Below are 282,502 nucleotides of genomic sequence, written 5' to 3'. Positions count from 1 at the left end.
ACATGACTGGAACATCTCCATGATGTAACATTAGTATGTTGTAACATACCTTAAATCGCTACACCATAAAAATTTAAAAACTGTATAGGAGATTACCCTAACACTATTAACTTGTATCCATTAACACACCCCTGGTTTCACAGAAAATACTTAATCATAATAGTCCCAGACTAAAATGCGTGTTTGAGCAGTTTTAACTTTAACTAAGTTTTTGTATCAAGATGCACACCAGTAATGTTTTTTTTTTTTTTTTTTTTTTTAAAGGCATGTTTATAACGAAGGCCTAATCCTGGATTAATCTAAACCCACTAATGTGGTAGCCTGAAATGTCATATGAAGTTTTAGCTAATGTCTGGTCAGCCTGCTATTAATATTGTGAGATGATATTTTTTATTTTAGTTTCTAGAATGGCACTGCAATAATATTTATTATGCGTGTATATGGCTATATACTGCAGTGCTAAATGTCTTGAAGGAACCATATTTCTAAATTGCAATTGAGTAATCTTGTCTGCCACAAGGTGGCGCTACAGCTCGGTTTGAACTATAGGACTACCTGGACAGCGCTATTCACGTAAACAGACGCCATTTGTACTTTCAGATAATAGGCGAATTTCAAACGGCATTTTTGCACCCTTGAGGGCACTTCGGGAAGGGGACTTTATTTGTGGGAGCGATCCAAAAGAAAGTGAACAACTGAATCCCTTTACGAAGGGCCCTTCCACCAGTCCGTCAGCGAAGAGAACATGTAACTTCAAGGAAGTAATAATGTAATCGTTTATGGTCATGTTCAGCCCCTTTAGAGTAAGTAGGGAACAGGAAAGCTCACTTCCGATTGGAATTTGACCAATCTATACTGTTCTACTTATCTGTACTTGAAAAGTGTAAAGTACTGCATCCCTGATATTACAACACAGATTTTTTTTGGGGGGGGGGGGGGGACCCAGCATAAAAAGTGAAAACCAATCATTTGAATGCAAATCGAGTTTATTTACACCAAATACTTATAAGAACATGTAATGAAATACATGATATACATATTTCAAACCATTCAGAGTTAGGTTGTGTGACAATTGTCCAGATGACAACAGTATCTGGATGAAAGCGCGTAAAGTGAAACCTTCCCAATATCGCATCATAACGTCAAATACGACGCATTTAAAGGGACAGTTCACCAAAGAATGAAAATTATGTAAGTTACACACCCCCATGTGATCTCATCTCAACCACATCATTTACGTTGGTAATACAAAAAGAGATGTTAGGCAGAATAATTTTAATTGCAGTTTTTCGTTCCTGTCAATCCACAAACATTTAGTTTAACTGAACATCTCCTTTTGTGCTCCATAGAAAACCATAAAAGTCTTAAAGTTTTATTTCTGAGTGAACTGCCCCTTCAATTACGAATGTAAGGGTCCTTAAGATATCATCTTTATGACAGTAAAAGTTTATCAGTGCAAATGTTGAACAATATCTGAATGTAAAAAAACAGCGGGGACTCCTCCATGTTGCACAGACATGAACGGCACACAAAGTACAAGACTTATGTTAAGCGTGTTGTTGAGCTCAATATCTACAAAGTACTTTTTTTTCCAGAAACAACGATAAAGCCTTCAATGTTATCATCGCACCGAATTAAATTTGTTTTTGTAGAAGAATGTTTTCACGGTGAACATAAAGCTATAGCTAGCTAGCTCGGGCTTTCACTTCAACCTATAGTTACGCAACTCCGCTTCCTTTCTGCCCTGTAAACCCGCCCAAGTACACAAGCACAGACTCCATGTTTGTTCATCGCACCGCCACTGTACCCGCCATAAACTAAATGATCCCACAAAAAAATTGTATATCTATTTGATATTATTTCTAAGTACAGATGTTATTTAAATTAGGAAACCGATTCAGATATTGACCGAACACTCGATATTATCGTTCAAGAATAGTGATATTTTGACTATTAACGCATTGGGACTAAGATTTAAAGCTCTTTGGAGAACCTACCTTTATTTTTTATCCAAAATCGTATCGCCTAAATTCAGATAACGTTACATAATACATGTGGGATCGAACGAGTCGATTTGGACTTGATACATAAGATCAACATAAGCTCTTACTCTATTATCCGATTAGCTTTGTTGAGATGACCATAATAAATAAACTCTTTTCGGCTATACAAGTTACACCTAACCGTATTAAGCAATATATGTGATTATTCAATCGGAAACTAATTGGAGAACCTATATATTTTGTAATGTAGGTACATACGTAACGTAACCATCCAAGCTCTATGCTAACAGGCTAACATGGACGTGATACAAGTAGCAGCTAACACATGATCGGTTATAAAAGGCACATCTACGGTCTGAAACGATACAAAGACAAAACCAAGATAAGCTTGAAACCCAAACTGGTTAAACAATCATAAATGTTCGTGCACATTACCGTCTTCTGTATTTCTCGCATCAATATTAACATGCATCTAGGAGACAAAATCACGTATAAAAATGTGATTGAATAAGAACCATTTCAAGAACGTTTTTGTGCTTTTACTTCCATCTGTCTACACTGTAACCTTAATCCAAGAGTATTTAGCCTAACAAGGTTTCATATTTACCCTAATGTAAACCCATTTACTAAAATATAAAAACATACATTGACATTCTAAAGGTAGAAAATAACATTTTAAAGAAAATGTCCCATAACCGTTTAAACGGGTGGTGTTTAATTTCCCATTCCACAAAGGATGGCGGCTAACAAGCTAGCAAAAGCTCACAACAGTCGCTAGGTAACATCATGTTACATTACTACAATTAATTGACTACACTACACTTGCGAGAATAAGGACCATATTAGACTATCAAATGAATTAATTTACGAATCATGGACGTGCGTCAGTTTATATGAAAACTAGTAGCTAACGTTAACAAGAAACTATAAGCTAGCGCCTTTCTGTGGAACAACATGGCCTGGATGTACAAATCTATTTTTTTTATTTTACAGTGAACTGTTATAAGGTAAAAATCCTCCAAATAGTTTAAAAAACATCAAATGTTTAAATCTACGACGTGTCTCGTGTGTTTTTACATTAAAAATGTGCTGTCCGAAGACCCAGGCTTTCAGCGGTGTTTCCAGCTGATCATACCGAGAAAGGCGCATGTCGTCCAGCCATTGTTTTTACTCGACCTCGTGGATTCTTGCATTTTCCCGTAGAACACAAATACATCAAGATAAATCATAATAAATAGTTCGGGAAATATTAACAAATGTTCAAAATAAAATAAAGTTAATAATATGAATTACATAAAAATCATATTTAAAACAAAAATAATGGTGTTAATCCTCGACGGTAGGTGCAGGCCTCTCACACGAGCTTCTTTTCCAGCACTCTTAGCTGATCCAGAGCGAGACGGACGAAACAGCACTGGTTTTTTTTATTTTTGCTCAGAGGGTGAAAAAATATCAGTCGGGTAAAATCGGCAATGCTCGTAAAGAAGGCGGGCGGTAAGAAAGTTATTTTACCGCCGTCAAGCGTTGGTTGCAATTGGCCAAATGCTCTCTGCTCATGAATATTGATAAAACGTTTGACGAATAAGGTTTCATATTGCCGAATAATATTCAATATTCATGTATTAAGCGTCCCCGGATCCGCCCTTGGTTTATACGGACCTATGAAATCTCTTAAAATGTTATGTCCCGCCTCCACCTACACGGGATTCGCAGGAATCAAAAGCGCACAACTCCATTGGTTCTGCGTCAATTTGAATGAATTATTCATATGCTGCAGTCTCACGGCCAATCAACGCTCAGAAACATCGATCCATAACCCGCCCTCTGACTGTTCAGCCCCTGCCAAGTAGGCTGTGTAAACCTGTAGCAAAGCATCCAGTCTATATAAAGACGTGTGAGAGCAGTCTTTTCTCAGATGCGCTTAGAGCGCACTGGCGTATAGATCGGGGAAAGGGAAGGGGATTGCCGGTAGCTACAATAGCTAGTATATAAACACAAATTTAAAAGCACATTGAGTAGCAAGACACGGTGGTCACTGGGAAACCGCCATCGGACAAGTTCCGGTCACCATTGGGTGCCAGGAGAGTCTTGGTGGCGTTTCAGAGGTGTTCCTTCTTACAAAGCGGCGTGCCGGGGGAGGACGCGTCTCTTTGAATAGACAGGATGCACGGACCGCCTTCCAGCGACAGCGCATGCCCATTGCGCCTCATCAAGAGAGTGCAATTCGGCGTCCTCAGCCCAGATGAACTTGTAGGTTTTGCTCTTGGGAAGGGGTATTCTCTTACTTCTTTGAGTATTATTGTATTACTCAAATCATCATCGTGTTAAAATCCTATTAAATACGGATATTAACATACAGTGTCTTCCGTGAGCCTGTGTTTTGCTAACTTAGCCGGCTAGCCACTTCTGCCTCTAGTAAGAGCATGTGTTTAGAAAGTTGAACAAACACTACACAAGAGTCCTACTTTTACAATTAGCATCACGACACGGAAAGCCTTGTTTGAAGTTATATAATTTTAACTCGTTGTAATGTTTATTGTTTGTTTACTTTATTTGACCATTTTGGAGTCACATGGTAGACCCAGAGTTTCTCCCAAGTTTCCACATTGTTCCCTGTGTCTCCCTTTCTGGCAATAAAATATGTGAAGTTTTATATTACATTCATATTCGTTATTCATTTATTTAAACAGCTCAAATACATTAAGTTAATGAAGTGCACTTATGTTTTACAATAAATGTAGAACAATTAGCATTTTCTGTGATTCTTATGAGACACCAATGAAGAGTAACTGGCTTTTAATGTTTTCAGTAATGTCATCCTTTTCATAAACTTTTAAACCTCGTTTCTGCTGAGATATTTTACAATGAATGCAGTTGAGCAGACATTTCATTTTGTGGTTAATTTGTTTTATGGGTGCGAAGTACTTTATTATGGAAACCCGTTATTATGGAATTATTAAACAGCTTTGTACATTTTTTTATTTTTTTTTATCTGGTGAATTTAACATTTTGCATCTAAAATCATTGCTTATTTTAAACATGCTGTTGCTCTTGTTTTTGTGTTTCTCAAACTTTATTAGAGAATGTATTTGTTTTTACCAATGTTTCATCACTTGTGAAAATGCAAGACATTTTAATGCCCTTTCTGTTATTGTTTCAGAAACGAATGTCCGTTACTGAAGGGGGCATCAAGTACCCTGAGACCACAGAGGGAGGACGCCCTAAACTGGGGGGACTCATGGACCCCCGGCAAGGGGTAATTGAGAGGTCAGGCAGATGCCAGACGTGTGCAGGTATATTCATAAATTAGATTTTAATACACTGTTGCATAGTATTTGTTTTTGGTTCATTTGAAACACTTAAAGCTCCTCCTGTTATGCATTGTGTACTTATTTAATTGTGGTTTAGGTAACATGACTGAGTGCCCTGGTCATTTTGGTCACATTGAGCTGGCTAAGCCAGTCTTTCATGTTGGCTTCATCACAAAGATCATGAAGGTCCTCCGCTGTGTGTGTTTCTTCTGTTCAAAGCTCCTTGTGGACTCGGTATGTCATATTTTTTTGTTTGAGATTTAATTGTTACAATGTTCCTTACTGTATGGTTAACTTTTTTATTATTATTTTGTTTCACCCAGAACAATCCAAAAATCAAAGACATCTTGACCAAGTCGAAGGGGCAGCCACGGAAGCGTCTGACCCATGTTTATGACCTCTGTAAAGGCAAAAACATTTGTGAGGGTGGAGAGGAGATGGACAACAAGTTTGGAGTGGAGCAGCAGGAGACAGAGGAAGACCTCACCAAAGAGAAGGTACAGAACTGATCATTCTCGAATCATCAAATGCTTTCCTGTGTATTTAGAGCTCACTGTTTTCATGTTTATTTTTTTGTAAGCTGATTTTCATCTTTACATTTCAAGGGTCATGGAGGTTGTGGAAGATACCAGCCACGTATCCGACGCACTGGCCTGGAGCTGTATGCTGAGTGGAAGCACGTGAATGAAGACTCTCAGGAGAAGAAGATTCTCCTCAGCCCTGAACGTGTGCATGAGATCTTCAAACGCATTTCAGACGAAGAGGACATGATCCTGGGCATGGACCCCAAATACGCACGTCCTGAGTGGATGATTGTCACAGTTTTGCCTGTGCCCCCTCTTGCTGTGAGACCCGCTGTGGTCATGCAGGGCTCTGCTAGAAACCAGGTTAGCATTTCTTCTTGTACAGTGGGGGAAAGAAAGATGCTTTGCAGAGGTATTGTACTGATGGCTGTTAGATTTTTCAATTGTATGCTCTTTTCCCCCTAGGATGATTTAACACACAAGTTGGCTGACATTGTGAAGATCAATAACCAGCTGAAGCGAAATGAGCAGAGTGGAGCTGCAGCTCATGTTATAGCAGAGGATGTCAAGCTGCTTCAGTTCCACGTGGCCACCATGATAGACAATGAACTGCCCGGTCTACCGAGGGTAAGGTTTACACTATACCTTAGATATAAATACAGGCTTATGCCTAAAAAAAAAATAGTAGCAACAATATATGCTTATTAACTGTATTAGAAAAATGAATTCAGTGCCATTTTATTAATAATAATTATTAATTGAGAATAAAAGTTAATATAATTATGAAAATGTTGATTATCATTATTATTAAATATTTATTGAAATCAAGTATAAATAAAATACAAATTTTATTATATGGTTATTCAAGCCTTGAGTGACTACACACAAAATAAAACTGCTACATAACACGGTTGCAGCCAATCAAAATATATATGATATTTAGTCTTTTGAACCAATGAGAGTTAACCGTAGACGGTGGTGAAGACTTAATGTAGACTTAAACTGTACTGTCACACGCTCTTGTCTCAGGCTATGCAAAAGTCTGGTCGCCCACTAAAATCCCTCAAGCAGAGGCTAAAGGGTAAGGAAGGACGTGTCAGAGGTAATCTGATGGGGAAGCGTGTAGACTTCTCTGCGCGAACTGTCATTACGCCTGACCCCAACCTGCAGATCGACCAGGTGGGAGTTCCCCGGTCAATTGCTGCAAACATGACCTTCCCTGAGATCGTCACACCCTTTAACATTGACAGGTATTATTAGGAGTTCTTATATTCAAATTAATACACATCTCATTTACAAAATATTCACACTCAGTGACTTTATAACCTGCTCTCAAATCTTTTCCCTAATTTTTTTTTTCTTTTCTTTTTTTCTCATTAACTTTACAGACTCCAAGAGCTTGTGAGAAGAGGTAACAGTCAGTATCCTGGAGCCAAATATATCGTCCGTGACAACGGGGACAGAATTGACCTGCGATTCCACCCTAAACCAAGTGACCTTCACCTTCAGATTGGATACAAAGTTAGTCTGTTGCCTGGGTTAATGTTAGAATATAATCTAATTTGCGTTTATAGTGAGGACAGTATTTGAAATGCTTGTTTGTTTTTTCTAGGTTGAACGACACATGTGTGATGGGGACATTATTGTGTTCAACAGACAGCCCACACTGCACAAAATGTCTATGATGGGGCATAGAGTACGAATCTTGCCTTGGTCAACATTTCGACTCAACCTCAGGTATGCTAGATTTCTAAGACTTGATCTGTCACAATGTTTATAGATTGATGCATGGGTAGTAGGGATGCTCATAATTAACTGGTTAACCAACAGTAAGAATACACCTATAAAATTGAGTTTTTGAGAGATAGAAAAAAAAAGAAGTCACATTTTATTACATTATGTAAAACACCGGTAAATAAAGCAAAATGTTTATAAACATTATAAACACTGAAGATAGATCTAGGCTATTTTAGTTCCCCTCATTCCACAACAAATCCCTTCAATTTAACAGTATTCAGTATCCAGATTGTACTGAGTATTTAAATTAAGCAGTAACTTTTTATGTTTGGTTGAGTATTTTATTTCAGTAATAAACAGAATGTGATGTTAAATTAGCAATGCCAGAACCATCATGTTGTGTGCGCGCAATGCGTCTGGCTGATCACTTGAATTGTTTCCTTTTAACAGTGGAAACATCTCAATACTCATTTGTTCATCATACAGATAAGAGTAAGACTTAAATGATTAAAGGGTAAAACTGTAAAAGGTTTACTTTTTATTTCTGTACATTCATAAAAATAAACATTGTGCTTTTGTAAAATAAAGAAAACAATCTGGATGCGCTTTCTGCCGTCTCTGTTTCCTTTGAATTCCATTCACAGACGTGCTGCAGGTGTGTTGTGGTGATAAACCCACATGTTCTGTTCTTTATGCTGCTATTTGCACACTCTCAATCATTCTAATTTAACAATCTTGTCGGTTAATGATTGGTTAATGAGCTTTGGTTGTCGGTTAGGGAAAAAAACGAAATGAACATCCCCAATGGGTAGGTACTTTATAGATTTGGAATGCGCTACATTATAATTGCAGAAACAAGCAGCATTAGCAGCATTTTTCTAATAGGGTTTTTGGTTTTATGAAGATGACAAAGATTAAAAAAAATTAAAATCCTTTTTACTTCTAGTGTCACGACCCCATACAACGCTGACTTTGACGGAGATGAGATGAACCTGCACTTGCCGCAGTCTCTGGAGACCCGTGCTGAGATCCAGGAGCTGGCTATGGTGCCTCGCATGATTGTCACACCACAGTCCAACAGACCCGTCATGGGTATTGTGCAGGACACACTGACAGCTGTGCGCAAGTTCACCAAGAGAGATGTCTTTTTAGAGAGGGTGCGTTTACAAAGCGTTGGGACCGAATTATGAATTTAATGAGCTGGATGTACAATTACATGAGATTCATGCTAATGAAGATATATGCCCTCTTCTGTTTCCTTTTGTGTGCTTTGTTTTAGGGTGAGGTGATGAATCTCCTCATGTTTCTCTCTACATGGGATGGCAAAGTGCCCCAACCGGCTATTTTGAAGCCTCGACCCCTCTGGACGGGCAAACAGATCTTCAGCCTGATCATCCCTGGGCACATTAATGCCATCCGCACACACAGTACTCACCCTGATGAAGAGGACAGTGGTCCTTATAAACACATCTCACCTGGAGACACTAAGGTGCAGTAGTGCAGCCCCAAACCTGGACATACTTTAGCAAAATTAAGTCTAACTTTTCTATATCCAATTCGTTTTGCAGGTAATTGTGGAGAACGGTGAGCTGATCATGGGGATCCTGTGTAAGAAGTCACTGGGAACCTCAGCTGGCTCTCTTGTCCATATCTCATACCTTGAGATGGGGCATGACATCACACGACTCTTCTATTCCAACATCCAGACCGTCGTCAACAACTGGCTGCTCATTGAAGGTAACCCCCCAAACAAAAAAACAAAACAAATAGAGATTAAAGCAGTTTTTGTAACCGTGCAAATATTAAGTCACTTGCTTAAATCTATTCTTAGTTTATTTACCATCTCGTGTGCTGCAGGTCACTCTATTGGTATTGGAGACTCCATTGCTGATAAGGCTACATATCAGGACATTCAGAACACTATTAAGAAAGCCAAACAGGATGTGATAGAGGTGAGTTGGCTTATGTGTAACTAATGTCATGGCTGTCATAAGGCTCTCGTACATGAATGCAGTCATGCATGTTGACTTTTTTTTCTTTTTTCTCACAGGTCATTGAGAAAGCCCACAACAATGAGTTGGAGCCCACCCCAGGTAACACTCTGAGACAGACCTTTGAGAACCAGGTCAACCGCATTCTGAACGATGCTCGAGACAAGACTGGATCTTCTGCCCAGAAGTCACTGTCAGAGTACAACAATTTCAAATCCATGGTGGTGGCTGGCTCAAAAGGCTCTAAAATTAACATTTCTCAGGTGAGTGAAGACAGTTGGTGTTAATCTTAAATTAATTCAAAGACTCTTTAATTTAAAGTCTATACCAAAAAATGGACTTTAATCTAAAAATGCACATGCAAACATGATAATGTCAGGTTTCACACAATTTTATCAATCTCTATATTGGTGTTCCCTCTTCACCCCTTAGGTTATTGCTGTAGTGGGGCAGCAGAACGTTGAGGGTAAACGAATCCCTTTCGGTTTCAAACACCGCACCCTCCCTCACTTCATTAAAGATGATTATGGTCCAGAAAGTAGAGGCTTTGTGGAAAACTCCTATCTGGCTGGTCTCACACCAACTGAGTTTTTCTTTCACGCCATGGGAGGAAGAGAGGGTCTGATCGACACAGCTGTCAAAACTGCTGAGACAGGTAATGAAAAGGCACATGGACTGAGCAGCTATTGGGGGCCTTGGTTAAAGGTTGAAATTGTGTTTATAGCTTTTGATCTTTTTTTTTCTTCTTTCAGGTTATATTCAGCGTCGTCTGATCAAGTCTATGGAGTCGGTTATGGTAAAGTATGATGCTACAGTCAGGAACTCAATCAACCAAGTTGTCCAGCTGAGGTATGGAGAGGATGGGCTGGCAGGAGAGGCTGTGGAGTTCCAAAACATGGCCACACTTAAGCCATCCAACAAAGCCTTTGAGAAGAAGTGAGTGCTGTTTTTCTGCTCATTGAAATGTTTCCAGGAATGTTAAAATATTGCCAATAGTTTGAGCTAAATATTATAATAAATAAAACTATAATAATCCAAATCAATAAGGACAATGCCAATACACCAGTGACTGACTAATGTCATTGATTCAATTTTCCTCCTTTCTTTAATCGCACAGGTTCAGGTTTGACTGCACCAACGAACGAGCTCTTCGCCGCACTCTACAGGAAGATGTGGTGAAAGATGTGTTGACCAATGCCCATGTCCAGAGTACTCTGGAGAAAGAATTTGAAAAGATGAGGGAAGACCGAGAGATCCTGAGGGCCATTTTCCCCACAGGAGACAGCAAGGTCTGTCCCTTGAGAATAACTTAAGCATCATCAATATCATATGTCCATAGACCCAAACTGACATGCTTCCCATAGGTGGTACTACCGTGCAATCTGGCCAGAATGATCTGGAATGCTCAGAAGATTTTCCGCATCAATCCTCGGACACCAACTGACCTTAACCCAGTACGAGTAGTTGAAGGTGGGTTAAACACTTTGACAAGATTTGTACAAGGGTCTGTAGTTAGGATGCCTAAATACAATCCCTTCAATTTATTATTTTAACAGTCATATAAGATTTGTTTGAGTGGGTCTCCCAGCTAAATAAAGCCTGCAGACGACTGATCCCTATAGCTTACCTCTGTCTTGTGGCACACCTGTGCAAGCTGATTATCAAGGCGACTTACGTATTTGTTACCTAAAGAAAAGGTTTCAAACTCGTGCTTGACAAATTTTTACCTTTTTGGAGGAGGAGGGGGGGGGCACTGACATATGAACTTGCATCTTAATATCAGCCAAGTTATTCTTCCTTGTCATTATAGTTGCACCACCCTTTACATTGGAAGTCCACAGCAGTGCTTTTGTGGCCTTGTAATGATCCTGCATTATTTTCTCTGACTTTATTTTTGTAGGAGTTCAAGAGTTGAGTAAGAAGCTGGTTATTGTAAATGGTGAAGACCAGTTAAGTAGGCAAGCCCAGGAAAATGCCACTCTGCTGTTCAACATCCACCTGCGCTCCACCCTCTGCTCTAAGAGAATGACTGAGGAGTTCCGTCTTAGCACAGAGGCTTTTGATTGGCTGCTGGGAGAGATTGAGGCCAAATTTAACCAATCCATTGTAAGTAATGCTTGCTGAATCAATTCTCCTGAATAAATAATGAAATCAAGAGTAATAAAATCTTATCAATTAGATCAGTTTTTACAATTGGGCTCATTGGCTGAATTTACATGGTTTTCCTCAGGCTCACCCTGGTGAGATGGTAGGTGCTCTGGCTGCCCAGTCTCTGGGAGAGCCTGCTACTCAGATGACCCTGAACACATTCCACTACGCCGGTGTGTCCGCCAAAAACGTCACTCTCGGTGTACCTCGTCTCAAAGAACTTATCAACATCTCCAAGCGACCCAAGACCCCCTCCCTGACCGTCTTTCTCTTGGGCCAAGCGGCCCGTGACGCAGAGAGGGCCAAAGATATCCTGTGTCGGTTGGAGCACACAACCCTGCGCAAGGTCACTGCCAACACGGCCATTTATTATGACCCCAACCCACAGAACACCGTGGTGACTGAAGATCAGGAGTGGGTCAACGTGTACTATGAGATGCCTGACTTCGATGTGACCCGCATTTCACCCTGGCTTCTGCGTATTGAACTTGACCGCAAACACATGACTGATCGCAAGCTGACCATGGAGCAAATTGCAGAGAAGATCAATGCAGGTGGGCTTGAGATTATAATTGAATAAGTACATGTTTATACATAGAAATTTAAGTGCCACCTCAAAGTCCATCAATCTTTAATCCTTGTCCATCACCTAGGATTTGGTGATGACCTAAACTGCATCTTCAATGATGACAATGCTGAGAAACTGGTATTGCGAATCCGCATCATGAATAGTGATGAGAACAAGTTTCAAGAGGTAATTTTAACTTTCTGGCGTGCACACATAGCTGGTCTCTTCTCTCTATAAATTGAATCCTAAATGTTGGATCTTGTGTCCAGGATGAGGAGGTAGTGGATAAGATGGATGACGATGTCTTCCTTCGCTGCATTGAATCCAACATGCTGACAGACATGACCCTGCAAGGCATTGAGCAGATCAGCAAGGTATTTTTCCCTTTTCAACAAGTTCACTTCGGTGCATACTATTACCTTCCAGCCCATGTGGCAGTGTAGGCATGCTTCATAGGGTTATATTATAAAATTATATGAGATTGGAGCTTAATTTCTTTAACTCTGCACTTGTAGGTGTACATGCATCTTCCACAGACGGACAACAAGAAGAAAATCATCATCACAGAAGAGGGAGAATTCAAAGCCCTACAAGAGTGGATCCTGGAAACAGATGGAGTCAGTCTCATGAGAGTCCTCAGTGAGAAGGACGTGGACCCTGTCAGGACCACCTCCAATGACATTGTGGAGATTTTCACTGTAAGAATTGTTTAATAGTCTAATCCCCGGTTTCACAGAAAATGTTTAAGATTAGTCCCAGACTAAAATGCTTGTTTGAGGGTTTTTTTTTTTAAACTGAAAGCAACTTGCACTGACATATCTTAAAATGTCTTAAGATGCGCACCGGTAATGTTTTTTTTCTTAGGGCATGTTTATAAAAGCTACTTAAATATCCTAATTGAACAATGGCCTTATCCTGGCGTAATCTAAACTAGGGGTGGGGGAAAAAATCGATTCTTAGATGCATCGCGATGCGGACGTGGACGATTCTGAATCGATTCACGAATGCCAAAAATCGATTTTCAAAAAAAAAAGCGTGAAGCGTGGAAACAATATTGTCAAAGCTTCCACCCGGCTCGGAAAGGGCAAAGCACATTACACAATCAATCGCAACTTTTATTGCCAAGGATTTGCGTCCAGTCGTTGAGAACCAGGGCTTTCGCGCTATGTTGCACACTTTGGAGCCGAGATACAACGTCCCATCTCGGAGATATTTTACAGACACAGCGATCCCCACACTCTACAACAAGACCAAAACCGAAGTCATGGAATCACTGAAGCGGGTAGGATAGCTGTAACATGTGATGCGTGGACATCCGTATTTTATGTTAATAGAGATTCAGAATATGTTGAAGTTTGTTATAATTTGTTATTGTTGTGATTTTTACTGTAGTGAATTTACTGTTGTGAAATGGAAAATCAATAATCGCTAATCGAGAATCGTTAATAATCGAAAATCGACTGTAATCGAATCGGGACTTCAATAATCGTAATCGAATCGGGAAATCAGACAGATTAACCACCCCTAATCTAAACCCTGTTTGTGAAACCAGGTCTACAGGTTGTAACCTATTAAGTCTTCAGAAATCAAATTCAGAAATGTGTGCTCTTCACCTGCAGGTTCTTGGTATTGAGGCTGTGCGTAAAGCACTGGAAAGAGAGTTGTACCATGTCATCTCTTTTGACGGTTCTTACGTTAACTACCGACATCTTGCCTTGCTGTGTGACACAATGACCTGCAGGGGTCACTTGATGGCTATCACTCGTCACGGTATCAACAGGCAGGACACTGGACCGCTAATGAAGTGCTCTTTTGAAGAGACGGTGAGCTTAATAATTGGACCCATTTAACATGGCATTAAAGATGGTCTTGTAAAGAACTTAATGTTTAATTTTGTCCCTCTCTTTCTAAAGGTGGATGTGTTGATGGAAGCTTCTTCACATGGTGAATGTGACCCAATGAAGGGAGTGTCTGAGAACATCATGCTGGGACAGCTTGCTCCTGCAGGCACTGGCTGCTTTGACCTGCTGTTGGATGCTGAAAAGTGCAAGTATGGCATGGAGATCCCCACCAACATCCCTGGTATCAGTGTCGCAGGACGTAAGTCAAACTCTTTCCCTTGTTTAATTGTTTTATAGCTTTAAATTAAGTCAATAAAACCTTTGATTAACCATTGCTTTTTCCATTCCAGCCACAGGCATGTTCTTTGGCTCTGCCCCCAGCCCTATGAGTGGCATGTCTCCAGCCATGACACCGTGGAACACAGGAGCCACTCCTGCGTATGGTGCCTGGTCTCCTAGTGTTGGTAAGTGAAGAAATGCTACATGAACTTTTGTTACTTTTAAAACTTTGTAAGGTTTATTTACTGTGAGTTATCTTGTATAGGTTTACAAACTCTATTTCATGCCTGTTTGTTTTTTTCATACAGGAAGTGGAATGACACCAGGTGCTGCAGGCTTTTCTCCCAGCGCTGCATCCGATGCCAGTGGCTTTTCGCCCGGCTATTCTCCTGCCTGGTCCCCTACTCCTGGTTCTCCTGGATCACCTGGACCAGCTAGTCCTTATATCCCCTCACCAGGTTACTCCACTGTCCATTTTTGTATTCTGTTTTTAAGATTAATGAACGTTGTTTACTTGGTTGTTTTAGTTAGTTGCAAACAACTGTTCTCTTATGCACATCTTTTCCCTTTCAGGAGCCTTGTCTCCCAATTACTCTCCAACCTCTCCAGCCTACGAGCCTCGTTCTCCTGGTGGATACACCCCTCAGAGCCCTGGCTACTCTCCGACCTCTCCATCGTACTCGCCAACTTCACCGTCTTATTCTCCCACCAGCCCGAACTACAGCCCCACATCTCCGTCTTACTCGCCCACATCCCCCTCCTACTCTCCAACTTCGCCATCTTATTCTCCAACATCTCCAAGCTACTCCCCAACTTCGCCTTCTTACTCTCCCACTTCACCTTCTTACTCTCCCACTTCACCTTCTTATTCTCCCACTTCACCTTCTTACTCCCCGACTTCACCATCCTACTCCCCAACATCCCCCAGCTACAGCCCCACGTCTCCATCTTATTCCCCCACCTCCCCGTCTTATTCCCCAACCTCCCCGTCTTACTCTCCCACCTCTCCAAGCTACTCCCCAACCTCCCCGTCCTATTCCCCAACATCTCCGAGCTACAGTCCCACTTCGCCCAACTACACACCCACCTCACCCAGTTACTCCCCAACCTCTCCATCTTACAGTCCCACCTCACCATCCTACTCTCCCACCTCTCCCAATTACACCCCAACCAGCCCCAATTATTCCCCCACCTCTCCTTCATACTCCCCCACTTCACCGTCCTACTCTCCATCCAGTCCGCGCTACACCCCGCAATCTCCCACCTACACCCCGAGCTCGCCCTCTTACAGCCCGAGCTCTCCATCCTATTCCCCCACCTCTCCAAAATACACGCCCACCTCCCCCTCTTATAGTCCCAGCTCTCCTGAATATACCCCAACATCCCCCAAATATTCCCCCACTTCCCCAAAGTACTCACCCACTTCGCCCAAATACAGTCCCACCTCTCCAACCTACTCCCCAACTACGCCCAAGTACAGCCCTACTTCCCCTACTTACTCTCCAACCTCTCCCACCTACACCCCAACCAGCCCCAAATATTCTCCCACCTCTCCGACTTACTCTCCAACTTCTCCAAAATACTCTCCTACATCCCCTACCTACTCTCCAACTAGTCCCAAGGGCTCCACTTACAGCCCCACTTCTCCCGGCTACAGCCCCACCTCTCCGACCTACAGCCCTGCCATCAGCCCTGACGATAGCGATGAAGAAAATAACTAAAGATGGTTGGTGTCAGGGTTCATGCTACTTCCCTGATAGGCACTCTGACCCTGGGATAAAGACTGAAGGAAAGCCACTCAGCTGGGGTCGTTGTAATTTACAGGGAAGGCTGAGGAACCTGGGATCCCACATGTGACGTCATTTTTCCTTTTTGGACTTCTTGAGCTGTTCTTAAATGGCCTCACTAAACAGGCTTCAGTGGTTGCATCTGTTATATCAGAGGTTTGAACTATAAGCCAAACAAGGCTGCCTTTGTATAGACCGTTTTGGTCGCTCTAAGTTTAGAGGGAGAACTGTAACTCAAAATTGGTGGAAAGATGCAGGAGGTTGACTGTTTTGGAAGCGAAAGATCATTCATAGTCCTTTTTCCATTGTCATTTCTATCTCCCTTACTTTTTCTCTAAAATTCAGTGTTGGATATAAAGGAAATCTAAGAAGTATTGCCAAAAGCCTTCAAACAGAAAACAGTGGATTGTATCTGAAAAGTTTCAAATGAAACCTTGAAAAATCTCTATAACATAAATAGAAAGAAAGGGAGGGAGGGTGGGGGGTAACTGACCTTTCTCACATTTTTATAGCTTTTTTTTTTTTTTTTTGTGTAAATAAGCGCTTGTTTCCAGGTCAGAACTGAGAACTGTTTAAATATTAATGTTGATTTGTCTAATTTGAGTTTACTCATAAAAAGTTATTTCTAAAGAAACAGGTGGTTGGAAGTGGCTGTTTATTAGAAACGTGTTGAAGATGACACGCATTGTGCAGATTAAAAATGTCTTGTAATACTGTAGTCTAATGTATGCCAGCCCATGACATGGGTAAAAGTGTTGTGTAGTGATTGCCCTCTTCTGTAGGAATCAGAGAGAGGGAACGGATGCTTGATTTTGCATCAAATTTCTATTCAATTGTCCCCAAAAGATGCAAGCCTTATATCCTTCACCAGCATCTGCCCAGTAATTTACAATTTCAATAACTGCAAAAAAAAAAAAAAAATCGTAACAAGGGGTCTTGTACCTCTGAGCACACAGAGGAGTGTGAAGTTGTTACCTTTTTGGTTTTATTTTTATTTTATCCTAAGAGTGGGGTTAAAGCATGGCTTTGCATAAACCGCACCATGTTAACGTTTTTAAACCACCTAGGTCTAAATCTTACGAGACCTTCCCTGTCCTCAGCACTCAACCCTTTAATCTAACAAGTGTATAATTGTTTTTCTGATATTTGCATCAATAATTAGAACTGAATCTCTTGTGTGAATTACTGAGAAAAGCATTTATTTTACACTATTTTTCTTGCGCTGGCTTCATTGTTGGGTCAGCGTTGCGTTTTGGATTAAGTGCTTGGGGTGGGGGAATAAGGTGCAGTTTGGATTTTCATTTGAATATGCACTGTTTCATATCTGGCGTCATTACGCCCTTAGATCTTGTGGTTCTTTGTTAACCTAAATTTTGTCAGCTGATTCTGACAGTCATCTGATGCCTGAACTGTAGAGGGTGACAAAGACTGATTTGACTCGGGCGTTAGAGGTATTTAGATCTCTTTGAGCGTTTTTTTTTTTTTTAAACCTAAAAGCAAGTGGTGCCTGTGGTTCCCTCAACTCACTCTTCCAATTGGACTGTGGTAGTTGCAGGAGGTTTTGTTGACCTGTAAAAGACTTTGTTGCTCTTGCATAATTCAGCTTTAGATTTAAGGCCTTAGATTGCATTTAGGGAGAGCAGTTCTGACAGTGTCTCTTTAATGCCCTTGTTTGCCTTCAGTTTCATGGTTGTTCCAAACAAATCCAGTTAATACTCTGTACCCAGGCTCCCAGTAATAGTGTGTGTGTGAGTGTGCAAGTGTGTGTGCATGATGGTATAAATGGGAAAAAAAACAGGGTTTTCTTGAGTTTGAGTAATAACTGGGTCAGGTTTATGGGGAAATGAGAATTTAAATTAAGAGAAATTGCCACTGTATAGAAATCAATCTGATTACTTCATTCTCTGTATCTGTTTTGTTTGTTTTTGACTTAAAATAAAAAGTTTGACTAAACTATTGTTCATTTGTGTTTCTTTAAACATGGGGGGTTAAAATGTTACATTTTCACCTGAAAATTAAAAATGTTAGACTCGTGACATTTAGTCAGTGGTTTTAAATGACAAAAGGAGTAAGATACTTTTTTTTGGCTTGGCTGCCCTTTTAATGATTCAACTTTTTTTTTTTTTTTTGTGAATGTTGAGTTTTGCAGAAGTGAGTAACTTACTGGTAGCAGAATGTCATTGAATTAAATAACTGGAAAACTGTCATTGTTGACATAAATTAGGCATCACATGACTTCATTCAATAGACTTTAAGTTTTAACTTATGATTGACAGTCTGTCAAAGATTTAGCAAGAGCGTATTTTTCAAGTGCATCACTTGATTTTGTATGCTCTATTGTCAAATTCCCCATTTTAAGTTTCTATGTAAGGAAATGCACACATTTATCATAGAAATGCCTCTTGTTCTCAAGAAGCTGATGTTACAGACATTTTATACTTGACTGGTTCTTGTTTTTAATACTTCCTGTGGACTTGTGAATGTCTGAGTGAATAAAGTCACAGCCATTGTGTGTAAAGTTGACAACTGTTAGCTATGACTTACAGCTTTGTGATCAGATAAGCCTTGAATCTGGAAAGCCTGTATATCTATTTTATTATATTCATTTGGTTTGTGTCCATAGGCAAGCCCTGACATAATTATGAATGCTTTGTTACTGACTGGGTGTGACTCGTATATGTAACAGGAGGAACAGAAACCCCTCTGGGCTGGATAATCATAATTTTTAGATATTTTCTTCTCTTTTTAGTCCGTAGTCCATGAGGGGTTTAAAGTGTAGTGAAATTAATTCAAAACAGGCAAATAATTTAACTATTAACAATCTGTGAATTTCACTCTCGTGTGCTCTTGTCCTTTTTTATTTTTTGACATCTGTTTGTTTAGGTGTGGGTGTGTTTCAATGGGCTGGGCCAGAACTTATGCAGGAAGTGATTTTTTTTTTCACTTCTTTCTCCTCTACAAATTCTCTTCCTTCCTTTCTCAAAACTCTGCAGGGTCCTCCAACTTAAGCAACAACAGCAAGGTAAGCACTGAAAATCTGTAAACATGCTCAGAAATTCACTAATTATACATGCACAACCCTCAAAACCAGCCCTCATCTGCTTTCCTGTTATGCCAAGTTCTTTCTTTCTTTCTTTTTAAACAGAGTGAATTTTAGGTAGGAGAGACGCTCCCAAAATGCCACACCTTAGTTTTACAGCTTATTTCCTAAAGTACTCATTCTTACTCAACATTTACAGTCAAAAGTTAGTTTAAAAAATATATTTCACATTTTGATTTTGACTTGATCTTGAATGTTTAAAATACCTGATCGAGCTTCCCAAATTAAATTAAATGCACAAACAGAAATAACTTTTCTTTTTCTTTTTTATACTCTGATAATCATTTTGTCGAACTTGATTGCAGTTCTATCTGAGAATTCATATAAAATATTTGTATGGCGTTGTCTTGCAATTTATCTGTTCGATCTAGTTCGCATCGATCTACTTGCATCTCTCATTATAATGAGAGAGATATTATATCAGTGTGACTTATCAACCTCTTCATCAGTTTTTTTCCATCTCACTTCTCTTTTTATTTATTATATATTGTGATAATTTATGCTACAAGATCATTTAGAAGGAGTGTGTGTACTTTACAAAAATCTTGATCTTGTAGCATAAATTATCACAATATATAATAATTAAAAAGAGAAGTGAGATGGAAAAAAACGATGAAGAGGTTAAGTCACACTGATATAGCATAATATCTCTCTCATTATACACACACACACACACACACACACACACACACACACACACACACAACTGTTTTGACTTATGGTTTTGCTTACATCTAGTTCAGTCTCTGACAATAAAGTTTATCTACTACATTGACAGCCACTAGGCCAACCTCCTTCTGTTAGCTACAATCTAACTTGTTACTAAAATTATAAAAATTTCCACAAAAAAATTCCAAATTAATGAATGATAATTACATTTTAACATAAAAATAAACGTCCACCTCTTTCTGGAAACCGTAACTTTTTGTCTTAGAAACCAAAACCATGTTTTACCGTGTTTCCTCCATCAACTCCTTCTGATGAGTGGAGGAAAGATGGATGGTGCCTTGCAGTAATTATCACGCTAGTGTTTAGCGTTTGTCAGGCAACCCGACTCTTCTCGGTGTGGGGCGTCCTCGGCAGGGCCGCTCGGATTATTCCCCCGTGTCCAGTTACTGGACACATATAAGCTAACCAGGCCAGGTGAACTCACACACACACACACACACACACACTGGAAAAGGCAGAATGGAGCCGGACGCAGAAAGCATGCCGGAGCAGGCCGAAGGGGTTTTACAGTTAAGTGGACTAGCGTTTCTTAGCTTTGAGTGCTCATCACACTATTTATAATAAAGGGAGGCTATATGAGCTACTGTCTTCACATTAGTCGCATAGGCAAAGCTCCACTATCCTGCGATGATGTACCTGTGTTTGTCATATTTGATGATGTTCTTTAGTAGTCGATAGCCCAGCCTACTATTGTTTTTAGAGCAATAATCTTCTTGAGTCTGTATACATTTGTGATCACTGTTTAAAACGGAAAGTTCTGTATTTTGTAAAACTAAAATGCTCTAATTAACATGTTTTGGATATTTTTTATGTAGGCCAATAAAATAGGCTGTATTTTAATTTATTTTCATTTTTGCTAAACCAGTATGATTTGAAAAAGGGGCTGCATCTGTAATCACATAATTCCCTATATTGTTGGTGAAAAACAGTATGTGACCATCTTATGCATGAAGTATGCATAAGATGCACACTTTACGATCCCATGAGGCCATAGGAGAGGATTTATGAATGGCAGTGTTGGAATAGTGATGTAACTGCCAATGGTGTGGCAGAGGGGGTGGGACTATATGTCTGGTTGGCCAATGGCAGATGGGGGGAGTGTTCAGGAAACATGTCTGAAAACAATCCCCACATCTGATCATGCATTCTTCTCTAATATAGTAAATGAAAAGTAGTTTGTGACATTAGTATGCCCGAATTAGTAGTTTTCATAGATGAAAAATACCAGGATGAACTGCGCATTTAAAGTACAACTTTGAATGGCAGGGAAGTGATTGATACAATTGATGTTGTAGATGCGTAGAACAGTGCAAATGGGGGCTGTCGTATTTTCGGACTGCGTTCCTACATACTTTTATAGAACATGTTTTTTTACAGTTGCAAATTAGGCTCTTCTAAAAATACGATACCCACTCTTAAGCTACGTCTGAAATGACATGCTGTCTGAGTAGGTATTTGCGACCATTTAAAAGTATGCTTCAATATAGTATGAATTTGTGTAGAATTAATGAAATTCTGACTTACTACATCTGCCATGTTGTCAATGTCATAAATGTTTTATGAAAACTATAAATTCGGACATACTACTAGCCTACTGTTTCGCATATACTAAAATCATTCATATGCAGGGACAGTATGCGATTTCAAACGCATTATTTTCAACATTCTGCTTGGTGACGCTAAAATCACAGTAACACACTTCACCAATAAAAATATATATTTTTTTATATATTAAAGAGGTTATGTTTAGAGTTAATTAATTCCAAATGTTAATGAATATGGAAAGGGTAAGGGTACATTAGACTGTTAATGAATGGCTGTTTCATCCAGTTATGTCACATAAGCATATTGGGTCATTGTCTTCCCTACATTTTCAAAGAACTCGCAGAAACTTGCAAATCATTTCGGGAAACAGATTGTGCCTGCTTGCTTGTTCTTTGCCCTGCGGATCTACATGGAGTCACTGCAGTTGGGCATTTCTTACACGCTATTGGTAATTTTTTGATTAAGCTGAGACACTTCACATCAGCTTCCTCGATAAACCTGAGTGAATTGCTGTTTTACACCACACTTCAGTGTGAGCGTGGGGTGTTAAAGTCCTTGATGAGGTTTAGGAGTGTGAACACTGAGTCCATTGCTTGTTCATGACATGGAGGATACAAATCATTTTTTGTCAGATGACTTGCTTAGTCAGCAAGAAACGGAAGTTGAGATAGTCTTTCTTCCCTATTGTGACTTATATCCGACCCAAACAGCTTCTTGAAAAAAAAAAAAAAAAGAGTAGGTTGGGACTTGATTTTGTCCCTGTGGAAATGATCGGATCATTGTGGTTTGCTGTTGCTGTGATGTCATGTGAGTGACAGGTTGCCCTGGCCTCGTGCAAGTAAACATGTCATCAGAGAAGAGTAAAGAAAAAAATGAAAGATTAAAGATTATGAGAACACATGAATTCAAAAAAAATTTGTATGGTTAATAATTTATAGTAAATACTGTAATATTCCATGAAAAAAAAGCCCACCTTGTTGGAAATTTACACTCGAGCCAGACAAAATTACAAAAGAAATCCTGCTGACAACAGAATCAGTGGCGTGGACCGGGGAGGCGGGTAACGTCAGCTTTTGACGCGACCAATCCGGTAATTGTGGGAATAAAGTGTTTAATGGGTATAAATAACTACTACTTACATTTAGTGCTCATAAAATACTGCTAATTTTGATTTCATGGTGACTTTAATGTTAAGCCCTAACAGGACCAGGTTAAATAAATTCTCTACTCATTCTGAAGAGGTTTTAAGACTCAATTGTCATAAAATATGATTAAAACTGTCTAGCTTGCTTATTTTCTTAATAACCATTTTTACAACACATTACAGTAGCTACATCTATCTTCTCTCGAAATTACAATCTCATACATGTTTAAAACCGATCATAAATTTGTATCATAAAGTGAGTGTAGGAATAGCTACAAAATCATAGTATTTTTATTAGGGGTTGTTCCCTATTAATGCTTCCTTGAGGCGTCATGTCCAACTGTGACTAAACAGAATACATGGACTGAAGGTCGGAACAGTTAAAGAGGGAGGAGCAGCCAGCAGCGCAATATACCCTTTGTCATTGTTTCATATGTGTTCACAACAGTAACTATGTGAGCAAATAAGATGCGTTGTGAAACTGGACGTGTCTGACTCTCTGTATGGCATGTCTTGGAGTGACATAAGAGGCCTCTTCTTTAAATGAGAGTGAAGTAATGCAGAGCTCCTCTCAGTGTCAGACCATTACAAGAAGAAGAAGAGAATAATTAGCCTAATTGATTTATTTTTACCATGCCAGATTATTTACAGCGCCAATATTTATGTTGGTAATCCACGTGCTTGTCAAAGATGATATCCTATCTTATATTACCAATATTTGATTTAGTTAGGTTTCCATTCTAGTTAAAACATTTGATAAGAAAAGACACGTGGAAGACTTAACAGTTCACAATCATTTTTGACAAGTAAGAAAAACAGCAATAAGGTGCTGTTTTTCAGCCTGTGTACTTCAGTTACTTTTCATATGGTTTAAGCAGCTTTATTAACCAAAACTCATCCTCAGGCTGACAGATCTTTATTGTCTTGAGTGTTTTATTGGCAGCAGTGTGTTGGAATCTACATATGTTTTCATGTGAGCCTCCATCACACTGACACTGTCTGTAGTGTACAAACAAACAGATTTCCAGAATCCAAACCATGTGTTTTGTTAGTCAGGTTACTGACAGGTCAGAGAACCAATCAGATAACAGTAGTCTTTAACTGATAGCTCTCTTGGCAAATTAGTGAGAGGAGCAGAGCTACAATAGAGTACCCATCATCGGGGCCAAAAGCCAAATGACTAGTAGGGTTTTATTATGAAGCATGGTGCTAAGTTTTGGGTTTTCTCTCTCTTTTTTTTTTTTAGCAAAATGTTATGGAAAATACATTTAAGTTAGGTGATGGAAAAACTGCGCCAAAATAATAACTGTTCATCAACTTGTGAAAATTATTATTTCCTGTTAAAGAAACATGTAATATGAAATCTTTTCTTCTCTTTTTAATTAAAAGATACACTTTCTGTACCTAAATATACAGTATACTACCGTTAAAGAGTTTGGGGTCAGTAAGATTTTTTTTTTAATACTTGTATTCAGTAAGGTAAAGTGACACTAAAGTTCAACAATTGAAATGCTGATCTTGTGAACTTCGACGGAGCTTGATGATGTGACCGCCTAGATATGCCGCCTTAGCCTATAGGACGTAGCCTTCAAATTGAGAAGCACCCTGTGTTTCCTAACCTTGTTCCTGAATTATCTCATCAACTCATTAGGATATTTAACACTGGAATTATCCAGGAACAGGCCTGGGAAACACTGACCTCAAGTCACAAGGACAAATAATTAATCTTTTTATTAATCCATGAATCACCAGTAGTCCTTTCGGGGGCTTAATTTATTGATCCAGTCCTCTCTTCACCATTTGTTCTGTCTCTGCAGAATGCTCCGATTTCAGGCCGCTCCAGGGCAGTTTGGGGACGAGATTAGGCAGCCGGGACTGAGATGTTGGCGAGTGGAGAAGATGAAGGCTGTTCCTCTGGATAAAGCTGAGGTGGGGGCTTTCTTCAATGGTGACTCCTACCTTGTGCTGGATAACCGGGGTGACCAGGGTGCAGACCTCCACATGTGGATTGGTGAGATTATAGCTGCTGATTTTCTCCATTGGTTAATTTTGTCGCTTTCAGCTATGCAGTCTGAAATTCACAGGATACACAATTTAGTATTTGATGACATAATTTCATAAAGTTTTAATGATTAACATCATATGGCAAGTAGGGTTCTGTATTTTCTTTAATGATGGTTTTAAAGGGACAGAAAGAAAATGTGGCCTGAAAACACATTAGAATGCATCAACATTTAAAGGATAAGTTTGCAGATTTTCAACTTGCTCTGTATTGTTGCAATGTCTGTAGTATATGTGTATTCGGTCCTACTCGATCTGTTCAGAGCGGGATTCGAACCGGGGTCTCCAGCATGGCAGGTGGGCACGCTAATAAGGACATTAGAGACAATGGCCGCTAGTATTAGCGCGCCACTTGAGGCCAGAGGAGTGAGATTTACTGGCACAGCTCTTACTGGGCTACGTTTATTAAACTCACCACTCTAAACCTCACACCCATCCGGGTCATGGCACCAAATGTGACCGGTCCTACTCAACACACTCTAAGTGGGATTTGAACCGGGGTCTCCGGCATGGGAGGCGGGCTCGCTAACAAGGATTTTAGAGACCACAGCCATTAGTGTCAGCACACCTCTTGAGGCCAGGGGAGTGAGGTTTACACGCACAGCTCTTACTGATCTAGGTCCATTACGAGCTGCTCCCGACGAGCTGAGTGGCGCCTTGCACGGCTGACACCGCCGTCGGTGTATGAATGTATGAGTGAATGGGTGAATGAGAGGCAAATTGTAAAGCGCTTTGGTGGCCATGGGTCTATAAAAGCGCTATATAAATGCAGTCCATTTACCATTTACATAAGTAAATGAACATTGTGTAGTCTTTCTCTGTGTTACCTGCACCTAAATATCGCAGTTTGACAGCAAAAGTGCACAGAAAGACTCAAAGCGCATAATTTTACATAATCCGGTGGATTTTTGATCCTGTGGAATCCTGGGATTTTATTAAAACTACAGATCAAACTTCCGCATTTTTGAATTCCCGCCCAAGGACAATCGGATTGACAGAAGGGTGGCACCTGTAGCTCCCTGGGTTGAAAAAGGTGGACTCTTCGACTGCCAATTCATAATAAACTTTATTCAACCATCTGTCACTGTGGATTTGCCATAAAATAATTGTTAAATGCCTTGAGACATCATGAATCATCTTAAGAGCTTGTATAAAAGAAAAACTATCTAAAGTTTTTGGTAAAAAGGGTTATATAGGGACGATTAAAATAAAGTGAAACCAATATTTTAGCTTTTCTCCTGCATAGAAAGCCAAGTTTTATTAAAAAGCTCATCTTGCCAATAGTGAATCCCCTCCTTTAATTCACTAAATTCACCATCATGGTAATGACGTCATTATTTACTTACAATACTACAATAAAAAAAGACCCCAAGTTTATTTCCTTGTTACTTTTGAGGCTGGACAGACATGGTCACTATGAACTGTTTTTTAATGGAAAAACCATGCACAAAAATGTTTTATACCACTTTTTTGTGGTCAATTTATTTTATTATTATTATTTATTTATTTTTCTTTTGCAGGTGTTAAAGACATGGTCGCTAGATGCACAAAGATTCTTAAAAAAATATGTTCCATTGAACAACATTGCATGAGGATATACAGTACATAACAAGAAGTGAAGTCAGGGTCAGTCAGTCAGTCATGATTCTTGTGGTGGTATGGGGTCTGAAAGACTGAGACAATAGCCTGTTGAGATAAACGATACGCATGATCACACAGCCGAGTGGGCCTGACCCAGTCTGAGTGAGTGCACAGAAAGTTGGGATAGAACGGCTGATAGACAGGAGAGAGGGGTGAAGAGGGAAGACTCCCAAAGGAAAACGGCATGGGCGTGTGTTTTCATAGGTCATTAATGTTTCAGCAGGCCTGTGACAGGACTTCAGTTAGGTCTATTGTCTTATGGTGTATCCGGTGCTTTAGGTAACACTAAGCAGGTTGTCAGCATGATGAGCCATTTTCTCTCATGCGTTCTCATTAACCATCCCATATCCATAAACACCCTCAATCCATCTCTTCATTACTCAGAATCACTGGTCTCCGTTCCTAACCCAACCATATCATTCATTCATAATGAACCTTCTAATGCAGAGACAATACCTCTGTGTTCTGCACGTCTACATACCAGAAAATCATGATTATTCGGGTCATGATTGAAATTGTTTTACAAATACTCATTGACTTTGGAAACATCATGCATTTAATATTTATTGCATTTATTGAACCTTTTAACAGCATATTTCCTTGAACCTTAAATATATATATATGTAATAAATAATTATATATGCACTTTTCAATTTTGGAAACATCATGTATTTATTGAACCTGAAAAATATTTTCAACAGCATATTTCCTTGAACCTCAAGAACAAGAAAAAATGCTAATAAAATAAAAATATTTAATTTGTATATATAATAAACTGCTATATATTTCATATCATCATTGCTACATGGAATGTAGCGCAATAATCATTTTATCTTAAAGGGGTGGTAAAGTATGATTTCACTTTTCCAACTTTAGTTAGTGTGTAATGTTGCTGTTTGAGCATAAACAACATTTGCAAAGTTACAACGCTCAAAGTTCAAAGCAAAGGGAGATATTTGCTTTTAAAGAAATCGTTTTTTTAAAGGGTAACTAAACACTAAGGGACTGTTCGTTATTTATTTATGGGGCCACCGGAGGAGTTTTGAGATCAATAGTCAAAAAAGACTTGACCCTCCCTTCGCCAGCAATAAATTTTTCTATGACCCTCCAAAATGATTGTTAAAAAAAGGCATGACCCTCCCCGATCATTTATTGATTATTACTTCTGTACTGGTTTGCGCTTGGCAAAGATGTTCAGATATCTCTATGCCTCTACACCAAACGTTCATTAAAAGACTCCTGCACACCCGCCTTTTTCAAACTGGCGCAGCGCTGACTCGCGGTAGAAACTGCATGATTTGATTTGTTAAACATGAGGATTATCCGACTGGCATCGCCGCTCACTCTAACATTAACCTAGATATTTGTTCGCTGTTCTTAGGCGCATACAAGTGTGTGTGCGGAGTGTGTAGCGCGCACTGCATGACATGGAGGCGCCGATGCGATCAACAGTGGAAACAACTTAAAATACTCTATTTCTGGCCATACAGAAAAGAATAATGCATCAGTCGCAATACTTTTATTTGTGTAAACTCACAATAACAAGAAAACGTTTTGCTTTCGTAAAATAAAATAAAACAATCAGGGTCTTTCATGGTCTCCGTGAACTGTAGCGCGTCAAAAAAAAAAAAAAAAAAGCAGAAACATATCGTAGGCTATATAGCATACTAGCCTCAAATATATGAAAAAAAAATCTATATAAAGCTTGATATGTCCACTTTTAAAAACGAAAAAAATCAAATCGAAAGCAAATATCATCTGATGTAATCCGTATGAAAGATGCATTTCTCTTAAACACGCACTTTACAGCGGAGATGTATGGAGACATGTTTGGAGCGGACACTGATTTAGAAAAAAAGAGTTTATTAATAAACAATAATGCATCGTTATTTTTAAATACATATTTATTATGTTTAGCCTGTTTTTGCGGCAAGATTATACATGCGCTTGAGCGCAGAATGGGCTATATCCCATGCAGCATTTAAGCAGAAATTAACGTGCGACTAGTCAAATATTTAGGATATGGCAACAATACATTTACTATATTTGACATTATTTAATTAGTAAGTATCCAAAAGTATTTTGGAAACTATGATAGGCCTACATTTTTTCATGATTTTCTGATGAATAAAAAATTCAAAAGAAAAGCATTTATTTAAAAACGAAATATTTTGTAACATTACACATGTTTTAATGTCACCTTTGATAACTTTAATGCATCCTTACTGAAAAAAAATTCTGACTAACCAAGTAAACCAACACATTTTTGAACGGCAGTGTACATTCAGTAGGTTATTATTTATTGCAATATAAACACTGTCAGATCAACAGGGTATCTCTTCATTTACCAGTCGAAGACGGAGCAACTTTCTGCTCTTATTTACTCCGTGCACTGTCAAGGTCTTCATCGTAATTATCGGTCTTTGCAGCAATTATTTTACCACAAATACTGCATCGCACGCTGTTGGCATCTGGAGAAATGTACCCACACTTTTGATCGACTTTTCCACATCTTTAAGGTAGCCTATTATGTGTGTGTCCTCGCGTCTCATATTAATATGTACGCGGAGAGTTTGTGTGTGTGTGCTCGCGTCTCGTATGAATATGTGCGCGGAGAGTTTGTGTGTGTGTCCTCGCGTCTCATACAAGTATGCGCGTCGAGTTTGTGCGTGCGCGCGCGTCTCATATGAGTAGGCTACTATGTGCGCGGTATCGAAATCTGGAACCGAACAACATGCCATTTTTCGATACTCGATAGTATCGAGGCAATTCGGTCGATACCTAAAAACTATCGAGACTCGGTACCCAGCCCTAGAAAAGTATAAATGCCCTCCGAAACGCATTCGAGACGGATTTGAATCCGATCGCTCAAACCACTTCAGGGGAGGTCTGGGTCACATTCGCGACAAAACTGGACAAGTGTAAATGCATCTGGTTGTGGAAACCACATATGTAAATTGTACTCCTTCCAAAAAATGCAATAAAATAAAAATAAACGTGAGCGTGTTATAGGCTATATGTCATGTTATAGCCAGATATGACGACGCTACTGCAACATGCATCACTGCAGATGAGCCAACGTGCTAACTATTTGAAGAATTGAAGATAGGATTTAAATCCGTTTTGCAAAAACGCATTTATGCGACCACACCAGGTGTAAATGGAATCGTTTTGATAAATCAGATAGCTATCCGATCTGAGAAAACGCATGAAGTGGCCAGTTGTAAACAGCCCTAATGTAGCACGCGTTATTTGTGTTTGTTTTCAGACATGATAGCCTAACAGTTGTTTTATACTTGTCCTTATGCGATATCACAATTTTTGATCGTGGATGATTTAATATCTCCACGATCTGCTTTTGAAGAAATGTGGTAGTATCGCTATCACACACACTACAGCGCACATTCTATCAGCTGCAGTTCTGGCGCCTCAGTCCCAAACTCGACGTAGGCTACATCGACGTAGGACACACTCACAGGACACTGCCTGTGATTCGCAATCACAAAAGTTTATTATTTGCTCGTGGTAAACATTTAATTGGCGTTCTGTTCTGACATGATGCACTTTTTCTGAGCGCGCGCGCACTGTCAAACAGCGCCAAACTCGACTTGATCTTTCGCGTCTGATTTTTGTTGGGTCAGACCCATCTGCTAGCTAAGGGGGGACCGAGACTGAGAGAGCTACATGGAAAAATATGCACAAAACAAGCCACTTTGAAAGTTTGTTGTTTTCATGAATACAAAAGTTGGGTGACCCTCCCCCTAGACTAAAAAAAGTTGGATGACCCTCCCCTCAACAAAGAATAAAAAGGCATGACCCTCCCCTATTTTCCTCCGGTGGCCCATTCCATAAATACCGAACGGTCCCTAAACCAACTTTTTTTAGTTAATGATCTGTAAGAATGGAGCTTCATAAATGCTGTTCATTGATTCGAGTACTTTTTTTAACATTTGAGTTTAAAGTGTTTTAATTTTTAAATATATGGTGTAAAAACGTCTGAGTGCTGCCCTCTTCAGGTTAAACGGAATCTCCTGAAGTAGGGGTACTCTCTGACGTAGGGTACTCTGTGACGCTACTCTGCCACGCCCCTGGCAGCCCCTGGTATAAAAGCATCTGCTTCCGTCAAAACCACTGTAGCGAGTCAGGAGTTGGAAATTGTAATTACGAGCATTGAAAACGACCAGGATGGCGTATTTTAGCATCTAGTTAGCATAGCATTTATATAGTAATTTAGATTATTTTGTGTAGCCTAGGTAGTTATTTAGAATAGTGTAGATTTTTAGCATCAGCTTTATCTGTATTTAGTACAGTGGTTAGGCTGGTATAGGTGTAGTGTTGCCGGTTGCAACAGCACTGCTGGACTGCATAACTTTCCACCAGACTTGGAAATTAGGCGCCAGTGTTTACATGCACTTGTGTGCCAAACGCTGCTCTTCCTGCACGGACTCCACAACCGCCGGCACGTTTTGCTGGATATTTTTTTTCACATAGCGGCAAAATATGCTTAACGTAGGTCAATAGTAATAATAATCCACTCAGATACTGGACCCATTCTCTCTTGCGCGGCTGCTTCGCTAGCATCGTCGGATGCCGATCGCGATGCGGGAGTTAATGCGATGCGACACCGCAGTTTGAGCTCGCGGCTCGAATTGATATGGTTTTAGCTCTGTGTCCCCAGACAATTCGTCCACTTCAGGGGAAGGTGGGGGAGAAAAGTCCTCGACTTTAAATGACCGCTCTGTTGCAAAGCTACTTGCGTCACTCCAGTCACTCTCCATCTTAGCGAGTCTGACAGCAGCTGTCAATCACTGCGTCACTGCGGGTCTGTCAATCACCCGCTCAGCCCCGCCCTCGGTTCGTCCGTTGGGCTCTGCCCACTTTTCCAGCATTTTTCAAATATTGCCAGTGGGTGGAGTCAGGCTCTGACCAGGGGTTTAGTTACCCTTTAAGGACTACAACAAACGGCTGGTAGGGACTACACGACATTCCTCCGGGTTTAGTGACATCAGCAAGTCTAAAATGTACATAAACCCCGCCCCCGGGAACACGCAGTTGAGGGAACAAGTCAAATATTTGTATTTGTAATATTTGTATAGTATTTTGTCACGGAAGTGAGTCAGCTCAAACTTTAGCATCCAGCTTTTCACATGCAATCGAAAGTCACTCTGTGTGCATCTCACAACAGTTCCTATACGAGCGATTTATAGATTACCATGACAGAATATGCTAATTGAAGATAGTTAACGCCACATCAGCAACATAAATTCATCAACTAACCTTTCAGAGACGTCCTGTTGCATTCTACATGTTGTCTCTCCATCTTTGTCTGACTCCGTTTTGACATTAAAGACAACAGTTTCTGTCATTTTAGTGTGTCTGCATGAGGTAATAGCAGCTGCTAACACACACGAGCTCTTAAAACCCCGCCCTCTGCAGCAGCTCATTTGCATTTAAAGGGCCAGACACAAAACGGTGCGTTTTTGCAAATCCTCAAAAAGTGAAAACTTTAACATGCTATATAAAAATATCTGTGGGGTATTTTGTGCTAAAACTTCACATACACACTTCTGGGGACATCATAAATTTATTTTACATCTTGTGAAAATGGCATTTTACCATCCCTTTAATAATTTTTTGTCAATTGTAGAAAGAAAAACAAATAAATAAATACATTTTGATCATTCACCCAAGCCCCACCACAAACAGCCGTGCATTTAAGTCAAACAGTTCAGCTCAGAAAACGGTTGCTCAGAGGTGCAGAGGAAGTGGCTGCGTTGGTGGCATATCACACAGGACAGAATTGTGCAAAATTGCACTAGTTTTCAACACACACAGTGTTTGTTGAAAGAACGTTTTACCTAATTGCTTTCTCTTATTTGTATTTGCTGACCTTTTTATTGGCTGCATTTACAAGAGGAAGTTTGTAAAGTGAATTATGTGAGTGGATTCCATACTTTTACATGATTGGGTAACACTTTACAATAAGCTTTCATTTGCTAACATAAGTTAACCACATTAGTTAACATGAACTAACAATAAACAATACTTCTACAGCAATTGTTAATCTGAGTTAGTTAATTTCAAAAGAATCAAAAGTTATTTTTGTTAATATTTGTTAATGCACTTCGAATTAACATGAACAGACAATGAACAATTGTATTTTTATTAACTTATGTTAACAGGTTAATAATATACAGCTAAGTGCTCATATAGTTACTTCATGCATTAACAAATGCATTCATTAATGTTAACAAATGAGACCTTATTGTAAAGTGTTACCGATTATGTAATGTATATAAATTTGGTAACACTGACTAAACAATAGGTTCATTAGTTAACATTAGTTAGCTAACTAATATTAACTAATAATGAACTGTACTTATACAGCATTTGTTAATCTTTGTTAATTTCAACATTTACTAATACTTTATTCAAATCTTGTTAACATCAGTTAATGCACCATGAACAAACAATGAACAGCTGTATTTTTGTTAACTAACATAACAAAGATTTACAAATACAGTAACAAATGTATAACTCATAGTTAGTACTAATAATATTTTAACTAATTTACCTTATTGTAAAGTGTTACAATTCATTTTCAGTAACACCTTTAGTCAATCCGTTGCACTTTATTTTACAGTATGTGCACTTTCGTCTACTTATAAAAAGGTACCTGGTAATATAAGGTAACTACATGGGTTAAGGTTAGGTTTAGGGGTAGGTTCAGGCCAGGGTTAGTTCCTAGTTATTACCCAGTTATTGCAATTACTATAATACGTATCCTGTATATGTTAATAAGGAACAGGACTGTAAAATAAAGTGCTGATGACTAAGTATGTTGCACCTACATGTCTCATTAGAATATTAGTAGAGTATTATTAGACTGTTTGCTTAAAATATGCTTACAATTTATTTTATTGGTCCCCCAACAGACATTCTACTGACTATAAGTAACTTTTCAACTACGTCACCTTATTCTACTAACCCTAACAATCTACTAATACTCAACTAATTGTTGTGTTTTGAGAGTTAGTTGACATTTAGCTGTAATGTTACTTATGGATTGTCTAAAGGGCCCATCAAAATAAAGTGTAACCTAACTTTCTCTCTTCCCCTTTCTCCCTTTTAGGAGAGAAATCGTCTCGTGACGAGCAGGTAGCTTGTGCCATGCTGGCTACGCAGCTGGATAACTTCCTGGGAGGAGATCCAGTCCAGCACAGACAGGTTCAGGGCTATGAGTCCCCAGAATTCATGAACCTCTTCCCTCGAGGAGTCAGCTACAAGGTATGTGTTTGTGTGTGTTCACATTCTCTCACATGTACACAAAAAGGCTTTATATATAAATTAACTGATTGTTACAGTAGTACCATGTGCATAATTATTTCAATTAAAGAGTGCTTATGTCCCTTGCATAGTCACGCTATTCTGTTTGTACAGGAGGGAGGTGTGGAGTCTGGCTTCAGAAGAACACAGTCTGGATCTGGACCCGTTCAGAGGTTATACCAAATCAAAGGGAAGCGCAACATCAGAGCCAAGGAAGTGGATTTGAGCTGGCAGAGCTTTAACAAAGGGGACTGCTTCATACTCGACCTGGGCGAGGTTTGTGCCTGTCTGTTTGAATTTTGCTATCCCAGACAGCAACATATAGTGTCGGCCCAGATCCGGCCCACATCCAGTACACATGGAATCAACACGTACCAGATGTGGGCCGACACTATGTTGCTGTCTGGGATGCATTTCTCTCACACTTCTGTTAAAAAAGTTTGGGGTCAGTACGTTTTTTTGTTGTTCGTTTTTTTGAAAGAAATTATTTCTGTTCTTCAAGCAAGGATGCATTAAAATGATCAAAAGTTACAGTAAAGAAATGCAAAAAAAAAAAGATTCCTATTTCCTATAAATAAAAATGTAAACTGCTCTGCATTGTACAACAACACTGCATATCAACAAAATATAATGTACCGGTAGAAGTTACGGTATTTGAAATTATTTTTTTATAATTATTATGAAATCTTTTATTCCCTAGATAATTGTGTCATGGATAGGATCTCAGGCAAACATCTTCGAGAAGCAGAAGGTGCGGGAGATCGCCACTCTGATCAGAGATACAGAAAGACACGGCAAAGCCAAGATCACTAACATCAATGAGGGAGAGGAGACACAAGAAATGCTACAGGTAAGAACAGGCCAGTGTATTTTGACAAAAAAATAAAAATAAATATATAGTATATTTTTCTACCCTGCGTCACATGCCACAATTACCCAAAAGGAAACAACAAACGGTGCTAATATACACCCACGGTGTGTTGTCGTAAAACCAAAAAATCATGATCCTAACCTTTATCTCCATACCGAAATCTCAGTTGTGGCCAGAGTACGTGTGGTTTCAGAAAGACCAGATAATCAAGTTCCAACACGATGTTTAATGATAAATATGCATGCACACACACACACAAACACACACACACACACACACACACACACACACACACACACACACACACACACATACGCCAGGTAGCGGTGATCGGACGGAGAATGAATGTGAGGGACCAACTTATATAGCAACACAGCTGACACAAATTGACTAATAATGAGGAGCGGGAAAACCGAACAAAGGAACACATGATGAACATGAAAACAAACTAAAAGTCCATTATAATGAAACTAACTGAACATAATGTGATAGCCAGACAGTGATTCATCTATTCTGAATTGTTAAAATATTGGTATCCGGAGACACTAGTGTACACCGCAAGTTTTTGAAATCGTAGCTTAAAGGTGTGCTGTAAATGAATAGTGCTCATAAACAGCTGTTGAAATTGAGTAGAGGTTTTGGACCCAGAAATAGTATTATTAGAAGGTTGATACGTTTGTGTTTTCTTTTCTTTTTTTAAGAAAAGCACTCCGCTTTTATTTCTTTTATTTTTTTGCAGTCAAATTAAAGCCCAGACGTTAAAAATCTGAAAGAACAGCATACTTGTAACATACTTTAAATAAGTACAGTGAATAAGTACATTTCAGAAAACCATTAGTTCTTCTAAAACGCAGCGGAACACCATTTTGCCAGTATTTCAGCTAAAGTCACTGATAATAAATTATAAACAGGTAATAATTTAGTTCATAACAGTCTACATTTATAATAATATAACATAATATGCACATTTTCAGAGTTGATAACTAAATATTCTTTCTTTACTTTATCTGAAGTGCAAAACACCCACACACACAAAATACAATTTTTGACATTAAAATTGAAAAACAAGACATGTCATGTTTATGAATACTGGTTTTTGGCGATGAGCTCTGACTGTGTTGCTCTCGTCCTCTCTATCTTCTGTTATTATAAACAGGTTCTTGGTCCAGTGCCAGAGCTGAAAGAAAGCACTCCAGAGGAAGACAGTCAAGCAGATGCATCAAATTCTGCCTCCCTCTACAAGGTACCACAACTCTGTTATGTGTTAGGCTTGTGTTAATCTAAACCAGGAGTTCAAAACTGAGCTCCTGGATAATACATACTTGTAGTTTTCAAATAAGCCTTAATAAGGACTTGATAAACTGGATCAGGTGCGTTTAATCAGGGTTGTAGCTAAACTCAGGAGTTTGCACTCCTGATCTAAACTGTAGAAAGTCCATAGCTGTTTTCAAAATCGCCCCCTATACCCTCATTCACATTTCCCTATATTAATCCATTAATATAGTCCATTTGAAGAAGTGAATGAAAAGGAGTGCGCAAATTCGGACTAGAAGGGCTGCCACTTTTGCATAGTATGCTTGCTGTTTAATAGCAGCTCCAGTAGTAAGATGAAAAGGTTTATCTTGAACTCTGTCATTGAAACTATGTATGAACTTTAATTAAACAATTTAATAATTAAAAAGGTATTTATACCTGTATGATATTACGCTGTACCCACATTGGACCAGCGGTTTGAAAAATGTATGGATGGATGATTCAGCTGCGGGCGACATCTTCTGGCGAGACGTGAGAATTAATTCGGCGTGACCCTCACAGTGCATTATGGGTATTCTCTAGCTGTTGAGTGTACATCGCTTGTACACTCGTTATTGTGGTGCATTGTGGGATTGAATGAGTCCACTCGATAACACCCAATATGGTTTCGGACACCACTACAAATGGCTGTTCCCTCCAATAGTGGCCTATTTAAGAGGGCGATTTCAACACAGCCCTTGAGACTACATGTGGATGTTCGGAGGAATCTAATCCATACCTATATTATCTGATGTTTACAAATTTCCTAAAAGGTCTAGCAAACATATATAATTTATGTTTCATGTGCATTCAATCTGGAGAAATTGTTATTTCTTTATAGGTTTCAGATGCAACAGGGTCAATGAAGTTGACCAAGGTATCAGGGAAAAGTCCACTTGCCAAGGACTTACTGGTACGTGATGACTGCTTTATCCTGGACAATGGGGCCAATGGAAAGATCTTTGTTTGGAAAGGTAAGAAAAATTGTGTACGCATGTCACAATAACACGATAAGTGCCTGGTGAACAAATCACTTATATTCTGTATATAATATACACTACTATTTAAGTAAGATGTGTTCAGCAAGGACGCATTCAACAGTAAAGACAATAATGTTACAAAATAATTCTATTTCAAATAAATGCTGTTCTTTTGAACTTTCTGTTCATCAAAGAATCCTGAAAAAAAAGATTACAGTTTCTACAAAAATATTAAGCAGCACAACCATTTTTAACTAAGGTAATGAGAAGAAATGTTTCTTGAGCAGCAAATCAGTACATTAGATTGATTTCTGAAGGGTCGTGTGACACTGAAGACTGGAGTAATGATGCTGAAAATAAACAAATTGCATATTTAGATATATTAATGCTTGGTGAGCATTAGAGTTGTATTTAAAAAATATGACAAAAAATGATTGACCCCAAACCTACGAATGGTAGTATACATGCATGCATACATAAGTTTCATAATTGAAATGTTTTCAATGAACCTCAGGAAGTGGAGCGAACGCAGAAGAGAAGAGTGCTGCTCTGAAAATGGCAGATGACTTCATCCAGCAAATGAATTACCCCAAGATGAAAACACAGGTCTGCACTTGTAGAATTACTCTTATGGTTTAAGTTTTAATATTAAAAGTTTGTCATTTATGCACCAGTAGTGACACCTAACAGAACTGGAAATGTATTGACCCAGGAATAATGGTGCGTTCAAGTCATGTCGAAAAGATCGTATTTACGAGTTAAACGCACACGGACGCCATCACAAAGTCGTAAATACGAGTGGGAAGCTCTGGATTTTCTTTAAACCCCCGCTCTTTACAAGTTGGGGGGCGTGGCGGAATACCACAATATTTATAGGTATTTGGTTTTTATTTACAACAAAATAAGCTAATTCCCTGCACAAAATGTAATAGCATTGTAATATAACAATAATGCGTAACGATAAATAATAATTAAGTTTAAGATTTACAGTGGCTTTATAAATTAATAAAAACATTAAAAAGCAAAACACACCTAATGCACATTCTTTGTTTCTTTTGTAGAGTTTAAAAACCTTGTGTAGTTAATAAAGAAAAGGTACACCGCCATCTTGCTCCAACGAAAGTGACTTAAACGCACCAGACATCGTAAACACTACTTCTCAACTCGTAAATACGAACTTTTCAGGAGGACTTGCAGCATAAAAAGTTGCTTTATTTTGAAAAAGGTGGGTTGGTGGTACCCCCCATAAAAATCACATGCTAATGTTATTGTGCCTGCTTAAACAAACAGTGACATGCGCATACAATTCTGATTATGATACGAGTAGTGAGTTGGCGATTTATAATTAGCAATTTATAGCATCTGTCTTCTAAATTCATGCATCATGCAATATTACTTGGTCTACAAAAGTATTCTTCCGTTCGAAGCATTACTCAAAATAACAAAAAAAAAAACTGTTGAGTTAATACCCATGTGAATCGAGGGTTTTTCTGTCTTACAGGTGGAGATTTTACCACAGGGCAGAGAGACTGTTATCTTCAAACAGTTTTTCCTAAACTGGAATTAAACCTCATTTAACTGCATGATCAAGGAATAAACTGCACTCAACCAGTTGTCAAAAAGATACTGTAATTCACTTAAATAAAGTCACAGAGATATTACATTATAAACAAATGTACAGTTTTATTATATAAGATCATGCGTATGAATGAGAGAGGCTTTACCATTTGTCTGTTACCATATTTTTATGTCTTTTAAAAGATGTTTATTTTGATCAATACAAATTTTAAAGAGTTTTAAATATTTCCGCCTTTTTGATTGAGAAAGTCACATCTATGTTGCAGCCTTGATAGCCACGAACCGCTGAGTAGATGCCACTTCTACTTAAAAACAGAATAATGTTACTAATTTTTCAAGCCAATGCACTATTTCACAAACTCTGTGGAAATTCTTGTGCTTGTTGCTTTTTTTGTTTTTTTGTTTTTTACTAATTTTGTGTATGTAACTGCAGCATGGCAATAAAAATGCATTTGCAACAACAGGAAAGACTTCTTGGATTATTGCTCAGACGTGCATTCATTCTGATGCACTGGAATTCCCCTTTAGACTGATAAGAGGACACTGATGTTACATAAGGGCAGGTAAGGGTCATTTGCATTCAGGGCATGTCACCGTGGTTTACATAAACTCATAAACACACTTACTGTAAGAGAAATAAATGCTGACCAACTCCAGATTTAAGGAAAGCTAAATTTAAATACACATGTCGCCTGCTGTGCTGTGTTAAGAGATCATCTTTATTTATATGAGAACTATAAAGTTTGATACGTAAACCCATTGGTTTATTTTGATTATTATTGCTTTATAAATCTGAATTTTGGATTAGTGGAGGAATGATGTTTTTTTGGATGGTTTCAGAAAAATGTTCACCTACTTTCACTTGAACTGTTTTATGCTGTCAACTGAATCATGCTGTGTGATTAGGGTGTGATATTTAGGTCATGATAAGCAGGGTTGGGAAAAGGTCACAGTTTAAGAATACGCCCCTGTGGTAGATTTTTTCCCCTACGCACCTGACTTAAGTTTACCTGGGTAAAAGCTTCCTAATCGACGCCCCTAAACGTCTCCTGATCGACGTTTAACAATATTTATCCTCTAGCGCATCTCCTAATCGACGTCAGCTGAGTCTGTTCACGTCTTGAACCCAACGCTATCACTTATGAAATAAAATCTCTAGTGCTCCATTAAACCGCTGTGCAGCATTAACTAGACAAACTCCAGACAATGCCGAATATGCTTTAATCACGGCCGGAGGACCTCAGACAAATATCAGAGAGAATCCCACTAGCAAAAAGAATTTAACAGTTTTTTTATAGAACAGGAGCATGGCAAAGGTGACTTTGCCTGAAAATTCCTGAAAGTTCCTGAAAATTCAGGAAACCCTACTGTTTCTAGATCAAGCAAACCCTGATTTCTTGATTATCTCACTTCGTTACTCAAAGTCATGGGATTATATATTTAGACATATGTCTAGTTTAATTTCCTCTTTTATTATATTCGGACATGATTCAGACACACACACACACACACACACTGACTTTGGCCAAAGTGTTGGGGACATTTAGGTTTCAAAAGCACATAATTGTTAATCTTGCAAGAAAAAAAAATGTTAGTTATGATTAATTAAAAAAATCCTTCACACCCCCTTTCAAAATTTAATTGAATTAGGGGCACTCCACAAAATGTTGAATTGTAATTGGAATGACAGAAAGAGGAATTTACTGAATTGTAATTCAAATTCAACAGTCACTCAACTGGTATTTTCGAGGACAAGCCATAAATAATGTATTTTAATGTAATTCTGAGTAATTGTCCGATGATATATAACATACACTTTTCAACAGATAAAACATCTAGACATTTTTTAGTTCAATGCTGTTACATTAACACAGCCATCAAAACTGCACTATATTGTTCAGCTAACTTTTATCAAAAAAATATTGACACCCTCAAAAAATGTTAAACTCTCCCATGGTACATAATAAATTAAATAAGTACAAATGTCTATTCGTGGAAAGCCAGGCATTAAATGTTTCTGTATCAATAGCATATTGTGGACAGGGTTAATGTGTTTATATAAAAAGACATAAACTAGACATGTTTAATGGTTATATGATTTGTTTAGTATTTGTTACATTTTAATTCTATTTTAATTAAAAAACATATTACAATTATGCACCCAGTTTATACTCAATTCAAATTCAGGAGTTTAATTGGAGATTATTATTGATTTAATCACACCAATCGATTTATGGCAAACACGGAAAACAACTTATTCAGGCCAACAGCTATATCCTTAGCAGTTATAAAAATATAAATTTCCCCCACAAAGTTCAAACGACATGTCATTGCCATTACGTTTTTGGTTGTGATGATATAAATGCATATTTGTGAACAAACAACCATAATGAGAAATTATTTAAATACATTTTCAAGAAATCCATATCATGCAGGAACTTCCTGTTATAAGGTGAGCAGCAGTTGCTCTGTTGGTATTTACCATCATACTTGTACAATCCTTTGGTATTGAACTCCCTGACATTTGTACAGCATTACTTTTTTTAAGTTACGTAACCTGTTTATAGTCATATAATATAACTATCCATATTTTATATCTACTGTGTGCTGAGGAATGATGCCCGCACAAATGTGAGACCTTTTAAGTATTATGTAAAAGTTTACTGCATGAAATCTGATTAATAACCACATATACATGTATTTCTTAGCGAGTGTTCACTGAATCAGTAAATGTATGTGGCATTCACTGTCTTTATTCCTGGCATCATGCCATTTTGACTACTGTCTGAATCATCGCTGGGAAAGACTCTCATATCTCATCACGTAGCTTTCCTCGGCCTCCACCTCATGACCGGTCCAAAGTTCAAACCATGCAGGCGATGAGCTAAAACAAGGACTGAGAGAGCGCCAACGTTCAGTTTCACCAGACACCTTCCCCAACACTTCATCTTGGGTAAGTCTCATTTGAGTCTCATGCTTTTATCATGATGTCAGTTACAACGTGCCATTACTGAGAAATTAATATCATTGTTACTTTTATTTCGATAGTCCACTTTAGACATTCTACTAACTATAAGTAACTTTGCAACATGTCAACTAACTGTCATTGGAGTCTTAGTAGACTGTCTGCTTAATATAATTGCTAACACTTTATGTTGTTGGTCCCCCAACAGACATTCTACTGGCTATAAGTAACTTGACAACTACAAGTCAACATATTCTCCTAACACGAACCTTAACACCTAACCATAACCTAACAGTCTACTGACAGTCTACTAAAACTCTAATGAGAGTTAGTTGACATGTAGTTGAAAAATGACTTATAGTTAGTAGAATGTCTAAAGTGGACTATCGAAATAAAGTGTAACCTTATCCAAAGCCAACATATTTAGCATCCAATCTATTTGATCAGTTCATGCAAACCCATCATCTACTTTGAGCATCAGGAATAATAATTATTTTAGTTTGTAGTGTAATTTTGTTATTTATTTATTTTTCTTAATATAAATAAATAAATAGTACTTTATGATATTAAAAAAATTATAACAAAAACGTATAATATACATATTTTTATAAAATAAGTTAATAAATGTATTATTATAGTTATAGCATTATTATTATTATTATTAAAGTATAATATATGTATTATTATTATATGTTCTTCATCATCAAGGTTTAGTAAATGTCTTCCATTAATAAGTTAATTTGCATTGATAATATTAAGAACTTTTAAATATGTTCCTCTAAAAAATATCCCTATAGGTGTTATGCTGGAATATAACACAAAGCCTCACACAATGAAGAGCATCCTGAAGGACAAAAGTAAGCCTCTTACACATGTTCTCTCTCTGTTTTTAATAGAACACAACTATATGTCTGTTCTGCGTGTTTTTCTGTTTATTTAACACATTACATTCATTTCAAACTGCTGTGTGAGATGTTGATTTCTACACCAATTAAAATCATAAAAGTCAAAAACCTTCCCTCTTTCTGTTCCTCTGCAGAAGGGCCGCAAAAGCAGAGTAACTCTATTGGGGCCGTGCGCTGGACGCTACCAGAGGAAACTGTTCAGGTCCACAGTTCTGCCCCCACCAGCCCCTTCAAGAGCAGTAGCGGATTTTCTACTTGTTCACAGGTAACAACTCTAACCAACTCGAGGATGTTATGGTCTGTGATCCATGTTGGGTCATGATCACAATAATTTGTGCACCGCACTCGTGGTAAATATCTCATGTTTCCAGCAAAGGCAACGTCAGCAGGGCCTGCAGGACCTCCGCAGCTTGGAAGAGTGCATCAGATTCATCAACCACTGGAAGCAACAGGTGGCACAAGTTTGTAAGGTCAGCCACAAATTATTTTACAGTTTACAATACAATTTATTTGACTATATACTGTATATATATATATATATATATATATATATATATACATACCTACATATATATATATATATATATATATATATATAAATGTTATATTGCGTGTATAGTATATATAATTTTAGCTGTGTGTATATATATATACTATATATACAATATATACAATATATATATAGGATGGAACGTAATTCTCTGAATCGAAAGTTTGCTTTTTTTACATTCAAGTATTTTCCTAAAGACAGTTGTCTTTACAATGCTTTCAGTTTACTGTATTATTTTATTGTTATTTTATTGTTATATTGTTATATATATAACAATAAAATAGTTCAGTGAACTTAAGGCGTTGTAAAGACAACTATCTTAAAATCATTCTGGGAAAATTTAAAGCCAAGTTTCGATTCAGAGATTTACATTCCATCCTTCAAAAGACTGATGTGTTTAACGGCTCAAGTAATAATTTCTTGGCAAACTCCTCTTTGCGTGCAAACTCAAACCAATAAATTTTTATAATCCATGCTATCCTGTGATAAGCGTTGCCATGCGAGACATGTATAGTGCTAGATTAGTTTACAGTATGTGAGCCCAGGGTAACTGATAACATAAAGAGCCTAACAATTGTGCATTTGTAATTCTGGGCCTTGTCACACCATGTCTGTGGTGAGGATGTGGGAGGGTGGTTTGGGTCTGGGGGTTAAGGGGTTATTAGATAAAAAAAAAAAACTTGATTAGTTTTTTAAAAAAGTAATGTGAATGAATGAGTGAGATATTAGACATGAGAATATGAGAATGAGTAAGTGCTACTACTACTACTACTACTACTAATAATAATAATAATAAAACTTTTCTGATTATTTCAGTAATTGATTTAGTTTTTATCTGCCTTGTTATCAAAGGGGGGTTTATGAGCACTGGAAGCATTCAATAAACAATGTGTCTGTCATCAAGAACAAAAATTGCATTAGGAGATGGCAGAGGAAGAATGATTTTAGAGATTCACTGATTTTAAAACTCATCTTATGTCATGTTATGGTTGATTACAGATCAAAACAATATCTATACTATACAGGTGAAACACATTGTTTTATTATTGTGCAAAAATGCATTTATTTCAGTAATACAACAGTAAAAGGTGAAACTAATATACTATATAGACTCATTACATGCAAAGTGAGATATTTTTAAGTTGAATTACTGAAATAAATGAACTTTTGCACGTTATTCTAATTTTCCAAGTTTCACCTGCATGTCTAAATAAAAAGATTCACTTAAAATTAAAACACTAAACACTACAAGTGAATTTAGGCATTACAACATTATAATACACAGTGTGAAAAATGAATACTCATTTTTAAATTTGCTGAAGATTATATTTAACCGTGTTATTAAATTCGTGTTTTAAAAGATGAAGAGCATGTTAGATGATGACAAATATAATACAATAGGGTAAATGAATAAAAATAATTAAATATCCAACATCGACTAACATTGTAATATCATCAGATAACATATATGGTACATATATATTGTCCATCCATAAATGATTTGTAAATGTGTGCATGTGATTTACAGAATGAGGATGATCCCGGTGAAGGATGTAGCGGACCGTCAGAGCGACAGACAGACCACAGAACTGAACGCAGTATTGAAGAAAGCCGAAAGCTTATTCTTCAGTGGGCCAGTGAACTTCAAAGCGTAGACAAGGTGAAAAAAAAGAGACGAACATCTCAATCATACTGTACTATTCTAGTACACTAGCGATACAGATCGACTCCAGTTCAACCATATAGAGTGACACGCTCAAACTAAGCTTTCTGTGTGCCTGTGTGATCCTCAGCTGTCTAAAAATCATTCTTGGATAAAGGAGAGGATTGATCAGGAGGAGGAAGAGGACACAAAGCAGGATAAAGATCAGAGTGAGGCGGTGCAGAAGAGGATCACGGAGTGGGCCAAAGAGATTCAGAGTGTGTCAGAGGTGGGACAACAAAAATATATTATCTAGAGCGATGGTGTCTTATCTGTTGTTACTAACACATCAAGTGGTTCAAAGTCCAGTTGTGGTTTTCTGCTTTCTTAGAATCGGTATCCACTTGTGAAATGACTCTTTAATATAATACATGGACATTTTTTAATAGTCCTATTTGAATGCAGAGCTGTGGAATGCTGGGAGATGAGCTGGCACAGATGTTGCGTCTCCTGGGACTGAGGAAGAAGAGGCTGGTTTCCCTCATGCCACTGCTGGAGTTCATTACTTGGAGTTTGCTGAAGGAAAACAGCAAGGTGGGATGGCTGTGAATGCACTGCTTTGAGTATTTCTGCTTACAGTCATGCAAAATTTAGGGAAAGTGGTGCGGACTGAATAACCAGAGACGTATATACTGTCAATATTGAAGCACTTTATCTTATTGAGGAAAGGAAACCAACAATAACATTCCATACTTACCGGTACTATATATGTAATGTATGTTTTATTATCAGGGGTGAAGTGTGAGACTATAAAATGAAATTGCTTCAAAGATAAAATAGTTCTGATAAATGTATGGATGGAAAAATGAAATCATTATGGTTGTTTAAAGAGCAAAGTTCAAGAAAGTATCTTTGGTTTACTGTACGTTGACCAGTTATTGTCATCTGTGACATTAGTTCGAGCATTTGCATTTGAGAGACATTTATTATGTACTGTACAACCGGTGACAGAGAAACATCATGATGAAAAATCATTTATTAAATGATGATGAAATTAAATAGCTGTAATAAAATATAACTTAGCTGAAGAATGGTTTGATTAATGTGTAAATCTGTGTGGGAACAGTTTGAAGACAGGTTCACTTGTTTGATTTGCAATTTAAAGTGTGTAAATACATTATGTAATTTTAACCCTAAAGTACAGTATAAGAGATCATGTGTTGTTCATATGACCCCTTTATTAAAATTGTTTATTAATGCTTGTTTTGTATTTATTTTAGGGCATGGTTCCTCATCTGTGGCTTTCAGCTAAGCAGCGTACCTGGAAAGCTGGTGAGGGATCCAAAATCGAACTAATATCATTATTAATTTTGTGAATATGAGTAGCCTATTCCACTTAAATGAATATTCATAACTTCTTTCCCTGTTCTCTTTTCTCAAACAGGCATGCCACGATACATCCCTAATTCAGGTGACTCTTTTAGAACTTTTCCCAGCACATTTGAGATATTTAACAAAGCACTAGTATGACTAACCAACCCAATTTTATGAGGTGGAGATTTCATTTGAATTTGTATGAATCATTTTTTGACAAAAGTAAGCAGAAGGTCAACCTAAACTTAGTCGTCAATGGTGTGTCATATGAAAACGTACGATTGAGATCATATGAATTCATGCGAATTAGCCACCGATTCGCCAAAATGTAAAATAGTTTCGAGTTGCCATAAGAATGTGTTCGTCTAGCTGTTGCAATGTCTAATATTCTTAGCAAGTCAATTAAAGATCTGGTATCTAAACTCAATATTGAGATCATTTTCTCTTATTTTTCTCAGTCTGGAGCTGGATTGTCAGTGCAGGAGGTAAGTTTATATCATATTTAAATAAGACTTTCCCTTCACTCTAGCATTAACAAAGTGTCAAATGCATTAGTCGTAACACCTTCACGTCTTTCTCTCAAATAGCTGATGTAAGTCTTGATCCCATGACCATCAACCCTTGGCTGCAGCTCTCTGATGACCACAAGAAGGTTCAGGAGGGCCTCACAGAAACAGATCTGCCATTCAGCCTTCAGCGTTTTGATAGATTGCCCTGTGTCTTAGGCTGGGAGGGCTACATGAGTGGCCGCCATTACTGGGAAGTGGAATTTGCAAACAATGGTTATTGGAAAGTTGGAGTGACAACTGCTTCTTCAAAGAGGCATGGCCGCTTTCCAATGAATCCCTCTAATGGTTATTGGGTCCTGTGGCGCAGCACACGACAGTTCTTCGCCTGCACCAATCCTGAAACGGCCCTGCCTCTGCTGTTGGTGCCCCGGAAAATGGGAATATACATTGATTATGAGGAGGGACAGATTTCATTCTACAACGCGGAGAACAAATCACACATCTTCACCTTCACAGGACATTTTCGTGAGAAGTTGTACCCTTTCTTTGCCCTTCTGGATGGCAGGTCCGTTATAACCATATGGTCTCCTAAAGAGCATAGCCGCTTTTAACAACAAGGAAGGTTTTCATCTTTCATTCTGCACTTTTGTTTGAACATTTAGAACTTAACAAATTATTCACTGGAAACAAATCTACTGTCAACTAAAAAGAAACTAATAGCGACCTTTCCATTTCGAGGATTCAACACCATGGTGGGCTGGACCCGCTTAATGAGAGCTATTAAAAATACACAGCTATATATATTTTTACAACATGATTGCTACACCTGGATCTCTTTATCCATTTATAAAATGGATCTTTGCATATTTATCTGGCTCAATAATGAATGATATATATATATAAGCTTGTCTACTTTCATGTGTATAAGAAACAGTATGTGTTTTGACACAAATATTTTATAACATTGCATTATTTAGCCATGCATATCTATGTTCATCAAATAAATAAGATATTTATTATAGGCCTTTCAATGTTTGTGTAATGTCTATTAAAAGGTTAATCATTCTATTTTTTATAGATGAACTGGATGATTAAATGTATTAAAGGACAAGTTCGGTATTTTACACTTAAAGCCCTGTTTACAGATCGTATCTGATGAAATAGAACGGTTAAGATTAAACTTTGGACAGATGCTGCTGTCGCGAGAATTTTAGGTTTATATCGCTTTCCCCCCTCACCCCCACAATGGTTGTCTATGGCCACAGGAAGATTCCTTCCTAAAACACATTAAACTTTCGTTTACAAAGACGTGAAACTCACCGAGTGGTCAGGGGTGTTCACTGATACGGTCCCAAAAAAAATCGCTGAAAAAGATGCATTCCAACAGGTTTTATCGTAGTTTTTGTCCAACTCCATGACTTGTATTAAATGTGCTGAGTGAGGTGCGGTATTACTCCGCCGCTTGAGTGTCTATTATTCAAGCTCTCAACGGAAGAATCACGGGTGTGACACGTTTGGCAAAATAGGTCCTAAATAAACCTAAAATTCTCGCGACAGCAGCATGTGTCCAAATTTTAATCTTAACCGTTCTATTTCATCAGATACGATCTGTAAACAGGGCTTTAAGTGTAAAATACCGAACTTGTCCTTTAATAAAACTTAAAATGCAGGTCACCATGTGTTTTATTATACACTGCTGTACTGAGAACACATCATTTAAGTGTAATTTATTGCAGTATTTAGTTGACAGTTTCAGCTTTCATTAAAAATAAACCATTCACAAATGAATAGTTATGTGGACCTGTGCTCATGACTGAAAACGGAAGGGGCCAGAAGAGGAGTAAAAGTCCTGTGTAACTTAAGAAACCCATACTGTCTATGAAGAAACCTATATATTTAAATATATAATTCTCATCAAATATGACGGGCAAAGACTCGTGAGCTTTTAAAAGTAATTCACAAGCAGATTGTAAAACAAACGCTTCACGCTTCAAACTTTTTTTTTCTCCAAATTACTGAGGCAAAATTTAATAGTCCAGATTAATTTGTTAAAAAAAAAATCTAGACTCTCCCTAAGGGATTTGCCAAGCAGACTCAGTGGTTGTCACTCAGTGGTAGAACCAACCAATCACAGCATCTCTTTTGGCCAGGGCCAGAGACATGAACTTTTCTAACCTGTTGCTGCTTGCCGCTGCTCACTAAAACTTCATTGTTTCTGGAAACAGCTTTTGTTATCAGTCTTTCTGTATGTTAATTGCATAATTGTTAATTCTTATATCTTCCAAACGATTCTGTAACAAAACGAGTTTGTTTCTCGTAGACGCTAAACTGATTGTGTCCAGAATCATGCGCACGGACTGGAAAGAAACACCGATGTTCCTGAAAAGGTTTGTTGTGGCATTACGTTTATTTTTGTTTGTTACGCTGAATGTTGCTAATGCTAGATACAAATACATAATACCAAATCACAACATTTATTATCACTACTCTACTCTAAATCCAGCGGTTTTAATCAGTGACATGGCATAATACTTATTGGCATGATGTGCCAGTGGATAGTGGCATATGCCACTAACATTCGTCGTGGAACATGTTGCCGTATGTTGGTCTGTGACACGTACCTCCAGTAGTGACTGACAGATGAGCTGAGCAGCTATACTGACGTTATTGTGACACAAAATCCTAAATATTTAGCTAATAAATAGCCTATTTTAGTAACATTTTTAAATAAAAGTCTCACTTTTAGCTATGTCTTTTAACTATTATAGTCTTTCGAAGAACAAAAACGTGGACTTTAACTACTGGCATCATCAAGTCAGCTGTCACTTTATTTTAGCCCAATGCCCTGTGTGGTTGCACACTTGGCACAGCCCTTGCGACAGCTCTGAGCTCATCAGTATCTCTGAGTGGCATGTGCCACTGTAATGTCAGTGTTGTTGATCACGCAAAATGCAGACTATAAATCATAATAAGTCACTTTGAATACCCAGGGCCACATGAATGCATGTATCTGGGCTTAAGCCCAGGGCCCCAGTGATGCCGGAAAAAATAAAATAAGTATAACAGAATTATTATAATGAGTCGACTGTCCCTTTTATATTATGCTTTATCGCTTTACTTTGAATGCATGTACGGGCGTTTTTATACGGTGGCCGAGAGAGCTCAACGCGCTGCAACTAAAGAAAACACATGCAAATAGAAAAAAACACATGCAAATAGAAAAAAACACTCGCAAATTAAGAAAACATCTTCATCAGTTTCACAACACACGTGTGCTCCAAATACTCACAACACAACCAAATACAGAAACGCGCTGCAAAAGTTCACAACACAACCAAATACAGAAACGCGCTGCAAAAGTTCACAACACAACCAAATACAGAAACGCGCTGCAAATAGAACAGAACACAACGGAAATGTTTCCGGGGAACCCAATAAGTGACGGACCCGGCTGGTACGTGCTTATTGCTCGTGAGCATCCCTATGCCCTACGCCCTTAGAAGGGCAGACGGTAGAGCCCTTGAAGTGAGGACTTTGGAGATAGCAGGGCACTTGTGTGCCGTTATGTAGCCGCTTGGAACGGACTTGATGAAGGGAGCAACGAAAGACCATAGACAACGTAATTTCCTCATTATTTTCACCTGGGATGTTCCCATGACAACGCAGCGCGGTGTCCGTCAGCTGAATAGCTGTTCTTACCAGAAATATAGTTTTATTGCTGTTAACATAGCTGTTGCAAATAAATATAGATTTTATACAACACAGTTTTTAAAATATGCGTTATATCTGTGTGTGAGTATCTCATATTTGGACCCTGCATTCTAACATTTCTTATGAAACTTATTTTAACGTAACATGACAAAATGTGTACAATGTAACTGATGTATAGATTAATATCTTTCCCTCATGTTCTTTTTCTCTATATTTTTATTTATTTATTTATTTATTTGAGTCTTCAGCTCATTGTTCTTGTCTGATTAGTATTATTATAACATTGAACATGTTGTAAATACGTTTTGTATATTGTATACAAAGTTGTATGTCATAAACGTGTCATCTCTGTATGTTTTGCAAAAAAAAAAAGAAAAAAAAAAAAGAAAGTAGCTATAAGCAGTAAGCACCAAGCACCAGGGGGGCAGTGTTTCGGAAGACACTGAAGCATCCCCGGGCGCCGCCATTGGCTAGCGGACCCCCACCTGCTGTTAGCATTCCATTGACTCCCATTCATTTTGGCGTCACTTTGACAGCGAATAACTTTACATCTGAGGCGTTTAAAGACACCGTTTGTCCATTGTTTATTTCTAAAGAAACACGAAAATGTATAAAAGGCTCCATTACCTTGTATCTTACGTTATGGCCCCGTAGAAGCAGTTTTTGTAAAAATAGGCTAACGATTGCGTCATACCCGCGCGACTCTGTCGCACAAGTCGAAAAATTACCGTATGGACAGGCAGAGAAGCTCGCAAGCAATCGGGAGGACGTGGAGGCATAAAGTCAAGGGAGAAACCCATAGAGAGTGATAAAGTTGCTCCCGCTGCTAGCTCATGGACAGCTAATACTCATGCTCTCCGTCTCTGCGAGATTCGGAAGGGAATGATTCAGATTTCTCTCGGCACAGCGACTAGAAGACCTACAGGTTGCTCACGTCACATCTACGTCGTCAAGCTCAGTTTGAGCCTGCGCAGTTCGCCTTGCGATCAGGAAGTGAGTGCTTCTAATTGACTTCATTTCTCTCCGTTGAAACCTATATTGGGGTCGCTGTGTCCAGTTTATATACTGTCTATGCCAAGCACGTACCAGCCGGGTCCGTCGCTTATTGGGTTCCCCGGAAACATTTCCGTTGTGTTTGTTCTATTTGCAGCACGTTTCTGTATTTGGTTGTGTTGTGAACTTTTTCAGCGCATTTCTGTATTTGGTTGTTTTGTGAGTATTTGGAGCACACGTGTGTTGTGAAACTGATGAAGATGTTTTCTTAATTTGCGAGTGTTTTTTTCTATTTGCATGTGTTTTTTTCTATTTGCATGTGTTTTCTTCAGTTGCAGCGCGTTGAGCTCTCTCGGCCACCGTATTTTTAAGTCCTGCGCGTGAAGTGTCAAAGACGCAGTTCAAATCAACTCACAGTTAAGCCCAATTTATACTTCTGCGTCGTTTGTACGCCGTTGTGTAAAAAAAATAAAATCGCCTCCGTCGTAAGCATTTATACTTCTGCGTTGCTCTGCATTTACACAACCAAAATGCTTGGTTTCTTCGCAGCTGTTTTGAGTTTAGGCTACTACAAACAATGACGACTGAAACTGAGCAGATCATGTTGGAGTTGGAGCTGATTGACGTGGAAAAACAGTTAATTTTAGTGAAATTACTAAAACTAAAATGTGGAAACGAGAGAAGGCGTTTAAGGAGATGGTGCATGCGACCCGTGAACCAGTTGAGGGAGAAGGAGGGTGAATTTTCTGTGCTTGTCCGGCCACTGAGAGACATGGACGAGGAAATGCACTTTCAGATGTCGGCAGATAGATTCGACGATTTGGTTCATTGTATGTGCAGCCATTTATCGTACATCAGTGTACTCACAGTATGCCTGTAAACATACGTAGAGACTGACAATCACCCTTCGAATTTCAGCTTCTGGTGGAAGCCAACAGGCTGTAGCAGCTAGCTACAAACTTTCGTCAAGCACAGTTTTTTTTCCATAGTATGTAAACCTTTGTGGAAAGCACTGCAGCCAGAGCTTCTTCCCTGCCCTTCAGTCACCCAATGGGAAGATATTGCTGCTGATTTTTGGCAACTGTGGAACTTTCCGAACTGTTTTGGCAGCGTAGACGGAAAGCACAGTCCATTGTTCTAATGGCTACCTTGCGACGCCAGATATCACTTCACCATGGTGGATGTAGGGGGGGGGGGGGGGGGATACGGACGGCAAAGTGGCGGTGGTGTCTTTGAGGAGAGCCAATTTGGTTCTATGCTTCTTGAACACATGAATTTCATGAATCTGCCCCCACCAGCAAATCTTCCAAATCCAAATCCCACATGTGATAGTTGGTTATGCTGCATTCCCCCTACACAACATCCTAATGCACCCCTTTCCAGGTAGGCCTATGTCACAGACAAAATTAATTTCATGTAATAGTACATATTGTATATATGTATATTTATGATCACAGCTGCATTGGCACACAATGATTGCCTATCAATTAATACTGTTGTTTTGCTACCTAGGAATGAACCCATGGATAAGCAGACGTACAATTACCTTCACTCCAGAGCCAGACGGGTGTTTGAGAATACCTTTGGCATTTTGGTGGCAAGGTGGCGAATCCTTGGGCGACCACTAAAATGTCTGCCAGACAAAGCACTTAACATTCTGAAAGCTTGTTCTGCTTTACACAACTTCCTGGCGCAGAATGGTGGCAGGGGTCACAAATCGAGCTTGAGTGATCGAATGGAATTCAAGCGTTCAGTTCAGGCAGACCACTGATCGCTAAACAATATCAGCTGACTTGTTACTCCACCTACTCTAATAAACTATAGTATTTAAGCTCATTTAACGAATGCTCCGCAGTCTGTCGCACAGACATTTACACCTACCTCCACCCCTTCACCTCCTAGCATCTTCATAATAGAGCAGTGTATAGAAACTCTATGTACGTATTACTCATTGTAGGGCTGTAAACGATTAATCGCGATTAATCGAATCCAAAATAAAAGTTTGTGTTAACATAATATATGTGTGTATTGTGTATAATTATTTTGTATATATAAATACACACACATGCATGTATATATTTAAGAAAATAATTTAAGAATTTAAGTTATTTATATCTAAAATAGTTCTATTTATATAATTTATATATATAATATAAATCATTAAAAAATATATATGCAGTATATAAATGCAAATATTTCTCAAATATATACATGCATGTGTGTGTATTTATATGTACAAAATAATTATACACAATACACACTGTTCTGACTCCTATCAGTGTATGTTATGTAGCGCCATCTGGTGGTATTTGGAGTCATTGCGCTTGTAAGGAGATCGTCAACAGGTGTACATGCAGACTGAATGCTCCACCATCAGCGTTATTTGTCTATCCTCGAAATAGATCCATCAGTGATTATGGTCGCTCAGTCGTTTAAGTAGTTAAAACATATGTAGACGTTCTACTACTGTTGTTTAAAACAGGGGTTCTCAAACATTTTGGAGCCAGGGACCCCTTACAGGGAAAAAACATTTCCAAGGACCCCCTCATATTTATAACAGTGATTGAGCCCATATTTAATGTGGGATCGGCTAATGAAATATTTTTGCACAAATGGTCTCCACCCAGGGTCATATGCAGGAAATTTTAAATAGCCTACTGAGGTCCCAAAAGTGATCTTGCTAGGGGGGTTCGGGGGCATGCCCCCCATCCCCCAACCCCGAGGAATTTTTACATTTTCTTGTTTTTCTTGATCTACACGTGCATTTTAAGGCCCACAAATTGGATAACCAAAGCTTTAAAAGCATGTCAGTGGGCAGTGGCATACATTTTTTGTCAAGCAGATGACAGTTTAAATTTGACAATGAATGATCCACATACAAAATGGAAATGCAAATTGTATATGATTATTGTTCACATGTACATCAACACATATTCCAAACAGCATATGGCTTTAAATGAGAAATGTTTCAAGGATTATTTTGCATAGATGTTAAATTACAATATTTGAACACATTCGAGGTACAGAAATATAGCTTATATTTACAATAATAATGCCAATATTTTTAATAGGTGCTTGTGTTGTTAAATTGAGCGTTTATCCACTGTAATTAGCGAAAAAACATAGGAAAGGAATCCATGTTAATCTCATCCTGGGCACAGTAGGCCTATGCTTCTTTTGACCTGTAGCTTAAAACTTCTATCTAAAACAGCTGTTTAGTTGAGTTATTTAGGCCTACATCTCGCACTTTATGACCGTTAACTGAAGCTTTGTGCGGGAATTCGGGCCAGCTCGATTACTTGGATTTTTTCCTCAGCAGGGGAAACAAAGGAATACAATATTTATAATTTTTTTTAAATAAAGAAAAACAGCAGGATGCGGGTTCATGCCGTCGATGTCTCCTTTCTGGCGCACGTGCCCCAAAATCAACCAAAACACAGTGAATAGTCTACTTGACGCACAGACATACTGCTACAGATAGATTGTCTATCCATAGAAACATTTAAAGTGCCTACTTTATATTATTTGACGTTAAATGCATGTCACTTTGGAATAAATTGCATGTTTTCAGATGATAAAGAAAACACGACTTACAGTCCGGAAAAAGCGGTAGGCTGTTATTCTGCAGACCCCCTGGCCCCACTTTGAGAACCACTGGTTTAAAAGCATTTATTTTCAGTGAAAATCGGGTTAATGCTAATCGTGATGCTAACCGTTCACTAGACATTAACAGCAGTGTATCCGCCTATACTCTTAAAACATGCTCCGGCACAGTGGAGACTGCAGGGCGGAAGGCAACATTATAGTGGAGTCAGTCGATGGTAAAACCAAGGTGAAACTTCCTACTCTGCTAGAATGTTAGCAACCTACCTGACGACAGATCAGAGATGCCAACGCCTGAGTGCACTAACTATTTTCCTCATCTCACTCCTGTGGCCGATAAGATCCCTCCTCTTGACACCAGTGCTCCTATTCTCCTCCTAGGCAGGGATATTTTGAGAGTGCATAAGGTGCGTGAACAGCGTAACGGGCCTCACAACTCACCGTATGCCCAGCGCCTTGACCTTGGCTGGGTCATAGTTGGAGAGTTATGCTTGAGTGGTGCTCACAAGATTGAAGAAGTTAATGCCTACAAGACACATGTCCTTCAAAAAGGACGCTCCTATTTCCTTGAGCCATGTACCAACAAGATTCACATAATGGAGAGAGTACAGGCTCCAGTGCAGCCTAGTCTTCGAACATCATCCTACACCCAGGAGATCTTTCAGGAGACCTGTCAAGATGGTTTGGGGGAACGTGTGTTTCAAAAAACACCCGAAGATGAGAAACTAGCCATGTCAGTAGATGATAACAACTTTCTCAAAATAATGGAAAGTGAAGTGTACATGGATGACCAAAATCACTGGGTGGCACCCCTACCTTTTCATTCGCCTTGCAAGCCCCTACCAAATAACAGAGGACAGGCCACCCAGAGACTCTCCACTCTCCAACGCTCATTCAGAAGGAGACCTGACATGAAACGGTACTTCTTTGACTTCATGCAGAAAGTCCTCGACAACCAGCGGGCAGAACCAGCTCCTCCATTGCAACCAGGGCAAGAATGCCGGTATTTACCTACCTTCGGTGTCTATCACCTGCAGAAGCCTGGGAAAATCAGGGTGGTTTTTGATTCCAGCGCAGTGTTTAAGGGAACGTCATTGAATGACAAGCTCCTCAGCGGACCTAACCTCAACAACACTCTAGTTGGAGTCCTACTAAGGTTCAGGAGGGAGCAAATAGCCATCACAGCCGATATTGAACAAATGGTCAATGGGTTCAAGGTCAGAGAGGACCATCGCAATTTCTTGCGATTTCTGTGGCACCGAGATAATGATCCGATAAGGAGATCATTGACTTCTGGATGACTGTACACGTGTTCGGGAACAGCCCGTTACCCGCTGTAGCAATGTATGGGCCGAGGAATGCTGCAGAACAAGGAGAAAAGTAACACTGCAAAGATGCGAAGGATTTCGTCTACAGAAATTTTTACGTTGATGATGGTCTCGTCTCAGTGTCAAAGGAGGTTGACGCCATTGATCTCCTGCAACGCACCAGGGCCCTACTACTAACTTACGACTTCACAAAATAGCCTCAAATAGTACAAAGGTCATGGAGGCCTTTCCTCCAGAAGCACTAGCAAGTGACTTTAAGGATCTAGATTTAAGAGCAGACCCCTTGCCCTCCCAACGCAGTCTGGGTGTAAGCTGGGAACTCCAGACTGACAGTTTTACTTTCAGAGTGTCAAGAGATGTGAAAGCATTCACTCGGAGAGGCATTCTGTCAATTGTAAATAGTCTTTATGATCCTCTTGGATTTGCTTCCCCCAGTTACAGTGAAAGGCAAGGCACTTGTAAGAGACCTTTCCTTCGAGCAGTATGAATGGGACACACCTCTCCCAAAGCAGAAAGAGGCACAGTGGAAAGCATGGACTGACTCCTTAACTGAGCTGGAACAGATTCACATCCAGCGAACATACTTTCCAGTCTCCATGTCATGTTGTAAAACTATAGACTTATGCGTTTTCTCTGATGCTTCTACTATGGCAATACTATGGCAATAGCGGCTGTAGGCTATCTGCGTGTCTTGGACTCTGATGGAAAGTGGCATGTAGGGTTTGTAATGGGAAAAACAAAGCTGGCTCCTTACCCCATGCAAACTGTGCCACACCTGGAGTTGTGCGCCGCAGTCTTGGCAGTTGAACTGGCAGAACTGATCCAATCTGAAATAGATGTAGAGTTGAAAGCAGGTTCTATACAGACAGTCATGTCGTGCTGGGCTACATTCACAACAGATCAAGGTTCTATACCTATGTAGCTAACCGAGTAACTCGCATTCGGAGCTCCACCAAACTAACACAGTGGCAGTACGTGCGAACCGATGAGAACCCTGCAGACCATGGAACCAGGCCAATTCCAGTGGCTTACCTGGCCTCATCCAGTTGGTTACTTTGCCCTCAATTTCTCTGCCAGCCAAACACATGTCAAGAGGATGAGGCAGAATCGTTCAAGCTAGTGCAGCCAGATTCAGACAAAGACATTCGGCCTGAAGTCACCTCTCTTGCAACCAAAGTCACAGAGCAGTCTCTTGGATCACAAAGATTTGAAAACTTCTCTACCTGGAAGAGTCTAGTAAGAGGCATGACAAGTCTCATTCATGTAGCAAAGTCATTCTCCGGTGAGATTAAGAATGATGAATGAAGGGATGGCATCAGTGTCGGCAGCCACTCACCACAGAGCGCTGTTCAAGCCAAGACAAATATCCTCAAGGCAGTGAAAGAGGATGTGTATCAGGAGGAGCTAAAATGTCTAACTCAGGGCATCGCAGTTCACCACCAAGGCCCTCTTGTAAAGTTGGATCCTTTCCTTGACGAGAATGAACTGCTTAGAGTGGGAAGTCGGATACACAAAGCAGATCTGGAAGATCACGAGAAACACCCACTAATCCTTTCAGCTGGACATCATGTAACCACTCTCTTAGTCAGACACTATCATGATAAAGTGGCACACCAAGGTCGCCACTTTACAGAGGGTGCACTACGTGCCGCTTGTGTCTGGATAGTAGGAGGGAAGAGGCTCATATCCGGCATCATATTCAAATGTGTCATCTGTAAGAAGTTGAGGGGCAAGCCTGAAGTTCAAAAGATGTCTGATCTGCCCACTGACAGGTTGGCTATGGACCAGCCTTTCACCCATGTAGGACTTGATGTTTTTGGTCCATGGAATGTTGAAACCCGGCGGGCACGAGGTGGTGCTGCTGAGAGCAAAAAGTGGGCTGTCATTTTCAGTTGCCTGGAAGTCATTGAGTCTATGTCGACCTCAAGCTTCATCAACGCCTTGAGGCGCTTCCTGTCCATACGGGGACCTGTCAGACACCTCAGGTCAGATAGAGGTACTAATTTTATTGGTGCATGCAGAGAGCTTCAGATTAACACTGGCGACCCTGAGGTTAAGAACTACTTGCAAGACCAGGGCTGTACATGGACCTTTAATGCACCTCATTCTTCACACATGGGAGGAGCTTGGGAGAGATTGATAGGAGTTGTTAGACAGATTCTAGATGCGCTGCTGGCGAAGGATGGAGCTACCAGACTTACCCATGAAGTCCTAACAACCTTGATGGCTGAGGTTATGGCCATTATGAATTCCAGACCACTGGTCCCAATCTCGTATGATGCAGAGATACCTGAAATACTCTCGCCTGCCATGTTACTAACCCACCAGGCAAGTGTTACTAACCCAAAAGGCAAGTGTTACTACCGCTCCCCCAGGGGATTTCAAATTGGACCAACTATGCAAGGGACAGTGGCGCCAGGTCCAGAGCTTGGCGGACTCCTTCTGGAAAAGGTGGAGGCTGGAGTACTTAGCAACTCTTCAGCCTCAGAGAAAGTGGACCAAGGAGAAGCATAATCTCCAGGACAGTGACGTTGTACTGATAAAGGACGTTCAAGCAAGACGCAATCAGTGGCCTCTCGGATTGATAGTTGAGGCCATTCCCAGCTCTGACAGCAGAATCCGCAAGGTTATGGTGAAGACCTTTAGCCAAGGGACAATTAAGGAGTATCTTAGGCCAATTAGTGATGTTGTGTTACTGATACCAAAAGGAAAATAGTAGATGGTGGTATAACATAATTATACCAAGCGGGGAGTGTTCTGACTCCTATCAGTGTCAGTGCTTTTAGAAAAGTTAGTTCATGCATTCATGACCTCGAGACTAGATTACTGTAATGCTCTATTAGTTGGTTGTCCTGCATCCTCAATAAACAAGCTACATTTAGTCCAAAATGCAGCCGCTAGAGCTCTTACTAGATCAAGAAAATATGATCATATAACACCAATTTTATAATCTCTACTCTGGTTACCTATACAGTTCCGTATTAATTATAAGGTATTGTTACTGACTTATAAAGCCCTAAACGGCTTAGCTCCAGTCTATTTAACGGATCTTCTATCGCCCTATAATCCATCGCGCTCTTTAAGATCACTAAATTCGAGGCTTTTGGTTATACCTAGGATATAGGTCCACCAAAGGAGGGAGAGCATTTTCACAATTAGCTCCAAAACTCTGGAATAGCCTTCCTGATACTGTTCGTTGCTCAGACTCGCTCTCCCAGTTCAAAACTAGACTAAAGACGCATCTCTTCAGCCAGGCATTCATATACATTTTTTAATCCTACAGTTAAATCTGGCCTCTAGTTCATAACCGCCAGAGGAGAACTTGCCCCCGACTGAGCCTGGGTTCTCCCAAGGTTTTTTTTTTCTCCATTAGGTCACCGGATGGAGTTTTTCGTTTCCTTGCCACTGTTGCCAATGGCTTGCTCAGTTGGGGATATTCAATTTAATTAATCAATGAATAATACTATTGATTAGCATTACCAAACATGGACGTTTTATTATTATTTTAATTTAATACTGTGAAGCTGCTTTGATACAATCTGTATTGTGAAAAGCGCTATACAAATATTCTTGACTTGACTTGACTTGTGTTTGTATTTAGCCCATTTACTTATGTTCTTTGTCATATTGTAATATGTGCTGTGCTTATTATATTTATGTTGCACATATTTGACTGTAACAGTGTTTATTTTATACTGTATTGCAGTTTTACAAAAAAGAAAACGACCAAGATTTCAGTAAAGAAAACACTCAACCTGGAGTCTTATTGTTGATGTTCGCTATCTGTCTAACAATACAGTGACGTATCTGCCAGGACAGAATACACACACATATATTATGTAAACACAAACTTTTATTTTGGATTCGATTAATCGTGATTAATCATTTACAGCCCTAATTCATTGTATCTCTTTCTGTAACATATGCTAAGAAACATTTGGTTATTAAACGGCTTGGGGGTTTTGTGTCTCAAGGATGTATCTCAAGCTGTCTAGTATGGCAGCTCGAGCACCATAGAGCCTAAGCCTATCGCTGAATCCAAAGATGTCAATAAATTTATTTCTCAAAGTGGTCCTGACTGAAATCTTTTAGAAGCATTAGTTCCACGTCACCTTTTAAAGGGCCCACTCCACCAGAGCTGCAGTTGGTGTGCAGAATGACCTGATGATAATGATCTATGTATAATGCCGCTAATGATATATGTATATCTATATCTCACACAGCGCTGTTGTGTCGTTCAGTCATCATGGTTCGCGATTATTGATTGCGAGTAATATTTAGCCATTACTTGCAAATACTGTGGGTTTGTTCAAATGTACTTTTACGATTGTTTTTAAGTTAAAAACTTTAACGTGTAAAACTGCGCAGCATTAACCCACCAAATAATTTGACAAATAGTCATATCAGTAACAGGCTAATATACATTCTACGTTCCTTACAACTAATTCATTACGATGACATAATAGTGTGATCAAACGTTCAGGTAATACAAAAACAATTTTATTAGCCGATATATAATTGATATGATTCGTGAATTCCACACATCTCTGCATGGTGAAAACAACATATCCTATCATTCCACTCTTCTTCATAGCATCATCAAGCTTCGTCTTTGTTATTGTTTTGAAAATGTGACCTCTGGCGGCAAAATAATACAGATTGTACCTTTAACAACGTTTTGGGACAAATACAGCCTAATGTAATTTAAAGTCCCCCTGTAGTCAATAATTGTATCTCTTAAAACTTATATTTGATCACCAAAATGTCATATTTAAAAGTTTTTTCATGCCTTAAAATAGCTTGAATAACTCTACACCCTTGGCTCATCAGTATACGCGGTTCTATGAATATGCAAATAAGCCCCGCTTCCACTCACACGGGCTATGTTTCACTCTTATATGCACTCGCAAACTTCCCTAAGCATTTCCCCTCGGGGGAATCCCCGCTGCCATTTTGAAGTGCGTTCCACTTCGTGAAGTTTATAGGACAGACCCTCGACCCCTCGATTTTGACAGAGGGAGCGAGTCTACTTCATATGTACACTTCAGGCAATGCGATTGCTACGTCACCACATATCGCGTTACCACCACCACAAACAACTCTATGATATATTAAATTTTTTTTAAACAACCCAAACACACCTATATAGAATGCTGCATTAAACAAATTTGTAAGGGGAAAAAAGTTAATAATATATCAACTCCATAGCGGATTCAAGTGATCAAGGGCTTAGGACATTCCAATTCAGCACATTGAAAGGGTTCCGCCAGTTAATGTGTCATGATTCTGCCTTGTCCTTGATTTTCTCTAGTCTTGAGGCAGGATCATGACAGACCCATGTTTTGTGTGCAAGCACATGGCCTTTTGTTTGGGCCATGTGCTTGTGTTGTCTCGTTACTCAACCCCGCCCCCTTGTTCTCCTCATTAGTCATCATTGTTTCATCTGTGTCACCTGTTGTCATTATCAGTTTCTCCCTATTTAATCCCCTTATGTTTGCTGTCCTGTGCTGGTTCATTATCTTACATTATGAGACCTTGTGAGTATCCTGTCAAGAGTATTGTCTAGAGAAAGTTCTGATTCTGTATTTGCTGTTTGTTTATTGTCTTGTTATCTGTCAAGTCATAGTCTAGTTTAGTCACTCTTGTTCTGTCTATGTTTTGCCCCCTTGTGGGTTTTATTTTCCCCTTTTTGTCTACAATAAACGTTGTTCAATTGCATACGGTCTGCATATGGGTTAATCTCCTCCACACTTCATAACATAGTGGACACTCATGCAACAGCAGCGGCTCATCTGTATGGGCAGTGTTGTGGGCCATAAAGTGGATGAGGCTGCCCTACACCCAGTACCAGAAAAGGTGACTGCTATTCAAAATGCTCCCTTGCCAAAGAATGTGACAGAGTTGAAGGCCTATTTGGGACTGTTAAACTACTATAATAAGTTATTTCCCAACTTGTCAACTGTTTTAGCCCTTGTGCAAAAAGTTGCTGCGAAAAGAAGCAAAATGGAACTGGGGTGCATGGGGAACAAGAGGCTGATTTTTCTCAGTCTAAAGAAAAGATCCACTCAGTACAAGTTCTGGTCCATTTTGACCCTCAGAAGGATGCGGTTTTATTATGCGATGCTTCTCCTTATGGCCTCGGTGCAGTTCTTTTGCATAAGATGCCTGGTGGTAGTGAAAGACCCATTGGATTTATGTCACGGACATTAAATCAAGCTGAGCGGAATTATTTGCAGTTGGACAAGAAAGGGTTGGCCGTAATGTTTGGCTTAAACAACGCTTTCATAAGTTTTTGTATGGTTCGAGGTTTACCATCGGTACAGACCATAAACCCTTGTTGCCTTCATTTAACGAGTTAAAATCTGTTCCCTAAATGTCATCTCCTAGAATCCAGAGATGGGCTGTGACACTAGCCTGGTTCTACCAGACTCTCGTACATTTCATTTGTACAGAGAGTCTGGTCTCTCTCCATTGACAAGCGTTAACTTCCTTGAAGGAGCATTAACTTCCTTGAAGGCGGGTACTCTGTTGAAGTTTAAAACTACTGGATCTGCCCAGAGCCACTCTGGATCTGCCATAACCAATCGCTAACGTTTGGTCGTGATGTACACTCTAAAAAATGCTGGGTTGTTTCAACCCAATTTTGGGTCAAATATGTACAAACCCAAACGTTGGGTTAAAAATGTAATGTAAAAATTTAACCCAACAGCTGGGTTTGTCCATATTTGACCCAAAATTGGGTTGAAACAACCCAGCATTTTTTGAGTGTATGATGACTCAAACTAGCGCACAACGTCATCGTTCTCAGCCACTCCCTCTGTTCGCTGATTGGACCGGTAAAAAAATGACTGGAATATACCACAATCCCAGACGTAGTTCTGAAGAAAGATTAAAATTGAGCGGAAGTACGTATAGGAGGGCAGAGCCAGGCTACTGTGACACTATAAAAGCATATGAATACAACATCATCTACAAACATGGCTAGGATCATTGGAAATGTAGGCGGTTACCATTTTCAACGGAATCTGGCGTTGAACAGTAGGAAAGAGTCCTAATGCTGGAGAATGCAGACATAACCTTTATTACAACAGAACAAGGGAGAGGGTGGACACAAAAAGATCCGGTATTATCCAGGGTGAGAGAAATGGTGCAACAAGGATTCCTGCATAAATTAATTAGAGCAGAGTTTGACCCATTAGCATCAAGAAAAGATAAATTAAGTGTACAGGATGGTTGTGTGCTTTGGGGGGTAGAGAAATAATTCCCAGTGTGGGTAGATCAGAAAGTCCTGAAACGACTGCATCAGTGCCACCAAGGAGTGTCTAGGATGAAAGGGTTGTCCCGGAGCTATGTGTGGTGGCTTAAGTTAGATCAGGATGTTGAAAGGTTGGTTAAAACCTGTTGTATGTGCCAGGAACGGAATGTTCCAGCTGTAGCCCCATTGGATCATTGGAATTGGCCAGAAAAAACAAAAACATGGCAAATATTTCATGTGGATTATGCAGGAGTATTCATGGGAAAAAATTTCTTTGTTTTGATTGATGCACATTCAAAATGAATGGATGTGTATCCACATCTGCTGCTACCATTGAATTTCTTATTAACCTTCCAGAGGATAGAATCAATGGACTGTAAATATTCAGATTTTTACTTTTCTGACAACTCTGCTTCAGTTCAGTTCATATTTATTCGTTTCCAGAAGGCAAGTTGGTTGCAGCATACACATAAAACAATCACACACACATACAAGAAATAGGAAAAAAGAATAAATAAATAAAAAACCCAAAAAATAAATTTACCTTAAGTTGAAAAACTTTACAGCTGAGGCGCTAAATGAAATTTTAAACCGAATTGTTTTACTAAGCAGAGTTCTATACCGGCTACCAGAAGGGAGGTGATGGAAATCATAATACATAGGGTGGAAATTATCTAACAATATGCTCTGGGATGATTCTGTATACATGATTATGTAGCCTATTCAGCGACAGCCTCCTGCAGTCGGAGCGTGTATCATAACAATGTGTTGTGTGCGAATTTTGCTTGTCCTATATGTGCGACCCTTCACTCACTGAACCCTGCAATCCTCAGCTGAAATCCAATAAACATTTAAATCATGCTTACGGTTTCTGAAAATGTTCAATGATTGGCCTGTATCGAACTCACCTGACGTAGGCCATTGAATTTCTAATAATGGGTGAGTTGATTTCACAGTAATGTCTCGAGAATATAAAGCGGATCTCAAATGAGAAAAAAATAAAGTGAAACGTCAATCAAATTTAATTTAATGCAGGCCTTTAAAGATGCAGATGATGGCGAAGGACAAAGTCAAATACAGTTATTAGGTGTAGGTCCTAAAGACGTCATGTAAAAAAAAAAAAAAAAACGGCTGCTCGACAAAAGCACAAGAAAGATAATCTGACGTGCATGTCAAAGGAAAGTGATGTAGGCCTACTGAGGGAGTTTAACTTTTCCGGCGTCATAAGGGATTTTTCATCCTGAAAAAGCTTAAGGATAACTTTGTACGGTAGTCCCAATGATCTGATTACATTTTCAGCATTAAAAATGTTCAGAAAGTTTACATTTTCTATATTTTTATATAGCCTTTTTATAAGGGAAACAGTGAAATGTAGTATATAAAAGTTTTATTGCATTTATTTCTGCAAAACAAAAGGATGATTTGATAAGACGAAGCCGATGTAGTTCTAAGTGTAAGTAGCTAATAGTCCAAATTATATGTTTATGCAGTGTTTATAAGTTTATGCAGTTTTGAAACAAAAGGCTGATAACTTGCACTTTGTGATTGAGAGAATGTAGATAATGGTTCTGGTGGATGAAGGGCCCCAAAGCCCAGGGGCCCCTTACAGTCTTAATGCAGCCCTGCCAACACCATATCAACAGGAACTATCCCTTTAACACAGTTGAGGTTGAGGAACATCTACGGGTGACGTATTTGTTATGGTAGCAAAAACTAATACAAGTAATCAGAGTCATATTGATATAAATAATTAGATATAGTGTGTGTGTGTGTATATATAGGCTACTGTTGTTCCTCACCAACAGCCATATCTCCCTGTAGCCCAAGACTGGTTTTCTTGCAGCAGGGCTGATCCTGGTTAGTACCTGGATGGGAGACTCCTGAGAAAACCAGGTTGCTGCTGGAAGAGGTGTTAGTGAGGCCAGCAGGGGGCGCTCACCCTGTGGTCTGTGTGGGTCCTAACGCCCCAGTATGGTGACGAGGACACTACTGTCAAAGAGCACCGTCCTTCGGATGAGACGTTAAACTGAGGTCTTGACTCTCCGTGGTCATTAAAAATCCCAGTATGTCCTACGAAAAAGAGTAGGGGTTTAACCCCGGCATCCTGGCCAAATTTGCCCTTTGGCCTCTGTCCATCATGGCCTTCTAATCATCCCCATGTACTGATTGGCTTCATCACTCTGTCTCCTCTCCACCAGTAAGCTGGTGTGTGGTGGGCGTTCTGTCGCAATATGGCTGCCGTCGCATCATCCAGGTGGATGCTGCACATTGGTGGTGGTTGGGGAGATTCCCCCCTTCCATATGTGAAGCGCTTTAAGGACCCAGAAAAGCGCAATATAAATGTAACAAATTATTATTATTATTATGAACTGTTTTTATTTACAGATTTATTTCTTGTGTTTCCTAGAATGGGCAGTTTGCATGATCAACAACATTGACATTACATATATCATTCAGTGGCACATGCCACTCGGATACTGATGTGCCACAAAATGACTTTAATGTTTAATTGACATTTATTTAAAAATATCTTTTCAGATAAAAAATGTACTTTTCAGAATTATTTTATTTTCTAATGCTTTACATAGGTTAATATACTATTTTTCCATAGTTCTGTTGTAGTAACATTTAACTTATTTATTAACTTATATGGCATCCTGGTGAAAAGGCTATGGTTAACAAACATGATACATTTTTATAATATGGCATAAGAAACCATATGCTTTATTTAATCTGCTTGCAAATGTATATTACATTATTAAAATAATTAAATGTGTATTATTATGCGAATTCTCTCAACCAAATTGCCACATTAGTAGGCGAAAAACAGATTGATGCTCATTCACAATGATTCATCTCTCTTTAAAGATAATTTAGAGAAAATGTTTTTGGGACAGTGATGCCATTCCTGTATAAGGCAGATAACCACTTTGAGTTTATTCCTCTGCTTGGTTTAGATTTGGGTCAAAAAACTGAGAAAGCAACTTCACACAAGTAGATCCACAGGATAAAAAGCCAACTGTGTCAGAGTCTTCTATCATCTATCAGCATGTTTCATCTTTATCTCACAAGCAGAAAGGCTGGCGCCCCTTTCAATCCTAATCACATTAACTAAAGTGTCTCCTTCCTTTGTGATTGTTTTAGTGATTTGATTAGTTTTGTTTATGCATTGGATATGTTCCTCAATCAACTTGACTTTATTTATTTTGGTGAACACATCAGCACGATTCCCTTCAGATGCATCTCATCAATCATATTCAGCTTCTGAGCCTGATCTCTTTCAGCATTATCACTCTTGCCGTATATACACACAATGTCTATGTGATTGTCTATCTCTTGTCTATCAACTGTCATTATCACATGAAAAAAAAGCCACAATTTGTTTATTCAACCTGCTCTTTACATTGTATCCACTACTTGGCCAGCAATATGGCAGATTAAATTATTGAATGATAGAGCTGTTTTAATTGCATTGGTTGCTGCCCTATCAAATAATTTTTTTCACCAACACTACAGCAGGTGTCAGAATTTGTTCCCTGTGTATTCAGATCTTGACCAAACTTGTCTTTTCTTTGGAAAATTATCAGTCTTACCATCATAGCGTGGTTGGGATGTTTGGTGCTTAAATGCCGCAAGTTTTATAGAGCAGTCTGTCTGTCTGTCATTTTACTAAATGCGTTAAAAACTAATATTGTATTGAATACGTTAAAAATTAAAATATAAATGAATAAATAATACACTAATCTAAAAAATTTTTTATTACGAATACACTAATCTAAATAAAAAATAAAAAAATAAAAAGTTCTAATGAAAATCCCAAAAAAATTGTAAGGGGCTCTTATTTTGAAGTATTTCTCGCTGTTGTTTTCTGTTTCTCTCAATGCTTACGGTCACGTGTGACAACGTTCTTCTTCAGAAATGCTTCAAGTTTACGCTGAATCAACACCATCAATGGACTTTAGACTGCGCGTCAAACGTCGCTGAATGACTCTGAACACTAGTCTGCTTCTAACAGCTAAAATGGGAATATTATCTAGAGGCCTGAATGCGTTTTCGAGATATGTGTTGTGCAGCTTCAGACAATTTTCAGTCAAGTTAACTTGATTTTAAAGTGCATGTCATTGTAAAAAACTGCCCCTCAATGAACTCTCGTCATCGTTTAATTTTCGCAAGCTGCTCAATCGCTAATAATGTCATTTGTGGAGTCTGATGAAAACACTCCGCTTCTCAGAGGCGATATTACAAGGTAGGTTGTGTGATAATTGCATTTGTAATGACGCAGTCTGACTGAGCTTGTTTTATTTTGTTCTGACATTGTCTAAACTGAAACTATTTGGCTCGACCAGTTAAACTTGACAATGTTGCCTGTGTGTCATCATGTCACAAGGAATTTCTGTCACTAATGCACAGCATGATGCTAAGTTCAAACTATATTAAGTCTCGTCAGTGTGAAAGTTTAGTAGTGCAGTGAAGATACATAATATCTTGCATGAGCTGTCGTCCTAATGCATGAAATTATTGTGACTAGTCTAAACATCTTAAGTGTAAACAATCAAGAAAAAAGCTATAATTGTTATTTGTATGTCCAACTTCTCTTTTCCTCTCAAAGTGATGGGGATGCAGACAGAAGCCGATGGAGGTCCATCAGGGTCATGTACTTTACCATGTTCCTCAGCAGTGTTGGTAAGAAAAAAACTTACTCTTTCACACACCCATCAGTTAACGCTCAGTTCAGTTAACGCTGCTGTGCAGTTATGAATATGAATTCTGCTTCAATGAACATTCGATTTAGAGCTGAAAACCTGCTGTAACTCGCAAGATATGTCTGTATGTCAGGACTTGTTGCGTTTTATTATACACTAGGCCTATGCCTTAAAAAAAGTAAAAGTGTAACCAGAAGGGATCTGTCTGTACATATTTTGCAATTGGAATTATAATGTCATATTTAGTAGATCAATTAATGTTATTTGCATTGTTTGTGTAGTACAAAGTACCATTTAAGTGACATGTAATATATAAGTGATTGCAATGTTCTTTTTTTTTAGGTTTTACGATTGTCATCACTTCCATATGGCCCTATCTGAAGAAAGTATGTATACTTGCATTTACACATTCAATGTATTGTACTCTAGCTATACATTTTATAAGCATCACTTGGGGATCAAACCCATGGCTTTGGTGTTTCTAGCAACTTCTGTTTGATTTACAGGAACAAAGTATATTCTATGCAGTTGCGATTTGAGTGAAGTGAACATTCATTAGCATGGGAATTCTATAAGTTATCTCTGTGCAATATTTGATTCCTTGAGCTATGCTTGATTAAAAAACTAGAAGTGAAAAAAGGGAAGTAGTTATATGTGCGTTTCTAAGAAATGCCAAAGAACCAACTAAAACCTGTTTGAATTTTTATATTTAGCGATTCCCCTGAGAACGTTAAATATCTTCTAAAACCATCAGTTGAGGTTTAAATTCTGTGATTGAATATATATAATTTGAAAAGTGTTCCTCTTTTCAAATGTGCCCTTACTCATTTGTATAGACTTTGCAGAAGTGTGAACACTTAGAGCTAGGGTTAGCAAAAGGGAAGACAATGGCCTCCCCATCCAACCCTACAATTTTCTCTAGTAAGGTTACACCGGTGGGAGTTGTAGTATTATTCAATTACACACAGTAAGCCTTGTTAGTCTGGGACTGTATTGTAAGTCAATCAATCATGATGTGTGTGTTTTACATTTGTTTTCTTTTAGATTGATGACAGTGCAGATGCCAGTTTCTTGGGATGGCTGGTTGCTGCCTATAGTTTGGGTCAGATGGTGGCCTCACCCCTCTTTGGATTATGGTCCAATCACAGGCCTCGGCGAGAGCCTCTAGTGTGCTCTATATTGATCAACGTCTCTGCTAACATTTACTACGCCTATGTCTACCTACTTCCCTCACACAACAAAATTCACATGCTTTTGTCCCGCACATTTGTGGGCATTGGAGCAGGTAAATAAAACACACACGCACACACATAGTACATTTAAAAAGTTTTGAAACATTACAATTTTTTTAATTTTGGAAAGAAGTCTTTAACCAAAAATACAGTAAAAACAGTAATTTTGTGAAATATTATTACAAATTAAAATAACTGTTTCTATTTGAATATATTTTAAAATGTATTTTATTCCTGTGATGGCAAAGCTGAATTTTTCAGCATCATTACTCAAGTCTTCAGTGTCACATGATCCTTCAGAAATCATTCTAATACACTGATTTGGTGCTTAAGAAACATTTCTTATTATTACTATCAATGTTGAAAACAGTTGTGTTGCTTACATTTTTGTGGAAATAGTGATACTGTTACAGGATTCTTTGATGAATAGAAAGTTCAATGAATGGCATTTATTTGCATGTATTGCATTTATTTAATAAATATATTAGCTATTTTTAAATATAAATCTTTTGTAACATTATAAATGTCTTCACTGTCACTTTTGATCAAATGCATAGCGTCCTTGATGAATAGAAGTATTAATTTCTCTCTTAAAAAAAATGTCTTACCACAAATGTTTTAAAATAGAAAACAATTATTTAAAGTTTAATAATAATTCACAATAATTCTGTTTTTACTGTATTTTTTATTAAATAAATGCAGCATTGGTGAGCATAAGACGTCTTAAAAAAACACAACAACGGTATAAATAAATAAATTACAATTTAATATAATGTTAAAATAGCAAATACAGATTCAGTAAACAATTATTATCAAGCATAAGGTAAAGTACTTAATTTATTTGCAGTGCTAAGGTCTGTCGTCCTGTCCTGTAGGTAATGTAGCAGTTGTGAGGTCTTATGTGGCTGGTGCCACTTCCCTGACGGAGAGAACCAGTGCAATGGCTAACATAAGCGCCTGTCAAGCTCTCGGCTTTATACTTGGCCCAGGTTTGTGTGAAGTCGAAAGCATTTTACTTACAGAGGCATTTAGTGTGAAATTGCTCTATAAGAATAGTAATTTCACAGCTTAGTTTGATAGTGTCTTTATTTTACACTTTCTTAGGGCTAGTTACCATTAAAAGATTATGACTGGCTTTATTTTTCAGCTCTGCAGGCTGCTTTGTCATTCATCGGAGAGACTGGCGTCAATGTGAAATTTATCCAGCTTCAGGTTAATATGTACACTGCTCCAGCACTGTTGGCGGCCTGCTTCGGGGTCATTAACATTCTACTGGTCATATTAGTCTTGAGGTAATGATTTAACCTGAGTCTTAAAAACATGTACATTGTATACAGTATATAAAAGGACTGTGTATTTTCTCTTCAGTACTTCTATATTTAACCTTAGCACCGCGTTTAAACCAGACGCGTCACATTGCGCTGCAACAGCTAGAAGCTGTATACACTAGATGCGACAAAGCGACCGTTGCAAATCCATTTGTCCTTCCTATGAGAAGTATCACGAGTGCTTGGAGTATCATAAATAGAACGAGGCATCAGTTTACTGTCGGGGATTTGTTGTGTTGTGTCGTGCCGCATCCAGTGTAGACAACATCACTGATTATAATGGGTTCTATTGTCCTTTGTCGTGTCGCGCCGCTCGCGTCCGTTGTAGACACGGTGTCAGGCTTGCATCCTATTTGACTGTACTTGAATAAACCAATGCATAGAATTTAAAGTGTTTTACATGATTTAGGGAGCACTGTGTGGATGACCATGGAAATCATATCCCTGCAATTAACTACACCCCAGAAGGTAAGATATTTATTTTCTTGGGGTAAATGTATTTATTAATATACTTTAGCAGTGTACAGTTGCACTGTGTCTCTGTACAGTCTATTTTATAATAATTCATGTAATTACATTTTATATCGTACTTTGTCTTTCTGCCCTCAGAGCGAGTAGAAGTGACTGCTGAGGTTGAAGGTGATATTGACCAGTTTGCAGTGTTAACATCTAACGTCCTTTTCTTCGTTATTCTCTTCATTTTTGCTGTGTTCGAAACGTAAGTGTAGATCCTCAGATTTTGACTCATATTTAAAGTCTAATCAGCTCATATTCATGTGAATTTGTTTGCCTGCAGGATATCTACACCTCTATCAATGGACATGTTTGCATGGACAAGAAAAGAAGCCGTTTTGTATAACGGCATCATATTGGCTTCCATCGGCTTTGAGTCCATCCTCGTCTTCCTGGTGGTAAAGATGGTTTCAAAACGGTAAAAGCTTTATGCTAATTTGATTTCGGTTATTAGACTTTTCAATTTGTCATAGATGTTTTGAAGAACCTTGAAGACATGCTTTTTTACTTCAGTTTGACACAACATCTACAGAGGTTTTAGGTCACTTCTCTTCTATTGGGAAAAGGGAAATGTTCCAAAGGAGTATTTTGCATAATCACAGTGTAGGTTTTGCATATAACTACTCATAATGGGACTGTACATTTCTTACAGTCTCGTTGTGACTAGCCATAAAACCTCTCATTGTTTTAAAGTCTTAAAACACGTCAGGAAAACTTTGTGTCAGTTGCAGGGTTTTTTTCTGCTGTACTCAACAAATATATATTGGATGCTAACAATTTTGAACACATGACTTCCTCTTGTTGCACTTGCAAGCTGACTAATCAGATCTCAGATAAAATCAGTTCTTTTTTTGGCTTTGTTTTTCAGGGTAGGAGATCGGCCACTGCTGCTTGGAGGCTTGGTACTCATATTTGCAGGGTTCTTTATCTTGTTGCCATGGGGAAACCAATATCCTAAAATACAGTGGACAGGTGAGGTATCCTATTAAAGGCCCGTTCACAATAAGAACGATAACTATAAGCATAGCTGTAAAGATAACTATATTAGCATCCAAACCAGCGGAAGATATTGTTCTGTTTATTCTAAGTGCGTGCTTGTCTGCCACTCCAAATGCTTCAGCTGATTGTCAATGTTTTTATTATTCATCCTCTGGAAAAAGTCATTCTGAAAGTGATTCCAATAATATCGTTTCTCTGTGCCATTATCATATAGCCGTGGTGTGAACTCTGCTTTTCTTTAATATGGAGAACGACTTTTAGAACTATATCTTTATCGTTATGGTCCTTGGCGTGAACGAGTCTTAACTCAGTAAAGCTTGTTTCCAAATAATTCTTTTTTTAAAAATTAAAATAGCAATATACTATTTAAAAGCTTGGAGTCAAGTGCATTTTTTTATTTTATTTTATTACATTTTTATTCAGCAAGGATGCATTAAATAGATCAAATATTTGTGTATCAAATCACGGTTTCCACTAAAACCGCACAACTGTTTTCAACATTGATCATTTTAATAATAAATGTATATTAAAATGATTTCTGAATGATCATGTGACACTGAAGACTGGAGTAATGATGCTGAAAATTCAGCTTTGGAATATATATTAAAATAGAAAACATTTAGGGGTTAGGTTAATAGGGTTATTAAATTGTGACATCGCTGTTTTTACTGTATTTTTGATCAAATCAATTTAGCCTTAAGCAGAAAAAAACTTCTTTCAAAAACATCAAAACAATCTTCAAAACCTTTGAACGGGAGTGTATATTATAGTTGAGATTTGTGTATATTAAACAAATATTATCCCATAAACAGACATTCAGAATAACACTATGCCAACAATAAGACTGGCACCAACCCAAGCCTCGAACACATCTCTGGAACCCACCGGATGTCCGTCCGAACAGACCTGGTGCTTTTTTACCCCTGTAATTCATCTCGCACAGTACATCACCTCTGACATCCTGATCGGAGTGGGCTATCCGACCTGCAACGTAATGTCCTACACTCTATACTCAAAGATACTGGGCCCCAAACCGCAGGTACAATACATTCTCTTTTAAAACATTGAATCTCAAACTAAAGTAACATGATGATTAAAGTTCATGCTATTTATTCTCTTCCCCAATTGTGTGTGAACTCAGGGGGTTTACATGGGCTGGCTGACAGCATCAGGAAGTGGTGCGCGGACTCTCGGGCCTGTGTTCGTCTCTCACGTCTACACCCTCCTGGGACCCCGATGGGCCTTCAGTGTCATATGTGGCATAGTACTAGCTGCAGTCGTTCTCCTCAGTGCTATGTACAAACGACTCATCGCCTTCTCCATACGCCATAGAAGAGCAATGTCGTGACTGACAGGTGCCTCCACCAACTACTGAAGGACAGTTCAGTAAAGATGGAAAACAGCCACTTGTACATCTGTGAATGGTATTTTTTAGACGTGGAGCTTGTACAATCATGAATCCTTTAAGTAGATCGTCTTCCATGTAAATATTTGTACTTTATATCCCCTATATATTGACCTACCCCTCCCATTGTTTCCTTAACTGTGAATTTAACTACAGTACTATTGGAGCAGGATGACATGGATCGTATTACCATTTAAAACACAGTGACAGTATTTAAACAGGCCCATGTGAACTGCAGTATTAAACATGTTTGGTAGCTCCACTGGTTATGAAGCATTGCAGATTATAATGCCTATGCTGTTTAATCAAAATCTTTATGGGTTATGATTGTTTTGGTTTTAATAATCCTTGGCGTTGTAAAACGTTAACAAATGTGACAGCTGATTCTACACTAATAGGAGAGGCTTGAAGTTTCTTTTTTAAAACACTAAGCTAATAACGTACACTAGATGCTGAGCATTACTTGACTTTGGGTGCATCCTGAAGATTAACACAATCACTGATAATTTAAAACAAGACTACTTTATTTGAACTTCACACCGAATGTTTTGTTTTGATGTGTTAAAGTGGATATGGGCAATAAATTGTTAATTTGAATGTTTTTAAAAACGAAGTATGATATGCTTTTCTGGGATTTGTTTCTTTAAATGCATTAAAATGATTTTTTAATAAGAAATCAGTATTCCCTTTTGAAAAGTACAGAAATGACATCCATTCCAATAATGCAGTAATTGTATTCAAACTTTTTTATCCACCAATCGTCACTGTTTGAGCCACATAAGCTGGAACAAAGCTTCTTTGAACCGTTACTCCAGACCGTTGATAAGGTTTGTTCACAACGTGTTCATTGAACTGGGAACAATTCTAGTGTAGGATAAGCTTGTGACAAGGACAAGATGCATAAATAAAACAGCAAAAAGACAACTGTGGCTGTACATACACAATAAACTTACTGAATACATGTAGGTTCAACACCAGCTCATAATTTCACACTTTATTTTGCAGTTTGCACTTGTGTTGCAATTCTCAGCACCCACAAAACCATCGTTCCCATAATACACTGCGTGTGAGATCATTTAACTGTTCTTTTCCTTTTGTTCTTTGCTGTGGATTTGCCAGTAATGTGTTTAGACAGGCCTTGAGCTCCACGGCCACCAGACACAGGCATTCTGTCGGCAGAACATGTGTAAGAGAATCATATAATTATTAAAAGACTTGAAGAACCAGTTTGGGTCCCACTTTATATTAAGTGGCTTTAAGTACTATGTACTTACATTGACAAATAAGTACAATGTAAAAACATGTGTACACAATAAGTCCATTGTATCAAATTATTAATTTCAATGTTAGTACATAGTAGTTAAAGCCACTTAATATAAAGTGGGACCCCAGTTTGTATTAGTGCTGAAATAATCATGTTACTCTTGTTACTACAGTATCATCAGTGCAGCACTGCGACTCATGATCTGAATATCTGGAGAACATTAATAATGTTTATAAGCCATTGTCAGTATTAGTACAGATACGTTTCTGACGTCACAAGCTACCCTGCAACCTTTTTTCACAGGATTTTTTTTTTTAAATATGTAATTTTAGTGATCAAAGATGAGTTTTAAAGGATACAATTATTGACTACAGGGGGACTTAATACTATAATAGTCTTGGTTTATACTCACCGTTTATTGTGTTTCTTAGGGCAGGCTCTAAGTTTGTGTTTTTGGCTGCCACAATTGAAACAGCCAGTTTGGCTCTGACCACAGGGGTGATCAGGGAGAGCACAGTGACCACATGAAGAACAATGGTGCCATGCTGGAGAGAGAAAGAAAGCAGAAAAAATGTGGTGAGAGCAAGATTTAAACATTAGGAGACATCAGTTCAAGTGAATTCAAATTTGCTTACAAGGCTTCACACACCGCCCACATTCATCACAGTGCCTCCATTCTCGGCCATCCTGAGAAATGAATAGGGAACTGTCAATAATCCACTCCTAATCCATATACTGAATTAAACATCAGCATTTACCTTTGATGGGCATGTGTCACACTTAGGGCAGTGTTTGTTTCCTGCTGACACAAACCTCTCGCAAACACTGCAAAATCTGGGAAGGATTGAAAAATATTAATGGAAAATTTTAAACCACCTGAATCAATACATTTAATACAGCAAGTTACATATTTGTTTTTAAATCAAATGAACGATTAAAGTGCATGTTTAACCCACATAATGCATTCAAAATCTGCATATGAGATCAGTTTGGACACTGGAACGTAAGCTTATAGAACAGTAATAACAATATTCTTTAATTAAAACAACATTGTACCTGACCATAAACTTCTCAAAAGTTTTGAATGTAACATTTACCCTGTTTCTATTCATTAAAATTGTACATGAAGTATGGAAAAACACTTTTTTCCCAATAGTCCTGAGAAAATGTATTTGAATATATCATTATATGAAATAGACAAGAACATGTAATTTTAGAATTACAATTCAACTTCAATATTACACTGGAGTGTTGTTAAATATTTATTGTACTATTTTTTCAATGCTGTAATTGTTTATCAATAGACGTGCATGTACAATTCATGCTTATCAACCAAATTCAATCACACAAGTGTGTACAGATGGGTGCATTTTTTTCAAAACTATGTATCTCTTTCGGGACAAAACAAACCCTGAATGCATTATGAAGAAGAGATGTGTTTTATGTGCACCTGTAACCTTCATCCTCTGGTAGAATTATATCTTTAGGGCTCAGATTGGTGAAAAGTCGAACCGGTGACTGCTTACGGCCCTTCTTTCCGTGTTTATACAGAGGGTGATTATCATAATCGACCTGAGATTGAAGAACAACACTTGACTACTACACCCTGTAAGTGAGACATTATATTAATTAACGTTTGTATAACATGATATTCCTATAATACCTGGTAATCCAGCATAGAGAAGGAGGGAAAACACTCAAGGATACGGGGCTCAAAGAAATATGGGAAGATCCAGATCATTGGCATCTCAGCTGCGTCGCTCACTAAAAATGATTAAAACAGGTAAGAATGATAACAGATTGTGTCTCTGAATCAACTTCTCTTGGACTTCATCCTCATGCCATTCCAAACCTGTATGAATTGTGCTGGTTGATTATATCTCCATGTACCGGTAACTACAATTTACATTTATGCATTTGACAGAAAAAAACAGATAGGAATGGAAATAGATTGTTTCTGAGACCAAGTATTTACTCACCCCTCATTCCAAAGCAAACATGTATGACTTGAGTTAAGTACTCCCATGGATCATAAAATTTGAAATTATGGTGAATTGTTTTGGTCGCTTCTTTTACATGTAATTAAAAAACTTGCATGTGAAAGTACCATAAAAGCAATTTTAAAGTGGTCCAGATCTTCTGAAGCCATATGATTGTGTGTGAGGAAAAAGACAGACCAGCATAATTCTACTTTTATCTTCCATTAAAAGGGATAGTTCACTCAAACAATTTATATTGGTAACCAGACAGTTGACGGCACCCATTGACTTCCATTGTAGGAAGAAAAAAAAAATACTATGGAAGTCAATGGGTGCCGTCAACTGTCTGGTTACCAACATTCTTTAAAATTGCGTAATTGATCTTTTGTGTTCAACAGAAAAGAAAGAAACTCATACAGGTTTGGAACAACTTGAGGGTGACTAAATGATGAAAAGATTGTCTTTTTGGAGAGTAAACTAACTGTTGTAAAAGTGAGTAAAGCATACATATAGTAATGCATTATATTTGAATGTAAAACATGCACAAGTTGTTGCAAAAGAAAAGTTAAATCAAAATTGAGTTGCTTATACCTTCATTATGCTTTTTCCAGGTCATCGACATCTGAGAGAAACTGTTGGCTAGTGGCTTCACTAGGCCTCCAAAAGGGGGGTCTGTTACCATGACTACCTTGGCTCCTCCCTCCTCACGCAGAAAGCCTTGAAAAGACGTGACCGCTTCCTGCACAGTAGCATATCATGTTTTTAGAATGTACAAGAGGGACCACATTTGACGTCAAAGGAGGTTTGCTTTTTTACCTCATCGTCAAAGAAGTAATGGTTGAACATATTATAGTGGCAGAACTCATCCTGATCAAAAAACTGGCAGTACCTAAGAGGTCGAAAAAAAGAAAAGAAGAGGTTGATAACTGCAAAATAAATACATGCAATGCACTAAATAAATACAAGTGTCAACATGCATTTCAAAACAGCTAAATAAAACCCACAATCTGCTGTTATTTCCAAACCCTGCAGGTCAACAAGTCTGGAACTGAGAAAACATAACCCTGTCAGTTATAAAACAAAGTGAAAGTGTGCACACACACACATACGCATATGCAGCAGGCTTTGGCATGTTAAAAGGGGCTGCACACTTTTTTCAACACATTCCACAGATGAACATAGAAGTGCTTGCAGGAGAACAACCAAGCACATTCACTAATTCTCTTATCAATTTCTAAGGTAAGTTGTTTTATTGCATTTTTTTATTGCGTATTATTATTTCAGTGACATGCAGCACTAAGAGCACAACTAATTTACATCTTCATAAAGATAACACTTTTTAAAGCACTGTAAGAACGTTTAACTTGATAGTGGGCCAAAGTTAATACATATAGCATGTGTGCAGGCTGCTGAAAAGTGAAGTATGCTTAGTATTTCTTTGCTTTGTATGCAAATATAAAAGCACTTTTGGAATCTGGTTATTTTCTAGTAAAGGCTAGTTGCTTTTTTTGTGCATTAACAAGAAGGAAGTAGCTGCATGTCTTCTGAGAAAATCAGCTTATGTATTGTATTTGCGTTTCATGCATTATATACTACAACCGTACATACTGGCAAAATTGTGACAATTAAAAACTAATGCGAATGTAATGTTTATGATGTTTCCAAAATGAGCTGAATATCAACTCCCATTATGCTCAGAGAACTTGGAGAGATGGCAGAGGAAGAATTCAGACCTCTATCAGAGGAAACCAGTTCCTTCTGTCTGGCTACCGAGGCTCGTTCCGGGACACAAGTCACCCAGCCCTTCCCACGCTCTCCAAAACTGATCAGGAGAACTGGAGCCGTCTCCCAAAAACCCTCAGAGGTAATGATAGATTTCCTAAACTGCCAAACTAAATTAATAAGCTGATTATGAAGTCGGGCAACCTACATGAGACAACCTACAAGGACAACATAAGAATGTAGTTATGCTAGAAATAAAGGAGCCTAGTTGAAGGTTGAAAATAAGGTCATGGGCTGCAAATGAAGAACCACTAACAAGACATACGTCACAGTTCAAAATTTGGGGTCGGTATTACAACTTAAAATAACGGTTTTCTATTTTGAATATATTTTAAAATGCCATTTATTCCTGTGATGGGATTTAGTCACATGATCTTTCATAAATAATTAGAATATGCTGATTTGGTGCTCAAGAAACATTTATAATTGTTATCAGTGTTGATAAAATGTACACTGCTTAATATTTTTGTGGAAACCGTGATGCATATCTTTTCAGGATTCTTTGATGAATAGACTTTAAAAGAACAGCATTTTTTTTTTTTTAGATAGAAATCTTTTGCAACATTATAAATGTTTTTACTGTCACGATTTAATGCTTACTTGCGGAATAAACATTAATTTCAGAATAAATAAAAAATCATACTTTTGAATGACAGTGTACAGTAATAAAAAATAAAATAAAAATATGTGGTCATACTGTACTTTGATTAGGGTCCATTTCTCACTATTAACAAACTATTAACTACGACTTTTACCTCAATAAACTCCTAATTACTGCTTATTAATAGTTAGTAAGGTAGTTTAGGTATCGTGTAATATTAGGGATGTAAAATATGATTATGATCATGCAGAATAAGGCAATAATATGTACTAATAAACAGCCAATATCATAGAAATATGCATGCTAATAAGCAACTCGTTAGACATGATTGGATCCTAAACTAAAGTGTTATCAAAAATGTGTAAACAGATACCCGTCTTGTTGGAGGACTTAAAGAAGGAGAAGAAAAGAACAGAGTCTCATCTGGAATCTATTAAAAAGAGGCAAGCCAACCTTAACGTAAGTGAAACTCTATTTTTAGAATTTGATTTGATCTTGAAAAAATAGACGACTGGTGCTTGAAGGAAATGGTTTGGTGACATGTGAATGTGATAAAGCCTCAGGCAGCTACTCTAAATGTTAAATAACGGATGAATCCTACATCTCTGCTGAAGACGAGTTCAGAGGCGATGAAGCAGCAGGTACAGGAGTGTTATGAAGAGCTGCATATGGCTCTGCAGAAGGATGAACTGGCTGTCCTGGACGTGATAGAGCAAGACCGCCGGGAGACCAGCAGTAAACTAAACCGAATTCTTCAAGACTGGAATCAACACCTTGGTCTCCTGCAGAAACACATCAGCGCTATGCAGTCAGCTCAACAGAGCCCTGCAGAGTCCATGAAGCAGGTAACAGTCGAAACACGCATTTCATGTTGTTAAATCATCTTGTTGAAAAAAAAAAAGCAGGGATCACTTATATTGTCTTCTGCATCTTCTCTTCTTTCAGTCGTTTCCAGAGGATTTTACGTAAGGCCATCTTTTTCCATTATATGAATGGCAGATTTTTGTGACTGGTCCTTAATAGAAATATATATTGACAACCTAATTGTATGTCAAAACAATATGCATGAAGCCAATATCCATGTTCTTTTCAATAGCAAACATGCTATACATTACAATATATGTAATGCAACATCTACTATGAATGCAATTAACTATATAATTCAAACGCATCTTCCGGCTAGATTGACTAGCTGTCATAAGAAAATGGACCCAGCTGAAGAGGAGATCAAAATGAATGAGGAGAGGATCCAGAAGCTCAAGAAAGTTCTTAGGAACATCTCAAAAGATCTGAAAGCCCAGCTACAACGAAAGAGCCTTCTGCTGGGTACAAAACACTCTCAGCCCATAAAACCCATCATTTTGTTCTACTAAAAAAGTTCATGCAAGATATATTTTGGATATACAGCCTACTGTATATATTTAAACTATATTATACATAATATATAAATATTATACATATAAATGAATCTGCATGAGTCTATACATATAAATATTTAATATTTTTATAAATACACTACCATTCAAGTTTGAGGTTGGTTTGAAGTTTAAAACAGTTTTATTTAGAATGGATGCATCATTTTTTATAAACAATTTAAGCTTTTATAATGTCATGCAATCTATTCTTAAACTATTCATCAAAGAATCCTGAAAAATAAATGTCATGACTTCCACAAAAATAGTATGCAGCACAATTAAGTTTTGCCATCACAGGAATACATTTTAAAATACATTAAAATAGAAAAGTTATTTTAAATTGTTATAATATTCTATTTAAATTATTTAAATTTTTATTTTAAATTTGATCAAATAAATGCAGCCTTGGTGAACGTAGAGGAAAAAATCGTATCGACTTCAAACTGCTGAACAGTAAAAAATTTAAATTATTTATAATTTACATGTTTGCGTAAACGTTTTAAAACTTAGACTTTTTATAAATACTATGTAATATATTATAGAGTATTATTGTAAGGATTAGCTAATATGTAACAAGAATACATAATTGAACCATGTTGTGGGTAAATCAGCTGTTTATGAATATTCTTGCATTTCATCTCGACAGATTCCTCTAAAGTGGCGATTGACAAACTGACCTGTCACAAACAGATCAAGGTGACCTCAGAAGGACGGGGCCTGTCCCTTTCCACAGAGGAAGGCTGCGTTCCCAATGACCCTCTAAGGTTTGATCAGTTATTTTGTGCCATGGGCTCTGTAGGTTTTAAATGTGGGCAGCACTACTGGGAGGTGGACGTGCACTGCTGCCCATCATGGGCTGTGGGAGTGGCTTACGGGTCCCTGCAGAGGAGAGGACGAGACAAAGCGGCCAAACTTGGACGGAACAGGTGCTCGTGGAGTCTTGAGTTTCAGGATGGGCATCTCATGGCCTGGCACAACGATCGACACGTGGCGCTACCCGTCACAGCAGCACGGGCAGCACCGAACAGGGTGGGGGTGTTTGTAAAATATCACAAGGGTCGTGTGGTGTTCTACGATGCTGAGACTATGAGAACGCTGCAGGAGTTTTCAGCAGTGCAAACAGCTTTGTTTGACAAAGCACATCATCAGTTTATTGAGCCTCTCTACCCAGCTTTCCGCTTCTTCTCACCCAGAGACAAACACAAAGACCATCATCATATGGAGATATGCGACCTCAGTCTTTAATATTGTTTGAATACACTAACGTTTGGGGTCGGTAAGATGTTTTTGAAAGTGGTTTCTTATACTCATGCTCTTAAAGCTGCATTTATTTGATCAATAAATACTGTACAAATAGTAATACTGTGTAATCTTTCTATTTCAATATATTATAAAATCAAATGTAATTTATTTCATTGATGGCAAAGCTGAATTTTCAGCAGCCATTACTCCAGTCTTCAGAAATCATTATATTATGCTGATTTGATGCTCAAGAAACATTAATAATAATCAATGTTGTAAAAAAATGTGATTCTTAATATTTTTGTGTAAAAAGTGATGCATTATTTCCAGGATCCTCGGATGAATAGAAAGTTAAAAAGAACAGCAACTTTTGTGCCATAAATGTCTACTGACACTTGTGATTAATTGTATGTCTGTGCTGTCTAAAAGTTTTAATTTCTTAAAAATAAAATCTTACAGACCCTACAATTTTGAATGGTAGTGTATATTATACTTCTTAGATACAAAACCACCTTTGTGAGCTTCAATTATTAATAGTGCAAGCATATGATATGGCATGAACCAAAAAAGCAAGGTCGTCTTAATAGAACAGTCTACTAATTTAAACCGTATGCTAAACATGGTAAAAATATAATTACAAATATTTAACCTTGTATTTGCAAAGAATTATGTTGTTTAATATTTACCTGTAATCAATATCCAGCAATAAACTCTTGACGGTTGGACTCTTGCCCTCCATATTTCGAAACTTTATCACCTCATGTAATCTGTGAATTTATAAGACAATTATTCATTCAATTGCAAAGCTAAAATGAGGAGATATGCTTTCGACTGTACATTGCATTTGAAATTTTGTTTTACTGATGGGAAAACATCTGGACACTATATACATTAAGTGCAAAGATCCCACTTTATATTAAGTGTCTTTAACTACTATGTACTAACATTCAAATCAAACATTTGATACACTGCAATTATTTTGTACTTGCACATTTTTACATTGTACTTATATTTAGAAAATACCTTTATGTAATTACATCTGGTAAATAATTTCTGTAATAACATCTAGAACTACAGTTGACCCTTCTCTTACACCTTAACCATACCACCAAACCTGTCCTTAACCTTACCCCTATCCCACCAATAAGTACATTGTACTCAACTTTTTTAATGTAAGTACATAGTAGTTAAAGACACGTAATATAAAGTGTGACCAGTGCAGATAGTAATACATGCTTAAGTGTTAGCAGAAGTGTCATGGTATTTCTGCAAATGGCCCTTGTCTAAGCTATTGTGGGTGACGTTTGTGCAAATAGCCTTTCCCAACAAGTTTGGCTATTTGCATTACCCAAGACTAGTTTTCCATTCACAGGACCTACCGTGGCGTCCCTACGCAGAGAATTTTCTGGAAGCCTAACCCCAAGAGCATATCCAGGAGGAAATGACAGCTCCGGTCTGCAAATAGATATTGTGCGTTACTCTTCTTGTTGTCCAGAGGACACAGAAGTAGACTTGGCCTTTTCAACCGCTGCACTGTGACGTCTTCAGAAAGTGATTTGTGTTTCCCGTGATTCGCCCATTCCCCAGGGAAGATCAACATCTGACAGTCCACACAGAACCTTCTCTGCTCCAGTGGCAGAGAAACAAACTCTCTAAATCTGTGAAAGAAACAAACACGTATGAAAGATTTTGGTCAGTACATTGAAGATGGATATAGGCATAGGCAGGTCTTTGTTGCAGCATACCAGTGTATAATCTTTAGAATAATTTCCTTTACCATAAACAGACAAAACATAAATCTCACTTGATGAGTGTAACATGGCGTAAATGTTAAAATAAGAGTTATTTACCTAGTGAAGTATTCCTGGTGAGAGAAAAGAGGCATCTTGGAGCGGTTCTGCTCCTCTCTGGCAAGCATTCTTGCCTCTGATATCTGAAGCATGAATGAAATTCATCAATTGAATGAAATACATCTCTAGTTTTTAAATATTCTTTTAATAAAGTTTTAATTTTAGTTTGTAAATGCAGATGTGTTTACCTTTTAAAGTCAATTGTATTTGATTTGATACATGGATTTCTAAGGCCTCTAAATTATCAGCATGATCAAAACCTTACTAAAAATAACTTGTACAATCTACATGGCATGCTGTCGCCTGATTTATATTTTATACTTTTGAGCCAGTAAAAGGCCTCTTAGTATAATTATAAAAAAATGTCAGAGGTCCACCTTCAGTGTCTTTTTGCTGTGGAATATTTAATGACTTTAATAAAGTAAACTTGTATAATAAACTAACCTTCTCGTCTGCCCACTGAAAAAAGTTGCAGTCTTTTCTATCTCGACAAGCAGAACACGCGTAAAATCTCCTTCCTTTTTCCTTTCCATGGCCAGTTTTCTCGAACAACAGCGCTGGTCCTGAGGAAATCACGAGTCAGTAGGCCTAATTATTGATTAATAATATTTTAGAATTAGACAACTGGCACGGCAGCAATATTATTATGATTTTTCTCGTACCATGTTGACACCGTGGTATTGTTTTGTCGCTTTCGTTTTGAATAATCACTTCTATTCCGCCGCTATCCACGACATCATCCAGTATTTTACCCATGGTTGTCAGAAACTTTCCGTATGAGAATCAAAACAACACACATGCGTGACAGAAGGCTGCCATAGTAGACAACCCAATCTGTCGCACACATATGACGTCGCGAATCGTCAACTAACTAATGCTGCGTTCCAGACAGCTCGGAATGTGGATTTTTACCACCTCTTTTTTGGAAATAACGTCGGACATTCGACCAGTGAACCTGTGATTATATGTTGTTTTTATTTTGATTTTGCCATATTTGACACAAAAACACGATATGTTCTCGTTCGTTGTGGCGTGGCGACATCATGTGGCCAAGATGTGAACATATTTTGGGATAATCCCGTTTATATACTGTCTATGGATAATCCACATCCAACCTTGTGAAGAAAAAAAAAATTCATAAAAATAAGAAAAAACATCATAAATGCTCCTTCACTGATTGCATAAAAACGGGTTGAAACATATTTTTTATAGAGTTTATTTTGTAAAACGTGGCACGATATTAATGAGAAACATTTCACTTTATATGAATTACTAAATTACATATCTGGTCAACACCTATGGGTCAACCTGAATATATAGCCTATATATTTTTAACTGATTTATTTTTAATCTAAATGTATTTATTTTTTTCTTTATTTGAAAAAAAAAATCCGAAATGGTGACTTTCAGTAATAATTATGACTTTAAAAGTCTTTCATGTCATAATTATTACATTATATGTCATATTTCAGATGTTTTTTCATCTAATAAATATTCCCAAACTTGTCTGCCAGTCAAATATTTACTTTAAGAAACTTTAAGAGATTATAATTTAATAGTTCACTATTTTAACACATTTTGCATGTTCGTATCTATCAGATGTAGGTTATGGCCTATAGAAAAAAAAGTATTTGTTTGTTTGTTTGTTTGTGGAAAATCGCGAACAGAAGTTCGGAAAAAATCTGATCTTGGCACATCCAGTCCAATAGGTGGCGGAAGAGTACCATATACATTTGTTTGCCAATCGTTATTAAAAAAGAAGAAGGTAATTGCATACTGAGCACCTGCGCCCAGGTTTGTATTGTGCATAAAAGGATCTGAAGATCTGTTCTTGTATCGTTTTTATTAGCATGGCTCCACGAAGAACCAGAAAAGTCAGTCAGGATTCTGATGGTCATCCTGATTATGACCAGAAGACAAGACTAACCAAGAGAAAGGAGCTGTTCATACAACAGTTTGAGAAGGAAGGTCAGTCATATTATATTAAAGCCAATACATAATTTTTCCTGCAAAGGCAGTTATGAACCAGTTATTTTGCTTGCCCCGATACAGCTCAGGACAGGATTAATGAAATGGAGGCCAATCTAAACAAATTACTGGCAACTGTGGACCGAGTTTTTAAAATCGAGCTGATGAAAATGCCTCTCTCGCTCCACACCACGCTGATAAAAGACCTAATGAATGGTACGAAAGTTACACAGCATGTTTGTCCTGTCTGGATATTATTATTAATATTATTTGTAATTTATACAAAAATATATATATTTATTTTTTTAAGATGATGACACGTCTGTGGGCGAGGTCACAATGGCACTAAAGGTAAAATGATTTTGCTGCCCTCTGCTGTTTGCTTTAAGTTGTTGTTGTATCCTTTCTTTTTTCTTTTTTTTTTTTAGAGTGCGTCTCCAGAAATTCGGAAACCCCTATCTCGAAAGCCAAGCAAAAAAGGTTCAGTGAGACTTCTAATCACGTTTTAAAATTCAGCTTTTATTGAATTTAGGTTAACATGCATTCCTTTTAGGTTTAAATGCCACAGCAGGGCATCAAATGTCATCAGGTCAAAGCAAGACCACTCTAGTGGATGGTATAAAGGTACTGACCTTCCATTTGTGTGTTTCTCTTTGAGGGTGCCTAATTGAAAATTTATGTATAAGCTTTCTCATAACAGAAACCTGTTAAGAAGACCCTGCACAACAGTAACAGCACTGGAAGTCTGAGGTAAAGCTTTAATTTCATTGAAAGCCTCTGGTAGTCTTCGGTCATTTTTGACGATTCGTTTTGAGTGTTATTGCAATGGTACTAGAACTTTTGCACCTGCTGAAAACAAGTTGTGGACATGATTGGAAACCACGTCTTGAATGGTTTTGAATGGCATATGTTTATACAATGCCAAATACAGATTCGTTTTTCAGGGTACAATCTACAAATCAGCCATGATAAATTAGTCTTATCACGTGTAAATGTATATCCAAATGCAAAGCCTATTAAATTAGTAGTAATGTCTGGGAATACTTAAGCAACTAGGGAATGCACTGCCCATTTTATATATATATATATATATATATATATATATATATATATATATATATATATATATATATATATATATATGGCTGAACTGGCATCTTGTAGTTACATCATGATATTGCTTATTGTTTTCTTGTCCTATCAGATAGCGCCAGATAGTATTTCTACTTTTTTAGAAATAAATGGTACATACTTTAGAGGTGAATATTGTGTATTACCATGAAATATTGAAACTAAATGGTAAATTTCATTTAAAAAAATAGCTAAGCTTATTGTCTTTGTTCTTGACTGCTGAGGATCACAATTGTGATCTCTAAGTGAGGAATACCAGAGGGTTAAATAATTGCTTTTGTCCACAATGGAATTTTCAAATATAGTGGATGGCTCAAATTTGGATTTCTCTCTGCTCCCACTGACAGGTCTCTCTCAACTACCAGTGCAAAAAGAACCCAAGGACGTGTTGTCAAACTCAGTGACCAAGCGTTTGGTTCAGGGGGTAAATTTAGGTAAAGTTTCCTTTCTTGCATGGTTGTACTAGTGTTTCTTTTCAGATGTGCATTTTCACAAAAAATGCTGCTTTTCTTTTGACGAACAGACAAGCAAGTCGCTCTGTTGGTGATGAAATGATGGCTTCAGCCACAATAGTAACTTCCCATGGAGAAGTGAGTATATGTATGAACCGTTGCAAAGTTTTTGCTCATTATAGCATTCAACAATGTTCCTTTTCTGCATTAAGACGCTGCTACTTTCTGAGGACAATAAAGATGACATCAGTGTTGAGATGCTCGATGATGTGGCTGTAGATCAGATGCTAAAAATCAAGGTAAACCATTTAAAAACTGCATGGCTTTAAGTGGTTGCTTAAAGAAACACTGGAAATTTAGCCTAACCAGAAGTTTAACCTCTTTATTGCAGGACCTAATGGACTATCTTTGCAAAAAAGTGGGGCTCAATAACACATGCTGATGCGTTTAGTCCGATCAGTTGGAGCCAGTGTTTTAATAATGTTTAAATGTAAATCAATAAATAAACTATTGTAAAGTGATTTTGCTTATGATTTAGTCTCGTATGCAGTGTGATTAGTATGTAAAGTATGCCATAAATGGTTAACACTAGATTTTGCTTATGCATATTGTCCTGTTGTACATGCAGTTTCTCAGTACTGGGGTGATTTTATAGTAAACTTAAATTAATTTAAAGTTACCTGAGTTATATACACACTAATTGCCATCACTAATTTTCTTTTAACTCTTATGTACTAAAATAACAACTGAAATTACAATTTCTATAGAAATAAAATGAGAGAACCTAATTCAATAAATTAACCTTTTAATAGTATCTCAATGATAAAATAACACTGCTCAGTATACAACCATTTAAATGTATTTATTCTATGCATTTAATTATAACTTGATCAATTTACATATTTTTCATATATAAATATCTGGAGCTTATTAACGTAGCTTTGAATGCATCGCTGTTATATGTGCACAACTCACCCTACACACTGTTTGCCTTATGACAAATGGTGGCTATTACTTTATCCCTCGGTAAGCCTAGTCTCAGGCTAAAATGCATGTTTAAGCTGTTTTAACTGATAACAACTTGCGCTGACATCTTAAATGTCAGTGCCATTATTCTAAATCAAGATGCCCACCAGCATTTTTTTTTCTTTTTTCTAAGGCATATTATTTATACAAGCTAGTAATGTCCTAGCACCTGAGACCCCCCTCTCTTTCAGCACATGACCATCTTGGGGCCAATACAGAGGGAAATCCTCTCTGGTGGCGAGATATGATTTAAAATGATGCCATAAATGGTATTTTGCTGTAGTTGATCTCGTTGAGTTTCTTCTGATAATCTGAATCCGCGTACATAAACTCCATTTCCCATACGCCCTCCGTCTTACACGTATCTGCACAGTGCGTCTCGTGCGGGAATGGTGCTGAGGCAAATAGCCTACGCACGAGCGCATCACAGCCATACGGCAACACCCTGCTCGTGCATGCGCCCGCAACGCTGCGCACTACGTTCATTACCGATTCGACAGAATATATAGCAACGACTTTTCTCCAGTCGCAGGTGCTAGTCGCTTATTTCGTATCTTTTTATTACTTTCCACGTTGGCTCGAGCACTTGTGCACCGAGCGATAGGAAAAATGTACGGAGCGCGCTGACTGCTCAGCCTTAATGAGGATCTAGAGCTATAGCCTACATGACATTGGACTCTGAAAAGGTCTGCGGATAACAATGAGCACCGGTGAGTGTGTTGGTAGTGCATCACGTATACTAATCTCATTACTTAAAAGCCCGGAGATTTGCCTGTGTCTGTACGCGGTGTAGTCTGGTGGTTCCACCCACCCATCCACCAGCGCTCATTATGTTGCAGTGCAGCTCTGTTGTACGAAATGCGTAATGTGCTGCTGTCCAAGGTGTATTTACTTAGGTTGTCTCTTTGCGTTTAACTGTGGTTCCAGATGTTTAATAAGGCCAAAGCACTGTCTTTGTGTTCTGCAGCCAGGACAATGAACCCCTTAAGTTTGTAAGAACTATAATACAATTATTACTAAGGGATTTGTTGCATTTTTGCTTTATTTATTTAGAGAAATCTGAAATGTACTATTTTTAAGTCTAAAACATATAATATTTTAGTAACCAATCAATTGGATTTTGTCCATAGATTTTTAACTGCATTTTTAGGTCATTTTGGAAGCTCCTTAGAAAGTTTATTAACTTTACATAGCACAATACTTTACTGTGTAACTCTATTACATTACTTTCAATTTGAAAGTAATGTAGTAATAGAGTAGGCTAGCTGTCATTTACTATGTGGTAGTTTAAGTTAACCGTGAGTGTTGAGCAGAACATCTGGTAATTGGGATAATCCGCAAGATCTCGGGTATTCACTGATTTTGCTGTCGAGGTGGTCAATACATCTGACTTTAATCAATACGATATTTATACTGTAGTAGCAAGTGCAATTTTTATGTGGAGAATGATGTTTTGCAACCTCATACCCTGTTCTTACCTGTGCATGAAGTGTTGCTTAATTAAATGAAATTTTGTTCACAAAAGCTCTTTCTCTTTAGAAATGTTCTTCTGGAAAAGTATGGTACATTTGAAACACATTGTGCATAATTTGGTTAATTATACATTCTGTATAGCCTTGTTTTCAGGTCTGCATGATGTGCCTGAAATTCAACTCATGTGAAACTGATGTAATAGCAGAGCTCTAAATCATAATGGGAGTGACTTTGGCGTGAAGCTATACATCAAAGCAGTAGTTCTCAACTGGGTTTGAATCAGAACAGAAATTATTTTCATATGGGACACATAAAAGTGCTGTTACAACACTTGTGCCAGATTTTTTTTTAATTTTTTTTACAAAAGTGAACATGTAAAACATTGAAATTAAGCAGAAATTCACAGCACAAAAGACTGGTTGGTACATCAAACGGATGCATCCGAGGTGAATACAGGTTATAAAGTGTTTTAGGTTTCTTCTCATTATGCAAGTGCATGTTATCAATTTGAGAAAACAAATGTACAAATGACTGTACAATATACCAAATATGAAGTGAAAATGTTGTATGAACCGTTGGTCTGAAAAATCTTATGGCAGGAGATTTGGAAATGTAAGTCAAATACATTTTGAAACGGAAAATGTGTAGGAACCCTGCCAAGTTAACTATTTGGCTAATATCTTATTTTCTAGTTTGGGTTAGTATTTTGGCACAAATTCATCTGTTACTTGGTAGATACTGAGTTTGAGCTTTTCTCCTGCTTTTAAAAAGCTGATAAACATTTATTTTGCTGTTCTAACCATACATGATTGTATGGCTAGTTTCACCTCTGTAAGGGTATGCAGGTTAAGATGTTAGTTAAGTCCTGTCCTTTTTGAAGGTATTTGGTTGCAATTAGATAGATTGTGGATGTTGGCTCTTTGAGGAGCTGAGCAGACTGGATGTAGGATTTTTACAGCTGTTGGAAGCAAACAGAGAAATAGCTGATGACATCACTGCTGTACAGTAAGTCCCTGAGAAAGAGACACTAGTAATTAGCCCTGAAATGTAGAGTGGGCCTGTGACATTTTCCTTGTCCTGGTTTTATTGGGACTGACTGTGAGAGGAATGGCCTCCAGCTTATTCATCAAACACTAGCTGCGGTAGGGTCTAAATAAGAAGGCTCATTTTTCACGTGAAGCGGAAGCTGTTTTCAGCTATTTAAGGTGCCGCTCTGACCTGCAGAAATCAGAAAGGAGACACAAATTGGATATCACATGCATTAAAAAGTGTTTGAAATATACACCCTTGCCTTCTGCATGAACCCTGCTGGTTTGTTAATTGACTCTTGGCATGCTGGGAGAATGCCGTTTCATCATCAGCAGGTGAAGGGGCATTTCAAGAACAGGATCTGTTGTATTTAATACAGCATAACTCTTTCCACCATCATATTGTCTGCCATATTTGTCATTTGATGTGCAGTACTGTTTTTAGACCGTATTATACCACAAAGTACTTATTATAACTAAATTAAAATAATACATACCAGTAAGTGAATGTGCAATGTATTTATATGGGAATTATTGAGCTGTTTTTTTTTGTTTTGTCTTCTACAACATGAAGCATTCGATATGTGCTAATGACTTGATATTTGCTTTGAGCTTACTTTTTACACAAAGGTAAGAGCTGTATTAATAAGACCAGTTATTTGTGCCTTCATGCAAAATAGGCTTCTGTTTATCCATCATACCCTAAAGGCAAGCTTTCCAGAGATGACCTGCCACCATACTGGTGACTGTGTGTGTGCATATTCTGCTTAATTTTTTTCAAACGCTCCAAATAACAGATAGGGTTGCTTTGTTGTCACATGTTTTTATGATTGTACCATAGCCACTGCACATGCACAACAGTAATCAAACTCATATGAAGACTTTTGCTTTGAACATTTTCATTATTTTATAGGAATGAAGCTCTGCTGAATAAAACACTGCTGAGTCAGTGTTCATGAACAGTTTGCATGACACCCCAGATGGAGCTTCATCTGGTTTCATCAAAATTTGTTGCCGGCTTGTTCATGAGATACTGAAACAATGTCAAACCACAGGCAATATGCATGTATATACTTTTTCCTTCATTTTGCACACTTTGAATATCTCTAAATATATCTTCGTCTGATCAGGCATGCCTCTCATCCCAAAAGTCAAGCCTGAAATATCAGATCTTAAAAATAATGGTTGTTTGCAGCTCCTTTGGTTCAGCAATAAAGCCATCTTGTTATTCAGAACCGGTTTGTGCTGTAGCCTACAGGGGTTTTGAATTGGCCTTCTGGTTCTTTTTTTGCAGATTTTAAAACAATGTTCCAGTTTATATGTATGTGTGTCAGGGTCAGGGTTTAACTTTTCCAATCACTTTAATCACGACAGTTGTATTTTTGCCCTATTATCTTTATTTTTGTTCATTTTGGTGGCATTTTATTTTTCCCCAAGCCTCTGTTCATTTCTGATCCTGGTGTGTGTATATTGTTGTGATGTATATTTGACTCTGAAGGGAATGTAACAGCAGACTGTGATGATTGTCTAACTATCAGTCCTCTCATCCTGCCATGGAAACCAAAAGTGCTGAGGTTATGGAGGACACATCCAGAATGTAGCATCCCTGTGCTAAACTGGATTTACCAGGTCTGGATTTACTGCCAGTCATTGTTCTCGGCTCAGAAGCTGTAAATCAGCAAAAAGAACTGAAAGGACTGTTTTTTTCTCGGATTTGTAATCTGTTTTAGTTAAATGTTATGTTTTTGGTTAATCCTAGAAAAACTGCAGTGATACATTTTTGTAATAATACAATAGTTTATTTAAAACGTTATAAATTTTTGATAAAATGTGACCCTGGACCACAAAATGGGTCAATTTTTTGAAATTGAGATTTATACATCATATGAAAGTTGAATAAGCTTTCCATTGGTGTATGGTTTGTTATGATAGGATAATATTTGGTTCGAGATACAACTATTTGAAAATCTGGTGCAAAAAAATCGAAATATTGAGAAAATCGCATTTAAAGTTGTCCATTTATGTTTGTGATTGTGCTGCATTCACTCACAAAAATATAATTTTTATATATATATATTGTAGGAAATTTACTAAATATCTTCATGGAAAGTGATCTTTACTTAATATCCTAATGATTTTTGGCATAAAAGAAAAATCTATAAATTTGACCAATACTATTGTTGGCTATTGCCACAAATATACCCGTGCGACTTGTGACTGGTTTTGTGATCCAGGGTCACAAACAACGATTGTTTTCAGACAGGTTGTTTTTACTCCCCTGTCTGCCAAACAGATAGTCCAGCTCATAGTCTGCTTTGCTACAAATGCTGCAGTTTGAGCTCAAATTGGCTGTAGGGCTACTACGATGTGTATTTAATATTTCTGTTATTACAAATCTCAAAGTGTTTGGCATGGTAATGGATATGACAATGTTGATAAATCTGAATAGATCTGCTACGCTGCTGCAGAGCAAGTATGGGATTTGCTCACAGCAGCGTCTCGTGGATGTATTGGCAGTAGCAAGTAAGACATGCTGCTGCTGCATGTACATGATTTATCCGTACCAGGTGGAGCTGGGGAAGGTGGAGGGTTTCAAAGCGCACTGCACTGCAAAGGCAAATGCTCACCAAGTATTTGAAGGTTGAGCACGTCAAGTCATCTTCATTTATATAGTGCTTTTAACAATGTAGATTGTTTCAAAGCAGCTTTATAGAGATAAACGTTTAATTTAAGGTAAACGAGATTGTTTTGGCTTTATAGCGGTTCTTGAATAATGTTATTTTCCAGCTAAAGTTAGTTTTGATTGATTCACTTCCGTTGAAATTATAATTTGTTATTAAAGCTGCCGTCAGCAAGTCTGGCAGATTGAGTGGACTTAGAGAAAATTTTGAATGTTTACAACTCTCATGCCCCTCCCCCACTACCAACGAGCTCCCGCCCATCGTCAGTGCGTGTACCTGATTTTCTGTGAACACGTCCGTCTCTTCAGCATCGATCAACACCATAGACTCGGAGGTAGGCTGCCCTGGCTAATCTATCCATAGATAGCAATAACCGAGGAATTGGAAGCTTGTTATTAGATTTTCTCTCTGCCATCACGCTTCGTACAATCTTCAGGCGAACTTCAGGCGTGTCGTGTGCATGTGATATTGTAACGTCCGCGTGAGGGAGGGGGATCTGTGAATTGTGCACGACCTGTGATTGACAGTCAGATCACACACCCCCCTGCGCTGATTAGACCCGATGATCCGGGAGCGGTGGATTTTTGCAAAACAAAATAACACGCTCCAGGTGGAGTTAGAAGCTCGGGTTTTTTTCTAAAACCACCTTATTTTTGTTGTTCTGTCGGATTATAGTGTCAATTTCACTGAATTTGATAAAAAAAAATGTTGCCGACGGCAGCTTTAAAGTAGGGGCTGCTAAGACGACACCGTTCTCTCTTAAAACGTGAACCTGTGAGAAACGCTGATGGCGCTCACGTGCGCATTAAGTATTGATTATATAGGTATGTGTGTTTGAATAATGTGTGCAGGTTTGTAATTCCCTACAAACCATGCCTAAACAAACTACTTGTCTTGCCTATAAATTGATACATTATTTTATTTTATCACTTCGGGGTAGGTACGTGGACCGAAATTTCCCACAACGTTTTATCTGTAGCGTGGTAAAGGGATCCTCCATAGGGAGAGGCTATAGTTGGCACTTCAGCACTGCATTGTCATCGGGTCCAGGCGAAGGTCCTTCGTCAGATCTGGACACGGCCTGGATCCGGCAGGCTGCGGGAAAACCTTGGGATAAACAAAGACACTAAAATTAGCGTAGATGCCATTCTTCTTATGCTGTAACGAGTACATCAGGATTTAAGGGAAGTGTTCCCAGTTCCAGCTGATCCAATCTATGCAACCTAACATTTTATAGAAGTCTATAATGTATTATGTGAATGCTAGGTCAAAGAGATGTGTATTTAATCTAGCTTTGAACTGACAGAGTGTGTCTGCTTCCCGGACAATGGTAGGAAGACCAGAAGTTCCAAAGTTTTAGCAGTAGCTCATTGGCTACTGATACAACAGGAACCAATCAGCTGCACCCTATAAATAATGATGTTATTGCAAGCATGTTGAGGGCATATTAGCCTGCGCCATCTGTTTTATGACATAACTTTGTATACATGCTCTCCAATGTTTCGCTTTATATTCAGATTTGATTCAATCGAGGTTTCCCTCAATCACAAATTCCCCAGTGAACTGAAGCACATGCGCATATATGTACATGTGTCTTTTCAGTGTAATCAATTAGAGAGAAAAAAACATTGCTGTAGAATTTGCTTTGAAACAGTTTTCACTCTGTAATTATTTGTGAAATTTACCAGAGATTTCTAAGAAACGGCAAAAAAACATTTTAAATAAACAAGAAATTCCAAAGTAAATACTCAAATTTTATTGTAAAAGGTACTGCAATAATCTTAGTTTTATTCACAACTGACCATTTTTTGTACAGTTTTACAGAATGGCTTAGTTACAGTTGTCTTCATAGATTTCCATAACCTAATGTATAACTCACCCATAGCTGCATGTGTTGCTGAGATTTGACACCTGAGCACCGCTGCTGTGCTTTAGAGGAGTCTCGGGTTACGTGGAGACAGTAAAGGACTGCAGTAAATTATTCATAACTTGATTCTTAAGGGTGTCTGAGTTGGAGCAGAGTACATCCCCACCACTGTTTCTCTTTCTCTCTCTCTGTTATCTCTCTCCTTCTGTGGCCCCTGTTACTCTCCATTAGCTCAGGCAAAACGGATAGGCTATAGAATGAAGTTGAAGTAAAAGTGCTGAAGGACTTTTAAATTGAGATCAAAGTGTAGAGAGAGAATTGTATCTTCTTTCTTTTTTTTTACACACTGTGTGTGTGTTATTTTCTTGTACCCTGATGAAGTGCAGGCTGTACTTTGTCAGCTCTCTGTACAATGTCACCTACAGACAATGAATATGTTTACGTGCACCAGTAATGTGATTATTTCCAATAATCAGAGTACGAACTTAATCACAGTAAGATGTTTACATGACACGAGCAAACCTCTTCACTCTCCTTTACATGCAATTTTCATTCATTCATTTCATTCATTGTTCCAATGCACAGCATAAATGATGAACTCTCATTCATGGTTGTCACTGGCCACTGTATTAATCTACATCAAATGCAAAACACATGGATGTATTGGATTTTTTCTAAAAATGCATTTTTGTTTTCGACCATCACTATATTGCATTATATTCATGTTGTGCAACGTTGTCAACATGAACTTCCTTCGGCACCCCAAAAAAGGGTTACCACTATGTGTGAGTGGAAAAGATGTGATTAAACATACCTGTTTAATGCAATTAAAATCGGCGTACGCCACACATTTTGGTCAATTGCATCAAATTGTTTGAAGTAGTGTGTAAAGTTTAATTGTAAACATCAATGTAAGTTTTATCTAAAAAAACAGTTATAAATGTATTTTTGGGGTTGAGGCAAAACATATTTTCTACAAATATCATGTAGAAATCATAATATATATGATCGACCAAATATGTTAGATAATGGAAAAAAAAGCATGTTTACAGTACATACTATATTTTTATGGACCAGACGATTAGGCTATAACCCCAAAGCTGATGTTATGTTAAAAATGGTATATATAATCATAATTTAATTCCTGTATTAACATTTAATAATTGTTTTGATTTTATTTTAAATATTTTAATTCCTCTATAAATTGCTCTATAGAGGAATTGCTTTTTGTTTTCTGCCCCATTTATAGATCTAAATTAGTCAGCATAATAATGCGGTGTTGGGATCAACTTGAGAAATTTCTCAAGATACTTTCTGTAAAAAAACTGTATTTTTACGTAAATATATCCAGAAGAGGTCTGTAGATTTGGTTGGGCATCCTAAACAAGTTAAGAGGTTTTGGTGGTTGGCAACTCTTCTGCCTCTGACTATCCTGCTGTCTCTATTGATCCAGTTGATGAATAGCCTGAACATATCCAATAATGCTTGCAAGCATGATTGTGAAAGAATGTCACTACATGAAGAAAATGCCCACGGCGTGTCAAAACTTTAAAAATAAATCATTTCGATGGACAGAAAAATCAGCAGTTAGATTTGTCAGGAACATGTTCTCTATTTTTGCAAATCATACAAAGGAAATTATGTAATGTGTTTTCTTTGAAGGAGCTTGGCTGACTCTCTCTCGCTCCTTTTTTCTCTTTTCCCATCTTTCACCTAAGAACAATGCCCCTTTTATTATTTTTTTCCATGGATTGCCAGCCCAGATTTTCAGCAGTGTTTAAACAAGCATTTTTAATAGTGATTAAACTGAAGCCAAATGCTTATGGCAGCAAATTGGCACAGTGAAAAAAAAAAACCCACACATAATTAATTACTTGTTTGGTCTTTGAGTTAATGTGATTCTTCAACTTTGTAATGTCCATGGAAAGGAGAAAAACATTTTGCACTCGATTCTAGTGAAGTGTGCACTGATGTGAGAAAGCGCTGGAAATTTAAATGGCCCCTGACTTTTTTGCAAAACCCCCTGACAGGTGCTAGCAGGCTATTCACAAGCCTGATCATTATTCAAGACTTATAGAGGACATGTGAGAGAGTGAGATAGCAGTATGACATTGACTCAAGCTTCGTGATTAGACATCAAAGAGTGAACTGTATAGAAACAGATCTGGAGTGTGAGTGAGGGCTCTTCTGAACTGGAAAAGATTTGCGCCCCTTTGACCTCATAAATTCGTTAATTAAACGGACCGGGTGTGTGAAAAGTTCTGCGGTTCATAAATGCCTGTCATGACTCTGTTCATTTTTCTGAACTTTCATTAAGGCAATACATTCAAGTGTGGTCTTGCTGATGGAGCACTGATGATCTCAGAAATCATAACTGTTGTTACAGGCATCTAATCCATCACAAACCTGTCCTTTTCCAATGAAAACAATTCAACATGACTATAGGCTAAAATAAGATATGATCTTGTTTGCAAAGATACGTAATAAGTCACAAAATAAGGATTCTTACTGAGTCAGGTAGGGCAGAATGTGGTATTGTGGGATAGCAAAGGCTGTAAACATCTAAATGCCAGTGGATGCAGTTGGTCATTTTGATTGTTTGCCACTTTCATGTGTATTTGGGACATTGTAAAAAAAAAAAAAAAAAAGTATTCTTCATTATTATTATTATATATAACCTATATTTTACAATAGCCTATCTTTGTGTCCGTCCATGTAACTTGTCACAATAACTTGTCATTTATATTAATATTTATTTGAAGATAGTTTTCATAGTTTAAACATATTCCATTATTCTTTATTTTCTTTACACTTTTCTTTATTCGTATTTGGTCGAAAAGTGCATTGAACTTATCCCTGGAGGTTACTTGTCACCACACAAGTACAGTCGCTGACTAAATGCTTCATATATTATTGGAGAGTTTACATATTAGGCCTATATAAATGTAAACTTAAGACACAGACACACAGACACACACACACACACACACACACACACACTGTACTTTGGTCCATTCCCATAGTTTTGAAAATGTTTAATAAAAAGTTGAGTTGAGTAGCCTATCTCATGTTGTTATCAGGTTGTTTCATACTGTTTTCTCAACTGGGCTGAATGATAGCCTAGTCCATCTGCGTACCTCACACAGAGAACATACGGTGAACGCCCTCAGATATTTGGAAAGGGGTGTCATGTTTTTGACCGAGAAGCTTCTATTTATAATGGATTGCTTCAATAGCTCGAGTGTGTGCGCTGTCCTGTCAGGCGCTGAGGCGGGAATCATATGACCTGCGTTCATTCCTGTAGTGTCGCGCGCTGTGTGTGAAGCGCATTTCTCCGGTGCTCGCGACGTGAGAAGAGCTCAGCATTAACATGAACCACACCGCTGTGCTGCACTGAAAAACTGTCGGATATTTACTCAGACAGCAGTCTCATTCTCTTATTTACAGAATAGACGTGATTACGCTAGACGATGCCTGAAGAAAAAGGTATGTTGCGCTTTGACGCTCTGGTCATGTTATTATTTCAGATGGGGGTTGCGCCTCTTTGTCAATGGGAACCTGTGTCATTGATGCTATATGTCGACTTCATTGTAATAATATCGAAGCATAATAGCGTATTCTAATATTATGATATCCAGTCTGTTTATCATCATTATGACATTGAATTTTAATTTACATTTTCAGGACATTTTTCATTCGGTGAAACAGCTGAGATTTCATGAAGCATTTTGTGACAGTTAGTAAAATGGTAATTATTGTATGGTGTGTGTGATCTATATAAAACAACAACAATAACAACAGCCCACCTAGATAATATGCATGTCTTTGGCAGAAGGACATGCTGTTGCACTCCAAGAGCTCAGATTCAATCTGGCCTCCTTGGACAGCAGTCTAGAGAGAGAGAGAGAGAGAGAGTGTGTGTGTGTGTGTGTGTGAGAGAGAGAGAGAGAGAGAGAGAGAGAGAGAGAGAGAGAGAGAGAGAGAGAGAGAGAGAGAGAGAGAGAGAGAGAGAGAGAGGACATACTGACATAGTTAATTTCTGAGTGGCAATTAAAGAGCACTTGATAGATGTTTGCATGTCTAAAAAAAAAACAGGTTTTATTTTTATTGTCATTTTTTAGACACTACAATGATGTCTGAAAAAGAAAGCAGGCAGATAATCGATTTTGAAGGAGTTCAAATTGTCTGTGTGCAAAAATGATTGATTAATTTTATTTGGATAGGAGTTGATTGAGACGGTTTATGATGTAGTAGAAAGTTGTTGGCTGATTGATTTCCAATGAATACAGTATGTGATATAATCTAATACAAATTATGTAATCCTATATATTTTTAAACATGTGCTATTTTTAAATATTCACAAAACGTTGAAATCAGGAATTGTGCATTATCCAGTGACAAGGCTTTGTAACTGAGAAGCAGGTACATTTATCCGTTGAAGCCGATAATCTAAAATGGCCAAATAATGTTTAATTCAATGCCAGGTCAGTATATCAGTCTATAACTAGTTGCACCACATGAAAGGATTTATGTGTGTGGCCATCACAGCAGGGACAAAAATGCAGTAGTTCAAATACACTTTGAGATTACATAGCAACTACTCTTAACTGCTGGGTAGGTCTGTTACTTTCACAAGGGCGAACACATCCAAGTAATGATAACTGCTGGAAGAGTCTCAGCAGAAATACCCGTATAGTGCTGACTGGTGACACTAAACAGATCTGGAAGAAAGATGGAGAAATGAAAGATGGAGAAATGAAATATGACAGGTAGTTGTTTTCTTAGTTTTTTTTCTTTCTAAAGTTTGATTATCTTGCTATAATGGTGCCTCAGAGGTACTTTTGTTTCATGTGTCCTTGCGAAATTGGGAGATCATAAACATAAGTGCACAAATATAATCTGTGGAATTGAGTCTTGGATGTTTATCTTGTTTTTTCAATAGTAAGACATAGATTAAGTGCTTAATATCCATTTATTACAGCGAGCAGCGAGCTAATTGTTTTTACTCAATTGTCTGAAAATTGTTAAAGAACTTAAATAAAGTGAGTATATAGCTGCATAGTGATGTACAGTATATACTTGCCTGTGGAATTCCAATTTATGCTTTTATGACATTTGTTGTTTTGCACAATATTTTTATTAGGAATCCACTATATATTAGTGCTGTATCAGCCGATATTAGGTATTTATTTTGTGCTTGCTCATTGTCCCTACTTTTACATTTAGATGACCTTTGCTGTCATCTTTAACTATCTATTCTTTACTTGAACTATCTATTCCTCTTTAATTCTTGTCTCATTTTTCTCTCGGTATATACATCTTTCTTGCTGTCTGGATACGTGCACAGCCTATAACCTTTTGACATTTTAGACTTATTACATTTTGATGATTTAAGAATCACCTGACCAAAATCTATCTTTGACCATTAGGTCATATTGAGGTCAAGATGTGACATAATTTGATTTCATGAACCTATACACTTCAGTGGGAGTGAATGAGATGAAGGTGATGCAGAAAAACGTGAACCTTCTCTCAAGAGCTTCGACATGCACAGTTTGATCTTTGAAGAATGGACGTCTTATAGAACTATAGACGTGTACTGGAATATTGAATTATGCTGCAGTGCATGAGAGTAATATGATGACTGTTCTAGCATTCAAAAGCTTTCTATTGTACAATCTAAGCCACAATTGCATTTGCAAAATAAGGCAAACGATGAGTGGCAGAGGGATTCTGCGGTGGAAATCCGAGCCCTTCAAACACATGTCAGCCATGCATATGGACCTCGAGCAGAATGTAGCAGGTCATGATGGAATCCCCACGGGTCGAGTAGATGCTCTATTTATGGAGAACCTGCTTAAAGATGGATGACTCTCTGTGTAAACGCGCAAGTCTGTGAAAGTATGGTGTGTGCGTTTAGGGACACGTAGATCAAACTCCTCCCTCACGCTGACCTTTAGCTTGTGCTTCCAGAGGTTTTGATGTTCTGCACATCTGAAGAGCGGGGTGTGACAGTGATAGGGATCTTACTACTGCAGTACGGCTTCTTGCCTGTATTCATTTAACCACAGATCTTTGGCTCAGGTTGAAAGGAAGCATGAGTACTGTACTTCATGAGAAATGGATAGTGATCCACCCTGACTTATCGAATTCTTATCAGAGAAGATGTGGTTAGGCCTATGCGATTCATTCACTGATTTACCTCTTTTATTGTGATGTGGTTAGCTAGTTTATTGAAGTCTTGTGCTGGCTGGCACCACAATCCTCTTTATACACATACAGTATATGGGCTTTTCACACTTGATAGATGTCGTCACTTGAAAGCTAGTAATAGTGCACCCTTTCTTTATTCTGCAGAACAAAGAAGAAAGTATTTCAAAAAATGTACATACAATGAAAGTCGATTGTTTGGACCAAAACAAAAACATTCTTCAAGATAATTGACTGGTTGACAATCTCTTCCTCATTTGTGTTTTCAGTCACTGTTCTTTTCCCTCAGATGCTGAAATTAAATGGTAGAAAGCTCTTGAATGTTTAGTGAGGTAACCATTGAGACCGTATTAATAGGATTTCATGAACCTGTACATTTCAGTGGGAGTGAATGAAGTTAAGGTGATGCAGAAAATGTGAACCTCTCATGACTTATAGGATACAGCTTCTACATGCACCGTTTGATATTTGAAGAATGAAGGTCTTATAGAACTATAGACGACACGTGTTATGCTGCAATGCAAGAGAGAAATATGATAGGCTGATGTTTTTGGCTGTTTGTTGCCATAACATTCAGGCCCCTTTCAAAAAGTATGAAATTGTTGCTTTACCTAGTGTTATTTTAGTATTATTTACAGTTGATGGTTTTTTTTTGTAATTTTGTTGTTTTTTTATTTTTTTTATTTTTATTTTTTCATTTAGCTTTTAATTATTTTGATTTCGCATTTGAGTAATTTTAGTACTTAAGCTTAAACTTATTTCACTTAGTTGTCCAAGCAACATTTCTAATTTCCATTTCATTTTAAAATATTATTTATATTTTATTTGATTATTATTTGAATAATAATAATAATTATTATTATTTTATTTAAGTTTTACGTCAATTAACGAAAACCATTTTTAATTTTATTCTGGTCTAGAATCAAGTTTGTCATTCCTGTCTTCATGGGTTTTTGTTTTTCCTGTAGTAGCTGGAATGAACCTGGCATTCATTAAATGCATTGACCTCTTTATGGTTTATGGGCCTTCATGCTTGCTTTTCTTTATTGAAAACATACCTTCTTCTGCTAAACACCTGTAAAACTGTTTATGAAAACACTGTCAATGCTCATTTGACTCGACTGTAACCTCAAATGATTAATTCATGTATAAATCATTACCATATACCACCAGCTTGCTAAAAGTGAGTTTCCATAGTTGTTGTTGTGTTTTTTAAGGTTGGATTATCGTAAATTCCTACTGTTGTTTAACAACTCTACCTGATCTGTGAAAGCAGGAAATAGCTTTAGCTTTAAAGGGGTCTTTAAACATTTCCAGAATGCTGTTTCGGAGGTTCAGCAGCACAAGAGTCTCTCTTAGGATCTATAAATGTTGATGTAGTGGAGGTTCACAGAGCGTATTTGCGTCAAGTATTAATGAAATGCTGTGCCAACTGGAGGATGAATAGTACAAGTGAAAGGAATTATGATTAACCAGCCTGTTTCTGCTCTGTCGTCAGCCAATCTAAATGATTAAAGGGGTGGTAAAATGCCATTTTCACAAGATGTAAAATAAATCTCTGATGTCCCCAGAGTGTGTGTGTGAAGTTTTAGCACAAAATACCCCACAGATATTTTTATATAGCATGTTAAAGTTGTCACTTTTAAAGGGTTTGCAAAAACACACCGTTTTGTGCCTGGCCCTTTAAATGCAAATGAGCTGCTGCAGAGGGTGGGGTTTCAAGAACTCATGTGTGTTAGCAGCTGCGATTACCTCACGCAGACACACTAAAATGACAGAAACTGTTCTGTCTGTAATGTTAAAACGGAGTCAGACAAAGATGGAGAGACTTAAGAAGAAGTGACAACATGTAGAATGCAACAGGACGTCTCTGAATGGTTAGTTAATTCATTTATGTTGCTGATGTGGAGTTAACTATCTTCAATTAGGATATTCTGTCATGGTAATCTATAAATCGCTCGTATAGGAACTGTTGTGAGATGCACACAGAGTGACTTTCTATTGCATGTGAAAAGATGGATGCTAAAGTTTGAGCTGACTCACAAATGTACTCTTATACAATAACTTTTCCTCTTCTCAACATGGACTGCGTGTTCCCGGGGGCGGGGTTTATGTACATTTTAGGGTTGGTGATGTCACTAACCCGGGAGGAATGTCGTGTAGTCCCTACCAGCCGTCCTTTTCTTTAAAAGCAAATATCTTCCTTTGCTTTGAACTTTGAGCGTTGTAACTTTGGAGATGTTGTTTACACTCAAACAGCAACATTTCACACTAAAGTTAGAAAAGTGAAATCATACTTTACCACCCCTTTAATACTAATTCTAAAATTAACCTGGCCGGTTCAGAGGACTTCATCTGACTTATTTCGAGGAATGTCTCCCCTATGTAATAACTTTTCTGCTGATGTTACTTAGGCCATGCAGGCTATTGGACAATGTTAACCAACAGCTAAATAGCTTAGGCATTGTTTTAGAAAAGTCCCCACAAAAGAGTTTAGTGCCCACTTTCCATTATCCAACTAATTTCGATGATGAATGAAATGGATGAAAGTCCTACTCTGATTTTTGTTTTCCTGTCACACTGAAAAAAATTAAATATGTCACACTGTAAAATTGGTTGCCAATTGCAAGTCACACAGACTTGGCACATGGGTTGTCTTTCCCTTTGACATGACAAATGCTTTCAAACACACACATATAATGACTGCTGCAGTTTCATCCCAAAGTACTTTTATCTAATTAGTGTCAAAGGCTCAGCCAGTCTAAGTGAGCGAACTGAAACCAGCAGCTCTTCTCAAAACGAAACTTCTCAACGAATAAGGGACAAATGCAGGTTCTCGCCTTTGAGAACACGCAATAACACATTTCTCTATAGCTATTTTATCCCTTATAGTTAGACTTCACAAAGTGAACACCTGTTTTGAAAATCCTACTACAGAATGTCCGACAGAACCAGTTTTGCTCCACGCCCTTTAAAAAAAAAAAGAGGTTAAAGTTCTTTCTCTGGCTGTGTCTTGGACTATTATGAAGTGTTTGTTTGAGTTTACACACACCTATGTAATGGAGTAGGTGTGAAGATTGGGTGGCAAACAGGCTCAAACGACAGCTTAAAAATTCACAAAGGAGAGCCAAGCACTGGCGTCATCCATGTCTACCGCAAACTCATCCTTATCAGTTATACGAGATTCAACTATTTTTAAAGCTGAGTTTTAATTACTTTAAAGTTGATCATACTTAATTTAAGGCAGCAACTGAACTTAAAGGGGTCTTGACATGGATTTTTATTTTAATACATGTTTCTTGAGGTTTACTTATAATGTAAATAATGTTTTTTGAACAAAATAAATATATTATGTAGAAAAAAATATTATTTTCAAAATTCATTCTGACCCTCTGTCTGAAGTGATTCGTTTTTAAGGATGGCTCCTTTAAAGCTTGTCAGTAAACCGCCACTGTTATGATTGTCTAACGTCATTGCATAGCAAACAGTATCAAGGCTCACTCGAGTAAGTATTTTGAAAACATTATCCATATAAAACAGTAATTTACAGACAAAGCATTATGAAATCATTTACTTATGGTTTGTGATGCAGCTGCTGTCAGATCCAAGACACTTGGCTGCTTTAGTTTTTAACAAATGTTTCTTTGCGAACTCTCCATTACACTGTGCCTTGGTGACAAAACGAAATGCCCCGAACAAATATATAATCCTCTGACACTATCCGGGATGACATTAAAATAAACCATCCACTTGTTTCCGACATTGGGATCTTCTAAAGTCTGTACAGAGACGCAAACGAACTGTTTAAAATGTGTTTTCCCATGTGATGTCACCGATCCTGCAATAACAACAAGAGCCAATTTTAGAGCACGATTTAAAAATGAGGAGGATGTTTTTTAAAACAACTTTCAGGATGTTTTAATGGTACAAAGACTTCTTATATGTAGTGAAGGCAAATTTCATTTCTCATGTCATGACCCCTTTAAAATTTCCACATATTTCAACTTAAATTTAGTCAGTCTTCTGAATTTGGAATAGTATACTAGCATAAAACTCTTACTATTTCTGTTAGTTTTACTAATATCCACCGTAGACATTTAAGGGACATGTTTACCCCAGTATTCAGATTAATATGGTCAGGTTAGATCAGTATGGGTTGTTGACTAATTCTTAAACTTTTCTAGTGCTGTATGTCGGGATATTGAAATGAAACTTGTCTCTTTTTCTGATTGTGTCTCCACAGCGTTTCACCAGCAGGCTGTTCACAGTCCCCTGGAGCAGCAGAAGGGTCAGCGGCAGAGCGGCCCCGTCCCGTGTCAAAACTGTGGCAAGCCCTGCAAAGGCGAGGTGCTCCGGGTGCAAAATAATCACTTCCACATCAAGTGCTTTGTTTGCAAAGGTAACACATCGGTCACAACCCACTCCATTCTTATATTCTGTTATTGTGTGACAATTTTCAGACAGTTATATAAGGGCTTTTAAGCCTTGAAAGGCACTTTGAATGTACATGTAATAGAAACTGAACACAAAACAAATGTGATGAAAACATAAAGGTATTTTATTGTGCAGCACTGCAACAAACTCAATCATTCTCCACGAACAGGGAGGGTGGGGCGTAGACTGGCAGCGGTGTACCAGAACCATAGAGTAGAGAGGAAGTTTATTTAGGTGACTGTTTCATCTGTTTGGAATCTGATTTCATCAAAAATAGCTCAAATTAAGCCAAACACATGGGTGACTGTGGTTTGTCTGTCAGTGCATGTGTGTTTGCATGTGTGCTTATGTATGCGCAAGACAATTTCTCCCAGCACCGGCTGTTTTCAGCTTGATGATGTTGTGAACACAGACAGTGGTTGCTAGGTGACCTCAGGGTTCAGACAATGTGAGCTTCTTAATAGAGTTTAACACATGTATTCTTACCTCAGAGCGACAGTTAGTTCAGTTACTACACGCTATTAGTCAAATTACAGTTGATGCTCAAATTTGTTTTATGGCCTCTTACCCATTACTCTTTGTCTTTTAAATAACTGTAATTTTTAAGTGTTTTGTTAAGTTTGTATTCTCTGAGAGGTCAATGTGTCCTGCTTATTTCATATGAATCAGGGTCCAAAACGAAGACAACATCTTTCCTTGGATATGTGTGCATGTACTGTAGTCTGTAGGTACCTAAAAACAATTTTTGAAAAAAAGTCTCTTATGATCATCAAGGCTACATTTATTTAATCCAAAATACAGTAAAAACATTAATATTATTACAATTTAAAATAATTGTTTTCTATTTTAATACATTTAAAAATGTAATTTATTCCTGTGACGACAAAGCTGAATTTGCAGCATCTTTACTTCAGTCTTCAGTGTCACATGATCCTTTAGAAATCATTCTAATATGCGGTTTGGTGCACAAGAAAAATTTATTGTAATTATTATCAATGTAGAAAACAGTTTTTGATGCTTAAAGGGATAGTTCACCCAAAAATGAAATTTCTGTCATTAATTTCTCACCATCATGTTGTACTCACCATCATCAACCCCGTAAGACCTTCGTTCATCTTCCGAACACAAATGAAGATATGTTTGATGAAATCCGAGTGCTTTAGGACCCCCTCATAGACTGCAATTTTATTACCACTTTCAATGCCCAGAAAGGTAGTAAAGACATCGTTAAAATAGTCCATATGACTACAGTGGTTCAACCTTAATATTATGAAGCGACAAGAATACTTTTTATGTGCAAAACCCCCCCAAAAATAACAACTTTATTCAACAATTTCTTCTCTTCTGTGTCAGTCTCTGACGCTGTTCACGTTGTAAACACAGTGCAGCGCTTCCGGGTTATATGTCAGAATGCCTGCTCAGTATTGGCCGGCTCCTGCGTTAGCATCACAAAGCATCGTGGTACTTATGTGAACAGCGTCAGAAAAAGTATAAGCATTTTTCCTGTTTACTCCGCCTGAAATATCCCATAATAAGCGTATTGATGGAATCTGATCAGAAAGGAATGTCATTATTTATAGGCATCCATGCCTACGTCTTTAATTGTAATTTAAAGTTTGCACTTACATTCTTAGCCATACATTTTTTTCTTTAACTTAACATTACAAGTACGATGCATCATCAGTTGTATAATGGATTATAGGAGTCATTCTAGGAACACTGGTTATATGGGTGGGTGTTGTTTTGACAGGAAGTGTGTTTGAATGTGTGTCTTTCCAGCACTCAGTTTGCTGTCACACCAACTTCAACTCATTTGTTATGTAAAACATCAGACAAACCAGATGATACTGCGTCATTCTAAGATGTTTTGGAGCCTTCATATGGAGGTCTGGAGAAGGACAGAGACATGTGGGGGAATTCAGTTATCATTAAACTGCCTGTATTTGTTTCATGCACACCATGACAACATTGTAATGCTATTCTGCACAGTGGGGATTTCATTGCTCCATAAAGGCTGGACTGAGCACGCCCAACACCCGTTCCAAACATGTGAGCTCAAACATTCGAATATGTTATTTAATCAAAATATGCATAGGCTATACTGCATAAAAATGTCTATTGTACATGCAGCCTTTCTCAGCAGGCTTGAATATAAATGTATTTTTAACAGTTAGCATTATGGGCATACCTCCCCTTTAGTGTATCATTTTTATGTAAATATAATTTTGAATTTTGCATGCAACTGGAGAGAGAAATCTGTTTAAACATGCTCAAACTGAACAGTAAAAAAGCGGTGCATATCAAATACCAGTATTTTTTAAGACCTCTTAAAATATATGTGGTTGTGTGTGTGTGACCTACACCCTACTGAAAACACCCTAATACAGCTGCCTTTTGTTTGCATGAACACCCTAGTGATTTTTTTTTATTATCAACACACAGATACACACGTGCCAACTATTCACATGTACACACACACATCACAGTAAAGTCTTGAATCCTGATACCTCATCTGGGGAAAGTGTTGAAATTATTTGATTTGAATTCTTAGAAAATCTGTGTTTTCCCGAAAATAAAAGTTTGCTTTTTTCATCTTCTTTTTTTTTTATTGCGGCAGACAGTGTTGCTTCTCTTTGCTCTATCCTGACAGCACCAGAGTTCAACATCTGAAACATGAAGAGCCTCATATATTTATAAGCGTGTACTTTGCAAGTGATATGCTTTCACATACTGTAGGCCTATACGTATTCATACTAGTATGCATGGACCTTGTTCACATGGTTTTGGCTGTGTAATTCAAACATATATTGATTATAAAGTAATTTGTAAAGTACAGTGATGTAAAATTCATATCACACACGGGCTGTCATAATATAGCTTTTGTTTTCTCTTGAATCTGTATTTACCTGGGTTTTGATTTGTTTAGTTGTCATGTCATTGCTGTTTTAGTTAAAAACACGAACTACATATTTCACAGCTAAATTAAATCATGCCTGACTGATTTGATACACAAAATTAAATTGTTTCCTTCTCAAGGACAGAGCACAATGCGTCTGTGTGCTCAAGGCTATGTCAAGATTCTTGTTTCAAGCTGTTTCCCACCGCAACTGACCTTATATAACAACTCTTCAGATCCATAAGGATTCGAAAGAATAAATTACACTTTTTATTTAGTTCCCCCTTTAGAAATTTAGTCTTTTTATTCATAATTTATCAATAATAGTTCAGCAATGGTGCATTGAGACCATGGGTGTTGTGATGAAAATAGGGATTTCCCCATTATCTGAAATTTTTATTGGATTTGGTGTGAACACGTTCTGTAATCCCATCTGTCATATTGGATTATGATCAGCTGAGAATGATTCAAATATCATTGAGTATCTTTAAAAAGATAGGCAGGATGCATCTGCATAATGAATATTTGCTAAATTTTTCAACTTAAACACTCAAATATCATTATATATCTCTAGAAAATTAAAGCATGATGCAACTGAATAATGTTTTATTAATTTTTTTATTTGTTACAGATGCTGGATCATCTATAAATAAAACTGCTTGCACAGTAACACACTTTTAATTAATCACATCTTGGGCTCTGGTTGTTTGGGATGTTTGGGACTTTACTTAGCTGAACTGTAGTCCGAGTTGTCCCCAGCAAGGATCTAAATCTTACAAAACCTCATTTGGTGATGTCCTCAATTGAGGGTTAATTAATATTGAATTTGAGTTTTTTTAGATTTATCTAAAAACTGAAGAATGATATTTCCTGATTTGGATTTTATGCCCTTATTTTGGATTTCGATTTTAGAATGTTGCATTTTTATTTAAGAACACGGTATTGTGTAAACTTTTGATGTTTATTGTTAATGTAATATAAAGGGGTTGGACAATGAAACTGAAAACCGGGTTTTAGACCACAATCATTTTTTGTGTGGTGTAGGGCCTCCTTTTGTAGCCAATACAGCATCAATTTGTCTTGGGAATGACAGATACAAGTCCTTCACAGTGGCCGGCGGGATTTTGAGCCATTCCTCTTCCAGAGCAGTGGCCAGGTCACTGTGTGATGCTGATGGAGGAAAACGATTCCTGACTCGCTCCTCCAATACCCCAAAATGGCTCAAAAATATTTAGATCTGGTGACTTCACAGGTCACTTTCATGTTCATCAAACCAATCTGTCACAAGTCTTGCTGTGTGTATTAGTGCATTACCATGCTGATACACGGCCCCACCTTCAGGGTACAATGTATACATGTTTGAACCAATGGGCGCACATGGTCCTCCAGTTTGGTAGTACTTGGCAGTGACGTGCCCTTCAAGCACAGTAAGGAATGCGATAATATTCCATCCCAAACCATCACTGATCCAGCCCCATGCTTTACACTGGGCACACAACAGTCCGGGTGTTAAGCCTCTTTAGGGGTTTTCCACACCGTAACTCCCACGGATGTGGGAAAGACAGTGAAGGTGGACTACATGAGAACAATACATGTTTCACATTGTCCCGGGTCCAAGATTTGTACTGTTGAAGGCGACATTTGGTGTTGGCATGAGTGACCAAAGGTTTAGCTATAGCATCTCAACTGTGAATATTAACTGTGGAGCCCACGACGAACAGATTTGGTGGAAACAGGAGAGTCGAGGTTTGCTTTTAATTCTGCAGTGAGTTGGGAAGCTGTGGTTTTATATTGTTTTTTTTTTGGATACAATCTGGGTTAGCGCCTGGACATCACTTTCAGACAGCTTCCTCTTGCGTCGACAATTACTTCTGTTGAATGAGGTTTGTATAATGTGGAGTTATTCCGACATTACCCTGGCTAGCCATAGCTCTCGATACACAAAGACTTGCTGTCCTGGTCGCAGATGAAGCCAAAAAGATCTATTTGTTCTCTTTTGAACTTTGTAGTGTTGGAAACTTACATTCAAAAGTTTGGGGTCAGTAACATTTTTTTTATTTGAAAGTAATTAATACGTTCATACATCATGGAAGCATTAAATTGTTTAAAAGTGACAGTAACGACATTTTGTGTTGCAAAAAAATCTATTTAAAATAAAAGCTGTTCTTTTAAACTTTCTACTCATCAAATATGAAAAAAATTGGTTGCAGTTTCCACAAAACATAAAACTTTTTACAAAAACATAAAAAAAATCTTGGAATTACGGTATTGTTATCTAACATTATAGGTCATTCCAGTAATTTAATTCCAATCCATGTTATGTAATTTCACATCAGACAATATGGTCATAATGGTGTGGGTATTTTGTTTCTGTTTTGCGACAACAGCACTAATACCTCTAACCCAATTATGTAGTTGTTATACACCCTTCACACACACAAGACCACAGTTTAAAAGATAATACCCGGTATGACTTAAATGAATTAAACGCATTTCACTTTGCTCTATTGGAAGAGTGGTCAACCTGACTCTCTTTATGTGTTCTTTTTTGCTGTTGTGCCAGTATTTATTCAGTACACTAGTTCTGTTTGGCTGGTAGCCCAGGCCTTTCATGGACAGTGGTTTGCATTTGTCTTTTATATTCCATTCTCTCTGGTGTAGATAGTCAGGTAGTTACACGTCCATGTTTCCTGCATTATACTTGTGCAGACTAATTTGCACTCATGTGTTAGTTATCCATCAAAATAGTGTGTGATTGCAGGTAATTAGAGACAGCTCAGCAGCAGTTAGGACAGAACACTCTGTACTGTAGTGTAGTGAACACTCAGGACTCTCAAGGTGAATGTCACAGACTCACAGCTAGAGCTTGTGATCCTCGCCCAAAATTAATATGCAGAAGCTCTTCCGTTCATTAGGATGACAAAATTGATGAATTGTTCATTGTCAAAGGTGTTGATACCTAACAGTGTTGTTTTCTGCATCATCTGCAGGATGCAATATTGTAATACTGTGTTTATGATGAGGTAGTCTTAACCTCAAAGCTACCCACAAGTTAATATATTTTAAATGTACTAAATTGGAACATCATCTTTACAAATGTGTAATAATTACAAATATATTTAAATACATGACATACAAGTTTCAATAAAATGACTGATATTTTGGTAACACTTTATTTTAATGTGTCCTAGTAACACGTTATGCGCATTTAATGTAGTAATAACTATAAATTAGGCATAGTGTGCTAAAGTGTATTTCTTCATAAGGGCGTTTTTGGCTATAAAGCTGCAAGTTAAAACTCCGGCTCTATGATGAGATGTTGAGGATATTAGGCAAAAAAATTATAAATATTTAATAATTAATGTTATCTGTACAATAAAAGCCAGAGTTTGACCCCATTGCAGAATATCATCCACAAACAAAAAACAATTGTCTGCATTAAAAATTTTGTGTTTAAACATTTTCTGATTTATATTAGATGTGAGGTAATTAAACTTAAAAGAAGTTAATTTTTCATCACTATCAAAGATTTCCCAGTTTTCCAAAATTCGTATTTTTTGAAGCTGCTGTCATATATAGCCACTTTTCCAGCGTCGGGCCGATCGGTCCTAAAAATGGTTCCAGTTATATTTCTACGTCAGCTTGACTCGGCACTGCACGATTACAAACACTCAGAGATGGTCACTTGTGTGTTGCCTTTGAACAAAGTAACACAAGTTAATAATAATGAAACGGTAAAGCAACGGTTTGGCCCAATGGTGGAAAAGTGGCTTATATGAACTCATGGAATGCTTACAGAGTACACAATATTCAACTTTTGTATTAAAAAACAATGAAAGGCAGGTGTGACATCAGTAGCCTGTCTGCTGGATTTTTGTTGAAAGTCTGATTTCAGGCTCTGAAAATGCAGCCCCCCTCATGTAGAGGAACAGCAGACCCTCTCCAGCCAGCCAACTCCCTGAAAGCATGCGAACCAGCGCCATTTTAGATTGCCAGAGAATTCAGTTGGAACACTGGAGCTAGCTACTATTGGACGGTGTGTAGAGGGGTTATATTACCCTTCAGGAATAAAACACTTCCCTATGTTGATGTGAGTCCTGCCAATTCCATGTCACTGGTGCTAGCTTTCGCAATTCCTTGGCCTTGAGGAAAGAGATTTACACTTGCAGTTCCACCGATAGCTTTAACTCTTTCACCGATTGCTTCCCAGATTGTTGTCTATCTTAGGTTTTCAGTGGCTCAGGCAAGAAATGTGTGCAAAGGCTTTAGCCATCAGGGCCAGATGTAACGCTTTTGCGCCCACTTCAGGCGTATTTGTTTTGCAAAGTGCGCATAAAACCATGGCGGGGTATGTACGAACGGGACGCACCGAGATGAAAGTGCAGACTGTTTGTTGCGGGAACTGAAAATGGCAAAATGCTCTTTTCGTGTCATGCATATGCATTCATGAGATGGTCAAAGGGAAAGTGGGAGTGTCACATAAAGAGATGGGAGGGGAAGTGTAAACTGCGCCTAATTATGTATTCCGCGTTATGTACAGAAAAAGCCGGTGAAAGCGCGCCTCTATTTTGCACTGAAAATTCTCCGCCTCTTAAAAGCAGGTGTAATTTAGGAAGCGGGTTTCCTGGCATATGCCTCCTGGTGAAATGACAGCAGTAATCCGAGCAAGACGAAGACATAGGCTAAGGAGACGAGCTGAAAAGATTTTTGCCACAAGAATCACACTTTTTCAGTCGAGTGAAAACTAAATCATTAAGCGTTACAGATTAAGCAGCTACGCAATATTACAGTTACTGAAAGAAATCAAAGATGACATTGAATCTCCGACTCAGCGTTCACATTCCATTCCAGCAGTTGTTAAACTCCTCACTACATTACAATTATTGGCATCAGGATCATTTCAACCAGTCATAGCATGATGGAAAGAGAGGAGGAGGCCCATTCAATTCCGCGTTTAAATATGCGCAATTTACGGTATAGTGGGTGGGGACAGGCGCTGATTACCTGATGAACTGCAGGTTTGGTACATAACACGCACACTGCGGTTTCACATCAAGCGCTTTCTGCTCCTTGGCCATGGTGCTATTAACGCTGCCTTCGCAAATGTACGTATATCTGGCCCTTAGTGTAACCTGTTTTATTATCTTGTTTACTTGCTCCTCCTGCATTGCAAAGTTTAGGTTTCAGAGAGTCAGACATGTTGAGAATTTCCATCCAGGGATTTGATTTCAAGTCCAATATCAGTATACTGAAGTTTCCAGGTTCACTCACCCTCCCGATTACTCTTGTTTGCCCTCCTTCCCTATTCTATAGTCTGCTTATCTTCCTCCGCCATCATTTTTCCATGTTCCATTTCTTCTAGCCCAACCCATCCCCTTTTTAGTGCTGCTTGTATAACCTCCTCAGCTGTTTTTTTTTCCTGATATTTCATGTTGTCTAATTTATCTGCTTTTTTGTAAGCCAAAATCATACTTCCAGTATCCAGCTTTTCAGTCATCATACAGCAGGTGTGACATTCATAGGAGCTTAAGCACCCAAAGTGTCTATTCCCAAAGTGCTGATGGGGAGTCCATCTGGAGCACTTAACCTCAGGGAGGGATGTTCCAGGAATTGTTCTGGTGTTTGCTGTTTTGGATGAAAAGATCCTTCAAAATTATAACTAGCATTATAACTTGCACATGTGTTTGATCATGAGAGCAGTGTTGCTTGCAGACATTCCTTTGCTCCTCTTATTCAGGTGTTGTTTTCTGTCTGCAGCTGAGCTATATATACTGGCAGGGTGAAAGACATACCCTGCCCAATGTTGAGGACTTCTTATCACTGCACGGTTTGGGTTACATACTTCAGTAGTTGATGGGCAAAAGTGTGCTTAGAGCAGAGGTTTTTGAACTGGGGTCCATGGACCCCCGAGGGCTGCAATGGAATGCTTGGGAGTCCACAGGGAAAAACAAATACAAAGATTATACTAAATGTATTTTAAGGCTGTCAAATTTACAGTATTAAGATATTAATTCAGTGTTTAATGCAACAATTAAACACATTTATTAAATTGGATTTTATTACTATTTCATTCTGCTGTCTAAAAACGGGATCAAGCACAACTATTTAGCAGGATTAGTCAGTTTTTTAATTATATATTTATACAACAGAGAATCCACTCTCAACTCAATACAAAGAAAATATTCTACAGATAATATTTAATCATTCTTATTTGTCCTATAATTGGCAATATTTGGCTTAAATTACTTTGACTTAAAGCAGGGCTTTGCAGTTTCGGGAATTTCTTCGCTGTATTCTGGCTTTTTGCTCGCAGGTTTCTCTATAGAGCTCCCCCTGCAGCTTCGGAATAGATATTTGACAACACTGTGGAAAAAAATTGTTGTCGACTTTCAGATACCAGAGGCTAGTAGATCAACAGCATCAAAGCAGATGGGACATTCTTTACAACGTCTTCTTCATTCGGGTTAAAACAGCGTGAGGGAGCGCAATAATGACAAAATTTTAGCAGATTTTTTTTTGCCGTAAAGCAATTCGTTACATCGCGAGACCTGATATCACATGATACTTCCTGACGATGCGATCGGCGGCCCGCCGGCCCAAAGTTGCAAGGGTGGTTTTTCTGCTCACAGGCGATAGGGGGGTGCGAGACGACCACCATTCAACCCGAAAAAAGTAATACAACCATTCCAATGAATCCGAAGCTGTTCAGTTAAGGTAAAAAACCTGCATAGTTCACCTTTAATTGAATTGTTTATAGTTATTTAATTTTCTAACATGCTGTCTCTATAATATCAATCCCACGTAATATTTTTCCCACACAGTATAAATGTATATTTAACATAGATGCTATTATATTTTAGGAAGGGGATGGACCATATTTGGGGGTTCCTGGCAAAAAAAAGTTCAGATTTCCCAGCAAAAATCCCCCTCAAAATATATAATAATAACAAAAAAGCCCAAATAGCTTAAACCACCCTATACTCAGTTAGAAGTATCTTATGAAACTGACTCGGATATTTTAATCAATAATTGTTTTTTTAATAAGATGCATGTCTATTATTCGTAAAAAATTATTTAAATAAAGCAGCCTATTGGAATATCAATTTTGCTTGATGAAATAATAAGTTCAATGCTGTTTTCAGTCTTGCTCTGGGTGTGTGCTGCCCTCTTGCCTTAGGTTATCTTTGAGACAGTTTGTGCTTTTGGGAGGAAGTTTTAATATGTTTGGAACAGAATTCACACATTGTCACACCCGATATGCTTATAACCTAGCTAACCTTCCATATCGTGGACACCAACCAATCACTCTTAAGCAGATGCGGAAAATATGCCTGCTATTTCCTGACCAACATTCCTATGTTATTGTTTGGATTTTTACTACGAGCGGAACATTAGAATGCATTGTGTTGTGCTAACACGCAAATTTGTGTGTGTGTGTGTGTGTGTGTGTGTGTGTGTGTGTGTGTGTGTGTGTGTGAGAAAGAGAGCAAGAGGGAGGGTCTGTTTTCTGAGTGCTAATACTGTTAAGCTCTTATGTAACAACCAAGTGAGGTCATATAAAATGGGATCTTACAGAGGCAATCCGATGACTGTTAGATGGGATGCATATTACAGGAAATGTAGCAGTTTTACAGCTCAGAGGTTGCTATTTTCATATTAAACTTTTTTATGTTACAGTATGGTCTCAGTGTTTCCCCCGTTATTACTTAAAAATACACAGACAAATTGCTGACAAACATTAAGCACATAGAGCTATAAAATGAGTATGGATAGCATAGTCCAGATTTGAATTTGTACTGTATTATAATGATACAATAAATGTTTAATTTAACAACATACTGTAAGATGTGACATATAACCCTAATGTACATGACTGATAGAAAAATAGGAAACAAAATTATTTAAATAATAAAAAAATATTGTGTTTTGTGACATTGTGTTATATGTCCCTGTAAATGTGTAAGGAAACTTACTATTAACCAATTAGCAGGTTTTTACTGTGGCCTTTTTTACAGTCCTTTACCATTAAAATTACAATAGCAGACAAATACAGTACTAGGACTGAATAAAGAGGTACATTTCTTTTCTCCGCTCTGGCCATGGGAGAGAAGGAAATTCCACAGTTATCATGTACCTCAGAGGAGGTGGAAAATGGATCGGCCCTGAGAATGATGTCATCGGAGCGTGTCTGTGTATTGTGTTCCTGATGTGGTTCCTGTTTTAGTGGAAACAGGACTGTGAGAAAAGGAAAGAGAGCGCGGGGAGAGATGGAGAGAGTCAATGAGGGAGAGAGGAAAATTAGGGGAAGGTTGCGTTTCATTTTGTTTTGTCCTGTCCTGTCCTGTCCTGTCCACTCATGCACCTGCCCAGTCTCCTATCTCCATGTGACTTGATGATGTCATGGTGTGCTGATACTGATTAGACACACCACACACAACAATTACTTCACTCACATAAACAAATGGACACACACCCAAATGTGTGATTTGGGTTGTCATTATGGATTTTTATTGACAACTAGTGTTGTCATAATGATACAATTTCAGTAGTTGATGTAATATCTCAATACTATAATGATTCTCAATACTATTGTCATTACCATATGCTATTGAATACTATTCAATAATCTTAAATATTTTTAGATAATTATTTAATGGTTTGATTTTTCCTTGTCAATATTGTTATATTAGTTTATTAGAGGACATTTCAGTTTAAAAACTTGCAAGTGGCTATGAGAAACAGTACACAGAAGCACCAACAGGGTTCAGGTTGTTGGTACTCATTTGACTTGAGTGAATAAAACATTTCGGGCAATTTATGTTATCATTAAAGTTTAGCCTACAGAGGTAGGTTTAACTGTATTGTCTCTCTCTCTCTTTCTTCAGTTTGTGGATGTGACTTGGCTCAGGGAGGCTTTTTTGTGCGACAAGGCGAGTATATCTGCACTCTGGATTATCAGCGACTCCATGGCACCCGCTGCTTCAGTTGTGAAGAGTTCATTGAAGGGGAAGTTGTGTCCGCTCTGGGCAAGACGTACCATCCACGCTGCTTTGTCTGTGCCGTCTGCAAGTAAGACTCGCATGCAAAAACACTAGCATACATTCACTATCGGTACATTTAACAATTTGGGTAAGGTAAGGCATCAGTAACCAGACTTCAAAATGTTATTCACAATTGTTTTCAAAATCAAATGTATGCATGAGTATATATAATCTTGCAGCCAGTAAGTCATTCATTCATTCAATTTATTGCAAACAGCTGAATCATTCTGGAATTAAGTAAATGTCTCTCTTTATGAAAGGGCCATTGAACCATCGGTTCACCCGATTCGTTGAAAACGCAGATTCTTTTTTGTAGCCAAAATCGAGCAAAAAGAGGCAATATAGTGTCTAAAATATAACACAATATTAGCTTATTGAACTGTTGTATAAATCAGTATCACATTTGCACTCGTGCTAATTGGGAAAAAACTGCACTCGATATTGCTTAACTATGTCATATATCAAATTATAACTATATAATTTCTAAAGGTTCTGCCACTAACCGTGTGTATGAGTGCATTTTTATAAGTGGGCAGTCTTGTTACTGAGGGACGGGAAGGAAAGGGCACCCATCCGCTTTCAGTAAGAATATGAAGTGTATGCTCCGCTCCCAGGCCACTTATTTCCAGAGTGGTGTAGGGTGTCCCTCAGTCTCTGAATGGATGGTGTGTATGTGACATGTTGCTCAGGAAGAGTCCCTCCTACATTTCCATAGCGATGCCCATGTTTCTGTGGACACTGTGTACCTAATTGATATCTTGGGTGCGACTAGATCTTAAGTCACCTTGTAAATATCTCATTTGAAGTTACGCTAGATGACTCCATACAGCCTATTCCAACACATAGTGTTTCGATGTTTGCCAGTTAGAAATGAATGTTACTGCTATTATTATAACTTTAATGGCAAGCTAGTAGGTGTGAACAGAGGTCTGCAAAGTAGCTCTTTCTTTTGAATGAATAATGTACAAAGTAAATTGAGCCAACAACCACAGGAAGAGAGTATTCATTGTTATACCAAGAAAAACAGCCAATCAACATCCATCACAAAGAGTTTGGCATAACATTGGCTAGCACATCAGGTTTAAATTTAAAATCAGGCAATGGTGTGTTAATAGGATTCAAACATTCACTCTTCCATTGGGTGATGAGAGCAAGAGAGATGATGATCAACATACCGTGATATCATCAGCTTTCAAACTGAACTATCAGCCAGATATGATTGAACCTGTGCCATCAAGCCTCTCTTATGAAGGCCTGCTTCACTCAACCAAGAGGTCTTGTTCCTGCCCTATTCATTGTAGCACAAACATAAAGCTTGCGAAACACAAATTAGATGTTGGGTTGAGTATTTAAGATGTTTATTTTCATACACTGTAAATAATAATGCGTAGACTATTACTATTAATCTTGTTAATGTGTGCATACTAGGGCAGGGATCCTTGCTAGTTTTCTTAGTACATACATATGCTAATGCTACAGTAGCTATTCATTAAAAAATCTGTTCAATTGATCTTTCTGGTTTTAATATTCTTACTTAATTCAGTTAAGTTTTAGCTACACAATGTATTTGAATAGTTTATACTGTAGTTATTCAATATTATACTTATATAAAATTATAGTTATTTTAATATGTTTTTTTAAAACTATATAATCAAACTTATTGTGCTGTCATTCTTCAAAAATGATAAAAAAGCACCATAAATGTAGTCCAAAAGTATGTGGCTTTATATGTGACACTGTATCCTTCTATAAGTCTTCTGAATTATTATTTTGAGTGAAGAACAGTCTGAAATTTTAATAATTTTTCTCTTAAAAACCTCAAAACATCTCTTTTATTTCATGCAGAGACCTGTTTGCAGCAGGTCTGACACCAATAATGTTTGTCATGTGTGTAATAACTGGCTGTGATGTGGCAGTTTGAATATGCAATTGTACAAATAAGTTACAGTAGGCTACCGTTATTGCTACTGAGAAGTGGAAGTTTTTTTATTAAAACAGTGACTGGCACAGGTTTAGAGGACTTGAAATGTAGTGCACATGTCCTTTTGCTTTCTTTTATGCGGCTTTTTTGTAACTTGTGGAGCTTGACAACATCTGTCCCCATTGCTTTTCATTGAATGGAAAACAAGAGTAAATAGAAATTTTCTTTTTTATACAATTTTTTTTTTACCAAACTGTCTATCCCTTTAAGAATGCACCTGCCTTTGCTTATGCTCAATTATTTGATTAATTTTAAAAGATTAACAAAGCAGTGTTTGTCTCATGATAATTTCTCGCAATTTTTGTCACCCTGTTGTGCGTTTTTCACATTAATATTGTAGTGCCCCTACATCTGAGGCTAATTTAAAATGGTTTACTAAAAACTAGTTTAAAATTCACCCTCATATGAAAGTGACTTTATAACCTTGGTAAATGACGAGGTGACTGTGTGTGTGTGTGTTTCTGGCAGGCAGCCGTTTCCAGCTGGGGACCGCGTGACGTTTAATGGGAAGGAGTGCATTTGTGAGAAATGCACTCAGCCTGTGCCAGTCAACAGCACGGCACCCCCACAGGCTGTGTACAGTAAGTTCTCTGTGTTTTTGCATTGCTATCTGTTTCCATTATATGTAACATGCACTCTCTTACCCATTCATTTCCTAATTGTCCGCAATGACAGCCCTCTCTGGCGTTTCATTAGTACTACACTACACTTTTGTCTCGCTCTCTCTGCAGATTGCTGTGGCTGTGGAAAGGAGTTTAAAAATGAGCAGTCTCTGGTGGCGTTGGACAAGCACTGGCACCTTGGCTGCTTCAAGTGCAAAGTGTGCAATAAAGTGCTTAATGCCGAATATATCAGCAAGTTAGTCCCACTATTCCTTTTCATGTGTGTGCGAATGTGTAGATGTGTGTTTTATCAATCGTATTAATCTGATATGAAAGCCCGCTAAACCCACTGGAGTGACTCAACGTTATTGATGTCTAATATGAAAGAACTGTGTGGGATTTCTCAAGGCCAGAGAGCAAACAGAGACTTGTCAGCATCTTCGAGTTCATGTGAATTACATCTACTGTAATGTGTGTTGATGTTCTGTAGGGATGGGATCCCGTATTGTGAGGTAGACTACCACGCCATGTTCGGCATCCAGTGTGAAACCTGCAAGAAATACATCACTGGAAAAGTACTTGAGGTTTGAAGAAAATCTTTACTATTTGGCAGTGATCATTTAATGAATGGATTCCTTAATGGATGGAAGTAGATGAATGGATTGTATAATTATATTGTTAACATTGTTTAAACTCAACATGAAATCAAAATGGAACCCATTTTCTTCTTTAAAGACCATAAAACTGTGGAAGATTGAAACGTTCTTATTAAAATGAAAAGTGTTATGTATTATTGTAGTATTTATTAATAATGGCTTTTATTTTATTTTAGATGTTTTCATTTTATTTTCATTTTTTTGAGTAATGTTATGTGCTTTTGTCTTTTTTTATTAGTTTAAAACTATTTCTATTTTGCCTCATTTTTATTTAAGTTTTTCAGCACTTTATTAGTTCTCTATTTTAGTACTATATTTCAGATTTATTTCAGATAGTTGCCAATTTAAAGTTTTTTAAGATTACGTTTTTCATCTAATATATATATTTTATTTTATTTCACTGAAGTAAAATCACTTTTAATAGCTTTGTTAACAATAACAACTCGGTTTTGGGTGGGATATATTAAAGGGCTCATCCAATTTTTAATTAGCCAATAGGCTTTAGTTATATCACAGCCATGAATCAAAGGGAGGGACACTCTTATTCTAGAGAACATTTGATTGGACAAAAATCTCCCTAGTACAGGATGAGTCATCAGTATTTTTGGTCTATTTTCCCAGAAGAGACAGATGTCTCTTCAAATGTCTCTTCTGGACATTTCAAATATGCTACATTTCTTAAATGAATTTTGTCTTTTAGGAGTTCACTAATATAGATGATATGATCAATATGATCAAGTCTTGCGATACACTTACACTTTTCTAATCAAGTATTATGTTTCTCGCAGAAATATGTCACATTACCAAGTAAAATGGGTTGCAAATGCTGTGTCATGTTGATTTTAACATTGTTGCCCCTAAGATTTGCTTGCGTTTATCATATATTTTCTTTGAGTGTGCGTGAAAGGCTTTTATTCTCATCTGAGAGCTGGTACTCTATAATATAATATATAATATACTCAGAAGCTGAGTGGGTGCTTACTAAGAGAATCTCAGACAGTCATTTCACAACCCCTCTAAAGCCTAATTATAGTATTGAACAATCTATCTCCTCATATTGCATCTCCCTTTCACTTTTTCTGTTTTGTTCACTCTCTTTTGTTCTTACATGCAAACTCTTCCTCATTTTTCTTTAAACAGCTATTTTATTACACCCTAACAAGCCCCCTATTGATAGTTGTTCTTTGTATCTGCTTAGTTTCCCATTGGGTGTTCTCATATGGCTAAATATTGTAAGTTATGGGTGCATTATCATACTTGTCACATACATAAAGATCTACAGCTTCGTGTTCATTAGAGCTCTATAAATCTGTCTGATTATGTGTTTGTTAGATATTTGTCAGAAGTTGCACACTGTTGCTATAGTGTCCCATTGGCACTGCCAGCGTAACCCAGAATTAGATTGTGTGACATCATAGTTTAGGATGGTATTTTTAACTACACAAATGTCGTGCCAAGTGCTTTAAGGTGATGTGAAATAAATGAAGTCATGCAAAATGGTATCTTGGCATACTCTTTTGCCTTCGGCAAATTTTATTACATGAACTGCAGTGAAGACTAGCTGATACAGGTATCCGTATGTTAGCAAGATTAATTAGCCCACCTTTCAGGAGTATTGCCAGTTTACAAGCTTAGACACCATCAGGGTATTCAAAGGTAAAGGGTTTTATTGTGTATTTGAGGGGATTTTTAAACTGTTCGTTCCATTTGTATAACTGCTCCGATAGAAACAGAAAGAGAAAAAAAGCAGAATGTGTTTTCTTAGGCCCAAAGAATTTAGTCTTTTGCACTGGTTGAGAATCGTATCTGAACCTGAAATGTCATGACATTTCCAGTGGCAGGACTGAAGCTGTGTTTAAAGAGGATGGCCTTTGAGGTGGAGGGGGCTGAGTAGATTTTCCAGTGCAGGTTATGATGCACGTGAAATTAAGTCAACATCTGTGTTGTTGAACACTAAAAGCAGCGCGACGCAGCATGCTGAACATTTCCGATTGATGAGAATAGATTAGGAAAATATAAAAGATGGAATAGATTTTACAAATCTGTACTCTAGAACTATTTACCTCATAAACTAAAACTAACCTGGAAAAGATTTACACCAAATATTTAAAGGAAAATGACAAAACTACAGCCTGACAGAGCTCTTAGAAACACTATAATGATTAATTATCTTGATTAAAGACATTATCTTGTTATTTTTTGTTGTTGTTGATATTGAAATATGAGATCATACCGTTCTTTTATGGCATATTATCTTTCTGTTTGTCTTTCAGTCTGGGTCATATTTCACCTTATGAGATTTTCTTTTGTATAGTACAGTAAGCCTGCTGAGGCGGAGCAATATGGGAAGCCATTTTGTGTATAGTGGTCTTGTCAAAGTTTTAAAATGAAATGAACGTGACCATAAGAAGTGAAGAGTGGCAGCTTTGCACCGCCCGCTCCTCTTTCTGTGTTCCCTCTACTGTTCAAACACATATGCAAACAGGTTATTAGCATTTGAACTTTATTAGATAACTGTAATTATTTGTGGAGTAAATAAATTAATTACATTGTCAGAATGATTATGGCAAATTTAGTCTTAATATTCTCTCCATGTGATTAAATGCATATTACTTTGAGTTATATGTTTTGCGTATAAATTAACCCTTAAATGCATAAATGTTTTGCATTATTACATATTCAGGTCTTTAGCGACCCGGATCTATCTACCTGTTGCAATAATATAAAACTCTCCTGATATTAAAGTAACAATTACATAAGAATGAAATAAAGCATATTTTGTTACCCTTTGGAGCTTGGAAGGGTTCAGTTTGAGCAGATGTTTAATACCATCATCACTGTCCTTGTCAGAGCTCATTTCCCAGTACATTCAACATCTGGTTCATATTTGCAATCTCAAACATATTCTCAAAACTACCATTTTCCACATCTTCCAAATCTATATTTTAATCGCTGACAGGTTCACCAGATCCATCATCGATTGATAGTGACACTACTATTTGATTGCAATCAGTAAATCGCTTATCCATTTCAAGTTTTGCTAATGATTCTTCCTATTCTTTTGTTTTCTGCCTGTGGTAACCGTAAGTGAAGCATGACTTCATAATTGTGTATCAGACATTTCCACCTTGTGGAATAAAGATGAATTGCACTTAGTCAGTCATCAAAGATTAGATTATTGTTGTGCAGAAAAAATATACACTGTTACACACCTCAGGTGTGTACAATTTTTACAAAAAAATAATGGATCAAACAGGGATTCTTTTATAATTTAATTATTTATTTCTTGTTAAATTGTTCATAATCAATTGATTGAGAAATACTAAGAAGGTTGATGTCTAACATTTAAAAAAAAATGAATGAGGAGGAGGGTAGAGAATGACGTCCCGGGTCACTGAAGACCCGAGGTATGCGTTTAAGGGTTAATTAATCATTTTAATGCAGTGGAGTTGAATGACTGATGTGTGCTCTCTGTTTATCTTTTGCAGGCTGGAGAAAAGCACTACCATCCCACATGTGCCAGATGTGCACGCTGTGAGCAGATGTTTGGGGAGGGCGAGGAGATGTACCTGCAAGGTAACTTAAATCTCATCAAATCTACATGATGAAAAGGTTTGATTCTGATGCTGAAATTTTATAAATCCTACAATACAATAAAACTCTTTTTACATGTAATATTCAATACAAAAAACTCTAATAGTACTATAATAGTATCCAAGTATGTACATGAAGTGTATATATCATATATATATATATATATACATATACATATCACAAATAATTAATCTGAAGGATGTTGCCTAAATCTCATGAGTGACTTAATCTCTGTGCCTCCCAAATCAGCTTGTAATGTTCTTGAAAAAATGCAGAAAATGGATTAGTTGTGGAGATTTCATTTGATGATTTGTGTCAGAATGCTGCAATAAACATTTTTCTCTGCAAAGTTCTCTCATTTTAGCCCATGAAACCAGACAGACAGACAGTACAGACACAGCTGGGGTCTATTTATGAGGATTTTTGAATAATTTTTATATATGTATTAGTGTACTTGGCGTTTTATTAAGAAAAATAGTATCTGTACTGACTAAAACATGGATGGATAGTTTGTTTTGTATTTTAATAATAAAGCAATAGACAGTCATATAAAGCTAAAAGCTCACTCCAGTCACATCCAATTTAAATTATAAAGAAGAAAATAAACATTTGACATAAGATACCGGTATATGTGGTTTTATTTTTTCTCTCGTGTCTCACCTCAAACGTTGCATATAAATTCAGTCTCTCACTGGAATCTGCACAGTGATTTCACAAAGAAACTCACTGCACTGTAGTTTGTCAAAGGAGATTTATAGTCGGATATGGACAAGACTCAGTTAGAATTCTTTTTCAATCTGGCTGAAATAAAACAAAAGTCTGCTGACTCATTCTAGGGATGAATGATTGTGTTACTTAGTTTATGAATGCTAGTTTATATAGAGGTATATGAGCATGCTAACACCTCAGGTAGAACAGTTATGTTAAATTGAATTTAGAACTGTGGGCCCAAAAATATTTAAACCACACTTAAAAATCTACACTTCTGTTCAAAGGTTTTGGGGTCTGTAATATTTATAAAGTATATAAAGTAAATATAAAGTCTCTATGGTTGCATTTAACCAAGGCTGCATTCATTTGATCAAAATACAGTAAAACAGTAATATTGTAAAATATTATTACAATTAAAAATAACGAATAATGAATATTCAGCGTCATTACGCCAGTCTTCAGTGTCTCATGATCCTTCAAAAATAATTCTAATATCATATCATTCTAATATTTGATTTACAAGAAACACTTGATATTATACTTGATAATTATCAATGCTAAAACAGTTCTGCTGCTTAATATTTTTATGGACTTTTTTTTTTTTTAGGATTATTTGATGAATAGAAAGTTAAAAAGAACAGCCTTTATTTGAAATTGTAAAGTCACTTTCTGTCACTTTTGATTGATATAATGCATCCTGAATAAAAGTATTAATTTCTTTAAAAAAAAAATCATACTAATGTTTGAACTGTATTTGTGCTATATAACAAAAGATCAACCCATTAATAGACACCAGTTTGTTAAAAGTATTTGCAAAAATGACTCAGGGAAGTGACTTAAGTGTCAAATACTGTAGGGCCACTGCATTTTTAGATGGACTTTTTAGTTATTTTTTGCTTTCTCTTTCACAGGTTCTTCCATCTGGCATCCTCCTTGCAGACAGGCAGCACGTATAGAGGAGAAGAGTAAGGTAACTGCAATCCAATTTGACTAGGAGTTAAATGCTCTGAAACAGTCATTCTCTCTATGTAAAATAGGCTTATTATATATTGCTCCTTTTTCAACAAACTTGCTACTTTCACCCACAGGAAATAGGTTGACTGTATTTTAAAAGAAGAATGTAAAAAAAATGATCATGGCAGTTGTTATTCATCAACAAATGGAGAAAAGTGTTGTAATCGCCCAACATCCAGATGCATGTTGTGATCGAGGGCACTTTTTGGCTTTTTAAAGAGTCGATCATGGTGGCGGAGCGATACGTTATAGTTCCAGTAAAGTATGAAGGATTTCATCCTCCACAGCCGCTCTCAGAAGAAAGTTGCAAATTGAGCTCAGTAGTAATTTTGCATGGTTGTGCTGTTAATGAATTAGCTAAATTCCTTAAAGTGCCCCTTTTATTTTTATTTTTTAGAAGTTGAATATGAATGTAAAAAGTCTTCAAAGATCAAAGTGCATGATAAATGGAGTTTGTCTCCCAAAAGAAAGTACTAAATCCGAGCTGTCTGAAATGAGTCGTCACTCGTCAATAGTTACAGTTTTACTTCCTGCATGAACCTACGTTTGTTTTGCTGCCTGCCAACAACGTCTACTTTGAGCTGCCCTCAAACACTGTAGTTGTCGCTGAGGCCATGGAAGAGTTTGCTTTGTGTTGTCGACATGTTTTCTGTGCTGTGAAAGCAAATTCTGAGGATGAAGGATGAAGACTTGCGCTCAAATTGATACAGTCAAACCGATGCTCGATATAAGACGATTGTTACTGTTCATTTCACTGTGTATACTGAGGAAGCTTTCAGAGCTGAAATTCGGATATGGTAATGAGATTTTAGTGTCCGATGCGCTGACAGAGTAGGCTCTCGCAAAGGAGGGGTTTAGAGAAACCGGATCCTTGATCAAATCGTCTCAAACACTGAGAAAAGAGGTGATGCTGCAATGTGTAGTATGAGAATTTTAAAGTGTTTTTGAACTTGGATATGCAAATCTATTGAAGGAGACCTTCAAAACTAAATTAGGAACCATTAAAATAGCATAAAAGGGGTAATTTAAGTGAATCAGGCACTAAATCAACGTAGACAGAGTGTGCAAATAAACACCTCTATTAGCAGATCCAATTAATTATTAAGGTGCGTCTCAATTCGCATACTTGCACACTATTCTATGCTAGAGTTATACCGTGTGGAACGTTGGGCGCTTCCTTTACTCAACTGGCGCAGCTTTAATTATGTAGCGGAGGGGGAAGGGCTATCAGACTCCGGTGTTGATAGACAAAATAAACTCTAAAGTTCATACTCTACATGGTTGAGTACATGTATTGTGCATAGTGTATAGTTCGTGCCCCCCACTTTTATGTCATCAAAGACCAAAGCCTACGGCTACGATAATTGTTTTTTCATAGCAGCTAGAATCTGTGACAGCACCTAAAAAGGTGTGTTATGTTACGAAATTGTTAGCTCTGGTTTAGGCAGCCGACATGCTCTGAAATATACCATGCAAAATAATTTACCAGGGAATCTATCGAGTTGCATATCTTAAACAAAGGTGATATGCAGTATGTGGAAGCGCTTCACTGTAACAACCCTCTCCCTGCAGAAACAGGTGCGGATTCAGCTCAGTGATCTCCATTCCAATGTACCTGTGCAGGTTTGTGACATGCGGCCCACTTCCCTCTGCATGGGCTTACCTCCCGACCTGCTTTCAGCTTTAATAGAATGCTCAATGAGGTCCAAAATGGGCCTGCCAGGCCACTGTAGGCTACTGCCACACCCACCCAGTAGAAATCAGGAACCAAAGAACAGGTCTTAACATCTGGACAAATACTCTAAATGAGGGTGTCTCAATCGGCTCCCAAGTTCAGTAGCCAGGGCATTGACCAGGGAGTCGGCCATTTTAAGGCCTGTTTCAATCGCAAAATCCTACCAGTGCACTAAAACGTTTGATCCCTAAAAAATCCCACAATGCACCATGAATGCTCACTATGTTCCCTTAACAGAAGTTCTGTAGCTCGAAACATAAATCTTGTGAGCCAACTCACTACTATACACATCTGACACCAAATAGGCCTATATGTTTTTTTTTTTACATAGAAACACAAACCATTATTTAATTATATGTCAGGATAAATTTACATTGCTAAACAGGTAATGAACATAATCTACATTGTAAAAAAATATTTTGGTTTACCTTGTTGCCTTAACATTCTGAGTTCGTTGTAATTAAAAATTTGAGTTAATACAATGAAGAAGAATGGTTTAATAAACAGAAACTCAAAATAGTATGTTATCTTCACACATTAGTTATCGAAGTGGATTTGACAAAAGATGAAAAGTTGTGATAACATTTTGAACAATATTGTAAGAATCAAAGTATTTATCATAATTTACATAAAATTACTTAAAAAAAATTAAAAACGATGTCAGAAAGATATCAGTTCTGCTGTTGTTTATACCAGTAGTGATGTTGAACAATGAGGAAGTTGTCATGTTGCCGGAGTCATCAATAATCAGTGTGCCAATGTGAGCATGCAGGGTCCTAACTGTCCTTACTAGTGCTCGAATTCATGTATACGATATACTGATTCACGAGCTTGGAAGCTAGGGAACTGATTGAGACTCACCGGTGTAGGTATAGAGAAGATACTGTGAATTGACCCTGAATGCATACTAATAAAATGGATAATCTTTAATATTATTGTAAGAAGAATGTATAGAGTTTAGACTGCCTGATGTTTGTTGATATTGAAATAACAGACCATTTTCCCTTTCTATGTAACTCTACCATTTGTCCAATGTGCCATTTATACTGCAACATTATAACCTACATTTATACTGCATTTGAATAAGAAAAATAAGGTTTTCTTCTCCAACTTTATTTTAAATTAGCATTATATACTTTTACTTGAAAATAAGTCAAAAATACAGATTAAAAACAATTTATTGCAGTTTACTGTGTACCCGCTCCTACGTATATTACAAGAAGCGTTTGACAAAGCAAAGAAAAAAGCATTGTTCTAAACGGCAAAACCTTATCTACAGTACCTTTCTGTTGAATCCTTCATAAACTGTGTGAAGACTGATAAATTGTTGTTACATCCACACAATAGTAACAGCAACATGGAAATTGCTCTATAATCATTAATGACCTTAAGACTTAACATGACATGACTTTGTATGACTTCAATTGAGTCAATAAAATATGCTAGAACTTTACCATGTTTTTTTTTTACTGTCTTTTTGTTTGCTGTCCCCTTCTGGTTTAGTGCCGTTGTGATTGTATTTCTTATTCTCACCTTGTTTTTGTTTCCAGGTGACGAGAACCTCCTCTGAGAGCATCACCTCTGCTCCTGCCTCCAGTGCTTCCGGCTCCCCTAGCAGAGTTATCTATGTAGGTGCACATCTGAAAATGATTCCATGCTTTATTACTTTTCATTTGTTGAAGTTTGCCACCAGTGGGCAGCAACACACAAGCATACAACTAACCATGTGAGAGTTATCCAACTTTTTCCACTCAAAAACAAATCATTTCAAATCATGAGGTTGCTCTACAAATAATCCATATCAGGGATGTTTTATGTTATGTTTTATTTTTAGACGTCAGAAAGAAACACTTGGTATTTTTCTGCGTTCTGCTGTAACAGTATGAAAAAAGACAACAATACTGCACATTTGTTGTCTGCTGTCCGGATTTACTTTACAATATACCCCCTGGAATGCACAAAGAATATCAGGTTTTTCCCCCCAGATCCTCACGTCTCTGCTTTAAAATGTAATTGTCTCCCCTTTTCACTTCTTATCATTATTAGCAGTGTGTACTGGAGCGGAGGTAAATATAATATTTGTTATCTGTCAAAATGATGGAAAGTACTTAAAAAAATTATTACTCAAAGCTAGTTAATGAACATTTTTGATTAAGGCAACATATGTTACATAATATAGACCAATATTACTACAGTTATATTTAACCCGTCCGTAATATTGCTGTGAAAAGAATAAAGCAGGGCTTATCAGCTTCATTCAAGGGCCGGATTCTTAAATCTAAAAGTTGTGGTGGGCCGGTGGGTTGGTTTGAAGGTTTCTCTTATTTATTGAAACATAAGTTACAATAAATAAGCTAAAGTAAACCTTAAAAAAGTATTATATTTACTTGGAAACTGAACAGCCCTGGAAAAGAGCTTTTGGGGTTATTCATGTTCTGTTGGAAGTTACTCCCATAATTTGCGCAAAGCATCAAGGGCCGTAGGAAAAAGGTGGATAGAGAGAGTTCCAATGCTATAATGTTTCTCTTTCTCAAGGCAAAACTGGGTGATGAGCTTCTGGACTACAAGGACCTGGCTGCTCTTCCTAAAATCAAAGCGATCTACAACATTGACAGACCTGACATGCTTTCATACTCGCCCTATGTGAGCTACCCTGTGGAGGACAGGACCTTTGGAGAGGTACAAACACACCTAACACTGGCGAAATGTGTAAATTAATAATTGCCAGATCCAAAACAACAATTAAAAGACGCTGTGACCGACACTGACCTTCGAAACTTCAGTTTTCCCGGAACATACAATGACGTCATGGTGGTAGCACAACTAAATAAGAGCATTATTAACAAGTTCCAGGCCCTAACTATAGCCTGGTTTGTTATCCTGTCACATATACTGTAGCTAGAACAAATATCATTCATCTTTTTTCTCAACGATGACGTCGTTGCCTACATCGATTTCTGACTGATCTCGTTGCTTGTGTCTCCTGCTATCCTGATTAGAATAGGATGAGGCATTTATATTGATTAGATTTAGCAGAACTGCACTGGGGTGCAGTTCCATCTCCTCTCTATCTTTTTTTTTTATATCAGAAACACCATGAGCTTTAATCACGGATATAAAAATGAAAATATGCTTGACTGTCTTTTTTGACAACTTGGTGATATTAAGTTATTTTTAATAGAATAATTTGTCAGGTATATACACTCTCTCCAAACTTTCCACTGCTCACTACGGACAAAACAATAAGCAGTAAGCACCAACCAATGAGAATGATTTTGAACTTAAAGTCCCCCTGTGGATGAAATCAAGCTTTTAATGTTTTTTATATGTCTATGTGGTGTTTTTAATTAAATTTGCACATGGTTTGTCATAAAGCATAAGTCAGCACCATTGCTGAATGTTCTCTCCTTAAAGGGTAACTAAACCCTGAAACAACTTTTTTTAGTTAATGTTCTGGGGCTTTATTAGTGCTGTTCATTGATTCGAGTAAATGTTTTGACATTTGGGTATAAAGTGTTTTAATTCTGCAATATATGCAGTAAAAACGTCTGAGTGCGGTGGCTACTGCAGTTGCATTTTCCTATTGGAAGTTGTGGTGCCGTGTGACGTATGATGGCTCTGCCAACGGCTCACTAATCACGCCCCTAGCACGAGCTCGCGCTGCAGACGAGGAGATTCTTTGCTTTGTGAGAATATTCGTGTCTCTAATATTATTTATAAACATTTTAAAATCTCTAAAATGCCTGAATATAACACTGTAATTGTAAACGATAACACCATTTTTTTTTCTGCCCTCGGTTCGTTCCCCCTGTATCTCCACTGGGCTTAATCAATTTTTCCAGCGTTTTTCAAATATTGCCAGTGGGTGGAGTTCGGCTCTGACCAGGGGTTTAGTTACCCTTTAAAACTGCAGTGAACCAAAGACAGTCTCAAAATCACAGTTTGAAATCGCTGGTGTTTCTGATGTCACAAACTACCTTGTAGCCAATCACGTCAAAGTGTGATCGTCAACGAGTGGATCTTTGAGCTGATGTGAGTGAGGGGAGGGGTGACTAATTTGCATATCCATAGAACCGTGTGGGTGTAGAGTTACATTCAAGCTATTATAAGGCATGAAGATTTTTTTTCTTGAAGGTTAAAATGTGTAATTTTGGTGATCAAAAAATAATTTTAAGGGATAAAATTATTGACTATAAGTAAGACTTTAAGAAAGTTGATTGGTCAAAAAATATACATGTTTAGGGACAATAGAAAAACATAACCTCCATCTGCATAATACATCTGCATAACCCGTGTGTCTCGCTCTATCTCATATACACGCAGCACTGTCACCATTTAATGCACTTGTTATTGCCGTATCGTTTAAAAACAAACACCGGAACACAAAAATAAAAAAATATGACATTTTCCTGAACAGTGTCCGGCTCAAATGAAGCCCTGATGTCCTCCACTTTTGACAGTTTTTTTGGTCCCACTTTATATTAAGTGGCTTTAAGTACTATGTACTTACATTGAAATTAATAATTTGATACAATGGACTTATTGTGTACATACATGTTTTTGCATTGTACTTATATTTTTTTAAATACCTGCATGTAATTACAGCTGTAATAAATGTATGTAATTACATTTGTAATTACACTGTTGATCTGTCCGTTATACCTTAACCCACCCTTAAACTTGACCATACCACCACACCTGTCCCTAACCTTACCCGTATCACACCGCAATAGCAGCAAAAGTGTTTTACAATAAAACATGAACACAATAAGTACATTGTACTTATTTTTCGATGTAAGTACATAGTACTTAAAGCCACTTAATATAAAGTGGGACCGTTTTTTTAAAGTAAAAGTCTTGTATAAATACATCATACAACAGCCGCAGCATGTGTACTCCTTTGTTATAACAGTGGCGTTTTTAAATCTAATCATCTTCACTCATCATCCAGCATCACTCCAGCATGTCTTGGCCAAAAAGTATAGTTTTGCTATTTCATTGAAGTATTAGAATAGTTTCAGTCATGTAAAGTGACTCAGTTAAGGAGAAAAGCTCATTTTTCATTAACATAGCTGTCATTGCATTCCAGTCCATCTTACTCATTTGCTTTCTTTGTTCACAGTCACCACAGCAACTCACCCCTACTCCAACTGAGGTACAATAGAGTTGATATGAAGAAACAGATATGTTATTGTTTTAGTAGGTCTTATTTTCTAATCATGGCATTTTTTTTATTATAAATTTGATTAAATTAGATTTTTCTTTTTTATTCAGCATCTTTGGCAGTTTAATAATACGTCTTGCTCTAAAATAAGAAGTGAGTTTTTGTAGGGTCACTTAGTTGTAATTTAATTTCTTACCATTTATAATTGTAATAAAAAATAACAATTTGGCATAAATAGACAATAGAATAAATATACTGAACTTTACTTGATGAATCATTAATTCTAATTTAATTGCACATAATGTTTTATGCATATATGTGCATGATTAGTAAATGAGACCTAGTGTTTCCTCATATTTTGTGAATAGTTGTTGTAGTTTTGAACAGTTGTGGTTTGGTGACATTAATAGTATTGTGTGTTCGTCTTCAGTTTGAAAACTCTGTGGTGTAATGACTCAATGATCAGCCTATTACTTGTAGGACTGATTATTGTAGATTGGTTTCTTTTTCAGCTTTAAAGTCCCAGTGCCATAGTGGTCACTGTTTAACTTAGCTTATTCCCAGCAAGCAATTTTGTGTTTAAAAGATGTCTAATAGCCGTCCAAACAAAGACGTCTAGGCTAAAACAAGGCAAAATTTGGGCTATCAGTGAAAATTTAATAGACGTCTAACCATAGCCCAAGAATAGAAAGAAAATAAATAAAACCAAACACCTTGTAATCACTGTTGACTTTGCTTACATGATGGAATATCATAAATCTCACAAGTTATTTTGGCAAAAACGACATATAACCAAATTCAAGGTTATTTTGGCTAGAAGTGGGTTACTCATAGCCGGACTAATTCGAGTCTAGTTAACCTAGACGGTGAAATGACTGCTATTGCTTGCTGGGTTGTCTGATACTTTCAGACTAAATAAATAATACCGTCTCTTTGTTTCTAGGGAGATGGGGAAAAGTCTCCCCGCCAGAGGAGGCCCTCCAGCCCCAGCTCCAACAGCTCTTTAGGGGGTTATGGCCGCTATACGCCTTCCCGCTCACCACAGACCTACAGCAGACCAGGTATCCCTCCACATACATGTTGATACTTACATGAACACAAAGTCATTCTTACCTGCACAGTTATTCTGTAACTATCTATGAGTCTTTTCAGTGATTTGGATGTACTGGAGCTTTAAACTTTAAGGGCCCTATTTTAACGATCTGAAACGCAAGTGTCAAAGTGCAAAGCGCAAGTAACTTTGTGGGCGGATCCCGGCGCTGTTGCTATTTTCCCAGCGCGATAAATGACTCTTGCGCCCGACGCAAATCTAAAAGGGGTTGGTCTGAAGTAGCTTCATTATTCATAGGAGTGGTTTGGGCGTAACGTGAAATAAACCAATCAGAGCGTCCTCTCACATTCCCTTTAAGAGCAGACGCGCTTGTTCCATGGCGGATTGCTATTATAACGGCAGATTTGCCAGGCGCACGCCAGGAGCGATTCACAGCCGAGGAAACCGACGTTCTCGTCAGGGCCGTAAAACACAGAGAAGTGACATTGGGGATGATGGGAGAAACCCACCCAAATTAGGTTAAACAGGCGTATAATTTGGGTAGTAAATGTGTAGCCTAATCTAGATTTTTTTATTTTTTTTATCTAGATAGATCTTTTCCACATCTTCACGGACACAACAATGATTTCCCTCGTGTGTTAATATTTTTCCTTGTAATAATGTATGATTTGCAAAAATGAAAACTGCTGCATCTGTTTATATTAGAGAATCAAAGTGGATGCGGGTTAACATTATGGCAAGCACGCGCCCTTAAAATACTACATCACTAACGCGCAACGCGCCACTGTCTTTAGACTGTTTTTTCCCTGGTCAGTTGCGCAATTGCTTTCTAAAACTGGAAAATAGCACCATTGAAGTTTTGCGCCGGAACACGCCTTCTCTTTGCGCTGAACCGCCCCCGCGAGCGCAAGTTCATTTCCTAATTTACCGACGTGCGTCTGTGGAGGGAAAAGTCCGCTGTGCGCGGGTGCAGAATAGGAATGATACATGCGTCGGTGTTCAAAGTCAATTGCGCTGGGTGCAAGATAGGGCCCTAAGTGTTTTCCCTTCTACACCATCACACGCTGTTCCAAAACCTAGTGAGTCGACTCCATAGGCAGCATTTTTAGGCATCATAGGCTTAGGTGATTACTTAAACCACAATCAAAAGCATGTCCTGTAAATAACTTCTAATTAAAACACCTATTCTTTTCTATGTATGCTTATCTATTATACACTATAGCACTTTTCACCCTGCATTGTGGTGCCAGACGTGTGCAGTGTAAAACGATGCATTGTTAGAATGTTACATGCTTAGGAACCGACAACCAATCGCGTGCCTTATATTCACGTTCTTTGGACCATCACAGAAAAAACGTAAATTGTATATAAAACAAAAACAAATGGCGGCAAAAAACGCATCAATTGGAGAGAAGAAGAGACCATTTTATTTTTACGTTTATTGTTGAGTAATATAAGGACACACACTACTAGAGGCTTTAGGTAAACCGTCAATGACACTGACACGACAAATAAGGACGTTAACCCAGGATTCAGGAATTTACAGTGTGAAACGAAAGCTTATGAATTCCCAGGATTTACCCTGTGATTTTCAAGTTTAGTGTGAAACTTGAAGCAAGATAACCCAGTATTCCGTTTACCCGGGGTGTAGAATGATCCAGTGTTAACTCTTTCAAGTGTGAAAAGCCCTTATGTGTATTTATATTTTTACACTAGTTCAGAGGGGTCAGAAAGATTTATAAAATAAATTAATACTTTTATTCATTGAGGATACATTAAATTGATCAAAAGTGACAGGAAATGTATTTGTTATAGATTTCTATTCCATTTTTTTAAAACTTTCTATTCATCAAAAAATAAAAAAAATATTAGGCAGCACATCTGTTTTCAACATTGACAATAATGATATGTTTCTTGGGCACCAAATCATCATATTTTAAAGATGTCTGAATTTCAGGAATTAATTACATTAAATACACAAAATATATTAAAATAGAAAACTATTACTTTAAATTGTAATAATAATTCATAATATTACAGTTTGTTTTATTTATATGTTTGATCAAATAAATGCAGCCTCATAAAAGTGATCATAAAAATGCACCAAGTTTTGGAACAGTGTTCCAAACAGCATTCCATTCTACAATCACATTTTAAACTACAATAAACTGATTTGATGTAGAATTTCAAGAACAAAGTAATTAAATAATTATTTGGTTTCTAGTGTAGTCATTCTCTATTCTCACTATTCACTATTCTCATATTACTGTCATTCTTCCCTGACCGGCTGGGTCTCTTGCTCAGAGCAATATCTGAGCGTCAAATTCACCACCCAACCAGAAAATTCCAACTTGTTGTCTGTACCAACCTCGGGGAGGAGTAGCACCCATGGTAGTGCCAGAGGCTCCTCCCCACTGCCTTTGTACAGCAACAGTGGTAGAAACACTCCACAGGCAGGGAGCGGTGGTGTGGCCCTGTCCCTCAACCCCACTACTCTGGCTTTGCTCCAACAACACAACTACATCCCTTACTTAAGAGGTACCACAGCTCTTCCGGCAGGCCTTTGGCTAGGAGCAAACCACCTACTGACTGCACTTGTGTGAACTTAAGTGTGGACTTGAATTTTATTGGTAAAAGATTAACTTCCCCTTGACAAAATGAATGAACGAGTGCAATACTAAAAAAAAAAAATACTGTTTAAAAAACTTAAATAAGACTGTCACAATGTGCATGAAGTTCTTGCTGTTGGAATTGGATGGCAACACTAACGAACAATGGATCAAGCTCTGTAACCTTTAGAGCTTCATAAGGGTTTGCATTCACAATGGACTAGCAAATTGCAGACATGAAATCACTACCCTATCCTTCATCCACCTTTCCCGAACAGGAATTGATACAGGATTCATACAGGAAGCAAAGTCTGAAAGTAGGCCTAGGACAGCCCTTCACCTCAATTTGCCTTCTCACGGTAAACCCTAAAAATCAGTCTCTCTTTCACTGTGTATCACCGGTGTATTACAGTGATGTGAGATTGTAGGTGTACCGCAAGGTTCTGTCCTCGGACCAATTGCTTGCTGGTATTGTGTTTATATAGAGTTTGTATGTCCAATCATTTTGCATGGAAAACCTGTGGATATTCATTATATTTGAGCTGAAACAGTAACTTTATGCACAAGAAAAATGCGAACTTTGGTGGTGACCATTAATATGCATTTATTTGTTGTACTGTTTGTAGATGTTGTGCTTCGTCTGGTAAGGTGAAATGTTCCCCCATGCGTTTGATATTCAAAGTGACTGTCTGTATGTTTGTGTTAGTGTTTCCATTTACTTTGTGGTTGTCATTTCTCTCTTTTTAGTGTTATTTGTAAATATATGTTATTTAACTTAACATGCATACTCAGACAGGCAGTCATTTTCAGGTGGATATATACAGTAGTGTAGCCAAAAGTCTGAGACAACTAGTGAAAATGCTTGTATTTGGGATTTTTAATACTATAATTTAATTACAAATTATACTATAGAATCATTACCGAATTTCAATTCAGAATAAATTCAGAATTTCAAAACAGATCAATATCAGAACATACAGCAAATTTGCTTATTTAATTGCTGACCTAGAAATAATGCAGAATCTGAACTATTTCTTAATTTTACATCATAACTTTGTTTTAAATCCTTTTCAATTTTAAATCCTAAAAGTTTCTGTACATACATTCTATGTATATTTAGAATATATTCGAGAGTATTTATTCATCTAGAAAATATGTCTGTGTTGAGGAGGAAAATATGATGGAAAACAGGAAAACCCTTTATATTTACTGTAAATCAGGCTACAGATTTTGGTTTTGTGGTCTCTCTGCAAGAAGTAGAAAGAGCGGGAATAAAGTTCGCAGGAGAAGATTAAAGGGGTAAATTGATGAGCTGTAATTTTGGGTTGGTTTGCCAGGCACAGTTGGCATAAACTTCTGCCTTGTGCAGTTCCAGGCCAACCCTTTAATGCAGCTTGAATGTACATTGAGGTTGTGTTTGGAGTGTGCCGTTTATGATTCACTCCGCTGTCTAATTGACTTCTTATTGGTAAAGGACATTACAAATGCAAAACCATCGCATACGGTAGCTGCCTCAAGGTCAAGGTCAAGGTGTCTTTATTAGTACCAAAGGGTAAATTTGTTGTGCAGACAGGAAATTCAGCGATCCATACTTAAGACAATCCAAAGAAAAACTAACAATAAACATAGAACATTACAAAATACCCAAAGCATAAAAAACTTCTAAGAAAAAGATCATAACAATGTGCCTCTACACCACATCTGGTCATATTATCAATGAGTTTGGAAATCATTCACAGAATATTTTTTAGTGATGAAAAATATGCTGCATTACACCCAGCTGACACAAGAAGGGCGTCGCAATCGCAATAAAATCATATTTGAATGAGTAATGGGCAGCATCGAGACCTTCATACTCCACAATGTGCTCCAGTGTTGTGATTTGTGTGTTTGGTGTGTTTTATGACAATTTCCTGCTCCCCCAGCTCCAGATGTGTGGATGATTTTCCCCTAATACAGGGTGAATTTTTACTAACAGCACTTTGTTTAATGGTGTGTGCATGTGTCTGAAGGACAGTTGCAAGTGTGTATGAAAGAGAGATTTAAAAGAAAAAGGAGACGGTGAAAAAGACAGTTCTGTTGGTGTTTATTTTTTGTTTTCAAAATATGCAAATGACTTCACATTAATTTAAATAAAACATTTTAGTGAATAGTTGAATAAGAGATTCTCTCTCTTTTCTTTTAGTCTCAGTTTGGTAATAGACTATGAATAAATAATCTTTCCCCTTAAAGATGACGAAGACGTCACAGTTCAGCCTGCCAATAACTGTCTATTTTTCGGTCTATGTTCAATTCATATTGAGTTGTCTGCTCAGTTCAAGCAGAGCATGAAGCTTGAGTCTCTGCTGAACAGATGCTATCAGTATAAACAGACTTTCACAATTTCCAACGCAAAGACAAATTGGTCTTTTTTTTTAAGCTGGCTGTATTGTGAGGTTTATCGGAACATTTAAAACTCAATGCAGCATAATTCTGGAAACCCTGTTAACTCTTCTTCTCTTTTCCTTTCTTTTTCGTGTCTGCCGTGACCTTCACCCCCTCACAAGGTAGTGAAAGTGGACGGAGTACCCCCAGTCTCTCCACCTACTCTGATGGCAAATCTCCTTCTTCTACATATGTTGCAGCCCCACGGCATTTCCATGTCCCAGGTAGGTGCTAAATCTTGTCCTTTACTCACATCTCTTATCCTCTTCTGTCCTGTCTTCTGTACAATGTTTAATCCTCTTTTTTCGACCACATATACTACTGTATGTCTCTATTTTATGAAAAAATCTGGCAGACTCAATAATTCATTTTCATATAGTGCCATTTGTGTGCATCATTGCATGATTTACATCAATGTTGTACATTTATAATTCATTATTGCAAGCAAAGCCCTATTTTTAGTACATAAAAGAAACTTATGCCGTGTGTCACACGCCATGAGCGTAACGAGGCGCTGAGCGTCTTTTTCACGCTGCAGCGCTGAGCGCTCAGCGTTTTTTACAGGTTACTTTTTTTTTAAACGCAACGCTCATCACTTGTCACTTTTTACCCAGCCGTCCAATCACAGTGGAGAAGGGGCGGGACTAATACCACACCGACCAACCGCCACATTTTCAGCTGGCTAAAAACGCTTTGGTGGACACACGGCCTTACTGTCATTGCTCGTCCCTGGATATGTTTAAAATAAACCTAATGATCAGTTTCATGTGCTTTCTGCCCATTTTTTCTAATGACGCTTTGTTTCCAATGCTGGCAGAGGCTGAAACGGCTCTTAAAATGTCCCACATGTGTTGCATTAAATGACTGATTTTTTTCTAGAAGTAATGGTTGAGAAGCAGACGTGAGGTTGAGATGACCTAAACAAGCTGTAGGGATACACATGCTGTGTCAATTATTAAGACATTATGTCATTGCAATTACACCATTTATCTCCCCTTTTCCTCTTGGCGTAGCTGCATTTTAGGTGACATTTCTGTCTTCTAAGTTTAAAATGAGATGAAACTTTTGTTATTTATAATGTATAATGCAGAAAAATCCATTATTCAAATCCATTTTTCAAAGCCGAGGATTTTGTCAAAGGCAAAATGCTTGATTGTTGCATGCCGACCATTTCTGCACATGGTGACAATGAAATGAACTACAATATCTAGAATCTTTTACAGCATCATATACTGCATTTGCTGCCTTTTCTTTTGCCCTGATTCCATGCTCTAATAACTCATGCTTCTTTATTCATCTTCTTTCTTATTCTCTTACTCCCTTCCTCTCTTCCTCTCTTTGTCTTCCATTCTCAGAGGCTAAAGTCAAAGATAATATCTATAGAAAGCCCCCTATCTACAAACAGCATGGTACAGTCCAGTCTCCGTACAACCATGTTTCTTTGCATGCTGTTACGCATGTCACCATGGTACCTGTTGCCATGAAACTGTAACCTTTGACCCTCCTTCTGTCTGCTGGTTTCCATTTCAGCTCCAAACAGTAGGCCTTAGGTTTTACAAATCCCAGAAAAAGGTTTGGATTTGACAAGGTACTTGTTTTCAAGCAGTCAGTACCTAATTGATGTGCATCAGCAAATATCTTGACCACATGCAAAGGGTCATATTTAATGCCTATTTATTGGGTTTATTTGGAATAGCAATTAGCGCTGAAGAATTATTATTGCTGATTAAATGCCAAGTTACTTGCAGTTATTTGTTGTTTTGTATGCATTTGGTGTTACACACATATTCTACCGTTCTAAAGATTTGGGGTTTGTATGATCTTTTGATTTTTCATTTTTTTAAGAAGTCTCTTGCTTACCAAGGCTGCATTTATTAGATAAAAAATACAGTGGAAACAGTAATATTGTTAAACACTATTACAATTTAAAATAGAATTATATAGATTTCTATTAGAATATATATATATATTTTTTAAGTATATTTTATTCATGTGATGCAAAGTGGAATTTTGCTCAATTCTTCAGTCACATGATCCTTCAGAAGAAATCAATCTATATGAACAAAAAAAATCAAAAGAACAGCATTTATTTGAAATAGATTTAAAAATATATATATATATATATTTTTTTTACTGACCCCAAACTTTACATTTTATGTAATAATGCCTTTGATATGATGTTTTTATAGACAAAATTCTACTCTTTTTTTTGTGTGTGCAATTTTATGGTATTGGTTAATCCTGACATGGAAACAGCAGTCAGATATAATCTTTCTTTTATTTTCCGGCCTCTGTCCATCCATACATGTCAGTTGCAGTATAGTTCCCCATCTGTCTGTGGTGTTGTAATGTACTGTAGATACTAGACAATGTTTGGTGTCTGTGTAAATCATTGGTTTGGTGAAATGTCAAAGGCATTTGTGTAACTCATTGTGATTGGTTTAAAGACTTCAGTAAATCTCATTGTGATTGGGTGGTAAAGCTATTAATCACTTGACTCGTTTCTTTTGTCCTTTTTTCTGAACTTGCCCCTTCACCCTGATTGACATTGTGTTTGGTTGTCACACTTTTTGTGTTTGGTTGAAAACCATTGTGTTTGGTTTTCACTTGCTTGTTGATTTTGTCCGTAAAAAAAAAAAAAAAACTCACCTAGTGAATAGTGAGTTTTTTTTAAACCCTGTCTAAAATCAAACTACACTGAATAAATCAGATGAAATGTGAAATGTATTTTTTTGTATGTGTTTGTGGTAACTTGCATGATGTAACTTGTGTCAGTCACTCTCTCAAACAGTGCAAACTGTCCATTACGATATATTTAAACTTTCTTACTGTGCTGCAGCTTCCAGAACCTCCTGGCAAGATGATGACGTAGACAGAAAGGTGATTTATATATTTACATAAACATCTCTGTGTTTTTGTCTCTTCTAAACTTTCAGAATCAAGATGTTTTGGTAATTTAATCCAACTGACGCTTGTGAAAAAAAAGTACACCTTAGCATACTTTAAAAAAAGAGTACTTATTACGGAAAAAAATTACTTTAGTTCACCCAAAAATAAAAAAAAATCTATCTCTTTTAACTCACCCTCATGCATTTCGAACCCGTAAGGCTTTCGTTTTCTCTTCGGAACACAAAAGATATTTTTAATAAAATCTGAGCTATTTCCATCGCTCCATTGACAGCTACGCAACTCCCACTTTGACGCTTGATGTGATTGATAGGCGACGCACGGACAATGTCCGTCTCCTGGTTAAAACTGCTTATTTGTCTGCATTTAAACATTCTTAGAAACATTTGGGATAATGTAAGTACACAAATCAACAAAATATATAACATTGTTCTAGTGGTTTTAGGATTGTTTGATCCAAAAATCGTACATAGTGTGCCTTTATGTAGGACTTCAGTACATTATCTGTTATTGATCACATCTATTAATATGGTTTAGGTGTACTGCTGAGTGAACTGACAAGTATTTATGGTAAACTAACATATACTTACACGTAAATACACATTTGCAATGATGAAGTTGCAATGTAGTAGGCCTACATTTAAAATATATTAACTTTAAATGTAATTTCGAATAACACACTACAGTTCAAATTATAATCAAGTTTACTAGTTTTAGTATGTTGGCCAACACATCGAAATAAATGTTCTCCTTTAACGCAAGGCAAAATATTGTTAAAATATAATGATTTAATAATGAATGTTGTGGTAAGGTAATCAAACTTAAATGTTTTCCATCCTGTATTTTCTTTAAATTCTTTGGTTGGTTGTATAATCTGTATTTCTGACTCAATAGACCAGAACAAGTTGGATGAACCTGAAGAGTGAGATTGATGGACAGTCTCCAGATCTTGACCCCAGGACCTCCACCCACAGCTTGCCCACCGATATGTCTCAACCCAGTGAGTAGCCAAATAACGATTTCACGAAATCCAAACTCCAGTCATGTCAATTCACTCAGCGGCCAGCATGGTAACATCCATTATCAGCTATTTTGTAGGCAATAGTGAAAATGCATAAATGGAGAACAACTAAAATATGCAAAACTGTTTGTCAACTTAGTCATTTAAGTATATCTGACAACAGTTGTATAATCAAATCGTGCTTAAAACTAAAAAAATGTCAGGCTAGTTCTCTGTGCATGTGCTTTCTTGAGTAAACAAACTTGTGTAACTTTTAACTTAAAGGCAAGACTTTATTTCTTACAGCTGTCATAATCATTTTTCTTTCAATGTCTCATATTTTCCTCCTTAAACTGCCAGTCCCCTTGAACATGATGCTAGAGTAAAGTGCCATAAATCTATATAAACCATTCAACCAACTCTCTTTTACAGACTTTCCATACAATAAGTCTGCTTCGCTGCCAGGATATGGGCGGAACGGCATATACAAGGTAAACCTCACAAGACCTGATAACTGCACACAAACACAGCACCCCGCAAACGTTTTAATACTCCCATCTGTCCGTGATTTTTGGGAATATATGCGAGCTGTGGTCACAAATGCTGTCATTTGCTCTCTCAGCAGTGAAGAATGTTGTTTGATCCTAGTTGGATTTGTCAAACCCAGCTGCTGGGACACGGAGGGCTGTTGTAATCGCACACATCAGGACACACAGTCACAGATCAGTTCGAGATTTAGCTGAGGAAGCCATACTGCTGAGAGGGTGTGTCTGTGTTTGCGTGCAGTTAGAAGTGTGTCTTGCTCCCACCCTCTGGCTGTTTTCCATGTTCTACTTTGATCTTGAACTAGAAATCTAGCTCCCTTAATGAATTATCCTCTGTAATGAAGAGCAAATGTGCTTCCACAGCAGAAAACCCAGGCACATGCGTTCATTAAGAATCTAATTTAGATATTTTATCTCACATGCAGAGTAGTCTTTGTTTTGGGAATGGTTTGAAAGCTTCTCCTGTTCACTAGGTGGCAGTATTTTGCAACTGTTCTTTGTATCCAACTCCCAGGACAATAAACTACTTGAAAACAGAAATATGACCTATTCCTTATATCTAATCTGGTCTGACTTAGTGTCAAATTTCCACAAGCATTCACTAAAGCAAGTGAAACAGAGAGATGGCCATAAATCAATATTTAACCAAATACAAGCTCCAGCCCTGAGGATTCAAGCCTCTGTCTGCACTAGACTTTAACCTTTAACCTCAGGAAATGAAAGAAAAACTTTCACAGTTACAGCAGCCGCTCTGTTCAAACATGATATTGTTACTCTCATTTGATAGTAGCAAAAATAAATGGTCAAGGCGCGGCGAAACGTTTCCAATGAGATTTTTGCGATCCTTTGGGGCATTCATGTGCCGGTTGTTGAAAAAACTGCCACCTACTGTTTGAATAAAAGAGGGATATTTGTGTTGTGGTATTGCCATGCACTGTATACAGTTTTCATAAATGCCAAATGTTCTCGTGGATTTCTCCTTACTAGGCGGCTGATCTTGGTGAGGATGATGTAGATCATGACTCATCTTGGAGTGGAATGAGAGGTGAGTGAGTGAGTATTTAACTTGTATAGACGATAGACGCGTTGCATTTGTACCACACAAGATTAATGATTGTAATTTGTCTTTCCCTTTCTTTTTTATCAACCTCTTTCCTGTTTTCCATCCTTTCCTCAGAGTATAAGGTAAGTTCTGGTGTGTTTAATGGACTGCTGTAGCTTTTCAAGGCTGCTATCATTAAATATAGATTCAAGTTATTGGTTGCAAGATGCTTTTGATGATTGTTAAATCATGTTAAAGTTGTTAAATATTATATTCAGCCTATGTAGTTTTAATAATTTTTTTATGTTTTTGGTCCATACGGATTAATAAATCAAAATCAAATTTGAATGCTTGATTTAAAGGCAATAATTCTACAATAAATATTTCTGATACTGGATTGGTACCTTTAAAAACTGGTTCCTGAAGTAAAACCAGTTGAGTAAAAATATTCTGAAATATAATTGCAATTTAAAATAACTGCTTTCTTTTTTAATATATTTTAAAATGCAATTTACCGGTATTCTAGTAAAGGCAGAGCTACATTTTCAGCAGTCAATACTCAGTGTCACATGATCCTTCAGAAGTCATTTTAATATGCTGATTTAATTCTCAAGAAACATTTCTTATTATTATCAATGTTGAAAACAGTTGCGCTAATATTTTTCTGGAAACCATGATACTTTTTTTTTCAGGATTATTTGATGAATAGACAGTTCAAAAGCACAGCATTTATTTGAAATTGAAATCTTGAAAACATTATGAATGTTTACTGTCTTTACTGTCAATTTTGATCAATTTAATGTATCCTTGCTGAATAAGAGTATTAATTTCTTTACTTACTGACCCCAAACTTTTGAATGGTAGTGTATGTGTGCATCTGTGTAATTGTGTGCTTTTCACATACATGTGTGTTGCAGGTCTACCCCTATGACATGCTAGCTGTGAGCCACAGAGTCCGAGTAAAACTACCACGTGACGTGGACCGCACCAGACTGGAGGTAATATTTTATTAGAACTTCAAGTAGACCACTTTTCTTAGTGTTTAGTCTGATTATATTTTAAATGAAGGCATTGGGATGTTCAAAAGTGCCAAGTCATCATAAAGCGATGATTTTATAATGATTTACACTTAAATGCAATTGTGTCATTTTGTTTATTATGGAGGATGGCCTGTCTTATTGCAGTTTAATAATCATTTTGTCAATATTAGTCTTGATCAAAATTTACAAAAAGGCAGCCAGACAAAGAGTTGTTTACGCCCACGGCCAAAACACATAATATATCCTCAGTGTTCCTGGACATTGTGTCAGTGTTATTAGTGGGTTTGAATGGAAAAGGGAGGGAAAATGTCTGGCTCACTTTAACTTCAGCATGAGTTATGAGAGATGCTGATTTATTGACCCCCCCACACCCCACCCCCTATAACTGTTAGCTTGGAATCATTGTGGTTAAATTTGCAATATCTCAAAGTGTGTGTGTGTGTGTGTGTGTGTGTGTGTGTGTGTGTGTGTGTGTGTGTGTCCATGTTTTTCTATCACGGTGGGGACTTCAACCTGAATGCACACTGACTCATGGGGACTCGTGTCAAAGTGGGGACGTTTTTTAATGTAAAAATGCATAAAGTTTTCTGTGATGTGTAGGTTTAGGGGTAGGGATAGAATATACAGTTTGTACAGTATTAAAAACATTACATCTATGGAGAGTCCCAACAAAGATAGTGAACCAGACGTGTGTGTGTGTGTGTGTGTGTGTGTCCTGAAATGAGAGGCCATTGTCACATCTGTTTGAACTGAGCATGATTGGAGTCAGTCTCCCAGCGGGAGACACTTGCTACACCCAAAACTTTCCAAAGACGGTGATTTCAGCATCTATTTGGAGGCATGCAAGATACCCACACATCTGCAAGTGTTACAGTACCACATACAACAGGGCTTGAAAGAATAAAAATTTATACAAATCCTTTCTGGAATGGTTTAAACTCAAATTGAGGTCATAGGCTTAAAAGCCTGGCAACTTTTATAGCCCAGTCGTGCTCATAATCCTGATTGTGCTAAAGGCAATGAATATCCTTAACAAGTGCAAAGCTTTGACACATGGATATAGATGGTTGTAATTATTGTTAATATTGTATTTTTCACTCTGTCTTTAATCTGTAATGACGTTTGCGTCATGTACATATTGTTAGCAGAATAAACAGTGCTTAGATTCCTGGCGGGAAGGTCCATTGGATTTGTTCTGATAAAGGTTTGATTAGCCATTTTTTGACAGTGTTATTTTAGGCCTTCATAGATGGATGACTATATCATAGAGCTATTCTGCTTGCTTTAAAGTGATAGTTTTGGTCTGTTCCTCGCACAAAGTTTTCATAAGATTTAGAATTAGCTTCACGATTTGAAGGGGACATCTAATTGCGATTTGTCTGATAAAAATTGTGATTGCAATTTAAATTGTGAACCAAAAAAATTTAATCAGGTGTAGTACTGTACATGTGCTTAGGGCTGCACAGTTTAGCGAAACACTGTGATTATTGGTATCGTTTTCAAAAACTTGCGCTTTGAAACCTATTTTAAAGTTTGCATTCTCAGGCCACCAAACACCGTTGTTGTGTAAATGAACGGCCAGAATGAAATGTTTTCTGTTTTCAGTTGAAAACTGTCGTGTAAACGGCCCCATAGTTAATTAGTAACTGATGATTTCTGGAATGGAAATGAATGAATCAAAAACTTTGTATTGTAAAAAGCGCTAAATTAATGAAGATGACTTGACTTATATATCAATATGCCTATATAATTATAATAATAATAATTATTATTATTATTGTACATTGACATATTGATTTATTCTAAATATAAATATCAGTATATTGTAATAGTTCACTGTAAAATGTATTTATAATTATATTTTTCATTATTTAAGAAAATATATTTGTATTTTACATTACAACTGTAAAATTATTAAACTAATACTAAAATCAGGCAGTGCATAAAAGTATTTTAGACGGGTAGTGCAGAACATCTTTTGTGTTCTACTGAACAGTAGTTTGAACTACTTGAGTGTATAAATAGGCCCTATGCACAGCTTCACTACTTCCTGAACTTAAGCAGGGTCCTTTGTTTCCTGTCTGCCAGGATTGGCCAAACTGATTAATCCAGGTGTGTCTGACCAACAACAATAATCAGACACACCTGGATTAATCAGTTTGGCCAATCCTGGCAGACAGGAAACAAAGGACCCTGCTTAAGTTCAGGAAGTAGTGAAGCTGTGCATAGGGCCTATTGACAAAATGTAAACTGAACTATCTCTTTAAATTGTCCAGTTAACAAAATAAATGTGTAATGTTTTTTTTTTTCTAATGGATAATTGCATTTATCGTAATTCTTATCATTTCAGAGGCACCTGTCACCAGAGGACTTCTACAACGTGTTCAGGATGACCATTGAACAGTTTGACCGTTTGGCTTTATGGAAGAAAAATGATCTCAAGAAGAAAGCACGCTTGTTTTAAATCACGCCGAATCGCTTAAAGGAAAGCAAAGATAAAGAGAAAACCTCTTCTCATCCATCCTGTGTGCACGGAGGGATGAGTGTGAGAGAAACAAATATGCACCTTCATTCTGCTGCATAGCTACTGTCATCCCATCTCACGCTGAGGAAGAGGGAGCGCTTCCACAACGCTGTTTGTCACCTATCTCTGTGCGCGGACGCCACACGGCCTGAATGTTACTCAGATGACGGAGAGCCTGGAGTCAGATCTGAATTCTCCAACACTCTTTGTTTTTCTCTTTGATCTCGCCGCCTCGGCTGTCTTTGTGATTACTGTGTTGTATTCTCTCTTTGTGGAAAAGGCACTCAATATTGATATAAGCCACTTTCTTTACATTTTATACAGTTGATAAACATGGCCAACCAGCTCTACATGTAAGTCTTTATGATATGTAATACTACCCATCTTCCCCTGTGCCCTTGTTTTTGACTGCAATGAATGTTGTCCAACGTCTAAGTCTTGTCCACGTCTTTGCTCAATGTCTTTCTCTCTCTCTTTTCTCAGTCTCTTCCTGCCTGTTCCTCTTCTTACCTCTTAGACATGATACTCAGCCACTGCTTGGACTGTAATATCTATCATGTGATAACAGCTTTATGGAAGCTCATTCATCCATGGCTTTAGCATGACCAGGCCAAAGACTCATTCAGAGCAAGAAGTCAACAAAGCACCCTTACACGTGACCTAACCAGACGTGACGCAATAAAGCGACAAGAAGAAAAAAAACCTCTTCCAGGTCATTTTTTTTGTCCTTTCCAGCCTCTACCATGATAAGTGAGGACCAACAGGACACTTTGTCGATCGATTGGTTTCCATTTTCGAAGCATCATGCTTGGTGGCCCCGCCCACTGTGAAATTTCATTGGTTCCTCGGAACTGTACATTAAACATTAACTAGCTTCTCATTGGCTGTGATTGCGTCTCATCACACATCAGATTGAGAACTTGTCGTATTGCGCCTGGTTAGGACACAGTGTGTTGATATGTTTATTAATCTTTACTGTTGCTCAATGACTGTGAGTGCGGACAGCTGGAACAATGCCTAGCTTTTGTCATATGCATCTGTTGGCTTTTTCAGGTCAATGTGCAATTCATCAGATGTCATTATTATGACAACACAGTTATTCAATAAGACATTTAGACATTTAAACTGATATCGGGACTTTGCATACTCTCTCCATATATATCGTGCACATTACGTATCGTCATAAATCTTATCAAATGCATCAGCCAGACATTGCATTGGTCTTTCTCGTCGTTTGAAAATGAAAGTGCTCATTGCAGAGTAAACCCTTATTTTTGTATGCAATTTTTATTCATACAGATGTTTGCCAGATACTTTATTTGCCATTTGCAAATAATTGCAACATTGACTTTAGCATGGAGCCATGCCAAAGTTGACAGTTTCTGTAGCAATTAGTGAAACTAATACAATACAACACTTAATAAAGCATGCAGTTCAGTGGCGCTTCATTTCATTTAAAACAAATATGATTTTTTGTTTGATTGTTAATAAATGTGTGTGCTGTATATCGATGTTCATTACACTGGTCATGTCACCCTGTAGGCATGCACTGCATATACTGGAAGCATCACGTAATGGCTTCATATTCAACTTTAGAGTGTAATCATGACGTGTTGTTTGATTTGAGATCTGGAAAGTTACTGAGAGATTGTTTAGTTTCTTCTGACACATTCTTCAAGTTGTACCACGTTTGCTCTAGATATGAAATTTAACTTCTTTTCTTTTACTGATGCCAGTTACTCAAAACTTGCAAAGAAACATGCGAGGTGTTTTGTCCTTTTATTATATGGATATATTACTTAAAGATGTCAGATATCTGGAACTGTTAGAGAAACAACATTCAGTAAACTAAGTTTTGACTAATGATAACCATGTGTAACGTGCCTATATCTTGTACAATATCAAGGCATCTTTGGATTTTTTTTTTTTTTAACTGCTCAGCAGGGAAACTCAGATTGTTTTACTTTATTGTTGATTGTGAAAGTATGATGGTTTCTAACCGACTATAAGTGTGTGCATATCCAAATCTCTTTCTTCAGGGTCATAATGCAACATTTTTAATGCAGTAAATTTAAGCCTTTGCCGGTCATGCCAAAATCTGTTGTGCTTGGGAAAATACAGTAAAGCTTGTCTCAAGTACATGAATGTGTTTTGGTCTGAGTGCGTAGGTGGGAGCCTTCCCAGAAGAACCATGTTGAGCTGCGGAGGACAAATGCGTTAGTCTTATTTAAACAGCTGTAGAAACAGGCACGTGTGTGGGTGTGAGTGGTGTTAGCCTCCAACAGCAGTCCAATAGTTCAGGCTAGGTGAGTTCAGATCAGTGTTTTCGATCATCTTCATACTTTTCACTGTACTGTAACCCTAAAAAAAACACCCAAATCAAGACTAAACAAGAAGGTCATTTAAACATCTGAATTGGTTCATTTTTGTGTTTTTTTAAAAAATATGGTTGGTTTTTGGAAATTATTTCAAAATGTGTTTTTCTTTGTGTGTGTGTGAAGTCTGGATGAAGGCAGATGTAGGACTGTGACCCAAGAGAACTCTGACCCAACAGTTTTGAGAGCTGCTGGACTACTTTTGCTACTATTACACGTGATTAGAGTTTGTGCCTGGGTCTGATTGCATTTACACAAATGTTTCATTTTATACCTAGAAAGTTTGAGAGACCTTATGAAGTTGTCTTTGTGTTATGATGAGGTCACACAACATGTATGGTTTCCCATGGGTGCGCATGGTTTTGTGCTAATATGCAAACTAACTACTGCGTATAACTGTGATTGTGATGTTATTCTGACTGTAAAGTTTGGGAAATGTAAATGCACTCATTTTATTCACTGTTTCTTTGAGCTGCTTTGCAAGAAATATTGATATTCATCTCAATAAAAACAGCTATACTTCAACTCAAGTGTTTTTTTTTTGTAAAGAAAGTAGCTGAACCAGATATATAGATAGATTCATCTTAATAAAACCGTCTACTTCAATTCAAGTGCTATAATGTAAAGAAAGTTGCTGAACCAAACAGACTGACGACCCACAGAGATAGATAGATAGATAGATTGACGACCCACAGAAAGAAAGAAAGAAAGAAAGAAAGAAAGAAAGAAAGAAAGACTAAATAAATACATGCGTAAATATATAGTTGAAACTAAAAATGTCTTACAACACTCCAGCTTCCCAATGTGTAAACGTTAACACCTACCAGTTCTGCTATTGGTTAGAATTTTTGTAGGCCGCTGCCGGATTGGCTCACACGGTTGTCAATCTCGGGAGGATTTGACAGCGTGAGCGGTCCCCGGAGCCAAGATATGAATCTGAAGAAGCTCACAGAGGCCAGAGGAACAACAGAGGTGGCCGTTAAGTGCACGCGGAGACAGGGCAGGTCCATCTTCTTGCGATAAAGTTATGACGGAAAATAACGGAGAAGGTAGGATGTCACTATTAAAATTAATAGAGTTGTCTCTATTTATGCGTTGGGAAAGAGGCTGTCCATGAAATGTTTCTTAATTTGTCTATTTCAGTACAGCATTTGGGGTTTGATAAAGACAAGCTCTGCACTGTAGAGTCATTTAACATGCATGGAGAGAAAAAAAACCTATAGGCTATTAACATATCTTGTAGAAATTAAATTCTCCCTGGCAAAATTAAGTGTGATAGGCTTGGTTCCATTGTTTATTTCTTTACAAATGCTAATAATAACAACCAAAAAACAGTTTTTGAAGTTGTCATCCTGCATTAATAGGCTATTAGTAATTTTTTGGAGCTGCCATCTACCCTTTTCTTGTTTTGGAGCTGAGGCTGAGCACAAAGAAGCACGAGGCATCCTGATGAATGTGCAGCGCCCGTGTTGAATAGCGCGAGCCTGCAGGGATCAGCTGGCGTCTCGAGCCCCAGTCTCTGATTATGCTAAGGGGGGAGGGGCTGAGAGAGAGAGAGGGGTGGAAAGCTAAATTATGAAGAACAAACCCAATTAATTCGATACTTTTCAGTGGGATTACTCTTAAAACACTTAAAATGTTAAAGAAGCTGGATTATGTTTTTGTGCTTTATATGAGGATGCAGCATGTTTGTCAATGGCAACACCATAATTGCCACCCTATGTCTAAGATTATATTGTTATGTTTGCCTTAGTTGACCCTAATTTTTCTTTAGAACTTAATTACTGTTGTTCTCAGGTGTTTTGCAACATCAGAGGATGTTTGTTTAAACAGGCTATTTATATAAAGAATTTTGGGAAATCATGTGAAAGTGTTTTCCATCTCCATCTCCAGTTCAGTTTTCCTCAGGGAATTACTGACAATAGAGCGGACAAGAACCGTCATCCTGTGCATTGTTAGCATTGTAATAAACCTCAAAAACAGCCCTACGGTGGTCAAAGAACAGCCAGCCGGTTTTCAAAGAGAATTTCCACTTTATTTCAAATCAGGGAGACTAAAACTCATCATACGGGTACAGGTAAGATATGGAGCCAGGGAAAAGGAACACGGGAAACTCCGCACGGCACACCAATTCATAGGCCTACACACAGTGAGTTTTCACGCTCAATACGTCACACAGTGTTTAATACTCAGCACCCCAGCCTGCACAGCACACAGTGAACACACGTAAGGCGTGTTTCCTCCGTTCTCAATTTCCCCCGCCTCCCTCTCCAACCCGCTTACCGTTACGCCATACACAGTCAAACAATTCATGTAGAAATAGTTTAAAAACACTTCCCTCTCGTGAGCCGAGAAGACCCATCCATCGGGGGGTCTTCCCACCGAAGACGTCACTCTACTCTCCAGGGGCGGAACTTAAAGTTCATTCATAAAATCACCCGGTCACCACCCCAGCTCTCTCGGTGGTCCCACACCTCCTTTCTTTAAAGTCCCTTTGTCCTCCCTTCCCAGGTGCATGTCATCAAAGCCATCATGTCATCGGCCAATGACGACACACTACAGCATTACTGACTCTGGGTCTGAGATGAGGGAACACAGGACAAAACATAAAAAGCCACCAAAGTTGCATGCTGCGTCTCATATCTCTTTGTCCAGACTGTCTCAAAACAATCAAACCAGGTAAAGAAAATAAGAAAGAATTGACTGGAACAGGTTGGGTTTGGCCAAACACAGTCCCTGGACTCCTTGGCTAGAAATACGATCATTTGTAAAAACAAAGATAAGCATGTGGACAAAGCTCAGCATCTTTGATCAATAGCCAGTGTAGAGTTTAATGGGTGTGACCGAGCGCTTTGAGGGATGTTAGTCAAGGACCATCTGGTAAAATGGGCGATGGAGCCTAACTTGACCTGTTCATCTGCATTTGGGAATTTGTATCATACAAACAGGAGGTTCAATTCAGGATGTTCTGCTTCCTAATCAGAGCAGAAACAAAATACTTTTCTTTATTGCATCCCACCCTTTAAAAATAATATTTCCTTCCATTCTTCAGTACTAGCGGTTTCATATCGACCTGGTGGACCGACACCATGAATCAATGAACAGCATTTTTTTTTTTCCAGAAGTAGATTGATGCCATTTAAGGTGAAAAAATATGATGCACCATAATAGCATAGCTTGTTCATTTACACATTATTTGAAGAATTCTGTAACCACACAAAGTGAGGTCATCCGAGGGCTAAATACCATTATAGCTGAGTGTTGCACGGCCTCTGTTAGTGGGAGTTTGGTATTTTTTTTGATAGCTTGATGACTGGTCTGTACATGTGGTCCAATGTCTGATTGCTGATGCAGTGACATCATTACTAGTGCACATCTGGACCTGCATTGTTGCAGCATCTGTGTAGGCCAAAGATCGATGACCGGTCTTGCTTAGTTTGCAAGAGAGAGAAAAAGCAATCGTACAGACATTTAGTGGATGTTCATTAATCACTGCTTTGAATGATGGGGAAAATGTAGTGATAATGTACAGTATAGTTTTTTTTATTTTTTTATATAGTAACCTGAATTCTACCAGTTCCCATCCAGGCTGTTTTTCCTCTCTTGTGGTTCCAGTCTAGCAGTCTGTGCCTTAGGATAGTTTTCACAGACTAACAGAGTCTCCAGTGGGTTTATATTAGTCTGCCTCAGGAATCAGGATGCAGCATGTCGTTTAATTGTGTGTGTGTGTGTGTGTGTGTGTGTGTGTGTGTGTGTGTGTGTGTGTGTGTGTGTGTGTGTGTGTGTGTGTGTGTGTGTGTGCGCGTGCGTCAAAGACAGCTGTAAACATCTGCTGATTCTTTCTCTGACTCAATACCAAACCACTTCCTGACCTCTGACGGTGACTCTATGTGAAGTTCTATTGGTATATAAAGATGTATAGAGGCATTAGAGAGATAAGGAAATGTAACATGCATCATTACATGCAATCAGCGGACACTTTTATACAAAACAACTTTCAGGGGCAAACGCTTTGTTTGGGAATCGAACCCATGAGTTACACCTTGCTCTACCAGTTGGGTTACATGTCTTTGTTTTATTAAACCTATATACTCTGTCCTGTTGTGTTTATGTGAGCTGAAAGGCCCTTTGAGAGCACATAAAGACCACTCACTCTGTCCTAAAGGCCTCCAATGAGTTTTCTGGCTTATAGTCCATTTGTGTTTTGAAGCCATCTATCCACCTTATTTTTAATGTAAGAGCGGATGCAGCCTTTTTTTAACTTGAATGTGGAAGGCTTCTGGTCTCAGTTTCCAGCTATTTTAGTTCTTTTAATACAGTAGTTATTTTAGCTGTACAAAACAGCTGTTATACTGCTTGATATTACAAACTGGTATTTATCACATTTTAATTTACTATCGCAATCATAAACACTGTTTTCTAGCGCAAATAATTTTACTGCACATGGTTATTATTCTAGTTACTGTATTTACCTATAGAGTGGTGTCGGTATGACATCACTTTGTAGGCTAACCGGCAGTTAGCATCACACTGGTTCCCTCAACAAAAAACTCAATAGGATTTTTCCATAGGCTTTTGGATTATCGCAAAAAAACAGCTCTGTGATCAACAAAAGTTTATGATACTTACTCGTTTTATCAAGATATTCAAAATAGTTTTGACAGATGAACACAACTTTTATGAATTTTGAAGCCTAAATGCAGTCACCAGAAGTAAAAAGGTAAAGGTAGGCTATAAACAAACTACACCACGGTCCTACGACTTCAACGTCACCATCACTAAGCTTCCGGCAACTCTTTTAGTTTTTACCTAAAAACATTTTTCCAGAACGTTTGAGTTAGAATAGTTTATAAGAGCAAAATTTAAGCATAACGAGGCTGTAAAAGCGGACTGAGATTGGCCTACCTGTTCGGCGTGATGACGTTTAATCTCCCCGACAACCTCCGTAGTCCCACTCAGCTTAAAAAAATCATGAGTGGGGTAATATTGATGTATTTTATGTCATAGAATATAACGTGAAAGTGTCTTGAGCTTGTGTTCACCACAGACCTTATTTCAGTCATTTTCCAAAATCCCATAAAAAAAAACCCATTGACATCAGGATGATGGATGGGTAGAGCAGCATGATTCATAATACTTTTTTATATTATAATGTATTACAATACTTTTTATATTTATATTATTAAATTATATATCCCCCTCCTCCTTGAACTGCCACCTTATCGTCGTGGAGGGGTTTGAATACCCGAATGATCCAATGAGCTATGTTGTCCGGGGCTATATGCCCCTGGTAGGAGTTCGGTGAGGCCATGGAGAAGGACTATTGGTTGGCCTCGAAGAGATTCTGGCAAATCACAGTGGAGGTGGGCAGCTGTTGACCTCAACTGGGGATATCGTCGGACGGTGGAAGGAATACTTCGAGGATCTCCTCAATCCCACCGACACGTCTTCCATTGAGGAAGCAGAGGCCGAGGGCTCGGAGGTGGACTCGTCCATCACCCAAGCTGAAGGTAGTCAAGATGCTCCTCGGTGGCAAGGCACCGGGGGTGGATGAGATCCGCCCTGAGTACCTCAAGTCTCTGGATGTTGTGGGGCTGACTTGGCTGACACGCCTCTGCAGCATCGCGTGGCAGTCGGGGACAGTACCTCTGGGCTGGCAAACCGGGGTGGTGGTCCCTCTTTTCAAGAAGGGGGACCGGAGGGTGTGTTCCTACTCCGGGAAAGCCTATGCCAGGGTATTGGAGAGGAGAATTCGGCTGATTGTAGAACCTCGATTCAAGAGAAACAGTGCGGTTTTTAGTCCCTGTCGTGGAACACTGGACCAGCTCTATACCCTCTTCAGGGTGCTGCAGGGTTCATGGGAGTTTGGCCAGCCAATCCACATGTGCTTTGTGGATTTGGAGAAGGCATTTGACTGTGTCCCTCGCGGCGTCCTGTGGAGGGTGCTCTGGGAGTATGTGGTCCGGGCCCTTTGCTAAGGGCTGTCCAGTCCCTGTACGACCGGAGCAGGAGCTTGGTTTGCATAGCCGGCAGTAAGTCAATCTTGTTCCCGATGCATGTTGGACTCCGACAGGGCTGCCCTTTGTCACCGGTTCTGTTCATCATTTTTATGGACAGAAAAATGAAAAGAAAAAAGAACCTTCTTATTACCCCAAAATTACGTTATTTTGTTTAGTTTTCTGTTTAGAATCGTGATCTCTATTCGAAACAAAAAAATTGTGATTCTCAATTTATCCAGAATTTTGCAGCTCTAGGTATTGGTAATTTGCCAGCATTGACAAGTTAAGGTTAACTGGATGGGTAATATGGTTAATTTTCGTTAGTCATTTTGGCAACACATAAATACATTAAGCAAAATACATACACAGGGTTGACATTTTATCACATCACTTTATTAACAAATCAATTCAAACACAGGATATTTGGTGAAAGTACATTTGTGGCGAGCAGGGCTGGGCAGAGAGGGAGGGATAAAAGGAGCAGTGATACCAATGGTTTTCCTCAGGCGTATTTTGCGCATGCGTACACTTTTTTGGATGTAGGACATGTTCAGCTAAAACAGATTTTTCACTTCGACTTGATAGATTGATTGAACACAATTTAATATTTTTGGTGTATATATCATTTTAATTTTAAGTAAAGACCTTGAGCTATTTTTACAACAATGCTTCTTTTTGCAAGGGGATAATTATTTGGAAGTAATTTATTGAGCCAATATGTAATTGTCAATTTTCCAAAATATATAGATTTTTTTACAGTGAATGAATTGGTGAGATAGAGAGAGATTATAGCGTCGTTAATAGTGAAACTATTAGTTTAATTACTTAAAAAACAGCAATGCTTCCATCCCATTGCTGGGAAATATAATGCAGCTTTTCAGTAGCAAAGCTATTTAATACAAGTCGCTGGGCAGTGTTGACAACAAGTTTCTGTGCTCCTGAATCCTGAATTTTTGTGTGTGCTCTGTGTGATCATTCTGTGTTTGTGACTGTCTGTATGTGTGAGCTTGTGCTTCGTTGATTTAGAGCGGTGATTAATGACTCATTCTGCACTACACAGACTTTTGTTCAATCAAATGCTTTCCCTGATACCATCTGCAACTGACTTGCTAGTAGCAAATCATGGTGCATTGGTGAGATGCTAAAGGCTTTTGGCTATTCATTCAGGGACAAGCCCTTCAAAATGTTCCGTCTCAGACTTGTTTCACAACACAAGAAAGACAAATGTGCTTGTCAAACACTTTTTAACAGAATGTAGTGTAATAACAATGATTAAAATTATACATTAATTTATAGGTTGTACAAGTTGGACAAACATTTCCAAAACTTTAATTTGATTATTATCAATAAATATGTGCAAGTTCAGAAGTAACACAAACAGCTGTGCGAGACGTCTCTCCAGAGTTGTCATTCATTCATATTCCCTGCGGCTCTGTAACATGACTAGACTGGAGTGGCAAATCTTTCAAGTAAAACATGAAAAAGTGGTGTTGCATGCCTTTGGCTCTTCTTCAGCTTTGGATATGTTGTCCCATTAGGGTTTCACATCGAGACACAGCCAGAGGGAAGATTTGAGGGTAGCTTTGCTTTTTTTTTTTCTCTTTATGTCAAACTCAAAACACTCAAGTGTGTTTGTGTTCGAAAAGTAGACCTGTACTGAGTGTACAGTGTACTCATACTTCAACTTTCCCATTTGAGTATGTGTGTGTGTTTGTAGACTCGGAGTGTCTGTGCTGTAAACCAAGCTGATGCCTCATGCTCTTTAGAAAGATTTCATTTTCTTCAGTTGTCTCTTTCTCTTGCTCTCATCATTGAAAACTCTCTGAATCATTTTAAATAAGTAGAGGATTACTGTCATTTCTCTCTCTGTCATTATTTGTTTCCGCCCCTTTCCGTTATTTGTCTATGAGATGGAAAGTGAGAGAGGGAAAAGCAAATGATTGAAGAAGGTCCTGTGGAAACTGTGGCAAAGATACAGAAGATGAAAGTCGCTGTGGTTCTTAACACTCCTGACCACATCACGGGCGGAGAGGGATCCGATTAGACAGATGTGGTCAGTGTTATTTGCTGGGTGGAAACTCTGGTGAAGTATTTTGTTTTTAGGTTGTGTTGTCACAGCCAAGGTAACAGTCTTTCTGTAAAGACTTGTTTTATAGCTAACAGATGCTAGAATAGTTAGCATAATTAATGCACAGTGTGCTGTAATTGTTTGTTGCTTTTAGGAGCTGCAGCTAGCTTAGATTTCTAGAACAAAATTATTATTTGTTTTCACAGATTCTAAAGATTTTCGGTTTGATTGACTTGACTTGATACCTTACGGTTTCCTTAAAAATGCATCAATATTCAAATACAAAATCTGCAGGCGTGTATAAGGTTCTATCTGACATTTTTGTAAAAATTTAGTTAGTCACATATTCTTATTATGTGAGCACTTCTTTACATTATGTGATGTTGTTTTTTAAGTTGTGTACATTTTGGAACTTTTTATTTAGAAAATAAAAAGGTTCTTTCTACACAGTCGAATGGAATGCAAAAACGTTAAAGCTCAATATCTCAAAACCAGTCAGAATGCAGATATAACCTTATAATTCCAAGGTGGCGAAATAGTAAGTTGTGTTATTGTTAACTAAAACGGTAACACTTTACAATAAGGTTCATTAGTTAACATTAGTTAACTACATTAGATAACGTTAACTAATAATGAACTGCACTTATACAGCATTTATTCATCTTTGTTAATGTTAATTTCGACATTTACTAATACTTTATTAAAATCTTGTTAACATGAGTTAATGCACTGTGAACTAACATGAACAAACAATGAACAGCTTTATTCATATTAACTAACATTAACAAAGATTCATAAATACTGTAACAAATGTATTGTTCATGTTAGTTAATACATTAAATAATGTTTAATAAATTAACCTTATTGTAAAGTGTTACCACTAAAACGGACACTATATAAATTTTTTTTTTTTGCTAATTGAAAAAAGGTAAATTAAAATACAAAGATGAAAAACATAAACTTTAAAAACTTAAACTAAAGAAAATATAACTTTAAATTTAAAGCACATATCAAAATCACTTGAACTAAATTTAAAACTTAAAATATATAAAAAATATGAGTCAATTTAAAAAAAATAACACCGTCTCACTCTAAAACACATGCAGTCATTAGGCAATACAGACGATCTTGATTTCCTGCTGTATCCGTATCTCTACTATCCTATAAAACAGCTGACCTTCATGAACTTTCTTTATCTGTCTTTCTTCGCCAAATTCTTTCTGCTCTAAAAACAAGCGCCATCTGTGTTTTGGGGTTATTGATCCTGCAGGTGTATTTGTACGTGGTATTTAAGCCTTGAGGCAGCTCTCTCATCTTTGTACAGTCCTTTATTTTCCTCTCTGCCGCTCTGCATGCCTTTTCGTGCCTGTCTTACTTATTTCCTTGCACTCATTTTGATTTGCCAGATGGATAGAGACAGGAATTAAAGAATTCTCACACACATTCACTGTAGTGCATAAAACAACAATGTGTTGGAAACATAAGAGGCCCACTTTATAGGAATCACTTTATAGTCCATGGGGAAAGTGGCAGTGACTAATAGATTATGCCACTTCCTGTAGTGGGTTAAAAAGGGAGTAAGAGTGAGTCAGCCTTTGGGTTCTAAATCTCAGTGGGAGTGCGTATATTTGAATGCTCCAAAAATATGCTTGTGTGTGTGCGAAGTGAACAAACTCACACACACAACTCTTTTTTATGCTTTTCCACCCTTTCATGTTATTGTAACCCACTTTCCATCAATTCCAATTTATTTTTAGTAGGGGCGTATGATATAGGGTGAATGCAACCTGTCCTTTGGGTATTTGGGTAAAATGCTTAGTTTGGATTTTAGCCAAGACTTGTTTTCACATGTTTTTGGAATAGTGGATTCAGGCTTTTCTGTAATAAATGGATGTGCTTATGTGCATGTATAGATCTGCTGGTAAAAATAATCAGGTGTTCAGTGCTATGTGTGTTAAAGGTGTAGCTGAAGTTCTGGTTACAATCTGGAAAGTTTGTGAGGATTTAAGTGCTAAAGCCTCTAGACTTGTCCTTTTAAATTGACTGTGCATTTAGGTTAATGTCTAGGTGTTATGATTTATGGGAATACTTTCCTTCTTCCTCTGTATTTCACCCTTAACACACCCACACATATCCCAGAGGCTATTCATACTGAAGCTTCAAGTTTAGTGTGCTTTAACACCAGCACTCTTTTTGTCTGCTTATAGTGCCGTTTGGTGTCAAAACGGACACCAAAGTTTGGAGTTTGATTTGCTTTGGTTGGTGGGAAAATAGGTCATCCGACCTAGACTGATGCATACATAACATCAGCACCTAGTCAAGCTGAAAAACAAGCTGGCGCCGGATTCATGTAAATCTACTTGAAAAGAAATTTTGAGACGTAAGAATGTTCTTAAGTGCTGTTCTTGTAATCTTAAGAAGTTCTTGAAAAAGTTCTTAAGAAGAAAATAACAGGCTATTGTGTTATCTGATTGATGGGGGATCTTTCCCAAGACTTGCTGATCAACTCAACAAAAAACGGGTCTTTTTGTGCTGCTTGTAGATACCGTAATAATGATAAAAAAGCATGCACACTATTTTCATTGCAACTGGCTCGACAGCCGTCAAGCAATCTGCGTCATGCTTTTTTTAATACGCCATGTATTTTATAGTCCCAGGATGGAGCAGTCTGTTGCATTCCTTTGTGAACCTAGAGTGAATGTGTTGGTGAGTGTGTGGCTCCTGTTTATGGCCGCTGTCATTCTGCATGTGCTAAATGTTACCGAAAATTATGTAATTATGTCATTACTGAATTTCAAATTCAGAAAAGTCACATCACATAATCATGACCGATCATTGTTTACACTATTGATTATAGGTGTCACTTCAGTACTCGTGCACATAGCCAAACTGCTTTCTCCGTAGCAGTGTCACTCTCACATGACACTTATGTTGATGAAATCATGCCTGTTCCCAAGACAACAGTGTTGTAATGTTATGTCTTCAAATACAGCAATTTTCAGTGTTGTAATGTTACAGTATATCTTGTGTTGCAGCAGGTGGCTCATTTAATCTGTAGAAGTCCATTTCCAGTGTTTGTATTTGTGTGTTTGTGTGAATGGCACGAGATGTACACCGTAAATGTAATGTTAATATAATAAAACAAAGATTATTGAAGTAACTTTTTACAAGATAATTCAAATTCAGTCTTTCTACTTTGAAATGTCATGTTTAATTCAATGTGTTACTTGCTGTTTCTCTGTAACTGGTTGTGACACTGTCTGAGTAAAAATGGTTTCAAAGTAAATCCAACACCATTTTTTCCCCAGTGTATAATTAATATAACCTATATAGCAGTTATAATTATTATAACCTTCTAGTCCGCAGTAAATCTTTAGTCTTTGTGGCCATGCAAACATGCATTCTCAGAGGTGTGAACATTAAGATCATGGCATTCTTTAAAGGATTAAACCACACATAAAAGAGGCATTTGCTGTCTTAGATTATTAACAAATTTGGTAGGATTGGATTTGAAAGGAATGGTTATGGCATTTTAATGCAGCAATATGAAGAGGAGAATCAGCAAGCAACAATTAATCAATGCTGTAGTCTTTACATACACAAAACAACACAAAACCACTACAGAAAAGGTAACAAAACAATATAAGAAGATATCAGAAGAAATAACATACAACAAAAACAACAGATTGCTACAATACTAGGGTATTTTAACCAAGCAGGTTAAAGCTGGCTGATACAAATGTTTGCATTTGTAATCAGTATTTTTGTAAAAAACAAAAACAAAATTACTCCATCATTTTTACTCCAACATGCTACATCTACAGCTAGACTATGTCAGAAAGGAACTATGATTTTTCCATCAATCCATATTTTTCTAGTGTAAAAGTTCAACAAAGATCAGTGTGAATATTTGAGGGACTGCTGGATTTTTAAAGCTGATTGGCAAGCTCCCTGACAGTAGGGGCGAGGCTTTAAAATGTGTGTCTGGCAGGTGAATTCTCCTATTTTCCATCCACGTCCTCCCTTCCCTTTCACCCATTTCCTCTCTCTTTCCCTCTGGCCTTGCACACTTTCAATATCTTTCTTTTGTGGCAAGTCAATAGGTATGTTTACATGAAAAAAACTAAAACATCAATACGCATGAATCTGTCGGATTTCAGATTCTGAAAGTTCTGTTTATATGAAACTTAAACTTTGCAATCTGATTCACAAATTTGTTTACATGTATTTTTCATATATTCCAAACCAAACTCTAGTGCATGCAGTGCCCAGCCGCCGTGCAAGACACCTGATTGAGAAAAAAATTGGATTCAAGTATTTACATGCTTATTTTTATGCTTATAACATCCCTTATTTCCCATTGATTGAATAATTTCAGGTCTACGCCACCCCTTCCAATAAATGTTTTGGATCGAGACCTCAATTTAGGTGTTTATAAGGCTTTTTAGTTCGATTAAGCCATCAATTTGATAGTATTTGCTCCTAAAAAAAAGGTAACAGCATGTTACAGGGGTATAAGCATATTAAGCTATTTGCTTATAAATGTAGCAACTGTCCCCCTCAGTGATAATAGTCCTCCTGGTCTATATATGTGTTCGCTTAGGGTCAGAATTAACATAATGGGATTGGGTACAATCAGGACTGTGTGACTCAATCTAACGAGAGTTGTCATCTAACAGAAAATTAATAAGCTCCCATGTCTTACTGGCCATGACAACATTGATCTTGCCTTTGTATTGTATTGTCTGTCTTTCTTTTTCTTTTTTTTGTTGGGATGATTTATCAACACTAGGCTCACTCCTTTGGTCTGTGGTGAGAGGCCAGGACCCATATATGTACAAGATCATATATCAGGAATGCTGTCTCTGGATCAGAGCTGCTCCTTTGCACTCCTTGGCTTAAACCCCAGTAAACAATGTGAAAATCTGATCCTAAATCAGCACTCTGCACATATACATGATGTTGGATCTCCGGGGGCGTACTTCCTCCCTGAGGTCTGATGAAAATCAATTTCTGTGGATCTGGCGGAGTCTGGCTGAAACATTTATCAAAATCATCTGATGGAAAGTGCCTGGATCTGAGGAAATGAAGGACTGTATATGATGTCCGCTATGTTCTTAGAGGATTTGTATTTGATTGCTGTGTTCGGCGATCGAGGGAGAACCAGATAAAAAAAAAGCATTGGAAAAAACTGTGGGATGGGGGCTCATACATTTTGCATTAAAGCAGATTGGTTTCTTAATTGGGTCTCCTACCCCCATAGGGCTGACCAGCCATAACCAACAACACGTCTGCAGTCTCAGCCTGGCCAGATGGTGGACTGAGCCTCGAAGTAGTGGGATGCCCTGATGGAGGGAGGTGTGTGTGTTGAGTGTGTATTAGTGGTTGTGACTGTTTGTCCTGCTGGGCCATCCTCCCCTTCGTACATCCATCCATCCATTCATCTGACTGTCTGCATGTGGACCGTTGGAGCTAAAGAGGCACCCTGGCTATAGCAGCTGGGACTTGAGACTGGGTGTGGATTGGGGGAGGGTTATGTGTATGTTATCAAGAAAGGGCATCAAGAAGAACAAGAGGGAGGAAGGAAATGTAATGGACAGAGAAGTAGGAGGAGGACTTTATGGATGAAGGAAGACAAAAATACACAACATTATGAAGAATCTGACCGGTCTGGGGAAACAGAGGAGTTAGCTATTATTGCAAAGCAGTGGATACTGTATAGATTGATAGAAGAAAGCACAGGATGAGCTTCATGCAGCTGCTCAGTCCTGCTGATAACTTGCAGATGGGTCTTCAACATTGTCCACTCCATTAACTCTAACAAATGGACTCAAATGAACCCAAATTGGACTTCTGTGTTGTTGGTCACCTTGTCCTTGTCAACACTTTACTCATTGTACTTTGACAATTTCTGTTAAGACCAGCATGCAAATACATTTAAACTGAATTAACCTTTCAGTGCTAAATAATAAATAGAATGCTCTGAGGCACTCGGAGAGAAAAAAAACGGGGACAGTTTTAGTCAGACTAAACTATTTACATGACATTTTAAAAAGATGAATTATTTCTCTAGTCTGATGAAAATCAAACTTTAAGTGTGCATGTAAATGCACTTCCTTTTCTTGGCTGAGCATACATTTTCAATGTAAAGAAAGTATAGGCCTAAAGCGAGAACATACTGTAGTGTAGCCTCATCTGCACTATTCTGGAATATCATGTAAGGAATGTTGAGCTGTTTTTTTGTCTAAGTCTTTTTTTAGGGTGTTTCAAGGATATAGGATTGTGTATCTCTTCTGAGACCCCTTATTGAACTGGTTTGAAGTGCACTATCCAGCTGATCCTGCCCAACCCAAACACACCACAATGTATGTCTGAAACTGAGCCAGGATATTACAAGTGAGCAGTGTGTCAAAAGGCAGTCATGTTCACTACGATTCTGTCCTAGTTTTTAAATACTCTAACTTCAAACCGTTGCTCTGTCTTCCCTCCATCTTTCCTCCGCTGGACCACAGCCAGTGTTCCATACTGCCCGTCCATATGCGCTACAGCTTTTTAGGCTTTCTGCACTATAAAATGACTATGGTGTCAAATTACGCAACTGCAGCTGAGCAGAGCGGCCTTTACCTCATAGCCATATGGAGAGTCTATGAAGACTGATTGCTTGTGATGAAGACGATGATGATGACGATTTCTCCAGACATGTATACAGAGTTTTGGTTGCAGTTTACCAGCTCAGAAAGTTTTCATTATTCAAATTTACCGCCTGTGTAAGTCGATATGTGTGCGTTTAATTTTCCACAAGATAACATCAGGGGGGAACTGGGAACTGGAGAGCAACCAATGAAAATGATGCCAAGGTTTTTGCCATTGAGTTTGTTGCTCTTGTGCCATTGTGTATGCCGACTGCTGTTTGAAGCATTGCAGTTCATGCGGCACATTTCCTTGAGTTTGAACACATCTGAGGTATTTACAACAGCAACATCTGTAGAAATAACTATAGCCTCTGCAGAATGGCACAAATTAACTTTCTGTGAGACCACAGATCTCAATGTATGTGTTTTCTCTCAGGCCAAATATATACATTTTATTTTACTGATATTGTGGAAATCCACTAGTCTATAGCAAACGCATAAATTAATTAATCCTATCTAGGCTTATCTCAAGACTGACTAGAGTTAGATTAATAATATTCTAATTAAGAAAAGCATGCATTGTTGGCTATAAAGGGTTAGACAGGATTTAGGACCGCAGGAGGCACAGCAAATCTGTCAGTCTACTCTTTGTTAATTCCTTAAGGCTTTGGCTTGATTGTGTGTGTGTGTGTGTGTGTGTGTGTGTGTGTGTGTGTGTGTGTGTGTGTGTGTGTGTGCGTGTGTGTGTGTGCGCGCGCACGCGCGCGCGTGTGTGTGTGTGTGTGTGTGTGTGAAGACTATAGCCAAATGTCTTTTAAAATCTCAGTCACTTTTCTGCTGTTTGGATACTGAGAGTAGCAGTGCAGATTGCAGAGATTATTTTCAATTGTTTTAAATGAATCAAAAACACTCTGCAACACTCCAGATAACTCTGAAAACATTGTCCAGCAATTATAAAGGTTCAGCAAGTCCTGCAAGCATTTCAGGGCTGAAAAATAAATGTCAAAGGGTTCATTCAGGAATCTGATTAGAAATGTTAGTTTTTAATAGAGTGCAGAAACAACAGAGCATTTAAATGAATTTGTCTGTGGAATCTAAGATCATATTGTCTTGCAGGTGGTGTGCATATGATTTTGGTTTGTGTTTTTTTGCCAGCGAAGCCAGCCATCTTAGTAATTAGGTGTTTGGCACAAATTGTTGCTGCATTCCTTGAAGATGTGAAAACACATAAGCACTGATGAGTGACACAGAGACACATTCTATGGGATTCACTTTAAAAGACCTTGAATTCAGCTCGTGTTGCCCCTGAAAAAAATACCCTTTAAGTTTGCTGTAATGAATGCCCTGCAGTGGAACCCAGAGGAAACAGTCATTCCACTGGCTACCAGGCTCTTTAATGCGTCATTAGAGATTTGTTTGTTTAAAGCTTACACCCCTCACAGTTACCAGTTTGCCAGTACGGGCCTCCACCCAGCTTTCAACATCCTGAGCACGTGATGTGAGGACCAAGTCATGTTAGAAGGGTGTCACATACTTTTTAAGTGTGTCTGGAACTGTGAAGAGATAAAGTTTACTCATATTGTGGTTAACATCATAACATGGTCAGATAAAAATGTTTTTCTTTGTTTCTGTATAAGTACAATTTGTGTATTTCATGTAGCTTTCATTAGAAATTAGTTAAATGACTCAATAGTTGAGATTCTAGACAGAACTGAAATGTTTCACAATTTCCGGATGTAGCCCTATTTTTTGTATGGGTTTCAGCTCTTCTGGTGTATCTCTCTAGACTTTTTAACCTTTTAAGATATCACTGTATTGAATTGTGCAGTTATAATGACCTCAAAGATTTAGTTCAGTGTAACCTAACTCTCTCTTCCTATTCTCTTCGCCACATAATAGATTGCACCTTTTTTAATGCGAGTATAATAATGGCTTTGTCATGACTTTCATGTGATACCACAAGAAGCAGTTGACAATGCATGAGTGTTCTTGTTTTATCAAAACATCTGCAATTGAAGTTAAACACACAAGGTATACCCCAACTGATAAAAAGGAAAGCAACTAAACAAACGGAACACAGATAAGTATGTTATTGTAAAACTGGCACTTGTTTGAATCTGATACAGTGTTGAATCTGATACTGTGGGGAATGCAGGCTTTGTGTTGAAACCTCTGAGTCAACGGCACTGTTGCTCTCCGCTGTGCTGCAGGCTTTGGGTGGACTTAATGTCAGCATATCAATTTGATTCTCTCCCCAGTATGATGTCAGAGCATATAGTTGTTGTTTTTGTGCCAAGGTCAAATACATGGATCACTGTCCAGATACAATATCCTACTGACACACACACCAGTTCACTTGGCGTGCACCGTTTTTCAATCCAGACATGCTTTTACATTGACTTGTAGTTCACGAGTTCACACTTTCAAATAAGTCAGATAGAATAATGGTATGCGTATTTGGCATGCCGTCTGAGGAGAGAGAGCTCCGAGCTCGGTATTTGGCCCAAACCCATCCCCCCGTATTCCTAACCCTAACCCTAAACAAGGACTAAGGTTATTGGAAAAACCTCACTTTTTTTTAGCTACGAAAGACTGCGCTAAAACATCTGTAGGCCAATGACCCTGCTGTTTTCAACCACGCTGACGCTGTGATTATAGAGTTTCTCACTTTTTATAGACCCTTTCAGATGAATGACTTGTAATTATTAATACATAAATAGATGATTGATTTATAGATATTCATGTATAAACTTGGCAGAGAAGAATGTTCACTTGTGCTAGAATAAAGCAGCTAACCTTTTTTTCACCTGGCCTCCTCTGATCTAAATGCACACAATGGCAAACAGTTACAATTACGATTCATTTATTTAATTCAAATATTGTTAGTTAAGCAAGATTGATGAAAACATTTTATTCGAAAATAGATCAGTATGAACCAGAATCTAAAGAGTTTATCCTTTTCTTGAGCTTGTGTATTAAGTTTTCTTTGAAGACACACAGATACAGATATTCTTGATCATTCTGAGATAGTGTTCTAATCTTAAATATGGTAATATTAAACGTAACATTGCATAAGTTTCACTAAACATTACGTGCTCGTTAATGCCTCTCCACACACACATGCGCTGTATCCAGCTGTGGAATTGGAGAAGTTGGGCTACAGGGCGGAGAAAAGAGGGAACTAAATAGAAAGGAAGGAGGTCCCAGTTTTCGCCGAGCACGACATAGAGAGAAAGTGAAAGATTTTCTTTTAAGTCTCCAAGAAGCTTCCCTTCGAAGGCGCAGCGGTGTGCTGTCGGGATCTCGATAAACAGAAAGCGAACAGAGCTGCTCTGTCTGTGTCAGGATCGAGGAGAAAGTCAGGGGAAGTTTTCAGAGGAAACGAGACATTGCCGGGCGGAAAGCTAGCGGAGCTCTGCTGGTTTGCATAGAGAGAAAGGGGGAAACAGAGACGGCTCTGTTGCGCGGATTTTAATGAAATACAGCAGCTGTCGGACACACGCCTGCAACCCCTACCTACCCGGAGTTAGATGCGTTTGACTTTAAGATGCGGAGCGACCCCATACTGTTCGCCTCGAGGGGTGAGTGTCCAGAGTCCAGACTATCCCCATGAGTGGATGCATTGCATGCTTTGAGATCGTTGATTAATAATGTGTCATGTCCACGTGTAATAGTGGCTATGAAAGAACAATGTATCTTTAGTGAGATGCATGCAGTATCACAACGTGTAGCCTATGATAAAACGCATTTCTCATTACACCCTCGCGCTTCGTGTTAAATGAATTTAAAAGAATCAGTAGCCTAAGTGAAGAAATAAAAATATTTAACATAATGGACATTTCAAAGGCGATATTACCGTCTTTGTTTGGGAAGAGCTGAGTTCACCCCAGTCCTTCTCATTTTAATCCCTCACAGCTCTTCTCAGGTCAGTTAGAAAAGCCATTACAATTTGATGTGTGAAGAGGCGGTAAATTCAAGGACATGATGTTGCAAGGAATTCGTGCTATTTGTTTGCTGTGTGTGTTTATTAATTTTTTATTCAGTAATGTTCAGATTTACATTTAATTAAAATAAAATAGGTCTAAATTCTCTTTTACATTTTATTTTAATAGTATTAGAATACTAGCTATACATTTAATAATTAAATCAGAAGAGTGATTCCAGTCACCCATAATAACTCTAGGGTGATACAGGTGCCCTGTTATCTTCTGTCACAGAAGTCTGCACTTTCGAAAACACAATATGAGCTGGATAGGTAGGGAATCTGTGATTGGCTGGTTGGCTGGCAGCTGTGAGGTGTCAGGTATCCTGTATGTGCATCACAACTCTGCACTTGGTTGGATATGACAGAGCCCTTTTGTCCACAGTGGTTTAACGGTATCTGAGGGCAGGGCGTAGCATTGGCTTTGGAGTTTTGTTGTAAAGGGCCAAGTGTTTTTTTTTGCCATAGCATTGTTGCTTTGCTCTCTTAAATACTTGATTCTAATTGGTCAGTTGTAGTAGTCAAACATTACATTTCAGAATGACTGTTGTCCAAGATATGGGACCACTGTCTGTATCATTATTGCAAAATAAACTCCTTCAGGTCGTTACAAGACCCCTCTACTTTTTTGGGTGGTCCTGGTCACCCAGTTTGGGGTTTATTTAGTGTTAAAGAAAGACCATGATTATCCCTTACATGAGTTTTTGCACTAAAACATGTCAGCATAGTTCCAGATGTGACAATGTTCCTTGTGGATTTGAACTTTTCATCTTGTTTTAAAGCTCATACTGGGCTGCGCTGGTGGTTAATGTGTTTATTGGCATTTAGGAACATATGGCACTGTGTTGTTAGACCAGTCTGACATGGTATGATTTGGCACTCGATTACAGCGTGTGATGTGGGTATTGGTCTGTTAGCCTACTTGGCTTTATTTTAGGGGGTCTCGTCTCCTCTCTGACAGTTTCCACACTGATGAGTTTTTAAAGGCGTACACGTGCCAAGAAACCCCCAAAGCCCTTCCTTCCCACCAAGCAGAGATGTCTGACCCAAAAAAAAAGACCCAAAAGAGAATTCTTTAACTTTGCCTTGCTCTGTCTTTTCCACCCATTCTGTCAACTGCTTGGCTACTGCAGTTTTTAATCATATATTTAAGTCTGAAATTTAAGTGCGAGAGAGGTCCGTGTGTTCGCCATGACATTGCTATTAAGTTAAGTATATTTTTGTGACCCTTGGTTCAGCCTCATTTAATATTCAGTTATTGTTCAATATGCAGATCATGATGGGGGTGGGAAGCATATTTGGGGCATAAACTAAATTGTCAACATTCATAGATTTACATAGAATATTTGATGTTGTATTTTACATTAATGGCACCTTTTTTAATTAATATTTGTAAAAAAAAAATGATAAAAATGCATGAATATTTTACAATTTAAAATAGCTGTTTTCTATGTTTGTTTGTTTTTTTGTGATGGCAAAGCTGCATTTTCAGCATAATATGCTTATCTGGTTATTATTTTTTTTTCAATTATTATCAATGCTGTAAACTGATCATCCTGTACAGACACGGTAAACTCATAAATATGCTTCAATTCATTCCAAGTAATTGTTGGAAGGCAAATGCTGGTGAGCAGTCATAAATGCACACATAAAAAGTGGATACAATCACTTCTCTGCTCAGTTTCCCAGGCACCATGGAGTTTCCCCCACTCTAGAAGGATCATCCTTAAAGGTTTCTGTAACCAGTGGCTCCTCTCTCCCACCCCTCTGCCCACTGTGGTTTAGCGCTCTGTAATTATATACACACACACACAAACTCATAAACACAAGTACACATTTATGGACGTATATTTGAAACCATCCTTTCATAATTGAAACCTCAGTATTTTCCTCATATGTTCATGTGAACACACATGGATAGTACACGCATATAATCAAACGCAGAGATGAATGTAATCACACAGCTGAGATATTCTCTTATTGATGATCCCGTTGCGTTTGATATATATGTGACTACACAGATGCTGGTATTGAAGGCCATCATTAGTGGGACAGTGGAGCATCTGTTGAATATTTTCTTCTCTCCTGTAGTTTTCTACTATTTTCCAGGCTTGTGTAGTCTGAGTGGTACTCTGTTGTGCCCTGGCCTGTGGCAGTGAGCGGTAACCATGATGAGGCCAAACCGTAAAGCAGCCTAATTTCACAAACCACAGATTAGTAGCTGCCTTCTTCACAGCTGCCAAACATTTAGTTCTGGGCACCCAGATATACGAGAGATTCTATACCGTAACCGTATATATTCGATGATTGATAATATTGATATTTTGGGTTCGAGTGGAACAGGGATATGGACAGAGACGGATTGCTCATAGAAAAATCAATCGAATTATGGTGGCTGTCCTGCCTTTCAGTTAAAACTTTAAACCCCAGAGGTCAATGATATAATTTTGCGTAGAGATCTATTAATTAAAAAATCCATTAAACTGTGAAAATAATACAATTTTGCTGTTGCATTAAGCTTTTTACAGTATCATTGCTTTGGAAAATATTCAAATTGTAGTTTTCTGAATTAAAAATCATTTTTAAAACTATAAAAATATATATTTCTAAAAGACACTTTACCTGTTAAAAAAATATTTTAAAAACTTTTTTGTAAATAATAAAGATGTGTACTGTGCATATTCAAAGCTTAAGGAAAACATTTTAGCACAATTTGAGCTAAAGAAGAAAATGTATTACACGACTTTTGTCCAATTTTATTGATGATTTATAATAGATTATGTAACTATGTAAGTTTTAGAAATTTCAGGCAGATAAAATCTTAATTTGCTATTATTTACACAAAACACTGTTACAGCAGAGTGAACTGATTTGTTTTTAAAGATCTTTGACGTGACTCGTGTTAAGCAAGATTGGCATGCTTTCCTTTTTATCTTTACCTTCCATCCATCCATCCATCCATCCATCCATCCATCCATCCATCCATCCATCCATCCATCCATCCATCCATCCATCCATACATCCATCCATACATCCATCCATCCATACATCCATACATCTATCCACATACATACATCTGTCTGTCTGTTCAGCCTCCAAGGCTATCGGTGTGTAAGACCGGATTGGAGTATGAAGGAGCTTGTGTTGTATCTCAGCCATCACCGGCTCAGGCTCTCCGTCTGGATCCTGTCAGCAGACATCAAAGAGAAGCACTACACTGGATGAGGAGTCAGGGAGGACAGAAGAGCAAAAAGTTCACGTTTATGTTCTTGGCAGGTTTCTTAACCAAAGCAAAATGTTGTTTGCTATCTCTTTTTTTCAAAGGTTTATTGTTAGCCGCCATGTCTTTCCCCATCTGAAGTGAGGGGGGAAAAAAGCGTCTTGGCTCAGTATGGAAATTGAAATGGAGAAGTGGGAGTGAGAGAGATAAAAGAAGAGAAGAGTGAGTGAAGGATGTGGGATGGTGGGTACTCCACAGAAACTTGGCATGGGTTCATGCCTGATTATATACGGTAGGTCATAGATCATGTGCATAAGGATTTGAACGGTTCATTAAAGAGAACTGCTCTAAAATGTGACGGAAGGGTCGGATAGGATGACAGCGCGGAGAGAAAAGTTCTCTGTAATCTGTACGTGTACACACACACACATTTCTTTTGGAGAATTTCAAGGATGTTGTTGCTTCTCAGCGGCCTGGGTGGTAGACCGTAACCACATATACATACACACCTACATAAATGCACACACGTTCACAAAATAATACTGGTTCTTGCATGCTGGCAGCATCACAATTGCTTTTGCAGACCTCATCCCTCTATATTATTGAATTTGGGTTGGAATGATAGAATAATGTGATTTTTGTTCAGCAGAGGCTGTGAATGATGTTTTTCTGAGAGTTCACTAGGTCAACTTGTCAAACTGGTTCTAGATAACCACCAAGCTGAATACCATCCATTATTTCTCTCTGTCAACACCGAATTAAAATCAGCTTTGCTTGGTGAAACCTTCTCTGGCATGGCATCTGCCTCTTTCTGGTCAATTTGGCAGGTATTTGTAAAACAAGACTAGAATTGTTTAAAAAAAAAATTGGTCTGGATGTGTTAACATATGTTGTCATTCCTCAGGATTTAAGCTTGCGATGTGTCTTTTTTTTTTTTTTAAAGATGGGTTTTTTGGACTCATTTCTTGGATCTTTCATCATTTAGTTTTGTTTACGCTAGGGTTAGTCAGTCGAGAGTGTGTGAATGAAGAAGAATCAGAGTCAGAGAATTGTGAATGTGGGTGGTTGTTTTTGTTTAAAGTTTTCCCCTTGTCCTTTTTCTCTCTCATTCTCTTTCTCTTGACTTTCTTTGCCCCCAAGCAGTTTGAAGGTGGTCCTTATTTCTGTGTGGCACTTGGTGCTCTTTAATGCAGCGATTTGGTTCGCTCGGTTGGTTTTTAAAGTGTATCTCCTTTCATGTTATTTGGCCACCATTACTGAAAGTGCTTCATTAGCTTTATTCACTCTGACATGCAAGCTGTTGGACTGGGAATGTTACAGGAACAACTGGAAATGGTATAAGCTTATTATATTTTTCTTCATACACAGCAATATGAGATCTAAGACCCATCAAATCTGTTGAAAATGTTCCTTTATACAAAAATGTAACAAATGTTTCTAGTTATCCTTTTGTGTTTTTTTTCTTGTGGGATGATTTGAATACCATATTATTTGCAGGAAAATTATATATTTATTTTATGTATAATAATAATAATAATATATTTGTATGTAGTAGTAATAAATAAATAGGAATATATACAATTACATAATTATTAAAAGAATATTCTGTTTTTAATAATCATAATTCTGATTAATAACTATCTATTTATTATTTAAATATTTTTTTTTAAATACAAATATAAAGTTACAGCTAAAACAGAGATGTGTGCTTTGTGATGTGTGCATTAGAAGGCCCGTGTCTTTTATATATTATGCACATGCATTTATAGATCATATCACCTTTGCATCAAGCTAGTTGTTCAGAATAGACATTTTAGGAGAAAAAAATCATCCCAAAAAGCATTTTGTTTTTTGCAAGCTTGTGAATAAATATTTTAGTGTTGTCCTGTTGAAGTACGATGGTAGATTATAGTCAACAGTAACAGAGGAGCAGTTCAAACACATACTGTGAGGAAATGTCTATTCAGTCGAACACAAGAACATGTGATTTGAATTATCCAGTAAAACAACAAGAACTCCAATGATTAAATTAGATGTCCTTATGTAAGGACACCATAATGTCTTCCTAAATCAGTTTAACTATGACGCATGAAAAAGTATTCATAAACTTTCTACTTTTTTCTAATAATTGGTAGGGCTGGAGTATAAATCGACTTGGGTAAGATATATTGATATATTTTTAAATGAGATATGAGACGTTTATATCGATAAACACTGATGTTGTGGAGGACACAGGGTCCTTATGAGGTTGCGTGCTTCCTAAACTTATAGCTTAAATCGGCTACCCTCCTGTCAGATGCATGTAGCCTACTGTTTAATGCATTTGAGGCACGCTTTCCTTTGGCATAACTTATATATTATGGTTGTATGCTTATCTGTAAATGTTAGAAAGTCACAGGAGTATTTCCATTTTGCATAAAGGCTCATTCTGACAGTAAGCGAGTCTCTGTTAAACTTCACCGACTTCACTGATGGAGTGCCGACATGTGCATGTATACGTCAAACAGATGGAGTGCAAAATAAGAGCACAATAATTGTTTCTGAAATATACATTTTGCTAAATGATTTCTTGTTGGATGTTAAATGTAGGTTTACCATTCTACATTTAGCACAAGCAATTGCGCTTTTATTAGAACACTAACAGTGTACAGTGTATAACAGTGTATTGTAAAACTAAACATTTAACCCATTTTGTAGAAAATACAGATATACTGTAAACAGAGATACAGTATTTGGTCCATATTGTCCAACTTCAACAATTGTCTTGTGTACCCCTTTAAAGACAAGAACATTTCAAATATTTAATAGAAAGAAAAAAACTGCAAATTAGATGTGTGCGTACTCGAAGGAGGGACTTTAAAGGGTAATATCTGCAATCAAATGAACTATAGCCAACTTGAAAAATATCCAGATGTTAGTGCAGCGGCAGTCTTGATGGCTGGAATCTAGACCAGCAGTCATACAGTGACACGCTCAATTCACTATGCACAATTAATTTCCATAGCACACACTAATCAGTGAGCTGTATTCTCTGTTTTACGTCAAGAAACTGTCCCTACAGCAGCCCCCCCTCCTTTCAGTCTTATGTAAACCTTCAGCTATGTGTTTGTATGGGCCCGAGCCCATTGTAATGCTGTTTTATAGACCTCTGATTTTCCAGGGCTGCAATTCACATTTGATAGCCTTTGATATTCCTCAGGTGCCGAGCCAACAGATACCAGATACTGCTTTTACGAGATGCCAGCCAGCATCTCAGGGCAGAGCAATGCTGACGGCCCATCTTTACAGTGTCAATAGGAGAAAATCAACAAAGCAGAAGCTGTTATGCCTCAAACTTGTGCTCTTATTTTGCTTATTGAATATCTGATTGTATGTGTGTGTTTTTTTTTCAGCGATGGAGGAGTTGTTGGCAGAGTTGCGGGTCTTTCTGGAGTTGTTAGACAGAGAGTATTTAACTGCCGGAGTGAGAGAGAAGAAACAGCAAATATTAAACATCCTACACAGAGTTCTAGCCACTAGAGGTAAGCACAAACCCACTTTCACCTTTGACTTCAGATGAACTCTTCACACTGCACCATGTAGCTTCACCATCATGACTTATGTCTACTTATCAATCTTATGTCTACTTATCTACTTAACTATCTGCATCAATTTATTTTTCTCTATGAATGTGTTTGTTTTTCTCTCAGAGCCTTCATGTAAGACAGAGATACACACCTCTCTCCCGGCCCCTCCTCAGATGCCCCTACCAGAGATTCCTCACCCCTGGATGGTAAGATGTGCATATTATTACAATACAGACACAATTATATTCTTTACTGTCACTTTTGATCTATTTTATGCATCCTTGCGGAATAAAGGTATTATATTTGTTTAGAAAAAATCTTACTCACGGCTGGATTTGGAAAGTAATCTAATGAGAGTCTAGGAAACCTAATGACCAAATGATGGACATTAAAACTGGTATTATTCACAATGTGCTTCATTTATTTTTGCCACCAAAGTTGTCATAGTCCTTATTCTGTAACTTTTTACAATAAGATTAGTTAACAGTAGTTAATGCATTAGCTAACTCGAACGGACAACACTATATTTTTCAAAGCATTTATTAATCTTTGTTAATGCTAGTAAAAATATTATTATTGTTCATTGTTTTGTTCTTGTTAGTTGCTCAATGCGTTAACAAATGCATTAATAAATATTACTTCATTAACATTAACTAAGATAAACTAATAAATGCTGTATAAGTATTGTTCAATGTTAGTTCATGTTGTATGTTAATAAATGAAACATTACTGAAGGTTCATTACCATATACCACCCAGCTCTATTAAACAAAAAAAGTCAACAGGGAAAACTTTGGTTTCTTTACAGTGAGTTTAGGGTTTTTCTAAGTTTGTTTTAGCATTCCAGAAACAAAAATAGCATTGTCCTATATTTGGAAGTGATGTCGTCTGAACCCTGACTGCCACTGGCTGGTGGTTTGATGGTCTCTTTTTGTGAAGTGCTCAGTGTTTTTTATGAGCTCTGTAAAACAGCAGCAGGAAGTGTTCACATCACTCTGCTTTCTGTCACATGACCTCATAGTTACCGACACACGACCCTGATGTGGTCTCATCCGTCACACATGAAACAGATTACGCCCGCGCGCATGTATTTGCTTGTAAGAATAACAATCATCTTTGTTGGAGGGCAGCAGCAGATGCTTGCGATAAATAGCAGGTGTTCATGGGTCGCAGTTGGTCATTCTCAAACGCACACATCCCAGCACCTTGTTTTTCAGTTCACCCTTTACACACTCAGCACTTTACAGTATAATCAGAAACATCCTTTCCTACCTCAGCCATCCGTGCATAACCCCGGTGTGTGTGTGTGTGTGAGGGGCCGACTGTTCCCGTTCCCGGAAGGTGTGAGGGGGCGGGGGATTGTGGGACTGTAGATTACGATGAGGGAAGAGAAATATCCATTTACTGCAGTCCAAGCTCGGACCTCTGCCTGTGCAAAACCTGCCCGAGGAAAGGCAGAACACGAAAGGCGGCCATTATTTTTTTCTTTTCCATTGCGCTGTTTAGTTTTTCTTATTCCTGCTCTCCATCAACCACACCCTCTGCTCCATCCTCTTCATTCCATTTCTCTCTCTCTCTCTCCAGCTATGTGATGATTTAGTATTGCGTCAGTGAGCCAGGTTTATAAACTGACTCCTTGTCATATTCCTGCCAGACCTAATTCTGCACATTCAGTGTGTGTGTATGTGTGTTCGACTAAAGCCCTTCTATGGCCCTTACAAGTGGTCAAAACCACATCGGGAAAAAACGGAGGAATTGAAGGAAAGGGACTGAAGCTGGGCATGTGGGTGGTGAGATAGGGCCGTGGACAGGACAGCAGACGCCACAGTACGCAAGGGGGAGAATCTTGTCTGGAGACTTTCTGTGCGTGTGTGTGTGTTTGTGTTGAATTGAACTCTGTGGCTTTGAGTTTCTAAATGTTTGGCAGCAAATTCACTGCAAAACTTCCCTGTACATGTACTATAATGAACCCAGGGGAGGAATTTCTGACTTTCTGTTCATGAATAGTGCTTGCTAAATACCAGTTTAGTTCTTTCAACCAATAGTTACTATTACTTAGAGAGAAGTGAGAGTTATGTTTACTGCACATGCATGCACAGTTTCAATAGCCATTTTTGGAGTGACAGCAATACTTGTGTTGTGAGTGAAAATTGCATAACTTTAGCCTACTTTTTACAACGTTTTTCCAAAACCGACTATATGCAAACATACAAAAATGCCACATTTTAAATGTAAACGCTTCTTTGCCCAAAATGCTGACAGTTCATGTCAAGATTCCATCATAGAATCCGACACTTTTGGAAAGATAATTTCTCTTTTAGGGCCCACAGTGCCAAACGCTGTAGTTAGCAAAATCCAGGAAAAAAAAATTCCAGTTCAAGTTTTATTTTAATTTTATGGCTAGTTTCATCAGTAATTATCAACACTGTGGCATACATCATTCATACGTAGAGTACTTTCAGGTGGATTAATTTAATTAAAATTAAGTACATTTATTTGAAAATTAAATTGCCATTTTGTATATCTAATTTCCGTTGTTTAAAATTTTGATAAATAGACTAATATGTAGTATATGTTCTACATCGGGCTTGTTTACACCTGGTCACTTCATGTTTTTTTAATGATCGGATAGCATGATCTGATTTGTTAAAATGTTTCCATTTACACTTGGCCACATAAACGTGTCTCCGCAAAAATGAACATTTATTCAATTTAACTTTAGTTTGTCAACGATAGCAACAGATATGCGCTGCATTTTATTTATCCTCAACTAATTTTTAAGATCAAAGACCGCAATAGGAGAAAGAGCGGCATCATCACTGGTAAGATCATTTAGTCACACTACTTGTTTTAATGAAGATGATTGTGTTGGGCATCTCCAACTTACTGTTTTATTTGCGTTAGTTTGCGCATCGTCTTGCTAAAGAGACTCAGTTACAATATCGCTGTCATGTCTGGGTATTAGATGTCAAATAGCCTATAACACACTCTCACATGTTTATTGTTTTTACAATTTTAAGGAGGAGTAAAATTTACATACAGTATGTGGTTTCAACAACCAGTTGCATTTAGACTAGTCCAGTTTCAGCTGGAATGCGCCTCAGATCACCTCCTGAAGTGGTTTGAGTGATCGAAAAAAGCATTTTGGAGGGCATTTACACCTGATCTTTTCATAGGGATAGCTATCGGATCAGAGAAAACACATGAAGTTACCAGTTGTAAACAGGCCCATCAGCAGTGCAGTACCCTTATAGTTAGATAAGTTTTTGTCTAGGTGGCAATTTGGTTGGTCTAATTCTTTTTGGTGGCTCAATCAAATCTCTTTGTATTTTACATCTCAAGACTTCCTTTAGTACGAGTGTTGAGTGCTGTTTCTGTCCAGGGCACATTCATCCTTTTAAAATTAGCTAGACAGAATGCATTTAAATGAAACAGAACGCTGAGGTCTTGAGGTGTGTTTTTTAACACACTATCTTAAAAAAACTTTATGCTAAGAAGCTGAAAATACAAAGATGATGCAACCCTCCCACCCCATCATGCACAGTGAGTTCAAAGACGACACTGCCATATATCAATAAACATTAGATTCTGTCTTGGACTAGGTAAGTCCATGGTAGACTTTCTTCAGTCATTGACTTACAGTACATCCTGCCATTCGTAGCTGTGCAGAGAGAGTATGTGTAAGAGAATATGGGGAAACCATAACAGACTCCGCTGGGACAATGATGACTTCCATCTGTGTTGATGTTGGCTTCTGCTCCTCCCCAGCAGCATATCCCCCAGCCTCCAAATCTGCACCCCAACAATGTCACACTAATGAACACAGACACAGACAAACTCATTATCTGTCTGCACTTTGTAACCCAAAGGGGAGTCTGTTATTAAAGAACCTCCCCTTCATTTTAGGCCATTTTTAGCTTCCTGTTTTCCCTTTATCGCTTGTTCTCACAGTGAATCTCCCAAAGTTAATGACAATAGTCCATCATAGCAGGAGAATCAGGTACTTTTGAATTGAAGTTTTCTCTTTCTAGGCCCACAATGCAAGCGATGGACATCCTAAGATTCAGTTGTGCTAAAGCGAAGGGTTCTACTGTACCCCCCCAACCACCTCCCTTTTGAGGAGGGTTAACCGCAGTCTGGAATGCAATGACCTAATCCCTCATTGTGTCATGGACAAAAGGAGGAAAATGAATTATGATTCATGCACTACAATGCATTTTGTCCGTTGCCATGGAAATACCAATACAGATGGTGATTTTTACCCTTCCGAACATCTTTTATAGGTTATAGCAAGTGACAGTTTATATAGTCATTTCATTCGGGAAAATGAGCTTTCAGTTATTCAGCTGCTTTTTGCATGGGACTGCTGGAAAGTCTCTTTGAAGAACCAGTCGAGAATGAAAAGATTCTCCAAAACACATGGGAAACCATTTGTAGAGACACAAACCTCCTGCGTGTGAATGTGTGTGTAAGTGAGATTGAGTTGTTGTGCATGAATACTAATCAAGTGTGTGCATGAATACACTGCATATAAAGGCGGCCAAAAGAAGAAATATGAAGGTTCAAATATTGAATTATTGATTGAGTGCATTTCCCTGGCTAACCTGCACTGCAGTCCCAATACAATAGACTCAGACTGGCCCAGACGTCTGTTACTACTCAAATTGATCACAGACCGCATAATAACACTATACACTATGTTGTGAGGTGAAATGGTCTGGAAAGGGAGTGTGAAGTTTGGAGCTCTTTTTTGAAATGTAGGTCAAGTATGTATCTTTATACATAAGCACAGACTTATTGATGGACTAGATGTTGCATGAATGGGTGGAAGTGCACTTTTGTTTTTTCTAGGTGCAGATATGCTTCATACAGATTTCCAGCTCAGACCAGAGGTGGGAACTATGCCTAAAAATACTTGGGCGGCTTTGGTACGGAACGCTGCTTCAGCAAGGCTCTTCATACTGCAGTTTTTGCCTGGAATTCTGTCCTCCCTCCGGGCTTAGATGCCCCGATGAACCGAAACCATAACAGGCAGTAACACAGCCGTCTTCTTTGTTTAGTTGAGCAGTTTATGGCTTGATGGGACGGAAGGAACTGATAAATAGCACTTCTGTATTTGGGAAACTTTTAGACTGGAAATGACAACCATAAAAGAAAAAACGCTCTTTGCCCTTTTGGTTTTCCCTATTTCATTGAATTTCCCCCACTTTTCTACAATGTACAGTACTGTTCAAAAGTTTGAGGTCAGTAAGATTTTTAAAATGTTTTTGAAACAAATATCTTATGTTCACCAAGGCTGCATTTATTTGAAAAATTCTTATTTTTTAAAAGAAAAAAAGGTAATCGTGAAATATTATTACAATTTAAATTATTTGTTTTCTTTTTAATTTATTAAATTATTATTATATATAATTTATTTCTGTTATGGCAAAGCTACATTTTCAGAATCATTACTGCAGTCTTCAGTGTCACCTGATCCTTCAGAAGTCATTCTAATATGATTTGTCGCTCAAGAAACATATCTTATTATCAAAGTTGAAAAAGTTGTGCTGCTTAATATTTTTACGTCACCGTGTGACACCATGATACGTTTTTTAGTATTCTTTGATGAATAGAAAGTTAAAACAAATACAAAGTTCTTTCCTGAAAATCAAGATGGCACAGGCTAATAGGTCCTTAACTCAACGTGCTTGCAATCACATCTTTCCTTATAGGGCGCAGCTGATTGGTTCCTGCTGTATCCGTAGCCAATTAAAAAAATAGTCAACTTTAAAAAAACTTGGTTAGCATCTGCCTTAGTAGTGCAGCATGCTTTCAGAAACCCTCCACCTTCCCCAGCTCCACCTGTATAGATCTGGTACAGATAATTCATATATATTATATTGTACAGCAGCAGCATGTCCTACTTGCTCCCAGCAGCGTGTCGTGTATGTATTGGCAGTAGCAAGTCCCGTACTTGATCTGCAGCAGCAGCGATAACAGCAGCAGCAGCACAGCAGATCTATTCTGCCAAGACCAAATCAACATTGTTGTATGCCAAACACTTCAAGAGAAAACACTATTTATTTGAGATAATCTTTTGGAACATTATAAATGTCTTTACTGTCACTTTTGATCAATGTAATGCACCCTTGCTTAATAAAAGTATAAATTTCATTCAAAAAAACATATTGACCCTAAACTTTTAAATGGTACTGTAAAATACAGGGTGTTTCTGTAGCATTATTATTAAAAGTAGGGCAGGGAAAACACAAGAAAGATCAGAGCAGAAGAAGAAAGGAGCAGCTAGGTCTTGTTTTGGACATACATGTCTGCAGATGTACATTTACAGACAGTATGTGTACACTATTAACCACCCACACAAATTATGACCTTATGGGGATTTTACATGTTCTGGTGTTCATTATATTTAAAGCCAAGTTGTAATGACTAGCACTGAGATAAAGTATCCTCCTCTACCTCAGACGTCAAACACACCCTTCTCAAATGTGCCAGGTCACACTAAAACATTACAGTTTCTATTGTAGTTTTGATTACACATGTGAACGAAAACCCTTAAGGAACCAGAGTAAATCGTGAGTTCATCCCAACACAATCAATTTGACAGTTTTTTGTTATATACTGTAATATACTTAAGGGAGAAATTAGCAAATTTAGGCCATGCTGAAAAATGCCTTTCTGGCTGACATAAATAGCCTAAAAAGCATTAACCTGTGCTGTTTATTGAGAATATCTGAATGTAGAAGGTCTTGTTACTTCCTAAAAGGAAATGGGAGTAAAGCACTCAGCAGCACCAATGAAAGCTTGAGAAAACATCTTTTGTACTGTTCTTTCCCGTCTGTTTTAACTTTCCTTATACAGTATATTTCCATGAGCAGTCCTTTTGCAGTGTTTGTAATGTAAATAGTTGTTCATGTTCTGTGTATTCTACTATATTGAGATTACCATGGTGATAAAGTGTGCCAGGTGGCAACTGTGAACATTGGTCCTTTGGTCTCTTAAAATGCGTTGTAATTCCCCCCACCTGAAAAGCACTGGAAAATAGCAGTGCTTTCTGTTAACTGAAATGAAAGAAAAAGAAATAAAGACAGACTTTCCATGGGTTACAGGGGGGGAAAAAGGAAAATGAAAAGCGTTTATATGAGTTTGTCATCAACCATAATTGTTTGCATGCAGCCTGGGAAATGAGGGAGGCTCTGGAGGGCCTGTGTCGTTATGACAACACCAGGTTGTCACATGTGCTGCCAGCTGGGCCCAACCAACCAAGGCCCAAATCAGACAGTCTTAAACACATTGTAACTCACACATGCACGCTCATTTGTGCTTATATACACACAATCTCCTTTTCTCTTTTTCTCTCTTTTAAACAATCCCTCTCACTCACTAATGAGGTTCTATAGTGTGCTCATTGGTTATAGACACCAGGGGCCTAGTGTACAAATGAGCATAGATTTCATCCTAAAAGTATGTGTATTCACAAAAGTTTTCAGATATTTAATCCTCTGCACACACAGAAACTCTATATTCATTGTGTCATTTTAATAAGAATGAAAATACATATGCAAACAATTTGTGTATTTTTTCATAGTAAAATAGGTAGGGTAGGCGATTTTCAGAGAGGCTAGCAATAGCGAGCTAGCTTTGAAAGCATAAGATCCCACCCTCCCTTCTAGAGCATCTCTAAAGCCACACCTCCTTCAAAACACATGAACCCGTACAGCAGGGAGCAAACAAACGTGTCACGAGAGACGGCGTTAATCTACCTTATGTCTCAAAGCACATAATATTACAATAATATTGAAGAAAAAACTATTTAAAGAGCACTGACCTGTACCGCCTGACTGATGCAGATTCATTTTGCGTTGATAGTGTTTCCATTGAAATGCATAAATTCGAGTCACGAACCATTCTAAGTATGATGTCACGGGTTTCCATCTCTTCCAAATTACAGTGGTTATGATGTGAACGCAGCATACGCTCGTTGTTTTGGTTCAGGAAGAACTGTAAATCACCTACCCTGCCTTTAATTATATTTAAAATTATTTATATTTGTACGATTTTTTGTACAAATCTGCCATCTTGGATGGATTTTTTCACTGACCTCATTGCAGTGCATTATGGGCACTGCAATTTGCCCTAGCAATTTGGCCAAAAGAAAGTATCTTAGAGGGCAGGATAATTAAGCCACCTACCTTTTCGTACTGTCTTGGCATCAGGAGCTTGTCTGTGATGATGTAAAATGCTGTTTTTTTTAAACACAGACAGAAAAATATGGCCAAATGGCTTACATTTAGTAAGGTCGGTGCCCGCACTTCTGTTGGTGCACCTCCCTGAACTCTCTTTTCCTGAACTTGCTGGGCAGCCTTATGATTTACATCTTTCTGATCTGCAGCTTACTCTGTTTTCTATTTTGCAGCTAGTTTCCTATTTTTGGTTTGTTTGTGTTTCGAAAATTAGCTTCAAACCTTTTCTTTCTTCTACTTATCATGACCAGCTGCTCTTTTACCATAAAGTCTCTCTTTTTTTTTTCTCTGACAGTTTTGTTTGTAAACATTCCCTTTTTCCTGTTGGCACAGATTAAAACCGTAGGGCTTTGATTGGTTTATGTCGGCCCCACAATGATGTCAGAGATCTTCGTGCAGTATAAAACAGTTGACCTCTAAAGATGCACTTCAGATGAGATGGATGATGCCTCAGCAGTTTTGATATTATTAGCTTGGATTCATTGGAACCAGTGAAGCTGATTTTTTTTTTTTTGTCTTTACATTTCCAAAAAAAAAACTACTGTAATCCAGGAGGCTGAATGATTGAGCTGACCACTTTCTCTGACTTTCTTTCTCTTTCCCTCTGTCCCAAAGCCTCCAGACAATGGGCCTCCTCCCTTGCCGAGCTCCTCTCTTCCTGAAGGTTATTATGAGGAAGCTGTTCCGCTAGGCCCTGGCAAAGCACCAGAGTACATCACCTCTAGTAAGGACAGTTACACTATAAAGGTCACTTTAAAGTTTTAGAACTATGACAGTACTGTAGCTGCATCTGTGACCTAAAAAGACCAGAGTATTTTTGAAATTTCAATAAAGTCTAATCTGAGTCCCAACTTTATTCTCAGATTATGACTCGGACGCCATGAGCAGTTCATATGAGTCATATGATGAGGAGGAGGAGGATGGGAAGGGGCAGAAGATGCGTCACCAGTGGCCATCTGAGGAGGCCTCCATGGACCTGGTGAAAGATGCGCGAATCTGTGCGTTCCTGTTGCGAAAGAAACGTTTTGGACAGTGGACCAAACTGCTCTGTGTCATAAAGGACAACAAACTCTTGGTAAGCGCGCACACTCACAGATATGAATACACAGAGGAGTGGGTTAAGATGTGCCCCTTTTTTTACATTTCTTTAAGCCAGAAAAACTCTATCAACCAAAAATGTTTAAATCTTCCATAAAATAGAGCCATAGAAATAATACTTCTCAAACAAAAGTGGTTAAGTCATACAACTTGCCCCTTGTTAGGGTAAAATATAAATTGACTATCTTACTAATACACAATCCTATTATATTCTTATATTGTGGCACATTATTCACATTTTCATAAATCAATATTTGGAGGAAAAGCTTACTTTCATTTGATATGTTGATGTGGCTTACCTCAACGCATCTGGCACACTTACTATTTTAGGAAAAATACTTAATTTATTAATTAATTAAATTAATGTTAATTAAATTAATGAATTTTTAGCCAAACAATTTTTCTACATTGGTAATTCTATTTTAAATCCTGAAGAGGTTTGCTTTTCCATAAAATAAATTTTACATATCATGTAAAAGGGCACATTTAAAAGGTTGCCTAAATATATGTTCACATTACAAAAACTACTTTTTAGAGTAGTAGAGATTATAGAGGTGACAGTTTACCCGCTTTCCCATGTCTATTTCTCAGCGATTCTGTTTAGTTTGACTCCGCTTATGTTGTAGTGGGTAAACAAAATTATTTCAGAGGAAAATGTTTATAACTAAATAGCTTCTCTAATATGTCTCTCTTTCTCTCAGTGCTACAAGTCCTCTAAAGACCAGACTCCACAGATGGAGCTCGTCCTGTCTGGCTGCAGTATCACACACATTCCCAAAGACGGCAAGAAAAAGAAGCATGAACTGAAGATCGTCCATCAGGGAGCTGATGCTCTGGTGCTTGCTGTACAGAGCAAAGAACAGGCCGAAGAGTGGCTAAAGGTAACCTGAGCGTAGTGTTATGTGATTGGACCTGGAGTAGCTTATTAGAAAGCAGCTGTCGACCAGCAAGTTTTTCTGGTGAACTGCATGAGTATGCTTGCCTTTTCAGCATAGATGTTAAACAAACAAGTAGTAGCAATCCTCAGGTCCAGCTGTTCAGTGTTTATGTTCAGTTGGGTGTGTGGGGTTAAAAACAGGTTGCTCTCTGCATACTAAATACAGTGCTATGCATACTATTACATCTTTGTTCTCGGCCGGCACATCAATACTACTTCTCGTTTAAGCCTAACCTCTAAAAAGTTCAAAGGATTTTAATCTTAACAGCTCTGAAGATTGCACTTGTTGATAACTTGTTACTTTGATAGTCTGTTGTATATCTATTTAAAGCTGTTTTCCTCCACATCTGTTTTTCACAAACATTATGAAAAGTGCTAGTGAAAGTCTCTGGGCTCTTGTGTGATGGATCTTTGAGTTTATAACCTGAAAGCAACTTATGCTGCGCAAAAAGATCATCAAAACCAGCTGCAGTCAACAGTCGATTGATGGTAAATAGCAGTTCCCTCATCGCTGTCCATCACTCTTCTGGTGGCTCTGTTTATAAAGACATCACTTGTTGCAACCATCCCATTTATAAAGACACAAAAAAGAGATTTTCTGAATCCGTTACCATGTTTCCATGTGGTAACGAGCTTCTGTTTATTGATTTGCGGGCAGGAAGGCACATGCAGTGAGCTGTACAGCACCGTTCAAGTGGGCGTGAACGTCAGACTGTGCAAATATACAGCTCAGGAAAGCAACAACAGCCGTAATTGCTGTTTAGGAAGGGGGCATAGCTCAGCACTGTTTGGTCAGGTGTCGTGTGTACTAAAAACATTCTGGAGTAATTGATTTCTGCTTGGGATAAACCGAAACCACCCTAGCTCGGAGGGCTTTGTTGTATTGTATTTCTTCAGGCACACACTGTACGCCCAAGAACTCAAGGGTGCGTAGGTACTCATTCATTCCTGATATGAAGAAGCGCATTCCCTCTAACTTCTAGATCATTAATAGAATTATTAACAGATTATTCATGCACACACGGTGCGTGTCAGAACACAGAAGTGGTGGAGAGTTTGTGGCATCTGTTTGATTGGGAGAAAAGAAAGTTGATCGGCTATTGCAGGGTTCCCATGGGAAATAGAGTAGAATTACAATTTGCTAGGCCTGGAAAAATCTTGAGAACAAGTCTTGGGAAAGTGATAAAATATTTCACTAGTATAGTTTATATTTTTTTCTAGCTCTAATTGCTAATATATAATATAGCAAATAGAGAATTGCTCTTTCTGAGTGGATTTGATTTATTTATTTATTTTAAATAAGTCTCGTTTAAATAAGTCTTGTTTTTCTTGTTGATGTCATTTCTTTCTAAACATTAAATCATTAATTCAATTCAATTCACATTTATTTGTATTGCGCTTTTCACAATGAATATAGTTTCAAATCTGATATAACTGGAGTATAAGGTAATGAGATGCATTATGTGAATGCTTGGCTAAAGAGATGGGTCTTTAATCTAGATTTAAACTGGGAGAGTGAGTCTGAGCCCAGAACATTATCAGAAAGGCTATTCCAGAGTTTAGGAGCCAAATGTGAAAACGCTCTCCCTCCTTTAGTGGACTTGATATCCTAGGTTTATTTAGATCTTCCTATCCTATTGTTGTAAAGCACTGCAATTGTTTTTGAGGGGCGATAATTGAGGCCTAATCATAAAACTCCGGTCGAAGGTTGTACATTAACAATTGTATTGCTGATGCCTTCGATTTTCTCAGTGAAGAAATTCATAAAGAAATTTCTACTAAACTGTAATGGAATATGTTGTTCAGGTGATGTCTGTTTATTTGTTAATCTAGCCTCTGTACTAAACAAAAACCTTGGATTGGTTTGGTTATTTTCTATTAGTTGCGGAGATGCTCGGCCCTGGCTGCTTTTAGAGCCTTTTTATAATGGGAAGTGCTGTCTTTTCACGTGATTCCTAAAGATCTCTAAATGAGTTTGTCTCCATTTGCGCTCTAGATTACAAGTTTCTCTCTTTATAGCATGGGTAGTAGTGTTGTACCATGGTACAGTACTTTTCTTTCTAACCTTTTTTAATCTGATCGTGCAACAGTTTCTAATGTACTAGAGAAAATGGTGCCTATACTGCTAGTCTTGACTTTAGTCTTTTTTTCAAGTTGGTTTGTGTGTTTGGGTACACTGAGCAGCTAAGACAGATCAGGCAGGTTATTTGAATCTGTCTATGGTGTTTGCGAGAATTGTTCTACCTGGTCGATAACGTGGCGCGACATTGCAAATATTAGCGGTACGCAGTATGCAAGTTACGTTATGATCACTTTGCGGTAGACTATCTATATCAGTTCCATGCGATTTAATTAAATCTAGTGTATGATTAAAACGATGAGTGGGTTTAGTGACATTTTGCTTGATCCCAAAGGAGTAAATCTGTAAACGCAGCAACTAACTCATCATTTATATTATCTACATGATTGTTAAAATCACCAACAATCAAGGCTTTATTGACGTTGACCAATAGGTCTTTTAGGAAATCAACATTAGACACTAGGCATTAGATCATTAACCATGTAAATAGTTTATTTCACTGAATCTCCTTTGAATATTCACAAGATGAGGTTGTTTCAGATCGTGGCTGAGTTTTGCTCTGGCTCAGTTGTAACCAGTTTTTAAAAGGAAATAAATGGTTTTATATGGAAGCCATTAGATGGAGTATTAGAAATAGTGGAATATAAGGTGATAAGGAAACTTTTTTTTTTAGCCGTAAATGGAATACTTCTTGTCTTCAAACAAAATCGAAGATCATTATAGAAGCCCAAAGGCGTCTGTGGTCAGTTAATGCTTTATCCAGTTTGCTAATGATCTATTTATGGAAAATCTTAGCTTGCTGCTTTCCATGATTCATTTTTAATTCTCTTTTAGTGTTGTATCTTTCCTCTGCACTGTTTTCCTCTTTGTTTCTCTCTCTTCCAGTCTTTATTCAACAAGTTCTCTATTTGATGTAGCTCCTCTGTTCTGATCCTTTGGACAGGCCTGGGGAAATTCCACCTCCTGTCTTTCTTCTTTCCTTCATTCTTCTTTCTTCTCTCTTTTTTGTCATCTGACTCTCTACTTCCCTGGGCTAGAATGGTAAGAAATGGAGTGTATTTGTTCACCTGTTAGTTTTTGTTGTGTATAAATGAACGTGACTACTGCTGGGTGTCATTTTACTAGCTACTGAGGTGTGTGTTTGTGTGCTAATTGTTATGAAATTGTTAATTCCTGCCCTTAATTAATGCTTATCATTAGAGGTCAACCGATAGTAAATTTTACCGATAACGATAACTAGGTTCTTGGACTACGATGGACGATAGTTTTAAAATGGATACTGAATGAAAACAAACATAACACATAAAATAGTGCTGAATTTTAATTTAAAAAAACATTACCCAACAGAGAAAATGTACAATACTTTTTAAAATATTAATATTAATATATTAAGTATAACTTGATCATTCATGTTAGCTCATAGTGCATTAACTAAAGTTAAGAAATACAACTTTGAAATGTTAAAATGTATTGGTAAATGTTAAAATTAACAAAGAACAATACTTTTAATTAACCTTAATTATTGTTACAAATGGACTCTCATTCTAAAGTGTTACCATTTCATATAAATCTAATCAATAGCTAATCAAAATAACAAAATATTTATTACAGTGACAATAAAAAAAGAACTGCAATTGCGTTTCTGATTTGATAACATGTTTCTCCCGGCTGCATGAACATATTAAAAGCGACCAGCTGGATATAAACTAAAGAAAATAGATGGTAACAATCGTGACTTTAAACATTTGGGTCGCACATGCGTGTGTTTGTACATGCTGCAGCATCTAGTCAACAAATTAATGACCTTATAATGATATGAAAACATGCAGTGTAGTGTACTGTAAACATACCGTTTTCTAAATCCGCATCTGAAATGTCCTGCTCTATGCAGCGCGCTGTCTCACGTGTCAAAACAAACTCCACGAGGCATCAGTAATAGTTTTAAAATTTCGCCTCTAGAGACCACTCTCATACTGTATAATGACAGCAGACCGTTTTCAGCCACTCCAGCAACAGAAGGAAAAACTTGTTATGGATTTTTGCCAATCCAGCAATCGGTTATCGGTGCCGATTATTCGGCCGACCTCTACTTGGCATTGCATTTAATGTGGCAATTTTGCAATACGACTCAATTGTTTGACCTTTAACTTTGACTTTGTTTGTTGGATTTTACGCAGTAGTTCTCCTTAACTCTTCATTTGAAAATATAAATGCTCATGAGGGCACATTAGCACAGCAAAAAAGTTTTTTTGACTGAGCGTATCCCAGAAACCCACATCTTTGCAGTTAAAGCCAAAGAGTGAGGCCACAGCCTGCAATTTTCCCGTGAGCCCAATTATGTAAGCCGGTTGCCAAACCCCAACGTGCTGCGTCAAGTTACGATGCTCAGAGGAGCTCAACAAAAAGGATATTTGGTTATATTTTGGTCTTTGGCATGGGGGCAGGTTGGGAAGAGGGTGTGAGGGTGTGTAAAGGTGAGCGCATCTCTTTGTGATGCTCTCTTTATCCGTTTAGTTCACTAGACCCCACTGATTGTGGGGGTTTTGGATGTAACCCCCAGGTAATGTGAGGTCACGCTCTTATGTGGCGGCGAAGAGTCTGTGCAGTCTGGAGATCTCTGGATATCTCATTCACACAGAGCCACTGCACAGCGCATAGACAGCCACGAGAGCAATGACGCATGTAACAGCCTTCCAGCTGCTCTTCCAACTGCATGTGACGCGCAGAATCCATTTAAGCGCATGTGCATGGCAGAACGTGGAGGTGGTGGAGAGTTTGTGGCATCTGTTTGACTGGGAGCAAAGAAAGTTTTTGATAGACTACTCCAAGGTTCCCATGGGAAATTTGCAATTTTCTAGGCCTGGAAAAATCCTGAAAAATAATAATAAAATCTTACGTCTTGGAAAAGTTGTAAAAACTGCTCTAGTTTAATTTATTCTTTATATTTCCTCTAATTAATAATAAATTAAATATATTTTTATATTTAAAAAAACAATTTAAACAATAATTTTTAATAATTCTTGGGAAATGTCCCTACTTAATGTATATATTTTCTATAGTTTTTAAGTTGTAACTATTAATATAAAATATATCTGCTAAATTGATCTGTGAGTGCAATCTTTTTTTAAAAAAAATCTTTTTTTGTATCTGCATCCCAGAAAAGTCTTGAAATTCATTGGTAAAAAAGTGTGGGAACCCTGCTAAACATACAAATATAATTTATTGTTTGATGTGTGTGATTGTTCTTAATATGATATTCTTTGAGAAAGTGATCGCATGAGAAGATTTCTACACAGTGTATTTCTTTATTTACTATATACCGAGCATCCTCAGTCATTTAAATATGGAGACTTGAGGAATATTACATTTCTGCCTGTTGTTTTTGCACTTTAACTTTTTGTTCTGTGGTCTCTTTAAGGTGATGAAAGAAGTCTGCTCCAATGGAAATGGAGTGGTGGACTGTGACGGTGCTGGCTCTGGTTCCCCTATTCACAAAGCAGAGCTGGAAAAGGTGTGGATTCATAATTCAATTTATGTAAACTACATTTGTGTGTTTGTGGATTTACTGTGCCTGCAGCATACATGCAGGTCTACCTACATGCAGGTATGTGAGACTGTGTGTTGGTTTGCATGCTTGCCAGCCTCACCACACCTCAGTACCCAGCACAGGCGCCTCTTCTCTGTTTTCCTGTACAGTGGCTCTGCTGCCAGGGAATGGAGGCCTATAAAAGCTTCATATGCGTACCTAATTCCATCTTGCCACGGATGTGTGCTGCTGGCAAGGTTAAATAGGTGTGGGAGGAAATGTGATCTTATCATTTTTTAAAAACACATTCTTTAGTATGGTGTGACATTATTTGTGCAGCGTGTGCATGTTGCACTTGTTTATGTGTGTGTGTCTTGTTTTTAAGACAGATCTAAGGGGGTTTAATGTCAAACCTCTTAAACTGGCACAGCATGCATGAGCCCAGTCTAATTATTCACACTTAATGCTAAACAGATGCTCTTTGAGTTTTGTTTGGGTAGACCGTAGAGGTTTAATTGTATGGGCTTTGGTATTCCATACACTTTGTTTGTATGCATTCAATGTGTATGTCTATAAACAAATTACCATTGAATTTAAAATTGAATGCTTTGTTGTTTGTGCTGTTCGGTATCCATTCTCCTGTTAAAATGTGTGCTTTCTCTGTAACTGCAAGTGTATCCTTAACTTTACTCTTGTTTTGCAGAAGCTGTCCTGCGATCGGCCCAGTTCCGACGGAGAGCCCTGCCATGAAAATGGCATCTCAGATGGCAAAGATCTAGGTGAGTATTCATGTTCAATCCTTTATCATTGGAGTTTCCTTATATAAAGGCAGAGTATCTTGTGTCATACACTTTAAAAAGTGGTTAGGAGCTATTTCTACCTGATCTATTTTCTCTATCTATTTGATCTATTACCTCAATCAAACAATCATGATGATGATGTACTGAAAAAATAATAATGAAATAATTCATCATTGATTTGTCAATAATTTGTCAATACAACATTTTAAAAGAACATCAAATAAACTGTATTTATTAGTGTTTTGATTCATGAAGTGAACTCTTAAGTCTCTTAAAAGTCTTAAAAAAAACTAACATTGCAACAGTACCTTAAAAAAAACACTAGTAAATATAATACTATAAAGTGGATGTTTATTTGACTTTATAAAGATTCTATTGTTCGAGCAATGCCAAAGTCAAGGCAAGGAGACCCTTCTTAAATAATCTAATAGGATTATTTATCTAGTATTTACACCACGCAGTCTCGATCTGGGATTGAACTTTTCAGGACATCTGTTTCAGGTCTTTCTTTTTTTTTTTTTTTTGAGACTGCCTTGCCTCAGACTTGGTGAAGAATTGCCTAATTTGAGAGGATTCCAAGACTTTTGCATCTGCAAACCCATGTGATTGATAGTTCAGCATCACAGCCACAAGCCGCAGTAACTGCTGTGCTGTTTACACATGAGTTATGGCAGCTGACCTCTGATAAACCTACAGATAAAGTAACTCCTATAATCATTCCTGTAAAAGTGTGAGTGGGGTTATCTAAAGGATCACAGGTACATAAATTAAGTTCAATCTTTTGTACGACAAAAAATTTAGGGTCGCATTTTTTGGCAGCAGAAACACAAACGTCTCTGTTTGAAAACACCTGAGATATTCTTAAACTACACCAGTGCCAACTGCTGCACCTCTGCTGATGGAAGATGGAAGCACATTTTAAAGAGCCAGGCAGATTAATCTGGTTCTAGCTGTCGTAATTGCTGGGACGCTGTGAAATCATATTAGCCTGATCGTAGAATTTTCCCTCATGATAAAATGAAGAACTATGCATAGGTCCTTTAAGGGCCAATGGTTTTTGCATCTGTGTCTCTGGCCTTTGCCTCATGCCCGAGGCTGCTGCACAGAGACAGAAACTTTAGATGACTCTGGGTTCAGAAGGGCTTAGCATTAATTAAAGGAGTCGCCAACTAAGATGCAATCTTCTGCAGTGGAGTTTGGACCAAATCAGGTCTTTTGAAGAGCAAAAGTGTTTTCACTGTCTCTTTATATATTTTCTATGTCCTCGTTTGCTGCTTTTCTAGTAAAGACCTTCTGAAAAATTTTAAAAGCCTGTAATTTGCTGTGCTGTACACGTCTTACACATGTTAACCCAGTCCAGTGTCCTTTCACTTTCAGTGCTCAAGGTTGTTTTTTTGGTTTAAATAACCACAGACCACACTCCTCAGAAAAAAGCATCTGAACAACTTGGAGAAGAATGGAATCGGTTTCACGCACTGTTTAGGATTTAGATTAGTCTGTAGACATGTGTCCAGTCATGTCAGTTCAATCTCTGGCCTAAATTACTAACATTTTAAAGTGAACAGATTGCCTTTTGTCATTTTCCATAATTCAGCCTTTTTCCCACCAAATTCTTCTCACAAACAAAATGTTTTTTCAAACCAATCTCTTGTTATAGTTGCAACACCACTGGGTTTCTAGATATCTAGCATATCTGTATGATATATTACATTATAAAATCCCATATTTCAATCTCTGACACTAATTTGCCTCTTTTTTTTTTGCAGCCAAAGGCAAGAAGAACTCTAAATCAGAACAGAAAGGCACTGTGGGACGTGTGACTGGAAAGAAAATCACTAAAATCATAAGCCTGGGCAAGAAGAAACCATCTACAGATGAACAGACCTCATCAGCGGAGGAGGATGTCCCAACTTGTGGTGAGCGGTTGCAATACCATTTTGATATACACTACTATTCAAAAGTTTGTAGGTTGGTACCATTTTTTATGTTTTTGAAATAAAACTCTTATGCTCACCAAGGCTCCATTTATTAAATCAAAAATACAGTAAATTCAGTAATATTGCAAAAGATTATTGCAATTTATAATAACTGTTTTCATTTTAATATATTTTAAGATATTATTTATTCTTGTGATGGCAAAGCTGAATTTTCATTAGCCATTACTCCAGTCTTCCAGGATTCTTTGATGAAAAGAAAGTTAAAAAAGAACAGCATTTATTTGAAAACAATTCATTTACGCACTTAATCCAGCATAAACTCCGGCACAATCTGCGTATTTTTGAACGTTCAAGACAAATGTTTCTAACTGAACCTCACAGTTATTGGCTGCCGCCCTGCATTCTTTGCTTGATATTTGCATGAAGTCAAGAATTGCCCAACCTTTTGACACTCGGCTGCTCTCAACGCTTTTTCCGGTCCACTGTCAATTTGCTGCCCACAACTGCTGGTCTAGGATCAGGTTTCTCCGTAATAATAAAATATTGTCAAAACATATTTGGCAAACGACCCAGTGCGTATCTGTATTTGCGCCCTGGAGAGCGTCAAAGGTTTCTTTTTACAACGTGTTTTTGCAGCGTTGAGCATTGTAGCTAATCCCAAACATATCTGTTGATTTCTTGAACGCAATGGCCAATCAGAGGTGTTTGTTAGAATCCACTCACCGCTCAAAACGGCAGAGTTTTTGTTCTTTGTGAATTCTCTCATTATAACAAACGAAGTGTAGACACAATGTAAATGAATGATTCACTGTGCAGTGTAGACAGCTTCAGTAGCCTATGCTTTCTTTTCTATTAAAATGAACTGTGCTTTGTGAATTTAGATGCTTTTTAATAACAAATAATTTATCAGAAGTGTTTATACTGGGATGTGTAGGTTGTGTTTAGACGTTTTTAACTTGAAAGTATTTCATGGAAATTTCATGGACATACTTAAAAAATATATATATATATTTAATTTTAAATGGAAGTGTATATTCAGTTTGTTCTGAGATTTGGTTGAACTAATTTCAGATTTGGTTGAATTTATTATCCCTTTTCCCTAAAAATATGAATATGAAAAATCAACTGAAAATATAAATTCTGCAATTTTTTTAAATATTGATTTTCCCCTCCTCACCCCTGTCATCAACAACTTTCCATACTGCTTGTGTGTCTCTTGGCTGTCATTTAAACCTTTCTGCCCAATCCTTCATTAACAGGCTATCTGAACGTGCTGTCCAATAACCGCTGGAGAGAGCGCTGGTGCCAGCTAAAAGACAACCAGCTGTTGCTGCACAAAGACCGGGCAGATCTGAAGACACACATGGCCTCTCTGCCGCTACGGGGGTGTGAGGTCATTCCAGGGCTGGACTCCAAACATCCCTTCGCCTTCCGTCTGCTGCGCAACGGACAGGAGGTGGCTGTTCTGGAGGTACGGGCCAAGTCCCTCAGCTCTTACAGGGCAATTAATGTGTCTGAGACAGGACCTCAGTGCAGGGATTAGATGGATGGTTAGGTTGGCAGGCTCTCGTAATGATGTCAGTGGTGTATCATGTGTAGAGTGGATTTGCAGAGATTGCATAGATTAGTGCTTTATTTGTCTCATATTCCACTGACACTCATTAATTGCGTCTTCCCTCGCTCTTTTCCACATTAGGCCTCATCCTCTGAGAGTATGGGAAGGTGGTTGGGGGTCTTGCTGGCCGAAACGGGCTCCACTACAGATCCTGCTGCACTGCACTACGATTACATTGACGTAGAGACCACTGCGAATGTCATTCAACTGGCCAAGCAGTCATTTTGGTGAGAAAATATTTTTATTAGCATGCTAGTTTCCTAACCTACTTTTTTCAACATGTAGCGGTGTAGCAGTATTATTTTTCATGTCACATTGTATTGCTCTGCAAGTCTTGTGGTGCCATCTCAAAGAGGCACAAAATCTCTTTCTCTGACTTTTTTCTGGTCTGTTCCATGTTGACTACTGTATATACAGTATACACAGTATAATGTATATATACTGTGTATGTATACAAATATGTAACATATTTGTACACTACCATTTAAAAGTTATTTTTTTACAAGAAATTAATACTTTTCTCAACTAAGACACATTAAATTGATTAAAAGGGACAGTAAAGACTTTTATAATGTTACAAAAGTTTTCTCTAAATGCTGTGCTGTTCTTTTCTGTCTATTCATTAAAGAATCCTGAAAAATGTATCAGTTTCCAGAAAAATATTAAGCAGTACAACTGTTGGGCAAGTGATATTCTCATTCACTTGCCCCTTCAACAAGTGTTAATGTCGAGCCCTGCAGTATATCTTAAACAGTGGATATCTTTATCTCATTCCTATTTTAACACTGATAATAATAAGAGATTTTTCTTGAGCAGTAATGCCTGCTTAAAATTGCCATCACAGGACTTAACTACATTTTAAAATATATAAAGTTAATAATATTTTTACAATAATACTGTTCCTACGCCATTTTTGATTAAGTAAATGCAGCCTTTCCAAAAACGTACAAAATTCTTACAGACCAAACTTTTAAAACGGTGATGTAAATTTTAAAAATATATTCCCCCCCTTTTTCTTTAAATAGTAGCTTGACTATAGTTTGAAGTATTTGACTCACGAGTGGCTTGTAGCTTTTCAAGCTACAGTTTTGAAGTATCTTCCCCAATGGTACTGTTTAAAGTTAGAGTTGGAGTTCTCTGTGACATTTGTATATGTACAGGTAGTAATGAACGTATGTATGTGTTCTCAGTTTCACCAGTAAGCGTGCAGTTTCTCCAAACCCATACCTGGATAACCCGGTCAATGGTTACGCCTGCCCCTCAGGGGTCGCTCTGCATTATGATGATGTGCCCTGCATCAATGGATCGGTATGCAACTTCCCAACCTTTAAATCCATTAAATTCTCGCCTTCATTTCTAATCCTGCCTAACTCCTCTCCGTTCCTGATCCTCCCTAACTTCTCTCTTCTCTTTCTCTTCTAATCACTTTTCTCTTGCTTGCACGCTTTCGTTACGGAAGGTACCAGATGCGCACTACTCCACCCCAGCTTCAGGGGACCGTCGTTGGAAAGAAGAGTCTAATTATGAGAATACAGATCTTTATGAAAACATGCCCTCCCCCAAACTAGCAGCACGCTACTCTCCCAAATCCACCCGCCCGTCATCTTCCACAGGGCATTACAACACACCGCTCTCCACCAAATCTCTGTCCTCTTCCTCCTCTCCCTCAGCTGCTAATACTAAAACTAACCAGGTGACTAACACAGTACAGGGCTTGAGATTAAAGGGTTAGTTTACCCATAATTTACTTGCCCTCAAGCCATCCTAGGTGTACATGACCTTCTTCTTTTAGCCAAACACATCATAATTATATAAAAAATATATCCTGGCTCTTCCAATCTTTATAACGGGAGTGAATAGTAACTGATATTTTGAAGCCCCAAAAAAAGCACAGGGTTATTTTTTGTTATTGATGTTTTAATCAGGCTACTTGTCCAGTTGGGCAAGTCAAATTCTCATTCAGTTGCCCCTTCAACAAGCACACAAGTGTTAGGGTCGAGCCCTGCAGTATATTTTAAACAGTGGATATCTTTATCTCATTCCTATTTTAAGTTAATATTATTACCAAACATAGAATGGAAATAAACAGTGCATGCTGCATAGTGCATGCATTATGGACCACCCAGCTCCAGAAATGACTGCTTTTGATCTGTATAATACCCATGTCTGTGTGGCCATGGCCTTGAATGGATGTACTGAGGCCTTAGTTTGCCCTAGGTTAAATTTGATAGGACAGGGATAGAAAAAAGGGTTTCTGCCAGCTTATAGTATAACTACAATAAAATGTCCCCTCTAGCAACATGTGTGGTTCAATAGATGTGGTTTGCAGAAGAAACCTTTGTAAAAGTATCTGTATGAAGTAATAATCTTAGAACTAAATCACAAATCACACACTTAAAATGTAACGGGTGATACAGCGAAATCAAAGTTCTTATATATCAGTTTGTTAGGAGCCCACGTATCAATTTGACCTTTTTTTGTGTTTAAAAGCTCACATACGTTTCTTTCTTCCAATCAGCTGAAAGGAAAGAAAGGCCTGATCACCAATGGGTTCGCTGCAAAGCAGAAGTTGGACAAGAACCAGCCCAAAAAGGCCAATGGAGTTAGCAGCACTCTGCCAGTGAAACGCAACAACTCTAGTAAGAGATTTGAACATACGAGAGCACATCTGATAGATAATCTCAAAACGAGCTTTTTTATAAGTGGACATTCGCTGAAATAAAACTAAGCAGACATTAAGTCTGCATCCATTATCCTAGCTATTACACCACTGATTTCTTTCAAGGAAAAAGAAGCCACACAGATTTGTGGAGAATGCCGGTATGTGGAAATTGCAGTGCTGTTAGACAGCAGTGGATCCGCTGACATGCTCTTTTGTAAACTCAATCACGCCAAATTCCATTTCAGACAGGCAGTCAGTCAGTCACAGACATCGTAACTATCCAGTGGCCATTTACGTGGACTCGCAAATATTTGAATTTGGTACACTGTACATTCTGCCTGCCTTTTAATCTGTGTTTGTGGTCTCAGAGGCCTTTAATGCCATAAAAAAAGTCTGAATCCAAACGTTTAAAATGGAGATATTTTCTAATGGTTTACTTGAATTATAAGGCAACATTAACCTTCACAGGTTTGGATCAGTATAAGTACGGGAAAAACAGAGTGGAGGCAGATGCCAAGAAACTCCAAACGAAAGAGGATGAGCTGATGAAGAGGAAGCAGGAGATTCGAAACCGCCTGACCCAGCTGAAAAAAGACAGGAAGGACCTCCGCACTGCTATAGAGAACAACACAGGTGAGGATATATGGCATTTGAGTTTGACTGAATCTGTGTCAGTGACAAATTAGAGTGTTACGAAAAGTTCGTAGAAATTAGCTCTTTGTATTCATGTTATTTTCATATGATTTAAAAAAATCACTTTTATAACATTTTCAAGAAAAGTTTTATACTCTAAATTTTGTTATTTTAACCATCAAGTGAAAAATAAGTAAAACACAGTTTCCTTGTACACTACCGTTCAAAAGTTTGGGGTTAATAATTTTTTTTTTTTTAAAGAAGTTAGTATTTTTACTCAGCAAGGCTCAAAGGATCAAAAGTGGCAGTAAAGACATTTATAATGTTACAAAATATTTGTATTTCAAATAATGTATATCATTGATGACATCATTTTTTACAGAAGTGCTTTATAATGAAATTATAGATTTCATATAGATTATAGATTCAGTTTACAACGGAACTGAATCAACACTAAACTGACTTCAGCCGAAATCCATCGTTTTCCTGTTATCACTGTAAAGCTGCTTTGTAACGATCTGTATTGAATAAAGCGCTATATAAATAAAGGTGACTTGACTTCTGAACTTTCTATTTATAAAAAAATCCTGAAAATAAATGTATCACAGTTTCCACAAAAATATTAAGCAGCATAATTGGTTTCAACATTGATAATTATAATAAACGACCCCAAACTTTTAAACTGTAGTGTACTTAGAATGTATTTGTATTTATGTTGGTTTCTTATGGATTTAGTCAAATTTAGTAAAAATTGTGATGTAACCTTCAAGTGCAAAAGTAAAAACATATTTTCATTATACCTTAAATACCTGAGTGTACACATTTAATTGTAAATTTATTTTTTAATGTAAGTTTATTCATTCATAAATATCATTAAGTTATTTGAGGGTTATACCACATGACCATTTACAACCTGAACTAACCTTGCCTTGTCCTAAAAATATAAAATTATCTAATATTTTTAGAGACTTGTTGCCCTTGCCTCACATGTGTGACGTAATTTTTCTCCATACCCCCCCCGGTATGTCTCTCCTCATAAGTCGTACCAAATTTGATTTGGCACACAAATGTTTCTAACATGTTTTGCCATGTGACTTTAAATTCAGCAGCAGAAAATGAGATGCAGCAGTAGTGCAAATTGTCTCTCAAATGACAGCTATAATCTCACCCTCTGTTTATTCCACCCAGGCAAGCGTTCTCAGGCATCTTTGACAGAGAGACTTAAGAAAGTGGAGGATGAATGCAAACTGAAAGAGGATGAACGAGTCAGTCTGGAGCTGGAACTGACGGAGGTGAAGGAGAGTCTGAAGAAAGCCCTGAATGGTGGCGTCACACTGGGCCTGACCATTGAACCCAAAACGGGCAGCTCCAGCCCACAGGTCTGGAAAAACAGCAACAATTTCTCCAATATAGACATGATGTAATACTAACTGTAGGTTTGTGTCGCGCTCAGTTCTTGGTGATAAAGAAAAGCAAGTATCAAAATGCCTCTTTTATGTCTTTAGTCTCCAGTGTTAATGAGGCGAACGGTGGACAACTCGCCCATCTCCAGCTGTGACACCAGTGACACTGAGACCTGCTCTCTGCCAGTCAACAGCGCGTCTCTGCTGCGCCGCCAGACACAACAGAAAGCCTCACCTGTGCGAGGACACGTCCTCAGGAAAGCCAAGGTCAGTAACTACATAACGCTTATTTTACACATCACATGTGTAATAAAAGCATGAGCCTCCAATTGCATTTACTTTAGAATGTTTACAGTGCATATATTTTCCCCTATGAACTCAATCTGTATTCTTTATTTTTGCAGGAATGGGAGATGAAATCCGGCACATAAGTTCTTTTCCTCCAACTTTTCACTTTCATTATCTATTTATTTAATTTTGTCCATATATGAGTGATGTTGAAATTGAATTGACTGAACCATAGACACTATTTTCCAGAATTAATTCTGGAAGACTGACTGAGTCCGGTGCCGTTTTATCATTTATCACATTGGACTATGTTCTGACTAGGGCTATTCATTTACATTTACATGTATCGGGTTTATTCAAAGCGACTTACAAATGAGGGGCCAACAGCAGTGCCACAATACCAAATTTCAGTAGTAAACTATAACAATACAAAAACACTACCATTCAAAAGCTTGGGGTCAGTAATACACACACACATATATATATATATCAATATATATGTCAAATATCAAATATCAATAATCAAATCAGTGTATTAGAATGATTTCTGAAGGATCATGTGACACTGAAGATTGGAGTAACGATGCTGAAAATACAGCTTTGCAACCACAGGAATAAACGTAATTTTAAAATATATTAAAAATAGAAACAGTTATTCTACATTGTAATAAGAAGAGATTTCTTTGTTATCATGACATGAACACAGAACATGTCAGATTATGGTCCATAACTTACAATCTAAATATTATGCGCGCAAAGCTCACTGGTCTCAGTTGGTAATCACTTAAAAGTCTATAAGTCTGTTTATTTCTTCAACAAGAAGCCATTAATGGAAGACAAAATCTCCAAGTATTTATTTGTAAATGTTTAAGTAAATATAAGCTTTTCTGTGTTTGTCTGTTGATGTTTAGTAATGCCTTTCATTTGGCTTCAAACTAGTTGCATCTATGTCTTAAGATAAATGTAAAATACAGAATGTGATCACTCAAAGCTTGTTCTTTTCAGAAAAAGTGTAATCTGTATGAAAGTATTTTACCAGCGTCGTCTCCTCCTCCTCGCTGTCTGGCCCATTATTTTCAATCCAGTGGTCAGGCCAAACTTTTGGCTATGGTAACAGCAGCCCATGGGGAACAGGGCAGCTCAGGCCAGGGTGTGGTCCTCTGTTGGCCGACTGCTCTGGAAACTGGGTCTGAAAGTACAGCACTTCCCCTCCACCGAACACACTGCATCCACTGCACTAAAACTGCAATGCGTCATACACTGACAGTTAAACATGCACTGTATGCTTGCTAGCACAAAGAAGCGTGCATACAGTATGTGAAGTTTCATTCAGTTGTTATTTGTGAGTGTGCAGGTGTGAGAGTTTGTAAGTAATCTATTTGCTTCCAAAAACCAAATGTTTGGTTGAACAAAAGAATGAAGAGTTCAGGCTGTAGCATCCTGATTTGTTTTGACGAATGAAAAGTCCAGTCACCTGACATACTGAAAATGGTGCTTTTTAAACAATGCTTAACCCGTTCACTCCTTATTCAGCCAGATCATGGAGTCTTTGTGCTTAATTTAGATATTAATGTTCAAGGCACATTTATAACTCTTTGTTTATTGTGCTGTAAAGTTCAGCTTTTGATTTGAGGCTACATATTTTCAAGCTACGCTACAGGGTCCTGTGTAAATATAATTTTTACTTTTTCTACTTGGGGGCCCATAGGTCTTTAGAGCTTTTCTTTATCCAGTCATTTTGTAAAAGTCAGCTCTGGATGAAACCTTGGTATGTAGAGAAATCTCTTTAGAAGTTATCTTTGTCTCCAGTTCAAAGTAGATGGGATGCTTCAATCTTTCTGCACAACTGCTTATTCTTTGGTTAGAGCGATTTACTGATTTGACACAGTAAAACTGTCAAATAAAACCTTTAGGTTGAGTCCGCTTTCAGCCTCACTTTGCATAAATAAAAGAATGTGGAATGTGAACAGTGTTGCTTTAAATGTCATGTTGCTTTGAGGTTTGGAGTAAAGACTGAATTGTTTGTTTTGCACCTTATGTATTACTCTTTTATTTTGCTGATGACTGTTGTCAACTTGGCAACAAAAGGACTGTATATAGAAATAAACTGCTTTTAAAAATGTGCTTGTATGTGTATGATATTGTTCCAACGTGTGTATTCACTGTAAATGCCGCGATACACCACAGCTGGCAACATTTTCATATTTATGAAACTTATTTACAGTCCCATTGACCTGGGGCCTTATGTATAAAACGTATATTTCATCCTAAAGTTTGCATATGCACAAAAGTTTTCAGATTCATTATAGAACCATGCGTAGCCTACGACACAGAACCTGCGCAAAATTCCCTTTATAAAACCCAGGCAGCCAGTAGCACCTCAATGCAGTACATAAGATCCAAGGGGCGGAGTTAGATCCAGATCCGATGGGCGGAGTTGGATCCAGATCCGAGGGGCGGAGTTGGATTTCCTCCCACTGCATTCTGATTGGTCGACAGGTTCCTAGCGTTTCTCACAGGTTCGCGTTTAAAGTCTGTGTAGAGAGAATGGTGTCGTCTAATTTAAGAACCTAATTTAATAACAAATGATCGTTGCGACGGAAGCGAATCAATCAAAACTAACTTTAGCTGGAAAATAATTGTATTAAAGAACCGCTATAAAGCCAAAACCATCTCCATTTCCTTAAATTATAAGTTTATCTCTGTAAAGCTGCTTTGAAACAACACTGTTAAAAGCGCTATATAAATTAAGATGATTTGACTTTTGACAGAAAAACAAACTTGCTGAAAACAAATCTTATTTAATGAAGTTAAAAAAGTTACAAACATTGTAGTTTGTACATTGTGTGAATGTGATTTTTTTTTTCATTTGGAAAAAGCGTTTCATTATAATCCAAAACAAAAAGATTGATTAAAAATTCTTACATTTCATCTTCCCTGAAAAGCATGTAGTTCCTTGTTACGCAAGAATAAATATATCTTAAAAAGAAATGTATTCTTTGATTGGCTGATCTTTTACCCCTCTCAGTAGTCCACATGCACTTTGATTTCAAATATTAAATCAAATATTATAATATTAATAAGTAGGCGCGTCTACTTTTGAGTAATATTAAATCAAGTTTAAATTCATGTAGAAAATATGTGTGCTTTTCCACTGATTATGCAACTGTAAGTGACTAAATTATAGCAGCACTAATTTTAAACTTATAAATGACTTCACAAGGGAATCTGACTTAATTTACATAACATAAGAGCATCTCACTTACAAAAATGCATGAACAATTCATTACCAGCACAATTAAATAGGGAAAAAAAACACGTTTATTAACACACTAGGTAAAACAGACATTTTGAAAACAGTAGGGAAACTTTGAAGGCAAAACATAAGGAAACTACATTGGGAGCACACGCAGAAATTACACAAACATTACAGGGAAACCACCGGACATTCACAATTAACGTTAACTATTCATCCTTTCAGGTCAGCACAGATCTGGCAGAACTCGCTGCAGAAGTCTGGGTGGGTGTCTTCACATATTATTTTGAAAAGTTCCCCCTTTCTTCCTCGACCTCCATATCCTGTGGGTTAGCAAAGAAAGCAAATATTTAAATGTTCATTATTTTTTTAAATGTTTTAATTCATCATTGAAAGTAAAACACTCCATGGCAACAACTAACAATGCATACCTGGAGTGCAGTGTTTGCCTAACCTGGCTAGTGGGTAGCATGGCTAACTAGATAGCTACCTGACAGACAACACCACATGTTAGCTTACCCTAGCTATAAACATATGAACATACCAACAGTATTATCCAAAGCTAATTAGTTTAGCTAAATAGATAGGCCACCTCTACACGTGCGTGCTAACGTTAACGCTACAAACGACCTAACTTGCCATTAATGGATGCCAGTTTAGCGGACTATTAAACATGTCTTGGTGTTATCAAAAAGTATGGACACTGTCAAAACTTTAACATATATTTAAGTGTGATCATTACTTAAAGACGCACACTAAATTATTAATCTATCTCGACTATATTAGTAATCAAAATGTAGACTTACATTGATGAGAGCAAACAATGGTGATCACCGATATGCTGGTTCATCTGGTGGTGGGGCTGGGGCGTGCAGGGGGCGAAGTATATATAGTGGGAGGAGTTGGATCTGGATCCAACTCCTCCCAGTGGATTTCATGTTCTGCAGTGAGGACCTTCTCCAGGCAGCAGCAGTAGATTGCGTACGTGCATCTCCTCCCCGAAATGACCATATATGGAGCTTAAAACGCCTCGTTTTACTAGTCTGCATAACGTCATCTGCATAATTGCCATTCCCATCTACGTCGTGATTATATTTTCTTCCAGCATTTTATAATCATATATAACATATGACATTATGAGGTAGCAGGCTATAAATGCAATTTGTGCAATTTTTAATAAATCCCGATATGTGCGTGGAAAATTGCCTACGCACATTTCATTTCAATGCAATTTTTGTGCAGATGCAACGTTTATACATCAGGCAGGCGCCAGTAGGCTACTCGGCCACGCCACCAAACTATTATATTAAAATTTTGCTCAGATTTTATTTCACAACGATCTAGTCACAGAGTCTAATAAGATGAATAAGATGTAAAGTTTCCTTTAATTCTGACAAACAGATCCCACACAGAAATTCTGGAGTCATTAAATAGTGAGTGATTTACACAGAACAATGGCGACCTCATGCGTACGTACGCAGATTAAACAATCAAAATAACTATTTTTAACATCTGTTTATCTGCCAATTTCTGCCAATTATGTATTTATTTGGGTAAAAACAATTATCATATTTTAACTCCTTACTGTGTATTTTATTTAGCAGTTAAAGTTTCTCACTCACACTGGCAATGACTGAAGTGCAGAATTTTCAGATTTGTCCATTTATGTGGCTGTGTCAACTGGTATAGATCTGTTACTTTTCTCATCGCTGAGAATGGATGGGTCAATCAGTATGAGACTTATTTTCAAATAAAGAGTTTTAAAATATATATATATATATATATATATATATATATATATATATATATATATATATATATATATATATATATATATAAATATCCATTTGTATGTTAGGTACAACATTCTGAAATGAACAGCGAGTGTACTTTGTAAATCGAACGGAAAACCTCCGCTAGAGGGCAGAACTGTGTTTCTCAAATGTTTACCAACGTCGAGAGATTTTACCGAAGAAGAGAGGAACGTTTAGCCCTCGAATCATAGTTTTCTCCTTCCATTTTAATATTTTATTACCATCGACAGTATTTTTTAGCACGCAGTGGAATTTTCCGGTAAAGATGAATGAGGATATTTTGACCACTCTGAAAATACTCATCATTGGAGAGAGCGGGGTGGGCAAATCCAGGTATGAGACTTAAAGTTTACAGATGTCAGCTGATAGAATAACAGCAACAACAACTCACACACTGCACGAGCTGCTTATTGAAACAATCTCACCTAGCTTTAGATCTCTAGCTTATTAAAACTATCACCTAGCTTTAAATCTCTATCTTATTAAAACCATCTCACCTAGCTTTAGATCTCTAACGTTAGCTTATTAGAACAATCTCACCTAGCATTGGGCTCTGAATGTTTGTAAATATTTTGATCTATTCATCTCAAATATATATATATATATATATATATATATATATATATATATATATATATATAGCCTATATATATATATATATATATATATATATATATATATAGATATATAGATATGCAGATTCAGATGTGGGCAACTTTGTTAAGTAAAGTAAAGTCTCTTTTGTAATGCTTTATACTAAGCTGCTAACCACATTTCCTTTCCCCTCCTCTCTCTCTCAGTCTTCTTTTAAGATTTACAGATGATACGTTTGATCCAGAAATTGGTGCAACAATTGGTAAGTGTGAAAAGGCATATATGACTATAAATAAGAGGCACAGCACACATAAAAACAGGTTTAAACAGTAGTATTCCCATCCTTTGTGGCTAAAAACAGACAGTCACATTGTGTTTTGAGTGTCTGATATGTAAAAAATAGGCTTTATACAATATATTACAAAATATAGCCTAGTATTATATGATTACTGTGCTTTAATTGCCATCTAGTTCTGTATGTGTTATTAATTGTTGACAGATCACAGACTTGTTTGTGCTGTGCATGAGGAGTTTCTTGGTATTTCATTTAGTTTAATTGTGCGTCTTTAATGTAATGAAAGCAACATCACAGCACACAGTGAAGAAGTCTCTGCTGGTCATACTTGACAAACAGCTTTGCTGGCATTGTTGAAATTCTGAAACTAAAAGTAAAATTTTAAATATTGAGAAAAGTATATTTATGCTTGCCAAATCCTGTTCAACAGCTACACTTTTCACTAGTGTCTTTACAATGAAGACCAATGTATAATCTACTGGTCCTTACCTTATATGTTGTGGAAATGAATGGGTTGCCAAAGCCGTGGCCGTCACTTTGACACATTTAGGTTGATGTGTGTTGGTGTGACTGCCGTTTTCTTTTCAAAGAACCCCCCAATCCAAACCAAACCACAGTCCAGATCTCCTTCTTTGGCTTCCTCTGGTAAATCTGTCAGTGCTGTGCTGAAATGCAGGAGTATTTCATGCCTCCAGATCTTTCATTCACAGAGCGCTGAGAGATTTATTCCCCTGTCAACTTTACACATACTTTCATTTTTCTTTTATAAATGTAAATCACTTATGTTTGTAAGTGATGTGGCTTTGTTGAGTGATGAGACAGGTGGTCGAGTCGTCCTATTTTCTTTTTTATCTGTATGCAATAAACCCACAATTCCCCATTCAGCTGTAAATTCTGGTCTTTCTAACTTTAGTCTCTCTGGGCTTGTTGCCTGACAAATATCTGGGTCCATCAAAAATTAAATCTGCCTCACTAAATATGTATGGTTTTACCATAAACCTCATAACGCATCTAGACTGTATTTCCATATATATATTTGAATTAGGCTATTTTAGATTTTTTTTACCTGTCCGAATTTGCTAATGTGTCTGTTTCACACACATAAACAACATTTTTTCAATGTGTTTTAAACTTACATTTATTTTCCATTAAGGTGTTGATTTTAAGGTGAAAACCCTGGCTGTGGATGGAAACAGAGCAAAGCTAGCAATATGGGTGAGTAGTCAACTATGTTCTGCCTTATGAGTTTAGAGGAGCACCGATTTACTTTTTTCCCCACTCATTTTGCTTGTTAGTTTATTAGACATATTTATTCTCCAGGAAAACAGGTATTAGTTTGGACATTACAGAATGGGACATGCATGTATAAACGGTTGGCTGTGTTTCACTAACATACCACAAGATGACAGTGTTGTTCTGTCCTTTATTCCCTAAAGGAAGTCTACGGTACTCTTTTCTTCTTCTTTTTTTAACACCATTTCACTTGAAGGCTGATTTTGTTTAATGTTTACAGGACACAGCAGGTCAGGAACGTTTTCGAACTTTAACACCCAGTTACTACAGAGGAGCTCAGGGTGTCATTCTGGGTAAGCAAGCACAAACAAAACTGTTTTTTTTCTCACAACTATACAATTTAAAAAAAACATGAAAACTTTATACTGCTTTATATTGATACAAAGTGTTTATGTTACCAGCACATTTACAGTCTGATAAAATTGAATGGTGTCAGAATTCTTGTTGCAATTTAAGCATACATCCAATTTAATGTGTACTTAACTATCACCTATTTAATGTTGTTGTCATATTGTGTCTTTTTAGTGTATGATGTCACTAGGCGGGAGACTTTTGCTAAGCTGGATAATTGGTTGACTGAGCTGGACACATACTGTACAAGAAATGACCTTGTCAAGATGCTTGTGGGAAACAAAATTGATAAGGTAAGTTACACTTTATGCATTTTAGTTTTTTTATACAGCTAATACAGACTTTCAATACATTGTCATATATTTCCCTTTGGTCTTTAAAACACCTGCCTGCACCTAGTTCCCAGTTCTCTGTGTTTGCTGTTTCAGCTTCATTTCTACACTGCTCTATATGCATCTACAGAAAAGTAGTAGTTATTCTGGATTAAATAATGGACATGGAAAAACCCTTCCTGTATTTGTAACTCTAATAAAAAACAATGACTGATTTTTCTCTCTTTGTGCAGGAAGACCGTGAGATAGAGCGAGACGAGGGTCTGAAGTTCGCTAGAAAACATTCCATGCTTTTCATAGGTGAGTTGTCCCTAGGATGTTCCCTTCATACGGTGATGAATTACTCATGAATCCTCATATTCCTTTGAATAGGAATACATTGCCCTTTTACTTTGGTTTCAGTTCCCATATTTCATTTCAAGATTCATCACCTTCACACATGGAAAAATCAGACTTTTGACGTAAGCTAGTTTATTCAACGGCCGTAATACACACAGGTTGCTATTTTTAAACACTTGGGCCCATTTGCTAAAAACAAAGATTATGTTATTTAATTGACAGATGGATTATTTGTATAAGTTGAGCATTCATTTATTATGACAGTAAATTCAAGTCAGACTTTTCAATGGTTCTGATTTATTTCTCATTTGAGCTTGTGTAATCGTAACAGTCCTGTATATGTATTTGTGGGTGACGTCCTGCATTCTTCTGCGCTGTGGGTTTGGTTTGTAAGTCATGTGACACGCCTCATGAGTGGGTATGTAAGCAGCAATCTGTCTGAATTAGCCGTGAAGCCCTCACACCAAATGAAATCTGCAGATGGACAATATGGCTGCAGCCCATGTGCTGGAGGCCAATGTTTCTTCTTCTTTTTTTCTCAAATTTAATGTTTCCTATCCCCTTCTACTTTCTACTGACTTATACTATTAAAAACCAAGTGCTTCTTGCACACCAAACTAAAAGTCAGTAAGGTATTTTTTTAAAGAAATTAACACTTTTATTCAGCAAGATTCCTGACAGAATGTATCATTGTTTCCACAAATATCTTAAGCAGCACAACTATCTTCAACATTGATAATAGGAAATGTTTCACCAATAAATCAGCCTATTAGAATTATTTTAAAATGAAACTTCTTCATCGTTGTCTTCAAATGAATAAATTACATCTAAACACTTTTTTTTAAAAATAGAAAACAGTTATTTTACATTTGACTATTTAACAGTAGTACTGTTTCTCTGATCAAATAAATGCAGTCTTGGTGAGCATAACAGACTTCTTTCAAAAACATAAAAATCTTACAGACCAAAACTTTAAAACTGTGTGTGTGTGTGTGTGTGTGTATATATATATCTGTACAATACATTGTTTTATACTTTTTTTTGTTTTTTGTTACAGTGTCTAATTCTTTTTTGGAGTGACAATCATAAAATGGATTTATTATGGACTTATATCTCTGCTGGTGCCTTTGACGTCACAACTCAGGATAGTCGCTAGTGAATGTTTTTGTGGTGATATCATCCAATCAGCATTGTCATGATGTAATTTTCCTGTGGCTCCCTAGATATTGGTCTCATGTCATAGATTTCTCTAGGTGATATAGTCTGTGTAGTGTTTGTACACTTGTCTCACTCTCTCACTCTCTCTCTCTCGCTCGCTCATGCAGAGGCCAGTGCTAAGACGAGGGATGGTGTTCAATGTGCATTCGAGGAGCTGGTGGAGAAAATCCTGCAGACTCCTGGCTTGTGGGAGAGCGTGCACAAGACAAGAGGAGTTGCCCTGTCTGAACTCTCTCAAACTGGTCAAGGAGGCTGTGGGGGATATTGCTCACTTCTCTAACCCACAAACCGGTGTCTAAACAGTGCAGGTTAGATTAGTTAACACACACACACACAAGTACACAAGCAAAGTTGTCATAAGCAAACAGTCATGTCACATGCTTAAAGCATTGATCATTTAACAGAGCCACACATACAAGGATGCTGGCTGGAAAACTTTATAAGCCTTTGAGGGACCTTTGCCTTTTTTTAGGGATGAAATTCATTTAAAGAACTCTATTGACGGCATGCTCATCGTTTGTATTCAGGAGGGGGATAAAAAAGCTTGATTACTCCATTATACCTCAGATCAGTTTGCTTTTTGGTTTGTATATTTCTCGCAATGTTTTACTTTGTTTTGTCCCAGTGCCTGTGTTTCTTATTTAGTGAGAGGTAAACACTCATCAGTCTAACTCGACCTTTCAAACTGCTGGAATAAGACCTCAGTAGAACACAGATTTCCATCAACATGCCCTCGCTTGATGTCTGCAACATGCGGAACACCATTCTGTCTTTATCTGTCTATCTTTGCATCCCACTTTTTCCTACTGTCAGTCACTTGTTAACTCTCTTTCCTCTCTCTCGCTACATGTATCTGTCTTCAATTCCGTTCTGTCTCTGTTTCTCCACGTCCCTCAGTCTCTACAGAATAATAGAGTTACCAAGGTTTTGGATCTGTTTTACTACTTTTATTGACTCGGACCGCCCACCTTAAAAACATGTTTATAATCTAAATCAAACCGATTGGCACAATTAATCTCTATTACACGCGTAAAAACAGGGTAAAAAATAACTAGAATAGAGAGGAATCGATGGAAAAGGTTCATTTCTTTCTGTTCGCCTGCAGACTCATGGACACTGTAACACTTACTGTCCTGACATGTCTGTCCATCTCAGAGAAAGGAAAAAAATGTTTAAAAATCCTTCGAGCGAGTCATTGGGGTGTGACTATAGATGGCTGGTTTTCACACACACAAATGGAACAAAAGAACAAATTTAGAAATAATAAATGTTCCCCCAAAAAATGTATGACACTTAATAGCGATGCCAAATGAATATTTCCATTCTCCTGGTTTAATCTGGACTATGGACTATTCGATCTGGACTATTTAGTCTGTTCTGTTTGTTTTAGAGAAACGTCCAGGGGGTCACAGATGTCTAGTCTTGTATTCATTGCTTAAAAACTGGGTGGTAAAGTCCTCAGTTTCAAAAAGTGTGTGGCACATGTGCAAGGAAACGCTGGGTTTGTATGTACACCCACAGAGAATTCCAAATTTTTAGCATTTATGCATTCCTTTTTATTTGTTTAAAAAAAAAATGCTGATTATTAGATTATATATGTATTGTATAGTTTCCAGATGCATGCAATGATGTCTTCTGTCTTTTAGGGCAGTTATGTAATAGTGTATTTTTTAACCATTCACTACATATCAAAATGCTCCCATATGAGTTACTTGACTTGAGGACTTTAATTTTGAATGAATCACATTTTTCTGTGTTATAGATATCTGTATGTACGTTATTGCTATTCAGCACTAAATCCAAAAACCATAATACACAAGAATGCATTTACCGTACACAATATTGCATACTGTTATTGCACATGAATTGCTGTATGTAAATATTTGCAAAAAATGCTCATAAATACATTGTAATGTTGATGTTTGACTCTCCTCACTATAATGCTGAACTTGAAATGACAATATTTTGTCTTTGAATACTCTTCTCTCTCTCTTTCACTTTCTCTCATACCTTTTCCAGCAGTGAGTTCTTGTTAAATATGACCCACCACAGGAATGTATCTCCAGGCCTCTGTGATTTCACCGTTTCCCGTTACATTTCTGTGTGAACACTGTAGTGACTGAAGTGTTTGCTTATTCACATGTTCAGACGGCATCTTCATATGGTTTCTGCACCCGTCTGATGTGATGAAGCCAAATGATTGTATTTGGACAGAGAGGCAGGTCCGGTAACCATAGTGATTACAGGTTTTTCACCGTGGATATGTCTTCAGAGCCGGTTGACCAAGAGGTGTGTAATTCCTAGTTGAAAAATGAAGGCATAGCTGAAAAATCTTCTTGAATTAAATTCACATTTTGAAGAAAGCATGTGTCGATCATACATTAATGGCGATTTGTGGTGTCCATACGGTATTGTCTTTATATGACTGGCGGTACATGCTATAGTCCTGTAATTCAGTATGTTATATTTCCTCCAGAGTCTTCCCTAAATGCTTCCACCTGCCAGTTTCACCTTTCTCTTGGATCAGGAACGGATATTCCAGGCGCAATATTATAATTGCATAATATAATACTGAGGCCTAATTACGCTGCTGGTTAGGGTAGTTTAAAAGCCTGGTTTGGACCAGTATTCTGGGGATCAGTGTCCAAAATTCGACTTTTGGGAGACCATCCATATTGCTCTTTTCAGGTAAAGCGTATTTATCGACTTTGGTTTGGAATCTTCTTAGGCCCCTGTCTTGAGTTTTTAACATTGCATTTTTTTCTGGCTTCCTCGACAGTGGAGTCAGGCTATGTAAGGTTGTTGTTGTTGCTGCATTATCTACACTTAATTTGGGGAGAAATTTGTGGAATTTCATGGAAAGAGTTTATAAATTCCCAGAGCTGGGAATACTACACTCTTAGTTGTATCTGCATAATAAACAAATAAAGAGTTAGTTAACTTACAAATCAAAATTCTGTCATCATTTACTCACACTAAAGTTGTTTCAAACCTGTATTTTTTCTTCTGCTCGACACATAGGAAGATATTTTGAAGAATGTCGGTAACCCGGCAGTTGATGGACCCCATTGACTTCCATAGTAGGAAAAAAATATGGAAGTCAATGGGGTCCATCAACTGTTACCGACTGTAGCAAGGTAAGTAATTCAGGGAAGTCGAATGTTCAAACAAACTTTAATAGGATACAAACACAAAATGAAAGTAAATACTGTATCCCCTCACTGATGACTACCCCCTTTCACTACACATAAAAGTCCAGGCCCGGTCCTCTCGTCCTTCACTGTCGACTCGTCACTCCTCCTTTAATGATTCAGTAGCTCCTCCGTGCCGTGATATGAGGCCTGAGTGGCGCGCACTCGCGCAGGTGACGCTCGTTAGTAATCACACCACCTCACCGGCCTCGCGTCGTTCTCTCACAGCCCTCGGCCTCGCCACACCGACATTCTTCAAAATATCTTACTTTGTGTTCAGCAGAAGAAAGAAATTAATACAGGTATGAAACAACTTGAGGGTGAGTAAATGATGATAGAATTGCCCCTCTTAATTGAACTATTTCTTTAGGGTGCTGTAGATCTTTGTAAATGATCCCTTCAATTTTTTTGTCATTTCCACAACAAAAATTAAATGTAGGCTAATCTGTTTTAGTCTGACTAAACTTGCATCTTAATTTAGTCTGCGAAAATAACATTGATCATGATCATTGGCATCATTTGTGCAGAAGCAATAAGCTGTAATATTAATTTTATGTGTATCTCGTATCATGTAGGCTATGTGTTAGCGGAAGTTAACCCATTAACAAAGTGCTTCAGTTTACCGCTCTTTATTCACTGTTGCCTCAGCTCATGCAGCTCAAGCAGTTCAATCCCCAACATTAATGATAATCATTCTTACTAGATTTTTCTTCATCAAGAAACATTGTTAGTGTATTGTTAATATCCAGCGTTGTTTGTTTTTCCTCATCTCATATATTTATTTTCATATCTGTTAACTCTTTATCAATGACAACTGTCAGTAATTTAGCTGGTGAGATTAACACTGCTGTCGTTTAAATCTGTGTATGAAGACTGTAGAAGATCAGTGGGTTCTGTTTTCCAGACACTGTTCGCTCATTTCACCAAACTCGCTTATATCTGTACATTTCTGTCTAGGCCATCAGCCCATGTCTCATTAACCATGGTCTTTTATGCTTTCTTTCCCCCTCTCTCTCGTGCATGGCTCAGTGCTCAGACGGCCTCTCTGTGGGCTCATCGCACTGTCCTGCGTGAGATCATTATGAGACTGCAATAGTGGTTTCAAAAGGTGTCGAGTTCCCTAAAAATCACTGCGTTTGGCCTACTCGCACGCCCTGTTCTCGTTATCAGTTTGATTGATATGCCGTGTCGGTCGGGGGAACACAGCCAAAGCAGTTGTGGGTCGGAGGATGGCTTGCGGAAAGTACACGAAGGGTCAGGGTTTAGCCATGATTTCGGAATCTGTATTTCACTCTAGAGGCACATTTAGCGCATCGTGCTGTGTATAAACCAAAGGAACATTTTCATTAGAGTTATACGGTAACTGCATCTTAATGTGTGGTGAAATGCAGGGGTTTCTTTGTACCACGGATCCTCTAGTTATTGATGGCATATTTGGCCAGATTTGAAGCCTCAGTTAAGCGTGACATTGGTCTGAAAAGCAATTTGCTTGGCTGCAATCCATTTTCAAATCCAGAATGAGAGACTATCTGGATCTGAAACAGTATTTATGTTAAGGATCAAGTTGATTAGAAAAGTCTGTGGTAATGCATGTAATTTTTTGCAATAATCCTCTGCGACTGTCATAATCAATTGCTTTCAAGTGTTTAAAATGCAGGAACTGTTCGAATAACCACAGTTTATTCTTTCTTGATGATTAGCTCTTCTGACTAGTTGGCAAGTTCATGGAAGTTCATATTGGTCATAGTGCAGTTCCTTCATACTCAACCTAAACTCACAAGCTGTGTGTGGCCTTTCAATGACATTATTGCACCTCAGTCTCACTTATACGAAATTGTTATTTTAACAAGTTTTGGTTGGATGCAATAACTTTCAGTATCACTAAATTACTTTTAGTACAACACCTTGTCACTGACTGGGGCAGTACCCTTAAAGGAACACTCCGACTTTTTGGGACTTTAGCCTATTCAACTTATCCCCCAGAGTTAGATAAGTCCATACATACCTTTTTCATCTCCGTGCGTGCTATAAGTCTGTTTGATGCACCCACCGCTAGCCTAGCTTAGCACAAAGACTCGATGTAAATGGTTGCAGCTAGCATACTAATCCAAATAAGTGACAAAATAACGCAAACATTTTCCTATTTACATGTTGTGATTTGTATAGTCACAGAGTGTACAAAAAACAAAGGCAGCAAGACGATGACGACACAACTAAGCAGTTTGTTTATATCCATATATACCTTTGACCCTCATGTTTATCTTGCACAAACGGCAATAGTCGCTGAACGTCATTGTTTACACAAAAATATCTTACCCATCGTCTTCTTCCTTGTCTAATTTCTGTCGCTCTACATACGTCATCTGGTATAATGGAAACGATTGGCTATGAGCTACGTACAGGCGCTTTTGATAGACATTCTTAGCACCCAATAAACGGCACCGGGCATTCGTAAACCACGCCTCAAATACGAGAAAATGCACATGTGGTTCCCAGACCCAAGTCTCAACGAGAATTGGGTCTGGTGTTAGCCAGGCTAGCTTGCAACACCAAGGACATGGGTTCGATTCCCAGGAAAAGTAAGAACTGATAAGAATGTAAAATGTGTACCTTGAAATGCAATATAAGTCGCTTTGGATAAAAGTGTCTGCTAAATGTAAGTAAGGGATTGCTCTTAATTTTTCTGTAATTTAAAAAGTTACTTCTGATATAATTTCATTAAACACTGTTTAGACTATAGAACAATTCTATATAAAACAGTGTATTTAACATACAAATTTTATGTTAAAATGTTTGGTTTTAATGTAACCTCTCTTTAAATCCACTGGTCAGTTCAACAATAATTTATACAATTGAATATTGTTTATTTGGAAGGATCAAACGTGCAGTTTTGTGTCTCCTTGTATTGATCAACTGGCCGAGGTTGATATGGGATTTAGAAAGTAATTAGTTATTTAAAAAAATATTTTTTTAGAATTTATACTTTTATAATATAAAAGTAATACTTAACATAAAACATAATACTTTTTTAGAGCGAGTAACAGTAATCTAATTACACTGTTAAAGATGTAATTGGTAGCTAGTAGTATCTTACCCAACTCTGCTTAGCAGTCATTTCAGATAAAATGCACCTTTTTATTGAACTTTTCTTTGTTGGCTGCTGCTTACCAACAAAATGTTTGGCCAGTTATTTTAGGCTTAATTTCATTAACACACAGTTGAGAAACTTAAGCAGATATAAGACGATAAAAATGAGTAAGAACATTCAGAGAGCTATTTTAAACGTACTGTATGAAGAAGCTCACTGTCTGGTCTCTGATTTCAATCTTTAAAACAAACTTTTGAATTCCAATTTTCTGCTCCGGACAGATGGCGATCCTGGCTGTGAGATCCGTTGCACACAATTTACACTTGGCTGGACTGTCCACGCTCTCAGATCAGTTTCCAATCTCTATATTTGACAGAGCTCTGACATCCAGAAACCCAATTCTGCTTTCTTCTCTTTCCTCACCTTTTGTCTTCCAGACAAATGGGCAACAGTGCTTTCCCCATCAATAAAAAGGAAATTAATAACGCTGTCTAAATTCCATAATGCAAATATCTACCGCATGAATACTGACGTGACCGTGACCATCCGTCTTCTGCCCCTCGCGTATTGATTTAGTGGTGATGGAAAATAAAAGGCCCTATGTTGAAAGGAAAAAGGGTCCTTTGCTCTCAAAGTCAGTTTTTAGCACAAAGCTAAGTGGGCACATGGGAGGCCAGAGTATGAATTAGTGGCTTCATTCATCTTTAGCAGATCTGTGGTTTTCAGTGTGCTCCCATATGACATCCCGTTGGCCTGGGTCCGCTCAGTGGGATTCCTGTAGCATTCTGTCATTCACTCCACATGTACATGCACACATAAAGACTACCAGATTGACTACTACAGTATAGAGCGCTGTAGCCACAGGCTTCTATAATAAACTAATCACATTGTATCAACACACGCAGGGTGTACGTTTTCCTCAAGCAGAAGAGGCAATGCCATGGAAAAACCGCATGTTTCACTGAGACAGTCCCTTTTCTGTGTTCCTGAGGAATGAGCGGAAAGAGGATGACATTCTGGTGGACCTACGGGTCATATGATTGGCACACGCAGTAACAGACTCTCTGTTTTGTGTAAATAATCTTGCCTTGTGAAATAATTGTAGTATTTATTTCTCTTTGACTGTCTGATCTGGCGCACTTGGACGCGTCGATGAGTTGAAGGCACAGAATTGCCTGAAATTTCATGGATGGATGTTTCAATAGCCAGTCTCTGTTGGAATATAATGTGGAACCCATCAAATTGTGTAATACTGGTGGACTTAAAAGTAGCAGTAAATCACTACTATGTTTTTACATGTCTGTCCCAGGTTGCAGATAACCTGTCTGTTTTTACACACCGCCCCTAACAGGCCAGTCTGATTTAACTGCACCAGATTTAAACCCTTTCACTTTAGTGCACTTGTTAATGCGCAAACTATGATTTGTTGGCTCATTGAAAATGTTTTACCCTGTACGGTACAAAAAAATAGAGCTAATGATTAATGCTTTTCTGAGCGTGTAGTGAGTGCCAGTAGTTCTTTCTTACACTTCTGGCTTTAAAAGTGCAAAAGCAGCCCTGTTTTGAGATGCTTTCGACTACACTGCTGGAGGTCTCAAGTCTGATTTCACCTTTGGCAAAGTTCAGCGCTAAAATGTTTACATTTGGCCAATCAAGCTCTAGACAGTAGCGCCTACACTAGAGTGAGGTCATACGTGCTCTGAGCTCACAGTCCTGCCACCAGCAGCTTTATTATAAGACTACAGCACATAACAGACCAGGTGGGCCGTCATATCCCTCCTTCACATCCCAGCAGCCCTTTCTACACCTGATATTACCATTTCAAGTGTTTCCTGTGAGCAGAAAGTCTCTAACTACATCATTATGCGTGTAGCCTTATGTTAGTGTAATGCTTCATTTTAAAAGTAAAATAAAGCATACAAAGTAAAATAAAATAGCTAAAGTCAGTGCACTATTGCTTTCAAATGTACTCCATTTTAGTCATAAGATTTTAAAAAAAGTTTAAAACCTGTTTTAGATCAGTGCTTGATTGACAGGTTAGTAGGCGGTCGCCGGTCCAGTTATCTGAAACGCATTAGGACTCAAATATGATGTGGCCACATGTTTCACAAATTGTTTTGTAGAATTTTTAGCACTGAACACTTGCGATTTGATCACCCAACATGGATGTTGATACCAGGTGTAAACTGGGTCAAAGAAGCAGTTGTCCGAAACAATATTCGAAGCCACCATATAGGTATATGATATAGAAATCTATAGGAGTGTAATAAAATATGATTTCAGTGTATTTTTTTTTTTTTTTTTTTTTTTTAGCATTTTAATTTAGATTAATAATAATATATTAATAAAAATACTTGGAATGCATCGGTAGGATTTTTTTTGGCTGATAATGATTTTAACAATTATTGACCGATATTTGTCACTTGTTCTCTTATTTGAACTTTTGTCATTAAAGGATGTATCAGCGATTTCAGGCCCAAAAATAAATGATCATATTCATCTAATCTTTCCTAACGATCCGCTAGCTGCCCGCCCCATAAGCATGCCGTCAAACGCGTCTCTGTAGGCAGCCTAGGCTCTGAGATCTGCAAACAAAAACAATTGCCTTTACCAACCACTCAAAACCAAAATAAATAGTGTTCAACCAATCACCGACAGGGGCTGGTTGTTGTGAGGGCTGAGTGCACAAGCGCAAAACCTCACAACACCCAGCCCCTGTCTGTGATTGGTTGAGCACTGTTTATTTTGGTTTTGAGTGTTTGTGAAACCATTTGTTTTTGTGTGCAGATCTCAGAGCCTAGGCTGCCTACAGAGACGCGTTTTTTTGACAGCTTGCTTATGGGGCGGGCAGCTAGCGGATCGTTAGGAAAGATTAGATGAATATGATCATTTATTTTTGGGTCTGAAATTCGCTGATACAACCTTTAATAGATAGTGTTTTGATCCATGTTTTGGATTAATGCATACATTAAGTTATACTTGCTAGTTTATTGCTGCATGATCAAATAATTTCTAATGAACGGATTGGATTAATTTTACATTCAGCAGGCCAGCATAAATGCATAAATGATGCAACAGAACAAAGATGCATTATGAAAACAGTGCTTTTTAGGTTTGACAGTAGTTTCCAGTAGAATAACATTGCATATTCTTCACTATAAATGAAATGCATATTAAAGTTACAAAATTTATTTAGTCAAGAGTAGTGAGCGAATATTATTATTATTCTTGTCTTTTGTTGTTTGATTAACAATAAAATTCAGACCGCAGCGCAGCAGGAATATCAGGCTGCTGTCACTTTAAGAGCTGCAAGGATCCAATATTAAAAGGGCGTTTTATTTCTCAGCTGTTTACATTAATTTAAGACATTTTGTTTCAGCAAACATTTAATTATTTTGCCCAGAAAAAACTTTTGATTATGCAACAGACATTATACAGCTCAGTGCCTTCAAGCAGTTAATTAATAAACCATCAGTTTGTTATATCTGTCTTTTTTCATGCTATAGCCAATTATGCCGAATGGTTGTAAAAAAAATTTTTTTAAATGGGCGATAAATAGGTGCAGCTGTAAAAAATACTTTCAAGTCATCCTGCGCCCCCCTTAAAAGTTTTCTGAGGCCCCGGCCCCCTAGTTAAGGGGTAAATATTATCGCTTATACTTTTTTTTTTTTTTTTTGCTTGTGCTTGCTTACTTAATTTCAGATACCCTGTTAAATGTCAGCCCAATACTTTAATCAAAAGTCTGCACCTCTCGGATTCTTCAATCTCAAATGTCAAAATCAAAGCCTCTAGATTCTTGAATATCAGTAAAAGAGCTCCTAAACAATGGCTAGTGTGCTCCAAAAAGGAAAACTCGCGTTATGCTGTCAGTTTTTATAGGTCCAGTAGTTTGTCTAATCTTCAGGCCTGGATTAAGCCGTCTGTTGCGGTGGAGACCTCATAGGACCTTTGATGGTTAGCAATAGCTTGACTGGAAAGTGGAGTGTTTCAGTGAACTACAGTGGACGTCAGAGGATCTAGAGAGACATATATTACCATCATAGAGCGATTCCCAGGCACATCTCTCTGTTTTATTGTCTTTTTATTGCTTTGGATAGACGACAGAGAGCAAGAGCCCTATTTGTAATTTGATGTGCATGTGCACAAAGAGTCAATGTTGATTCAATTATGTTGGCCAATCAATCATTTTCCAGGAGCGAAACAATGAAGGAAGCAGAAAAGTTGCAGTCTGGCGCGACTTTCCTTTTTTCCCCCGGAGAACTAACCTCTTTTGTTTGATGACTTAATGTGTAATTGAAAAAAATAGTTTTGCTGTCAGAAGAAGATAAGGGATAAGGCCTCTATCAAACTCTAGCTCTTGTCTTTGGACCTGTTATGCTGCTGACACACTGTGTGTTCAGTTTCTCCTTGCTTAGTGAGTATTTGCACTCTCTTAATGTGTTGTAAAGTGACTCCTGCTCACCACAAGTCTCCCGCCATGGAGTTTAAATCCAGAAATCAGGGTTATATCAAAAATACAAACACACAAAGACATGTTTAGAAATGAGTGAGTTAGGGAGCAAATCACCGTATGCAGGGCCCGGGGCCTGCCTGTGGAAAGTGTCTGTCAGTGTTCGGATTTATGAAGCCGTCATGGCGCTCTTGTATGAGTTTGGTCCCAAAATACCCATTGGCAAAGTGATGCCACATTGCCTGCCAAGTTTACATGTGTAATTGTGGATTCCCTAAGAGAAAATATGTCACGTTAAGGGTAAGTGTGTGTGTGAGTACAACAATTATTAAACCTGTCATTTGGCCGTAGGCACAAGGACGCAGGCAATCACAGCCATATGCTGGTATTCAGACCAACAGCACAATTGCAAGTCGTTAGCCTCATAGCATAATTGCCTAAGTCATATTTCAACGTTTTTGGAAAACATGAAAAAACACTATTTAGAAATCACATTGTGATTTTTTGTTGATATTATAACAGTACATTCAACCAGATGTGTGAACAAGTATGCAAAAAGAAAAATATCCATCACCAATTGCCTAACAAATAAAAGTGACTTAGGCAGAACATGCCATGACTTAGGCATTTTTTCTCTTACATATAAATGCAAACATAACATAACAAAAGTTGTTTTTCTCTCCTAAATATAACCAAGATGTAAAACTTGCCAACTATAACCAAGTTGTTTCTTAATGTCTAACCTTAACTACTATTTTCCTTTTCCACCCTTAATTGAAGTTCCACTCAGGTGCTGTGCAAACATAATATAACCATAGTTTTCTTATTCTCCAAAATATAACCAAGATGTGTAACTTAACCCTAACCAAGTTGTTTCTTAATGTCTAACCTTAACCACTTTTCCTTTCCCACCAAGTTCTACTCAGGTGCTGTGCACACCCATTTTCACACTGTCTATTGATGAGGGAGGTTGTCATAGTACTGGTGGGCCACTCTTGGTAGTACTGGTTTTATTGCCTGCAAGTCATTGAATTTCCTGAGAGTAATTGGAAATTGGGCAGGAAAGAGTGGGACCCAGTAGAATGGTTATTTGGGGATGTTAATTCGCTGAGGCAGGTCTTCCCATTCAGACTCAAATTCCAACTTGTACCGGATTTGACCATCAGCCAAGTACTGGAGAGCCCGGAGGCCATGGACTGTGGAGTCACCAACCTTTTTACCTGGTTGAATATTGGTGACATAGGCCCCAGATAACTTCATGAAGTCATTGTGGTATAGCTGAGTCACCTTGTATGGGGATGGATGCATTCGTGCAGTCTCAAAGATAACAATGTAATCACGTGTGAATTTCTTTGACGATGCGCCGCTCAATGAGGCTATGCATGGAGTCACACTCCATTTGTGTGTGCCCAGCAACCAGAAACTTCTGCTCTATGGTGACACCATGCTTCATGGCCAGATGAAGGTAGGTGTTGCTGATGGCACCACACCGATTTTGATACCCACAGCCATCACTCCAGACAATGACTTTCTCAATGTTTTTCCGTTGGCCTCTACGACTGATTCGAAGTGTTTGGACTGCAGATGGGCAAAAACCTCACTGCTAAGGGAGCCTTCCAGACATGTGCGTGATTAAAAGGAAGCAGAGAGAGATCGCGGAGCAGCGCGTTGATTTAGAACGCCAACTTTTGTTGAATTTCTGAGAAATCTACAGACGTAAATAGACAAAGTGTAGTAAAATAAAGACCTAAATGTGTATTTTGGACTTTTTTTCACCACAAGTCTGAAAGAAGACATGTTATTGAAGACAAATAGCCCAAAATCTCAAAATTGACCAGTGAAAAAAAAACGATGTTTTTGCCTGCCGTGTCTCGCCTTAAAATTAAAAGTAAATGCTTGAAAAATTACTTCACTTGCCTAAAATTACCTAAATGTCTTTTTATGGTGATGTTCTGACCAGAAATGAGGTAATATTTAGCTAGTGTTTGATAGCTACTTATCTTGTAGCAAAAAATGTGATTTCAAGTTTAAATACACAGTTTATAATCCCTTTGATTGACTGAAATTACATTTAGTGTCTAGAAAATTTAAGAAATATGAACTCTTACCAGATGAAAACGAATCAAACAGAAGAGCTAATACATCACTTCTGGACATGTCTTTCCATGTTTTTTGCCATTTTGTTTGTATCAAAATTGCCTAAGTCAAAGAGATGACTAAGGCAGATAGTGTTTTTGGATCCTAATAAGTGTTGTGATTGGCTAAGGACATAGGCAGAAAGGCAGGATGATGCAGCAGTGGAAGGACAGTAAAAATAGGCAGATATCACAATTTGGCCAAAAAATGACTTAGGCAATTATGCTATGAGGCTAACGAAGTGTATTTCTTTTATACAACATTGAGTAACTTGCATTTTAAACACTATATCTCCTGTTGATTGATTTCTGATCCGCCCACAAAAAAATATTTCTAAATGAAGCCCAAGCAGAATTAACCGCTACCAGTCTCAAGCAACACAGAATATTGTTTTTTTGTTGATGAATTAGTGTTTTTGAATGAATCGTTTGAGTGAATAATTCAATGACTCACTCATAAAATCACTAAGGCTGCATCCAAAATCACATCCTCTCTGAGATACTACTTTAGAATAAGCAGTTACTTCTAATGACTGTTAGAAAGTATTTTCGAAATGGTAGTAATCAATGTATGGTATGAATGTAGAATAAATCTAGACATACATCTAGACATAAATCTAGAATGTAGAATAAATCTAGACATACCACATTGTCATTGTCATGTGACCAGCATCAGTTGCATCACTACACTGCCATTCACAAATCCTCTCCCATCACCTTATGGGATAGTAAATTGGATGTGCATTTCAGAATTAATTTGGTAAGTTATCGTTTTTTCTGCCTATGTTGTTTGGAAATTGGCATATTCAGTTTCTGTCATCGCCTTGTGTCTTTCCTGAATGAATCTGTATTTTTGAACAAATTTTACCAAGGAAGTAAATTATTTCCAAATCAGTGTTTTTGAACAGATCAGTTTCAGAATCAATGAATCACTCATAAAGAGTAACTTGTAAGGTATCATGGGGGAAGATGCCCCCCTTAAGAGCAATGGGCCTCATTCACCAATATATTCCTAAGAATCTTCTTAACTTTGTACTTAATAAACTTCCTAAGAAAAGTCTACGTCGGATTCATGACATGTTCTTAAACAACAGAATTGTTCGCACCGGTGTTCTTAGGATTGATGAATCCCACGTAAATTGCAGTGTTAGTTTCTTTGCATACTATGATTTTTTTTCAACAAATGATCAGAAATTGTAAACGACTGTAGAATTAAATAAAATGCAGTAACCAATTATTTGGAGCAAACTGTCATCACTCAAAATGTGTGAAAGAGTGCTCTTGAGTGTGTGTAGATTTTGTTCTTAGCTAAGAACAAATCCAAGAAAACATTATTGAATATCAGAATCTTCGTAAAAAGTGCGTAAGTGGGGTTTAAGAACACTTTTTTTCATAAGAACAGTTGGTGAATGAGGACCAATGTGGATTTACTTTTAAATTGTGACATATTTAGATATAAGTTTGAATGTGCAGGATGATTATGTATTAACAAATGTGTTATTAAAGGAAATAAATTGAAACATTTGCTAATTTAGTTGTTATAGCACAAAATCTGACTCCCGTTTTACCCTACTATACAATTCCCTACTATGGTTACGATTCGGATAAGGTGTGAGAGGAACTGAGACTGAAGCATTCGCTACTGATATATTACAGACACAGATATGTTGAACTAGCAGCAGGCAGGAAAGAAAAAGGGAGACACTGAGCAAAGTGAGTCGAGGTTTTGTTACAGATGGTTATTTGTAAATCATAAGCCCCATTCAGAGGTCAATTTTAAAACACTGTGACTCTAGGCGGATGGAAACTTTTGTCTGTAATTTTTCATCATGATATGATGCGCTTTATATGTGTTACTGTCAGTTTAGTTGTAAATATTGTCTGCCTGAAAACATTTGGCAAGCGGACATAGGCATCTAATATGATTTCTGTGTATTTATCATTGTATAGTCTAGAATACATCAGAAAACGTACCCAGAGACCAATATTTTGAGTTGGAGTCTAGACGGTTTGTTTATTGACAACAGTAGGTTTATCCAAAGTGGAGTCGTCGCTGTTACCTTTAAATTTTTTAAGTGCTTTCTTTTGACTCCATGCCACACACACACACACACACACACACGCACGCATGCAGAACACTTCATCAGCAGCAGTGTATTGGAGAATATGAACGGCTCAAGCGCGTGAGGACGTTGCTTTCTTTCTCTCGCTGTCCCTCTCAGCCAAACCGCATTCCAGCTGCAGCTGCCATCCCTTCCATCTGCTCTACTGACGCGGTTCCACTTCGCTGTACTGAGGAATTTATTTAACTTTCGGTTTAGAAATATTAGACAGAGAAACATGGGCCCTGAGGTTTCGCCCCCTCCCCTCTCTGGCTTTTATGTTTGATCTTGTCATTATGTGCTGTGTGGTTCAAGCTCCTTTGTAATATATTTCTGCTGTCATAACCACTCGTGGCATGGCACTCCTGACCTGGCAACGGCTGATTCGGTTCAGAAAGGAAAGTCAGTTATTCTAAACAAAACACAGGGCTATAGCAGCGAATGCACTTGATTTAAGTTTAGACAGAAGAGGACACTAGTGAAAGCCAGATTGTTTCTCTTTGTCCTGCTTCATGGCAGCAGCGAAACAGAATGTAAAGTCATAATTAGAGTAAAATAATGAATCATCTAGTAATTTTTCTCAAATGTTTGTCTCATTTACCACCACAACCCAATCAATAATTACGTCTCAAATAGCCAGAAATATTCCTTTATACTGGATAAAATTTAGCATTATCATTAAAGGGGCTATATGGAACTTTTTCCCCAAAATAAACGTAACAATAGCCTTTTTATTTGACCATTTATGACTCAAACATCTCCTGATGAGCATACTGACACCTTGTCTGCTCACAGTGGGTGCACCTATAAGCCTGTATCCTATTTTTCCTATTTTCTGTCGGGTCGGATTTTTCCCGCGCTGTCTGCGGATGTGACGTCAAGCGCGTTCATGTTAAACGTTTCAGATCACTCAGAACACTTATCTCAAACAATATATGTATTTGACTGTTCTTACCTCTGTAAACATAATGTTGACCTCCTTGCAGCAGATGACTTGTGAAATGTGCACGTACGAGCGCGTGCTGCGAGAGCGAGCAGAAAGGAAGAGCAGTTCTGTTTTTTGGCCACAGGTGTCAGTCGCGAGTTTAAATTTCAGAAAAACGCATATAGCCTCTTTAATAAATACTACTGCTACTACTACTAATTATTTATTATTATTATTAATAATAATATTATTTTATAATTATTTAGTTAATACAAAACTCAATTTAGTAGGAAACTAATATATATATCTATATATCCATTTTTTTGTGCTATTTTCCAACATTAGGACAATTTAAAGTTTACAAAATATGTATTTTCTATTTTAGAAAATAAAATCTGTATCTCCCATGTAAATAACAAAAGTTATGGACATTTTCCTAAAGGCCATGGACTTTTCATGCCATGCTGACATGTTACTAATAGATAAAAATCAAGGACAAACCTAAAAAAAAAAGTTCTCGGAGATTAATCTCAATCAATAAATAACATTTTTCAGGAACTGAAAAGATTGGTTATCTGTTTTTTCTGTTAATTTTAACAAAGAAAATATTTTTCTTATGACATGGCTCAGTTTTAAAGTCCTAATCTTTTCCTTTTTGGGGGCGAAACACATTCAGTGCGAGTTGAAATTCCAGCATCGTCTCTGATTAATCTCTTTTCCGTAAAACACCTCTGTTATATGTCTTACCAGAGCGCTACACAAAGCAGCATATTGTGCATTTGTGTTTTAATAACTCCTTTAAAACCACTGATTTTCTCTGTTGATGTTTCTGGTGGTTTCTTGGAGGTTCAATGAATTAAAGACAGGAAATGTTTAAGCACCTCAGGTTAGCGCACTGAAGTACACTTGCCTCCGTGCTGCTCTGAAGAGTAATGTAAAGTGTAATAATAAAATAAGATGAACAAAAACTACAGGAAAACAATGCCAACTAGCACCTTCTGCTCTGAAATGAAAACAACAAAGATTTTCTAAATCCATTAGGAAACATAATGCATTAGACTTTGAACTTGTTGGGCCCTATTTTACCGATCTAAGCGCATGGTCTAAAGCGCAGGGCACAAGCGCACTTAGGGCGTGTCCAAATCCACTTTTGCTAGTTTAATGACGGGAAAATGGTCTGAAAGGGTTGTCCCCAACTTTTCACTATTCTCTTGAGTAAAATGTGTGTTTTGGGCGTAACGAGAAATAAACCAACCAGAGTCTCATCTCCCATTCCCTTTAAAAGCCAGTTGCGCTCGCGAGCCTTGGCGGATTGCTATTTACATGACGGAATTTGCAAACCGAAAGACTGAACGCGTCTCCAGAGCGCATCTGCTCATGCGCGAGGTTAAAGCGTGCCATCTATGCCACCATATCTATGTACATAATATTAATATTGCAATCCTTTTATTTTTAATATTTGGTTAGTTTGTGTGCCCTGTGTGTGTAATAAGCTAATTGTACGCACGTTGTGGACCCGCCTATAGGCTCACATTATCGTGCTCTAAAAATATTGCGCAATTGACTTTAGGACCAGGTTTTTGTTGGTCAATGGCGGAGTCTATTTCAGTTGCCTCAAAATAGCAACGCGTCAACAATGCGCCTGAACACCTCGTTTTCAGACCAGCACACCCATGGGCGCACAAATGCAAATGCATTTGCCATTTAAACAATGTGGTGCAGGGCGCGATAATGATAACTGCGTCAGGCTGAAACTAGCAAGAAACACTTGCGTCGCGCCTGGCCAGCTATCTATCACTCTATTTTTGCACCATTTATGCACATATAAGTTATTAAAGAAATCTTAGACCATTAAATATCTTGTCTATCATGCTCTGGTTGAGGTAAATTATCTTCTATTGAAAAAATATTCTGAAAATCCTATTAATCCCTGTGAATTTTTTTTTTTTTTTTTTAAGAATGGTCACCAAGGCCTTGGTTATTTGATCAAAAATACAGTAAAACAGTAATATTGTGAAACTGTTACTGTTCTCCTCATTTGTAAGTCACTTTGGATAAAACCGTCTAAATGGTTAAATGTAAATATTATTGCAATTTAAAATAAATGTTTTCTATTTTAATATTTATATTAAATGTAATTTATTCCTGTGGAGTAATGATGCTGAAAAATCTGGAATACATCAGTCTTCGGTGTCACATGATCCTTCAGAAATCAAAATCCTTCATTAATTAAAATCATTAATATACTAATTTGCTGCTCAAGAAACATTCCTTATTATTATCAATGTTGAAATTCTTTGATTAATAGAAAGTTCAAAAGAACAGCAATTAATGAAATGCAGTAGAAATAATTTGCAACATAAGAGTATTTAGTCACTTTTGATCAATTTAATGCATCCTTGCTGAATAAAAGTATGAATTCCTTTAATACAAATCCTACTAACTACAAACTTTGTTTTGAGAATTATTGTTATATTATACTACTTTTATTGTTATATGTAATAAACATAACAAAATATATAATAAATGTAATGTCACATAAACCTAATACATTTATAATCATTATGGGGTTCAAATAGTATCTGACCCTGTGGCTAATCAGGGCTCAGATTCTGGACTATAATGTATCCAGCACATGTCCATGCAGGCAATTGATAATTAATGAACCAACAGACCATTTAGGCAAGGTAACTAATTATTCCAATATGGGACATGGGTCAGATTTCTTCATCTGACTGACATTTTCCCGGTTCAGATAATTTTGGAAATTCTTTGTGCTCAGGTTGTGTGTGTAGTTTTTGACAGTGTCTTGGACCCTGTGTCTGATGAGAAGGGTGGAGAGATGTCTGGAGTGTCACACGGCTGGCCAGCCCAGCATCCCAACCTGTTCAGCTATGATGGGTGAGATCCACCGAACCTGCTCAAACATTTCAACAAATGGCCTCGGTGGAAACTCCTGCTCAGACTGCTGCTCTTTGCCAGTCTGCTTAGAGAGAAACCGGAGAAGAGAGACGAGAGTTGGAGAGTGAGAACTGAACAGAGACAAGGGGACAAGATTTATGCTCATTTTAGCTCTTATTATTATGTTGTTGTTTTTTAATTATTATAATTTGTTTATTTAATGAGGGACAATACACATTAATAATACATAAACAAAATGTGCCAGATTTGGCCAAATTGACTCATTTTCATCAGTAGCTCCTAGGCACGTTGATGTTAAAGACGAAACAAACAAACACAATTTAAAGAACAGACATAAGAATTATCACCTTCATGAGATGATTTTTTGATCTGAAAGTATTCCTCCCTCATTTTTTTTGTCCATCACCATCCCATTATATTTTTTATACTATATATTATAACAATACTTAATTAACGTTTTATATCCTTGTTTGTGTATTAAACATTAAAAGTTGCACATAAAAATCTCTCTCTAGATAGATATTCTGCTTTACTGGCATGTTAAACCATACTCCACATTTTTTTTGAGCCAGGCCAAGATGCATGCTACCAATAAACATGCAAGAGGGATACTGGAGAAATATGAAGAGATGAGTGAGATAAATCAGGACAGAAATTAGAGTCTGGAAATCTTGGTGGCTGTGTGTTGGTTTCATTCATTGGTTTGATATTCTTTCTCTTCTGTTGATGTTATTTTGCAAGTCTTTTCAAACTGTTCATTGACAGCCGGGTTAGAATTAGTGTGTGCGCACTGTGCGGCCACAAAAAGTATTTGAACACTAATTCACACTTCGTATTAAGATGCATGAATGTCTGCATTGTAGTATGTACCAAAATATTGAGCTAAATGGCATTTTCTTTTAATGCAAAATATCCTGCAAAACAATTATTAGGTTTCAGATTATAAAACAAATGCATACTACTTCATGCGTCCTTTAAAAGTGACCATGAAAACCGCTGCTTGAGAAAGTCATTGCAGATGACACTTGGTTTTGATCATTTGTATCTAAAGCAATGACATTCCGACTTTTTGTTGATTTAAGTGTCCAAATAGGTTTTGGGATCACTGCATATGTTATATTTGGATAGACGCTGAGCAAACACAGGAAATAGGCTTTCTGATGCTGTTGTCAGGGTTCATGGATCAACTCTAGAATATGTAAATGAAATGCACATCAATGCTTCAGTTTGGGTCAGAGGATAAAGTTACGATTTGTTTAGCTAAATGCGCAGCTTCATGAATCTTTGTGCTGTACACAGTCAATACCACAGTGAGGCCATTCCCAACATTTGTTCAGGATTAAACCCTTAAGGAAAGACAAGATCACAGAGAACTCCATTCTCATCATCCATTTCCAGCTCTGTTTGTGCTGTGCGGTGTCTTTGTATTTACTGGGTTGAAACCAGCGTAAAGGCAAACAAGGTCTCTGCCTCTGGCAAAGTTAACAGGACAGCTTTCAAAAAGATGCAGAGGCTAAAAAAGAAAAGAGAAGCTTGTCATCTGAACTCGGGTCAAACCGCAGAGACAAATTAGTGAAATTTCATTTGTCTGCCTCAATGCTGTGAATTATTCATCGTACGTTGGCCCTAAAACATTTCTGTTTGGAATTTATTCATTTTAAAGTCAATAAAAAACTCATATTTATTCATTAAGTAACTGAAGTTAAAATGCAAATGGATACCCTGTGTTAGCAATTAAATCTTTGATCAGGAAAGATGTTAGAGGTTTGTGCAGAACTACAAACTTTAATGATGAAACGCCAAGCAACATCATATCATCAAAAAATTTTTATTTAATGTTCCGTTGAAGTAAACAAGGTTCCTGGCGTAAAACTGAACATTAAAAGAAAATCAAAGAATAAATGAGATATTATGCATTCCTTCATTGGACAAACATCCAGTCTCTAAAATAAAATAAAAAAGAAAGAATATAACTTAACAATAAAAAATCAGACTATTATTACAAGTTTTTTTACAGTCTTTAATCATTTCAAATGTTCTAAAGTGTGCACAAAATAACTTTTTGTCTGTCAGCATCCTTTTGAGCAGAGTGTGCAAGGGGAAAAAAACTGAATTGGTCAAACTCAAGTTGATGCTTTCTCTTCTCTTTATTCACTGCAAAGGCCAAAAGAGATTCATGTGTGATTTGAACGGATTAGAGGAAATAATGAAAGGAAAATTAGATTTCAAAACCAGATCAGATTATACTTTTTCCCATTTTGCTTGAAAATGATGTACAAAAAATATGCTACACTACTCTGTAGAGCAGGAAAACAGGACATGGTATGTACTGTATGAATTATAGTCTCAGTGGGTGTTTGTGAATATTATTTTTAATAATATAAAAAAATAAGGGGGGTAGTCAGATAAGTGCATGCAGCTTTTTGAATAAGTTTCTTTGGCCTGTCTCACCACAAGCAGGTGGAGACTTTCCTCAAAAAAACAAACAAACAGATAAACAACATAAGCAAGTGTTACTGCGCTCACTTCAAAAGTGGCGTTTTAATTCTCTAAATTGTGTACTTGGCATCCATAACTCTAATGTAAATAACATTTGCAGTTTCTTTCCATTCAGTCAATACAAGGCTAACACAACTTGGTTTCACCAAAGGCAAAAACAGACAAAAAGAGTAAAAACCGCAGGACAAACATGGAGATGTGGTAATACTGCTATGGTTTGTGTGGAAGTGTCTCTCGTACTTCTTGTAAACAGCGATTTGAGAGTAATTCTAACCAGCTGAGAGAGAAAGGGGGGTAAAACACGACTGGCCAAATCATTTACTGCTTCCACTGAAGTACCTTGTTCTGAGCAGAAACGTGCGAAGGCAACACGTTCGGTTTAGCACTGATAATGGATTCATAAATATCCCTTTGGGTCACAGTCCTCGTCTCAAACAGATACAGATGAAACCTTGAAGTCTGGCTCTCTCTCTTTCTCATTGTGTGTCTGAGAAATGTGCATAACTGTGAGTTTATGAGAGGAAGCAGAGGCCGTAAGGAAGATCTCTCAAGTTTGATGTAGGCTGACTGAACTTATCTCTCGACTCACGGCTATTGTTGGCAGGTGACAGTTGAAGTTTTCAATTTTTAGAGACAAAACAATGTCGTAGTCACAGCCACATGAGATATTAAGACAAAACATGCAGAAATGGCCTTAGGTTCATGTGCATGTCTTTGTGACTTGTGCTGATTTCATTTTAAGGTCAGCATCTCTTGTTGGCTGTGAGAAGAGTGCGCGTCTCACTCCTGGCATTTCACCGTTCAACCGTTTATTTCATTCAGAGAGGACATGAACTGTACATTCTCACTAGTCTCTCCTTTGAGATGCATGAAGGCACTTTGGTGCGATACAATACAAATTTCTGATTAATATCAAAATAAGTTAACATTGCAAAAGTGTCTCGTTCAGAAATACTGTCGTACTGACTATTCGTCAACACTTATCAAAAAAGTTTGTGCGACCCAAAGGAAATGCACAAATCGGTGAACTGAACAAGTGCTGCATTTCAGGGCACTTCATCGTACTCATAATAACAATAAAAACAAACGTACCAAAAAAATTCATTCTGTATCAGTACAACAAAGTAATAAACAATATTCAAAACGACAAGTTAATTCCAAAGGTAGAAGAGCGGGATCTTCTGCGAATGTGTGTGTGCATTAGTATTTGTGCAGGATAGGCACTTTAACAGTCTTGATTTCCGCTATGTGTGAGGACTTCTGGATGATGCAGCTGGTGGTGGTGGCGGTGGCCGTGTCCTTGGGCTGAGCCAGGTTAGTTAGGGCCATGGCCGCGTTGATCTCCCTCCAGTATGTCTCGTCTTTCCTCTGTCCCTTCTCCTTCTGCATGCTTCTGTTAACATATGTTTAAAAAAACTTATTGAAAGATGCTCACTAGTATGTAAGTGATTAATTTACAGCCAAAGTTTAAAAGTTTAGACACACTTGACTAATGCTGCGTTCATGCAATGTCATAATTACCGTAATTTCGTGATGGCAACACGTGACATTCTACTCTGAGCTGTTGGAATTATGCGTTTTTTTGGCAACACTATCAACACCTACATGAATCTGCAGTGGTCAGGTGGTACAAGTATGAGCTCGGCGAAGAGGTGAATGCTTCTTACATATTGAAATCTCTTAATTGCGGTAATTACGACATGGCGTGAACGCACCATAAAATGCGTGCATGTCAGTTCCAGTCATACGCACCTGTCAAATTTATTTGATCCATGCTCCAGAGTCTCTGTAAATTCAAGCACAGGACAAAACCAGTGTCAATAACAAAACACTGTATCTTAAAACTGACAGATGTGACAAGCAGGCAAAGGCAGAGTAAGACCGAAAGTAAACATTCGGAGGACTTGTTTACGTGTAGATTTGTGCTACTCTTGTGAATGGAGAGAGATGCTTCACTGACTGAGACTGTAGAGGCTTGTTTCCATTTACTCTGTGAATGGTGGAATCTTCCATATCCAGATGCTTGGCACAATAATAATGTGCTATTTGTTAAATGCAGAGGTCAGCAACACACTTAAGGCTAATTACTTAATGGTAATAATCACCAGTTCCTCTACCACACACACACGCATAAGTTTATACTTATTCTTTATAAACATATCTGACTTATTCTTAACGTTATGTTCGTGAATATAACAATTTAAGAATTGGCTTTTATATGATCATCAGACAAAAAACACTATTATATGGAAAATATTTATTATATACTTATTTGGACATTTTCATAATTGTGAGTTTATAACATACAATCACTTTATTCGTTGCAATTCCTAGTTTACATTTAGCAATTCTTACTTTTTCTCTGAAGTGCAAGTTTATATAATTTTTACGAGGCATCTCATTTTGTGCAAGAAAAATGTGGCACATTTCATTCTATACAACTTGGGTTAATACATTCAATATTACAAAATATCATGTTCACGTTCACAAAAGGAATATTTCATTCACTAAATGTATTTTGTGATCCATTCTGACCCTTACGTCCACAAAATTATTTGGATGCAACCAAGTGATTTTGTTAAATATTATATCAATTCAACATTCAATATTAAATCAAACATAAATCAAGGCTGGTAGTCTTGACTTGTAAGTACAAACTGCTCAAAATAATAAGTAGTAATGAAGTACTTTACACCTCTACACACACGCATGTTTTTTTCCCCCCCTCTTAATGTGCTCACCTAACCCTGCAATCTTGTAAAAGATATGTTACTGGACATGACAGTTATGGTTTAACATGTCTCACACTTTCATCTTGGATGAGTTTTACAGGCGCTGAATTCTCTAAATCCAGATCCAGGGTTTCGTTTTGAGTTAAACCTCATGCCTTTAGTCCGGATGTCTCGGTTCTCTCCCCTGAGGCAGCGCTTCTTATATGTTCACCTCATCCCATCCCAAACCTTTTGCTCACACACACCCCTTGGATCCGGAACGGACATTTGGAGTGCTGCCCGGACACCTGCAGGGCCAAACAGCACCTAATCATCCCCAACGGCTCGTCTGAGCCGGTGTTAAACTTGTTTTTCCTCAAAAACCATTCACATGTGCGCTGAATGGCAACTGGGTGTTGAGGAATGGCTAGCAGCGGGCCAGTACTGCCCGAGGCTGGCGTGAGGCTGATTGGGAAATATCCTGTTGTGCTCAGCGTGTTCAGTAATAGTTTTACACGGCTGAGAATGAGCGTGTTAGTCAGAATAACAGTGCGCTTCCCCTCTCGATACTCACAGATGTGTTTTGGGTTCAATTAACCCAACCGGAGTGTGTGATTGCGAAACTAGTTCATGTGAAGATGGAGCGATTAGAGATCCTCCGTCGGGAAATCTTGCCTTAATTCATCCAGTCTGAGTTAGATTTCGGTCAATCTCTTCCTGAATTTTCCCATAATGTTCCTGTCACAAAATCGAATGTAAATCTGTGTCATCAGGTTCACTCAGATGATGTCTTGTCAGGCACATGTTGTCCTCGTATCAGTTTTCTCTTGCTGTATCTTTCTGTATTTACTGGATATGGTTGTTGTGGTTGTCTGTTCTAGATAAGCTCTTGCTCTCCGAGGGTTTTGATTTGCTGCACTTGATACAAACAACAAATCTAGATCTGTTTTTTGTCAAACGCAGGTATTCAGTCCTTAGCTACACATGCCATTAAACCTTGAAATTATTAGTGTTTTTCCCCCAGTATTCGGCTCTTCCAAGTTTGCTCTTTCCTCAGTCTCGTAACTGTCTCTTCTGTCTTGAACAAGTTCATTTATCAAGGCTGTAATGATAAATACAAACTGCATAGAAACTGCTACTGTGAAAATTCAGGTTTGGTTTCCTAAAAATACCAGTTGCAGGACTGAATATGAATTTGATTTGGACACCATTCAGATAATGTGATAGAGCTGCTGTTTTTGTCTGACATTATTACCGCAGTGACAGTAGCTCAGTTTACTCTCTTGGCAGTTTCACGATTGGTTTCTACTGACGACCACTAGCCTAACAAATAAAGACAACAACCTTCTCCCATTCCTCACTCCTAAATCATGGCTGGTAATGTATCTAATCTTCTAAATAACATGAATCTCCTGATGGTCAGGAACAGAGGAAATGAAGGAGAGGGAGGAAAAGATGTGAAGCCACTATAATATAAAAGATAGAATCAGTAGAAAAAGAAATGAGAGAATGAAAAGAAATGGCAATTATAGCATTATAGAAATACACTATGTATGCAATGATTTGATACAGATCTTATGATGAATGTTTTTAATTTCTAAATTAGAATTCAGTTAGATATTTTTTGTAGTCAAACATGACTAATGGTGTAACTGTCAGTAGGTTTTAATAAGGAAAATTTTTTTGTGAAAGTCACCATGAAATCAGAGATATCTCCAGGCCGGAGTAATGGGTGTGCCGAAACTAACCCCTAACCCTTCCCCACATCCTAACAGTCAGCTTTCGCAGCCGTTTGTAAAGACCTTTTCAGCAGGCCCATTACTCCAATAAACGTTACAATAGGTAAGAAAAGATTATCACAACATTGACTAAAGCTAAAAAAAATAATAGTCTGGTTTAGGGGTGGGCGATATGGCAAAAATATCATATCACGATTTTTTTCAGGAAAATCACGATTCACGATTTTATCACGATTCCTTTTCATGTTGGTTTTACTATTTTGCAAGTGACTGAGCATCACAGCCAAACTAATGTCCCTATTTTAAAAACAAAGCCTTAGGTAACAAAATATAAAATAAAAAGAATGGCAGACATTTAGCCCAAAGTGGCGAAGATAAAAAATATTTGTCATTTTCTTTGTTATTAAAAATTAAGAACAAAGATACACATACACAACTTAATATACAAATGAAATAAACAGTGCTTTATTTTTTCAGCTACAGGTGTATTTAACAGCATTGAAGAAAGTAATTAAATGAACATTTGAAAATAAAACACAACATAGACTTCACAGTATAAATTTTACATTGATTCTTATTAAAGCTACTATTAAAGTTCTCAGTCAAGAGTGAGTGAGATGCTCTTTGTATTTTGTTGTTTTATTAACAGGGATAGTTCTCCCAAAAATTTAAATTCTCTCAAGCCGTTTTAAACCCGAATAAGTCTCCCTCTTCTGTTGAAAATAAAAGTTATTTGGAGGAATGTGGGTAACCAAACAGTTGATGTACCCCAGTGACTTCCATAATAGTTTTTTTCCTACTATGGTAGTCAATGGGGACCAGCAACCGCCCGGTTAGCCACACTCCTCAAAATATCTTATTTTGTGTTCAGCACAAGAAAGAAATGAATACAGGTTTGGAACAACATTAGAGAGTGAGTAAATAATGACAGAATTTTTATTTCATGGGTAACTGTCCCTTTAAGGACAAGCGGCAGCATGTTTACTATTAGGGCTACTGTCACTTTAAGATCTGTGCGCGACGAGTCTACACGCATTTGACAAGCAGATTTTTTCTTAATTTTTTCTATTTTTCTTTCACTTTAGACATAACCAACTTTGTTTATGTAAACCTTGTGTGTATTTGACAGTATTAGCGCAATAAGACTCGAAAGATAACTTAGTCCAGTAACGGGCGCTGTTAGACAGGCTTTTAGTGCATGCGCGCGTCGGGTGTTTGCACTCAGAAAAGCGCTCGTTAGAACAGCGCATCAGCAGCGAATGACATGTTTAACCGGCAAGGCTTTAAAGCACATGCAAATAATGAACTTTAGTGAACTGCAGTGTCCCGTTCCTCTGCATTTCATGTGGATATACGTCGCGCTGTACAGTATGTTGAGACGGAGGCGCCAGAAATGCAAACTGATAAAATGCACGATCCTACGATATTTCTTCAAAAGCAGATCGTGGAGACATTTTAATCGTCCACGATCAAAAATCGTAATATCGCACACCCCTAGTCTGGTTCAGTGTTCACAGTAAGCTGATCATATAGCACGTTATCAGAGTTCCTCTGAATCCCTCCACTTCCCCCAGCTCCACCTGTCTAAATCTGCTACATGATTTATGCATGTCTCTACTTTTGCAGCAGCAGCAGCATATCTTACATGCTCACTGCAGCATGTCTGTGTATATATTGGCAGTAGCAAGTCCATACTTCCTCTGCAGCAGCGTGTGTATCAGGTCCACCAAGACCAATACAACTATAACCTGGATCTCGTTTTGATTCCTCCCTCCGGTATAGACTATACAGTATAGGCTCGAAAGCGAGCCATGACCGCTCCCTTTACAATCACCAAACGTTCATTGTGATCTCAAAGTTCCGTTATAATCATTATAATTATAATCCGTTATAAACTCTTACTTGCATCGTGTCGACACTTTGCTTATTAATGAGAGGTTTCGCAAGCCTGCCTAACTCAGCACTGACTCTGAATAAAAACTCTGGCGTTTTTGAACGGCGAGTGGATTCTGACTTACACCTCTGGTTGGCCATTGCGTTTAAGAGGTCAACACAACTCTGTGATTGGCTACATTGCTCGCCGCTTCAAAAACACTTTGTAAATAGATACATTTGACGTTCTCCAGAGAGCAAACACAAATATGCACTAAAGCGTTTGACATCTGTTTTACCAAATTATAACAGTATCAACTGAGGGTGCTCTTGCTTGCGTTTGAGGGTGCTTAGCACATTCTAGCATCCCCGTAGAACCAGGCCTGCTAAGGGGGCTTGTCTGCATGCAGCATCAGGTGACCTTCTTTAGAGAGACTGTGACTCCACTCTCTCTCCCCCAGGAAAACACTCCGCTGACAATTGGATGTGGACCTACTGCAATTTCCAAATGCTGCTGCCTAAAACATCTAAAACTCAGATTTTTTAAAAACAGTGGCGATGCCAAAAAAATTATAAATCATCTATAAATCAAACTGTGCTAGTTGTTACTATTTTTCTGGTGTTTTTTTTTTTTATTATCCTTTTTGCAGCGTTTGCTACTGAACGAAATTCTGACATGGCTCTGTTAGCCGTGAGTCGGGGGACTTGTATGATGCTCAATAAAACGGCTGTTGAAAATCCCCAGTACACTTACCATCACCACAGGGAACAGGAAGAGAAAGAAAGAAGTGCTACAAAGACGACTTTTATATCTCTGCCAGGTACAGATAGATCAGACCAGCAAACAGCTGCCACAGAGATGTATGGTCTGTTCACTACTCACTGCTGCACAAACCAACAATTGCTTTCAATTATTCAGACAAAAATACACACACACAGTATTACATAATACACATATTACACACTGATGAACAATAAATATAAAAATGCTTAGTGATAGTTCACCCAAAAAATCTGCTCAACTATGACAACTCTCTGAATAGTTGAATGTGAAAGAATATGATAATATTAATGCATTTACTGTAGGATTGGTAGAGCAAGTATGGCTTGCTACTGCCAATCGATTGGGAGACACTGCCATGAGGATGTGAGATATTCAGCTGCTGCATGAATAGGCATTAGGCATACATACATCATGTTTAAATCTAGATAGGTGGAGTTGGGGGAAGTGAAGGGTTTCTCTGAAAACATCATGCAGGGTCAGCTTACACTGAACCAGACAATTTAAACGTTGAGCAAGTAAGCTCAATGGTTGCAGGATCAGCAGAGCAAATTAGCTTGTGCCATGTAGTAATGATATGATTGCATGTAAGGACTTATCAACTTGTGTCCTCTAGAGTTTCATGACTGAACTAGATATTTATTTACTCATCCTGTCATTTTAAACCTTGTTTGACTTACTTTCCTGTATGGAACAAAAAAGAACTGTTTATATTGTTTTTATCCATATTATGAAAGTCATTGAGGTCCAAAACCACATTGGACCCCTTTTCTTTTTTTCAAAATGTCTACTTTTTTGTTGCACAAAGGAAATAAAGCCATACATGTGGCCTTCTCATTGTCTAACACAGAGAACACATTGATCTTTCTGTCCCTGGATTGCAAAGGTTTGCCAGAAGAACAAGACTTGAAATCAAGGGTAGCTTTTGAATCGTTCATATATACAGTAGAATATGGTATGAAAACTATAGGGATGGTTGAATGGACATTGGCGGCATGGACGATTGTGTAAACTGTTGCAGAATGGTCTGTTTCTGTGCAAACTCTCAATGAGCGATCACAACTGAGACAAAATGGCATCATGGTTGGCATGTCAAAGCAGACTGGGGCTGGAATTATACCTCCATCCATCCGTTCATTTGTTCTTTTGATCATCCATCTATCAGCTGCGTGAAGAGAAGTGACAAGTGGAATCTGGGCAAGATGTCATAGCTTTTTGGCTTCAGAGCCACGCAGACGAGAATGGAAAATACGTCAATGTCACTCTGGTGACTGAGTGTGGCAAATGCTGCTTTAAAGCCATTAAGACACATCCCGGCATGTAGAACAAAGAAAGGTGGTTATGAATTCAATAAGATAACTTGCTAAAATTAGTGAACATCAGAAAATGGCCGGCGATGAATTTGTCACATTTATACCGGAGAAATCCGAAAAGTCTGCTCGGTTTTCCCAAACCAATGACCATAATCCCTGCCTGTTTTTACTGATTTATAAAATAGCAGTCACAGACTTCAAAATAAAGGAGAGGAAAATTGGTTCTGCCCAAAGCAGACAGACATCATCAGTTCTTGGTGTCTCATTTTTACAACGGGCGTCCAATGTGCGCTTGAGAAAAATGAACGTTGTTCTTTAATAATGTCATAGAAGGCCTGTGAATGATGTTAAGATGAAGCTGGCGAGTGTCGTCTCGGCTCTGCCAGCTCTTCCCTCACTAGCTGTCCGGGATGGCAATAATCAACATCCATGCCATCCGCTATGTCTCGCTCTCTCTTTTGAGCGTGTCTCTTCTGGTCACTCTCTAGATAAATCCATCTCAAACAGTCTGAGTTTGTCTTTTGGTGTGCTTCCATTTTTCTGACTGTTTCCTGTGATCATCATTTCTGTTCTGTTTCTCTCTTCAACTCGTCTCTGACGTTCACAGTTTTTTTTTTTAAGCCTAATGTCTTGGTTCTTGTTTTCCCATTGCCTTCCCAGATCATACTTTTGGTTGAGGTTTCTTTCTCTGTAATGACCGTCTTTAAACAGCAGCCCCATTACTGACTCCGTTCTTCCATTCTCTCCATTCCATTCACGTTTATCAGTAATCGCTGCACTATAAATATCCAGGATTTCTGGGTCAGGGTGGTTGGAAGAGGCATGAGGCCCAACAGAAGAGTGAAGAATGATAGTGATTCTTTGCACATGACATGTTCTCGTAATATTTAAAAACTCTCCCTGGTGAAAAACACAACAGTCTGGACACTGTTGGACTTCCTTTTCTCTGAGCCTTTGAATCACAGCACATTAATCTGTTATGGATCAAACTGAGTTGAGGGTGCTGACATGTTCTGGGCTGTGAATTTGACTGGTGGGCAGAAAGAACAACCAAACAGTGGCAATACTGTATAGGGGTAAACAGGGTGAGAGAGAGACAGACAGAAAAGCATATTTCAGCATCATGGACACGGCCTCTCATAAACCGTTAAAGCTCATCCTAAGACACATTTTATTTCATACTTTTAGGATTTCTTTGGGTCTGCACAGCAGATGACAAACAATAACAGTCTGATCACGGCCAAAATAAAGCAGCTGCCACCAATGGCACTTGCAGCTTCAGCATCGGTGTGCAAAATGTGTTAAATCTTGGCCTCATTTTGTATTTACCAGTCAGAATAAACACAAATTACCACAACAAAAACTCTACCAGCCAAATAACAGAACAGTCTGTACCAGGGTCACAAATTAACTAGGGCATTGGGCAAAAATGCAACAGAAATTTACAAATGTTTCAAATGGGGGGTCAAAATGATCCCGTAGTCAACTGATCTGTCGTTTTGTGTCATGTAACATTATATTTAATAATATGCTACTTTAGGCCTATGTAGTGATGGGTTACAGGCAGGGGTGCACATGACTGGTGCGCATGCATGGTAAAAAATTAAAAATACGCCGCAGAAAACGTGGAGGGAAGTGCTTTTGAGTATCAACATTTTTGGGGACAGGGACACGTTAACTTAACAGAGATGGAGAAAATTCCTACTCCAGTAAGATGGCAATCATGACGATAAAATTAATACGGACCAGTCCCCACTGTTCGGCACGCATGTGATTCGCGGATTAACTGCTAAGTTTAACCATCATAGAGTAAAAGTTTTACCTTGCCAATTTACACATTCAAATTATTTTTAAGAGGCGGCGAAAATTAGTACTTGCACGCTGTTGTCTGTGCGCACATCCTAACACCCGAAGCGCGCGCACGCACGCACGCAGAGTTTCAGACTGCGCTTGAACACTGAATTGATTCCTCTTTCGCGTTTACTTACGCTTGAATGAACACATACACAAATTATCTCAAAATATCCTTCTCAGCAAGTATTCTCTTGGCTATTGGCTAATATTCGGTCTGTGCATTCGGTCTTAAGTGACAGCAGCCTAAAATTCCGCCTATTGTCTGTGCCATTAATGTTAACAGAATAAAACCATTATCATCATCTACTATGTTCGAGAGAAAATAAGTGAAAGTGGTGATTACAGCTTGTAGGATAAGTGTGCTGCCTACAGTTTGAGTACCAAGCATCTCAAGGTGCTCCCTTGACAACCAGACCAAAAATAGGTTACAGACACTGCAGCTGTCTGATTATTTTTAGACTCACTGTCTCAAACATGTATGCTGTTGCAGATGTAGCTATTTTGGGGTGTTATTTCATAAAAATAATTGGTCAACTTTGAAAAACACATCACAACTCCGACAGTAGAGAGAGTCTGTCTGTCTATAGAAAATGAGTTATTTAATTCAGTGTTTGTAATTACCGGTATATCTTACGTTTTAACTACTTTTATATTTTCATGTTGAATTGATTTCATAATTAGGTGCAACTGTCCACATTAAAAAAAAGATGAATTGTAGTATTACATAAATGGATGGTGATACACCTTAACATCAATTCCAGGGGGCAAATATTTAAACCCTTAAAGGGAATAAGTTAACCAGTATGTCATCACCCTCATGTCATTCCAAACTGGTATGACATTCTTTCTTCTGTGGAACATAAAAGAAGAATTCGAGAAATGTCTTGGTGTGTCTTTGTCCATACAATGAATATGGTAAACAAAACTGTTTGGTCACCACAAATAGTTTTTTGTTTTTTTTTAAAAAAAGAAAACATTTGGTGACTATTTCTGACACTGGTCTGTACATGATCAAGAAAATGCTCTAGAAAATACTTTTTGTTGGCAAGGTATATTTCATCATCTCTCTGACCATTTCATCATCTCTCTGACCATCAGTCTTGACCATTAACAAGAGGTCATCCATTGGCTTCCTGTTCTGGACACGGACGTGTGGATCTGCTATTTGCTAATGGCCGGACGATTGATTCCGATCTCTCACCCTATCAGTCCCTATAAAAGTCGCACAAACAGACTTCAAACACGCTAGCGAGAGAACATAGCACACCACTGAGGTATTACAGACGGTATCTGCATCCTGACGTATTTCAGGAAGAGAGGGAGAGAGAGACGGGCTCATGCTGAAAGCATTTGCCTAAAGTGTTATCAGACGTAGATAAGGCTCCATCTAGAACGCATCACAAACCTTTTTCAGCTCCAATAAAATTCAGTTTTGCTCAGGCTTTAGTGTCATTCCAAAATGGAAAAACAATTAAAAGCAAGCAACTTTGGAATCATTGCAAATGATTTTGCCGAATGGAAAATCTTGTTTTGATCTCGTATTACATGTTTCTTTGCAAGTTAATTCTGCCCAGAGATGACAACAGAATTGCTTTCGACCGCAACCTCAGGGAAAAAACAGTGAGTGTAATATAACAATGTTTGAAAGTGTTTTCTGAACTAAATAATGATTGCAGACTTGATCCAGAAAATACATAGTGAAATAAGTTGCTATGATGTTCCTTCAACTTCAAGGTTTGCTCACACGCACATTCTCTCTCTTTATCATGTGCTCTTTGATTCTCCGGTTTCTATTTTCCTCTGTTAATCTATTCTTGTGAAACTGCCTCTTTTGTTTTCCCCCTTCACACAAAACTTTACTTTCCGAGTTAGACAAAAACACACATGCCCTGCTGTGCTCTTTCTGATGCTCTGAGTCTTTCTTTTACAGCCATTAGGTTCTCCACACTCATCTAATAGTCTCCCATTCATTCACTGTTTCTTTCCTCCTGTCTGCTATCTATTCTCACATGAAAGCTGCCAGAGCAGTGTGTGTCTGTTTACACCTCTCCTCCGTACAGTCATCACAATTCACACACACTCACTTTTCAAGTGTGGCTCGGACTATTTGCAATTCATCACGATATATTGCTCTTGAGCTTCAGCAACAGTTTATACACAGAACGGTGCCGAGAGACTAAGAATTCAGTTTTTGGGAAAAGTTTTGAACTTAATCATTTAAGTTACAAATGGCTCCCAAAACTAAATGATAAAAGATGGATCAAATCGTATCTAACAGTGTCTGGATACACGCAGAATATTGTAATAAGATATTTATAATGCTAAAAAGAGGATGCTTACTTTCTCTTTAAGACAGATATTATACACTTTGAGGATACTAATAAAAGCATTAATTAAAAGGTTTTTATATTTAACTTGTTTATAATTATCATAATTATTATTTATCATAATTATTTATTATACTGTAAAAAAAGAAAAAAAGTGAAGCCTTGCAAATACTATTCCAAAAAGTTAGTGGTTCTCTTAGTATTGCGAGTGTCTCTCTATTTGTCGATATCCATTAGAGTTGTACATTTCCTCATTATTGTGCATTATTCACTTTCTTTCATAATACTTCACCTTGCATCCCTCATTTCCAGCACATCTCTCATCTCTCCTTTCTTCCTCTCCTTCTGCCTCCATCTCTCTTTTCTCCACCTTTCACTTCTCTCGACATTCTCATCCTCTGGTGATGGATGATGAGACCCGATCCTGACAACTGCAACCCAGAGTCTGAAGCAAATCTTGAAATGACCAACACACCTGTCTGTCAGTTTCTAGTATGGCTGTAAGAGCTGAGTAGCTGCGGATCGAGGCTGAAGCTGAACTCTAGCAGGGGTTGTTTATTCTGCTTCTGCATACTACATGTACAACTGTTTTATACAGCATTTTGGCAATTATTTTATAATTATTAATGCAGCTCATTATATTATATTATAATCCATCCCTAGTCCAATGTAAGGGTTGTGGCCTTGTGGGGATGCTGGAGCCTTATATTATATTCATTTATTTTTGTTTGAAATAGGGTCCAGTTACAGGGCCTAAAATATATAAATTACCTTATAAATTAAAATATTTCTCAAATTAGTTTTAATGTTGATTAAAAAATGGCCATGGGAATGTTATCCCAGACCACAACAAAGTGTCCACATCCGGCCCACATCTGGTACACGTGGAATTCATTGTGTTATGTATAAGAATGTGTTATATATTTACTACTAAAATAACTAAGTCTAATGGTTAGGTCTAATATTACAGTATTGAAGTTAGAGATGAAATAAAGATGTTTTCATAAGCGTTTTCTGCCGTTTGAGATGTGCACAGTAGAGCTGGATCAGTCATTGTCCTGCTGCTCTGTGGTCAGCAACCATAAATCCCACAGTTCAGCATGTACTCTTTAAATGACATATCCCTGCCAGGCTGTTTCTCTAAATTACACATCCCTCCCCCAGCACTGTATGTCTCTGTCAAACAACGCTAAAATATGTTAGCCAAAGCCTGTCGTGCTTTGAGAGTCTGATGCCATTAAAAAGTTTGAAGGTCTCTCTTACTCTCAATGTTTTTATGTAGCCTACTGTATGTGGTTGGATGTGTAGTGCAACTGCAAAAACAGCAATAAAAGTGTCCTGCGTGTTTCCAGCTGTACACACACATGGCTGTCAATCATCAGATGAACAGCAGGCCCTGCACATTAATAATGCCTGAATTTACGTGCTCTCACTCAGTTGCATGTTTAGGCTTGGATGAATTGCCCACCTACTGCACCTCTGAACGCCATGAGGCTGGCCTGAAATGTGCTCTGACGTTTGGAAGTTGGAGAGATTGTACTTTTCTTGGACAATGACTTTTTAAGTATTTTCTTTTGGTGGCTTTAGTCCAATGAGTCTGCAGGACTCTTATAAGTGACTGGCACCTATGAGCCCCGGTGGCCTTGTCAAGCCTCTCTGTTTTCATTTAACATATTTCTGCCTCCTGTCTCGGTTTAATGTCCACTGACCTTGAAAAGGGTCTTTTCATGTCGTAAAACACAGGTGACATTTTTTGGTTCTGTGAAGAAATATGTCCCACAGAGCACAGCTGACACACTAAAGCACAGCAAAAAGACTGATTGGAAAAAGAGAACCATTCCATAAATGTTATTTTTTCTTTGGCAAAATTTCTGGACTGTTTTTTTTTTTTTTACTCCTATTACAGATCAGAACAATATAATTTCTCCTTTTTATATTTCTGGGCATTCGAGGAGAATGTTTATCAATATAAAAACGGAACGTTATTAATCACCACCAGCGTTGTCTCCCATAGCCAGCTTTGAATAAATGGCAAAAGGACTGTTGTTTATTCTGGACAAAAACCCCATACTTGTACGCTGTATGATGGAAGCGTCTGACTGACTTGTAAATCAATCAATCACTTTTTTATGTGGCTTTTTTTAAAAAGGGTTTAGGGAACATTTGGCGGAACAGTTCTGCTATACATTTATAGAAGTATATTTAGTTAAATTGCTCAAACACAACTATAATCATCTAATTTAGAAGAAATCCTGGTAACACTTTAAAATACGGATCCTTTGTTAAAGCTGCAGTCCGTCGTTTTTCCTCTTTGTCGCCATCTCTGTTAGAAATCTGCAATTGCAGTTATTCGCGGAATTATTAACTGTGCGTGGGTAGTAAATCGGCATGAAACAGCGCGGATGAACACAATGTATTGAGGAGAACCTGTCGCGTCGCTGTGGATACTGTAACGTTACTGTCATCAGCAATCTCAGAGTATACTTTTTGAAAGTGTCAACATTAGAATTTTCATCGGAAAATGTCATCTGAACAAGTAAGTAACATTCACTTTTGTTCTGACCAAATTCGGGGGGTGGGGGGAAGCATTGCAGTAGCTATATCATGCTGATTAAATCTAACGATTGCTTATATCACGTCAAAACGTGAAAAATATATTTTTTCTGTAGCCAATCTGAAGTCTGAAGTCTTTTGGGTTTTACAACTGGTGAATCTCCAGTTGTCCCTGGTGATTGTCGCTTTAAACTTTCGGGATCCGCCATACCAAGTGCTAAGCTAAACCTCCACTATCATCCACACACGCTAGCCGGGGACTCCTTCTCTATGTGTACAGAAGTGACGTAATGACGCAAAGACATGCTCGAAATTCCCGCGGAAATCCACCAGTACCACTGGAATTAAAATCATTATTACAAGCTTACCGTTTTGAATCGAGGTAAGGCAAGCAGATCGTTTTGAACACTGGCTGGTTACGGTTTTTTTCAAAAATGTCTTTTTTGATATTTTTAAACCCAAAAAAGTGCCGGACTGCAGCTTTAATGAATAACTACACAGGAACAAATGAGTAACACAATGTTAACAATCTAGTAATTACAGTTAACTAACAAGTAACTCTGATTAACGAATTAGTAATTAATAGCACACAGATTTAAGTGGTAGTTCACTATTAACTAATCAATAACTACTATTTTTTTAATACTTCCCAGAGAACTACTGAATTTTTTACAGATTTAAGTGGTAGTTCACTAATAACTAACCAATAACTACTATTTTTCAATACTTCCCAGAGAAATAATGAAAAAAATTCACAATTCATGCAAAACTTAACTAATGCAGGAAAAATGACTAGCACTAGATTAACATTACTGCTAGATACTGTACACTAATTATAAATATGTAATAGCGTAGCAGACTTATGATTTGGGAAAGCTGTCAATAATTAGCCTATGCACTGCTGTCTTTTAGAGAACTATTCATAAACTAAATAATTTTTAAGAATTGTTTTTATAAATGCACTTGTCTGGAACACTTACCCTGTGGCCGATTTTCCGGCATTCCTCTGGACTGGCTTTGAATAACTAGACTCATCATGGTGAGTACTGGAACATACTGAGTCATCAGCCATCCAAATACCAGTTATCTTATTCTTTAACCTACTTCTCAAAAGTGTTTTTATGTATGTCTCTTTGCTCATATGTAGATATATATATAAATATGTGTGTGTATATATATCCTGTGAATGATTAGATGATTCTACCCTTTCGGGTTGGCTCTTCATTAGTAACTACAGCATGGAATCATGATAACTAGTAATGACTCAAGTGTTAATGCATACTTTTATAGGACTTACTAATTATTTGGATCTGTATTCTAAAGTGAAGATCATGTTAACTAACTAGTAATGACTCAAGTGTTACTACATACTTCTATAGGAATACCAAACACAAGTCATTTCAAGCGTATGAGATATTGTTTGTGAACTTTTAAATACTATACTTTTAGAAAATTTCTTTAGAAGTATGCATTAACACTTGAGCCATTACTAGTTAGTTAACATGATCTTCACTTTAGAATACGGATCCAAATAATTAGTAGTTCCTATAGAGGTATGTAGTAACACTTGAGTCATTACTAGTTAGTTAACATGATCTTCACTTTAGAATACGGATCCAAATAATTAGTAGTTCCTATAGAAGTATGTAGTAACACTTGAGTCATTACTAGTTAGTTAACATGATCTTCACTTTAGAATACAGATCCAAATAATTAGTAAGTCCTATAAAAGTATGCATTAACACTTGAGTCATTACTAGTTATCATGATTCCATGCTGTAGTTACTAATGAAGAGCCAACCCGAAAGGGTAGAATCATCTAATCATTCACAGGATATATATACACACACATATTTATATATATATCTACATATGAGCAAAGAGACATACATAAAAACACTTTTGAGAAGTAGGTTAAAGAATAAGATAACTGGTATTTGGATGGCTGATGACTCAGTATGTTCCAGTACTCACCATGATGAGTCTAGTTATTCAAAGCCAGTCCAGAGGAATGCCAGAAAATCGGCCACAGGGTAAGTGTTCCAGTGCATTTATAAAAACAATTCTTAAAAATTATTTAGTTTATGAATAGTTCTCTAAAAGACAGCAGTGCATAGGCTAATTATTGACAGCTTTCCCAAATCATAAGTCTGCTACGCTATTACATATTTATAATTAGTGTACATTATCTAGCAGTAATGTTAATCTAGTGCTAGTCATTTTTCCTGCATTAGTTATTAAGTTTTGCATGAATTGTGAATTTTTTTTTCATTATTTCTCTGGGAAGTATTGAAAAATAGTAGTTATTGGTTAGTTATTAGTGAACTACCACTTAAATCTGTAAAAAATTCAGTAGTTCTCTGGGAAGTATTAAAAAAATAGTAGTTATTGATTAGTTAATAGTGAACTACCACTTAAATCTGTGTGCTATTAATTACTAATTCGTTAATCAGAGTTACTTGTTAGTTAACTGTAGTTACTAGATTGTTAACATTGTGTTTCTCATTTGTTCCTGTGTAGTTATTCATTAACAAAGGATCCGTATTTTAAAGTGTTACCGAAATCCTTGCTGAATTAAAGTATTACTTTCTTTAAAAAAAACTTATTGACCCCAAAATTGTAATAGGTAGCATTTCAAAAACACTTGAAATATTAAAATATACTTTCATCAAATTCATTTGTTCACTGAAGCATATCATATTCATAAACCCCTCAACTGACACATAAGTTACAATAACTGGATCACAAGGACCCCGTTGAAAGCAATATGAAGACAAATAACATCACTCTAGAGTAAATGCGCTCTTTCTATGTGGCTTATGAGATTCCTGCACAACCAGCCTCTGATGCAACCTGTGAAAATACATCTAAAGCGCTAGACAACGTTCTGAGAAATATTTTCCTGCATGCTCTCACTTTACTGCGAGCTCTCATCTGCTCTGAGAGTGCGGCATATTGATCTATATCATACAGGACGGCCCTAAACCCAATACCACGCATGCAGCGAAAACACGGAGTGAGATTCCTGCCATTAAATATCCCATTAAAGTGCAATTTGACATAAAATCCCTGGCATGCACCCTGGAATTCTCTCGCTTCTTGTTTTCAATGAAACTCCCATCAGGGTTCCTGTTGCGCTTTATTTCATATTTTTCTTACACAATGGCCTCTTTAGTTTTCCATCAGAGGGTTTGAGGCTTAGCTGGCCCGACAGCTCCTTTGCCACGTCTGATCTCTGAAACTTCGAGTGAGGAGTGATAGAAAGGAGGAAAGAGCTCCTTTAGATCAAATTTGTTCCATTAAGCTACATTTAACCAGTGGATTCTGAGATGCCACTTTGGTTTAAAGATGTCTGGGCTAAAACATTAGCTTCTTGGCTAACACAGCGTAGAGACAGACAGACATCTGTTTAAAAAAAAGAAAAGAAAACAGAGCGTAGATCTAAAATTTCAACCTTATGCCATATTAATCTGAAACTTGAGGAATGTTTGCATGAAGATATTCTAGAATGCAGAAAGAAAAAAAAATGGAAGGAAAGTGAATAGCAGAGAATAAAAGAGAGTGAAACCTTAGGAGGAAATGATACAAACCCCTTTTTTCCAGTAATAAGATTGAATGACAAATTCAATATCAGTTTAATTCAGCGTTTATTGCTGCATTTCATTCTGATTGATCCCTTATTCGCTGTTGTACAATTGTTGCTGTATATGATGCTGTGCTGCTAAACCTTTCGCCTGGCATATACTCATGCGCAAAATGACAAACAGACCACCTGACGAAGCCATCAGAGTCCTTAGCCAGGAAATGGTATTTACCATGAAAGCCTCATAAATATCCATTGAGTATAACTACGTTTAGGAAAGAACTGATTAAAGCTGAAATAAACAACAAAACACACTAAAGCTTCTCATTGTCTCTCTCAGCAGGTGTCTACGCAAGCAACCTCGACTTCGCACAGGGAGTTAAACGTTGGTCCAAAAGGTAGTTAGCAACAGCTTTTTGGGTTTGAAGAGAATTCCAGCATTTTGTTCCTCAGCTCCGAGATAATGCAAACCATGTTTGTCAGTAAGAAATGGCAAAAATAAAATGAGAAACAAAGTAAAACAAAGACTGCACGGCGAGATCCTAGAGGCTTGATGTGAACAACAATATGTAAGCGAAGAAGTGAGGAGCAAACAATGTTATCAGTTATGAATCCTGTCAGGACAAAGACGCAGTGTTCTGACCTGAAGAAACCCTGTGGTTCCTTATCGAGGAGAAGAGCGAACGCATGCACTCGCAGGCCTTAGTCGTCGACACAGTATCTCACATAAATTCCTACGAATGATCAATAGGGGCTGACATTCTTCCAGATGATGATGAACAGGGCTTAAATAATTGCCAGAACTCTCCTGAAGCATATTTGTCATTTTGGACTGTCCAAAAGATTTGTGATAACATCACAAACACCTGGAGGACTTAAACGGCACATGGGAGCAAACACAGCCGACTGTGAGACTGCAGACGCTCCCTGCCGTGATACTTTGAACCAACGTTGACCTCAAACAGACGAGTTAGAGAGTCCTAAACTATGGTGGAGCTTGCCTTTTTTTGTTAAATGAGAAAGCTGGGTTAGGTGAAAGCTCTAGAAAGCGAATAAAGCTGTTATCAAGCAGCTGCAAAGAGGAAATTGACAGGAAATGGCAATTCATTTTTTTACTTACTTTTATGCTATTATTTTCCAATTACTCTCACTAAATAATACAAGTACACTACCATACAAACATTTGGGGTTGGTAAGATTGTTTTGGAAAGAAGTCTCTTATGCTCACCAATGCTGCATTTATTTGATCAAAAATACAGTAAACATGGTATAGAATAATAATTATAAACTCTTTATGATAGTCTATTTTAAAATATTATTTATTTTTGTGGTGGCAAAGCTGAATTCTCAGCATCATTACATTTCTTATTATAATCAATGTTGAAAACAGCTGTGCTGCTTAATATTTTTGTGGAAACCTTGATACATTTTTTTCATGATTCTTTAATGAATATAAAGTTCAAAAGAAAAGCATTTATTTAAAATGGAAATCTTCTGAAACTGTCACTTGATAAATGTATATATTTATATAATGTATACGAATCTTACTGACCCCCAAAACTGTGCACATCACCCACTTAATCTCATTTAAAATGAAAATATCAAATGTAAAAAATTATGTACAAATGTCTACTCTTAGCAGTTGTTTAAAAAAAGTAAAAGCTGAAACCACTGAATAGACAATTTTGCTTTCTTTAGTGACCAATGGTATGAAATTTTTGTTTGTTTGAGATATGCAATGAGATAGACCTCAGGAAATTCTTCAGGTCAGAGTTTGACTCTCTAAGAGTTTCCACACACACACACATTCTATAGACATAAAGATTTGTATACTGTACAAACTGTATATGCCTAACCCTAAACCTACTCCTAAAACTACCCCCATGAACGCTGTTTTGATCAGACATGAACTCAAAACTGTGTTGAATATGTGTGTAATACTGAAAAAATAATGAGATAAAGAGAGAATGAAGATGGAGGAGAGAGAATAACTGTCACAATGATTAAAGTAATGATAGTTAATGGGCTGAAGACTAAACCAGTATGAGCTAAGTTTACTCTACAGTAAGTTCTACTTCATTGCAAGTTCAAATCTAAACTTGCATGACCTAAAACATTTTATCAAAAGAACAAAGCTTAATATAAAAGCACAAATTCTTTGAACTATTGAACTGCAATATTTTTAACATACTAGTATTTTCATTCGATTAAAAACATATTTACAACTGTCAAGTTTAAATGAAATGATTTATATGTGTGAGCGAGAATAGAGCAACAAACGACCCCTCTGTGACTCTACTTGTAGAACAAGAAGCCAAAATCATACATGGATTCAAACACCGCTGATACTGGGCTGATGAAACCGCTTCAAGATGCCCTTCTTCCTCTCAAAGAGCAAGAGAGACACACACACAGAGAAGGAAAGAATGTAAGACTGGCAGCAGCTCACCAGTCCTGTAGATAAAGTTGGCTTCTGCCTCTGAAGAAGATGGTGACAGCAGGTCTTCATCATACTCATTGGAGCTGAAAGAGCCTGAGTGGTTCCTCCTCCGCGCGTCCATTACGCCGTTGGCCACCATTACGTGACGGAGCGAGTCGTTAAGGTAACGGTGCAACAGGCTGCTCTTGTATTTGGGTGGCGACACATAGTCATCAGACAATGATGCGTCCGCAGCTGCTCGAAGACCCGCCCCCACGGCACCACCTTCCTTCTTGATGACGCTCTGGTACATCGGCTTATGAAACTCCCCGACCTGGGCCCGTGCTGCTGGGTCAACATCTGGATGTGGTGCAGGACACATGAAAATATGTCAATACAAATTTGGGAAGACAATTGGAGGGGAAAAACGAGAAGTGAACTATAAAACGTCAATATTTTGATGTCCTGCCCTTTACACCTTCTCAGCAGGGAGAGACAAGGTCACATTTTAATTGAATCACCCTTCTCTTCTGCATGACCCCTCCAGCACATTGAAAACTCTTAACTGGATTACACTCCTTCAAAACACGGGCCTCCCAAATGCAAGTGAGTGAGTAAGATCAAATTGGGTTCTGAGAGACTGATTATACAGAGGGTGAAGCAGAGAAGGGTTGGATCATTGAGCCTTCAATGGCCTCATTTGAGAAAGTATTAAAAAAAAAATTTCAAAAAGTTAATCGATTTTATATTTAGATAGATTTTCAGAAGATAAAACACAAACATGTATATGAAATATGAAAATGTCAAATATACATGTGATAAAGTAAAATGGGCAAAAAAAGTAAGAGCAAACATTTCATTGCTTGAAATAACTGGCACCTACACTACCGTTCAAAATGTTGGTGTAAGATTTAAAAAATAATAATAAATTATTCAGCAAATTGACCGTAAAGATAAATAACTTCGGTAGAACTGCAAGTGATAAATCGTCTAGTTTCATTCTGCTTTTTGGTAACAAAACTAATAAAAGTATCATCTTTCTCATCAAAACCCTGGCTTTGGACATTCCAATATCATATCTCAGCCTCGGAGAGTGTGTTCAGTTGATCTTTCCGTTCCGTTGATCATTCTTTAAAAAACACCCCATCATTCATCTCATATTATTTGCTCAGCCACCTGTAGTCCCATCAGTGATTTATTAATGAGAGACATAGACATGTTATATTACTGGATGATTTTTTGGATTTTAGAAAACAAAATATTAGGGGCATTGATGCTGATTGTAATACAGCAGTTGGAAGGTCCAAAATGTTTTCTCTCAGATGACATTGCCCCTCATCTAACAATTACAAAAAACTGAATACATTTGTTATCAAAAGGCAGAATAAAATCATAAAAACCATTTTTATTAATCTCTTGACTTGTCCTTGTTGTTTTCAGCACCTTAAAGGGATAGTTCACCCTAAAATTAAACTTCGGTCATCTTTTACTCACCCTCAAGTTGTTCCAAACGTGTATGAATTTGAGGGTGAGTAAACTATTTTTGGGTGAACTATTCCTTTAACACATAGTAAAAAAACTATATAATCATGGACTCTCAAATTCTTTTAAATTAGCAATTTCATTTTAAACTATATGTGTGGATTCTTTTTTGGTTTTGATTTACTAATTTGAGAAGGTCCATGGGCCAAATTACAGTTTTTTCAGCATATTAAAGCCACATCACTCACTCCACATCCTAAAAGTCAACATTTTTTAAAGATTGTTTTAGTGCACCCTTATTGTATACTACCTTGACAACCATTCCATAATGCAGGAAACAAAGGTAAACACACTGGAGTTCACACAAACGCAATATTTCCTTGGATACAGGGTTAGGATTGCGTGAGTGAATGCCTCCTAAGTGAGCTAGGATTTCACTGCGAGGCTCTATCTTGACTCAAACGTGTGAAGAGTGTGTCTGCAGCTTAGATCTTCTGTGTAGCACATAATTACTGAGCACAGACACGGGAACGACAGACCTGATGAAACGTCTGTGCAACAAAACTTTCCCTCTAAACAACGGAGACATTTCATATGCACAGTAAACAACTTGTGCCATGTTACATGATGTGCTTGTATAATCACAGTTCTTAATATTTGAGTGAATCCCACAGAAAACATGTCAGAAGAGAAGACAAATATAAAAAAATTACTTTTTTTTTATAACATCTCCCTTAATTTCTTTACTTTTGACCTTTTTGGCTTTATTATGTGTTGGTAGTTCTCATTGTTCTCAAAAGTGAATCGTACTATAATAGAGACATTTAGTACAGGCAAAACTAATTGTGAAATATACTGTTTTTAAATTTTTGAATTTTGGAGCTCCATTGTCATGTTTTATATAAATTAGGCTAACATTGTTTTTATATACTTTATGACAATATAATCACTCTGTGCTTTCTTTTCTCAATGCGTGTTGTGACCAAGAGATAAATCAAATATGTACAGCAAGACATATTTTCCCCAAGAAATATTTCAATAGCCAAGCTTCCATCCAAGGATTTTTGAGCAACAAGATTTAGCGCATCAAAATGTTTACTGAAATACCTGATGCAACTGCTAATTATTGATCAAATTGTCAACAATAATTTTCCGTATAATTTGAGCACAGAAATTCTAAGTTTACATTTGACCAGAAGGTGAGGGAATTAGAGGTCAAAGGTTAAGCCAGGCTGCTGACACGGATTGCATGCTATTCAAATGTAAGAAAAGTGGGAAGTTATTTGTAGGATGAGACCGATTTGAGAGGCAAAGACTGGGCATTCCTCTTTAAACCACAGAGTGTGTGTCCTTGTCCAAGACATCTAATCAAGGCACCAAATACAGTGTGTGTGTTTGGAGGTCACTGTTAAGCACAGGGGGATAAGTGTTCTGACTGAATGTCTGAATTGTGTGCGGATGCTTATGTTAAAGCGATGCGGCCAACAAACATGCAGTCTGTCAGAGAGCCAACAACGTCCCTGCAGTTGTAACGCCTGAGCGTGTGAATTAGAGAAAAAAAGGAGAAGGAAAAACGAGAGAACTTTAGATGGTAAGCTAGGATGTTTTTGTGTTTATGCATGTAAGTGCAAGATTGTGTGTGTGAGTGTTTGTGGTTGAGTCCTGACGCCCCATTGTGGTGTGTTAATCACAGTGTGCATGACTGTCTGTAAGCCTACGCGTCTGTCCGGTTCACTTAAACACAGAGGAGGATGAACACACGAACACTGCGCTCGACATACCCCGACCCTGATTTATGGCTCGGCTGCTATACGATGCTATAAAAATGTTTGGAGTGTTGCACTGACTGTAATAAAACATCTGCGTTTAAGCATCCTGTCTGGTCTGTTTCAGCTACATGCTGAAGGAAACCCCGAGCAGTTTCTTATAAATACCACAACACTGCATACCAATCAAATTTAGCAGCAGGATAGGTGAATTTGTTTGTGCTTGTTTGTTTTAAAGAGCAGTTTTGCTTGCACATTGTGTTTGTTAATCACTGCTTGAGAATATACACAGTGTTTATTGCAATATCTCTGCAACACATGTTGTACATGTACGACTAAAAAACAAAAATCCTGTCATTTAATCGCCCTCACTCACTGAGAAAGAAGATATTTTGAAGGATGCTGTGATTGTTTTTGTCCATACAATTAAAGTCAGCAGGCGCCAAAACAATATTGACTTTCATTATTTGTTTAAAAGATCTTTTGTGTTTGACAAAAGAAAGAAAGTCATACAGGTTTGGAACAACATGAGGGTAAGTAAATAATGACAGGGTTTTCATTTTTGGTTGAACTGCATGTATGATTCAACACTATATCCACCACAACAACTTTTTGTTCCCCCCAATTTTCTATTTAGTGGTCAATTAAAATGGATATTTCAATGACTAATTGTTAAACTTTCCATTCAGGAAAAAAAGGGACAGTTCACCCAAAATGTTTGAAGAATGTTGCCCATACAATGAAGGACGGTAGGGCTAAAAACAACATTGGACCCCATTGACTTTCATTGTATTGACAAAAAACAGAAATATATTAAAATATCTTCTTTTGTGTTCAACAGAAGACAGAAAACCACACAGGCCTTGAACAACATGAGGGTGAGTAAATCATAACAGCATTTTCATATTTGAATATTTGGTCTCACATTAAACTCAAATTAAACTGAGAGAGATTTTTACAGTTTGAAGCCATTAACATTGAGTGAAACAATACGGACTCTTCTTCCTGTAAAAAGCTGTCTGCAAGTTGGGGAAGGCTATCCCGTGCTAAATCACTTTACAGTATTTGTGCAATTCTTGCTAATTTCCTAACCAATGATTTTTAATTAAAGTGGTTAAGACCATTAAAAGACCAATACATATTTTGCCATTTTTGGCTTGTTAATCTTTACATTTGGTCCCCCATACTGTTAAATATTAAATATCCTTAAGGTTTCAGCATCACATTGACACCTCGGTCTCTTGATAAATACAGTGTAAGAATCTTTAGGCTAGGTTGTTTTATGTGAGTGTGTGTCGTACCATCAGAGCAGGAGTCCTCACTGCTGACGCTCAGTCTTTCCGCGTTGCCCTGGACGTATTTGTTGTAGAGTTTGATCCTAAGGGCCCAGCTCAAATCAGGCTGCCTAACTGTGTTCTTCAGCCGCCGTCGAGCATTTGCAAACCAGTTAGACACCTGTGGAAAGAAGGAGGGTGTTGAAATGGTATTCAGGAAAGTTTGACCAATAAATACAAAATTATGAATGCGCGAAAAAGACAACAATTTTTTTTCACCTGTAGGCCTATCTTTTATTGATTCAGTTTTTATTCTCATCTGTATGCCTATAAGTATCTGACACACAGACATGCGTGTTTGGACTAAAGGACCCAGATTGTTTATTGGGACACTATGAAAACCAATAGGCTGATGCCCACATCCAAATACAAATATCCTAGGAACACTGTGAACGTAACATTACTAAAGTTACGTTGATGAAGAGCTGGGTGCTTATTCTGGCTTCTGCCACTCTCACCTAATAATATTCCCTTTCCTCTGCCCGACGTCTGTCTTTTTGCAATAAAAACATGCGCCCCAGCCTTCTCCATTTCACAGAGACCAGAGACCATTAGATGTTATACTAGGAAAACTTTTCATGCCCGATACACTTCAAGCCACTTATGAAAGGCATTGTGCTGAGGCACTTCTTAAAAAAAAGAAGTTATTTAAGCCCAGAGTTTCCTGACCTCTGCTTTATATAAAGTTCTCAAAGGCCAACAGCCATATTTTTCCTTTTAAACAGGTCAATGGAGGCCAGTAGTTTTTGGAGGAAGCATTGAGGTATCATACGATCAGGGCCGGTGCGGGGCCCTCCTCTTCCCTTCCCGCTGAGCAAATCTGAAAGCGAAAAGCGAGCACGCATTCGAAAGTGATTACAAATATGAAATGCATGCATGTGCCGAACGTGATTTCGGCAGCCACTTTTTTCCATATTGCTGTGCAGTCTGCTCACATTCAAAAAAACAAAACAAATGGCTTTTCATGATTATTAGAACCAGATAAAAAAAAATGAGGGTCATCCAGGATAGCATCTCCAGGCTGAGCCAATTCTTAACAAATTTAGAGAACATGTTTATGTCTTCATGTGTATATACAGAGACACAGACTGAGACAGATGTGTACACAGAAACCGACGCAAACTGGAAAACGCATATGTGAAGAGTTAAACACAAGCCATGTGTCTCTAAATTTAAATATATATTGCAGGGTATCTGCAAATTTTTTTAAGTAACATTTAAGGCTTTTTAAGACCTTTTTAAGACCTGAAGAAATCAAAATTAATACCGTACTTTAGGGGTGTGCAATATTAACAAAAATATATCTCGATATTTTCAAAGTTTTGTTGATAATAATTAGATGATATTTTACTGAATTTGTACTGGTACACCATGCGCTGGTTTAGGCCTGTTATTAGACTGTATATTAGACTCACAGAGATATTAATATTTAACATATTCTATGCAGTGGTCAGTTTACAGTAGTGACTGAAATTAAAAATGTTATTAGGGGGCAATATTTGCCGCCTTAAATTGATTTCCAGGGGCATTTTCACCTAAATATGGAAATTATTTCTAAACGTACTTGGAGGTATGCATCACCTTTTATGTAAAATTCTAACATTCAAATTAAATTATATTAGAATAATACAGTACCACTGTCAAATTAAATAATTAAATAAAAGTCCATCCTTGCAGTGCAGAGGTGACAATATTTACACTTAATTTACAATTGCATAAATAAAGCTATTCAATATTTAAATATGAAATGATTTATAATTTTAACATTTTAATTAAAGGGTACTTTAAATATGAAACTAAACCCGCCAGTAGGTGGCGGTAAGTCACTGTCTTAATAAGCGAGTTGTTGGAGTCATTTATTCAACAGATTTGTTCAAACGGCCGATTCATTCATTGAATCAAATGATTCGTTCAAAACGCGGATTTCAGTTTTTAAAAAAGAATCGCTGTCTGTTGGACAACAGTTTCATTATGAAATTCTCGTCGGCGAAATAAAGGGGGAAACAAAATATTGACAATATAAAAAGTAACACACAATGTTAACTTTATTGTTAATTTAACTGTTGTATAAAATAAATAGCACATTTGCAATTGAGCACAGGAAAACGGCACTCTTGCTCGTGATATTCTAATATAACAACATAATATGATATAAATATAATAAGACAAAAACTCATTTGGGGACATATCTATAACTGCACTGACACATCACGCAGTGAAAGCAAGCATGAGAGACAAACGCGATTTCAGCTCGAACTCGCGGTGCCTCGTACGTAGTTTACAATGATTACAATATCATAGTTCATAGACAATCCTAAGCACAAAGAATGAACTTACTATTGAACTGACATTTACTCGTTCTCTTATCCTCTCCTCTCGCGCGCAGGAGACAGACGCAGGATAATACTGCCGTAAATGACGCGAATTGTCACGTGAACAAGCAAATCCACGAAGATAGAAGAATAATAAAAAATAATACGTACGCTAATTAGATAGTTTTCATTTGGAAAGTATTTAGATACGTCTAAGTCAAAGTGTCATCTAAAATTTAAGACCTTTCATAGGTAAAATTAAGACTTTTCATAAGTAAAAATAAGACTTTAAGACTTTTTATGGCCTTAAATTTAAAAAATCGAATTTAAGACCTTTTAATACTTTTTAAGGATCCGCGGGGACCCTGTATTGGCTAAACAATAAAAAAGAAGAAAATCTGTACTAGAGTAAACCTGAATTTTCTTGCAGCTTGTGTTTGGAATGAACACCTGCACCTTCATCTTATTGGAAAAAGAAAACTGTCATTTTAATAATCCTTCTGTCAAGAACCAGTAGCTCTTGGTAGCACGCTTATGGAAAGGTTGTGGAAAATGAACTTACTCACCTGCACAAGTGTCATTTGCGAGCCAAGCGCGAGAAGGATTTTCTCTGTTTTAGTGGGGTAAGGATTGTCCCGGTGTTTGTAGAGCCACTGTTTCAAAGGCCGGGCCATGTCCTGCAGAGCTTGCCGTTTATGCCGTACCTTTCCTGGGTTCTGACGAGACCTGTGGAAAATAAACAAGGCTACATAAATCTCATGACAATTATGTAAGACTTAAGAATGGGCACTCATGTGGAGAAATTCCATAGGATTGATTTATTACATATTTTCCACAGAAAGAATGGTATTTTCGTTCTTACTGACTTCTGTTTTATTGCCAGGAAATGACAGGAAAGGAATCTATAAAGCAATATAAAAATAGTAACAAAAAATTAACGGAATAAATTAAACCCTTATTTGTATTTTTATTATTTTGATGATCAATATGAAATTACAACCATCTATATCTAAAGGTAACATGCCAGCATGCAGTGACCAGACCGAAAAACTCAAGTTTTACAACTTTTTTAATGTTACAAGTTATATATGGGAGATGCGTAAAAATGTCGTAAGGGTTAATAGTCTTACATGAGGGCCTAATTTACGGTCATGCGCTGTGAAATGAGGATCATGCTATAATTAACTCTCCTAGCGAATCATTTTCACTCAGAATCAGTTTACAGTCTGGCTACAAAACAAAGACAATGCACTTAAATAATTGCATGTAATCCAACATCCACATTATGACACATGTTTTAAGTAGCCTACTCCCATAGTGACTGTAATAGTTTGAAAAAGTCAAATCTTTATAGGTACTGAGAGGCTAGATGGTTTGCAGAAACAAAATGTATAAAAGTCTTGACAGTTAGGCTACTTTTATTCTCAATTCACATTAAACATCACAAACTTTCTTTAATAGTTATGTGCGTAAAGAGGGTTTTAATTAACCATATTGCTGTAAAGAAAAGTTTTTGATATGACAATCTTCAGATAAGTATGTTGGTGTCCTGGGTCAGGGTTCCTGTAAGAACTGTTGCATAGGCGTTTCTTCGAACTAAAGAGTAAAATGAACTTTGTGGAACTTTAAAATGTTCTCCTGTAGCATCAGGCTGCTGTTAGTGTGTTTTTCTTCTGATCGGAACCTTTATTTTCAAGAGTGAACAGAAGCTGGTTATTTAAACCTGTAGATGTCAGTATGGCGCTGTTATATCACCATGTTATCTTCCAAAAACCTGACTGCACATTTAACATATTTTCCCCCAACGCTCCGAGGTTCATGTTCAGCAAATATTTTCCTTGTAACCCAGATCTGTATTAACAACCCAAAGAAGTTTTTTTCCTCCCTGTTCTCGATATCGGCGACACACACCTCTGTGTTTATATTAATAATTTTCATTAGCAGTGATATTCCCCTTGAGGCGAGCAGAGCGGCTGTAGTGTTATCCTATTGGCTCCGCTTACTCGCGCAAACGGACCTTCAATAAGCGCGAGCCAGACGCACCCGCAGCGGAGGATGTTTGCACAAGTTTTTCACAAGACATCACATTTAGCTTCGGTGTTGCTGTGTATCGCAGTCGTATAATGAAGCACTGTGTTGTCTGCAAATAAAAAACAGGCTGAGGTAAACAGCTTAGGGCGCTGAGGCTGAACGCGCTGAGTTCGGAGGGCAAAGATGACATGGTTTCTTCTTGCGCCCTCACTACAAAAATATTCGTGATTGACTGGACCACACATACAGTTGAAGGAAATGTTTATTTATTAGAAACAGACCCGTACGTGTTTTAAATTTGCTACCGAACACGAATGACCTCATGTACCCGAACGACAAGCCCCTGCTAATTCAGCACCATCGACAGCGACTTAAATGAATTGTGAATATTAATTTCCTGCTATTCTCTTTTTGAAACCTCAACGTATCCTAGATAAGAAGGCGGCGAACAGGCTGTGAATTCAAACCAGATGCTCTCTAACCACAACTGAGCGCAAAATTTATGGAAAGAAAACAAAAAAAGACTATGAAAAGTCAAAGTTGGACGAGCCACTGCTTTTCACCGCTGGCCTTAAAATTGAACAACTTGATGTTTATCTTCAATACGGTTCTATGTGCTGTCAGGCGGTTACAATCATTAACAGCGTTACAATGACCACATATGACTTAAACAGGCTTTCATTTATGTGTTAATGTGTTAAGTATCTTACCATAATTAGGCTAATTATTCCGTCAAGAAAAATAAATAATGTGCAAAGCAGTTATCTAGCCTACTGCAACAACAAAAACTACTCATTTTGAAAACGTTTTAAAAGTCAAATCAAAGGGGTACTAATGTGAACACCTGTTGATGGTTTAAAAATTAGAAGGACTATTTCGAATGACTTAAAGGGATAGTTCACCCAAAAATGAACAGTTTTGTCATAATTTATTCACTGATGTTGTTCCAAACCTGTAAGAGTTTCTTTGGTGCCTGGTTAGGCTACTAACATTCTTCAAAATTAATTTGTGTTCAACATAACAATTAAACTCTTACAGGTTTGGAACAACATTGGGGTAACAGAGTAAATGGTGACAAAATATTCATTTTTGGGTGAACTATCCCTTTAAGAAATTCGAGATAAATGGATGGAAATAAAGATGTTAGCTACTTGATGAAACATGATTAAAATATTGTACACTGCATATTTGAAATCATTAATTTGCAGTGGAAGTTTGTGTAAGCATGTTGAACCTGCAGTACATTTTACAAACGACACTGAAGTTTCTGACATACCCGTTTCTCCTGTGCCGGATGGCTGAGCTGTCTTTGATGACTGGGCTGCTGGAGAGCAGGTCCGGATGCTGTCCATCTATCACCTCTAAATAATTTCGACTGCTTCTTTCCACCTCATTCGCCTTCTCTTCGAATAAAACTTGGCTACTTAACTTATTAAACACAATTGTGTTCATCTTTGGTATACAAGTCCTTCTTTCCCCCTGTGTCGGTCCGCTGAAAGCGCCTTGGCCGCCGTGGGGATGTCCTACTCAACGGAGCCGCTGCGCCTTGACAAAATCCTGTGGAACAGAATAAAAGTTCACCTGTCTTCACTATCATTCCAGAGTTGACCCAACATACATTTGTAAACATCAGGTGAAAAATACATTACATTTAATTTAAAATAGCCTAAAGATCCCCACAGCCAAAACAAAACACGCAAAACTCATTAAGCGCGTGAGTCTGAGACAGGCTCGAGTGAGGAATATTGACGGAATTTATATGTTTGAAACTTCTGTACAGTTTATGCCAACTTGCATTACATTTAATGTGTTCAGAATGAATGGTGCTTGTTTGACACTGGAATGTAGGCTACAATGTTACGTTGACCGGTATTAGTCAATTTCATAGACATGAATAACAATGTGTCTGTAAGTGTAAAGTCTACATTTTACATGAAGAAATGTTCGTTTTTTACCATTTTTACATTTATTTAGACTACATTCCTATGGAAAGAGAAAAAGATGTAGCCTAGGACAAAAAAAGTCAACATTTGTGGTCCTTGCAAATTGCAATCCATTGAGAGCGATGGAAATAAACCAAACTTTACTAATCATCCCTGTCACGTATAGTTATAAAGACTGTGACGCGACAGTGAAAACATTTACAAGTCATAACTGAAAACAGTAGGCTGAATGAACGTACCTGAACGTTCCCCCTTCTGCGTCTTTCTGTAAAGTGTAATCCAGTTTCCCATTCCCCTCTCACATGTTCTCCGCTCTAAAATCCTGTGCGCAAACCACACGAACCGCTTTCGCCTCTGTGCTTTATTCAAGCGCGCCCGGGAACATGAATACAGGACTCGTCTCGTGTTTCCCAGCTGGCGGCTCAGACGGCGAACATACAGGGATTGTTTTATGCCGGTTTCGCCGGCCTGCAGGGGGAGGCTACCGGGAGACATCAGCCAGTGCAACTGTATATTCCCTTGTGTGGGTTCACGTCTGGACCGCGTCCATCACCCGACTGCATGACAGCTGTATTGAGTTACTAATATCAGCCAGAGCTGGTTATTGGATGCAGTTCATCAGAAGCAGCTTCACCTCAGTATGATGTGCAAAACAGTCACAATTTTGACATGATAAATATTAGTTAGCTACTATTGTAGTCAATTTAGAGGGAGACAGAAGCACAATAGCGTACCGTGTAGGTGAAGTATAAGTTCTAATAGATTTTGTCTGTAACTCGGTTATTGTCATATAGGCTAGGCATATTATAGCCTACCCTATTTGTTATTACACAATATTTACATAGTCAGTTTAGAAAACAACTATTTATTATATAAAATGTTAAAACTAATGTCAAGTAGATAGGCTACTGTTACATTCTGCCCCACTCAAATAAAAGGCGTTTTCTAGCTATTGGAACGCTTGCAAACTTATTGATAGCTAATTTCTATTTCATATCATAGGCAAGTGTGATATCTACATTATAGGGAAAATCACATGAAATCTTTTAATAATATATTTGGTTTATTCCCTGTAATAACGAAAGACCTTGCGGAAGTCTGGGTTCCTTTCGTTCACCAAAAACGTTTACCGCTCTAGGACAGAAAATCCCTCGAGACCTCATTTTTATTGTCTTAACATTTTGAGAGCGGAATCACTTGATTGAACAACCTAATTCTTTTCCAAACATGGTTACCGAGGTCTACAATTACTTCTATTCCAGTTCGCTTAAGAACCTCTATAAACCAATATACAAACAAATTAATTATATCAACGCCATGTGCGATGCTTAATCGGGAGACCTAGCGTGCTGAGGAAACGCTGCTCGCGTGAGTTCCCTCGCGAGCATCGATGTGATTCTGTTACCCTCTCATTTTCCCAAATTACACGACTTACACGTCGCATTGAATGCCATTGACTGTGTCTTTCGGGTTTATCCAGGGTAGTGTTTGGAGGTGAAGTGACTAAACTCGGAGGCACATATGCGCTCCTTACGCCCCGTATAATTGGCGCGTTCCTTTTATTTGGGTGTATTTTTACCTATTTAATGAACAAACTCTCCCGGACATCAACAGGGTGACTCACACACCTCGTGAATGCAATTGAAGACAGCGCGGCTCGACCACTAACGGCCACTGGAATGATGTTCTTTCTCTTACTGTCTCTTGTCTATCAGGGGCTGTGGGTGCCCACAGGTTTACTCTAACAGTGGCATCTCCAGGGTAACCACATGCCCTTGGGCAGGTAGTCACATCACTTTGTGGTGTTGGGATGCCCACTGCTTAAAGGTGTGGTCAGAGGGAGAGATAATGTACTCTGTGAAGCCTTGCTGAAAGTGTAATGACCCTTAAGTGCACTTCACCAGTAAACTGCCCTGGTGCTTTGGGTGTCTGCCAGACCAAGTGTCTTTTTTAAGATCTTGGTTTATTTATACAGTGTTTCTACCAATGGATTTTGTTGCTAAACAGCTTGACACGTCTACATTTTCAGTGGGTTATTGTACGATGTAATGGCATTTAAATTATTAATTTGATATAATGCACTTTTTACACTGTACTTAGGCTATATATAAAAATACCTGCATGTATTTACATCTGTAATTAAGTTCTGTAATTCCATCTATAATTACACTGTTGACCCTTCCCTTACTCCCTTATAAATTCATTGTACTAAACTTTTTTTTTTTTGTAGTAGTAGTAAAGATGCATAATATAAAGTGGAACTGAATATTTAGTGTGAATATACTTTGACAGTAAGATGTAGGTTGGCTTGCAAACAGAAAATCTGACAGAAAACCTTTACTAAACCCATGGGCAAGTGTTCTTCATTACGATTTTATTTCCTTTTCTGCTGGAGCAACTTGTTTTATTTGCTGAGTTGCCGCAACAGCATCTGCATAAAACAATTAAGTGTTTATGAAGAGCTAACCCAATCTCCGTTTACAGGATAGACAGAAGTTTGATGACAAACTTGGAGAAATTTCACCGCTGAAGCTTTCAGCATGTGACCGTGTGGTAGTGCCATGCAAACAAGATACATGCGAGTTCAACATGGTGAATTTGAGAGTAATGGAACTGGCTTAAAGTAAACGCAGGTAGTTTTTTCGTCGTAGTTGTAATTTCCTGACATTACCGTTTCATTAGAATCTCAAAATCCCTTTTCTGGTATCATTAATACAGCCTGTCCCTCATTTAAACCAACATTTTCACACCAGCCACAAGCCTTAAATATGAGTTGAGCAGCCATTGAACGTTGCGCTGTTGGGGCCACTTATAGAAAGCCACAGACAAGATTTGTTAAAATCATTGGGCCTTGTGGAAAATATAAACTGTTGAACAATTACACCCATTAGAGATTGTTAAAAGTGATTCAATCAGTGTTTTTCAAATGACCTTAGCACAAGTCACAGTGTGTATACTCTCAGCAGCTTTTCCACACACACTTGAGGCCATTACTGTGTCCAACCTGAATGGCATTAGTGTCTTTCATGCAGGCAAACACAATGTCTAGAAAAATAATTGTGTGTTGAGCTGTTGGTTAATTTTTTTTCCGCACCTTTCCTTTCTTTCTCAAGCAGTGTTTTTCTTTTAAAGACGGTTTCCTAAAATACATCAATGCCTGTGAAGTATGCGTGTCGTGTTTTGTTTAGTAATCTACTGGGTCGCCTGGCTCTGTGTTTTGGCACGCTGTTATCTTTTCAGGTTGCACTGTTTTCAGAGGTAATACTGTTCCTTTTTTGAAGTGGGCTGCTTTTCGTGTGGTTGGTGTATTGAGGTTGGACGCTTCGTGACCTCATATTAAGAAGCTTGTGTGCATGCTGACAAAGCAGAGTTTATTTTAGATTTCAGGAGAACAAAGGAACTTTCGATATAACATTACATAGAGCACATTTAGACATGCTGCCATTATGTGATTTACCGATAGCATTATGAGCAACTAGCAGCAGTACATCAAATATGTAAAAACCATAAAAGATTGTGGCACACAAGGATGATTGGCAGCAGTTTGATATATCTGGTCCGATCAGTTACCACCACCTTCTCCTGCTGTGTAAAAATCCAAAGCAAAAAGCTCCCATTACACTGTCTCGAACACACTATATGAGCAGAAAAAAAATCTGATAATCATCAGCAGTTGGCCTGCTGCTGTACTCCCTCTGTCTGTCTTTTTCCGTCTCGGTCTCGACCTCCTCTCTCTTTCTCTCACCCATGTTGGGTGCTGAGAGCTTGATGAACACATCCTGATGAAAAGTCGAGGATAATATCATTCTTGGTCCAAAGCCACAAGCCTCCCAGGTAGGTTTAGAACCCAGAAAGGAGAAGGTCTGTGCTGCTCTAGATCTTATATATGTCCAAGTGCTTAATGTGTGTGTGTGGGAGGTAGGTACGGTATAGTATATACATTTATAGCTGGTTGCTATCATATTATATTAATACAGAAAAAATTATGCCAATAAATGAGTCTGATATACAAGTAACCCAGAGTCTACAGCTCTATATATTGATGTATAAATTGTGTGTATGTATGCTTTTATGAACGCTATCCAACGCAAAGTTAGGTTTTTCTTCATTTTATTGGGTGATTTTTACGAGTGCTAAATCTTACCCTCACCTGTGCGTTGAGCGATGTGATTCGAGAAAGATGAGAGTAACAAGTGCAACCGTTCGGAGATAGAAGCTGAGAAAGTTGTTTAATCAATAATTTGTATAAGTTATGGCACAATATAAGTGCCAGTTAGTCTAGCAGTGTACATGTAGAAAGTAAAAAATATATATATATATACAGAATGTGTTAGTATTAATGGGTCAAGTATTGACGAAAAATGTGTCTTTAGCAGTTTCTTGAAAATGGCTAAAGACTCATCGGCTCGGGTTGATTTAAGCAAGTCATTCCAGCAGCATTGAACAGTCAAGGTAATGGTCCGTGAAAGTGATTTTGTGCCTCTTTGGGATGGCATCACAAGGCACAGTTCACTTGCAAAACGCAAGCTTCTGGAGGGAACATGTCTGAAGTAGTGAGTTTAGGTATAGGGGTGCAGAGCAGAGCCAGTGGATGTTCTGTAGGCAAACATCAGTGCCTTGAATTTGATGAGAGCAGCAATTGGCAACCAGTGCAAATTGATGAAGAGAGGTGTGACATGCGCTCTTTCCGGCTTCTTAAAAACCACTCTTGCTGCAGAATTCTGGATCAGTTGCAGAGGTTTGACAGTGCCTGCCAAGAGAGCAAAAATGCTGGATAGAACAAGAGCCCGGACAAGGAGTTGTAGAAAGGGCCTGATCTTTCTAATGTTGTATAAGACAAATCTGCAGGACCGGGCAGTTCTAGCAATGTGGTCTTTGAAATTTAACTGATCATTAATCACAACTTCAAGGTTCCTGGATGTTCTGGATGGAGTTATGATTGACAAGCCTAGCTGAATGGTTGCAATGAAGTGTTGGCTTGGCTGAGACCACAAGCAGTTCTGTCTTTGCAAGGTTGAGTTGAAGGTGGTGGTCCTTCATCCAGCGAGAATTGTCTGTCAGTGAGGCTGAGATGTGAGCAGCTGTTGTTTCATCTGGCTGGAATGAGAGGTAGGGTTGTGTGTCATCTGCATAGCAGTGATAGGAAAAAACATGTTTCTGAATGACAGATCCTAGTGATGACATGTAGATGAAGAAGAGTAGTAGTCCAACGCACTGAGGCAACCCAGTAGCTAGATGTTACACAACACACAACAAACTAAAGAACCTACCTGAGAGGTAAGACTTGAACCATTGAAGTACGGTTTCTGAGATTCCCTTTCATCATGAGGATTAACAGGAGGATCTGGTGGTTAACTATGTCAAAAGCAGCAGAGGGGTTATGAGGGAAGAGTCTGTGGCACGTCTTCAGAGAATGTGAGTGAAGGGGCCAGTTTGTTGTTTCTAAGGCCACCACGTATTCCGGCCTAACTTTGCTGTAGGCACTTTAAAAAAAAAAAACTATTTTGGTGATTGTGTCCTTCATAATTCAAAGAAAGACAGGTAGAGGGCCCTACAAATATAATATATATTTGACTCTTTCTGCAGGTTATATTGTTCAGCCTGTAGGTGGCATAGATAACAGTTTTTATGAATGAGTCATTGAATCATTTACTCAAATGATTTGTTCAAATCGCAGGAAAGTGACTGGCTGCTTTTGGAATCGCATACTCTCTGAGCTTGAAATTCTTTTGAAAAAGTAATTACTTTGTGTCTGTTCTATATGGTATGAATTAAAACTGGACGTACGTGTTGTCATTTTCATGTGACCTACAGCATAATTTGAGTCATTTCACTGACATTCATGAATCCTCTCGTGGCCTCATGGGATAGTAATGTATGGGCACTTCAGAATCTTGCCAGAAGTATTTGTTTTTCAGGTCGTTTTTCGCCTACTGCCTACATACTCTATACACATACTGTTTTTAATTTACTATATAGTATAGAAGTATGCATTTTTTGCAGCCACTGTCTTTATGTGTGAGTCACTGAATTGTTCACTCAACTGATTTGTTAAAACTACTTCATTTAGGAATGATAATAAGCAAAGCCTTTAAGCCTCTGCCAGCTTAGTTGCTTCAGCAATAGGTAGAAAAAATGCAAAAGTAAATCCCATTGGCTTAGCAGTCATCGCCCACAAATCAATTCTGGCGAATGTAGAAAATGTGATTAATATTCATGAGCCCAACCATCTCCCTGGCAACAATGCAATCTAGCGAAAATATTACACATTTTCAGACCAATAAATGCTTAAATGTTAATGCTGCTAAACAGATTAAACATTTTGGTAAGATTTAATGAGATTTTAATCTTCTGATTATTGTTAATGTTGAGCATGCACACACAAAAATTCATACTTTTTAGTTCTAATTCTTAAAGCTCTATCAGTAAAAACACTTGAATAATGATGTTACTTAAAGGTTAAGTTGTTTTGCTTTCAATTAACAATACCACATATTATTAAAAGTTTTCTGATAATTCTCAGCCCCTGGTTGATATCGTACTACAGGTGAATTTTCCTATTATAATAAATCTGTGTAGTCCATAAAACGTTACCATAAGCATGGTCTGTCAGTACCAATGCAGTCTTTATTAAAGTCATTGAGCTCTTTATAGGGGACAGGTCTGAAAGCCGACCCAGACACTGTGGTATTTGTGCACTCATTTTTCTGTTTATTTATTGTTAGGCCAGCTAGTTATTTACACTTTATGGATGGGAATGTCAGAATTAATTTGAGGCAGTTAAACCGTTTAAGAGAAAAAGAGACAGAGGGAGGGAACTGGAGCAATAAGGAGAGAGTGAGTGAGCAAACCAAAACCATCTAGTTATGCAAAGGCATTACAAGACATATTTAACCTTTGAGAGCATATTACATTTTGAGGGTTTGTGACCACAAAAGAACAGAAACTTAACACTTTGTTGCAATATACTGTGTGAACTAGTGCATGTACTGTATGTGTGTAAAAAAAAGAAGAAGAAATTATCTAAAAAGCAAGCCAGATCTTTGGTTTGTGTACTAACTGAACAAACACTTCAAGTTTATTTTCACAGCCGTGATGCTCTGCTCCCCATTTGGCTTTATATTAAAACACAGCCGCCTTGTCCTCTTGAAGAGAAAACAAAGCCACTTCTGATATTTGGAAGAAAATTTTACTAGTCATTAGTTTCTTTATGAAGAATTCTAACCCACTGCCTAGGGAGCTGCGGGAACCTTCCACTTCAAACAGACGCGTTTCATTTTCACAAAAAATAGCACATGCGCAAGCACTTGCATTACATCGCTCCATCCCAGCACGACCTTAAGTAAACACACTGAATTATGATTTTATACAAATGAGACTGTATTCAATGTAATTCAATCAAAATCTAATAAGGAAAAGGTTCCTGGTTGTTTTGATGAGGTCATATTTCTCGGTAAGGGCAGAGATGGAGGTTTAGGTGAAGCATGACCGCAACATTTCTCAGCGTATTTCCCTCCCTACTGATTTCCAAATATTAAGGGCTCAACTGGTAATTGTGTGTGTATGTGGTGACAAAACCTCTTATTAGCTTTGAATCATTTCCTTGATCAAATAACAGATTCAAGTAAAGCACTTTCAGGATACTTCGAGACCCATGTTTTTTCCCCTCTCGCTCAAAGGGAAAACTTCAGATCTCAGGTAGCTATCAGTATTTTTTTTAAAACAGAAGTGTGGCTGAATAAGAAGTGAACTGAAAGTTTGAACATGCTTAGGCAGTGCGGTTGAGAACGGTCTGCACTTTTGAGCTGACTGGGCAGGAAGACAGACGCTAGAGCACTAATTCTCATCCCAATGACTTAAACATGTCCTCTGTCCTCAACTCACCATCCCATAAATTCCTCTCCTTCAGTCAAACACGCAACATTTGTTTAATGATGTTAGTTAGGCATGTCCTACTAGTCATCAACCTCAGAGAGAGAAACAGAGAGAGACAGAGATGGATGAAGGGGTGAAGTAAAAAAGAAGGGTAGCGGTTGTAACATCTGCACTGCTTGGGTTTAAAAGGGCCTTATTTATTTTTGGTGATCAGAGTCGTATACTCAGAAGACAATGATTCTCATTTAGAGTCTCTTAGTTTATAGTCCGTTGAAGTAAACTGCACTTAGCCATACATGATAGACTCAACACAGGAGAATCAAGTATGACAAATGTGGAGCCACAGGAAATCAGTAGTAATCAAGCTCGATATTGATTCCAAAATTCAAATATTCAGTTCCATTTGTCTCCTACTTTCTGTCTTTAAATGACATTTACTGTAGAAAGACCACAAATGTGATTTTTTGGGTGGTTATCGCCACAAATGTGGGTTTGATTTCACTTTGACGTCATGTGACAGTTGTGGCCAATGGCTTTAGGAGTCTTCTGATGTAGATGTTTGCATGGAATTAATTTTTTAGTCCCGCTTCAACAAGATGCTGTCCTGCTCCCTCACGCAAAAATATGGGTATGACGACAATAAGCATAATAAATTAAATAACATTAACCAACAATGATACAGTATTTATTAAACTTTTTAGTTTATAAAAGTACAACTGTTCATTGTTGGGTCATGTTAGCTCAGGTCTATTAATATTACCGGAGTTAACAGATACAACCTTTAGCAATGTTTCTTTTTAATAATTCGTAAATATTTCAATAAATATCAACTGAGATAAATAAATGCTTAAGCGATATTTTTTCAGCGCTAGTTGACTAATGAATTTACTTTCCTCCTCCTGTTCCGCCTCTGCTCCACCACACTCGTGGAATCTTGTGTCAGTTTCTGGAGCGCCTGGAATCTACTGCTTGACTTTGTTCTGTCATGAATTCCTTGTGTTTTATGTTTCAGGACTTTTATTTTGAAATTGTTATCGAGTGCACTCATTCTATCCCACAATGCAACACAATAACCAGTGTACAACCGATGTACACTCAACAGCTGTCTGGTTTTCATTCACTCCAAGTGAACAGTATTAGTATAGTGAATGAGGGTATAGGGGGCGATTTTGGACTCAGTCTTTGTCTCCATAGTTTCCCTTATTAGTTATGATGACTAACCACCTTCACCTGTTCCTTGTTAGCCTCTTGTTACCCAGTGTATTTATACCCCTGAATTTCAGTCCTTGTTTGTTGGTCATTGTCTTTAAACCTAAATGTAAAGCTGTTTTTCCTGTCTTCATGTTTGGGTTATTGCCATCGGCTTCCTGCTTGGATTATCTTTTTGTTTGTGCGTCTATGGAATAAAGACTGCTTGCTAATAGATCCTCACCTCTCCTCGTCCCTGCATAGACATGACAACTGTGCCTGTAAACCTTTTTTGTTGCTCAATAGACAAATAACATTCTGTACCTTAAAAACAAATACATTTGGATAACGTTTATTTCACAGCTAATAAGCTATAAGCGTCTTTTTTTACAGCAGCTTTATGGCAGAATCGGATTCTGTTTGCACCATTGATCATTACCGGTATTTCCCTGTCCAATTCCTTTAAAGCTGCTTGAAACACTCAATATTATACAAAGCACTAATTAAAAAAAGTTACGATTTTATTTTTAGTTAAAAATATAAATATAGTTGAATCAACCTATCTACAGTAGGTTACACCAACTAAAGTTATGAATCGGGTTCAGTTCAGGTAAAAACTTTTTTACAGTGCAGCATTGACATTTGAGTCAAATATAATGTTATATGTCAAATTTCCACTGCTTTTTCCACTAGTTCGCGTAATTGTATCTTTGCTTGTTTTGTTGTTTTGCATTCATTATATCTGGTAGAGAAAGTACTGGACATTGGATTGATGCCGATAATATAAAACATGATTATTTTTAAGGATTACATTTTATTAGTCTGTCTGAGCAAAAGGCATGCTGCTGCTGTACTGTTGAGGTGGTCTCATTTTCCTCATACAAGCTCCTACTTTTAACAGGCAAAATTAATGAGGACATTGAGAGGAGCCATCACCATATTTTTTCAATAACAAATAATAATGCAAAATACTCCATCTCATCAGGGAACTGCAGCACGTCAATTATGCACAAAATCATATTTACTCAGAAGGGACCTGCTACTGCACTGTTCCAAGTTCTCCAAGCATTGTGCCCATTCACGTCACTGCTGATTGAATTTATGAGCATATCATTCACATTAATGGGACTGTCTTTGTCTGCTTGAAACTATCACCAAAAAAAGTGTTCTCTTGGTTTTATTTTCTCTAAATGTTATGTATGCTGTCTTCATAACAGAGAGAGAGAGAGAGAGAGAGAGATAATATGGTGAGTGTTTCTGCTTTAATCAGTAAGCGCAGTCTTCAATTACAGGGTTGCATGAACTTTTTAAACAAGTCACATCACCAGATGTGCCTTTTATTCAGACATGTGGACATCAGTACCTGCTGCATTTGTGAATGTGTTGTATTCATGCTCTAAACCATTTCAGAGAATGCAAACTGTGGAACATTTGGTGTGTACACACATGAAGAAGAAAGCATTTATATAGAGGGAAAAGGCTAAGACAAGGGTGAACCAGGTTTATGTGGACTCCAAAGAATTAATGTCATTTTTAGCTTTGGTTAAATGCTTCCTATTATTACAGAGCTGAAGTAAAATATAAATAAACACACATTGGTCATCACAGCTGATCCATTTATACTCATTGAGTGGGGGGTAAAAACTAATTTGTTGCCCTCTTCGGTTGAGATTGGGAGGAAGATTATATCTGTGTTGCTTGCGGTCACTTTTTACCCGTATTTAGCCTTCTCATTGGCCAGTGCCAGGCGTCGAATGTTGGCCACACAGCTGGCTGCCGCCTCCTGAAGGATCTCGTCCGTGGATCCGATCATGACGAGGAGGAGCTGTGACGGAGAGAGGAACATGTCAGAAACAGCCATCATAACAATCCAATAATGAAAACGCTGGCCAACATTCTCCTTTCATTAGACAGAACGAAAACCGCATAGCTACAATAACAGTCATTCACGAAGGCTTCTTACAAGCAGTTCTTTCCTGGGGCTTGAAGGAGACATCTAATCTGTTATTAAGCTATAAATGCAACTGTTTGCACACTGCAGACTTTTGCCAGAGGAGTTTACAGCTCCTGCGGCTGCCAAGGCTCGCTGCCTACTGGATGGCAGAGTACTGTGCCGGCTCATTAACTCACATATCAGTGTGTTTAGTTATGTTGAGAGAGCGAGGCAAGAGGTAGAAAGTGAAAATATGGCACAGAACCTTTGTGTGAGTGGAGTATATTAGCAGAATTGTGTTTGTTACAGTAATGAATAGGTTTAGTAGTTGTTTATAAACTCTCATCTGAACATTTGGCCATGTACTAAACCACACAGTCTGGCCGAACCCTCCCTCAGATCAAAGGTCATATCAGATCCCTCCACTTTAGCCTTGTGTAACCCGCCTCTTGGTCCTTGTTCTCAAAAACGGGTTTCCTGACTCTGAAAACTTTCCAGAACATTCTGGCTATATATTAAAATGTTTCCTCCTTTTGTAATATGAGAGTTACTTATTATACTGTCACACAAAGTGAACCTAAAGGGTAGAGTTTGTGCCAATGCCACACTGTGGTTAAGTTGGACAACATGGTATAATGCAGTTGTCGGAGGAGAGAGAGACAGACAGAAAGAAAGACTAGTGGTGAGTTGTGTTCATAAATCTAAATAAACACAAACTGTGGGCAAACACACTGGCACAAGTATTAAAAACTGGTTCGGTATATGTGTGTCCATCAATACAGTACCAATAGGAGGTCATTCATTGAGCTTTATCTAGTACATCCCAGACTCCCAGCACATTTAGGCCAGACATTTTACTTTACCAAGCAGGCCTTGGTCAAATCAGACTCCCAGGTCTTTTTGATTTGATACAAATATATTGTGAATAAATACATTAATAATTATATTAAATAGTCAACATAGTCTGTTCATTTATACAGCATTTCAAAATTCTGGCTGATAGCAATACTGTGAGTCAATGATTATTTTCATGTTATGGCCGATAACCAATAAATGGCCAATATTAAAATTTGATACAATACTAAAATAAAAAATAAATCAGTCAATTTTAAATGCATTTTAAGTTATAATTTACAGTATAAAAATGGATATTCAATTTGAGATTCGCTAAAAATTTGATTTAACAATGTTTTTAAATTATTAGTGTTTTAACTTTAAGTGAGGATTAAATGAGAGCAGTGCAAAACATTTTTTGTAAAACTGTAAAAAACAAAACTCTTTATTTTACATACCCGTTTCACATGTTCATTCTATTTACTTAATATTACTTTATATTAACTTGCCATATATTACTTTCATTGGTAAGTACACTGTAAATACACGTACAAGCATGTACTGTGAAATAAACTGAAACTAAAAACCAATAACCAACATGACACCAAAATAAAGTACAGTACAACCCTAAAATTCTGTCTAAAGCAGTATCAGTGCTTGTGGATTTGGCTGTCAGTATAAAGTGTAAAGTGTGTTAGAGCAAAGTTTGATCTCTTTTCATGTTATACACACACACACCAAGTTTATATAGACAACACTGAGCCAACAGAGACAAGCAAGACATTTCCAGAATTCCCTGCTAAAAGTTCAATAGTGAAGAATAAACAGATGGAAAGACTAATGTTCTATCTCTGAGCTCCACCAGATTCCTGAACTGAACTGACATGCACAACAAACTGGGAAAACGGCAGCTTTGATACCGTCTCTCCTCCTGTAGAGTCTGTATTTGTTAAAACCGCTTCCAAGTTCTTTACATAATTTCAGGCTGAATGTATCAGTTATCATGTTCAGCTGGATTTGCCGTTTTAAAATAGATCCCAAAACACCTCGAAGAGGCGAACGGATGCAAGCACGAGGCCACAGCAACATGCCAGCACGTTCAGACAAGCTGCTTTTGTGAGCAGTCAGAGGATGCCCGCGACAGGGTCAGCCACCGTTTGCCAGAACTCATAGAGTGTTATTCAGCCGTGGCCAGACAGGGGCTCCTAGGGCCTGGAGCGGAGCCTCAGATAAGCACTGCTCTCTGTCTACCCCTGCCCCTCTCTGCTCTCCCAGCTGCTTTCTCAACAGACTATAATAGCCCACTTGTTAAAAACTCCCAAACCTCAGTAACATGATAACTTGCCTCATGTTTGAAAAATGAATGAGAGCCTCTAAGACTTTCTTCTGTCTTATACGCCGCAAGAGTGGGAGGATCCTGACCTCCAGGAAGGTAGAGCGAAAACATGTTTTCCCAGGCTTCTCATTCAGTACAAGCACATGTACATAAGTTCTCACACATGTACGCATGCTTGCAGACACATGTTATGTCACGCATGTAGGTGTTGCGGTGTTAAGTGCAGCAGCGGTAAGCTGTCGTTTCCTGAGGAGAAAAGCCCCCCGTTCACCCGCCTCTCCTTGTTCTCGTCCTCTTTCACTCTTTACTACCTAATGCACTCTCCTTCTCCATTCACACCATAGCTGGACTATAGAACCCAGTTTTAAACGGCTTGTGTCCTAAACGACCTGTGAAATTGCTCTTGTGATCTGCACCCAAAATAACCATACAACAGATTTATTTCAGTTTGAGTAAACAAATATACAAATGATTTATATCTGTTTCAGTTAAACACCTTTATTTCAGTTTTAGTCATTTAAGTACTTAAACTTAGTTAGTGAGAAGGCAACATTTAAAAAAAAAAGAAAAGAATAATACAAATATTCTACATTCTTTTACGTCTTTCATTTAATATTTAAATTTTATTTAAGCTTTAGGTATCAACAAATAAAAACACTGAAACTGGCCTGAAACTGTATTTACACATTATTAGAGATAGTTTCTTCTAAGCTAAATGGACATTACAGAAGATGCATCTCTTCTTTCCTTTCTACAGTTTTTTTGGGTTGCATTTCTCCAACACTTTGTATCATTCTTTTCCAGGCTGCCCCTATTTTATAAGACTTATGACTTGCTAAGAAACAAGAAAACTGCTTTTCGCACGATCTTAACCTTGGGTTGTCATTGCTCTAAACCCTGCTTTTATCCCTGGATAAAGGAACGTTTTACACTTGTAATTTAGAAAACGTGCAGATGTTAACCCCACATTGCGGTGCCACACTTGTAGAGTGTGAAACAATGCAGCCAATCACGTGCCTCATATTCACGTGTCTTGTACAGTCAAACAAACACCACATGCTGTACAGAAGGGAAAAAATGTCAAGTGGTGACAGAAAACTCGACTATTTGGAGTGAAGAAGAGATAGTTTAATTTTTACCTTTATAGTCCGAAAAGTCCATAAACTTGATAGACAAATATGCAAATAAGAACATTAACCCCAGGGTTTGGGAATGTAAGTCTGAAACAGTAGCTTATAGAAACCCAGGGTTTAGAATAACCCAAGTGTGAAAAGTCCTAATGTCTTAAGGCTGTTCATGTCATCTCAACGCATCTCTTAAAACTTTTTTTACTCTCACACCTGAGGTACCCTGCATTCCTCACCTCAGACGAAACAGAGGGTCGAGTCATGCTGTTTCAAGACATAAAACACTGCAAACTTCAGACACATGCAACAGTAGCCAGATCAGAGCGCTCAGCGAGAGAGTGAGAGAGAAAGAGAGAGTGAAGGGAGACTGAATAACCTGAGTGTGTATAAGGACGTCATCTGCTTGCCATATCCACAACAGCTTTAACCTGCTACATACAGACCATGACTAAAAGGAAACGCATGGAATATTTCTACAGGTCAAGGCTGAATCATGCTCTTTTTATATCTCTCCTTCATATTTTGCACATTTATGCTAATTTGCATGCAATGCAAACACATCAACAGGATAAGAGGGAAAACATACAGGCTCAGGAGGACAGTAGCAACATCAGGGGACTTTCACACATGGCAAGCGCAGTCCACAAAAAATACAATCTAAGCCTCACAAAACATACCAGGATCTGGCAACTCGCACCAGTTGGAATCCTCTCTGATGAAAATGGCAGATAATTACCGTTCGTATTTTGTAATTTGTCTCGCAAAGGTATTTTTGCCTATGAAAGGGGTTCTTTAATAGAAAAATCTAGCTAAAGCTGTCTGTGAGGATTTATGGTTTCAACAAACAATCTGTAAAGCTGTGGCGGTGTGCTGGAGGGAAAGGGAGACCGGATGAAAAGAGTTTTCTGAGCATCAGCCACAACGAGGCACATCCGAATGAAAGCTGTGAGATACTGAGCGTACATGTCAAATCAAACGGAGTGCGTTTAATTGACACATGCTACAGGACGCTCATACACACAACATGTTGAACAGTGTTCAAAGTGTGTATGAGTCTTCCAGAGATCAGCAACCCTAGCCATATTAGTTCCCAAGTGGGCTTAACTTTCATACGTCTGTTTACAACACACTTGTAAAATCACAAAAAGGCTTTTGTTTCAGAACCAATTTAAAATGTTCTTTCATATTTTATGAAATATTCAAATGGAATTTTTTTTTTTTTTTAGTTTAAATAATTTGTGTAAAAAGTGTAAAGGCAGAAATTGGAGAGGCTGGAGGGTGCTCTAATGTATTTTCCAGTGTGAAATATTTTCTTCTCAATGCTTAATTTCCTCTGCTAAAGCTTAGGGGACTGAGTTCTACACCATTAAGAACGTCAAGCAGCAAAGTTACAGACAGAACATAAGTCTGAGAGGGCACAGCATGCAAAGTGAGAAAGGGAGAGAGAGCGAAGGAAATCATTACAGCTCTAAGCTGTTGGGTGTACAAGAGCTTCTGACTCTGAAATACGATTGCAATAATAGCAAGAGGCAGTCTTGAGTTTTACACCCCTTCATAAATTAGACTGCAGTGCAGACATCGTTCCCCCGATAAACTCTCTCTCGAAACCCATTTACAATGGTAGGAAATATTGTTTTAACACGTCTTCTGTCACATTAGCCTATATATCATATTTTAAATGTACGGTTGTGCTCAGGTTGAAGCAGAAAATGTGTCAATCAGAACAAGTGAGGGCACAATTGAAGGCTGGTTGGTTGGTGCAACACATGTGCTGTCCAGTTTTTGTCATTGCTTGAACCGGGCAAAAAAACATTCGCCTTAACGACTTTTGCAAATTGGACATTACTCTTTTGGAACACCCAAAGTTCAGTCCAGCCTCCAATTATGGGCTGAACTGAACCACATTCACGGCACCAGCACATCAGACTACAGCACACCATTAAAGGAACATGGGAAAAAATATTTGGCTGCAACACGACAACCACTCTCATAATTTATATCCAGTTGTTATTGGGGGTGTGGGGGAGGCTTTTAACTGTATGTACGAGCACTCAAACAGTTTTCTCATGTGAAAATCTCATTGGGAAAGCAAAATGTGGTTAAATTTGAATATTGGCAAAACATTTTTTTTTTTCGCCCAACCTGAATTGCAGTGTACATGGCTAAAATAAAATGGTATACATCTTTTATTGAAGAATACATAGTTCATAGTGTTAACTGCAAGCACATTCGTCAGATAGAAAGTATTTGGGGTCTAGGTTTAGCCCCGTCTGAGTAAATGAAAGTTGTTGGTTTAGGCTATAAAAGACCTCCTAGACTTGCACTGTCAGAAAAAAAGTGCACAAATAGTAGGCCTACCTCTAGACTAGAGGTACCTCAGCTGTCACTGCAGTACCCTTAAAGGGACAACTTATCTACCCCTAAACGATATGCATAGTTGTACATTGTAATATGTACTAAGGTACTACTATAAATCTTTCAGGGAAAATAATATAAAAGATGTCCCTTTAAGGCTACTGCATCAGTGACAAGCTGTTGTACCTGCAGCTGAGGCAAGTTTTTAAAGGTAACATTTTTTTCCGAGTGTGGAATAGCTTGTTTAGGGATTGTGCTAATCAGGTAGGTTACATAGAGTTATATCATCCCTAACAAAAAATAAGTATATACTGTACTTCAAGTTAATTTATTAAAGTAAAAAAACAAGTAAAGTTCAAGTATATTTTTAAGTATACTTTAAAAATCTACTAGAAGTATACTTGTAAGCGTACAATTTCAATACTACCAGGGACTAAATTGGCCCACTTTTCAGTGTATAAAAGTATTCTTTATACACTTTATTCGTTAACTATAATTTACAACTACATTTTTGTTTGAACTGTATACTACAAGTGAACTTATAAGTATATTGATATTTTACTAGTTAAATACTTGAACCGGGTTACAAAGATAAATACTGTATAACTTGTATTGCTCATTGTTAGTTAATGCATTAATCGTAAAGTGTTACTAATGTATTAGGTTTAGCAGTTGCAGTCTAGACCTGTCATTCTAACAGCCACATCTTGAAATGCTTGATTTTTTGGCATTAGTGGAGAGCATTTTTCCCTAAATAACCCTGTAAGCACTACAATAAAACCTACATCACACCTAACACATAAATCTTTTTAGTTACTTGTAAATTGAGCAATTATTACGGAAAGTTTCAAAGACCATGTAAGGCATTGTTGTCTAACATAGTGTGTATCTTTTGATTTGAGTGCCATATTGAGTGGATTCCAGAAACTGCCACTCAGAAACTATCCCAGCAGTGTTCTGTCACTCCAGACCAGTCTGCCCTGGCCAAAGTCATGCCACAGTCACATTCTGCTCCTTCTTCCCAGCAGCTTGCTGAGCAACCGTTCCCCGCGCAACAGCCTTTCAATGCTCAGCAGCCCTGGCATGCTAGGACACAGGGGATAACTGGGGGGTGGCGGAGCGAAGCTCAGAATACACACTGCTGTTTGCTCTACTGAATTCCCATGACGGTTAGAAAACACTCTTATTTCCGCCACCCATTCCCCCCCACCCCCACCCCACTTTGAAAAATAAGAAAACATGCCTTGTTCTCCAGTCCTCGTTGCTTGAAAATAGTCCAAATACATCCTTTCAAAGCTTATTAGTGATGTTTTCACGTCACACGCTGCAGTGTGCCAACTCTGCTTGCACTATGCTAGCTGAGGTTTTAGCGGCTAGCAATGCATAAAAAGGAGATGTACAAGCAGGTTATTGGTATGCAAACATATAAAACAAACATGAAGTATGATCAGTACCTTGACCACTCCGTTTTCGTGCATGGTGATGCAGTTGTTAGGGTCTTTAGACAGCTCAAACAGAGCCAGGGCTGTCGCTTGGTGCACCGAAGGGTCATTTGA

General features: G+C 37.7%; 11 protein-coding genes and 1 long non-coding RNA gene across 21 annotated transcripts in view; 10 read left to right on the top strand and 2 right to left on the bottom strand.

The window, feature by feature from the left end:
* The first annotated feature begins 3,909 nt into the window (after window positions 1–3,909).
* polr2a (RNA polymerase II subunit A) lies at window positions 3,910–18,142 on the top strand. The gene is made up of 28 exons (XM_079595427.1): window positions 3,910–4,253; window positions 5,164–5,296; window positions 5,412–5,548; window positions 5,638–5,811; window positions 5,920–6,201; window positions 6,304–6,465; window positions 6,868–7,088; window positions 7,227–7,359; window positions 7,451–7,575; window positions 8,522–8,732; window positions 8,855–9,064; window positions 9,144–9,312; window positions 9,433–9,527; window positions 9,626–9,829; window positions 9,999–10,221; window positions 10,319–10,502; window positions 10,684–10,855; window positions 10,931–11,036; window positions 11,467–11,672; window positions 11,797–12,268; window positions 12,368–12,468; window positions 12,552–12,656; window positions 12,798–12,980; window positions 13,902–14,105; window positions 14,196–14,382; window positions 14,474–14,587; window positions 14,711–14,860; window positions 14,976–18,142. Exons 1-28 carry the CDS (start codon window positions 4,167–4,169, stop codon window positions 16,121–16,123), a joined length of 5,898 nt encoding a protein of 1,965 aa, XP_079451553.1. The 5' UTR covers window positions 3,910–4,166; the 3' UTR covers window positions 16,124–18,142.
* Window positions 18,143–18,894: 752 nt separating this feature from the next.
* Window positions 18,895–38,925, top strand: capgb (capping protein (actin filament), gelsolin-like b). Its single transcript, XM_079595317.1, has 9 exons — window positions 18,895–19,211; window positions 24,525–24,718; window positions 33,542–33,696; window positions 33,850–34,011; window positions 34,436–34,585; window positions 35,763–35,849; window positions 36,741–36,873; window positions 37,394–37,485; window positions 38,381–38,925. Exons 2-9 carry the CDS (start codon window positions 24,526–24,528, stop codon window positions 38,444–38,446), a joined length of 1,038 nt encoding a protein of 345 aa, XP_079451443.1. The 5' UTR covers window positions 18,895–19,211; window position 24,525; the 3' UTR covers window positions 38,447–38,925.
* Window positions 38,926–41,284: 2,359 nt separating this feature from the next.
* On the top strand, window positions 41,285–47,431 carry LOC306989510 (E3 ubiquitin-protein ligase TRIM15). Of its 2 annotated transcripts, XM_079595316.1 has the most exons (11): window positions 41,285–41,410; window positions 42,220–42,279; window positions 42,462–42,592; window positions 42,699–42,797; window positions 44,406–44,537; window positions 44,671–44,808; window positions 44,985–45,113; window positions 45,800–45,851; window positions 45,964–45,990; window positions 46,352–46,378; window positions 46,481–47,431. In XM_079595316.1, exons 2-11 carry the CDS (start codon window positions 42,225–42,227, stop codon window positions 47,011–47,013), a joined length of 1,323 nt encoding a protein of 440 aa, XP_079451442.1. In that variant the 5' UTR covers window positions 41,285–41,410; window positions 42,220–42,224; the 3' UTR covers window positions 47,014–47,431. The 2 variants fall into 2 exon arrangements, with proteins under 2 accessions (XP_079451442.1, XP_079451441.1); XM_079595315.1 differs by lacking the exon at window positions 41,285–41,410 and having other exon boundaries at window positions 42,120–42,279.
* A 1,130-nt stretch (window positions 47,432–48,561) lies between these two features.
* LOC306989102 lies at window positions 48,562–53,019 on the top strand. Its single transcript, XR_013795580.1, has 3 exons — window positions 48,562–48,789; window positions 52,405–52,489; window positions 52,619–53,019. It is a non-coding gene; the product is annotated as an uncharacterized lncRNA (long non-coding RNA).
* A 14,097-nt stretch (window positions 53,020–67,116) lies between these two features.
* Window positions 67,117–74,139, top strand: mfsd8 (major facilitator superfamily domain containing 8). Its single transcript, XM_079594450.1, has 12 exons — window positions 67,117–67,538; window positions 67,902–67,975; window positions 68,338–68,381; window positions 69,040–69,280; window positions 70,103–70,216; window positions 70,375–70,519; window positions 70,965–71,023; window positions 71,165–71,273; window positions 71,352–71,486; window positions 71,937–72,040; window positions 72,880–73,106; window positions 73,209–74,139. Exons 1-12 carry the CDS (start codon window positions 67,483–67,485, stop codon window positions 73,413–73,415), a joined length of 1,515 nt encoding a protein of 504 aa, XP_079450576.1. The 5' UTR covers window positions 67,117–67,482; the 3' UTR covers window positions 73,416–74,139.
* A 253-nt stretch (window positions 74,140–74,392) lies between these two features.
* Window positions 74,393–84,597, bottom strand: zcchc4 (zinc finger, CCHC domain containing 4). 2 transcript variants are annotated; one of them, XM_079594451.1, is made up of 13 exons: window positions 84,268–84,597; window positions 84,050–84,168; window positions 83,606–83,688; window positions 83,135–83,413; window positions 82,442–82,522; window positions 77,532–77,604; window positions 77,307–77,454; window positions 76,400–76,500; window positions 76,187–76,308; window positions 75,495–75,570; window positions 75,372–75,423; window positions 75,149–75,281; window positions 74,393–74,641 (listed from the first exon to the last, which is right to left on the bottom strand). In XM_079594451.1, the coding sequence occupies exons 1-13, from the start codon at window positions 84,359–84,361 to the stop codon at window positions 74,545–74,547; spliced, it is 1,458 nt and encodes a 485-aa protein (XP_079450577.1). In that variant the 5' UTR covers window positions 84,362–84,597; the 3' UTR covers window positions 74,393–74,544. The 2 variants fall into 2 exon arrangements, with proteins under 2 accessions (XP_079450577.1, XP_079450578.1); XM_079594452.1 differs by having other exon boundaries at window positions 84,050–84,193; window positions 84,268–84,486.
* Window positions 77,829–82,477, top strand: LOC306989100 (E3 ubiquitin-protein ligase TRIM7; the record flags this gene model as incomplete). Its single annotated transcript, XM_079594454.1, is given in 10 exon segments — window positions 77,829–77,849; window positions 77,851–77,924; window positions 77,926–77,947; window positions 77,950–77,954; window positions 78,414–78,579; window positions 79,468–79,557; window positions 79,713–79,943; window positions 80,044–80,063; window positions 80,282–80,424; window positions 81,160–82,477. Coding segments are annotated over 10 exon segments (1,371 nt in total). The 3' UTR covers window positions 81,759–82,477.
* A 779-nt stretch (window positions 84,598–85,376) lies between the features above and the next one.
* Window positions 85,377–87,828, top strand: cdca9 (cell division cycle associated 9). Its single transcript, XM_079594455.1, has 10 exons — window positions 85,377–85,573; window positions 85,658–85,789; window positions 85,884–85,924; window positions 86,002–86,053; window positions 86,127–86,197; window positions 86,274–86,323; window positions 87,052–87,138; window positions 87,228–87,294; window positions 87,369–87,455; window positions 87,548–87,828. The coding sequence occupies exons 1-10, from the start codon at window positions 85,456–85,458 to the stop codon at window positions 87,596–87,598; spliced, it is 756 nt and encodes a 251-aa protein (XP_079450581.1). The 5' UTR covers window positions 85,377–85,455; the 3' UTR covers window positions 87,599–87,828.
* Window positions 87,829–98,447: 10,619 nt separating this feature from the next.
* On the top strand, window positions 98,448–151,310 carry ablim2 (actin binding LIM protein family, member 2). Of its 4 annotated transcripts, XM_079594449.1 has the most exons (23): window positions 98,448–98,717; window positions 105,685–105,840; window positions 117,657–117,840; window positions 120,262–120,374; window positions 120,525–120,651; window positions 120,886–120,979; window positions 124,540–124,627; window positions 126,268–126,326; window positions 127,943–127,993; window positions 129,656–129,733; window positions 130,641–130,784; window positions 133,228–133,260; window positions 134,213–134,330; window positions 136,625–136,858; window positions 139,476–139,577; window positions 140,709–140,762; window positions 142,193–142,233; window positions 143,155–143,260; window positions 143,693–143,751; window positions 144,793–144,850; window positions 144,983–144,990; window positions 145,765–145,845; window positions 148,238–151,309. In XM_079594449.1, the coding sequence occupies exons 1-23, from the start codon at window positions 98,702–98,704 to the stop codon at window positions 148,349–148,351; spliced, it is 2,118 nt and encodes a 705-aa protein (XP_079450575.1). In that variant the 5' UTR covers window positions 98,448–98,701; the 3' UTR covers window positions 148,352–151,309. The 4 variants fall into 4 exon arrangements, 1 of the variants encoding a protein (XP_079450575.1); XR_013795579.1 differs by lacking the exon at window positions 144,983–144,990 and having other exon boundaries at window positions 144,793–144,854; window positions 148,238–151,310; XR_013795578.1 differs by lacking the exons at window positions 133,228–133,260; window positions 144,983–144,990 and having other exon boundaries at window positions 144,793–144,854; window positions 148,238–151,310.
* A 401-nt stretch (window positions 151,311–151,711) lies between these two features.
* Window positions 151,712–203,598, top strand: afap1 (actin filament associated protein 1). 3 transcript variants are annotated; one of them, XM_079594447.1, is made up of 17 exons: window positions 151,712–151,835; window positions 176,080–176,208; window positions 176,377–176,459; window positions 185,111–185,219; window positions 185,359–185,570; window positions 186,295–186,474; window positions 192,029–192,121; window positions 192,840–192,915; window positions 194,703–194,852; window positions 196,133–196,344; window positions 196,570–196,715; window positions 197,679–197,796; window positions 199,007–199,127; window positions 199,619–199,783; window positions 200,972–201,162; window positions 201,289–201,453; window positions 201,591–203,598. In XM_079594447.1, exons 1-17 carry the CDS (start codon window positions 151,814–151,816, stop codon window positions 201,615–201,617), a joined length of 2,199 nt encoding a protein of 732 aa, XP_079450573.1. In that variant the 5' UTR covers window positions 151,712–151,813; the 3' UTR covers window positions 201,618–203,598. The 3 variants fall into 3 exon arrangements, with proteins under 3 accessions (XP_079450573.1, XP_079450572.1, XP_079450574.1); XM_079594446.1 differs by lacking the exon at window positions 151,712–151,835 and adding an exon at window positions 168,691–169,066; XM_079594448.1 differs by lacking the exons at window positions 151,712–151,835; window positions 199,007–199,127; window positions 199,619–199,783; ... (1 more) ...; window positions 201,289–201,453; window positions 201,591–203,598 and adding exons at window positions 168,719–169,066; window positions 197,948–198,352.
* A 3,059-nt stretch (window positions 203,599–206,657) lies between these two features.
* On the top strand, window positions 206,658–213,911 carry rab18a (RAB18A, member RAS oncogene family). Of its 3 annotated transcripts, XM_079594445.1 has the most exons (9): window positions 206,665–206,877; window positions 207,345–207,400; window positions 208,587–208,648; window positions 208,947–209,019; window positions 209,252–209,370; window positions 209,643–209,709; window positions 209,812–209,870; window positions 210,806–210,948; window positions 211,074–212,884. In XM_079594445.1, exons 1-8 carry the CDS (start codon window positions 206,810–206,812, stop codon window positions 210,902–210,904), a joined length of 603 nt encoding a protein of 200 aa, XP_079450571.1. In that variant the 5' UTR covers window positions 206,665–206,809; the 3' UTR covers window positions 210,905–210,948; window positions 211,074–212,884. The 3 variants fall into 3 exon arrangements, with proteins under 3 accessions (XP_079450569.1, XP_079450571.1, XP_079450570.1); XM_079594444.1 differs by lacking the exon at window positions 211,074–212,884 and having other exon boundaries at window positions 210,806–211,047; XM_079594443.1 differs by lacking the exons at window positions 209,812–209,870; window positions 210,806–210,948 and having other exon boundaries at window positions 206,658–206,877; window positions 211,074–213,911.
* A 17,686-nt stretch (window positions 213,912–231,597) lies between these two features.
* Window positions 231,598–282,502, bottom strand: part of odad2 (outer dynein arm docking complex subunit 2) — a 94,723-nt gene continuing 43,818 nt past the window's right edge. Inside the window, exons 18-25 of the mRNA XM_079594379.1 lie at window positions 275,077–275,186; window positions 264,538–264,620; window positions 263,632–263,878; window positions 260,891–261,050; window positions 257,980–258,133; window positions 253,461–253,790; window positions 234,031–234,064; window positions 231,598–233,671 (exon numbers count right to left, since the gene is read on the bottom strand). Of these exons, the coding sequence (XP_079450505.1) occupies window positions 233,479–233,671; window positions 234,031–234,064; window positions 253,461–253,790; window positions 257,980–258,133; window positions 260,891–261,050; window positions 263,632–263,878; window positions 264,538–264,620; window positions 275,077–275,186 (1,311 nt within the window). The 3' untranslated portion in view covers window positions 231,598–233,478. The remainder of the gene's footprint in view (window positions 233,672–234,030; window positions 234,065–253,460; window positions 253,791–257,979; window positions 258,134–260,890; window positions 261,051–263,631; window positions 263,879–264,537; window positions 264,621–275,076; window positions 275,187–282,502) is intronic.

The sequence above is a fragment of the Phoxinus phoxinus genome (genome assembly GCF_949152265.1).
Source record: "Phoxinus phoxinus genome assembly, chromosome: 21".
Lineage (NCBI taxonomy): Eukaryota > Metazoa > Chordata > Actinopteri > Cypriniformes > Leuciscidae > Phoxinus > Phoxinus phoxinus.
The sequence above is the reverse complement of the archived record's forward strand: the minus strand, read 5'-3'. Positions and strand labels throughout refer to the sequence as shown.

Excerpts from the sequence above, each read along its gene's own strand:
- polr2a (XM_079595427.1), top strand. The coding sequence starts at position 4,167 with ATGCACGGACCGCCTTCCAGCGACAGCGCATGCCCATTGCGCCTCATC. Across the intron at positions 9,528-9,625 it reads CCAAACAGGATGTGATAGAG|GTCATTGAGAAAGCCCACAA; the intron begins GTGAGTTGGCTT and ends TTTTTCTCACAG. Across the intron at positions 14,861-14,975 it reads TCCTTATATCCCCTCACCAG|GAGCCTTGTCTCCCAATTAC; the intron begins GTTACTCCACTG and ends TTTCCCTTTCAG.
- capgb (XM_079595317.1), top strand. The coding sequence starts at position 24,526 with ATGCTCCGATTTCAGGCCGCTCCAGGGCAGTTTGGGGACGAGATTAGG. Across the intron at positions 34,586-35,762 it reads AGACACAAGAAATGCTACAG|GTTCTTGGTCCAGTGCCAGA; the intron begins GTAAGAACAGGC and ends TATTATAAACAG. Across the intron at positions 35,850-36,740 it reads ATTCTGCCTCCCTCTACAAG|GTTTCAGATGCAACAGGGTC; the intron begins GTACCACAACTC and ends ATTTCTTTATAG.
- LOC306989510 (XM_079595316.1), top strand. The coding sequence starts at position 42,225 with ATGCTGGAATATAACACAAAGCCTCACACAATGAAGAGCATCCTGAAG. Across the intron at positions 44,538-44,670 it reads AACTTCAAAGCGTAGACAAG|CTGTCTAAAAATCATTCTTG; the intron begins GTGAAAAAAAAG and ends TGTGATCCTCAG. Across the intron at positions 45,114-45,799 it reads TGCTGAAGGAAAACAGCAAG|GGCATGGTTCCTCATCTGTG; the intron begins GTGGGATGGCTG and ends TATTTATTTTAG.
- mfsd8 (XM_079594450.1), top strand. The coding sequence starts at position 67,483 with ATGTCATTTGTGGAGTCTGATGAAAACACTCCGCTTCTCAGAGGCGAT. Across the intron at positions 71,274-71,351 it reads ATTTTTGCTGTGTTCGAAAC|GATATCTACACCTCTATCAA; the intron begins GTAAGTGTAGAT and ends GTTTGCCTGCAG. Across the intron at positions 71,487-71,936 it reads GTAAAGATGGTTTCAAAACG|GGTAGGAGATCGGCCACTGC; the intron begins GTAAAAGCTTTA and ends TTTGTTTTTCAG.
- zcchc4 (XM_079594451.1), bottom strand. The coding sequence starts at position 84,361 with ATGGGTAAAATACTGGATGATGTCGTGGATAGCGGCGGAATAGAAGTG. Across the intron at positions 77,605-82,441 it reads TTGCTGGATATTGATTACAG|GTACTGCCAGTTTTTTGATC; the intron begins GTAAATATTAAA and ends TCGACCTCTTAG. Across the intron at positions 76,309-76,399 it reads TCTCTATGCTGGATTACCAG|GTCGATTATGATAATCACCC; the intron begins GTATTATAGGAA and ends CTTCAATCTCAG.
- cdca9 (XM_079594455.1), top strand. The coding sequence starts at position 85,456 with ATGGCTCCACGAAGAACCAGAAAAGTCAGTCAGGATTCTGATGGTCAT. Across the intron at positions 86,054-86,126 it reads TCGAAAGCCAAGCAAAAAAG|GTTTAAATGCCACAGCAGGG; the intron begins GTTCAGTGAGAC and ends CATTCCTTTTAG. Across the intron at positions 87,456-87,547 it reads ATCAGATGCTAAAAATCAAG|GACCTAATGGACTATCTTTG; the intron begins GTAAACCATTTA and ends TCTTTATTGCAG.
- ablim2 (XM_079594449.1), top strand. Across the intron at positions 124,628-126,267 it reads CGAGGAGATGTACCTGCAAG|GTTCTTCCATCTGGCATCCT; the intron begins GTAACTTAAATC and ends TCTCTTTCACAG. Across the intron at positions 143,752-144,792 it reads GGCGGAACGGCATATACAAG|GCGGCTGATCTTGGTGAGGA; the intron begins GTAAACCTCACA and ends TCTCCTTACTAG.
- afap1 (XM_079594446.1), top strand. The coding sequence starts at position 169,033 with ATGCGGAGCGACCCCATACTGTTCGCCTCGAGGG. Across the intron at positions 176,460-185,110 it reads AGATTCCTCACCCCTGGATG|CCTCCAGACAATGGGCCTCC; the intron begins GTAAGATGTGCA and ends TCTGTCCCAAAG. Across the intron at positions 201,454-201,590 it reads ACGTCCTCAGGAAAGCCAAG|GAATGGGAGATGAAATCCGG; the intron begins GTCAGTAACTAC and ends TTATTTTTGCAG.
- rab18a (XM_079594443.1), top strand. The coding sequence starts at position 206,810 with ATGAATGAGGATATTTTGACCACTCTGAAAATACTCATCATTGGAGAG. Across the intron at positions 208,649-208,946 it reads GAGCAAAGCTAGCAATATGG|GACACAGCAGGTCAGGAACG; the intron begins GTGAGTAGTCAA and ends TAATGTTTACAG. Across the intron at positions 209,371-209,642 it reads TGGGAAACAAAATTGATAAG|GAAGACCGTGAGATAGAGCG; the intron begins GTAAGTTACACT and ends CTCTTTGTGCAG.